This window comes from Scardinius erythrophthalmus (assembly GCF_964197995.2).
Source record: "Scardinius erythrophthalmus genome assembly, chromosome: 20".
Taxonomy (NCBI): Eukaryota; Metazoa; Chordata; class Actinopteri; order Cypriniformes; family Leuciscidae; genus Scardinius; species Scardinius erythrophthalmus.
The window spans coordinates 34,225,840-34,468,339 of NC_138240.1; the positions used below are offsets into that span (position 1 = coordinate 34,225,840).

Sequence of the window (242,500 nt, forward strand, 5' to 3'; positions counted from 1 at the left end):
CACACACACACACACACACACACACACATCCCTACTGAAAAAGAAGTGCTCTTAATTGTATTGAATGTGCACTTGCAGTGTACTTCAAATCTTAAACGTATATTTTCAGTAGCCTATTTCACGACTATGATTCTGAACACACTTAAGGAATTGTAATACTTACAAACTAAGTAATTGTACAAACTAAGTGTAACTGTAGCATATTATTCAATATTACATTTAAAGTACATTTTAAATTACAATTACAACTGAGTACACATTTGAATAGAAATGACATTAAAGTATATTTTAGTTTACCACAAATGATTGTCAGTATTTCAGCAGCACATATTTCAAATGCAATAGAAATAATTATAAAATACATACTTAAGTGGGTCAAAAGCACTTTTAAGTTGAACTAATTGCATTTAATATAAATTTATACTACAATACATTTTCAAATAATTGCAAAAAAAACCCATGCAATTAAGTGCCGAAAACACTGCATTCAGTTCGCACTTAAGTATACTCTTCTAAAGTATATTATTATTATTATTATTATTTTCCACAAGAGATGCCATATGTTTGTGTGCCAAAGCAATCATGTGTGAAGTTCTTGCTGTTAAAACATATTCTCATTTTCTGGCATACACACATTTGTGCTATCCAACATTTTCACGCCAGTCCGCTCTTGGCATTGTGCTGTTTCAGCATACTGTCCATATGGAAGATTTATTACAAAACAGGACAAATCTGTGACATTTTAGCTTACGTGAACATTTTACATGACTCATATCTGGACACTTAATAAGTATAAAAACTGAAACGTGAAAGGGCAAAATCAAAGGACAACTGATATGGGGAAAATATGAGGGTAGTGAAAGGAGAACGAGAGAGAGAGAGAGAGAGAGAGAGAGAGAGAGAGAGAGAGAGAGAGAGAGAGAGATAGGTGCATGTTAATCACTGCTCTCTCTCTCTCTCACTCTCTCACTCTCTCACACACACACACACACACACCCACACACAGAGTTATGGGCTCTTTCTCAGAGCACAAGGGCAGATAATAGATTCTGTGACTCGCATTAATCAAGGGTCACTGGTCGCAGGGACAGGAAATGACAGCTAATCAAACACCCAGCCTCATTCACTCCACTTCACACACACACATACACACACACTGGAGGCAGAGGGTTTGTTTATTATCCCTCCTCTGAGACGCTGGAGCTGCTTGCTCATTCTGTGAAAAGAGTGTTTCCCGCTATAATGTGTTTGTGTTAATAGACTGCATCGTGCCATCTCAGGCTAAATGAATATTTTGTAATATGTAAATTAGGGGTATAATTATGTCTTCAGAAACAGTAACAGGGTGGATGGCAACAGAGTTGAGTTCAATTGGAGATTTCAATGTTATACAAGTAAAAATTGCCTCTTAACCTTCTGGTGTTCCTCACAGTCAAAAGTGACCGGACACCTGAAGATGAAACTTTGTTTTCCTCCTGTAAAATCAATGTCACTTACTTTTGTTTCAATACTATTTTTTATTTTGTGTTTTGAGATAGCTGTATGGTACTTATTCATATTTATGCCATAATTATGGTCCATTTTGCCCCCCCCCCAAAAAAAATGCAGTATTTTAGATTAAACGGGTGGTATAATGCCTTTTCACAAGATGTAAAATAAGTCTCTGATGTCACCAGAGTGTGTATGTGAAGTTTTAGCTCAAAATACCCCACAGATATTTTTGTAGGCCTATAGCATGCTAAAGTCACTTTTTGAGGGTGAGCAAAAACGCACCGTTTTTGTGTCTGTCCCTTTAAATGCAAATGAGCTGCTGCTCCGAGGGCGGAGCTTCAAGAGCCCGCGCGTAATCAGCTCCTATTACCTCACACAGACACACACTGAAAATTTAGAAAACTTTTAGCCTTTTATGTTCAAACCGAAGTCAGAAAGATGGAGAGACTCAAGAAGAAGTGACAACATGTAGACAACATTTCTGAATGGTTAGTTGATGAATTTATGTAGCTTATGTGTCATTATCTTCTAGTCATTGATTAGCATATTCTGTCTTGATAATCTATAAATCGCGTTCCGGGGGCGGGGTTTATGTAAATTTTAGGGTTAGTGATGTCACTAACCCTTTGTAGTCCTTAAAATGCAATTTCTTTAAAAGAACATATCTCCATTTGCTTTGAACTTTGAGCGTTGTAACTTTGCTCTGTTTATGCATGTTTAAACAGCAACATTACACACTAACTAAAGTTAGAAAAGTCAAATCATAATCAAACACCAATATAGAGATCCCTCTGAAATCCAATTTTTGAAGGCAGATTAGCGCCATCTGGTGAGAGAAAAGACAGAAAATCATGTAATTTTACGGTGTTACCACTAGATGCCTGTATAGCTCTCTATAGAGAGGTTTGTGAATTCCCTAGTAGTTTTTTAGACAAAATTCCTTAATTACTACAAACTAATACTTAAAGTGACACTGAAGACTGGAGTAATGATGCTGAAAATTCAGCTTTGATCACAGGATTAAATGACATTTTACTATATATTCACATAGAAAACAGTTATTTTAAATTGGAATAATATTTCACAATATTACTGCCTTTACAGTATTTTTGATAAAATAATTTACATCCTAAAAAACAGATTTCAAACTAGCTTCAAAGGCTCCATAATGACATCTAAAGATATAAGAGCCTTACTGTTAAACAAGCACATATTTAAAGACTACAATGATTATTAAACATGGAAAACTATAGACTGAAGGCAGCATTTTGTGTAACGGGAGGGTTATCGGTGTCACAGGTTAATTAAAGGTCAGTAGATTGTTTTTTTACTATAGTAAAAAGTTTTTACTGTCATTTAGAAGTAGAAGTTTTTACTATAATTTCCCCCCTGTTTGACAGTTTTCATGTTGTTTTCCCGCAGGTGATGGCTGAGGCGGATCTCCTATCCACACCCCATAATATTCAGATCAGCGAGGTGAGCTGTGACTCATTCCGGATCACCTGGGAAACGGCCCCTGACGACACGTCACGACTGACGCATTACTTCATCGACCTGAGCCGTAAAGAAGGCAGCGAGCCCAACCGCTTCAAGCACAGAGTCAGTATTATACTCTTATTCGGCTGTTTAGATCTTACATTTAGATTTTCCTCACAGCCCTTATTTACTGTCACACAACCAGGCCCAGTGGAATTGGTCAACTTATTACGAATTGTCACAAGAACAATCCCCTCAGAACAATCTGGTGTTAAACAAGGACACAATAGTGAGGACTCGTGATTCACAACATTGGACCCTGTCGACATTCATTGAATGAAAAACACTGAGACTATATAGAAACTATTACTTTTAATAAACTATTTTAATTAGATTTTTTACCAAGCAATTGAACCCAGAATATTTAATTAACCCTTGTATTAGGTTCACATTCTAGGTGCAATTTCTATGAAGGGGGGCAAAATGACTCTAATTAGATTTAATACAATTCATTATGAAAAACAACATCCGTGTCTGGTTTAAGACATGCTTTTTAAATAATGGAGCAAATACCAGTAAATTGACGAGCGCAAACCTTAGTAAATCACCTTGCGTGCTTCATTTAAATACTTTAGTCCCATTAATTTTGCGTCTGAAAGGGAAACTCTCAAATGCATATGCAATTAGATCAAAAATAACCCTGTCCACTCCTTTTCAGCGCTAATTTATCTCTGCGTCTTTAGTAAATCCTGACAGTAGGTATTTAACGTCAAAAGAGGGTTTGCGCTGGAGCAAGCTGTAAATCTGGCCCTTTGAATAGGCCTATTATAAACAGTTTTGGTGTCACGTTTTGATGAAGATGATGATGAGGTGAGGCGAAGTGGATCTTTTAGCAGCTTAAACATTTATTCAATAACATGAAAAGTACGATATCCAATACAGAAGCAAACGAAACAGTGTGCGTAAAACAATGCATGGCGCTCGCAACATGATCATAAGTTCAGTTCTCAGTGAAATTAGCATGCATGATGAACTATTAAAAATGAATGCCTTGCACATTTTCTTTGGATAAAACATCTCCCAAATGTAAAAACGTAGCCGTGAATACCCTAATTTCGGGTATGTGCAGCTGCCATAAACCATGAAATATCCAGGTCAGATTGACCAGCAAACCTAGTTTTGTAATTTAATATGTACATTCTACAATAATTTGCAGGCATGTTCATAACCCTGAATGGGGAAAAAGGTTTTTTTAAAAATCAAGAAAAACATCATAGGTTAATCAGTAACTCAAACTGAACCACAACATAATAAAAGGGTTAGAAGACATATTTTGAATTTCCATGTTTATTTTGAAGTGCTTTCTGCCTGAGTAAGGTTAAATTAAGGACAAATGTAAAAAGCATGCACTGGAGAGGCAGATGGTGTGTGAAGGAGGGTGGCTGTAGGTGTGCTGGTAATGAGCACATCTGACAGGCCCTTCAGGGGTTACTGCGATGGTCACGCAGGAGAACGAGAAACCTGACCAGACTCTGCTGTGAGCGGATAATGACCAGGACATGTTTCCTCCCGATAAACACCTGAATCGCAGGCCAGACACCCTTTACCAAACAACAGGAAAAACACACACAATTAGGATATTGCTTTGCAAAGAAATCTAATTTAGTACACTAGTTCTTTTTGGGGAATTATGCACCTATATATTATTTGTGTGTATTTATAATTTTTATAAATACAATTGCATATAAAAATCTGCAACAGCGTTCTAAAGAAACACCTTTTGTAATCTAAAATAATTGTGTCCCTCAATCCCAGGCCAACCAGCCCTTTAAAACAATAAAACATAAATAAAATTACGATATTTCTTTGCAAAAAATCTAATTTAGCATCATACACCTATTCATAAATGTTATAAATGTTAAAAAAATGTTTTACATTTTTATTTATTTGTTTGTTTGTTTTTTGTTTGTTTGTTTATTGGTGAGTCCTCACCACTTGTACATGAAAATCTGCAATAGCGTTTTAAAAAACTATTAATATCTAAAATAGTCCAACCCGCCCTTAAAAAAAAAAAATTATATATATATATATATATATATATATATATATATATATATATATATATATATATATATGTGTGTATGTATGTAAATATATATAATTAGGATATTGCAATTTAGTACACTAGTAATCTGGGGCATCATGCTCTTGATTGATTGATTGATTGATTGATTGATTGATTGATTGATTGATTGATTGATTGATTGATTGATTGATTGATTGAAATCTGCACATAGATTTTATCTAAAATAATTGTGTAACACTTTTATCAAAAATTCAAATCATTTTCTTGAAAGCTGCATTCAAAGTCCACTTGACAAATTCAAAAAAGACCACACGTGTAAGACTCCCATTGTCAGTGTATTGTGCTGTTTTGCAGCTTTAGATGATTCTGAGCTGTCAGTCAGAACTGAACAGTGTTGGGCCAAGTTATTTCTAAAGTAATGTGATAGAATATTGTGTTCAAAAATAACTAATTGCATTACTTAGTTACTTTTTATAGAACGCAATATGTTACTTTTGCATTCCTTTTTCTTACGTCGGCTGGGCTTGCTGGTTTAAAATAAATAAATAAATAAATAAACACAAAAACAACAAAAGTTATATTTTTAGTACATGTAAACGCCCTTTCAAACCAAAGGTGACATGAATAAGCCTCAGGCTGAAGGAGATGCTAATGCGCTCAAACCTTTCAGCTGTGCTCCCATTCTGGATTGCAGAAGAAAGTTCAACACTCTTCAGCATTAAAACACAAATGTGATGTTTATCTAAAGTCATTTTTGCTTATTAGTGAGGTTGAATTGGATCATTGAAGGTGTGCAGCAAAGACACTGGTTAATAAAGTGAGATTAAATACATAAAGTATATTTGTGTAATTTAACATTGAATTATTGCAGGTTTGTGTAATATTCTCAGTTTGTAATGCATACAGTAAGCAGCTGTCTGTCAATAAATGGCAAAACAAAGTAACTTGCGCTACTTTTGTGAATTTAACTCTTTCCACGCCATTGATGGAATTTCCTATGTTGTCGCTGTTATACGGTAGGGGGCGCTATTACACATCTTCTGAAAGAGTACTGAATCTCCGGACCAAAAAACACAGGTGAAGAAGAAGCAGAAACCAGGATAACATATGTAATCATATGCATATGTAAAATAACGCGATCATCAACATTAAACAGCATATAAATCAAAACTGCCTAATGTTACAGAATGAAATGCCGACCCAGGACGAGCTTTAGGACTGTGAAGCTTCAGGGGTGTTGATGGACTCGATCTACTCCATCTGTGTTTTGATCATCTTTCTGAATCCGATCTGGATGTAATCTTTGACAAAAACGCGTTTTTCTCAACTTTTTGCTCAAAATGTAGCTTTTTTTGGGAAACTTACCCTCTTACCCATAGACTGTAAAAAAATATGGACGACGCCCCTTCGCTCTCTTACATTGGTGAGAAGTAAAGCCGCCAGTGTCCCGACATGGCGCTGACATCTTGGGGTCTGAGTCTGCGCAGTAGCGATCTCGGGACCAGACCTGCGCAGTCGTGAGCAGGAATTAAAGCCACGAAATCAACGCTCCGCCCTCACTCTCGATGTGAAATAATTAATTATAGAAATTTAGATATTAAATTTAAAGCTCCAATCTCCTCAGTCCTCCAAAGATCCCGAAAAAATGTCCGTTGGTGCTTCAGTGACTACTTCGCTCAGATAACCTGTCAATCACAGCTGTCAATCATGACGTCACACCACCGTTTTTATAGCATCACGTAACTAACTAAAAACAAACTTATTTTAAAAACAAACACTTGAATTTACATCAGCGTGATAAAACTACTACAGTAAATGACAAAAAACCACCTTCGGAAAAAAGATATTTGAAGTGTAATTAAATTGTTTAGTTGGTCTCAAGTCCCGTTGAATAACACGGGGAGGCGGGGCTTATGACCTATACTAGGACCAGCCACCAGGGGGCGATCGAGACGTTTTGGCTTGACTTTTCAGGGCTTGTGCGGCACGCTTGCTCTTACCCATTCAAGTGTCGATAAAAAAAGAATGCATGAAGCTAGAATAAAACAGAAAACTTTTAAAACTTTTTTTTGTTTAAAAGCAGAGGCTCTTTTCTTTCTTTTGATATATTGCATGTTCAGATATTCATACAGATAAAAGATAATATTCTTGAGGCCATGAAATTTTTGTGAAAATGATCATAAACGCTGACGTGGCAACTTAAAAATAAATAAAAAATGCTGGCAGGGGAAGAGTAAAAGTAATGCGTTACTTTACTAGTTACTCAAAAAAGTAATCTGATTACTTTACTCACATTACTTGTAATGTGTTAGCTCCAACACTGGAACTAAGTAAATGTATAACTTCATTGTGTTCAGTTTTTCAAATTCTTGCTGACAAATTAAAGCAATAATGTAGGAGTATTGCTATCTCTTGCACTCGATGGTCGCCAGAAATAAACTGCTGCTGAAATTACATCTGATTTTGCCAGGGCTCTAATATTTCCTGTGCGAGTGGCAGGAAAGGACTTTCATAAGGGGTTGCTATGGTTATTGGCCCTCTGAGCATTTCATAATTGGTTCTGCTTGTCAAAAACTCGAGCCTCCACAACAAGTGTAATTAGCTGTGATAGAGCTCTTAAATGTGAGAGGAAATACGTTACGCTTTAGTGAAGTTTGAAAATGTCTTTCACCTTTGACCGAGTCGTCAGAAAACACTGACAATGTTAAATCTGCAGATGTTATATTCTCATAGATTTTACTATTGTTTCACTGCTTAGACAATTAGTGTTTCCCATGATTCATTTTATAGGTAACCTGATAAAATGTTATAAGTGATGATTGTCTAAGCAGTGAAGCAATTGTAAAATTTGATGAGAAGATAACATCTGCAGATTTAACATCCAGTTTGTATCTTTATTACCAAACTTTGTTTTGTATCGACACTATAAATAAATTATTAGGCAATACTGTAGATTCAATTTTTTTTATTTTTTTTTATAAACAAATGACTCTTAAATATGTACACACACACACGGGCGAATGACATATATACGTGAAAACCATCCCAAAAGCTCTAAAATATGTACACACACACCATGGTGAATCAGAGTAAGACAAAAACACATTTAGAAAGAAGGATTAATGATGTAATGTCTCATTATTTATTTTTTTAATTTTGAACAAAAAGTGTACCTTAAATATTTCTATTTAGCTTTCAGTTATTTTTATTTCAGTTTTAGCAATTTTAGTACTTCAACTTACAGCTTTCGAGTTTTCTAATATTTATATTTACTTTTATTTCAGCTTTATTTCAATGAACAAAACATATTTTTTGGTTTTAGATAACAATAACAACACTGTAACTAGTTAATCAATAATAAGCTGACTTGCTAGTGACTGACCCCGTGTGTCCATTAATGATCCAGTCATAGTCCCATCACCAATTGTCCATAAAAATATTTCTTGAAGTATTTCTTGTCCAATATTGATGTTTCAGCTTGTGTTTCAGAGTCGTGTTTCAGTCTCTTGACACCCGCTCTGGGTAAGTTACAGTTCTGCTGGCTCAGGAGGCTTGAGGCTTCCTTCACAATTCACTCTTGACAAGCCGTTTTGCACCTTTTCTTTTCAACACGCTTTTTTTAACCCAGCTGACTGAGCAGATTTAAAACATCATCCCGAACACAACAATCTCACGCAGAAACATGCGCCTTGTTGCTATGAAACAAATGACAAGTGAAATAAATAGGTCCTATCTTGCACTCAGCGCAATTGACTTTGTACACAACGCATGTATCATTCCTATTTTGCACCCGACGCACAGCGGACTTTTCCCTCCACAGACGCCAACGGTAAATTAGGGAATGAACTTGCGCTCCCGGGGACGGTTCAGTGAAAAGAGGAGGCGTGTTCCAGCGCAAACGTTCCCTGGTGCTATTTTGCAGTTTCAGAAAACAATTCCGCCACTGACCAGGAAAAACCTAGTCTAAAGTCAGGGGCGCGTTGCGCATGTTATTTAAATGCTATTTTAAGGGCGCATGCTTGTCCATAATGTAGCGTGTGCACAACGCGCATACACTTTCCTTCTCTCATCTACACACAGACGCAGCAGTTTTCATTTTTAGAATATATACATACATTATTACAAGGAAAAATATTCCACACGAGGGAAATCATTGTTCTGTCTATGAAGATGTGAAAAAATAGGCATAAATCTAGCTTACACATTTACCCAAATTATTATACGCCTGTTTAACCGAAGCTAATTTGGGTGGGTTTCTCCATCCCCAGTGTCACTTCTCTGTGTTTTACGGCCCTGACGAGAACATCGGTCTCCTCGGCTGTGAACCGCTCCTGGCAAATCCGCCATTATAATAGCAATCCGCCATGGAACAAGCACGCCTGCTCTTAAAGGGAATGTGAGATGACGCTCTGATGGGTTTATTTCACGTTACGCCCAAACCACACCTATGAATAATGAAGCTACTTCAGACCAACCCATTTTAGGCCCCGTTTACACGAGAACGCTCGCGGATGAAAACGTAAAAATATTTTATCAGATGTGCCTTTCGTTTAGACGGCGACGACGTTTTGGGGGCTTAAAAACGCAAAAAAGTGAAACCACCCTCCAGAGTGGAAATCTTAAAAATGCTCCACCGTCGCGTTCCAGTCTAAATGGTAAAAACGCAAAAGTCTGCTAGACAGTGAAGGTTGTATGCAGGCGCGTGGACTTCGTGTTGTTGTGTGGCAGTGCTTCACATTGCCACCTAGCCGCCTGGAGTGCATACTACATCGAATTTCACACACTTTTGCGTCACCAGATGCATGCAGATCCCCCCCCCCCCCCATAACGCTCGTCTAAATGAAGTTTCATGTAACAAAGTTCGGGAGGAGCACGTTCAGGTAATCAACCAATCAGCACAAGAGGAAGCTGGTATAAATAAAGCCTTTCCTCACCTTCTGTCTCACGACAAGTTTCTCAGCATCCCTCCACCACCCCATCACCTCACACTCGGCTGGGTCTACCCCAGTATAAGGGGGGAGTACTCTGGGTTCGGGCCAAATTCCGAGCTCGGAGCCCTCCCCTGGACAGCAAGCCAAATACGCATAAATACTACATCAGATTCCATGTACGTGTGAACTCGTGAAATGCAGAATAAAAAGTGATAACGCAACGCCACTTTTGCGTTTTCTCTTCAGATCGTTTCCGTGTAAACATAGCCTTAGATTTGCGTCGGGCGCAAGAGTCATTTATCCCGCCGGTATAATAGCAACAGCGCCCGAGATCCGCCCACAAAGTTACTTGCGTTTCGCGCTTGATACTTGCGTTTCAGATCGTTAAAATAAGGCCCATATATGTTTTAAATATCCAACATGTTTGACCTTCTCTGGCTGGATTGAATCATAATCTGAAGATGAAAAAATTTGAGCTCTGTCAGCTCAAATCTGCACACTGGCTCTAGACTGTAAATTGTGGCTAAAAAAGTCTGAGCTAAAGTTGTGTAATGTAATTATTTACATCGATATGGTTTGGAATTGGAAAAATGCGCTTAAAATAATTATGTATACAGTCTACATGTTTATATAATGCCATAATGTTATAGTAATTTTGTGCTACACTGTAAAAAATTATATGTAAAACAAAGACTATTGGAGTATGTTTTACAAGAAAATACTATTTCAATCTTTCTATTATATTTCATGTTCAATTCAGTGTGTTACTTGCCATTTCTTTGTAACTATTTGTGAAATTTACTAGTAATTTCTTAGTGAAATATTTTTCACTGTAGTTTTCTGCATCTGGTATATCCGTAATATGTAATGTTAAATTCGACATGAAATGGAAGTTGCGATAGCCTTTTCTCCCTATCCGGCTTCTTAAACAAGAACAAATGTGGGCGGGGCGGAGGGGAAGATCTTCTGATTAAAATATTTATGAGGGCACATCAATTTATAAATAAAAATAAATAAATAAATCAGATTTTTAATTAATTATAATAATAAAAAAAAATTACTTAAAGCTGCAGTCTGTAACTTTTTTGGGTTAAAAATTATTCAAAATAATTTTTTTGAGCAAGTACATAACCAGCCGGTGTTCAAAACTCTCTGCTTGCCGTAGCTCGATTCAGAACGGTAAGCTTGTAATAATGTGGTACTGGTGGATTTCCGCGGGAAATTCGAGCATGTCTTTGCGTCATTACGTCACATCTGTCCACATAAAGAAGGAGTCTCGGCTAGTAGACTATGAGTGTGAGGATGGTGGAGGTGGAGATTTATAGCCTTTTCTCAAAGCACTTGATATAATTAAACTTATCAATTTGATGGCGGGTCCAGAAAGGTTCAAACGACAATCGCCAGTGACAACTGGAGATTCACACGTTGAAAGACTTCGGAGTGGCTACAGTAAAAAAGAGACCTCAACCGGCCCATGCGAAAACAAGGACAAATATTGGATGTTACTCACTTGTTCAGATGACATATTCCAGTGAAAATTCTTATGTTGGTCATACTTCAAAAAGTTGAATATGTGATTGCGAATGCCAGTATCCACACCGGCGCAGCGACTGACAGCCGCACATCCTCCTTAAAACATTGGTTTCGTCCGCGCTGTGCCGTGCCGAGGCACAACACACATAAAGTTGATAATTCCACGAATAACTGCAATTGCAGATTTCGAACAGAGATGGCGACAAAGAGGAAAAACTACGGACTGCAGCTTTAATTATTACTTTACTTAAAATTGTAACAAAATTATTACCCCCCCCCCCCAATTTTGATTTCATGGTGAATTTAAGGCTGCAGGGGTCGAACAAACAAAAACAGTCGACTCTTGAAAACCCATGGTTGGTTATTCTTCTCTTGAGAGCAGAACAAACAGCAGAACTCCGTAGGCTAAGAAATCTGACGGCGCCCTCTGGTGTTTGTCTTTTCAGGATGTTCCCACCAAGCTTGTGGCTAAAGCAGGACCTTTGCCGATGTCTGTGAGAGGCCACTGGTTCCTGAGCCCTCGGACGGAGTATTGTGTGGCAGTGCAGACCGCCATCAGACAGCCTGACGGAGACTATCAAGTGTCTGAGTGGAGCCAAGTGGTGGAGTTCTGCACCGGGGGTAAGCAGAGACGGGCTAACTGATGTTTAAAGGTGCTGTATGTAACTTTTTTACTCTACTAAAGCATAAAAATACCATAATATGTTCGCATATATTAAACATGCTAAGTTCATGTACTCGTTTCTCTGAAAACACTTCTACAGCCAGTTATTTTACTTATTATTTTACACATTCCGTGTTGTCAGTTGTTTTTTGTTTTTGTCTGTGTGACTCCGCCCACTGCCAGTTCAGCCAATAGTATTTTGACACCTCGGGATGCCAGTTGGCGGGAAACACAGTGTATCGCAGCCGTGGAAACAGGCAAACAAACTGGTCAGAGATGGCAGATTCTACACAACCTAAAAAGCCTCGATATCCATCTAAAAATCTCTATGAACGAGAGCATATTAAAATGTGGATAAATCAACTCATTAACCTACAGTGTGTAAGTCTCCTCAGCTTTCGTTGTCAATTGCGCTCGTTCCTGTTGCGTGTCCTCAAACTGGTAACCCGCGTCTTTTAGGAGGAGGGGGAAACAACGATCTCCAATATTTTGAATTCGGACTGCAGTACCTATTTCAGCCACTAGCTGTCATTCTTACATACAGCACCTTTAAATGTGTGTAATGTTTTCAGTGTTACAAGGCTTTCATCAGAGACAACTGTAAAGATACTAGGATCTTAAAGGGCACCTATTATGCAAAATTCACTTTTACATGGTGTTTGAACATAAATGTGTGTTGGCAGTGTGTGAGCAAAACCACCCTAGAATGATAAAAATCCAATAAATCATAAGCACTGTCTCAGAACACCCTGTTCTAGATTTCCCTCACTGTGACGTAGAAATGAGCTAAGCCGCACCGACGTGATTTGATTGACATCTGGTTTTGGCATAGACCCCGCCCTCGGTGATCTGTTCTGCACACCATCGCCATTATGTTTCGACGACAGCCGGTAATGAAGTGTAGGTGTTCTTCTGTGGGATGTAAGAATGGACATACTAGTCTTCACTGACATCAGAGCCACTGAAAACGCAGCGGATGGATTTTATTTATGAAGAAAAGGCACCACTTAAACTTCCTAAATACGAGATTCATTTTCTGACTGACTGTTTAGTGAACGAGGGTCAAAGTTAATCCTAGAGTGTGGATCGTTGCCTACAGTTCGCGATCCAACGTCACCTCCAGAAGAAGTAAGTGTATTTTAGGATTTTTGAGCAAATCGATGTCAGCAAGTTCAACAACAAATGCGTCTAAAGCTATTTATTGTCGTCGTCGTCAAAGGATGTCTCGACAAACAACGTCAGACAGTTTTATGTCACGTAGGCAATTTTTTGCAGCATTTACAAATGTAAATAAATTAAGGTCTGCTCTATCTCCATAGACAGTAGGCTATATAAACGTCTATCTCCCTCCACTTAAGAAAAAAATAAAAAAAAATCGTTTGTACTTAACAGTAGTGTGTGTGTGTGTGTGTGTGTGTGTGTAGTTTCAAAAAATTGCGCGAACGTTATCACAGTTCGTGTGTGTGTGTGTGTTGCACATCCATAATGGCAAAAGGGACGCGATTAAAACTTTGTAAGTACAGAAAGGTATCAAATAACCATTCCGAGACGTTTAGTCCAATCTCATTCGTGTTTACTCTGTGCCGGAGTCTCTTCATCATCTGGGTCCAGCAGCAGGGCGGGGATATGCAGCTCATTTACATTTAAAGTGGTACACACAAAACAGCTCTTTTTAAAACAGGCCCCAAAAATGACGTTTTCAAATGGTTAAAATAAAGTAACTGCGGCGTATTTTGTGCTGAAACTTCACAAATGCATTCTGGGGACACCCAAGACCAATATTACATCTTCTAAAAAGGGGCATAATAGGTGCCCTTTAAAAAGAGTAAACACTGTGACTCTGTGGTGCTTTCAAATCATTTGTCTGTTTGTTTCAAGTGGTACTCACTGCAGAGTCAAATGACGACCAGCTCCTCCTCTCTGGAGCTCTAGCGAGGAGGGGCTACACGTAAGCTCCGCCCATTTGCTCTGCAGTGAGCAGCTTCTGGTTGTTTGAGCAGCACAGCAACAGGCTCAACCAATAGCGTAAGTTTGGGGGAGGGGCTAAGTTTGTCCAAGCAATGGCTAACAGTTGGAGGCTTGGGAAATCTGTTCAGAAACAATTGTAATAGAGGGTATGCATTGACATCACTTTCCCGCTGGATCACACTCCCTCAGCCGGACTGAGTGGCAGAAGAGCTGCTGAGTGACTGGAGTTAATAGGGGAAACTGTGAAAACACGAGTAGAACAAACTATTATCAGTTTAAACTAAAGGTTGGACTCGATATAGTGTTCCTTACAACCTACCAAAGATCCAATGATCCACGGATATTGACATGCAGCCAGGAATTGTTTCCTGACATTGATATGAGCCTGATTTCAACACCGGGGTAATACATAAAGCAAATTTGCCTGTGAACGCTTTATATAAATACAATATAGGCAGATCTAAATCCAGGTGATCACTTATATCAGTGTTATATATTTCATCATATCGTCCAGCACTTAAACTTGTATAGTTTTTTTGTCAGTGTTTATTTAAAAACATCCAATTATGCAGAATATACGCTGGTAAATATTTAATTGATGAGTTGTCAATATAATAGGCTAGATAGGGTATGATATTACCCCAAATTCAGCATAATGAGACAAAATTATAACTGCAAATCCAGTTGTTTCTATGAATCGCAGCAATCCATTTGCTTCTCTGTTCTGTAGCTTTCGGCAGTCTGTAAAAATATACCTCAGATTTCTTGTCAAATCTATTTGATCAGTCAATCTCAAAGCTCTTTCCCGTTTTAGATGTTTTGTGTGTTTCACGCTGAAAACCAATGCTGCCACTCAGTCTTTTTGCCACTCAGTCAGTGTGTCCGCAGTCACTCCGGCCGGTGTGACGTCACACGCATATACCCTATATCTGCACCAGAGGCACAGAAATGACACACTGCAGCAGAAGCACTTATGTTATACTCATAAATCATGGTTGTTAATGTGTTTTGTGCAGATTATGCCATGGATCATCTCCAGCAGCTGTTAGATAAAGCTCAGGCCGCTGCTGGGCGGCCGCTCAGGTTCTCCGTGTTTTACCGCAATCAGAGTCCTGAATACTTCCAGTATGTGAGGTTAGTGTCATTGATACTGCTTTCTACATATATCTTTCCCTTGACAGCTCTGACTCCATTGATTTTTGATCTGCCGCTAGTCTTCGGGATTTGAGTCTTTGACAAAAACGTGATTTTCTCAGCTTTTTGTTCAAAATGTTGCTTTTTTTTTATTAATTTTGTTTGTTTGTTTTGTGAGGGTCTGAGGGTCTGTTCTTTCTTTTAACAAATTGCATGTTCAGATATTCGTACAACAAAATATTCTGGGGACCAAGAAAATTTTGACGGGGAAAGAGATAAAAAGTTGCTTAAAACTGACATTCACGTCTGGCTTCATTCTGGACTGCACTTAGGTCGTGTCTGAATCCACTTTTGCTAGTTTAATGACGGGAAAAATGGTTGGCGCATCCGACGCATGGACTAAAAGGGTTTTCTCTATTCTCTTAGGGCCTTTTCACACCTGCCTTGTTTGGTCCAGATTTTCGGACTTTTCATTTTGGTCCGAATCAAAATTACAGGTGTGAATCCTCCCCCGGACTACGGTCTGCACCAAACAGACCAAATTTGGTCCGACGAAAAGAGGTAGTCTCGGTCCGGATCAAACTGAACAAAGGTTTGTTTCTAGTGTGAACGCATTTTCTGTATGGTTTGGACTTTCAGACCGTTTACTGGAGGTTCCGGTGGTTCCTGCGTAGCCAAAACAACTGAAGAAGAATATCTATGTGCAGATCTGTCAGTACTGCCCACCCCGTTTCTTCCAGCTGCGCGCGTGTCACAAACACACACACACACACACACACACACACTTGTCCTGCGTCCTGCCGGCGACGATAAAATGTTTGCACAACGAGAATGTTCATTTGGCGAATGTGAACTAGCCTCGAGTATAGTCGATGCTGCAGGTCGTAGTGCTGTAATAATATCAGTGCAGCGGCAACGATATGCGTCTGTTCATTCATTCTTGTCAAAGTTACCCGCCGAACTGACAACACGCTGACTTCAGACGCACATCCGTTCACAAACCAATCAATGTCAAGATGCAGCCCACAGAGATGATGACGACAGGACGCAAGTGTGTCATGTAAAGTTCTTTAGTGCGCTCGCATAATTGCAATGTGAAACCAAACCAAAACTAACAGAATGTATAAAATGTATCAGAACATGACCTTTGGTTCGGACTTTCAGGTGTGAAAACGCCCTTAATGAGTAATGGGTGTGTTTTGGGCTTTATGTTGAATAAACCAATCAGAGTCTCTTCTCCCATTCCTTTTAAAAGCCAGTTGCGCTCGTGCCATGGCGGATTTGCTATTTATATGGTGGAATTTGATAGTGAAAAGACTGAACGCGTCTCCAGAGAGGAAACAGATCTGCTCGTGCGCGAGGATAAAGCTGTGTGTGTGTGTGTGAGGTTAAAGCTCAAGCAGACCATCTACAGGACAAGCCAGATTCCACCATATCTTTATGTAAACAATAATAATCTTTTACATTGTAATCATTTTATTTTTTATATTTGGCATGTCTGTGTGCTGCTGCGCGTCCCTGTGCGTGTAATAAGCAGAGTTTGTGTGTGTGTGTGTGTGTGTGTGTGTGTGTGTGATAAGCACGCGAGTGTACGCGTGTTGTGGACCCGCCTATAGGCTCACATTACTAATGCGCTCTTTAAATAACAAAGAAATACTGCTCCATTGACTTTAGAGCAGGTTTCAGTTGGTCAATGGCACAGTCTATTTCAGTTCCTCAAAACAGCAACGCCCCAACAATGCGCCAGAACACACACCTCGTTTTCAGACCAGCAGCACATGAGCGCACAGATGGGTGCAAATGCATTTTCTATTTAAACAATGTGGCGCAGGACGTGAAAATGAAAACTGCGTCGGGCTGAAACTAGCAAAACACACTTGCGCCGCGTCTGCCGCTACAGTGGACCGGGTGTATGATCGGGCCCATAAGGTCTAGCTAGTTAGCATGGCCCTGTTAGCACTTGCTGGTAGATGCTATATCTAGATTTTTAGATGTACAAAGTTTTATATTTGGTCCCTCCATTCTTGAAAGCTTTCATTAAAACTACAGACGACAAAACTTCAGCGAGTGCTTCTAATAAACAGAACATTATCGTCCATTGGTGTGAACGCTAATATAGTTATCATTATTATAATTTTTGGCCCTTATTTTTTTCACATTGAATATCCTGTTTTACTGAATACATCACATTTTGAGAGTAAAATGGGTTGCAAATGTGTGATGAAATTGAAGTAGCGGCAGATATTTTCTTCCATATTATGATGAACATCCGATTGAAAGGAATTATTAACAAAAAAAAGGCAGCGGGGAGTGTGTTCTGTGCAACGGTTGACTGAACGGAGGCAGATCTGAATGCAGTGGATTAGACAGTCACAGTTTAAGCAGACTAGATGATTGGAGTTCAGTATGGAAGCTTGTTTCTGCCACAGAATAAAACATTTTAAAAGATAATTGCAACTTTATATCACGCAATTCTGACTTTATTTTTCAGAATTGTGAGATAAAAAGTCGCAATTACCTTTTTTCTTTTTTATTCTGTGGCGGAGACAAGCTTCCATAGTTCAGCATACGTCACCTGAGAGAAGTCTGTCGTCTCACTGGAAGACTGAGTTATGACATTTTTACAAACTAGAACAAAAAATAAAACATATGCACTAGGGGTGTAACACTGCACAAACATGATGGTTCGGTAAGAACCTCGTTTTTTAAAATCATGGTTTTGTACAACAGGGGGTGGAAAACTAAACACAAAATTGCTTCTTTTTTCTTCTTTTTTATTAAACAGTGGTTTATTGAACAAATTGTGTCTCTTTAAATAAATTCAATTATAACTAACATTTTCTTAATGATAACAAGATATATCTCAGCTAATGCTGTAAACTATATATAGGGAGCCCTTTCTTTCACATTACTAATATTAAAGGTTACAATTAACGACAGAGCCCAAAATATTAAATTCAGTTGCTATGAATTGTTTAGATTGTATTTTTTTACAAAAAAAACATGTAAACTGCACATAAGGGAGGTTTTGCATTAACTTCTCCAATTCAATGTTTTGAAATATAATCATTTACACAGTTACTGTCATATCTTGTTTTCATGACAAATGTATTTAACATATATTAAAATAATGAAGACATTAACAGGTAAAGTAAGTGAATATAATAAGCTAATATAGTGCATGTATAAAGAAAAAATCATTTCTCTAGTGAACTAACATGCTGTGGACACTAAATGACTTGCCTGAGGTAAATGTTCTGTGAGATATTATTCTCAAGCTGTTTTATTGATGTGTTTCTGCATTTGAAACACCAGTCGAGAGATTGCAAAGCATATCTTTGCATAGTTGTGCTGCATCTCAATTCGCTCTCTTATACCACACCACCACACTCATACCGCATTTTCCTTGTGTTTGTAGTTCTGAACTGAATCTTCCTCCAAAGCGCAATGGGTTGTGGGCAATATTAGCTTTTATAGTGAGCACGGATCCACACTTTGGAAATAGTAGAACATCCGGGGACTTCTGGCATACTCTCTTCAACATACTATGCTTTGGGACACATTTTTTCTAATTTCACATACTCTTTAGGATGGACAGTATGGACATTGAGACGTCGGGATAGTCTCTTCTTCCTCTTCTGCACTTTTTCAACGCCCCCCACTTCTGGATTGTAGTGTGGATCGTCTGCGACTGATTGTATTCGTTGTCTGACTGTATGCACCAAACCATGACTTCCGTACCGTGACCCCTAATATGCACTGATAATAAGATCAATAAACATGCATTGTGTAAGAAAGGGTGAATTTTCATTTCATGCCGACTTTAGTGTTGGATTATTGATTATTCTCTCTCCATAGATCAGAGTGTGGAGGAGCAATGCTCCCATCTTTCAAAGACAACAGTGAATTTTTTTGTAAACAATTATTATACTTGGCCTATATAATTCCTAAAAAAGTGGGTTGATGACTTGATGACCATGGGGAAATGTGGGTCCCATGGCCAAATGAGTTGAGAACCACTGTTATAAAGCTATTCAAAACATCTTTCAATGTAAATTGCGATAATCGTAATAAATAATCCTAATTACAATTTCTAAGGAATAATCGACAATTATGATTTTGGTGATAATCGTGCAGCCCTTGCACCCCTAATACGCACAGATAAATTGTTCACAATATGCATTCTGTAAAAAAAGGGTGAATTTTCATTTCATGCCGACTTCAGTTTTGACATTTATGATTTAGTGTTGTATTATTGATTATTCTCTCTCCGTAGATCAGAGTGTGGAGGAGCAATGCTCCCGTCTTTCAAAGACAACAGTGGAAGTCACGGCTCGCCGATCAACGGAAAGCTACGCGGCGTCTTCCTCAGCTGCAACACCGAGTTCGACACCGGCCTCCCTCCGAAAGACTCCCCGTACGGGCCTTTACGCTTCCAGATCTCTGCCGAACGTCTCCTCAACCCGAGCACAAACCTCTACTTCGCTGACTTCTACTGCATGTACACAGCGTACCACTATGTGGTGCTGGTGCTGGCCCCTGCTGGATCGGAGGGGGACGACTTCTGCAAGACCCGGCTTCCACGACTGGACCTAACAGCCAATCCCTTCCTGACGTACACGGCCGGAGACGTTCCCGTGTTCTGTCACGCCAGCGATGTGATTCTGGAGGTGTTGTTCACAGAGCCTTTGCTCCTGGAGAACGGGATCCTGGCTCAGATCAGTGGCCGTCCGCAACTCATGAGCCTCTCCACTGCCAACGCCAAAAAAGACCCGAGCTGTAAGGTGTGCAATATCAGCGTGGGACGCTAAAAAAATATTGTTGGTTTAACTTAAAAAAGTAAGTTACCTGGTTGCCTTAAAATGTTGAGTTGATTGAAATTCAAAATTTTAGTTAATGCAATGAAGGGTTTATTTTAATCAATAGAAACGCAAAATATGATGTAATCTGAACCACATTCCTTATCTAAATTGATTTGACAAAAGATAAAAAGTTGTGATAACAAATAATGAAAGTATTTTTTACAGCGTGTGAATGCATGCTGTCATATAAAGTGCAACCGGAAAGAAATGGACCATCACTTGCTGTGATTTGGAAATGGACATTATCATCAGAAGCCGGACAAACATTCACACTGTGGGATTTGTTTTGGAACATGCCAAAGGTTTTCACAAAAACAGGAAAGAATAAATGAGAACTGAATGAGGTCTTGGTCTGATAGACTCGTCGCCACTCGTTATGAAACCGAGCCATAAGGCCTGTGAGTCAACGGCTCAGAGCTTAAAGGGACAGCTCACCCAAAAAGGGTTCATCTTTTACTCATCATGTCTTTTATTGAAAGTCTTTTGAGGCCATGTGATAACTTGTATGAGTCAGTCTCAGCTATAAATCCACTTCTTTAAAGTAATAGTTCACCCAAAAAATGAAAATTATCCCATGATTTACTCACCCTCAAGTCATCCTATGTGTATATGACTTTCTTCTTTCAGCCAAACACAATAAGAGTTATATTAATATCCTGACTCTTCCCAGCTTTAGTGAATAGAGTTTGACAGACATTAGCAGATTTATAATGGGAGTGAATGGTACCTGAGATTTTGAAGCCCAAAAAAGTGCATCCATCCATCATAAAAGTAATCCATACGACCCAAGGGGGTTATTAAAGGCCTTCTGAAGCCAAGCGTCGGGTCAGGGGTCACTCTTCGGCCAGATCTACGTACTGCCGTTACCTGAAGCCATTGATTATAGTTTATAAAGTTACAAATATGGATATTTTTCTTACAAAAACGCATGGCTTCTCTTCAGAAGGCCTTTATTAACCACCTAGAGTCGTATGGATTATTTTTATGATGGATGGATGCGTTTCTTTGGGCTTCAAAATCTCAGGCACCATTCACTCCCATTATAAATCTGGGAAGAGCCAGGATATTAATATAACTCTTATTGTGTTTGGCTGAAAGAAGAAAGTCATATACACATAGGATGGCTTGAGGGAGAGTAAATTATAAGATCATTTTCATTTTTGGGTGAGCTAACCCTTTAAGACTAATCGTGTAAATCATATCTAATGAATTATGTAAGTGATTCTCTTTATTTTTATATTAAGTTATTTGAGGTGTCAGAGTCTAATCCCTGGTTTTGAACCATCTGTAATCAATATGAATCTCATGAGTATTTGTGTCTGTTGAAATATATATAAATGTTAAATTAATTGTACAGAATGCTTTAACAAAATAAATAAATAAAACACTTCTGAAACTTTCTGCATGTTATTTTTGCAAGTTGTTTGTGTGAGAATGAATGTATTTCAGTTCAGCTCTCAACAAGGACAGTAGTCATTATGGAACAAAATATTGGAAAAAGCTTATTAAAATGTGGTACTCGTTAACTCGCTAAATTTTTTAGCAGTGATTTTGACAGATTACACAAATAGTGATGCATTGTAACTTTTTAACTGTAATTCTCACTCATGTCCACTTGGTGGCGAGTGCGCTCTTGTTGACTATCAAGGTCAATGAATCGTCGTTCTGTGGTTGAATCACTGATTAAGCGATTAATTGAGAGACGTGATGTGGATTTCGGTAAGTAGGACTGTATATTTCAACATATTTTTTTGTTCATTCATGTTTATTTCGTTCTGCAACGTAGTAAAGAGGACGAAATTAATCGCGTTTGCTCGCTTGAACTCAGGCGTTAGCCTAACGCGCCACATCAAAAAGCGCCAAAAACGGTATTTATTGTTTGAATTTTGTGATAAAATACACCGAATTTGAAAGTTGAGACTTTGTTTCATATCACAACTTGTGATATGACATATCACAAAGCTGCGATTTATTGGACAAACATTCATGATGAAACCTGAAAAGTGACGCACAGTCTCTGTTCAACTTTCTCTTCAATAAATAAATGCATAATAGCCTATTGTCCTGTAAGTTCGTGAATAAAAATGAAAATGTGTACAAAAACCGAGCCTATTAAAATGGCTTATTATCATTAAAATGTGAACATTAAAATGACCGGTAGGATAATTATAGATTATGACGGAATATTCATGACCCTGTCTGTCAAAATGGCGCGATCTTCACATTTCTTTGCTTCTGAGTCACGTGGCAAAGCAGTGGCGGAGAATAAATGGATAAAGCATATCAAATGCAGTAAAAAACAAGTGGAAAACAGCCTGAAATATATTTAAAGCTTTAGGCTATATATTAAATTAATGTCAGTTTATATTCCATAATGTGAGCCATCAAATCAATGATGTGGATTCCAAAACCTCTATGGTAATATTTGATAACTGAGAGCGTCTTCATGTAATCTGATCAGGACTGATTATGAACAGGCCATTTATAATCAGTCTGAACCATGGTCTGAACAAACACTAATCTCTCTGTCTGTCTGTCTGATAAGAGCAGGATTTATCAGCACCTTTAAAACTCTCACATGAAGGAAATCAATTTCCTTCTAACCCTAACCCTAACACCTCAGCAGGGATCGTTTCTTTACGCAAGGCATTTAACATGACAATCTCTCAACACAAGAAAACATCTTTTTCTGATCAAGGGTTCTCATACGTCAGTCCGAAGGCCAACGTCAGGGCACCAATCCTGATGATTAAAATGGATTATACTTAGTGACCAAGCCAAAAACATCCTGGGATTTGATTGCACCTCCTTGAGGAATACTAGGTCGTGTCCTACATTAAATAAACATAATGTAACTTAATTAGATACCTCAAACAGAATAAAAATAGATTATCTTGTCTGAGATAAATATAACAGTAAGGATAAACACATAAAATGATGACCATAGGAATCCAGGTGAATATTCCTTAAACACTCTTTATTTTATATACAATAAAATACGTACAATAAAAACTTTAAGTTATCCACAGTAGGAAAGGGCTTTAGAAACATGTTAGTGCTTAATCTTAAAAAATAAATGTATTTGATATAATTAAACATTTATCATATAAATACATTATCCACAGTGTGCAAAGTTTCAATAAACATTTCCGCAAGATATTTATAAACCTCTGTTAGATTTCTGAATATCACAAACATAATAATAATAATCTGGAAACACTGAAAACAGGGATCATGGCACAGCATTTCGGTCAGTTCTGCGCTAAACGGGTCAAAGATGTGCAAAGTCGTTCATTCTGTCAGTCTTTCTGCAGACGCAGTGGCGCTGTCGTTAGACAACAGCAGATTCAGCGCCACACACATTAATGCAATAGTTTTTGCCATTGTTATTGTCCCATTCAGTGGCTCCGAGCGCAGCCGGTAAGTAAGACACGCAGAACTCGATGCGTTCGCGCGGGTCGATCCGTTCAGGAACGCTGATGTTAAACGCAAACACGTCAGTTCCAGGTTCCCCGTAAAACTGATCCAGGTACACACACGGGACGTCCAGGTGACTGCGCCACGTATCGAAAGTAATCCGGATGTGTACGGCTTTCTCGAAGCAGACGTTCTTGACGCGCACGGTACCCATAATGCAGCGTTTGGTGACGTCACAGCTCTCCAACAGCACCATGTGATCCTGAAGCCTCGTTCTGAATGCCTGGAAATCTCTGCAGGGCGGATCGAACCCAAGACTCAACCCTGAGGTCCTACTAGCGGGCTCTGTGGAGCAGATCATCTTCTTGGGTCGTGGTATTTTCAGCGGTTGGTGTCTGGGTTTGTCCTCCTTCTCTGAGAACAAGCGCACTGTGATGAGCGAGAGCCCTTTGGCGTCCGCGAACGCGACGCGCTTCTCCCTGCGGCCGCTCTTGATCAGGCCCGTTGGAGGAGTGTGTGTGAACTCAAACACCGGCTGATGGGAGATGCAGGGTCGCAGGGGTTTGGGAGTCGACACCGAGAGAAGATGTTTGATGTGTGAAGAGCCTCTGCACCTGAAGCCCACGTCCACAGACCTCATGGAGACCGGCGGGCCGAACCGCGACATCACACTGGAGCAGGAAAAAATGGGATAGAATGATTAGGAAACACTTTATTTTACAGTTTCCTTGTTACATATGTTACAGGTACTTACCATAGTAATAACAGTACATGCAACTAACCCTCAACCAAATCCTACCCTAACCCTATATTAAGTACATGTAGTTGCTTAATATTACTTAATATTACTATTAATATTAATAGTACTTAAATACATAATTACACTGTAACAATGACACCTTAAAATAAAGGGTAACCAATGATTATTTGCAGGATTCGCTTTACTTTAGAATCAGGGCTTGACAAACTTTTTTGCACAGCATCCGCTGTGACTAGAGTGCTTTTCCAAAGTTACTCGCCACTCAGCATTTTCACTGGCCACAATTTTGACATCGACATCATGGGGGAAAACTGCCATTTAGATATTTTTTATATTATCACAATTTGTTAGCAGGTTTATTAGGCTACTGTCACTTTAAGACCTGACGCACGGATCCATTATACTGTTACACGTGCGTCTCTTCCTCAACTGTTTATGTTCACTTAAAACTGACTGTGTTTATGTAAATACTCGCCAAGACTGGCATTTTGACATTATTTTGTGTGTATTTGACTGTTTAAGTGTGATTAGCAGCAAAAAATAACTCAGTTTCGTTCTGAGAGGCGGCTTTATGTGTCGCACTTTAGGTGTTTGTGCACAAAATCTGCAGGAATGAGTAAAATTATGCTGAATACGCCCAATCCAACTCTGAAATTCAAGCCCTGTAACACTAACAATATTCATCCGGAGCAAATGAATCAAGTGAGTGAGGAGAGGCGGGTTTGTGTGTCACTCGCTGTCGGAGAGATGAGAGATGAGAGAGTAGCTGGTATTGTGTGTCTATTCTGCGGGAAATGGAAATGTTTCAGATATTTCAGTATCGATATGTATAAAAAAAATCTCTTTTTTTGATGTAAGGGCAGTATGAGTGACTGCGTTACACTCCACTGCTGAAATCTACCCGCATTTGGTGGGTTGGCGGGTGTTAATGTCAGACACTGTTTAGAAACTTTTTTTTTTATCAATACATTTTCATGAGAAGGGAGAAAACATGTCAAAAGCCTTATTTATGTTAAAATTTAAAACAACAAATTTTTTTATTTTAATAGAAAATGCATGTAATTTAAGCTGTCCTCAGCATGAGGTCACAATGTAAAACTGCCAACAAAGAATGCAACAAATTCAAAAATAGACATTTATCTGCAAGATATCAAACACTGCAAAAATGAAATCTTGGATTATATTTTTAGATAATTTATATAAAATAATCGATTATAACCCTTTCCTATTTCCTGCTCTTTGTGGATCTCACAGTTGGGACACAGTCCTGAAAGTTTTAAACACTGCCCAGCCAAAAATGTGTGCGCCTCCTGATGGAAATTAATGTTATTTATTGGTCAAGATCTTGTATTGATAAAGTAAGAGCCCAGCACTCTGTAAAGTCTCCTCCAGCACATCCCAAACACTCTCAATGAATTTAAGGCCAATTCATGTGTGAAAATTATTCTTCAAGCTCCTCACAGCCATTCTTTCACAATCTGAGCCGGATGAATCTTGACATTGTCATCCTGGAATATGGCCATGATGAGTCTTCATACATGGTTAAGAAATGAAAAGCTACACACTCCATCAATTAGCTGTTGCCACACATATAACATGCTAGAAACATAATAATCACTGCAATAATCCAATCCTTAAGAATTTGCCTATTGAAATCCAAAAAGCACCCTTTTTTTTGGCCGGGCAGTGTGTTTTAAACACACATTGTTGAAGTCTCTGCGGTCACAGTTTTAACATGTCAACTCCGACTTCCCAGTGTGATAGTTTCTGTTAATATTTGTTGAATAAATCTTGTTATTTTTGTTGTGTTTATTAAGGCAGCTACAACTGAGGAAAAAACAAAACTGCTCCACGGTGGTTAAGATACAAACAATATTCAGCTTTGTCAACTCTGTCAGGTTTTATGTCTGGCTGATATGTCTGAATTATTCTAAGGTTGTTTCATGTATTTATTTACATACTGTATAAATTTGGCCTGATTTACATGCCATGTATAGATAACATCTTTACATCTACTGAAGACACACACACACCCACACACTCTTAGATCTCTCTTAGATCGGCTACAAAACTATACCGGTGTTCTAGGACAAGCATTAAGCTGGTTCAGATCATACCTATCTGACCGCTACCATTTTGTCTATTTAAACGGAGAAAAATCTATCATAACTCCAGTAAACTATGGAGTGCCGCAAGGATCTGTGTTAGGCCCTCTATTATTCTCAATATATATGCTGCCACTTGGAAATATTATAAGGAAACATGGAATTAGTTTCCATTGTTATGCTGATGACACTCAACTATATATTTCATCACGGCCGGATGAAAACGCTAAATTATCCAAATTGACAGAGTGTGTTAAAGATATAAAAGATTGGATGACGCACAATTTTCTTTTATTAAATCCAGATAAGACAGAGGTAATACTTATCGGTTCAAAAAACCGCCCACAAAACCTCTTACAATACAACTTTAACATAGTAGGGTGTCCTGTTACTTTATCCTCTACAGTAAAAGACCTGGGTGTTATATTAGATTGTAACTTGTCTTTTGAAAATCATATTTCATATGTTACAAAAACAGCATTTTTTCACCTTAGAAATATTGCTAAATTACGTAACATGCTATCTGTTTCTGATGCAGAAAAGCTAGTTCATGCATTCATGACCTCAAGACTAGATTACTGTAATGCTTTATTAGCTGGTTGTCCTGCATCCTCAATAAACAAGCTACAGTTAGTCCAAAATGCCACCGCTAGAGTTCTTACTAGATCAAGAAAATATGATCATATAACACCAATTTTATCATCACTACATTGGTTACCTATAAAGTTCCGTATTAATTACAAGGTATTGCTACTGACTTATAAAGCCCTAAACGGCTTAGCTCCAGTTTATTTAACGGATCTTCTATCGCCCTATAATCCATCGCGCTCATTAAGATCACTAAATTCGAGGCTTCTGGTCATACCTAGGATATCCAGATCCACCAAAGGAGGGAGAGCATTTTCACATTTAGCACCAAAACTCTGGAATAGTCTTCCTGATACTGTTCGTTGCTCAGATTCGCTCTCCCAGTTTAAAACTAGATTAAAGACGCATCTCTTCAGCCAGGCATTCATATAATACTTTTAATATTACAGTTAAATCCGGTCTCTACTTCATAAACGCCAGAGGAGAACTGGCCCCCGACTGAGCCTGGGTTCTCCCAAGGTTTTTTTCTCCATTAGGTCACCTGATGGAGTTTTTCGGTTCCTTGCCACTGTTGCCTTTGGCTTGCTCAGTTGGGGATACTTAAATTGATTAATCGATTCACCAGTGCTATTGATCTGCATTACCAAACGTGGATGTTTTACACCAGAAACAAACACTGATGTACTATTTTATTTAATACTGTGAAGCTGCTTTGATACAATCTGTATTGTGAAAAGCGCTATATAAATAAAGTTGACTTGACAAGTTGACTTGACACACACACCACACACACCCACACACACACACACACACACACTGACTCACTCACTCACACCTGTTTGTAAGGACATTAACTGGAAGGATCGTTGAATTAAATTTAATATTAGTTAATCTAGTTGTCTTATCAATCAGTTGTTTGAAAAAACATTTGCTAATACTTAAATCTGTTGTAACCTCATTTGAACCTTTATCAACACGTCAGATGAAGGTTTCTGTTAACACTGAAAAAATATTTTATTATTTTTTCAATTTATTGTGTTAAAATATTAAAACATCAACTGAACTACATTATATTATGTGTTATTTACCTAAGATCATTGGTTATATGCTTAATATGAAAAAGGAGGGTAGAGAATTTAAGAATTTAGGAACTGGATTGTTCATAAAAGTGTCAAAACTAAATGTAGAGAATGTATTTTTATCACGGCTCCTGTACCGAACACCATATGAGACCCTGGACCACAAAACCAGTCACAAGGGTCAATTATTTGAAGAATTGAGATTTAAATTGAGATCTGAAAGCTGAAATAAATAAGCTTTCCATTGATGTATGGTTTGTTAGGATAGGACAATATTTGGCAGAGATACAACTATTTGAACATCTGGAATCTGAGGGAGCAAAAAAATCGAAACATTGAGAAAATCTCCTTTAAAGTTGTGCATTTATGTTGGCGATTGTGCTGCATTCACTCACAAAAATAAATGTTTTATATATTTACAGTTGGAAATTTACCATGGAACATGATCTTTACTTAATATCCTAATGATTTTTGGCATAAAAGAAAAATCAATAATTTTGACCCATAGAATGTATTGTTGGTCCAGGGTCACATATGACATACTTACAGACTTTACACTGTTGCTGTGTGGATCAAATTAAAATAGCATGCTTTTTAATGCGTCTGACGGAGTCGACAAATTAAGTTTATGAAGTAAATAAATGTAAATGTTCCCTTACATGGTTCATTAGCTGAGACCTTTGTATAGCTACAAATATCTCAAATTATAATAAATTAAAAAACTAACATCTTAAACATGTTTTGTCCCTCATCTCAAAATCAGTTGTTTTGCACTCACAAACAGTAATTTCAAGTTGAAGTTGAGTTTTACTACAAAAATATTGATTATGACTTTTGAGTGACCAATTTTAATTACTTTACATTACTTGTCTAGTCCTGGAACAATCAGATTTTTTTTTTTATTCCCCAATATTTCTTGGTTTTCAAGGACTGGGATCCCTGGGTTTACTATTTTGCCTTAATCAGACAATAAACTTACTTTGCACAAGTCATCTTCGTGAAAATCCTCCTTCAAAATTCCTCTTCCCCCAAAGTGTCCACACACTTTAAACTGAGCCGACGCTGTAGAAACATACACACAAGTGGTTTCAAAACAAGTTAGTAAAATAAAAATTGTCAAATGCATATTTTACCTAAGTTTCTAAAACATAGTAAAAAAATAATCTTACTCTGCTTTTATTTTGATTATTGCATTATCCGCTGAAATCCTTAAAAATATTATCTTTTGTATTGTTTATTTATTATATTCTTTGTAATAAAGGACACACGTTTGTGATGTCTCTGTCTGCTCGGTTGAGCTTCAGGAAGCGTTATGTGAGATCTTGCGTCACTTCATCTTTTATAGACGCTTGATCCCTCCTCCAAACTCGAGCCGATGAGCTTTACACAGGACAGGACTTAACCAGCTATTTATGACCTGATCTGTGGGCTAAAGAGTATAGGAGACTAAATCCTAGGGCAAACATGACAAGTATCAAGAGACATTAATTATATAAAGAAAAAATATGAATGCACTATATAAGGAAAATCACATATTATATCAACAATACAATTCATGCAATATACCAAAATATTTGTTGTATACAATAAAATAGTAGTTCAAATAAGCAAGAACAAATCAATGTGGAACATGGAGATGCCATTTTAAGAAATTATGGATTATTTTACTTTAAGTGGATGGATTACTAAATAATAAGTGCCATTTTTGTAAAGCACTTTGGGGTAACGTCTGTTGTTTGAAAATGTGCTATATAAATAAAGTTGCTTGCTTGCTTATTTATTTACAAAAAAGGGCTTTGTGCATAAGAAATGTATTAATATGCATGGCTCATTTACTTGACATAATGAGTGGCAGTTATGCCGTTCTCAATGCTTCCAACGAATCTGCAAAGACAGTGATGATATTTCTATTCAATGCCATTTATGTAAGAGTGAAATTAACATAATTATGCCTTTGGACAATGAGAAAAAGCATGAAAACTCCTCGGGGCCATTTACCCATGAAGCAAACCAGCGAGCATGATGTTTAACCTCATTAGGCTTTCATTCTTCATGCTTGAGCTTCCTTTACAAAGAGAGGCAGAGCAAGAAGAGAGAGACTCACCATCACCATATCAGACCTGTCGTTCTGCACGTATACAGGAATCAGTGTGGTTTGAGACTTTGCCAGTCAGTGCCTGGAACGCCAAACTGACTCATTACTGTTTGCTCGAGAAAAAATGACAAATTTGGTGATGATAAGCAGTACAAATGACAATTCTGTAAGGATAAACAAAATGAAAAACACACCCATATATGCTTGATTGACTTTAAATAAAATCCATGAGCATTTCCAGTCTGTTGCAAATTCCACTGCGGTGTGAGAGTATTTTCACACTTGGCTGGTTCAGTTGGATTAAAACGAACTCTAGTGCGATTGCTCTGTTCACACATTTAGTTCGGTTCACTTGGTTCATTTGCTCTGGACCAAAAAAAATAAAATAAATTTAGTCCTGGTCCGATTAGCACTCAGACTGGCATTTTAACACCGAACCTAAAGGCACAGGGATACGTTCACAACCTGATTGGTCGGCTTCTTGTGACATCACATCCTGTTTTTGGTTAGTTTACATGTCTTTGGTCCGTATTGCGTTCATATTTAACTCGAAGCGCACCAGAGTTGGTTTGGAAGTGGATCGAGGCTCATCCTTTCAGTGTCTCGGTCCGTTTGTTTTGGTTCGGATGGCAGCGTTCACACTTATTCAAATGAACCGCACTAACAGAGCAATCACATCGAGTTTTTTTTTTAATCCAACCAAACATGCCAAGTGTGAACACACCCTGAAATATGGACACAACACAGACCAAAGACATGTAAATGAACCAAAAACAGGACACAATGGCACAAGATGCGACCCAGAAAAGTCGCCCAAAAGTTTGGATGGTCGGAAAGTTCCGGTGCAAAATACTTTTAATTTATTTATTTTTGTCTTAAAAATGACAGTGAGAACACTAAGTGAACCAGGACGAAATTTATTATTTTCTGGTTTTGGTCCGAACCAAAAGAACCAAGAAAACCGAACTACAAGTGTGAACACAACCTTAGAGACTTTATTTTCTTTAGACTTAAAGTCAACAGGGCCAAAAGTATAGATAGAAAATATAGAAATATAGGAAAACCCAATTATACATTCATCAAATGCATAGAGGCATTTACCCTTGGAAAAATGGTAACCTAAAAATGGTAACATATTTTCCATATCCTGATAGCAATTAATAATAGACATGGTCTAAATATTAGAAAATGTACACATATTTTCTGTGGAAGTCTAAGGACCAAAAAATGTTCGTCAAATCATTGCATTAGGGAGAGTGTGTGAGAGTGTGTGCATGCAACAGGAACTGTGTGCGCAAGACTGTCACTGGTCTTAAAAACTGAGTGCCCTTAAAGCACACAAACCAACACTATTTCGAATACCACTTCGGAGCGATATTCGAGGCTTAGCATATCCCATAATGCATCATGTTCAGGAACTCACGTGCCCCGGAATCGAGGGAAACATTTCACTGTAAGTTAAATTAATTAGATATTAGCCTACATATAATTTGGTGGTAAAACATAAAGTGTTGCACATTTTATTGATACAAATTACAACATTTGCAACTGCTTTTTATTAGTAACACCACAATTATCCTACTAAATTGTGTCTGTTAGCTACTTAGGGACTACTGAACAGACATTTATAAGTTTGATTTAAAATGCAAAGTATTGAAAAGTGAAGCTCGGTAAACGCTGACATTTTTAATGCTTTACATTTTAATCGGTAAACACTATTAGTCTGTCCCATCGGGTAATCAAAAGTAATCAAACATGCAGACTTGTCTACTATATAGTAGGCGACAAACAGTATGTGACAAAAGAAGTATGTCTGAATTCACAGTTCTCATAAAAGAGTATAAATGTCCCCGGATGATCTAATACTTCTGGTGAGATTCTGAGGTGTGTATGATGGACACTTTACTATCCCATGAGGCCACAGGATTTATGAATGACAGTGAAGCGACGCTGGTAGGTCACGTGATAATGACAACATGGCGGATGTAGTACGCCCAGATTACATTCATACTACACACACTCATACTATATTGAACATACTTTCTGGTATTGAAGTAATTACTTATTCAAGATAAGTACCTACTGAAGAGAGAATGCGATTTCGGACGCAGCCGCGGTCGTCACGTCCACTTGCACGCTTGGATCAAATACAGGAAATACGTCATGGACAAGTGGTCAAGTGCAAAGACGGCAAGTGTGGTGATTTGGACAGGCCCACAGTCACCGAGAACCGCAAACAAACTGCAGCCGCCTTTACAGTTCCTCCTGAACCAAAACAACGAGCTTATCACGCCACGTCTTAATTACCGTAATTAAGAGATGGCAACCCGTGACGTTCTACCCGGAGCTGTTCACGTCCTCAGACTCGGATTTATGCGTTTCAATGGCAACACCATCAAAGCCGAAATAAATCTGCAGCAGTCAGGTGGTACAGGTCAGTGCTCTTTAAGATGTTTACGTTCTTTATTATTTGTAATGTCATGTGCTTTGAGACATGAGCCACCTCTCGTAATGCTTTGCAGACTCTGCTGTGTAAAACTATGCTTTCAAAACTAGCTTGCTAGTTTAACATCACTGAATTAATTAAAGCAACAACAGAGCACTTTTCCTCTTCAGTCCCCCTACAGGTTGGAAGCGGAATTGTCCATTACCGCTGTTGTAAATAATTTAGCCTACCGTCACACACACGCTATTAGTTTATCCAGCCTCGGCTTTGGAAATAACGATGTCCACAGACAAGGTAGAGTATGTTGCATGATTTTATGAAAGTATGATGTATTGCGACATCAGAAACAGCTATTTTTTATATAGGCTCCACCTATCGGCTATAGTAGCGCTTGCAGTAAAGCAAGTCAAATTTGTAGTTTCTTATGTCTCATTCGAACTACAGATCCGCTACCCGATCTGGGAAACTTGCATAGTGCGGTTATAGTCGATAGAGGGTCGCAAAGCGAATGCAGAAGTGCCGTTCACCCTGTTACGAGTTGATGAACCACTGAAACTGTCATGATTCCTGCTTGTGTTCTCCTTGTCTTGTGTGGACTTTTGTCATTTCCTGTTCTGTGCCATGTTTTGTAGTCCTTTGTAGTTTTTCTTGTTTATTAGTCTCTCTCGGGTGTTTCTAATTAGCCCCGCCCCCTTGTTATCTTGTTTAGCTTGTTTGCCTGTGTATTTAAACCTCTGTGCTTCAGTTGTTGTTGGTCGGTTGTTGTTCCGTGTTCGCCCTGGATTACCTGTTTGTTTTAGTAAAGTAGTGCTTGCATGTGGATTCTCTCTCCGCTTCATTCTTACCTCATTGTTACAGAAACGATTTTGGAAACCTTATTTTAAGGTACAAAAAAATCTTTGGTGTTGCTTTAAAAAGTCATAAAAAGCCATGTTGCTTGGTAAAATCACATCGACATTATCAAACTTGGGGGTATTTTGGGGGGGAAAGCATCAAACAGAGTTAAAATGAGATACGACTCTGGATGTGACATGTCTGAATTGTCTGTTTTAGGATGGAAAAGCATAATAATGACAGCTCTTGAAACTGGCAGAAACGCACCGCTGTGCAGATCTTTGAAACGACTTCAAGCGGATCCGTGGGTGTCTGTCAGAGAAAGACAAAACACCCAAGATCCGTGTTTCCAAACCTCTTTTGTTTCAAAACCGTCAGTGAGAATCAAGAAGCCCTTCATCAACACCAAACCGGAAATATGTTCATATAATCTCATACTGGATATCATTTAGCATCATCAACACTATCATAACAGACACTTTTGAAGTGAAACAGACCTCCTCTCAACCTGAGGCACAAAATCTCATTTTATAACTGTATTTAGTTTGATAGCAGTTTGATTGGCAAAATCCCAAACTTCCCGTGTACTGTACCCTCTGGATGGGAATCACTTTTCAAATCTGAAGCAATGTTTTTTAAATGCCCAAGGTTGCCTTATGACTTCAGGCAACTTTACAGATGTCTTGTTTGTTTCCTCACAATTGGTGGATGTGTGAACTTCCTGTGCCTCATAACATTAGACTTCACTACTCATTCCAGTATATTTGCACAATGCATTAGTCAATCGCTGGACTGTGACCTATAGTTTTGTAAAAACAGATGAACAGTTCTCTATGGTTTATGCCAGTAATGATGATGGACAATGTGACTTCCTTTCGCTTGAAGGAAGGCAGTGTGAAATCGGAAGCTGTGGCAGATGCTAATAAGTTAACGTTGACAGTTTTCAAAAATCCCCACTTTACCAAGAAAGCCATTTATTGACGTCAGTGAACACTGGGTGTGGTAAAGTAGTGAGAAAAGAACAACAGACATTTAAAAACATTTACATTTTGCACCTGACATTTACATGTCTTTTCAAACCTATATGTCTTTATTTCTTCTTCAGCACACAAAAGATATTTTGAGGTTTAAGTTTTAGTTTTTTTGTCTGTACAAGTCAATGTTGTTTTGGACCCCATTGGCTTTTATTGTATAGACAAAAACAGTTAAAATTGATTAGGTGTTCAAGCGCATACCGCTGAAACCCTATTGTAATTGTTAAAAAATGTCCAAATTTCTCCCCTAAAACATATCAGGCAGACCAAAGTCATAAAGACTTGAAACTTTGAGGGATGGTAGTACTCTCACCGTCTACAATGTCACCAAGGCCCAATCGACCTGACGGGGCAATACAGTGTTCAAAAGTACGTAATGGCTCATAACTCCTAAACCGTTCATCGCAGGCTCAAGTGTCTTAAATTGGATTCAATCGTCACCCTGACGAAATTTTCGGGTATTTTGGATTTTTTGAAAAAACTATTTTTGCAAACTAGTCCTAGGTTTTTCGCCCAATCAGAACCAAACCAAACCAGTGCAGAAAGATTCTTTGGAGTCTGATTGTCAATAATTATATTTTAAAAAGTCAAAATTTCGATTGACTAGACACTTGGTGGCGCTATAAAATAAAAAAAATTAAAAAAAACATGAAAACACCTATAGCTATGCAACAGTCAGTCCGATTGACTTGAAAACTGGCATGCGGTGTCTTTGTCCAAGGTGCCTCGATTTTCTACGAGGACATTCGCGTATCTTGAAAAACACGTCGGCCAATGAAGTTCAAGCAGCTGAGGTTAACGGAGGCCGGTCGGAACAAAACTCGCTGGGCCTGTTTAACTCACGGCCACCGGGGGCGCATTTGTGTTTTTCACGAGTGTAAAGGATTGTATTTCACGTGATTTTACGCACGTGCCCACGACATTCATACCGCATTGGTAGAACTCCTCATTTGGAGCAACTTTGCCTCTAGGACCACCGCTGTCAAGTGAACCATTCGTTAAATATTGGAGATTATTTATAAAAACTACTTTTGCGTACTAGTCCTACCTCGATAACTATTAAAAAACTATATTTCCTTAGTAAATTGCCTATATTGGCTGTAAATGGCCTTTTCCATCTATGATCTACATGCTTGCTAAATAAAACATAATACCTGTTTTCGCTGTGCTTTAAGGCCTTAAAGCACTTAAACCCCGATAATTGCTGCTCGCAGCTATATATTTTTTTTGGAATTCAAAATATCTTCATTATGTTCCACAGAATAAAGTCATACAGGTTTTGGACAACATACAGATAAACAAATGATGACAGAACTTTTTTTTGTGACAAAGTAACAACGCTATTAATTTCTTTCTTTCTGCACGATAAACTAATTCTGTCCACATTGTGACAAAGTCGGCATGAAACGGAAGGCTTGATTTTGTCTGTGGGGAATTGATTGAATGGTTGTGGTTTGCTATTGGCTGACCTCATGTGAGTGACAGGTTATTGCCCCGCCCTCGTCATCAGAGAAGAGATGCTGCAAGAGGAAGGGGAAGTTATTCTGAATTTAAAAAGATTGGCAAAGTATGTGCAGAGAGAAATAATTTATAATAAATACTGTAATTTTCCATAAAAAACAGGAATTGTCCATTTTGATTTCATGGTGACTTCAAGGTGCGATCACATTTAATGTTGATCGGTGAAATTTTGCGTGCGTTCAAATTAGTCACTTGAATTTGCTGCGCTGAGAGTTGTGTGACTTTTGAAAACTCTATATACCAGTATACTAACATACAGTAAACTACTCTATACCAGTAACAACCAGTTACACTGTATTACAATGGTTGACTGAGCTGTCAAGTTTACACCTGCTTTTGGAGATTCTTGGCCACATTTCCATGATGTGAATCATGGCACTAGATGAGACTCTTATCTGTGTACGAGGCTTCGGTTAATCACACATTTCATAATATTGGAACAATACAAATATTTTAAATATTTGTTCAGGCTTGTAGGTAGAGGTTTCAACATGTGGAGCCACTACACATAACCACAGGTGTATAACGGTGTATAACTCACACTCATCGAAACGATCACGTACACAACACGAGTCATGTTAAAGAGAGTCTGACGGGATATGGAGAAACTGGTGTGTTGCTCAAGGTGGAATAAGAGGGAGATTAGGCAATTATCTACCAGAGTCGCCACAAGGTGAACTCAGGGCATCATGGGTTTTATTTACTGCAATGTCTGGTTTCATCAGAACTCATCAACTCAACTTATGATATAGTGAGAGCAGGGATGTGCAGAGAGCTTCTCAGGGGCTCAAATATGATATTATGGCCAAAAAGAAAGATATAATTCTGAAGCTTGTAGTGTAAATCAATGAGATCTTTACAACAGACTATTGACATGAAACAAATCAGTCGTCACTCTTTATATTTCCCAATATCTTAGTAAGATGATATGTAAATGCTTAGTTTTATTCTTCTAGCAAAGATCAGTATAATCAGTAAAGATTTCACTGGAAAATACACGCGTACAATGACCTGAAGGTGGACATTTTTACAATTATACTAAATTAATTTTTACTTTCTAAAAAAGTCTAAACTATCAATCAGACGACAGAAGGCATGTAGTAGATTGTGTTTTTGGTTTTCAACAAAGTTTTGATCATGTTGATCATTTAGAGAACTCAGAAACTCATGTATTAAATATGATTTAGCAGGCTTTATAGGTTTAACAAGATAAAATATTAGAATTTTTGCAATTATTGCAATTCATGAAATTAAACTTTTAAAGTGCATGCATGTTAGTAAGGCACTTAGAATGGAAGAAGCCTACAAATGGTCAGAGAAATAAACATTACAATGCAGTATTCAAAGTTAAATACACTGGCCGGACAAAAAAAAAAAAGTCAGTTTGGATTTAAATAGGCTAATGCTCATTATTGCAGTGATTATTATGTTTCTAGCATGTTATATGAGTGGCAACAGCTAATCGACGGAGTTTGTAGCTTTTCATTTCTTAAACAAGCATGTATGGAGACTCATCATGGCCATTTTCCATGATGACAATGTCAAGATTCATCCGGCTCAGATTGAGAAAGTATGGTTGTGAGGAGCTTGAAGAATCATTTTCTCCTCTGAGTCCAGAGCTTAAACTCATTGAGAGCATTAATTGAAAGTTTTACTCAAAGTATGTCACTGTAAATGTGATTTTCCACAAACTGAGGACCGATAAAAAAATATTTCCATGGTAATTTACAATATAATATGCCATAAATTGTTAACAAACTTGAAGAGTTTAACAGATATGTCATAAGTCTCATCGCTCTAGCTGATACCAAAACAACATGCAGCAGACAACACACAAAAAAACAAAAACATAATCAATATAGAAACATAAATAATACAACTTTATTCTAGCACTCCAGCAAAACCCCAGTGACCATTTAAATGACCACATCCAAACCAAAAACTTCCCGTTTACAGAGAAACCCACAGTTTCCGGTTTCAAAAGAGTCAGGTTCACTAGTTTATAATCCGACGCTATTACTGAGCTGTCAATATGTGATGAAATATTGCAGATAGTTTGCAATAACCCAAGTTCATTCAGAGTGTCTTTGGCCAAGAGTATATATACAGTACTGTGTTTTGAACAAATGCATTTGTCAGAATACATTGAAGAATGTTTGTTTTTATAGATGCTAATAATCCATATTGCTTTTACATCCGTTTCATGATGTGAATTAGCCATTTGAAACTATAAATGCTTTTAGGTTCACCGATGATCTTCATTCTGTTCTTGAGGCTCTCCGGGTTTAAATAAGTTGCACTGCACCGCTGGCCACTAGAGGCGCTATAATACGGTAACGCATCAGGTGCTGCGAACCTTCATCCAAGTCCACAACGTACTCCCTGAAAGAGACAATAGCAAAGAAATACTGTTCACTTATATTGCTTTATGATCTCAACCAGCTCATTAAAACGAAAGAAATGCTGCCCCCTATAGGAGACTATGCAATGTTGATAAGAAAACATAATTTTTATCATGAACTAAAAGGATTTCAAAGCCATTTTATTCATTATCATTCAGTTCTGTGTTTGGTTACGAGACAATGGCTCTGTTCCAAAAACGTCATATCGTTGCACAAAATCCAGTCATTTTCAGTCGAAATCCATGCAACTGGGAGTTTCGCTTGAGAGAAAGTTTTGCAACGAGTTCAAGTTGGTCGTGCAAATAAAACTGCTGGTTTCTGTGTGATTTCTGTCAGAGCTGAGCTTCATACACTGCTACGCTATGACAATATTGACGATAGATAATAGACCTTTTTTGCCCACAAAATTTAATCAAAAGTTGAAATTTAACCAGGCTGTAACCACATTATTGGATTACAGGTCCGTAGCCAGACTATTGAAAGGGGGGGTTCTTTTTTTCAAAAAGTGGACCTTTTTGCAGTTGTTCTCGTACTTTTGTATTTTGTTTTTGTATTTAAATAGTGTCCAATTTCCTGTGCCCTGGGCATCAAGAGTCAAGGCCCCGGCGTAGTTAGGGGGGTTCGGGGGCATTGTCCCCCGAGAAAATTTGGATTTCTCTGATCTACATATGTGCAATTTAGGACTTTTGAAGGCCAAAAATTTATAAAAAAAAATAGGCTAGCTTTAAAACCTTATCATTAGATTATTTGTCAATACCTCTCCTCATCTTCATATTTCTTTTTCTCTCAGTCTTCTTATCCTGGCCTATTTCTTCCCCTCCTAAAGCTGAACTTAGTCTTTTCATTTTCGTCTGTGTCAGTGACGAAAGTAGGCTCAACTGATATTTATACGTTTTATGAATAATTTTCTTAGAAAAGTTAATTTACTCAAGGCTAAAGCTGTAGCCTAAGTCAGTATTGACATTAGGAACCTTCTGCAAGCTTTGGAATTTAAAAACGTCTGTTTTTAAATGTTAAAAGTAATTTTAAATAATGCACATTATAGGCATTATACTACGTGCATCGTGCGCTGTGGAAACGCGTCAAAGCATTTTCAGGTATAATTATGCAGCATTAATGCACGAATGATTTTGAATGAATATTTTCATCATTGTGATATACAATGGTCACATAATATTAAAACTAATCTTGCTATTGATATCTTTATTAGACTACCGACCCTATAGAAAATGTCCGGCTATCGAACCTAAAACGAATTTACCGCGCTCAACCAGGGAGTGCATTTCACGAATTAGTAATCGCTGGCGTTCAGCGGGGAGGGAGGAAAGTCTGCGTGAACCCGCGTAGGTGCACTTTATGCAGTGAAGACTGTAAAGTGTTTGATAACTTTATTAAATTTCTGTGTATTTCCTCCTACTTGTCAGTGCCCCTTAGATGTCATGTGCCCCTGAGCAAGTGACCAGTTGCCCTAATGGTTAATCCGGCCCTCACCTGCCATGTCGGCTCGCTTTCGGGTTATAGCCTATTATTATTTTTTACAGTCTATGGTTATAGCCTACTTTCCGCGACTGCGCAACTGAGTTAGGTTGCCAGGTTGAGGTGACAAATGGGTTGAAATTGTATATGGTGTGTGGATTGTGTGAATATAATGCATTTAATACAAGATCTGGCAACTGGTCAACATTAGACAAACATATTGGTCCGATTATACATTAAAGGTGTTTGGGCCATGCAAATTACGGGAGTTTCCCGGGAGAAATAACAAACCGGGAGGGGTCCGGGAGATAGGGCTAAAAACGGGAGAAACCCGGGAAAAACGGGAGTGTTGACAGGTATCCGCGGCACACACACACAAGTCCAGCTACAATAATCATATTAATCAACCCAGAATATTTGTCACTAAGCATTGATTAAAACAATGATGACAATAATCACATAAAAAAAAAAAAAAAACTTAAATTCTGGACCTTTGGCCGTGAGGGGGGGTTCGTTCGAACCACCCGAACCCCCCCTGCCTACGGGCTTGGATTATCAGATTAGTGATCAATGAATATGGGTTTTTCAAAGGATGGATTCCTAAAATTTTATCTTTGCCCCAATTTTACCTTTGTCATTTGGCCAAAATCTCAAGTTAAAAGGACGAAGTGCTTCACACAGGCTATTTAAGACAGTATTGGCTTTGACTCGAAGACAAATCAAGACTTGTCCACTCCTCAAATACATCAAACATTAGCCTTTATAGACATGTTGTGTCTTGAGTAGAGAAAACGCTGTACTTCTTCAAACAAACAGCTCTTTATTTACCCTTGCACTGCCAACAAGCAGAGATAGTCTTCAAAATATGTGCAGCACTTCATTCAGATAGAAGTGGGCGGAGTTATGAGGTTTGACTGACAGTTTGAGGAGCCAATGGAGATACGAGGTTTAGTCACAAGCTGTTTGTAATGTTTTATTGGTTAAATATTTGCAAAACCCACAGACAGACGTAAAGGTGGACCAATAGTAATGATTTATGAAAAAAAAAAAAAAAAAGTTTTCAGTCTGATGACATCTGGGTTACACCCTTGTTGCAAACGGAAATGAAACGTCATAGACTCATTTGGCAAGATCACGGTTAGCAACCACACAAAATATACCAAACTCATGCAAGACTTGCATAAATACAGAATGAGGATTTAATTTAAGTTCAAAGATTTTGATCTTTGAGGTTTGATCTGTAATCTTCCTACAAATATAAACAACTTACATTGCTGCAGAAGTCAGTATGTGCACTCCAGGAGCAATCACAGGATTTAAAGAGGACCTTTTATGCCCTTTACAAAGTCTTTGATTGTTTTTAGGCTCTACTAGAACAGGTTTTCATGCTTGAATATTTTCCTCATATTCTCCATTGTTGCAGCTGTGTTTGTTTAGTTCCTGTCTCTATGAAGCCCCTCCTTCTGAAAAGCACACTGTGCTCTGATTGGTCGGCTGGAGCAGTGTGTTGTGATTGGTCGAGCGCTTCGAGTGTGTTTGGGAAATGTCCCGCCCCTTACCATAACCGCCAGTTTAACACACTACTAACTCACTCAACCAGGCCCCGCCCCTTTATTCTGCGTATGAATTATTTAAATGAGGAATATTGTGACGTGTTCGTTCCCGGAAGAAACTCAAGACTACAATGGAGGCGTTTCAGGGAGTTCAGAAACACTGACACTGATATACTGCCATGCAAAGGCAAAAGACGGTAACTTAGTTTTTGGTCGAAAAGTTATTTATATTTTTGGCACATTCAAGACCTCCTTTATCAAGTGGATGAGTATCTTGAATCAATTTCGAGAAAATAATGAGTTGTCTTAACAGTAACTTCCAAAAGCCCTTGAGAAACCAAGGCAGAACACCGTAACACCAGTTACCGCTCTTCGGCTTTGTTTTGGAACGCTCAAATTGAGTTACGGTACTCTGCCTTTGTTCAGCCGCGCGTCAATATGAAGTTACTGTGCCGGTATTCTATCAAATAATGATTGTACGGTTATCTGCCTTTGTTTTACTGTCCATTAAAATTAAAATTACAGTGTAGCCTGTGTACTTTGTACAGTTGTCATCAGTCCCTCTAACTTCTGATGTCCTCAGAGCTTTGTCCTGCACAAACGCGGTCAGAACATTTAGTATGGTCTGAACCCGCTCCATCGACAAACGTGCGATATCGATCTCGAAGGATTATGCAGAGTTGACAGACAAATGTTACACATGCCGTAGCAGATGAACACAACAAAGAACTAAAGCCCCGCCTCACTCAGTTCGGGTACCGGACCTGGTTGAAACACTCATGCATCTAGCTGGCAGAGTGCCAAAACTTCCTAAACACGGTCGAGCCGACGCTGGACTAATATATCCATGGAGGTATTATGTCATGTCAAATGTATTAATAATGCCATCAGAATGCAACCAAAGCAAAGGATAGCAATAAGTAGATGGCTATAAATAATTGTAAATCATACAAAATAAATGCCATGATCACTAGATTTTATACAGGTGTTATTATAATGATTTTGTTAATGGTGATCAGCAACCAAATATTGATAATGTGGAAGTTACTGCCTTTTGCCTTGGCATGACTTCTCACTTTTCGCCGACAATACAAAGGCAGAGTACAGTAACTTAAAAATAGTGGTCAAAAGTCAAGTTTGAGCTCAAGATTGTTTTATGTATATAATTTTCATTGCTAAAACATCTATTTGCCAGATTTCCAGTGTCCTACCTATAATTAATTTGGCGGGACAACTAAAAATCTTTAAAGTCATTTTTCTCAGTTCCACACTCTAGCGAGTTAAAGGTCTTTTGCCTTTGTAGGGCAGTGTAGAGAATAACTCCTTTTTTCATGCTCAAACCGCAACATTACACACTAAAGAAAGATGAACATGGAAAAATAGCATAACAGGTCGTCTTTAATGCTTATTCACTGATCCTTATGAGAGAAACACTGAGGCTGCTTTTAAATTTGGCCAAAATGAAGCATCTTAAAAGCATAATTGTGTTGTTTTTTTCTGGAACAGCCTTTTGCAGTAAAAGAGTGTGTAATATAAATGATGGTGTTGATACCTCTGCTCGTCTGTCTCCGGCTCCACCAGGATATTCTCCTGCCTCTCTTTCACTCTCAGGAACACGAACGAGTCGAGACACGGCTCAGGAACTTCACACACAAACATACAGAAGCACCAATGAATCAATCACTGCCACTGACGCTATTACCCAACTCCAACAGTGGAGATTACAGCAATACATTTAGGTAAATTTACTCGCTTGAGTAATGTACACTGCTGTTTAAAGGTAAACGCAGACTTTAGCTTATTCACCGTATCCCCCAGAGTTAGATAAGTCCATACATACCCTCTTCATCTCCGTGCCTGCCGTAACTCTGTCTAACGCACCCACTGCTAGCCTAGCTTAGCACAAAGACTGGAGGTAAATGGCTCCAGCTAGCATACTGCTCCCAATAAGTGACAAAATAACGCCTATACAAATCACAACATGTAAATAGGAAACCGTTGGTGTTATTTTGTCACTTATTGGGAGCCGTATGCTAGCTGGAGCCATTTACCTCCAGTCTTTGTGCTAAGCTAGGCTAGCGGTGACAGAGTTACGGCACGCACTGAGATGAGAAGGGTATGTATGGACTTATCTAACTCTGGGGGATACAGGGAATAAGCTAGAGTCCCAAAAAGTCGCTGTGTTCCTTTAAAAGTTTGCGGTCGTTACATTTTCTATATATATCTTAAAAAGACGTCTTTTCTGCTCACCAAGGCTCCATTTATTTGATCAAAATACAGTAAAAACACTAATACTGTGAAATATTACGATTTAAAAATCACCTATATGCTGATTTGCTGCTCAAGAAATATTCCTCATTTTTATCAATGTTGAAAACAGTTGAGCTGCTTCATATTTTGTGATTTTTTTTCCAGGACTATTTGATGAATAGAAAGCTCAAAAGAACAGCATTTATTTGAAATGTAATTTTTTGGTAACAACTTAAAAGTATGCACTTTCACTTTTAATCAATTCAATTTGATCTGTTCTTGCTGAAGATAAATATTAATTACTTAAAAAAAATCTTACTGACCCCAAACTTCTGAACAGTATTGCTTATGCTTTTCTGATCAATTTTTTAATATACATTTTTTTTTTTTTTTTTTAAGTTTACTGCGTAAATATGTGCACACCTTCAACATACTCTGGGCTGTTAAATTGACTCAATTTAGATCATCATCATCATCCAGGAGTTATAAAATGTACATTTATACATAAAATGTATAAATTTTATATAACTGACTTGGTCGAGGAAACTTGATTTTTCACAGTAAAACATAATTGAAATAATTTAATCCAAATTAGGGCTGCTCGATTATGACAAAAATCATAATTGTCGATTATTCCCTTGAAATTGTAATTGCAATTATTAACTACGATTATCATAATTTACATTGAATGGTGTTTTGAATAGCTATATGCCATTGTTTGAAGCAACTGCATGCCATTTGTTATATCAAAATACAAGCTGAAAACACTCTTCCTTTTTTTTTCGCTTTTCTATCGCATTAAGCTTCAAATATCAAATATATTTATTTATTTAAAGAAACCAAAGTAAAAAAAACTTAAGATAAGCTGTAGAAAGAAAAAAAACACATCTTAAGCACACAGAATATTGTAAGTGTACTTGTTTTTTGTAATTGCGCCTTTAAACGATTACATAATTGTGGCATCCGTAATTGTAATCACGATTACAAATTCGATTAATTGTGCAGCCGTACTCCAAATCAATAGCAATTACAATATCAAGTGAAATTATTTTAAAAATGATGATTTCTACCATAATTGTACTGTATTTTCTGGCTAGTAAAACTCAAAATACAACTGCAAAATACAGTATTAAAATTACATTTTAAAAGATTAACTCTTTCCCCACCAGTATTTTTAAATAAAATTAAAAGTTTCCCAGAACACGCATGAAGTGTCCGGGTGTTAACGGCCCCTTGTGAGCGGGTTCTCACCGGCCTTCAGCATGTCAATGCTCTGCAGGTTTGGAGGCATGTGTTTCAGAGCCACGGCTTGCAGATAAACCTCGGTGTTGGCCAGATACCTAAACAAACAACACACAACTTCTGTGAATTATAGGACAAACAGACAGTGACCAAAATCACACACAACATGCTGGCCAAACCAGCCATTATAATCTGTCTTCAAGACCAGTTAAACTCCATCGACAGCTTCTGTTTGTGCTAAACCACAGGGTGATGTGGAAGATAGATTCAGGACGAACTCACTCTTTAGCGAAGGCAAACTCCTCAGGAGAGAGAAACGAAGGATCTCCATCCGCACGCGACTTTTCCTTCTCCAAAACATGAGGGAAAAACTTCTCTATCTGCAGACGAGACAACAATCCAGTCATAAAAACAATCCATTTACTGTATATTGTGTAATGTCACAGATTTTGGCAAATTTTGCATCAAGTTTGAGAGTTTCACCATTTCTTTGAGAAACACACTGGTCATATCATACACACACAGAAACTTTTACGAATGATTATAATTTTTCCATGTTTTAATTTTAATAGTAAAAATCTGTTGTGCAGCACTTTGTTTGACAAAACATAAAAGGGTTTTCATTTGATTACATTTTAAAAGATTAATTCAATTGTTAATGTTTTATGCCTTCATTTGATTAGCAATGTTTATGTCTAGGAAATTTTAAAACACAGAATTTCTGAAAAATAAAACATTTCAAAGTTCCCTGTTAGTTTTATTAATTTAATAGATTACAATTTTTTTTTTATCTTATGTAACCATTAAAATGGAGTGCTGAAAAAAAAACAGAACCCAGAAAAATTTAAATGGGAAAAAATCAAACAGAATATGGGGAAAAAAACATAAAACCGACTTAAAAAGGCCCTATAAACTGTGCAAATTCATGTCCACATGAAGCGGTTTGTTTAATGTACACAGATGCTAAAGATCATTCTGGAGTAGAAATACATCCATTGCAAAGTCCCTTCAAGGCAAGTCATTTCACTCGGCGGCCATCTTTGAAATGCCAATGCAAGTGCAGCTCTCATCTCTTTGAATGGGGAAACATCATTGAATTCTCCAAAGCTGTTCAGCAAGCTTACAATTAAATTTCATTCTTAAATTCACCAATGAAATTTGACAAGTCTCATCAATTTTGTTTCTTAACACTCATTCATAAGCGCACATCTCAACCATAGACTGTAGAAAAAGATGGACAGCGCGTCTAAGCTCCTGTAGACTCATTCGCATGCACAGCTGTCAATCATGACGTTACACACCGTTTTATAGCATCAAATAACTAACTTACCTAATGTAAATAAATATTATATATTTATTTATACATATTTATATATTATAAATATAATATATTATATAATACAAAACCAAACTTACAGGGGAAAACAAACACTTAAAGGTATTTTTCATACCTAAAATGCTTTGGAAAAAAAATATTTGAAGTGTAATTGAATTTTTTAGCGCAATTTTCCACCGGACAAAATTGCGATTGTTAACTCATGATTAACTCATGGATAACCCAACCAGACCACCTAGAGACTTCGGGTGTTCGGCATTATGTTAAGGAAGGTCTAATCTCGGGAACGCACAAAAAAAATCCATGAAAAGATTTACTATCTCTTAGTGTTGTGATCCCATGACGTGAGAAAATTGCGCTAAAACACTCACTGAGTTTTTATTACTTGTTTAGTTAGGCTCGCGCGTCCCATTCAAATACATGGAGGGGCGGGGTTTATGACCTATACGGCAACCATCCACCAGGGGGCGATCGAAATGCGATGACTTGCCATGTCCATTCTATCCAACCTAAATAGTATGTGAGATTAGAATAAGTGTGTCCCAAATAGGGTTGGGTATCGTTTGAATTTTAAATATTTTCCGATTCTGCTTATCGATTCCGATTCCAAATTTCGATTCCAATAACGTAAAAAACAAAAACAAAACAGATATCATTCACATTTAGTCTTATTGCAAAACATTTAACTGTAGCTGAATATCATGAACAAAAATCAACAGGCTAAAGAACACCATAAAAAATATGGTAAAAATACCACAGAAAAACAACTAGCCTAGCTAATATAAATTTCAAGCATTATTAAAGACAAGTAAGCACTCAGTAATTAAAAAAGAACAAATTAGAAAAAAAAATTAGAAAATCGCAACAAATAGATACAACTGAACAAAGATATGATTAAAATAAAGTGATTTCCAGGTATTCAGGTACAGAAGCTAATTAAATGTAAAATTACTGCACTTTATAAATAAAATATACATTACAAATATAGTTACAAAAGTTATTCAGTCAAGAAAGAGTGAATTTTCTCTTGGTCTTTTGTTGTTTGATTCGTGTTATTATAGAGTGTGGTAATAAAAACATAACTTTAAGAGTTGCCCAATATAGTTCCTCACGCCTGCAGCACATCTTGCGCTTGAATGTTTTAAAATCACGTTAAAATCACTGTTTCACGACTCGTGCGCAGTCGAGTCGTCTCGCGCTTGAACAGCTTAAAGTTATATTGAAATGCTCGGATAATAAGGAATCGATAAAAGGAATCGAAATTTTTATTTTATAACAAGTATCCGATTCCTGACCTGAAGTATTTTCATGTTATATTTCATCTGCAACAACAATGTGGGCTTTTATAAAGATCCATTTGGCCATTAACTTTTAAATGCATTATTATGCATGAATATGAGGAAAGTCTCCGCATGAAAGACCCGCGACTGCAGATTTCTCTCCGATACAGTAGGAAATTAAATTAAAAGTCTATCTAAAGTCTTTGTTTCTGGGCTGGTAACTGAAAGGTTCTAGGCTCAAACCCTTCAGCTCTTTAACTATCACTACTGTGTGCTTGAGCAAGACACGTGTTCTCAGGTTACTCCTGAGATATATGTATAATATGTTTGCTGTAAGTCATTTAGAATAATTGCAACAGCTAAACGACTGACTCTGAAGTCATTTCCATTACCTTCTGGAGCCTTGAGCGCAGAAAGCTGCTCAGAACGAAGCGGATGCGATCGATCTCCATGCGATGGACACTGGCTTTCACATCACCTTTCCTCACCCTCTGGAGATTTTCCTCCTGCATACACAAATATAAAGGCAACATTTCATGCTATACTTCATCTAAAACAATTTTTAAAGGTGCAGTAAGTGATTTCTGAGAAGCACTGTTGATATGTGAAATCAACTCAAACAAACACGCCCCTTTTTTCATTACTCCGCCCCCAAAATGCACAAACACACAATGCAAGAGTGAAAGAGCTTCGAGTGCAAGAGCTTCAGTCTCTCCAGCACTGAAAAGCTTTTCTAATATTAACACGGGTCCTAAAGCTCTTGCCTGATCATAACTCTTCTTTTTTCAGTGTTATTCCTCTGAACTTTTCTCTTTTGTAATGTCTCTCAGCCATCTCTCTTACTAGTCTTTCTTCAAATCTCTCTCTTGCTCACTCTCCTCCCCTATCATGAGTGAACACGCCCCCTACTGCTGATTGGCTCACTCTCCTCCCCTATCATGAGTGAACACGCCCCCTACTGCTGATTGGCTCACTCTCCTCCCCTATCATGAGTGAACACACCCCCTACTGCTGATTGGCTCACTCTCCTCCCCTATCATGAGTGAACACACCCCCTACTGCTGATTGGCTCACTCTACTCCCCCATCATGAGTGAACACGCCCCCTCCTGCTGATTGGCTCACTCTCCACCCCCATCATGAGTGAACAAGCCCCCTACTGCTGATTGGCTCACTCTCCTCCCCCATCATGAGTGAACACATCCCCTACTGCTGATTGGCTCACTCTCGTCCCCTATCATGAGTGAACACATCCCCTACTGCTGATTGGCTCACTCTCCTCCCCTGTCATGAGTGAACACACCCCCTACTGCTGATTGGCTCACTCTCCTCCCCCATCATGAGTGAACACGCCCCCTACTGCTGATTGGCTCACTCTCCTCCCCCATCATGAGTGAACACATCCCCTACTGCTGATTGGCTCACTCTCCTCCCCTATCATGAGTGAACACACCCCCTACTGCTGATTGGCTCACTCTCCTCCCCTGTCATGAGTGAACACACCCCCTACTGCTGATTGGCTCACTCTCCTCCCCCATCATGAGTGAACACGCCCCCTACTGCTGATTGGCTCACTCTCCTCCCCCATCATGAGTGAACACACCCCCTACTGCCGATTGGCTCACTCTCCTCCCCCATCATGAGTAAACACGCCCCCTACTGCTGATTGGCTCACTCTTCTCCCCCTCATGAGCGAACACACCCTCTACTGCTGATTGGCTCACTCTCCTACCCTATCATGAGTGAACACGCCCCCTACTGCTGATTGGCTCACTCTCCTCCCCTATCATGAGTGAACACACCCCCTACTGCTGATTGGCTCACTCTCCTCCCCTATCATGAGTGAACACGCCCCCTACTGCTGATTGGCTCACTCTTCTCCCTCATCATGAGTAAACACGCCCCCTACTGCTGATTGGCTCACTCTCCTCCCCTATCATGAGTGAACACACCCCCTTACTGCTGATTGGCTCACTCTCCTCTCCCATCATGAGTGAACACACCCCCTACTGCTGATTGGCTCACTCTCCTCCCCCATCATGAGTGAACACGCCCCCTACTGCTGATTGGCTCACTCTCCTCCCCCATCATGAGTGAACACACCCCCTACTGCTGATTGGCTCACTCTCCTCCCCTATCATGAGTGAACACACCCCCTACTGCTGATTGGCTCACTCTCCTCCCCTATCATGAGTGAACACACCCCTTACTGCTGATTGGCTCACTCTCCTCCCCTATCATGAGTGAACAAGCCCCTTACTGCTGATTGGCTCACTCTCCTCCCCTATCATGAGTGAACAAGCCCCTTACTGCTGATTGGCTCACTCTCCTCCCCTATCATGAGTGAACACACCCCCTACTGCTGATTGGCTCACTCTACTCCCCCATCATGAGTGAACACGCCCCCTCCTGCTGATTGGCTCACTCTCCACCCCCATCATGAGTGAACACACCCCCTACTGCTGATTGGCTCACTCTCCTCCCCTATCATGAGTGAACACACCCCCTACTGCTGATTGGCTCACTCTCCTCCCCCTCATGAGCGAACACACCCCCTACTGCTGATTGGCTCACTCTACTCCCCCATCATGAGTGAACACGCCCCCTACTGCTGATTGGCTCACTCTCCTCCCCCATCATGAGTGAACACATCCCCTACTGCTGATTGGCTCACTCTCCTCCCCTATCATGAGTGAACACATCCCCTACTGCTGATTGGCTCACTCTCCACCCCCATCATGAGTGAACACACCCCCTACTGCTGATTGGCTCACTCTCCACCCCCATCATGAGTGAACACATCCCCTACTGCTGATTGGCTCACTCTCGTCCCCCTCATGAGCGAACAAGCCCCTTACTGCTGATTGGCTCACTCTCCTCCCCCATCATGAGTGAACACGCCCCCTACTGCTGATTGGCTCACTCTCCTCCCCCATCATGAGTGAACACATCCCCTACTGCTGATTGGCTCACTCTCCTCCCCTATCATGAGTGAACACATCCCCTACTGCTGATTGGCTCACTCTACTCCCCCATCATGAGTGAACACGCCCCCTACTGCTGATTGGCTCACTCTCCTCCCCCATCATGAGTGAACACATCCCCTACTGCTGATTGGCTCACTCTCCTCCCCTATCATGAGTGAACACATCCCCTACTGCTGATTGGCTCACTCTCCACCCCCATCATGAGTGAACACACCCCCTACTGCTGATTGGCTCACTCTCCACCCCCATCATGAGTGAACACATCCCCTACTGCTGATTGGCTCACTCTCGTCCCCCTCATGAGCGAACACACCCCCTACTGCTGATTGGCTCACTCTACTCCCCCATCATGAGTGAACACGCCCCCTACTGCTGATTGGCTCACTCTCCTCCCCCATCATGAGTGAACACATCCCCTACTGCTGATTGGCTCACTCTCCTCCCCTATCATGAGTGAACACATCCCCTACTGCTGATTGGCTCACTCTACTCCCCCATCATGAGTGAACACGCCCCCTACTGCTGATTGGCTCACTCTACTCCCCCATCATGAGTGAACACGCCCCCTACTGCTGATTGGCTCACTCTACTCCCCCATCATGAGTGAACACACCCCCTACTGCTGATTGGCTCACTCTCCTCCCCTATCATGAGTGAACACATCCCCTACTGCTGATTGGCTCACTCTCCTCCCCCTCATGAGCGAACACACCCCCTACTGCTGATTGGCTCACTCTACTCCCCCATCATGAGTGAACACGCCCCCTACTGCTGATTGGCTCACTCTCCTCCCCCATCATGAGTGAACACATCCCCTACTGCTGATTGGCTCACTCTCCTCCCCCTCATGAGCGAACACACCCCCTATTGCTGATTGGCTCACTCTCCTCCCCCATCATGAGTGAACACATCCCCTACTGCTGATTGGCTCACTCTCCTCCCCCTCATGAGCGAACACACCCCCTACTGCTGATTGGCTCACTCTACTCCCCCATCATGAGTGAACACGCCCCCTACTGCTGATTGGCTCACTCTCCTCCCCCATCATGAGTGAACACGCCCCCTACTGCTGATTGGCTCACTCTCCTCCCCCATCATGAGTGAACACACCCCCTACTGCTGATTGGCTCACTCTACTCCCCCATCATGAGTGAACACGCCCCCTACTGCTGATTGGCTCACTCTCCTCCCCCATCATGAGTGAACACGCCCCCTACTGCTGATTGGCTCACTCTCCTCCCCTATCATGAGTGAACACACCCCCTTACTGCTGATTGGCTCACTCTCACACATATTCCTTCCCCTTTAATCTAAAAGCTTAATGTTAAAAATGTAATGTAAAAAAAAAAATCAAATAGAAGATAAGTCAATGTTGTTTGTCAGCTACCTAAATATAACATAGAATGTTTCACCAAACACTGATCAGTACCATGTGTGAGAGCTGCTCCATCACACACTCCACCAACTCGGACTTGTTTTCCAACAGTTCTGGAGAAAACTTCTCATTAAGCCAAGCCTGAAACACAGATGATGATTGACACACATTAGAAAACACTATTCCAGATCACATGCGTCTAATAAAGCTGCACGATTAATTGTTAAAAAATTGCGATCTCGATTCAAACATCTACGTGATCTCATTCCTAAATGATTCGGGTTGAAAACTTTTTGTTTTCACCCCCGACTCTTAATGCATCTTGTTTTCTTCTGGAGCATCAGTGAATGTTTGAACCTTTTTTAATAGTTGTGTTTTATTTATTTTTTTATAGTACTTTTTTAATAGTTTGTTTTATAAATTGTCATATTGTCTTGTGGACTATATGGAAACATCTTTTATGTAAAATATCTTATTCAGGACAGTATTAAATAAAAAAAATAACATGCATTTTGTATGATTTAGTTCAAATTATTCACATTTTCACAGATTCTGCAAGGGGTGTGTAAAATATTTAGCAGCACTGTATGAAACAGCTTCACAAAAAGCCTTTTCACCCACACAGTATCATTATTTCTGTTACAAATATTCATATTATCAGAGAAGAACTGGGATAATAGCTTAGCCTACAGTTCAGATATTAACACTGATGTCTACGGAAGCAAATCACCTTTTGAAAGTAACGTGACGGTTCAAATTAAAATTGTATTAATTACATTGTTACACCAGTAGATGGCGACATGTGACTGTTAAAAATGTATTTGTCATTGAATCATTCATTCAATCCATTTTTTTTTAGAAAAGTTAGTTTATCCAGAAATATACACTGCAATAATAAATTAAAATAGCCATCATTTATTTTTCAAATTTCTTATTGCCATAATGTGCAGCATTTTTTAAACAATATGTTTTATTTTTAGATTTAAGCACACCGAAATTAATCCATGTTTTTCGTGATATTAAAAAACTTCTGGTGGTTTTAATTCCTAAATGATTTAAAATAATTTTTGTAGACAAAAAAAATAACTTCTACTTATAAATTATTGTTTACACAAATATGTGTCAACATTAGAATTTCTTCAATTACATTGTACAAGTTTTTCCTCCACCAATTGGCCAGCATACGTGTCAATATTGTTCAAAATAATCCCAGGATGCACCTCATAGAATTATTGGTCACTAAATAGCCTAACTAATTTCCTTTTGTGTCATTTCATAAATGTGTTTGAAGTGTAGTAGACGTCTCGGTATTTTTTTTTTCTTCTTAATTTCCACTACAAGTATGTAAATATCTTTATATTTTTATATTTTTATTACTAACTTATATCAATATCTAAACATTCTTAAATCAAGACACATTTACTTATGCTTAAAGGTGCAATTTCTGAGAAACTGTTGAAAATCGAGCACCAAAACATACTTATAGCCAATCAGCAGGAAAGGGCGTGTCCACAATTAAGGGGGAGGTGCCTGTTCTGCATAGCATGTTCGTGAACTTGGGGGCGGAGCTATCAAGATAGGGGTGTGATCCTTTTGAGTAGGGGCGTGTTTGTTTTTGTGATTTCAAATATCAACAGCGTTTCCCAGAAATCGCTTACTGCACCTTTAAATATGAAAAAAAAAAAAAACTGCAATTGGGGTTATTTATCTTATTTTAACCATTAATTTTTCAGTGGTATACATGACTTAATTGAATCGTTCTGCTTCTGAAGTTAATGTATCTTGATTTAAGAAAGTTTAAATATTGATACTGGAAAACAAGACAAAAATACAGAGTAAGAACATCATTGTTTTGCAGTGTGAGCTTGACATTTCACGGTGTGTGTTATTGTTCGAGCAGGCTTAAAGCTGTCTGACCTCCTCCAGTTTGGCGATGAGCTCTGCTGGGGTCAACACGTCCTCCTGGCTCTCCTCTCCTCCACTGAGATCACTGACGTCTGACATGGTGACTGTAACACTGTAACAATCCAACAACACGCCTCAATCTAAAGTGCAGGACTTTCAGCCAGAGCACGTTTCAGAGAATCAGCTCGGCTACTAAACTCTCCGGAAAATCAAACTTCAGTGCAAAAAACATCGATATGAAAACCCAAACTTTCAACTGTTTACATCCTCACGCGCGATCACTCTCTGCGGTAACCTTCTGATAGGGAATTTCGCGCCAAAACCCGACAAAATGACGCGGCGATGATGTCACCGCGTCCTCAAGCTGGTTGAAGTGGCGCAAGTCTGCGCATTGCGCACCAAAAATAAATCTCAAGCAAAGAGTATAGAAGCATAGACATAATATACATAGACGCCCTATTGGCCGCTGGATCGTACGTCAACGGCGCCGCCATACTGCGGAGGGCAACTTCCCCATACCTCTCATAACGAGAATTGAGAAAAATGCCTATTTCGTGTGCTGCTTGGGGCTTTACAAATCGCCACACAATTGAAAACAGGTCTCAGGGAATTACCTTTCTCAAGCAAAACTGAAAATTTGTTTCTGGTTGCATTTCATTTACTATTTTTATTTTCAGAGGAGAAAGGCCACGAAATTTAAAAATACTACTGTTATTGTGTCACGAAATGTAGTTTTAAGAGTTTTTCAGTCGACAATGTAGTTGTTTAAAGCTCAAATTTGTGGTTTATTTATAAAGATAGCGCCTTTTTAAAAATGTTATCTGACGGTTTCGGAGTTGTGAGATCCAGCGATCCCCGCGGGCGCTCAGCGCTCATGTACCCCGCCGAGAACAGCCTTGCCTCGGCTATAGTGCCTGTCGTACACCGCTTCTGAGTTCTGACGTTCGTCGCTGTCAGTCTAGTGAGAATAATTCGTCTTGTGTTTATCTAACGGGCGATCTTTGGTTTCATTAATCTATAATTTGTTCCTTGGCAGATTGTTTTGGCTGAGGGCAAAGTGAAGTTTCATAACTTAATATATTTAGGCTATTATAACAGTGTAGCCTGCTGTATGTTTGACTGGATCGTTTACTTTATTTCTTGATTTGTATAGCTTCTTATACCTTTTAAAAACTGAAATTTAACAAAAAGAGACAGGGTTGCGTCATTTTATTTTATATAGCCTATGTAATAATATTTTAAAATGTATATATTTACATTATTTATTATTGTTATTATAATAATATACCACTTACAATTATCAATCTATTATAGTTATGCTGTCAAATTATTTTACTATTCATAGTAACTATTTAACCTATTATTTTTTATTGTCTATATTCTGTAATTGATATTTCATATTCTACTGCTATTATTATAGTATACATAAACTATATGCTATTATCAATATATTATTATTATTATTATATTAGTACTTATGATATTATATAATTATACTTTTCATTACTATTTTATTTACTGTATACTGTTTGTTTATTTTATTGACTAAACTATTTACTATTAGCCTACCTCTCACTTTATCTTATATTTACTATTTGCATTGCACTGTAGTTGTACCATATCATATTACCATAAATGATCCATCAGTTATCTTTGTTATTGCTAAAATCGGGTCAATGACAGAATATGCTTTTCCCACAATAAGAAACTTTATTTAATTTAATGTGAAAATTAAATTATATCTCAGTATGGGGGTGTTCACAATTCTTATCCAAGAATGAAAAGCTAAATACATGACAAGCCAGAGCTTTGGCCATTCCTTATTAAAAAAAATAAAATAAAATATAAGTCTATCTATCGAGAGTTTAACTAACTACAGATGGAACTTTTTTTGTACACCACATACAAACCACCGAAATCGGTTGATAAATGTAATTTTTTTTGGTTTTTATACAGAAAAACCGCAGCTCAGCAGTTTACTTGCATTTGATTACAGCGCAGTCTTGCCCTCCACAAAATGGCGGACGCGTTGACGTATCGCAGCAACGTTCCAAAGCGGCCAATAGGGCGTCTATGTATATTATGTCTATGTATAGAAGCCCAAGAGGCGAAACTCAATAGAACGCTCCATAGCAACAGTTGCGCGGCCGCCATTATGGACTGAAAACTGAAGGAAAACGCCGAAAAATAATGGGAGTCAATGGCACTGAAAAACTTAACATAACAAAAACTTAACATAACTTAATTTTTTCTGGCCGTCATATCTCAATATGAAAACAATTTAAAATACATTAATGAGGATGACCGACGTTAAATGACGTTAAATTACAGAAAATATACGTCTATGTGTTGGTTATGCATGGCCTAATTACCCTTAGGAAAATAGTATTTTGGGACAAAATATTACTATAGAAATACTATAGCGGCTCTAGGATATTATAGAGGTATTACAGAACATAACATACTTCTGTGATTTTCTGTAATACCTCTATAATATATTAAAGCTGCTACAGTATTTATATAGTAGTCTTATCGTACTTCTGTAGTATGTCCCAAATTACTATAGTATTCCTATAAGATTCCTATAATATTTTGTCCCAAAATACTATAAGATTCATATAGTACTTTTTAGTAAGGGTATGTCCCCACCGAATCGGCTTCATTAGCCTACCACTTACGGTTTGCAAAGATAAAATTATAAAATTACTGCAAAACTTTAATCTATCAATATTTATGTTCTATTATGCATTTTCCTAGTTATATGACTAACAGAAATTCATGAAATAATATAGGCTATAGGCAGACACACAGTAATAAGATATAAGTAATAAGATGTTTATTCAAATGTTGATTTTGAAATTAGTGAACATCACCATATATATGATTTGGAAAAATAAATAAATAAATAACATTATAAATGAACATTTCTAAAGACAGTTAATATTTTACATAGAATATCACAAAAATATTAACAACTTGTTTTTTCAACATCTTCAGTGAAAGTGCACACAGTGAACGTTTCAATGGGAAGAACAAAAACAATCTGTGAATGTCCTATTACAGGCGGAAAGGTACAAAAAATATGTGCAATCTAGCAAGTGCACACATGAACTATAAACACCTACTAAAATGGATTTTGCCATTGACTGGCGCTAACGATTTCAGCAGCTTTCAGTCCATAATGGCGGACGCGCCTCCGCAGCGCCATCTACAGACTGTTACCCATAACACAACAGAGTTTCGCCTCTTGGGCTTCTATACTCTTTGTCTCAAGTGCCTGTCGTTTTGTGTCAAATGTTTTCTTTCTAGCAATATATGTTTTATAGTTAACAATATATAATTATAGTTCTCAATCGAAGAGATTGAGAAAATTAAGATTTTGTGAAATCAGACTACTATAAGAGACTCTTTTTCATTTCTTTGTGACGGTATAGTGATGTTCGTATCCTGACATTTTTCTCCACTGCCACATGCTGTTATATTATAGGCTACTGGTATTTTATTAGGAAAATAATAATCAAATAATCAATAATCATATTCCACAATTCTGACACTTTATTTGAGTACACTGCGCATAATTTGATAACATAATGTGTATGATCACTGTGAATCAGGCCCCTATATTTATGTGTATTTTTTACATTTTATATATAGGGGCCTGATTCACATTTAGAAAATAATAACATAAGCAACCGACGAAAAGCACTCAAAACTGACTGAAAGGTACAGTCAGTTTTGAGTGCTTTTCGTCGGTTGCTTATGTTATTGTTTTCTAAATAATAATACAAATATATTTTTTAAATATGTTCTTTTTCTGAATTAATAAATTTCGAGCATTTCTGATCACATAAAATATGTTTTCCTTTTTCCCAGCACGCTAGTCGTCCAGAGCGCTAGATGTCAGCATTGCGCTTTGATTTGCGTGCCCTTTAAATCAAACGCGCAGCAGCTGTGGCGCATGCGCAGTGTTTCAGTCTGTGAGCGCGCGGCAGTCACAGGTCAATGCCACAGTGTGAAGACAACTCTAACAGTTAAAGCTAAAGACCAAAAACGTCATAATTAATCTCAACTAATCCAATGCAAACACTAGGAATGTCAGGCTTTACATAAGCATTTCCTGATCTCATCAGCTTCTCGAGATAAAAGCACTTTTCAGAAGCATACTGTGTACTGTAACTGTGATCATGTCAACACAGCACAATGAAACTGTAGTCTGATCTAGGATCAGTCTTAGACTGAACTCTATTGTGAAAACTATGATAATGCAACTTTTGTTTACTAATAACTTTAAAGTGTCAGTTAAAGGGCCTTTATAGACAGTTCTTTTTTTTATTTTTTTTTAATCTAGCCTATAAACGTTTTTTTATGGTCTATTGTGCTTTACATAATGTACATACTTATCATGATTAAAGTTATTATTAATTAAGTTATTAATTAATTAGTGTAATTAGCAAATGTAGCTGTTAATGCTGATGAAAATTGGGTCTAAGGCAATTCTCAATGGTAAAAATAAAAATACACTTTTAGAAACTTGAAAAGACTGTCAGCGGCAGGATATCTAATAAAGTTTGGGGCTTTAAATAAATATGTATAAAAAAAGCTGTGACGCATGCGCAGTGTTTCAGTCAGTGAGCGCACATAAGCAGCAGCGGCGCATGCGCATTGCTTCTATGAGAAATGGCGGCTAGACTCCTCTTGAGATCAGCGACCCGTGCTGCTGTTTACAGCCGTCGGCCTGTCCCACCTCAAGCTGTCATCAGGGGACTGGCTTCTGGAGGTACTGGTCCATCACTAGCTTTGTTTTGTGTGCGTGTTTGGACGGTTTGCGCTGGAAAATAGAGCTTAGATCGACAGTAAATCGGCCTCTTTGAGTAGTAGCGCGTCACTGTCCCTCAAATAAACATTCATTTTCTTTACACACACACACGAGCTACAACGTTTTTGGTTTCAAATGGTCGCAACAACTTCCTCGTTATTTCGTTATTTCCGATACAGAGTTGTCAGTGAATTCCTATTAACGTCTAATCCTGTTTATCGCTGTCATCCTGTGTAGTCTCAGTCGCCTTTGCAGGAAATAATAGATTAAGTTAAGTTAGTTTGTTGCTTAATAACAATAATGGCAGGGGAAAAATATATGTTTATGTATGTATGTGTGTGTGTATTTATTTAGTCTTTATGTGGCTGAAATGGGCTTCTAATAGTACCTTAAGTAGCCAAATGAATTGCAGAAAAATAAATAAATAACTGTATGTGGAGCATCGATACACCTTGCTGTCGCTGTCTGTAATATTAATAGTATGTGATCTTGTGTTGTTCAGGCATTCCCACAGATGATGAGCAGGCCACCGGTCTGGAGAAGATCGTGTTGAAAGCTTCCAAGGAAGGAATGGCAAGTATCTTGTATTGTGTTTAATGTGTTTAAATAAAGAGCCCTGTATGAGTTCAGAAGAGTCTGAGTCTGCTCTTCTCCACCAGGATCCATATAACATTTTGAAACCGAAGGAGTACGCAGGCTCCAAACAAGACCCTCATATCGTCCCCTCCATAACCAACAAGAGGATTGTCGGCTGTGTTTGTAAGTGATTATAATATTGATTTCATTTTTCTAGTCAAGTTCATGTCTCACTAATCCGTATTGAAACGTTTAGGATGCTTGCTTAAAACAGTCAAGTATCATTAATGGACAATGCCAGTGCTGACTTTAAGACTCCTCCAAATAAAGATCATTGCTAGAAAGTCTCGTCATTCATTATGTTTCCATCCAAAGTTGCGAATTTAACTTTTGCGCAAAATTGGAATATTGCATAAAACATTTGTGAATTAAAGGGATTTTCTGTCCCATGTGTACAAGAGAACAAATATCATCACTTCCTGGAAAATTGGCACAAAATATCAGTAATAAAAATGGAAGTTGCTGCAATGCTTCTGGAGGGAATTAAACCAAATCATTCTGATGACAGACTTTGACTCCGGCGTTTCAGATCCACCAAACCAACATTTGAGATGCTGTGATGCCATTGGTCCGCTGGTTATCCAGTTATCCAATAGGCAAAGTTCTTTGATGCGCATTGAGGGCTTTAGTCAGTAAATGTGTTTCCATCGTAGTTTATGCACCTCGTCTTATCGAATAAAAAACATATCCGCCTTAATTGAGTGCATAGAGTTTTTTTAATGCACTCTTTTTTTTTTTTACTTCAATGCATTTTTAATTTTATTTATGTGCATCTTGGTGTTTTTATCCAGTTTTCTTTTTTTACACAATGCAATATCCCAAAATGTGCATAAAAATAGGTGGATGGAAAGTGTATAGCTATTGTCAATTATGTGTATATTATTAGCATGAGCCATCGTGATGATCTTCGGATCTGATTTGTTTATTTTTTCCTTTGCATTTGAAGGTGAGGAAGACAACACTGCAGTGGTTTGGTTTTGGTTGCATGAGGGTGAAGCCCAGCGCTGCCCCTCCTGTGGCGCTCACTACAAACTCGTCCCACACGAGCTACCCCACTGAAACATGCACTGCACACTCCCATACTTAAACACTCTATATGTGTGACTTACGCACAATCTCCTTCGCTCTTCTGAAGAATAGAATTGCACTTTTTATAGGGATCTAGTTCTTTTTCATTGTGCTTAACATGAACAGATTTAACATCAAGAAAACTGGCTTTGTGCAAATCTGAAACGTACAATTCTGCATTGTTTTCCTATATGTGAATGTATGTTTCATTGTATTATGAGAATGTTTACGTACCCTATTGTTCGCTGTGGCTTAGTTACTTCCAAATTTTCCTCAGAAACACAATGCATTCCCTGTTCTGTTACATGAATGAGCTGTTACTTAAAATCGGCGACTAAAACGCAAGTTTGCACATTTCTGCAAGGGTGATAATGTCTACAGATGTCTTTGCTTTTCAATGTGTAGACAAAGAAATTACATTCCCTACTGTGTGGGACTCAAACTACATTCCAAGTACTTTTAAAGTCTTAAAAATGAATTTTCTCCGTGTTTATATATCTAAAATAAAATAAATGTGGTGTTTCAACATGTGTAATGTGTCTTCTCTTTCTCATTGACATCACAGGAAAGACCTGACATGATCATGACAAATTTATTTTATACAAAAATATTTTTTACATTCAGTATACAATTGTACATTGCAGACATTGTTCACATTATTGGTGCATTTTTCAAACACATGGATCTTGTGCTTAAGTACCTTGAGACTGTGATATAAAGATAAAACAAAAGGACGGATTTTCCCTTGTATGAAAATTCTAATTTGAGACAGAGTAGCCTTGGTAATGATTGGTAAAAATATACAAATATTGATTATTTACTCTGGACCCTGAATCTTACACAAGTAATTTGTATTCATTAGATGAATGGCTTGAAAGATTGTGTACACTTATTCCACTTCAGCTAAGAAGCTATTCTCTTTAGCAGATATAGCTATGTGGATAAACTTTTCAACATAGGTAACATTTACATTTTAACAGCATTTGGTCATCCAAAGCGATTTACAGTGCATTCACTGATAGATTTGATCAGTATTGTGTGTGCATTGGGAATCGACTCCATGAATACGGTTCTGCAAGTGACGCTCCTCATATCTTTCATTTTCATCTCTTTCTTTTCAGTCTTTCAGTTGGCATTAGTCTTTAAAATCAACATGAAACAATTCACAACCCATTTTACTTCTTGTAAAATGATCCTGAAACTTGATTATGAAAATGGACTTGAACGTTCCACATCAGAGTTTGTAGTTATTTGTGAAGGAAATGAAACAGCCAGCTCACGTTGGTTTAATTTAAAGTCCCCCTGTAGTCAATCATTTATCCCTTAAAACTCGTCTTTGATCACCAAAATGACATATTTGAACAATTTTTCTTTGAAAAAAAATCATGCCTTAAAATATCTTGAATGTAACTCGACACCCTTGCCTCATTTAGTATTCGTGGTTCTATGAATATGCAAATGAGCCCCGCCTCCACTCACTCACTCAGCTCAGAGATCCACTGGTTGACGATCACACGTTGATCTGATTGGTTACAAGGTAGTTTGTGACGTCAGAAACACCAGCGATTTCAAACCGCGTTTTTCAGAGTCTTTGGTTCACTGCAGTTTTAAAGAGAAAACACTCAGCAATGGTGTCGACTTATGAATTTACACATGGTTTGTCTTAAAGCATATTAAAAACACCACATACACATATAAACAACAATTAAAAACTTGATTTTCACCACAGGGGGACTTTCTCTGAGTATGTTATTACATTTTTAAGACATTGTTTTCTTTGAATCATATGGCTAAAATATGTATTAAGAAAAAAAAACAGGTTCAGTTTTGATTTCATGTTGACTCACAATAGAAGTCTAGAGCATAAGGATCAGTAGTTTCAGAACAGTTCAGTATGGCTGCAGGCCAGTCATGTTGTACCCAGCCGGTGAATGCCAGATTGGAAACGGGTAAGGATAGGAGGACAAAGAAGCCTCATAAGACCCAGGGAAGGGGGTGCCCACTGGTGGACAATGCATAGAGTGGGTCTGAGCATTAGGTATTGTTAGATGTGTTGGAAGAAGTACAGGTTGAATAGATGGAAGAGCCTTGAACTGTTCGGATAATTCTCCCCGGGATCTCTCATGCATGTAGGGCATTGATAAACTGGCATGGGGGTGGAAGAGGTACTGCTGGGTAGGAAGAGGCTTCGGCAACATAGTTTTTCCTTTCTCTTTTCTGTCTGTCGTCATGCGATGCTGAGAGGGCACTTGGATCTTCTTCAAATAGGCTTCATCGGTGCTAGGCCTCTTTAGGAGGTGCTGGGGATAGGACATGTGTGGCTTAAAAGTGGGTTGAAGCCTACAGGGATCACGTGGTAAGACTTTCGAGAAGCTTGAGGTGTGAGGAACCCAACAGGCTTTGGTGTAGACAGGCGAGGGAAGCCTTTGGGATGCAAGTCTGGTGGCGGATTTAACATCCGAGGTCCATAAAAGACTCCTTTGAGTCTTTTCCGGATGGGTTTGGCCAGCTTGCAGGTATTCCCGGTAATGGTAGTGGTTATAGTTGGCGAGTTCTTTGCTGTTGGGGTAACAACCGAGAGGCTTGCAAACTCCGGCGCTAATGGCCTTGGATGTGGGAAGAGTTGGCAAACGGGAAGGTGTTTTACTTTCGGTCTCTTTGATGGGAGACTTTTGGGTCGTCACTGCTATACAGTCCTCGGATGAGACCGAGTAAGGAGATGGGCTTCGGGACAAGGAGCCGGACGGAGAGGAGACGGGAAGCGGCGAGCCTTCGGAAGAGTGTCGGGTGCGTGTAGAGGAAGGGTTAGCGGGAGACTGGGAAGAGTGGGATAGCTGGATAACGGAGGGTCTCTCCAGTTCGGTACCATCTTCCACGGAGCCAGAAGCAGAGATAATGAGGCTAGCCTGAGCCATTCGCTTCTTCTTCTCCAAGGGAGACATTACCCCAGCCGGGATGGGAGTCTGAAGGAGTGGGATCTCTCTGGGACCGTGGACGGGAACCGTGGCCGGCTGATCAGAGTCGGAGGATGGCATCCATGAACTGGGATGGGAACACATGCCTCTCTCCTGAGAACGAAAGTGAGATGCGTCAGGACAAGGAGCAGATTGATACATCGTCACACAGGACGTTTGGAGATGCACTAAAAGTCGCTTTTTTGGGTTTAAATAGGCAAATGCTTAAGAGTTTATGATTGGATCATTTTTATTTGGATGATTGGATCATGACTATTTCTATCTATCTATCTATCTATCTATCTATCTATCTATCTATCTATCTATCTATCTATCTATCTATCTATCTATCTATCTGTCTATCTATCTATCTATCTATCTATCTATCTATCTATCTATCTATCTGACTATTTATATCTCTCTCTCTATCTATCTATCTATCTATCTATCTGTCTATCTATCTGTCTGTCTATCTATCTATCTATCTATCTATCTATCTATCTATCTATCTATCTATCATCTGACTATTTCTATCTATCTATCTATCTATCTATCTATCTATCTATCTATCTATCTATCTATCTATCTATCTATCTATCTATCTATCTATCTATCTATCTATCTATCTATCTATCTATCTATCTATCTATCTATCTATCTATCTATCTATCTATCTATCTATCTATCTATCTTTAAACTACTTTAAACTTCAAACTCTCTGGTCCGGCTTTCTCAGGTCAACTTAAAGTTAGTCTTGACAAACTTTTTTTATCTAAGTTTCCTTAAGACTTGATTTGTGATCCCTCCTTGTCTCAAGACTAGTAAAGTAGCACGAACATCCTTAGATTAATTTCCATTAACTGCTTCAGACAGTCCACCTCAATGAACCAATTCAACAATCTGTTTGAGTCATCACATTGTTCTCACTAGTTCTCATTTGACAAAGAGTTTCTTTGATCGAAGTGCATTTCTTGCCGCTCACCTCGCACTCTTCTCTCTCCATCTTCCTCTTCTTCTTGCTCTCTGGCTTACTTCCCCTGTTCTCAGGGCTCCTCTTGTACTGTTTGCGAGGTTTGGAGGGTGGCAGTGGTTTGTCCTCCTCCCCTTTCAGTTGCCTCTCAAAGGGCAACACCAATCTGCACAAAGAAAGAGATGTACTGTTGGAGTAATGGCCTAGCGGTCAACGCACGTGCTCTGAATCTTATGAGTTAGAGTCTTTCTTGTAAGAGTTTTCATTGCAACTTCTCATTCTGCACTGTAGCCAAGTCAAGTCACCTTCATTTGCATAGCGCTTTTAACAATATAGATTGTTTAAAGCAGCTTTACAGTGATAATAGGAAAGAGCAGCTCTAGAAGTCCAGCTAAAGTTAGTTTTGATTGATTCACTTCCGTTGCAAAGATCATTAGTTATGTCCTACACACCTCAAATGATTATATGTGTTTGCGATTGCGAGTGTGTTTACCTTTCGTAGTGTCTGCGTGTGCATGTGGCGGCACTAGTGCTGCCCGGACTCCCACCCAGCTCGTCGTACACATTCTTCCACAGCCTCCGCTGTGTTACCTGTGAGCAAACACAACGTTATCATACACCCTCAGCAGAAAACAGACCTGAATTAACAGCCTAATCTTCAGTGATACTTCTTTCACATTGATTCAACTACAAGACAGATGCTAACGACAAGGCCACAACACACATCACATAATAAAAGTGATTTCTACGTTCTTTCTAGGGACGCACAATATATCGAACACCATACCGGCCGATATATGTTAATTTTTAATGATATCGTTGTATGCCCAATAAGAATATATCTTAATATATTATTTCCTTCAGCTGAGACACTTCAGATGTGCACTGTTCAACATGATGGTTTTGAATTGCTTGATTTATGATTGAAATCACTTAAATAAAGGAAAATACAGTTCAGTGCGACATGAGTAGCTTAACTCTGTCATATATGCTACATAAAATTATAATGAGAACATCATAATTGTGTGTTTGGGACATGGCTTTTAACGGTGAACTTTTGTTTTTTGTTTTTTTGTCAAAATTTGGATTTAGATTTATCAGCCAGTATATATCGGCTATCGGCTTTCAAATATGAAGAATTATCGGTATCGGCAAAAACTTTCATATCGGTGCATCCCTCGTTCTTTCTACTGGTGCGTTCACATTTTTTTTGTACAAATTACAAACGTACAAATGTCAGTAACATCTGACATTAAGACCAAACAACACCCAAATTATATCTACTACATCAGGTAGACAAATAATTATTTTCTCATGTGACACAAGCAATCAAACCAACAACATAAAGCTTGATGCATTTCAGAAAAATAGACACGCAGCCCAACAATGTAATAATTAACAGAAAAAAAGGATGAGAATGTGCATCCGTCATGTAAACAATACAAAGCATTCGCCTGCATCGTGTGAACAATCTGCCCATACAGGCTACTTTCAACATAATTACTGTTCAAATCACACCATACAGACGCTGTATGGTGTGTAATATGAGCCTTTACGCCTTTAATTTCAGGGAAATTTCGTTTTATATTTCTTGCATTTTGTTTCACAGTTTGTGTACTGCATGCATTGCATTATCAGCCCGATCAGCTCTTGTCATAGTGGAACTTCATGATTACTCACTGCTTAGTTTCAGAGGTTGCCTCATATGTGTCTAAGTACATACCCCAAATTTATTTTCACAGGCTGATAAAGGTTTCAGCTTTACACTGCGAATACCACTCTTACTGCCTGACACATTGCTAAATCAGTTAATGACCAAGGTACTTTTTATAGGCAGGTGTCAGTCCTCTGAAGTGTCTGTTTAGAGGCAGCAAACACATTCATTTTAGATGTGTTACTGGAATAAAGTTTGTCTGATGCAATAATGGCATTTTTTTCTTTTCTTTTTCTTTGCATGACTCTTTTTTAGAGTGCAAGGTCAAACTTTCCACTCCCAGACCCCATTCACACAAAGAAAACAAGACCCTCTTTGACCAAGGCTAAAATTATACACAAACAGACATCGGTTTTACTGACCACACGCACACTTATTAAACTACAAACACTTTAGCACCCTTAGAGTGAGTGGAAACTTGAGGGTGAGAACAAAGCTTTGTAGAAGCAGGTTTGGACATAAAGAGCAAAGTGGCGGATGGACCCCTATTCTCATTGTGGTCATAACGGTCACTTGCTGTATGTATGGTGTGACCTAAAGCCATCATAGTTTCCACTCTGCAAGAGCAAGAGGCGAATGCATGACCTGCTTCTCAACTTCCTCGTTTGGTGCGGATACCAGTTGGCATACTTGCACAATATATCGACGAGATAGTGCTATCAGTGGCATGAATGAGAGATGGGGGAGATAGACCAGCAGCAACGGGCTGTGAAAGGTTTGCTTGCTCGAGGACACCTACCGCATCATATCCTCCAAGAGTCTCCACAGCTTTGTAGATTTTCCACAGGTTGACTGGAAAAAAGAAACAATCTTAAAAATCAAAGGTGATATGTAGATGCACTTCCCACAAAGAGGAAAAATGCAAAAATGCACACGTCATTTTAGTGTTTCGACAAAAGTTCAGTAAAAGGAGGCGCTTTTTATTATCTATTCATTTTATATTAGGTATGGAGCCCTGAAACACTGCTAAATACAGTTTGAAAATAATATAATATATGTTATATACATAATATAATATATACATAATATATGTAGTATATTTCATATATAGAAATAAAAACAACGCTAGAAGGACTGCAAATTTAGCCTAAATGCAGTTTCACTCAGTTCTGGCTTGTTATTATGGAACCAAATTAATAAACAAATATTTTTACACTAAAATTGTTAACAGAGTTGCATGTTTGAGCTTGACAAATGCAGTCAACAGAACCATGTTTGTAAAAATTCAGAGGTTACATTTTATTTTAAGGTGACGTCGTTACTCAGTAATATTACTGTGTAATATTAATTAAATACATGTACTTACTATAGAGTTGTGGTTAGGGTTTGGTTAAGGAATAGTTGCTTGTAATTATGCATACTTTACTGTTATTACATTAGTAAGAGATTTGAGAGAGACTTGAGATTTCATGCAAGATGTGGGACTGAGTTAAGACTAATGATTTCAATGGCTGGATACAGTTGAGAAGATCAAGACTAATTTAAGATGTTTAATATTTAAGAATTTTCACAACAAAAGTCATGTAGTTTGTGTCTCTAATGCTTAAAAATGTCCTGGCACGCCGTATTTGTGGAAAGTGACCGTTTTTTATATCAGTGGTTCTCAACTGGTGCTAAATGTTAATAATAAAATGCAATTAGTTATATAGTATTAAACATGGTTTATGATGACAACAAATGTGTTTTGTGAGGTGAATTTGTGAGTTAAGAAATTAAATTCTCAGCAATTTTGAATATCATTGGGCTAAAGCAGCTCTTTGTAATATATATATATATAGAGAAAGAGAGAGAGAGAGAGAAATACATTTACATTTATTCAATACATTTGCATGATTTTGAGAGTCGAAAGTTGAGGTTTTGGTGTAGGGTTACCACATGATGTTCAATGCCAAAAGCAAAAGCAGCTGAAAAGCACTGATTTAAATAATATTATATGAGATGCAACAGTTTTCAGACTCACTTTGTTTAAAGCCAAGGTGGGGAATTCTCTCTATCGGCGTGCCTCTTTCCTTCATAAAACAGTACAGATTGGTCACAAATGTCCTCTCTTCACTCTCCGATTGGTCGGTTCTGGAAGCCTCGTCACTGCTATTGGTGGATGCCAAATTCTCCGTCTCCATGCTGGTCTAGTGGGAAAACGGTGTATGGTTAAAAGACACAAAATCACGAAAATTGTCCAAAGAAATACAACAAATATCTGGGTGCTTTTGCTTGAAGAATATTTTAGGAATACAAGGCCTATTCTAGAACATTAGCTATGTTTTCATCCAGAGAACTCACGAACAAAATTGGAATATCGCATAAAACATTTGCGAATAAAGCACCGTTTCCATCAAGCGAGTGGAAAAGTACAAAATCGGCACTTCCTGATAAACTGGCGCCAAATATCACTAAGAAAAATGTAAGTTTCCGATGTGGTTTTTTTTTCGTATATTTTTCGTATTTCGCCGGTTTAACTCCAGTTAAAGTCACATTTAATTTATTATTCACACATAATTTGTTCAGTAAATGTGAGTTTATGCGCATGTTTTGTCATCAGATCAAAAATGTATCCGCCTCAATTGAGCGAATTTATGCGCATCTTGGCGTTTCCATTCAGCGTTTTTAATGCGATATCCCAAAATGCGCATAAAAATAGGTGGAAGAAAACATAGCTACTATGACAATTACTATACATTATTATATACTCTGTATTTTACTGTATTTTTATTTATTTATGCATTTTATTTATAACATATATTCAAATGGTAAATGATGGCAGTATTGCTTGTTTACTGATTTAAAACTATTAGTTTTCAAGTAATAAGAATTTAATAAGAATCACCATTAATAATAATAAAAAATAAATCAATTAAAAAAAATAAACTTCCAGACACATCAGGGTAAGTGAAAGATTAAGAGAAAATGAAATGGTCAACAATGTAAAAAAAGAGGCGAAATGGACGCGACATAGACGTGTTTTTGTGAGATTCACTGGCATTGGGAATTTTTCTATTTCACATAATTGTCAATTTCTGTCAATAAATATACAGTATGCATGTGCACTGTACACGATATACAGCAGGCAATATATGAATATATGTGGGAGAGTTTATGTCATTTACAGGAAGCGGCGTAATTGTGCTTCGAACAACCTTCAAATTTCACTTTCACACAAATAGCCTGATAAACCTACTGACTGATTCATTTTCTCAAAGCCTCATGCAAAATTGCAGGTGATATAGGTGTTCATGCAACTCCAGTCATATTCAGAGTGCGAGACTGAAAACACAACAGCTTTGGCTTTCACCACCACTTTCAATAAGTAACCAGACATCCTGTTTGAAGGGAAACCGAACCACTGGTGGGGTTTTCACAAATGAGAGATGCACTAGTGCTGTTCTCCACGCTATGATCGAGACTCGTGTGCTGCAAACATGAGAAACTGTGCAATTACTGCAAGAGAGAGAGAGGGCGGGAGTTAGAGATTCTGCTGGAAATCACAAGTATGAATGTACATACAGTCAAAACTAAATGTATTCAGACACCTTCAACATTTCTCACATTATCACAGTTTATTCGCTGTAGTTTAGAAAATGGTAATAAATTATGAGAAGAACTCCCAGTTGATATTTCACTGGTTTTGACTGTCTCACAGATGAATCATGTTGAATATCTGTCAGCTGTTAATTTTAACTACACAATTAGATAATACCAATTTAGGTCAACCCATAACCAAGCAATGCTTCATTTTGTTCTGTCTGTGTGTAAAAAGGTCACATTAGCAATTAAAGAAAAAACACTTCAGCAAAACATGCTCAGGTCAAAGAGTCAATAATTTTTGGTCCCAAATTTTTACTGGTAGTCACTGTATGAAGAATTATTGGGTATAATATGTCTCAGTTTACTTTATTTTGATATCCTCACTAACCAAAATGAACTATAGTGTCCTGCAACCACTAGTAAAAAAAATATATATAAAAAATTATATCTGGTGTCTGAATATTTTTTTATTTGACTGTATATTATACTAAAAAAGTGAAGTGTTCCTCAGTTCGCTCTTGTCTATACAATTTGATCAAAAGACATTGTGCAATAAACTGTGCGTAATAGTATTCAATGAACACTTGTACTGTACTTCCAATCTTAAAAATATATTTAAAAGAAACTGTACATGCAGATAATATAATATTGCTGAAATAAGCCCACTTGAGTGCTTTAACTAAAACTTTTTAACTAAAAGCTTTACTTTCAAGTACATTTTAAATAACTATGTTTAATAAACTTTTGTCATGCTAAACAACTATTTTGATGTGTTGACTAACATACTAAGGCACTTTTGATTTGTTATAAATCTGATATTTAATTTAAAGTTAATATATGTACTAAATTGAAAAGTCATCATTACAAGTGTGTAATTACCAACATAATTAAAAACATGACACAAGTTTCAATAGAAATGACATTAAAGTGTATTTTAGTTCAGCTTACACATGAGCATACTGATTTAAAATGATTTTATTTCCATATTAAAACTCTTTGTATAAGTATGTAAAAAAGCGTACTTCTTTTTTCAATTTTTTTTTGCCTAAATCAAGGCCAATATAGACCAAAACACAAGTTTTCAGGAAATGTTTATGGTTTCAGACACCACTACAAACAGCTGTCGCCTCAAAAAATGCTCTATTTAAGAGGATAAGGGGTGAAAATTGGGACACAGCCCTTGAAACACAGCACGATATAGGGCAACATCCATGTCTGTAATATAAGGTGACCAGATTTCTGAAATTGAAACCTAACTTATTGTCTATGAACTAACAAACGGATGCAAAATATTTCTGTATATTTGTTTTTTAATTACTTTTTGTTTAACTTATCAAATCTATGAGTGTGCTCTTGCTTTACTCTCCCTAATTCATAGTTTTCAAATTATGTCATATCCAGTAATTTTTACCAGGTTTGTACTAAGTACTCGTTTAGAAAGACAGTGATATCAAAAGACCAAATTCAAAATAGACCTTATTGATGATGTGTGCCATGCACAGGTGAGCAGATGAACCCATAAATGCAAGAAAACAGTTATAAATAAAGGAAAACGCCGAACCATTTAGCATGTTGCATTCATATTCTGGGCTCATCTGATCGCCTGTATATAGTGTGCATCATTAATAAGCTGTTTACCAAATTTGATCATTTAATATCTGTTTTAAAGCAGTTTAAGTGTTTTTCACGTTAAGCGTTTTATAACGCCAGTCACATGACATGACTGAAAACTATGTGAGTTTAAATATCATTTTGTGTCTTTTATAGCCGTACTGAAAGCGACAATGGAAAATTCACCTCAGATCTTCAAAATAAATAAAAGTAAACAAGAACGTTAACTGCATTCTATGACAAAGATTGTTTCACTCACTCATTTTGATAATGTTAAAATGGTGTAATATTCACGAATTTGATTAAGTACTTATCTATTTTTTGGCGAGTGCCGAGAGACTCCGCCCACACTCTCTTCTGATTGGCTGTGATTTTTGATTGACTTTATCGCGTCTCATAGTCGTGTCACATCTGGTGTGGACAGACAAATGATTTGTCGCTGGAATCTTATCGCATCGCGTCTGGTTAGGACCAAGCGGCAACCTTCCCGTCTCTCTCTTGAATCCAACAGAGAAGCGAGTTAAACTGCAGTTCATCGACTGGCCACTAGAGACCGGCTGCAGAAGAGAGTCAATCCCATAGACCTCCATGTAAAAATGCCCAACTTTACAGCAGAAAAAAATGTGTTTACAGCCTGGTACAAAAAGTGGTTTTGGTCTATATCGCTAATTTTGCCCTTCATCACGACTGTGAGGGGGGTTGAATATTTATATAACTCATCCGTTTAAATTATATCAAGCCTTAAAGTTCTGCATAATTAAGGGCGTGGCCATTTGAGTGACAGGTGGATTGCCGCTGATGTCACCACTAACATTTGTCTGCTGTCTGTTAGCGTCACGTCACCTCAGCTAATCCGCCTCGCTGCACATTTTCGTTTATCTGGGAGTGACGTGCGGCCAAGATGTCGACGGCCGGCTCCGCCCACTTTGTGGTAAAAAATGCTCTTCAGAAACACTACAGGTGACGTCACGGACACTACGTCCATATTTTTTTACAGTCTATGGTTAGGACACAATGTAAGAGCTGTGCGTGTAAACCTGAAAAATTGATGCTAGCTAGCGGCTGCGGTCTTTAACGTCCGTGTTAGCGTCGGTTCGAATCATAGACATAGAGGTTCGAATCCCGCTCAGAGCGGGTCAAGTAGGAGCGATTACACATACAAACAGTATTACTTCAACATGAATAGCTAGTATAAATGCTCTGCTCTTGTGCTGGTAAAGTTCTTCATAATTAATAAAGCGGCGCAAAGTAATCAGTATTCCTCGCAGTGCCCTCTGTTGGTGAAAATAATCACTACATCATTGCACTGGTAATGTTGCTTGGGCTTTTTCGCAGTGTATTTGTGGCACCTCAACACCTTATAGATGTTCTTGCATAACCAGAAAGGAACAAGCCCTGATGAAACAGGGAAGTAAGTGAATGTTATCTACAGAAAAACAGCACATTCACCCTGAGTGGCAAAGTGCTATAAGCTGATCAGGCCAAAGTGGAAGTGCTAAAGCTAACCCGCAGAAATACAAGACAATGACCCACAGTGAGGGCAGGCCGCAAGTGAGAAACGAAAGAGTGAAGGAATGCAGAAATGAACGTGACTTAAAGCTCCCTGGTAAACTCCAGAAAATCAGTTCACGCAAGCTAATTGTTTCAGAAGTTGCATAGCTGGCACATACATTGTGGCTAACTGGCTGTTAAAGGGGCAGGTTAGGATTTTACTGAATTTCATCTTTTGTAAACTGGCCAATTATTAAAGAGTCCATTTACATGGAGAAGTCTTAAAGATGGAGTAGTAACAGGGTGGAAAATGGTCATTATATTGAACTTTGATCCTTGAATAATCTTATAAATTGACATTTTGGTTGCACTTTATTAAAGGTGTCATTGTTACAGTGTAAATATATATTTAAGTACTGACATGTTACAACAACATGTACTTACTATAGGGTTAGGGTAGGATTAGGATTTGGTTGAGGGTTATAGTTGCATGTAATTATGAATAATTTACTGCATAATTATTACTATGGTGCGTACATGTAACGATATTTAACAAGGACACTGTCAAATAAAGTATTACCTAACTTTGCAACTAAATGTCAATTAGTAGTTATTAAGAGTATTAGTGGACTGTTAGGTGGAATAAGTTGACATGTATTTGCAAAGTTACTTTCTAGAATATCTAAAGTAAATCATAAATAATAAATAATTTATAATAAATAATAAGTTTTGTAAATAATATGAGCCCTTTCTCATTCCTAAGCTGGTTTGCCGGTCTTAGTTTCGGGCACAGCTCATCTTAAACCAGCTCAAACTTTTGTTTTTGCGGAAACAATTTTTGGAAACAGCATTTGTTCACAATCACAATCACTCACCAAAAACCATTCATAACAGCTTGAGAAGAGAAATTCCCCAGTGCATTGCGCACAGAAAGCTTTGGATTTCCACTTGATGACTTTGGTGGTTGAACTGTGTTCGTTTGCTGCCAAAGTAATGTTCAGTCAGTAAGTTTCACACTGAATAGAGTTCCTCAGAGAGGGTAACTTCTTCCCAGAACAAGGCCTCTACAATGACTAATATTGAGCATATAGGGCTTTATTCTAACCTCTGACTAATATAGAAGACAAGAAGGCCCCTTTTCAGTGTACCGAAATGAGTAGACATAGGCCTAAGTGTAAATCTCTCTCCCGTAAAGGGAATAATATCATACATGTATGTAGGCCCAAAAGCTGGGGCAATCTAAAAAGAGTCTGATTCATTCTTTCCCTCGCTTCAGCCATGAATACGACAGAGCAAACACACTGACACATGCTTTTTGCTACGGGTACAACCGAGCTCCAGTCTGTCCTGAATTGAGTCATCTTTACTGAAATTTCATGTAGAGATTTATCTGATTGCCATCTACCCAAACACTTCCTGTTATATTGACAACACTGATAATAACCAGCTTCGAGGAATAACGTTGAGAGACGTTCTTGGAATAAATGTTTAAATATCTTTTAATCAAGAGAAATATGTTAATGAGTTTGACCCACATTCTGCTCTACACTCTTGAAAATAGCAATACAAGTATTTTCTTTTGGTGAATAGTCATTCAAGTTATTATTTTAGTATTAAGTTAAGTTATAATTAGTGTAGTATATTATACAACATATTCAGTGTATTTGATTGTATTTATAAATGGATGATGTTTCCTACTTGTCCCTACATCCCTTAAGCCCCTCCTTTAATTACCTAATAAACCTAATAAAATACACCTAACCCTAACCCGATAAACACTTCATTCCCACTATTAAATCACCTTTAGGTCCTTTATTGTCACCTTTTGCATATTTTCTTAATTTTGATTTATAATAAAGGCCTCTCCGAGCTGATATGCGGAGAAGAATAAGTTCAGAAAAAGGCGGGTTCGAACTCCGCCTTACTGATCCTGTTCTATTTCAAGTGTTCTTTAAAAACTTATTAACTTGTTCAATTATTAACATGTTATTCACACTAAGGAAGAAAATGGTTCTTTCAAAAGGAATCACTGGATAGTTCTTAAGGGGGCCGTTCACACCAAAGACGGTAACTATAATGATGAAGATATAGTTCTAAAACTCGTTCTGAATGTAAAAGAATGGGCGGTATATCGAGTTTGTACGATATATCGATATATTTTTTAGAAACGATATGGAATGAGACAATACTGTTTATATATATTGCTAAAATATTGGTTGTTGAACAATAAATGTGCCATATCATACAATTTATAAACCCACAAGTAAGTGTATTTTTATGATAGCAGTAACTGTAAAGTGACTGTTGTAATGGGGAAATCAAATGAAGAGTTCAGATGCAAAAGCCTCTAAGCGCCATCTGAAATTTTCTTCTAGAATGATCATTTTTATCAAGCTCGTATATTTACGTATATGCACTTAGAGGCTTTTGCATCTGAACTCTTCAAATGTAGGTTAATGTATTTTTTGTTTTTATTTATTTTCATTTTTTTAGTTTAGTGAATTTAAAAATAAAATAATTGTAAATGTTGTAATGATGTGAAAATGTAATGTGATTTTAACCCTGTTTTGCATGTAATAGTCTATATAAAATAGCCTGCATGGTTACATTCACACTATTTTTAGTTTTCATAGCCTTCAATATGAACATTGTTTGTATGACAACATTGGGCTGGATGTGAAATGATCATTTTTTGCAAAATAAAAACAGAATTTTTCATCCAAATAGAAAAACAGAGAAAATATCAAGATAAATACAGTATATCCCCATTCAACCAAAAAATACAGAGATATTAATTTTTTGGCCTTACGATACCAACCGCAGGACAGTTATCGTTATAGTTATCGTTCTTGGTGTGAACCAGAAATGTTTCTTCAGTGGCATCGCAGAGAAAATCCCCTTTTGGAATCTTTATTTGTAAGAGTCATTGTATATATCATGTGTATTAAGTGCATTTTTTCTCCTTTGTATGTTACAAAGTCATTTTTAACCACAAATTTAACAAAAGGTAATGCTTGAATGCACATCAACATGTTTGAAACGTGCTCTCATCAAACTATTGAGGGCACTTGATATGCAACAAAAACATGAGATCACTCGCTCAATTTAATACAGTCATATCAAGACCGCAACAGGGAAGAGCTTAGCTCTTAGACGCTACCTTAACTTTCAAACAGGAAGGTTTTTTTTTTTTTCGCGTGAGCCCCCGTCCCTCTCGAACTGTGGCTAAAAGTAGCACAGCCCCTGCTGTGAGAGACGCGCAGATCTTACATTTCCACCATTCAAATTTCGGAAAAGTGCGTGGGTAAAGTCTGCAGCGGACGTGTCAATAACACTCTCAAAATGAGAGTTTCTACATGCTGAAGGAGAAGAAGACGCAGTGGCATGGCCAGCGCTCGCCACCAAAACCACACGGCTTTCAACTTCTGACGCCACCCTGGAAATATGATGCATCTTTGCACTAGCATACAAACGCTGTTTTCAATTACCAGAAGTGTGTGAGAGAGAGAAAAAAAACATCTGCCATTGTTTATATGCCTGTCTGTGTGTGTGTAGCATAAAAGAAATGACTAAACACAAGCCACATTTTACTCAAAACTCTCTTATTCACTTGATGTACTGGAGAAATGAAGAACTGAAAACTGTTAAAGGGGAGCAAAGACTTGTTGAGTAAATGCATGTCAACACACTGGGACACTGATTTTTCCAGTGCACGACGCAAAAAATAAGAAGTATTTTCTTGCAAAATGAAAGTCGAATGGACAATCTGTCAGATGCCATGTGACTAACTACTGTTCCTGACATCAGCATTCTCAGTAACCGAAATATTGCAACAATACCAGAAATCAATTTGGCAACAGTCATTAGATCGAAAGGGGAAGTGAGATGTTATTTTTACAAGCAAATTTGCACTTCAGCAACATCAGAAGGATCAGTTACGTGACATTTACATAAACTACCATGCAAATTCCAATTCATGTTTACAGTTATACGGTTTGGGAGATAATGATTTCTCACGCCTTAAAGGGACAGTAATCGTCATTTACTCGCCAAAACCATATGCTTTTAGTCGTTCAGTGGAACAAAAGCGGAAATTTTGAGAACTGTTACGCAGCCTTTGCCACAGAACCACAATAAAAATAGTGCATTGGACTGAAGTCATATGATAGTCTCTGCTAAACCAGCAAATGTTCTCAGAAATGTGTCTAAAGGCTTGGAGTGACAGGAGGATGAGTGAATCATGGGAGGTTGCTGGTCTTACCTGGTTTGGTGAATTGAGCTCCTTCTGTGTGTTTTCACAGTCTTCAAGCTCTGCTTCTCCAGATTCGACCTCTCCTCGAGGGTCCAGCACTGAAACACAGCCCACAAGACTGGTTACACACACGCCAACGATCTAAAGAATCCACAACTTTCAGTGTTGATATCGAGAAAGCAAGCCAACTGATCACCTTTATAAAGGTGATATATATATATACATAGCCATTTTTTATGAATATGATTGACTTTAAAACCTAGTATAGAGTCCTTTTTCTCAGAAAAACCACATCAAAGCAAAGGTGAATTTATAACATGCTTGGGGTAACTTTATGATTACTCAAAAATGGATAGTTTCAACTCAAAATGATCATCGTTAACCGAAACCTGAGTGGCTTTCTTTCTTCTGTGGGACAGAAAAGAAAAAAAATGCCCATACAATGAAAGTACATGTTGACTTTCAGTGAATAAGCAGAAACTGCTGAAACGTTCTTCTAACAGTGTTATTTATTGTTTATATGCTTTCATAGCGTTCATGTTTTGAATTATTATTTTTATATTTTCAGTTTTCACTGTAGTTTGAGTTTTTAGTAATTTTGTTATGTCTTTTGTCACTTTTACAAACAAGTTTTAATTTTATTTTATTTTTTATATAGCTTTAATTTTTTTTATTTCACTTTTAGTTTTAGTAATTTTAGTCAACTTATTTATTTCAGTTTGCTGTCAATGTAACATTTCTAATTTTCTAGTAATTTTTTTTTAAATAAATAAAAAAAAAATTCTATTTGTAGCATTTTTATATATTTATAGCTTCAAATAATTTTTATTTCAGTTTTAATTTGAGTAATAACTCATTTATTTCAGGCAGCTGCCAAGACAACATTTAGAATTTTATAGTATTCTAGTTTTTTTGTTCATAATTTTCTGTGACATTTTTTATATATATATTTATAGCTTAATTTTTTTTTTTTTGTGTGTAATTTTAGTGTATTTTTGTACTTCAACTTCAACTTACATATTTCAGTTAGTTGCCAATGTAACATTTATAATTTTCTAGTTTTAAGGTTATGTTATATTTATATTTTGTCACATTTTTATATTTCTATATAGCTAGGGTTAGGGTTAGGTTACATTTTTATTTCACTTTTAGTTTAAGTAATTTTAGTACTTCAACTGAATTATTTCAGTTACTTGCCCATTTAAATTTTTTCCATCTAATGTTTATATTTCTAGTTTTAGATTTGTATATATATATATATATATATATATATATAGCTTTAATTAATCTTTATTTCAGTTTTAGTAATTAAACTTATTTAATTCAATTAGCTGCCAAGGCAACATTTCTAATTTTCTTTTAAGTTTTTTCATCCGATATTTATATTTTATTTCAGCTTTATTTCAATTTTAGAAATAGACAATTATTTAACAACAACAACAACAACAACAACAACAACAACAACAACAACAACAACACTATCTTCAAAATGCCTTCTTTTGCACACAGAAGAAAGAAAGTCCTACAGGCTCGAAATGACATGATTGAGAGTAAATGATGCCAGGCTTGAACTAACACTTTAACAACACCTTAATCACATCAATCCCGGGAATCCCAATGACCTCAAATATCAAAACAAGCGGCTAATTTACCACACACTGAGCACCCCTCGCTCTGTGTACAGCACGTCTGCTCTATAAAATGAAAGTTTTGAATTAGAAGCGTTGAATTAAATAGACGTGTGAGAGGGAAAGAGAGAGAACATTCTAATATGAAACCACATGATTACAACATGACTTCCTGTCTGTATGCATAAACCACAGCTGTGATACTTGCTCGAATATAAAAAAAAAAACTTTGTGCGCTGTCTAACAAAACTGACACGGATCCTCAAGATTATAATAAAGTCAATATCTCGCATGCATTCACCAAGTCAATCATGTGTGTGTGTGTGTGTGTGTTTTAACATACGGCCTTTTTTTAAATGCTTATATGCATTTTTTTATACGGTGCAGAAACACAAAATATTATCAAATTTCACGAGCGAGCATATCAAGCCATCGCTGCTCAAGCATCGCTTCAGCTCACCTGACAACATCTTATTTACAAAACCACTGAATTATATGTTCGCTCTGGGCAGCTTCTACCTCAAAGTCTCCACTTCCCTTTCTCAGAGCCTCCTCGCCACTCTACACACTCGTATCTGTGTGTCTGAAACATCCAGAGAGGCTTCAGACGCTTCCGGTGCCAGGGCACTGAACAACCTTCTGTTATTCCACTTCCCCTTCTGAGCCACAGTGCAGAAACATTGTGACAAGTTCGACTGATATTATCACTGGTGCGATAGCAACTTCTGCATTGTTTTCTGGAAGGATGATGCTGATAGGACCTCGATTTCATCATTCAACTACAGGGCGATATTACACGGAGTCTTTAAGATTAACCTGCGGCTTTTCTTCTGATCGTGAATCTGTCACATCCCGGAATCTGTCCCGTCTCAAAAACAAAGCCATTGCAACATCATAATGTAACTCAACAAAGGAGTTATGACGACGTCAGACGCTGAATAGTTATCATCAATGTGTGTGATGTTTGATAAAGCGTGTATGTTGTGCCATTAGGCTTATCAGGCTCACTTTCATCAGTTTGCTGTCAGTATATCGGATCAGGGGTTTTACGCTTCAACAGCAATGTGTTGCTATTTCTCTAAACCACTTCCTCAAAGAGCAAAACTTGTTATGGTTACTCATATATAGGCCTTATTACTGTCACTCAAATTACTAAAATGACAGAAATAGCGATGGCAAGCCACTTACCAGTCTTTAAAAAAAACCAGTGACTAATTTACTAGGAGTTTATTTCTAAATAATTCAGTAGTATCTTTTTCACTTTCACTAGTAGCCATTCATTAGGCTAATATTCATTATATTACTCGCTGTTGTTTGCGAACTTTCCTACACTGTAAAAAATGATATGATCAATAAGTTATGACAATGTATGGTTTTACATTGCTTTAACTCATCAGAACAAGTTAAGCCATTTTCAACTTGTTTTTATAAATTATACAAGATTCGACTCATTTTTAAAGTCAGTGTAATGAAATTTAAGTTGAAACGACTTAAACTGTAAAATCAAATAAGATAATTAATTTTGGTTCAGATAACATAATATTGTTTAGTTTCTGTTGATTAAACCAATCTCCTTTGTATTAACTCAATTTTTTAATTTCAGTGAACTCAAAATTTTAAGGCAACCATGTTGCTTACTTGCGATTTCTGGGTGAAAATTCTTTATACACTAAATTATTTTCCATTTTTTTTACCATTCAGACTAGTCAAAACAAAACAAAACAAAAAACAATTATAACAAATTATAACAATTATTAAAAACTAACTAGAGTACCAGTGCCTCAGAAATGGTTACTTTTGAAACTGAAACATATTAGTCACACATTAGATTACTTAAGTGCAATGTAAAAACGTGCTAGTAACAATATGGTATATAGTATATAATGGTAATGGTATAGTTAGTTTTAAGCCATGTCAATAGACGTATCGTTATTTCAATTCCCAAATCATTTCAAATGTTAAAATGTATTGCCATGTATTAATAAGCACACGATCACTTCTGCACAGTGAAGATAATATCTTAAATCTATGAATTAGGCATTAAATCTAAAACCTGATTTGGTTTTAGATCTGATTTGTTTTAAGGAAAACTGTCAAGGTCTAGAAAACAAGTTCACAGACATCCTCATTCTTGTTAAAAACTCATTTAAAAGCATTAAAATGTACCGTAATCGTGTTAATAATACACATTAAGAAGTTATCGTGCATTGATAGCAACATTTAATAGTAATATAATTGCTTACCCATTTTCGAAAAGTGCGTCGTCCACAGACTGTAATTTCAGGAGCGTGTGTTGACGTCTATCTGTCCTTGTTTAACAGTAATTGACAGCTCAGTGTTCAGCACGCGCTTCCACATCAGTGTCACTCTCGAGCTCGCCTCTCATTGGTCACACAGTCACTTCCTCACTCGAGCATCTGGAACTCTGGGACTCTGAGTTTTGTTGCACGAGTTTTTATTTAAATGCCACTTCGCGTGAATATTGCACTATATAGGCTATTTCACTCTCTTAGTATATATTACCTTTGGGGTTTGTATTGAATCTCTACTCTTTACCCCAATCTCCAAAGTGAAAAATATTAATGATCACATTTTCAAAACTTTGATTATGGAAGCAAAGAGCAAAATAAACAATTTTAGTAGCTAATGTGTGGCAATAATTGTGTAACAATTTTGCACCTAAATAAAAGATCTATAAAAATGTGGCTTTTAAGGTGTCCGTGAAGATCAAATCAGATGGAATATGATATGTGAAACATATGACAAATAAAAGAAAATCAAAATTACTTATTAGGCCTACTTATAATTTTCCACAGCTTATGTTGTCTAGAGGTTTTTTTTTTTTTTTTTTTTTTTCCAAACTGAAACTTCTTGGAAAGATATTTTTCCAGTGTTTCATCAGCAGAACAATCCAAGAAAACACATAAAATAACAGCACAACCCACTGAAGAGATTTATAGACCTTATGTAGCCCTCCCCCTTTTCAGCGCTGCGCTTGTTGTCTTTTGACTTCCGGTCTGTATTTTCACAGCGATTCTGCGTGTTTATTAATGAACGGCTCGTTTTAAAATATCCCCGGTCGACTGACATTTGTTTAGTCATCTGCTTTAAACATTACAGTCCTCATGATAACTTTCGTTAACTTTACATTAAGTAAATTCACTTCAAAAGCTAATTACTCCTGTACAGCAATGCCATAGAAATACAGATCGACCGCAAAAACGGAAGTTCAAAGACAATATTCTAAAGATGGCGGCGCCCTCGTTTCTCTGGCGCATAAGGTCTTATAGACTGTAAAATAACCTGGGCGACGCACCTTCACTCTCTTCCATTGTAGAAAAGTGATGCTGCCAATGTCCTCAGAATCTGCCAAATATATGTATTTTATATTTTTAATTTGATTTAGTTCATTAGGCTACAGGCAAGTACAATGCAAAAAGTACACAACAAATAGGCTACAAGGCATTCTGGTACAGTTTGTATGTAAAACAAAGAATTACTGGCGCTAGCAGTGTTGCCAGACGTACGATAATTATCGTATGATAATTTTGACCTCTGTACGATCAATAATGGGAAAAAATACCATAATGTAGGCTACGATAATTTCAAAATTTTGTGATACTTTAAATGATGGTTGTTGTATTTGGGCTTCTGTACTCATTGATCTGTGGATCCTACCTCTACCGTCATGATTGTGAGGAGAACGTACATATGTTTTCCATCTCATCTCACGTTACGTTTTCTCGGCCAATCATCGTGGAGAATGACTCTCTCACGCGCACAAGTTAACGTTCCTGCCGCTGCGCTTAGGTCAGTTGTTTCCAAGCTGAGGTTGATAGCAATAAAGTAATTTGCAGGTTGTGTCAAAACGTTGTTGGTCTAGATAAATAGTTGTATTCTGTACGTTTGACTCGTGTACGATAATTTTCTTCCAAATACGATAATAAGCTTCTGATACGATACTTGGACATTTCCAATGTGGCAACACTATCAAGGCCCCGCCCACACTTCTGCCGAACCGGTTATTACAGTTTACTGAAGAACAACTCATGTCGATGTGAAATAAAGTTATGGAAATGTAGAAATCACCTCCTGAAAAAAACGTTAGTTGGTGGCGCCTCAGTGACTACTTCGCTCAGAGAAGCTGTCAATCATGACGTCACATTCCCGTTTTTATAGCATCACATAGCTAATGCCGAGTTCACACTGCACGACTAACTGGGGTATCTATTCAGTCACCGCACGATGGATCGGCGACAGGGTGTTTCATATCGCATGACTTTACAATAGGAAGAATCGCCGACAACTTCTGTCTGGTCCACAAACTACGTTTCACAACCAAACACGTGTGAGAAGTGATAAGGAAATAACACAAGATCAAGTTCTCCACGAGACTGGTATTGTTATTAAAAATAATAGCCCGCAAGAAGCTTGCGATCCAAGTTGTCTGTGCGCTCAAAAGGAGATTATACAGATTATGCAGGAGGGAATGGTTGGGGAGACGCGGGGAGCAAGGACTGTGTGTTCTGCAAAGAAAGTTGGAGGTAAATAAATAAATAATTTTTTCTTCGAACTTCCCGTTGTCCTGTATCCTGCTCTCTCATTGGCTGTAGGTCATCGCCGATGTCATTATCAGTCAGAACACTTTCACACAGCAGGATTGTGAATCACAGACAGGTCCAGATATTTAGCATGTCAAATATCTCACGGGCGTCGGCGACTTGTCGACGATTCTCTCAGATCGCGTCTTTGATAATTCACACTGTGTGATTGTCACTCGCGTGAACGAGCTAAATCTGTCGGTGAGTGAAAATCGGCCCTAAAATCGTGCAGTGTGAATACGACATAACTAAAAACCAAACTTTTTTTTTTTTTTTTTTAAGAACACAAATTTACATCAGCGTGATAAAAAATACCTAAAATGATAGAAACCATTTTTTGAAAATAAATTATTTGAAGTGTAATTTAATTGTTTGTCTCATGTCCCATTAGACTACATTGAGGTGTATGACTTATACTGGGACCAGCCACCTGGGGCCGATCAAAACCAGGGGGCCAATGTTTTGGAAAACATTGAAGCTTCCCTGGGCGCCGCCATTGATTAGCAGACCATCATCTGCTGTTAGCATCCCATTGACTCCCATTCATTTTGGCGTCACTTTGACAGCGAATAACTTTACATCTGAGGCGTTTAAAGACTCCATTTGTCCATTATTTATTTCTAAAGAAACACAAAAATTTATAAAAGACTCCATTACCTTGTATCTTACGTCATGGCCCTGTAGAAGCAGTTTTTGTAAAAATAGGCTAACTATTACGTCATAACCACGTGACTCTCTGTCGCACAGTAGAGAGATTACCGTACGGACAGGAGGAGAAGCTCGCGGGCAATCGGGGGGACGTGGAGGCAAAATGACAAAATAATTAATCAGAATACTTAGCATAAGTTGCTCCTGCTGCTAGCTCATGGACAGCTCCTACTCACACTCTCCGTCTCTGCAAGTTTCGGAAGGGAATGATTCAGATTTCTCTCGGCACATCTACTAGAAGACAGACGGGTTGCTCACGTCACATCTACGTCGTCAAGCTCAGTTTGAGTCTGCGCAGTCGCTCAGCCATCAGGAAGTGAGTGCTTCTAATTGACATCACTTTTCTCCGTTGAATCCAATGGGGTCGCTGTGTCCATTTCTTTTACTGTCTATGATCAAAACGCTTTGGCTTCACTTTTCAGGACGTGTGCTATTCCCTTTTGCTACCTACTGTATATTAGTCCACTAATACAGTTCACTTGAAGGAGTGAATGAAAACGAGTGAGCGTAATTATTACCACTCGTAATTATTGCGGTGCAGTGTGGGATAGAATGAGTGCACTCAATTACACCACGTTTTGTACACCACTACAAATGGACGTCCCCTCGAGTAATGCCCTATATTTGAAGTTATAGGGGGCGATTTCGGATTCGGTCACAGCATCAACTCGCTTTCATTGATTCCCTTTAAAAATCAAAGACGGCGCTCCTGTGAGGTCTAGCTTATACAGTTTTGCAAATAAATTATATTCAACACGAAAGTAAATATACATATAAGTATTTCAATATTTTTAAATACATTTTAGAAATGGTTATTTTGTAAATAAATTAATAAATTCAATCAAATTTCCTAAAGTCTCCGCCGATCTAATTTGCATAATACGTCGTCACGTGATGAATTTGCATTTTGGCGCTGCTGATAAACAGACCAAGAGATGTTTTAACGCAGAGGGTGAGTAATTTTCCATAATTTGCTTAAGAAAAGCCTACTTTAAAATATCATGTGTATGATGCATTTTCAATGTGTTCAGTGCTAAATTTAGCACGGCAAAACAGACAGTCCTCACACGTGTCATGTGACACGAAGTGTGAATATGTAGGTTTACTATAATAGGAAAGCTAAAATATGATTAAAATGGTGACTAACCAAAAGGACAGTTTCGACCCCTCCCCCCTCCTCTAATTTCAGTTGGCTTGGTTCGTTATTTCAGTTGAGCCATGATTATTATTATTTTTTTGTCAAAATATTATTAAATAAACATAAATACCTGATGCATTTATATACACTGTTGAACATTGTTAGAGAAATCTGAAAAAGCTTGTTTTCTAAATGTCCGTACAGGGCCAAAAGAGCTTTAAAAACCTGACACATACTGGAAACACAAGTTGAGAAAGGGGTTTTCACCCTGGCACTGGTGAAAGTACTGATCTCAGTTTTTCCCCTTTGTATTTATTATGAAAATGATAATCAGGACAGTATTGTGCTACCGAAACCTCAGAAACTGTTAAAGGGGACTATACTGAATTTTAGCATAACAAGAATCCTGCAAAATGACATTACCTTTAGTTCACGATGGAGATAAACTTCATCTATAAATGACTGTTGTAACAATTACTAAAATAATTAGACAATTCTGCAAAATAGCGCTTTTTTATGGGAAATTTGTTTTCAGCATCAAGCACTCAATTTTTATCAGTATATTGTTAATCCCATTTTTTGTGAGAACTATTATTACTAGATACCTGAACTACTAGTTAAAGTACTAGCTATATATAATATTATATAATTATAATATATATAATATTAAAAAATTCTAATTTTAATGTAACATTAAATTATTTTAAACACATAAGATCGGATGTCTGCCCTATTACCCAAGTTATTGTAGTAAAAGAATGATCTAAATCTATGATCAGTTAATTGGAAATATACACTGCCGTTCAAATGTTTGAGGTCTACTGTATAAGATTTTTCTCCTTTTTTTGTGTAAAAGAAATTCATATTTTTATTCAGCAAAGACGCAGTAAATTGATCTAAAGTGACAGTAAAGACATTTATAATTCCACAAAATGTTTCTATTTGAAATAAATGCTGTTCTTTTGAACTTTCTATTCCTCAAAGAATTCTGAAAAAGAAATCTGTCATGGTTTCCACAAAAATATGAAGCAGCACAACTGGTTTCAACATTGATAATAATGTGACACTGAAGACTGGAGTAATGATGCTGAAAATTCAGCTTTGATCACAGGAATAAATTACATTTGACAATATATCCACATAGAAAACAGTTCTTTTAAATTGTAATAATATTATTTCACAATATTACCGTTTCTACTGTATTTCTGATCAAATACATGCAGCCTTTGTTGAGCATTAAAGGCTTATTTCAAAAACATTAACAAATCTTACCAACCACAAACTTTTGAACAGTGGTGTAAGTTTTTCGTTATCTGCAAACTAACATTTAGTCTCACACTAACTGGTCCATATTGAGTGATATCTTGATTATACATTCAAACCTGTTACCCAGTGCCATAGTGGTTTTTCATTTTATTGATTAATTTAATTTAATTTTGTTTAATGTTAATACAAAACAAGCTTTTAAACGGTTACCAAATACAAAATACAATTTATATAACTTAAATTATATTTGATAATCAACTTTTTTTTTAACATTTCATCTTTATGAGGAACAGACATGTTTTGCAAGACTTTCTGAATTGCAGATTTTCTGCACTCATAGTGACTGGAATTAGTCCTATTTAATATGAAATTAAATATGCTTCATGGACATGTGACCATTGTCAAAATAATAATGAAAGATTCAGGAGGGTCATGTTTTAAGGATGACGATATATACAGAGAATGTGGGGAAATGCCCCGCTAAATGCAAAACATCACCATTACAGCCATCATTCTGTCATAACTTGACCATGATTATGTAGTGCATACGTTTTTTTATTTATATTAAGCGTGAACTATAAAAAAGCACACCGGAAAGCCCCATCGTGATTTTAGAGAGAAAAAAGATGTCTTTGTTTTGAAGCTGCCAGATGTCATGTACCGGCATGATGTCTTCGTGCGCTGATGAACTCGTCTTGCTGTCGAAGTTTCGGATGTCTCGTTTATGGATGGGGCCTCTCTCACCTGCCCGCATAGTTCCTGACATTTAACCATATTTAACCTTTAAATGTCACAATAACAGTTTTCAGCCCAGAGCCAATCGCTCTGAGGGAGTTTCTCAGGTGAAATATTAGACAAAACATCCGTCCTCCCTGTTACTGGGAGTGAAGGCGTCCGCCTCCGTCCTGAGCGCCATGAACCAGTGTGTGTATCACGACTTATTGGGGAGTATGAAATTTCTTATGTTGATATCGGGTGGAATGGAAATTAGGGAGTTTATGACTTGTGTTTTCATATTCGATTTGAGAGGTTCTGGTTTTACTCAGTCTGAGATCACACCAGAGTTTCACAATAGCTCACAAAAGCTGCTGTTCTGGATCAGGTGGACATAGACGTTTGACTAACTCGCCATCAAATGAACTGATAAAGGATGCAATTATTTCAGTGTGTGCTGTTGATGATATTCTTATGGTATCCAGATGTTGGTTAGAGAAGAGCATCACTACTATTGTTGCTTTTACTCAGGGCTTGACATTGCTCAGCATCCGCTGTGACTAGTGCTTTTCCAAAGTTACTCGCCACTCAGCATTTTCACTGGCCACAATTTTGACATCGACACCATGGGGAAAAACTGCCATTTAGATATTTTTAATATTATGTCATAATTTGGCAGCCGGAATATTAGGCTCCTGTCACTTTAAGAGCGGACGCACGGGTCCATTATACTGTTACACACTCTTCCTCAACTGTTTACGTTCACTTAAAACTGACTGTGTTTATGTGAATACTCGCCAAGACCTGCATTTTGACATTATTTTGTGTGTGTTTGACCGTTTAAGTGCAATTAGCAGCAAAAAATAACTCAGTTTAGTTCTGAGAGGCAGCTTTATGTGCCGTACTTTGGGTGTTTGAGCATAAAATCTGAGTAAAATTATGCACAATACTCGCAATCCCACGGCGAATTAAAGCTCTGTAACACCAGCAATATTCATCCGGAGCAAATGAAAGGAGTGAGTGAGGAGAGGCGGGTTTGTGTCATTTGCTGAGAGAGAGACGCTGGTATCGTGTGTCTATTCTGCGGAAAATGAGTATTGGAAGAGTTTCAGATATTTCAGTATATATATGTATTGAAAAATCAATATTTTTGACAGTGCACTTAGTTTATTATTTCAGAAGCCTTTTTAAAAGACTACAGTTGAAAAATGTATATATTAAATATGAAATTGAACCCGACTTAAGTGTCTAGTAGGAGTGACTGCATGCGTTACACTGCTGAAATACACACGCATTTGGCGGGTGTTAATGTCAAGCTCTGCTTTTACCTGAAAAAAAAAAAATCCCTAACTTCTGTCTCATGTTCCTTATTTAGGAAAATAACCAAACTTATGATTTCCATCTGGTGGGCGATCAACCAGGTGAAAAAGGAAGGATCCAAAGGCCAGTAAACAAGCGCTCTGAGCACCCTAGCAACTGCATAGCAACCACATAAATCACAAGCATTGTGGCGGCGAATGCTGCGTTGGGGAAGCACCATTCACGTTTTCATTCACCATTCACGTCAGAAAATGGAAAAATCGAGTTTGGAAATATTTCTCATTCAGCAACCCAGTTTTACAGTAGTCCATTGGATTGACTAATACATTTCCTCACGGCGGAGCTCAGCTTTGTCAGCAAATGAACAGACATTATCACACGCTGACCAGTCTGGGTGCGGAGGGTCACTGAGCGTAATACGATTGCTGACTCGAATCTGAAGCTGGAGGCTAAACCTGGAGTGGGCAGATGACAGAAGAACGTTTACATCGAACGTTTGCGTCAGTGAGTCACTGAAGAAATACTGAAGTCAGAGCTTTGAAGGAGAGTGGAAGAACAGAGATTCAGAGACTGCAGAAATTCCCCGTTTATTCATGTCAGAGAGACAAATAGTGAGAGATACAGAGTCAAAAAGAGGGGTAACAACAAAGAACAAGATGTGGAGGGGTACTGGAGCAGAAAACAGACGTTAAGAGTTAACAAGAAGTGTGACGGGCTGGTAGTTTTGCACTGAAGCTGCAAAGTCTGATTTGACTCATTCGCCAGCCGACGCTGATATGATTTCATCATTTTACAGCATAATAAAGTTTAGTGCACCCATAGACAAATGAGAAAAACGATCAAACATATTAAATAAAAGTATGTCTTTTATATAAGATCTCAAGAAATTATACTTTGATTTTGATAAGTAATAAATCTGAATGAAAATCTATGAAACCCTAAACCAAATGTACGTGGGTGTTGATCATCATTGAAGGCAATGTTATCATCTGTTAGTTTTGATTGTTAATTTAAATCTAAATCTGAGCGATTTCCAACTTCCAGGTTTAAATGCGTCTGTCAACGTCTCGTACTAGTACATTGATGACTCATTGGTGTCTCATAATAATTCATGCAATGTAAGCGTTAAAAGTTATTAACCCTTTCATGTATTGAGGCCACCACAATGGAAACATATTAAAATGCCTTTTTCTTGCATATGCGTGGGTTTTGATGGCACAGTTGCACATTGACCCCTACAGTGAACCCTAGTGCTTCATCCTATACACTGCCACCAAGTGGCAAAGCCTTTGTATGTGGACTTTTTTTTCTCCAAACCAAGACAGCAAACAGCCAGTCAAAAAGGCCAAGTTGATCGGGAATATCCATCCATTCCTTTTATCCTAAGAAACTCTTGCTGGTAAAAAAAATTAGTAACATCTAAGGAGTCTTATCATTGTTAAATCTTCCAAGTATTGATTTTAGATTTGGAGGAAATTCTGATTGATCATCTCTCCACTAAACTGGACATCATGCGTACACTTGCTATATTTCAGCTGCAATTCATACCATCACTGTGACTGTTGTTCTTGAAAATACTTCATATGTAGTAACGTTTTTGGCTGTAAATAAATGTATTTGTGTTATTATAGTATGTAACATTACTCATTACATCAAACAAATTAATCTAAACATGTAATGCACATTACTTGTAATGTTATTTCCTCGTTACATTAAAAAGTATTCTGATTATGCAATGCACATTACTTGTAATGTTACTTTACTCGTTACATTAAAAAGTATTCTGATTATGTAATGCACATTACTTGTAATGTTATTTACTCGTTATATTAAAAAGTATTCTGATTATGTAATGCACATTACTTGTAATGTTATTTACTCGTTACATTAAAAAGTATTCTGATTATGTAATGCACATTACTTGTAATGTTATTTACTCATTACATTAAAAAGTATTCTGATTATGTAATGCACATTACTTGTAATGTTACTTTACTCGTTACATTAAAAAGTATTCTGATTATGTAATGCACATTACTTGTAATGTTATTTACTCGTTACATTAAAAAGTATTCTGATTATGTAATGCACATTACTTGTAATGTTACTTTACTCGTTACATTAAAAAGTATTCTGATTATGTAATGCACATTACTTGTAATGTTATTTACTCGTTATATTAAAAAGTATTCTGATTATGTAATGCACATTACTTGTAATGTTATTTACTCGTTACATTAAAAAGTATTCTGATTATGTAATGCACATTACTTGTAATGTTATTTACTCATTACATTAAAAAGTATTCTGATTATGTAATGCACATTACTTGTAATGTTACTTTACTCGTTACATTAAAAAGTATTCTGATTATGTAATGCACATTACTTGTAATGTTATTTACTCGTTACATTAAAAAGTATTCTGATTATGTAATGCACATTACTTGTAATGTTATTTACTCGTTATATTAAAAAGTATTCTGATTATGTAATGCACATTACTTGTAATGTTATTTACTCGTTACATTAAAAAGTATTCTGATTATGTAATGCACATTATTTGTAATGTTATTTACTCATTACATTAAAAAGTATTCTGATTATGTAATGCACATTACTTGTAATGTTACTTTACTCGTTACATTAAAAAGTATTCTGATTATGTAATGCACATTACTTGTAATGTTATTTACTCGTTATATTAAAAAGTATTCTGATTATGTAATGCACATTACTTGTAATGTTACTTTACTCGTTACATTAAAAAGTATTCTGATTATGTAATGCACATTACTTGTAATGTTATTTACTCGTTATATTAAAAAGTATTCTGATTATGTAATGCACATTACTTGTAATGTTACTTTACTCATTACATTAAAAAGTATTCTGATTATGTAATGCACATTACTTGTAATGTTATTTACTCGTTATATTAAAAAGTATTCTGATTATGTAATGCACATTACTTGTAATGTTATTTACTCGTTACATCAAAAAGTATTCTGATTATGTAATGCACATTACTTGTAATGTTACTTTACTCATTACATTAAAACGTATTCTGATTATGTAATGCACATTACTTGTAATGCGTTACTTTACTCGTTACATTAAAAAGTATTCTGATTATGTAATGCACATTACTTGTAATGTTACTTTACTCGTTACATCAAAAAGTATTCTGATTATGTAATGCACATTACTTGTAATGTTACTTTACTCATTACATTAAAACGTATTCTGATTATGTAATGCACATTACTTGTAATGCGTTACTTTACTCGTTACATTAAAAAGTATTCTGATTATGTAATGCACATTACTTGTAATGTTACTTTACTCATTACATTAAAACGTATTCTGATTATGTAATGCACATTACTTGTAATGCGTTACTTTACTCGTTACATCAAAAAGTATTCTGATTATGTAATGCACATTACTTGTAATGTTACTTTACTCATTACATTAAAAAGTATTCTGATTATGTAATGCACATTACTTGTAATGTTATTTACTCATTACATTAAAAAGTATTCTGATTATGTAATGCACATTACTTGTAATGTTATTTACTCATTACATTAAAAAGTATTCTGATTATGTAATGCACATTACTTGTAATGTTACTTTACTCGTTACATTAAAAAGTATTCTGATTATGTAATGCACATTACTTGTAATGTTACTTTACTCATTACATTAAAAAGTATTCTGATTATGTAATGCACATTACTTGTAATGCGTTACTTTACTCGTTACATTAAAAAGTATTCTGATTATGTAATGCACATTACTTGTAATGTTACTTTACTCATTACATTAAAAAGTATTCTGATTATGTAATGCACATTACTTGTAATGCGTTACTTTACTCGTTACATTAAAAAGTATTCTGATTATGTAATGCACATTACTTGTAATGTTATTTACTCATTACATTAAAAAGTATTCTGATTATGTAATGCACATTACTTGTAATGTTATTTACTCGTTATATTAAAACGTATTCTGATTATGTAATGCACATTACTTGTAATGCGTTACTTTACTCGTTACATTAAAAAGTATTCTGATTATGTAATGCACATTACTTGTAATGTTATTTACTCATTACATTAAAAAGTATTCTGATTATGTAATGCACATTACTTGTAATGTTACTTTACTCGTTACATTAAAAAGTATTCTGATTATGTAATGCACATTACTTGTAATGTTATTTACTCATTACATTAAAAAGTATTCTGATTATGTAATGCACATTACTTGTAATGTTATTTACTCGTTATATTAAAACGTATTCTGATTATGTAATGCACATTACTTGTAATGCGTTACTTTACTCGTTACATTAAAAAGTATTCTGATTATGTAATGCACATTACTTGTAATGTTATTTACTCATTACATTAAAAAGTATTCTGATTATGTAATGCACATTACTTGTAATGTTACTTTACTCGTTACATTAAAAAGTATTCTGATTATGTAATGCACATTACTTGTAATGTTATTTACTCATTACATTAAAAAGTATTCTGATTATGTAATGCACATTACTTGTAATGCGCTACTTTACTCGTTACATTAAAAAAGTAATCTGAAATGCACATTACTTGTAATGCGTTAGATTAACATCAAACCTTGCAACATCAAAAAAGTAATTATTTCAGATGAGATTTGAAAACACCTGATAGCTAGTTTTTTCACAGTCTGAAAACATCAGTAGATCAGTTGATTACAGTCTGAGGTTCTCTCGCATCTTAACCACGCCCACTATTGTAGCATTTTTCAAAACTTTGTTGAGAACTGACTGGTGCTGAAACAGGGGGTTTCATGACCCTTTAAGTGTCATAAAGATTTTTCCATTGTAAAATACACATTTTTGTAGTGCCAAAAAGTTGCATCCTCATAAATGCAACATGAAAATGCTTTATAAATTGAAAAAGTATTTATATATCATGATAGCACTGATGTCTTTATTTTTTGCCAATTTAAAATATAAAATATATATATATATGTATACTGAGAATCACCATTGAAAAAATGTAAATAAAAAAAGCCAAAAGTTAAATGCTCAGATGCATTACAGTAATTAGAATTTGTGTTTAATTGTTTAATTTGAGAGAAAATGTGTTTAATTATGATTAAATAATGTCAAAAGTCTTTATTGTCCTAAAATTTGTTTTGCTGAAAACAAAACAAAACTTCTTTTCATGTTTTAAGCAAAATGTGACCAGTTTTGCCAGATTTACATTCATTTTCGAATGATCTGGCTATATAAGCAGCAAATAAGTAATGGACTTTTCTATCACAGTTCAGACAAAAACTATAAATATTCAAATATGCTGATAGTCTACATTAGTACACATAAATATTTATATTTATCATAATTGTCTGCACTGTGGTTTAAAATTCATTACACAGAAAGTTAACTTTTGGTAATGCCTTTTATATTTACTATGAAGTATTCCCTTATATAGACACACTTCACCTGTGAGAACATTGGATATTACACTCATGTATGGTTATGGTATGAAACGACTAGGCTTTGATTCTGATATTGGTCTAAGATCATAACGCTTATGTTAGGAATTAAATGAGTAACGCATGAACGCACTCATGCTGTGTGTGGTTTTGTGTGACTCGATTCAGAAGTTACATTACTGCAGTGAACAGTTTTACATTGAGTAGGTATTCCAGTTCAGAGAACAAATTTGCTTGTAGTCTCATGAGACATACACAAACGTCAAAATTCTCAGAAATCAGAAATTTCCCAAATTCCTAAAACATGATCAATACAAAACATAAAAGGAACCAATACGTTCCACATCGATTGGCCTATAAATGTTTTTTTTGTGTTTTTTTTTTTTTTCAAAAATATGTGGGGGGAAATCAGTTTCAAAAACCTATTAGGCTATATATTTTAAAAACTATATTTCCTCAAGAAAATGAGTTTGGAATATGTGACCCTGGATCACAAAACCAGTCACATGTTATACAGGTATATCTGTGGCAATAGCCAACAATACATTGTATGGGTCAAATTATTGATTTTTCTTTTATGCTAAAAATCATTAGGATATTAAGTAAAGATCATGTTCCATGAAGATATTTAGTAAATTTCCTACCGTAAATATATAAAACATCTATTTTTGTGAGTGAATGCAGCACAATCGCCAACATAAATGCACAACTTTAAAGGAGATTTTCTCAATGTTTCGATTTTTTTGCACCCTCAGATTCCAGATTTTCAATAATTGCATCTCGACCAAATATTGTCCTATCCTAACAAATATGATACACTGGTGTTTTGCATTTTATAACTGTATCATATTAGTGACCCTGGACCACAAAACCACTCACATGGGTTAATGTTTGGAAATTGAGATTTATACATCATCTGAAAGCATCATCAGAGAAAAGCTTATTTATTCAGCTTTCAGAGATGATGCATAAATCTCAATTTAAAAAATTTTACCCACGTGACTGGTTTTGTAGTCCAGGGTCACATATGAAAAAAAAATAAATCTAGTCTAATTTTATTTAAAGAAAAGGCTTTGCTCAGATGGAAATATAGCTGATGATGATCTTCCAGTACTGACATTATCTCTGGGTCAGCAAGGACTTCCGCTGCCCTTTTTGCAGAAGTGAGTCGATATTTTCCATCAAGACATTTCTTACTTCCCTTTTCAAAATAAAGTTAATATTATGCTCAACTGCATCATAACTCCATGTCCCACAGTTACCTCTCTCAGCATCTATAAATACCACATCTCAAAGCACTAACAGACTGGATATGGGATCGAAGGTAGGCTAATATGGATGGAAAAAGTGAATAACATCAGTTAAACTTTCAGTTAAAAAACAAGACGATTGTGATCTCTAAAGAAGGGGGAAAAGTACAGTCTCTTTTCTTCTGAAAATGAAACTGGGGGTTATAGAGCAAAAGAGAAAAAAAATCCCCAAACGGCCATGTTGATTTCGCTTATTCCAGGAAACCCGTTGAGTGTGTGACACACACAGGTCGTAGATCTCTACAACTGTGGCTGTGGTCATGTATGACAGGCAATTTGCGTGAGAAAAATACTCCCTGGTAACGAAGTGTGTTTGTTTACATCGGAGATCAGCTGTCGCCTTCAGAGAAAAAGTGAACCGAAGTTGCATTTTCAGTATTGAGACGCACTAAATCGCTTCGTTTCCATTCATGAGGATTGTCGATTGTTGAACATAATGAGCTGAAACTGTTAATCTGTTCATCTTTTCTACACGGAAAGGGACACTGAATGTGTAATGACCTTCAGAGATGACTTTCAACAGCTAGATGTATATTTGAGATAGTAAAATGAATTAATTGAGTTTCTGTAACATCTTATGATCATTTACATCCCTTTGAAAGCCTCGCTCCCCATTCACTGAAACTGCATGGAAAAACAACAATCATAATAACTAGTGCATTAATCAGAATTACTCCTTTTGTGTTCCACAGAACAGAGAGAGTCGTGGGATTGGAACAACTTGAGGGTAAAAAATTATGTTTGGGTCAAATTTTCCTTTAAAAATTAACAATTGTTGATTAGGCTTTTTCTTTCTTATGCAAAATAAGGTTTTATAGCATATTATCCCCTTTCCAATGCAAAATGGGTTATGAAAGTAGGCAGAATTGTAATGTTATGATACAAAGCCCCGCTCATGAAAAAATATGTATATTAACAATTCGTTCCCGTGACTTAGGCTACTAAATTGTTTTACTAAATCCTGGCCATGCTGTAATAATCCGTTCCCCTTGTTTTAGTTAAATAAAAATGAGGAAACTAATTCTTTCAGCATGGCCGCATGCTTTATTAAAACGAGAATGAATTGTTAATTCATGGCCACAATATTTATGGCAAGTGTTGTCAACTTCAAATACATATTTCAAGCTCCAAAAATGACAAAAAACATTTTTTTCCCTTCTCATTATTCACAATTGATCTTCAGGTCTGAAATTTGTGCATATTCAACAGGCAAATGACTTTGTTCCTCACACAAAATGTTTGGGTCGGTAAGATTTTTCTTCGCTGCATTTATTTGATTAAAAATACAATAATATTGTGAAATATCATTAGAATTAAAAACAGCTGTTTTCTATGTGAATATACAGTAAAGTGTAATTTATTCCTGTGATCAAAGCTGAATTTTCAGCATCATTACTCCAGTCTTCAGTGTCACATGATCCTTCAGAAATCATTCAAATATGATGAAAACATTTATGATAATTATCAATGTTCAAAACTTTTTTTTTTCTCAGTATTTTTTAAAAAGAAATTCAAAAGAGCAGGTGCTTTTTTAACATTATAAAGGCATTTACGGTCAACTGTCTTTGTTCAATTTAGTGCGTATTTTAATAAAGCTTTACAAAGGAAGAATCTCAAACACCACCAAGCAGCAACTTTCCTTCAGCCTTAAAACTCTTTATTTATTTCTTTTAATTGAAGTTACAATGTTGTCCAGACAATGAGCTCTCGAGAGGAACTACACCGGCGTTGAATGACTTTGAGATGACACAGTTATTTTTTGTTAAAAATGAAACCTCACATTTCCTCAAAAATACTTCTCACACTCTCGTATTGGCACAGCACTGACAGTAAAGTGTGTGAGTGAACTTTCTCTGAGCCTTGGCAAAAACTAAACACCAACCGGGACCCAAAGGCAAAGATGATGAAAGAACGATGGTTCCCTGAAACCTAAAAATCACAGTATTAATATTCTCCACATTTCTGAGCAGACGGGAAAGCTGAGGTCACATTAAATCACTCACTGCACGTCTAAAATGATATCAACAACCGTAATATTCAAGCCGCATCCATGATTTTAAACATGTGCCGTATAGAACACAGCAAATAAACTCATTTCATTACAGATTTCAACACCTGTGCTGTGATCCCTCAAGAAAGCAAGGCAGTCGCGCTCGGGCTTGTGGAGAAAAGAAGGCAGAAACCAAGGCAAAAACAGGACCGATGTGTTCGGACTACCACAAACATCTCTGGAACGATACACTGACTAGCACTGAAACGTTCAGAAGGAATGTCTTCAAAAACACTGAGAAAAGGTTCAATCTAAAAGGATATTCGCAAGTCACAGGAATGTCACCACAAGCACTGATTTGATTCGCAGGAATCCGGCATGTCGCTTTTGCCAGCACACGTGAACTCAGAGTATTGGTTTTATAAAATTAGAACGGCTTGAGTTGAAATAAAATGAACAAGACACTACCAATACAGTATGAAATATCAACCTCAGTTTAAATACCCCCCTCCCTGGTCACGTGATCGTCACCCTTTTGGTCCATGATTTTAGCTTTAGTCTTTCAAATCAAATATAGCGGACCCGTTTGGCTCGTCGAGATCTGCAGATCGATGCGGTGCGACTCCGACGAGGGGGATACATTGAGCGGCGCTAGATAACTTCGACGTAATTTGCTGGGAACATCCCGAAATGTCCATCCGGACTGTATCCTCGCCACCAGCCTTCATCGATCATCTCGATGCCTGTGATGATGTCATCCGGGTCAAACGAGATCTCGGTGTCATCAGCTGAGAACACACACACACACACACACACACACACACACACACACACACACACACACACACATTAAGATCAGATTACAGATAAGATTTCATTTTAGTCATTTAAGGCACTTCAGTTATGACGCTGATGCCCCGTGTGAGCGCACAGTCAAACGCACAGCCTTCCAAAGTATACTTTATTTGACAGATTTACATACGCAAATATAGTCGCTCGACATCTTTGTACTCGTTTAAACGACGGTAGCGAGTATCTCTAACCAAGCGCTCGTCAATAAAGACGTCTGGTGTCGTTGCGTTGGTGTCCACCTCATCCGATTATTATTTGACTGACTGCAAATTAACACTCGCCAAGCGCCACATGCGACACACAAGTCCCCCTGTGGTGAAAGTCAAGTTTTTAATGTTGTTTATGTGTCTATGTGGTGTTTTTAATCTGCTTTAAGACAAACCATGTGTAAATTCATAAGTCGACACCATTGCTGAGTATTTCCTCCTTAAAACGGCAGTGAACCAAAGACAGTCTCAAAAACACGCTTTGAAATCGCTGGTGTTTCTGACGTCACAAACTACCTTGTAACCAATCAGATCGACGTGTGATCGTCAACGAGTGGATCTCTGAGCTGAGTGAGAGAGTGGAGGCGGGGCTCATTTGCATATTCACAGAACCGAGGCAAGAGGGTCGATTTACATTCAAGCTATTTTAAGGCATGACGAAAAAAATAATTTAAATACGTCATTTTGATGATCAAAGACGAGTTTTAAGGGATACAATTATTTATACAGGGTGACTTTAATATTGATCTATTTCGGGTCCTGATTTAGGGAACAACAAGCACATGAACCGTTGTGTTGTGCTGCTTATAATTATCAAGCATTAAAACGCCCCTTCCTGCCCAAACCAAGGCGTCTGTGGATGAGGGTCTGAAACGAGGACTGAAAACGTTGTCCCGCTCCTCTTCCCAGACGAGAGAGAGGAGGATTTTAGGAGGATTTATGACACTTCATTCAACAAAAGCAGCTCGTTCTGTGCATCACACGTCATGTGCAGAACTTTACAGTTCTCTTGATCGGGTTAGAGAAGGATTAAACCACCCCTTATAATCCGAATGAAATTTTAATATGATTTGGCCAATTCCGTGGTTACATGTGACACTTTATTCCGACTGTGATTACAATCTGGTAATTAGGGTCCATGTAAATGCAGCTGGTGTTTATCATGTAAAAGCAACACTCACCGGCTTGGTAGTCGTACAGAGCCCGGGCGCAGACCCCGCGATCTACCGCTGTCTCGTACGTTGTGTTCGGCTCCTCCACCTGTGAAAGATTCACAAATAACACACAAGAACACACACATTCAAAATAGAAGTGATAGTTCACCCAAAAATGTAAATTATGTCATTAATTACTCAGCCTCATCACGTGCCAAACCCAGAAGACTATGGCCCTACGAAATCAGTTTTATATTTTTCCCAAATTCCGTATAATTTTTCCCCAAATTCTGTTTTTTCCATTTAAATTTTTTAAAATTTAAGACAAAATTTTAATGGTTAAATAATTTAGTAATCAAAAAGCATGTCTAATTAATTAAAATAATGAAATATACAATTAAACATCAATTTATAAAAACTTGAACAAAAATGACATGTTTAAGGTCCTAATAATGTGTTTTTTTGGGTCAAATTCCATTTTATTTTTACCAAATTCTGCGTTTTGTGTTTTAGGTTTTCTGGATTCCATTTTAATGGTTTAATAAAAGCATGTCTTATTAACTGAATTCATATAATATAGAGGTAAATTATGTTTATCTTTTTTTTGCGCAAACATAGCACTTGCGTTGCTTAATAAAATTGAGGTTCAACCACGAGAGTCACATGGATTACCTTAACGAGGTCTTCCCTATTGTTCATCATCAAATTATATTCATTGAACATGGATTGGCAGATTGGTGCATAAACTGAATCAGGTAATCAAATGTAAGATAACACTGCTTTATAAATTAAATATATCAATCCTTATTAAAGTTACAAAAGTTATTTAATCAAGAGCAGTGAGAGATTTTAGTTGATTAACATTAAAACGCAGACAGCAGGATTATTAGGCTGCTGTCACTTTAAGAGCTGCACGGATCCAATATACTGTTACATAAGCGTTTCTTTAGACGTGTGCGCACAAAAACCTTCTCAGTGAGTAGAATCGAGTTCTTTCACGTCTTCTTGCGCTTGAATATTTAAATTCACAAGGCTTAAAAACACATGCACAGGATGAGCTTTCGTGCAGCACTGGCCTGATCAGATCAATCGTTCAAGCTGATGAAGTCCTTATTATCAAGCCCTGCTGTATTCTGTACAGATTTAAAACATTTTTTGCAAGTTTTTAATTGTCTTACCCAGAGAAAAATGCTGAAATACAGAAATAAATACTGTTAAATAATCAAAACCATTGGTTTATATCAGCCTTTTTCATGCTATAACCGATTCTGATGGTTGTAAATTGATCAAAAATCGGCCAATAAATATCAGTGGCTCATACATCGGTGCACCTCAAATTAAATTCAATTAAGTTTAAAAAATAAAACATAAATAAATGCAAACATGCATGCCTACACATACACACACACACACACACACACACACACACACACACAAATAGATAAATATTTCATATGTCCTGCTGATATGCTCTATTGAAACATCCCGTTTCAGTAACAACACTTCAACAAAGGACAGAAAACTTCAAGTGATTTCATGGGTTCTTCAATGCATTTTTCTCATCTCAATTCACAATAATAATAATAATAATAGTGTAAAATAACACTAAACACGCATATAATAGCTTAACATTCACATGTAAGGCTTTTTATTTTCTAGGTTTTACTTTTTGTTGTTGATCTAATTCAGAAGTGGTTAGTTCTGGTACCTGTGGTGGTTCCTCATAGATGGCATCTGGTTCCACTACTGCTTCATATTGTGGCTGCTTTTGTTCTACAGGCAGGTCATAATTATCACTGACCGCTTGTACATCTGAGATATAAAAGACAAGAGAGTGATTATTTGCTGTCTCCTGTAACAGCACACCTTCCCCACAAGGTGGTGCTGACATTCATCTGAGTGAGTGACAAAGACAAGGGCTGATGATGACAGAATGACAAGGAAATGAGACAGCGTATCAGCCAAACAACTGATGTGAGCTGATAATGTGTGTGTGTGTGTGTGTGTGTGTGTGTGTGTGTGTATGAATCCCACCTTCATACTCTGGCTCAGGATCTGCCTCTGGCTCCACATACTGAGATCTGGGTTGTTCCTCAAAACTGGCCTCTACTCAAAACACACACGCATGGAAACACCCAGAATCACACACATGCATGGTAACAAGCACACACTGGGAGCGCAGGATCTGTATTCTGACACACAGATGAGTTTGAGGGCGGTATGACCAAAATATGTCACTGTACGAATGTCGTTTTTTATATCACAGTAACCACATAGATCACAATACAGTTATTTTACAAGAGATCTTCGTCTCATTTTAGTGTTTTACTTTTTTATTTGGAGCTTGACAGATGCAAAGTAAAAGATCAGATTATTTTTATTATTATCACACTTGTGACTAAAAGAAAAGAAAATAGGGTTTAATCACAATAATTCTGATTTGACAAGCCATATTCAAACCCAAGTGGACTATAATTTTCTGGAACTGCAGAATAAAGATCTAGAATTTCTACATGTTGCACAGATTATAAATTACTGTTCAAAAGCTTGGGGTCAAAACATTTTTTCAGAAAGAAATCAATACTTTTATTCAGCAGGGATGTATTCAATCGATTGAAAGTGACAGTAAAGACATTCATAATAATTTTTTTTTTTTACATTAATCAAAGAATCCTGGATTTTTTTAATACAGTTTCCATAAAACTATGAAGCAGCACAACTGTTTTCAACAGTGATAATAATCATAAATGTTTCTTGCGCAGCAAATCATCGTATTAGAGTGATTTCTGAAGGATCATGTGACACTGAAGACTGGAGTAATGATGCTGAAAATACAGCTTTGATCACAGAAATAAATTACATTTGAAAACATATTAAAGTAGAAAACAGTTGTTTGAGATGGTAATAATATTTCACGATATCACTGTGCCCTGTTGAGCTAAAGGACTCCTGCTGGCCCCAAACTTTAACAGTAGTGTACCATCATAACAGCCAGCCCTAGTTTGAGTCGATTAATCAGTTTAAAGGGACAGTTCACAGAGAAATGAAAATTGTGTCATTATTTACTCACCTTCATGTAATTTCAAAACTGTATCCATTTCTTCCATGCAACACAAAAGGAGAATTTCTGAAGAATATTCTGGCCAGTGAAAGAGGACTGAGGCTTCAAGCTCCAAAATAACACACAAAAAAGGAGCATGCACCATAAAGCATCATAACTAGGGCTGGGAATACACATAAATTTCACAATTCGATTCGATTTCGATTCACAAGCTTGCAATTCGATTCGATTTCGATACGATTCGATTCAATATGGATTATTTTGGATATCAGGATATTATTTGGATAAACAAATCTCTTCACTAATGCTGTAAACTATGGGAGTCAGTTGTAGCCTATTATAGGCTTCATTAGCCTAGTATAATATTGAAGGTAAAAATGATTTGTATACAAACACTTAAATTACACTTTTATTTTTTTTTTTTTATAATAATAAAGTCATATGAAATATAAACATTTAAATGGTGTCTGTCATAAAAACTTGCCAGATTTATTCAAACATGCATTAAATACTGAAGAACATTAAAGATTATAATGAATATGTAATATGGTGCATATATTCAAAATGCTCCTCTCTAGAGTTCATTTTTCCAGCTGAATAACGAGTTTATGGTCACTGGATATGGTTTTTCTGAGGTAAATGTGACGTCACATGACATTGTTTACAAGCTGTTTTACTGACGTCTTTCCACGGTTGAAACACTGATTGATTCCATGTCATTTCAATAAGTTGTCCTCTATCTTTTAACACACTTTCAGATGCTCATTCATGTTTATTTGGCGCTGTAACTGGTGTTATTAAGGCGGAAGAGAAGATCATGTGCTTCTCTTGAGCTGAGCCAGAGCGATCTCACGCCACAGCGACAAAACGCTATTTATGCTTTTGAATTTCTTAAGAAAATGGACGTAATTTGAAATCTGAGACTTTGTTTCATATCAATAGTAACAAAGCACAAAGATTACTGCGATTTATTGGATGGGATGCGCGCTGAGAACAGGATGACTAGCCTAATCAATTCTCGGGATTTAAGAATCGATATCGGATCGTAAAAATGAGAATCGATTAAAATCGTAATTTTTTACCCAGCCCTAATCATGACAATGGTCCATATGACTCGTGCACTATATTCCAAGTCCTTCTTGGCACGCTTGTGGAAAAGTAGCGATGTCTAATTCATGAATCATGACCTAACCATTCCTTTGAGTATGATCTTTCCAATTAATCGTTTGATCCCATTCACAAAAGCAGCCAAATTATTCATTTGGTTCTTTAGTTCAACTCACTCAGTCACAGCAATTAACAGCTCTCTAAGGGGAAGAAAGTAGACTTAGGGTACGTTTACATGACAACGATAGCCTGGGTTTCCCCATACTGCCTTGAGCAGCGCGATTTTATTCACGCTGCAAGGTAGTCTGGCTACCATGGGCTAATTTTTCCCCTGAAATAGGGAACCAATCACAGAACGGGGAGGGAGCAGCAAGACGATGACGAAGTACATGCGACACACCGAAGCAGTTTGTTTATCTATGGATCCAACATGACAGACGTAAAAATATATGCATATTTAGTTTAGCAAGCAAACACATCTACAAAAATCTGCCTGTATTTCAAGTTGATAAAATAATTTAAAATCCACATCAGTTTATTTGTGCCGACGCGCCACGCCCTCCCAGGATCTATAACGTTACCTAGGCTACTTCCACTTTTAAAAATTCATCATAACCGCGCGCGCGATCTGCTTGCAGTCGTCGAGATGGATGCTGAGGAGTTGAAGAAAAGAATAGCTAGTGGAGATTGTAAAGTTGTCGACAATACGTCATCAAAAATCAAGTCCAGTGTGTGGGAGAAATTTGGAGTTATCTGAAGAAAATATTGTAAAAAGCTTTGCTGCAAACATTTTCGTGTTGGATAGCCGCAAATGTGGAACTTCATCCCTGAGGAAGCACGCAGATAACTGGTAAAGCAGTTCTATCGAACGGTATTTTTCATATTTAACACTGTTAGTATGTGTGGTGTGCAGGGCGTGTTTGAACCCAAAATTGTCAAATGTAGGCTAGACGAAATTGCGTGGCATAGTGGTGTAGCCGCGTCTGTTCGATTTGTGTGGTAACGTTAGCCATGTTCTTCATGTATCGGCCTTTTGACAGCTTCGGCTGAAGTTGTCCTTGTGTTAATTGTCGTGTAATAACTTCTGTATGACCTGGCAATAAACATTTTTGTAAGTGTGTCTATAATGTGATAGTCTAAACTGATTTTATTTCGGGTGCGGGTCGGGTGTCGGTTCTATTTTAAGCGGGTCGGTGCAGATTTTTATTAGTGCTGCTGTTGGAAAACGGGTCGGTGCGGATTTACAAAATCGGACCCGTGCAGGACTCTCTGGTGTACACATAAATCTCTGACCCATCGTCGTCTTCTTCGTTGAATATCTGTCGCTCTACATACGTCATCTGGTATAATTTGAAACGATTGGCTATGAGCTACGTACAGGCGCATTTGATAGACATTTGTAGCGCCCAATAAACGGCTCTGGGCATTTGTAAACCACGCCTCAAATACGAGAAAATGAACATGTAGTATCCAGACCACGTCTCAAAGAGAAAGTGGTCTGACATTAGCCAGGCTATGACAACGATGTAGTAAAAACGGAAACCTTTTTCCTTTCCGTTATCACGTACAAACAACATTTTTGTCGAATTGCTCCCCGTTCACAAGGATCCGTGAAAACGTCTAAATCGCTGTATGTCACTTTATAAAGAAACACTACACGCATACTGAACATGTAATATGCATGACGTCACAAATTCATGTTTTTTACATGTAGTTTACATGGAGAGGATAACGGTATTGTTTTCAAAATCCTGCACTATGAAACCTGATTTCAAAAGCTTGTGTTTTCAGGCTCCCAAAACGCCTTTACTGTGTAAATGAACAGCCAAAATGCATAAAAAGTTCAAGTTTTTTTTTGCTGAAACCAATGAGGTGTAAACAACCCCTCAGGGCCAAATAAGCATGAGACCAACATCCCATAACAGCCCCGATGGGAGTGGAAACATCTGCGAGCGAATCACTGATGATGCACAAATTAAAGTACACAGACGCAGCAGTTCATTTCAGGAACGACCCAGGCTAATTTGCATTGGGCCACAAACAAGCAGAGCCGATGATAATCAGGAGCGGGTGATCTAACAACACAGATACGCAGAGGATATAAAAGAAGCAAAAATAACATGGCTTGGCAAATAAACCTTCCTCTGAACACGAGTGGAGAATGTCCTCTCTCTCTATCACAATCCTTCCACTATCGCTGCACGTCAAGCGCAAAATGGGTTCAGACATGCTTTTTAAAAACATGCATTGCATAATGGTGCAAATACCATTAGACTGACTACTGCAAACCTTATTAAATCACAAAGCATGACGCATGAATTCTCTCCTCACATACATTTTGCATCTGAAAGGAAAACTCCTACAATTGCATATGCAATAAACTCAGCAACAAAAATAACCCCGTTCATGACCTTTCATCGCTAATATTTCACTGCGTGTCTTTAGTAAATCCTGACAGTAGTTTTTAACGTCAAAAGAGTTAGTAAATCTAGCCCTTTTTCTTCTTGATCTCAATACATCTTACATTTAAATCTGTTGCTTGCACAAAACCATCAGAAAGACTCCAGGAGACCCGAAATGAAACGCATGAGGATCGACTACTGTGATCCTTTGAAGCTTGAACGTGCCTGTCCTTCATTCACTTGCATTGTAATGAAAAGAGATACTCTTCAAATATTCACATTTTGTGTGAGGTGAACTGTTCCTTTAAGTGCACAAGGCAAACACACAGCAAGCTGTTCAGACACGCTCACACACTGAAAATCAAATCCAAAGCCCTTTATATTGAGGTGTAAGGTAGAATGATACAGCAAGCATGAGGAAAGTGAATAGATGTTAGTTGAGAGCATGAAAGCACCACACAAAGAGGCAGAGAGTGAATGTGAGTGTGTGTGTGAGAGAGAGCATGGAGATAGATAACACACCAAACCTTTCCCAGTGTGAGATAAGTGTGTTTATGTACCTCTGGCTTTTAAAGGCGAGGCCTGACGCACAGGAGAGCGAAATGGCTCTGGGTCACATGACTGCTTGGACAGAAAAGGGCTGTTCAACCGCCCTGAGACACACAGAACAGAGAACGACAAAGAGAGAAACCCAAGCTGACAGATGGCTGACGGTGTTAGAGACCACAAACATTGTTTTAGACAGAAGATCTGCAGGGTGTTTAATGACAGTGTCGAGTTTCAGACAGACGAACATGGTTGAAATGGCCGGAGAACAACGGGAGAATGGGAAATACCACAGAACATCCAACATTCAGGAGTTAGCGGTTGCATGCGCTGGAAAATACCTCCTATCTGACAGACGAGGGCATTCCTTAAACGTGTTTGAAAGCTACTTGAAACATGACCCACGTAGCAATAGGGGAAGCTAAATTTAACATGCAAATACTGTGGCATTTAAATAAAACACTTCCTTTAGAGTAAATTGTGCTTGTAGAGATCTTATCAGGACGGCTAATGTGCACATTTCAAATCAGACTCTATTTATTTATTATCCGGATGACATATAAAGCTTAATTATAACCACTAATCATCTCAGTTTGTATATTCTATAGTTTTATTCTATATATTTATACAGATTCATTACTATACATATTCCTATTTATTAAATATACTGTTATTATATAATAATAATAATAATAATAATATACTATATATATATTCAGATCTTATATATAATATATATATATAATATAAATAATCCAAATATAAATACATAATGTCATATAATTTAGTTATATATTTACAGTTACATTTGCACAGATGTACAACTATATATATTGATACTTTGCAGTCACGTGATATCTGGCAGGCAACAAACGCGGTTAGTGCATCCAATCGCACAACAACTATCTGATATGTCGTGTACACCTCAAAACACCAACTTTTGTATATTAAAACTGGCAACGTCCTGGCAAGATCCTTGATTAGTTTATTGCTTTTCGTTGCTAGAGAATGACGTTCTTGCCCGACAGCCAGTACAACTGACGTCACGTGCAAAGTATCAATATTTTAAAAATATATAACAATACATTTTTTAATATATTCAAGCCTAAATTGATATATACAATAGTAGTTTTTAATGACCCTACAAGTTTGATTAAACCATCAAAATATGTGGAAAATATTATATATTTTTTTTATATTTTAAATATGAGGGAAGGTCAAAACACTAAACTTGGTTAAGGTGTTTATCCAACAAAATTATTTTGTAAAAAAGGCACACTACAGCTACAGGTTTTATTTTACTATGCTAAAAATAAGTTATTTCATTGGTTCTCTCGGTTTTGATCAGATAAATCATATTTATACAAGCAGATAAATAATATATTTATAGTTAGATATTTATAGTTATTTATACAAATGTAATACTATACTTTTAGATGTTACATTTCTTTATTCTCTTTTTATTCTATTTATTTATTAGTATATATGTTTAAAGTAGCAAAAATAGCATGTCAAAAGTACTTAGGTATGCGTGAACCCAATATATATAAATGTATAGAATAATCAACAAAATAATTTTTTTTTTACTCATATAGTGCATGTATGTGTGTGTGTGTGTGTGTGTTGGCTTAAGCATGTGAACAGATAAATGGTACCTGGTTTTGGACTGAGTTGAGAGTTGTCTTTGTTAGAAGTGTTGATTCCCATTTCTCTCTGTTTGAACATTTCTCTGGGATTAACGGAGCGCTGGGAAACGAGAGACGCAGCTTCCTGTTACAAATACACACACACAAACATTAAAAGTAGCCAGGAGTATCACGACTGATAACACTGATGACAGTACATGGAGAAGATAAGAGCCAGGGAACCAAAGTGGTTATATACTGAAAGAGGAAAACAGGAGAACAGCGAGAGAACTAGGCTAAATCCCAATCTACAAACCACTCATCTGAGTTTAAGTATGCGTGACTGGCATTATTGCATCCGAATCTACATAATGTCAAAAAACAGCATGTCAAAAGAATATATAGTAGATGTTTACATTGCATCATGCATGCTTTTGTGCTTATGTTGCCAAAACAAGCACACTGGTTTTCTGATACGCGTTATCAAGATGTAATTTCATTACATTTTAATATGTTCCAATGCTTCATACTTATAAGTGTGTATTTTACCAGTGGAGAGCAAATTACAAACACTGCACTGACAAATTAGCATTCATGACCGGAACCAACAGGTTTATAAACTGGGATTAAGCCAGAAAAGCTATAAGTCAGACTCAGCAGCAACGGACACTACCACACTGTATAAAGAAAGAGTTAGAAAGTTAGAAGTCCTTCAGTCCAGGGCCAGAAGAGATGTTTGATGCTTCCTCACACTCACGTTGGCTTTTTCCACCGACTCTCCACGCTTAAAGGGTTTCTGCGCCGCCTGCTTCTCCTCCTCCTCCTGATGGACAGCAGCACACTTTAACTCTTACATCATTCCGTTACAAAACCTAGTTTTGAGGTTTCATATTAGATGCTTTCTTCCAAATTCTAGAGCAGAATTGCATGTTTTTTTCACAGAGCTCAGTTAAAAATCCACCCAAGAAGGTGGACAAGAGAAAAGTTGAATATATAAATATACTTAAAGGGATAGTTCACCCCTTTTTCAAAAAAGAAAATTAAAATCATAATTTACTCACCCTGGTGTTGTTCTAATTCCATATGCCCTTTTTTCTTTTATGGACCACAAAAGGAGAAATAAAACATCCCGCTCGCGCTTGTCCATATAATGGCAGTGAATAGCGACCAGCATTAAGATTTAAAAACTGTTCTCAGAATGATCCCATGCGACATGTGACGTATATTCCAAGTGCTCTGGGGGTTTACGATAGGATTTAGTGAAAAACAAACCAAAATTTAAAGTATTATTTAAGGAAAATCCTGAGCTTGGCCGTTGATCTTCTGTGCCCGACTGCACGTTCGTGAAACTCTATCAGCGCCACAGTTCACTCCGACTCACACAAGTTCAAGATGAATAAAAATGCAACATTAAAAACAATCAATGTACTTTCTTCTCTGAGGTGGATATATCTGTTGTGTTCGTCGTAACGAAGTTATTGCTTTCACATCTCAACTGTCATTGTGACTGTCATCAGACAAACAGAGATCCGGTCCGGAGATATTCAACTCAGTGAAGAAACTACATGGATACATGAACACAATTTCTCGGCATTGTATTTCTTGTTAAGTATTTATTAATCTTGATATCTCATAACTTGTGTGCTTTTCCTGGGCGAGTTGGAGCGACTGCGGTGCTAATAGAGTCTTATTAACGCACAGAGGATTTTCGTTTATTAATACATTAAATTATTATTTTTTTTTTTTTTTACCAAATCATATTGTATACCCCCAGAACACTTGGAATATATATACATGTCATGTCGCATGGGATCATTCTGAGAAACTTTTACATCTTTTTAAAAAAATTGATGCTATTCACTGCCATAACATGGACGAGCGCGAGCGGGACACTTAAAAAAAAAATCTCCTTTTGTGGTCCGAAAAAGAAAGGCGAAAGGCATACTGCCTTAGAACAACACCAGGGTGAGTGAATGATGACTTAATTTCCATTTTAGCGTGAGCTATCCCTTAAATACATTCAATTCAAAAAGGTACAGATGGTATTCTTTAACTATTTTAAATTGAACTATTTGACCACCCATTTGACAGCGGTGAGAAAACAGGAGTGTAGAAAGCATCTGATGGATGTGTTGTGGATGTGTTTGCACAAGCTCTGCAATTCAGCAGTCCAGTCACGTCACGTCACGTTTATTTATATAGCACTTTCCACAGTAGATTGCTTTAAAGCAGCAGCTTTACAGTATTGAACATGAAAAACAGTTAGAATTACAACTTCAGTTTCTTTTATAAAGCGGCTCTTCAGTGTTTTATTCGCATCGGACCTCGACGAACCGAACAAAAGAAATGAACCGGAGAGGTTTCCATGTCAAAGAAGGCGGAGCCTCAGAGACACACCTACCCATTACATCATCACCACAGACCAATGGCAGTTCGAAGGAGTTTAAACTTAAACTTACTTTTTCCTAAAAGTTTGCTTTGGCAAACCGCTTCAAACCCCAAACGTACTTAATTTTAGCCTGATTTTGTTCGAAATGACGCCACATTCTTCGATTTCGCTTAAAGTATGTAGTAATTAGTGTATTTTACTGTTAGCTTAGCAACATGCTAACACCCAACTATACTAAAATCAATTGTAAGTCGATTCTCCTGAGTGCCTCTCGCTTAGTAGTGTTATTTGTACGACGCACAGAGTTGCGACCCATGTCGACCATTCGAAATTGATCACAAATTTCCATTACAATTAAAATGGTAAGCATAGCGATCAGTGATGTACGAAGCACAGCTCACACAGAAGTCACTTTCAAACCAAGCAGCTTTCTGCTGGCCAGAGCAGCGAGTTCAAACTGCGTGGGGAAATCTCTCGCTCTCACAGGAAATCACTGGTCATGCTGATTCCTGTTGAAATGACTGGATTTCACCCGCAAAAACTTGCCAATATATATAATTGTGACCATGCCTTTTAAATGCAGCTGCGTACGTATACAGCAAGGCAACTCACAAGGCTTATTTACCTCATAAATGAGGGCTCTGCATCAAAACCTGCTCAAAGCTAAACCAGAGAGTATGCTATCGAGGTAGGTAGGTAATATCAGTGGTGATTTCTGATGTAATCAGCTGCGGCCCTTGCAGATCGGGCGCTCAGACCTGTGTGAACTGTGCATGTGAGTCAGTGTCCTGTGCAGATGGCCTGAACACAAAACCACAGATGCTGCAGGTCACATATTTCTGTCTCGGCTAAGAGTATATTTTGGAAATGTGGTTTGAAGATTATGAATGTGGACATAGAAGTGTTAAGATGATAACTGAAGAACAGTGGGTTCAGACAACCACACTATGCTGAAAAAAGAGAAGTTGTTGCTGTTGTGGTCATTGAATTATAGACATTAGGCAGGATGACATGCACTGGTAGAATTGTGACTATGATAATGATTAGCTATAGTGTTTATAACATGGTTGATATATTTACGTGGCTATTAGTGGGACGGACTGCTTTACGTTCTCTACATGTGAGATTGACAAATAAACACTTTTGGGTAAGTTGCTCTAAAAAGGTTATTATTGCTAGCTACTAATTATTACATCTTGGTTAGATCACTGTACTAATTACTCTCTCTGAAAAGTATTGCATTACTAATTACTTTCTAAATCCCTTATCAACCTCGACCAGCTGAACAACACAAGGATAGACATGAAACTGCTCTTTTAATTCTTTCAAATGAATATAAAAAAAATAGCATAAGAAATTATTCTTGATCTGGCCAAAGTATTTAAAGGGAGGTTACATTTTAACACGTTAGATGTTAAATTTTGATGTTAAATCCACTCCTGTTTTATATTAAATGTCAAAATCCAGCTTTTAATGTTGTTTATATGTCTATGTGGTGTTTTTAATATGCTTTAAGACAAACCATGTGTAAATTCATAAGTCGACAGCATTGCTGAGTATTTCCTCCAAAGACAGTCTCAAAAACACGCTTTGAAATCGCTGGTGTTTCTGACGTCACAAACTACCTTGTAACCAATCAGATCAACGTGTGATCGTCAACCAGTGGATCTCTGAGCTGAGTGAGTGAGTGGAGGCGGGGCTCATTTGCATATTTATAGAACCGTGTATATTAAATGAGGCAAGGGTGTCAAGTTACAGTCAAGCTATTTTAAGGCATGAAGAAATTTAAATATGTAATTTTGGTGATCAAAGATGATTTTAAGGGAAAAAATACTTTAAATACTTAGTAATGCATTACACCCAACACTGTAAATAAACATGGAGTAATGCGAAAATATAAAGCGTGACATGTTCCAAATAAGTCGAGGTGAGAAAGAAACCTGTACATTTTGCATTGTTCTCAGAATTATGATTTCAGATCGATCTGCTCATGAACATCTAGAGAAACTTCCTGCTTTACGACTGATCAAACAATCTCTTCTTGTCTAAGTGGGTGGACTGTAGCCAGAATAAATTGCTAATCAGATTTGAATGCCTAAAAGTGTTTTCAGAAACAAGAGATTAGAAAATTCACTAAACTTCCAACTCTTTCTATTTTTATCTAAAAACATTTACCCGGAACATTTGAGTTAGAATAGTTTATAAGAGCAACCGCCTTTTTCAAGACACGTAACAGCTTAAAAAAATCATGAGTGGGGGAATATTGATGTATTTTATGTTGTGTAATCAAACATGAAAGTGTCTTGAGCTTGTGTTCACCACAGACCTTATTTCAGCCATTTAACCCATTCAAAAAACCCATTGACTTCGGGACATTGCTAAAATGCTAACTAAAATACTGCGTTTTGGCCTACAAAGTGATGTCATACCTGCACCACTCTATATTAGTTTGATTTGAAAGTTAAATCACCTTTCAACAGTCTCCTGATATTGAGATATCCAAAGAGTGACAAAAGTAGTCCAGTGTGTTTGTGTGCTAGCATGAAGGCTTCACACATATTGCAGCTTCTCCACAGGAACCGTGTCAGAACATGTTCAGAGTGGCGATATGTGGATTTAAATAACCCAACAGGTGTGTGTGTGTGTGTGTGTGTGTGTGTGTGCCGCTTACCCACTGCTGTTTCTGCTGGCCTTGACTATCCACGTCCTGCTTCTGTTGGTACTTTCTATTACACAAACACATTTACACTTAGCAGGTGTTATTCAGTCGGCTCGTAACTTTATATCAAAGTGCAACATGGTTTGTAAAATTGTAAGATTTTGTAAAAATGAATGGTAAAAATGAGCCTTGCTGATCTCATTGATAGTCCACCAAAAAATGAAAAGTCTCACTCAACTAAACCTGTGTTGTTCTAAACCTGTATGACTGTCTTTCTTCTGTGTAACACAAAAGAATATGTTTTGAAGAATGTTGGCACCCAAACGGTTTCGGGTCCCATTGACTTCCATTGTATTTTTTGTACATATAGTGGAAGTAAAAGGGAACTGAAAATGCTTGGTTACCAACAGTTCCACTGAACAAAGAGAGTCATACAGGTTTGGAACGAGTGAGTAAATGATTTTTGGGTGAACCATCCCTTTAAAGACACTGAAACACACGAGACGTTTATCTGCGCACACTGACCTCTGTTCATCGATCTCTGACGCTCTCTCTTTGGCTTTCTTGTCCCGTAACTCGGCCTCCTTCACCTCTCGGTCCTTCCTTTCTCTTTCCAGCCGCTGCCTCTCCTCCGATGCCCTTCTCCTTTCCTCCTGGAGACGCTTCTCCTCGTCTTTCTGAGAAAGAGACAAAAGCTTTGAGCTAAACAGAAATAGTTCAAATATAAAAGGCAGAATGACAATATGGCTGTATGATCTTGAAAATCTGTAAACTACTCTTGATTCTCTTAGCAAAATCACACAAGTGCTGTTTTTGTCCCAAATAGCATGAGTGCAAATGTGATATTGATTTTATACAACAGTTCAATAAATAAGAAGATAATATTTGTTATATTTTAGACACAATTTTGTCTGTTTTGTTATGGTCTCAGTTTTGCCAATGAAAATATTACTTATAAAGCCAGAGCAGAACTGTTGTTACACACAACAGTGTTTCGTTTCTGAATGAACCCACGTTTGAGCGAATCAATCGTGTGAACTAATGATTCAATGACTCAATCCTAAAGAGAGCCATTTACTTCACTCCTGAATGAATCAGCCGTTTGAACGAATCAAATGAATCACTTACTCATTTTAGTATCTTATTTAGAGAATAACTTCATAAAAAAATAATAACCATATTTTGGGGACAGTTTGCCCAAAAAGTATTTATTTAATTACATTTAGTCTCCTTCATGTCGTTTCAAACCTGTATGGCTTTCTTTCTGTTGTGGAACATAAAAGATCTTTTGAAGAATATTGGTAACTGTTTTGGTCTGTAAATATATTTAAATACAAATTCAGATGCAGCTTCTGAAAAAACAAATGTATGGCCATTGTAGCCCAAACATTTATGTGTAATAAATCAATTAAATATTTCTTCCTAAAGCTACTTTTTGTAATGTCTATTTGATGCTTTTCTCATTTCAAACAATGACTTTAAATCATCTTTTAGGGGTAATTTATCAGCCAAGTTTGATGTGCGATTAATTTGCGATTAATTAATCGGCACATGACGAAAATTAATTAGATTTAAAAAAACTTTAAACGCTTGACAGCCCTACATGAAATAATATAAAAGAAGACAGATTCACACCATCAACAACATCTTTAAAGAAGCAGGATTCCCACAGACTATAAAAAAACTGGATAAATGAGGTAGGCTAATTATAGAAATGTGATTTCTAGACTTGGAAAAGTCATGTAAATTAATAAAAAATCTACACAGGGATTTATATATATATTCTAAAGAATATAAATTTTTCTATTAATGACAAACTCAAAAATATGGGTATGAGTAAAAATTGTGAGTAACAAATATTTTTCAAAGATTATATCCTTATCCAGTAAATCATAAACTGGAAAAGTCATGGAGCCTTCAAATATTGGAGTCAAACAGCTTGAGAATTGCATTAAATGCTTATTTTGTCAGAGGCAACTGCACAACATACTTTACGCAGAAACTCTGAACCATGTGAGCATTACCTCTGCTTGGGCCCAGAAAGTGTCTTTGTTGGTTCTCTTGATTTCAGACATGGCGTTAGTCTTCTGGTAAACCGATCCCTGTATGGAAAAAACAATGACTGGTTAATTATAACTTAAGTCCAGATGGAATTTTTAGACTTTGCATTTTCCGTGCTGATTTCAGTGGAAAGGTTCTGTGGAATGAAACTGAACATATTAAAATACAAATCAGAGCTGAGAGTGACACTCTTATAGCTATAAGCATTAGCCAAAATATTTAATAAGCATGCATATGGTGGTATTAATAAGCTCTCACAGCTTCTGCAGGGGTTAAAACAAAAGCAAGACTATACATCAAATACATCAAAAAGATGTTTACGCATTCCCAGTGTCCTGTAGATAAATGACTCGGCTCATTTAATTGCAGTTTGTTGGGTCATTTGGAGCTCACCAGAGAAAAATTACTCCAAACCACCATAACAGTTTTCACATTCCCAGCATTCTGGCTCCCTCCCTGTGAATCTCCTGACACAGCACTGTGAAAGAGCGCTTGAGATAAAAATGCAGCAGGCTGGCACTGACCCGGACACCACTGTGCCATCACAAGACCTGTCTGATGCCTTCTGCTTACGGACGCACGATATAACCGCCAGCATATCGGTATCGGCCGATATCTTAAAGCCGATAACTAATGGATTATCTCCTTCAAGCTGAGACACTTCAGATGCGCACTGTTCAACACGATGGTTTTGAGTTGCTTGAAATATGATTGAAATCACTTCAATAAAGGCAAATAAAGTTCAGCGCAACATGTGCACCAATCTGTCATATTCTGTAGGCTACAGAACATTATAATTGTGCGTTTGGGACATGGATTTAATGTTTTTTGTTTGTTTTTGTAATCAGGCTCTCTGGAAATTTGGATTTAGATTTATCGGCCAATATATCGGTTATCGGTAGGGCTGCACGATTATGACAAAAATCATAATTGCCGATTATTCCCTTGAAATTGTAATTGCGATTATTAATTACGATTATCACAATTTACATAAAAAAAAAAAAAATTATATATATATATATATGCATATTATTATACATGTTTACTTAAAAATTGTGGACACACACAGTGTCCCCCTCTACTTACCATACACATAAATTGTAAGAATATGACTAATAGTAAAGACTACTAAGAAATAAACACAAGGCCTATGCTAAAGCTATTAAATAGCAGTCCCAAACTAGCTTTTGTTAATACAATGTTGGTATGAGCCACTAGCCTGGTTCTACCAGACTCTCGTACATTTCATTTGTACAGAGAGTCTGGAATCTCTCCATTGAGAAACGTTTACTTCCTTGTAGGCGGGTTCTCTGTTAAAGTTCAAAACTATTGGATCTGCCCAGAGTCACTCAGGATCTGCCATAGCCAATCGCTAACGTGTGGTCGTGACGTATGTCATGCGCCGAAACCGGCCGGAAACATTTACAAATTCAAAATGTATAAGGACAGTGATGTATTCAGTCAACTGTCGAAGCTGGGTCTAATCATTAACAATACGCCGCTGCGGTCGTTTCGGATCTGCCGCAAATGCTGTACAGTGATCACCGGCTACTGCGCGATACGGAAACAACTTTTCTGCCTCCTTCACTTGGTCCTCCATTAGTGCAACAAGAGGGGAGACGACAACAACTATCGGCTTTGCATCCCTATCGTTCGCCTTAGCTAACACATTCACCACTAGAACTGCCAGTCATTTTTACCGTTTTGAATTTTATATCTGCAATAACTTTGTTGAAAAAATAAATACAATCCTGCTGGTACCTGACTTTTCCTAAAAGTGTCTGTATTTTCATTTAAAATGTTTTTCATATAAATTACCTATGTAAATTACACATAAAGCAAAAAACAAAAAAAACAAATGAACATATTTACCTATTTCGGCCATAAACGGTCATATTGACCGCACTGAATTTCGCGGTATTATTATACCAATATACGCAACAATAAAATGTGGTAAAAAATACACTAACATATTCAACAACAAATCATTTAAATGTAATGATATTCAGAACAGAACAAGAATGAAAAAATAACTAAAGCCAAAATGAAATGCTTTATACGCGAAAGTGAAAGTAAGCGGCGTTGGGCTCACGTAACTCTCTAATTAGAATCAAAATGTTTCAACATTTGCGATGTATTTGGATGCTAAACTATTCTTTATCATATAGGCTTTGAACTTCACTCACGTTCCAATATCGACGGAAAAAATCATCCTCTTCACACGCATAAAATGGTACGAATTGTAGCCTACCAGTACTGAGAAACAGAGCAGTGGAATTTTTATATGTTAGGTTGACTATTTTATTATTATATTTTATTATGGCTATAATGAACAGGCTGCAATGCTGGAATATGGTGTGTGTGTCGGCGGGCGCGATCGAACAGTGGAAACATGAAAACATCTCCGTCATTTTGTTCAGGGCATCTACGAATATTATTTATTTATAAATTATAATTAAACTTGTTTAAATGTACTGTTTGGTGTTGTTTTGTTTTTAAAAGACATCCTAATACAATAAATGCATTAATCTCTCAATTGGGGATTTATCATTAAAGATACAGAGTTTTGAATAGCGATCAAAATGACCGCTTGTGGCAGTTCTAGTAGTTATGGAATTCTGGCACTTCTAGTGCTGAGTGAGCTGGAAAATCAAACTTTTCCCGAACCCCGTGGGGAGGAGGACCACAACATCATGGCCACCAACAAAACTTAGCAAACATTGTTCTTGCTCCGGCTTTAACTTCTGTATATTCGGCAGTTTTGCAACAACGGACCGAATAGCTTTTCTCACATCTTTCTCCGCTGCCATTACTCCAACTCAAACTGACGCACTACATCAACGTCATCGTTCTCAGCCACTCCCTCTGTTCGCTGATTGGTCCTACAAAAAATTGATTTCTGGAAACCTAAGAATATACAGCAGTCCCAGACGTAGTACTGAAGGAAAATGAAATTGAGCGGAAGTACGTAGGAGGGCGGAGCCAGGCTAATGAGCCACCACAGTCATTTAAAAATATAAAAAATAACACAAAGTGAAAATAAAATGAAAATGAAAAGTGAATAGAATGAAAATCATCCCTGCATGCAAATCCTTCTCAGCTAACACACGTACCAATAACGTGATTTATTGGTATTTTACTTTTATTCCGTGACTTACTAATTTACAACGTAACAACGTTGCATGCTCGTAGTTTCCTTTGCACTTTATACACAGCGTGCGTTGTCGCATTTGCGCGTGCAATTGAAGAGTGGGGTACGAGCACAGTATAACGGCTGACATGACAGGAACGTCCGTTTTTGACGGACGTGAAAGACTTTTTATTTCAGCGTACACATACGTCACTGCCTGGTAGTTCCTATTGTGCTGGGTTTTCTGAAGTAGTTGTGATTCGCCTCTCATAACATGCTCTAAATGCACGCAAAGTAGAATTTTTTTTTTTTTTTTTTTGCAATCGTGGCTTTGAACGATTACGTAATCGTGGCATCCATAATCGTAATCGCGATTAGAAATTCGATTAATTGTGCAGCCCTAGTTATCGGCTTTCAAATATAAAGAATTATCGGTATCAGACAAAATGCCAAACTTCAGCTGACAACTACACTTACTTACCAAAGATGAAAAAACAGAAAATCTCTTTCAGAAGCAGAGTAAAAATCCAACTAGATGATTACACGCACTCATGACTACAATGATGGGTCAATGTTAGTAATGCTACTCTTAACTATTTTGCACCAAAAACTGCTTTACTAAATGGCCATTTCCTCTCTGACCGCTGGTATTAACAGGCTGTTTGCTACCGTACCTTTAAGACTTCTGTATTTAAATGACCTCTGTTATGATTAGCCTCTTCAAAGAGCAATGAAAATCCTGTTTTTCAAGATGAACGTACACTAAGATTCAAATAGGTTTTTAAAAATGTTTTTAAAAGACGTCTCTTCTGCTCAACAAGGGAGCATTTAATTGATACAGTAATATTGTGGATATCATTACCATTTAAAATGAGTGCTGTCACGACACTGGAATTTCAAACTTCGATACAATACCTTGAAAAATATTGATATTTGATATTATTTTCGATACCACGGGGAAAACTGCCATTTAAACAGCCTGTATGGCTATGATAATTTGTTATTATCTCATAATTTTTTGATAATTTGGGTAATTTTGTTGCAATAGCTTACACACGACACAGGGAGGCTTTATTTGAAACTAAACTAAATTTACAACAAAAAAAGACAAGTAAACTGTGTAAAATAAGAACAAATAAACAAATGATAACACAAATAAATAGATTTAACAGACAAATTAAACATGGCTTTAGGTTTTTCAGATTGGTCTAACAGTATTCAGATAAGAAATTAAAGTAATTAGATGTAAAATAACACTGGATATTCTTTTGTTCTTTGATTAACATGACAGACGGCAGCAGGTTTATTAGGCTGCTGTCACTTTAAGAGCTAACGCACGGATCAAATATACTGTTACACAACATGTGTTTTCTTAACTATTTATGTTCCAAAACTGACTGTATTTACCTGAATACTTGCCAAGACAGACATTTGACATATTTTTGTGTGTATTTGCCTGTTTAGGTGCAATAAACGACAATAATAACTCAGTTTGGTTCTCGCAAACTGTTGGAGAGGCGGCTTTATGACAGCACCACATATATCAGTGTGTGGCTTTTGGTGTGAGCACGAAACCTGCAGGAATGAGTAAGATTTTGCACAATACAGCACCATTAAACCGGAGCAAATGAGACAACTGAGTGAGAGGAGGCGGGTGTGTGTCAACACGCAGCTGGTATTCCTGATACTAGCGATACCGATACTGCAGAAAAGGAGTATTGGAACCATTTCAGATATTTCAGTATCGAAACATATCGAAATATCAATATTTTGACAACACTACTTAAAAGAACTGTTTTCTATGTGAATATATTGTAAAATGTAATTTATTCCTGTTATCTAAGCTGAATTTTCAGCATCATTACTCTTCAGAGTCACATGATCCTTCAGAAATCATTCTAATCATTATCATCAATGTTGAAAATAGTTGTTGAAGTTGTGCTGCTTAACTTAATGAAATAGAAATGTAACATTATAAATGTCTGTACTGTCACCTTTGATTAATTTAATGTGTCCTTTCTGAATAAAAGTATTACTTTCTTTAAAAAAGAAAATTTGTGCTGAGCCCAAACTTTTGACCAGTAGTATATGCATGTTGTAGGACTGGAAATAAAAGCTGCACTGGACAGTGCTCTGGTGCATGATGTGCGTGACACTGACCACAGGCCCCTGCGGCCCGGCGTCTCTGAAGCGATTGGTCTCTTTGTGAAAGCTGTAGTTGGCTCCTGAGGCTTTAGCCACTTTCTGCATGATGGTGTCAGGCTCCGCGTCCTCCTCCGCCCGTGCGTTTATCGTCACGTGAGCTCCCTGCAGACACGGAGCCATCAGTTTAGTCCCACACACAAAACATGTTTTCAATACTTTATTAAAACATGCGTATGAAACCATCAAATGCAAGCGTCAAAATTCACAGTCTGGTTTCAATCGAAACATGCCCATGCACACGTCCTCGACAGCTTATTTATTAGCACCCTTTGGCTGTGTGTTAGTTCTTACTGAAAATAAACAGCTAGCTTAGATAGACTACATTTTCTATGTTCTAAATGCATCTTAAATGCCTCTTATGTCACCTCTTATGTAGCATCTTATGCCACCTCTTATGTCGCCTCTTATGCCACCTCTTATGTCGCCTCTTAAATGCCTCATGTCACCTCTTATGTCGCCTCTTAAATGCCTCTTAAATGCCTCATGTCACCTCTTATGTCGCATCTTAAATGCCTCATGTCACCTCTTATGTCGCCTCTTAAATGCCTCTTATGTCACATCTTATGTCGCATCTTAAAGTCCGCGTGAACCGGAAGTTGCAAACGACTTTTCTCCAGTGCTGTGACGTATTTCCCAGTGAAACGGAATATTGAACAGAGGGCAGGGTTTTACTCTAGCGCTCCTCCTCTGCATCTCTCGCTCATTACAGACTAACGATTTGAGGGGAGTGGTTAAGCGTTTCCCAACCCAAGTCCTCAAACCTACGTCATCAGAGAAGGGACGCCATTCCAGACCGGAAGTAACTTTTCAGACTTTGATTAAAGATTACGACGGCAAACAATTTTTTTCTGTGTTTTAACTTGCACGGATTAATAGTTCACCACAAGACTAGTAATATGCGCTAACAAAGTAAATAGGGTCAATTTTGATTTCAGTTGGACTTTAAATGCCTCTTATGTCGCATCTTAAATGCATCTCATGTCGCCTCTAATGTCGCATCTTATGTTGCATCTTAAATGCATTTTATGTCGCCTCTTAAATGCCTCTTATGTTACATCTTATGTCGCCTCTTAAATGCCTCTTATGTCGCATCTTATATTTAATTTAAAATTTATTTTTTGACTTCATAATTTTTTCATTAAAATGTCATAGCTGGATATTCCAGTCAAACCAACACTGGAATATACGACAATACTCTCTGTTGACGTATGTCGGACTTCAATTATTTGACCCGCTTAAAAGCATATACCATCAATTAACAACCTCAGAGCTCACAGTAGGTCTGTCTTTACAGGTTCACAGTCCACCTCTGAAAGTTATCATTAAAAATCAGTTCCCCTGTGGAGAAAATAAATGGAGTTTTACTTCCACAATGTGACTATTGCACTCTACTGACTGCAAGCTTTCGTTTAGATCTCCCTCCATCCAATCAACAGCTGATGGATAGAACCATGCCACTAAAACTGATACAAATGCCCTCAAAAGTCAAGATATGGAAAATGCCTGTTCTTGTTACGGTTTTATATTTATAACATGATATAATTAAGCAATATCACACAAGCAAGACTGACATTTTTCACAGATATCAGCAAGATTGCAACTGTGATGTTGCTTTCCTACAACAGTTCAGTAAAAAAAAAAGTTAACATTAAGTGACTTACATTTTAGACAAAATATTGTCCGTATTTTGCCAATGAAAATAGATCAAAACAAATCACATTAGAACCGTTGCGCGTCTCTTAGAAGCAGACAGTGGTGTTTCATTACTGAGTTAATCCATGGTTGAGTGAATTATTCAACGACACACTGGTAATACATTGACAATTCAAATAATATGGGTGACCAAACAGTAGATGGACCCCATTGACTTCCATAATATGGAAAAAAACAATACTATGGAAGTCAATGGTGCCCATTTACTGACATTCTTCAAAATATCTTCTTTTGTGTTCAATAGAAGAAATTCATTCAGGTTTGGCACAACTTGAGGGTGAGTTAAAGGTGCCATATGTCATGTCTGGCAAAAAAAAATCAAGTCATACTCCACATTCCATACCAGATGGGGGCAGTATACCTCCAGAAAGTGAATTGGTCTATGCTCCGCCCCTACCTTCTTAGCTGCACATATACAAGTTAAAATAGGGACAACATCTATTTAGAGTGTTACGCTGCCCGCCTGAAGCTAATTTAGCAGCATATATCAAGTTTGATTTTCATTAGCAATACCACTTCTAGCTAAGTTATCATTAGTCACCAAAAAACATTCGGTCTCATTACACCTTGCAATGTTTTCCGTTACGTTTCGTGCGTCCAGGGTGTGTAAAGCAGAAGCAGCCTGGCCAGCGGCGGAGTATGCGCGATCCGTGAGTGCTGAAGACGTTCTGCACGGCTTTGATGGGTGCGCAGGAGGACACAAATGGGCGGCGACAGCTTCTTCCAGTGGCGGGAGCTTTTTCCTCAGCGCCATCAACAGATAGAGCGTTACTAAAACTGTATACACCGCCGCCGACTTGAGCTGCAAAGAAGCTCTGGCCGCCCTGTCAAGGACGCTTGTCAAAAAGTACGGGGAAACTTGACCGCTCTGAATATAGTGAGTGAGTGCGCGCGCGCGGCCGGGGCTCGCTCTCTCTCTCTCTGCTAGTTCTTAGAGGCAGAAGAGCGCGTGCGCGCTTAAAATGTCATATTTTGGTATGATCGTTCACCCGCCAGTGTGGCGGATAGCTTTTTGAGATTTTATTTGTGCTTCAGAGCGCGGTTTTTTCCCTGCAGCGGGTGGTGGTAGGGGTCTCTTGCCAAGGGCTTCAGCCATCCTTCCGCTCTCTTCCCTGAACTGAAATGTAGTAGTGGGCTGTACTTTCCACATCAGGTTCAAGTACGCCCACAAGCCGTGCGAGTTATTCGTGTATTGCATGTTTGGCTGGTGGTTATGTTGCCCGTATACCGCCTCCCATGGCCGAAACTGGTATTACGACACCTGTCGGGCCGTGGCTAGTAATGCTAATGCTAATTAAGGTTGATATCTCTGCAGCACTATAACTTGACATTTTTTTAATGACATCATCGCCCTTATTTCTTCTCATTCTTTTGATGTGTGTAGCTCATTTTTGGGATATTTTTACCTCAATTGTTACATATGGCACCTTTAAATGACAGAATTTAAATTTTTGGGTGAACAATCCCTTTAAGACCTACTGGCACTTTTAGTTTTACATTTCAAAAATAGAATTAAATGTAATTTTTCTGTATTAAAAAATTAACAAAAAATAAGCAAATGTAATCACAGTGTAATGCCTCTGAACTGTAAAATAAAACTTGAAATAAGTGTGTAAATCCAATGTCACTTTAGATGTAGCTTCTGAACCACCTTTTGTTGATACTAATTTCATTTGGTAACAGCCCTATAGTGTATTATTACTCTAATTGAAATGATTAAATTTTAGAATATGACATAAAAGATGATACATATATTTAATAACGTAACCCCCCCCCCCATGATGGTAAAAATGACCCTAGAAATAAATAAAAAAACACCCCTTAGAGTTAATTTCTGCAGTAAATTTTGAACCAGCCATGAGATTTTTAGATAGTGAGAGCTTGTGGTCGGATGCTCTGAATAACTACTACCAGCAAAGACAAATCAAATGTGTCGCTCTAGATATAGCCCATGATGTCATATCCTCTTGTGAGCCTCATCGCTGAAGTTCACGGGTCATTAACTCAATAGCACTATTGACTAGGGGTGTAACGGTTCAGTTTGTATCACGGTTTTAGGATCACAGTTTCAGTGCGTTTCGGTGTGTGTTATGGGTTCAGGACTACTGTCAAATAAAAATAAAGCACAAAGATACACATGAAATAAGTTTTTGATGTAGGTCTAACAGTAGCTTTCAGTGTAACAGAGTAATCAAATGTAAAATAACACAGCATAGTCTGTTTAAATAACATGTATATTATTCCTTATTAAAGGGTTAGCCTAGTTCACCCAAAAATAGCCTAACCCTAAATTCTGTGATTAATTACTCACCCTTGTGTCGTTCCAAACCTGTAAGACTTTAATTCATCTTCAGAACACAAATGAAGATCTTTTTGATGAAATCTGAGAGATTTCTGTCCCTATATTGACAGCTACACAACTAGAACTTTGACGCTTAAAAATAAGTTCATAAAGAGATTGTAAAACTAATCCATATGAGTTTTCACAGTTTCAACAAAACTATTCACAATACCCACACAACTGAAAAGAATATCAAAATAGCCAAGTTACCTTAAGAAAGTTAGCCATGGAGCTCACATGGTTCGCACACTGGCCTTTTCTGGCGTCTTTAACGCCCTCACCGGTCTGGGAATGCACAAAAAGAAATGTCAAAAACATGGTTATGGCATACATCCCAATTTAATTTATTCTTTTTTGCAGGAAACTCACCAATGAAAAACAGTTTATATATCAAATAACCAAGTGGCAATGTCTATTTTTAAGATAATTCAGTGGATCGATGAAATATGCCATCAAACTGTCTAATCCTGATGAATTTTTGTATTGGACTTGGTGAATAGGAGATAAACTGATTCATAAATACATTTGACAGAGGTGCTTTACTGCAGCAACTGGGTCAGATAATCCCAAGGGCATCTATGCGGTTATACAGTCCAGAAACCATGTGAAGAGTTAGAGAAGGAAGGAAACTCACCCAGTTGATGAGGACGTATTTGGGAAGGCCAGAGTTGGGGTCTTGAACTCGGCAAAAAGCATACATCACCTTCCCACTGTTCAGCTCCTCGAACAACTCCTCCAGACCACCATCTGGAAATCACAAACTTCTGCTGTCAAAACGTTTAAATAATTCAATATAAAATGATAAAGATGAATCTGACTGGATGAGCCAGTTCCACCACCATTTGCATTCATACAATACAATACACATGATGTTATGCAGACTTTAGTAAAATAAACCAAGCCTATTTTCCACATCTCACACAAACTTTTGGGAAAGAATTTTGTTGAATACCATGAATATGCACGCCTATTGATGAACCATTGCAGCATGAAAAAATTATCTTTAATCTTTATGTTAAGTTTATGCAAGTAAAAGGATTATATTTAGTTTGAAAAAATTCCAGATTAATATTAATGTTGTTTTCAAGTTGACTTGTTTTTAGACATTTCGTAAATTTGGACTGTTTTTGAGCTGCCACAAGCTGAAATAAAAGTGTTCTTATAAATTTCATATAATGACATTTAAATAAAATTTCTCATGAATATTGAAAAAAATATATATTTTTCTTGCATCACAGTGTTTATGTTATTCATGAAAAATATCTCAATTCTTTTTAATAAAAAGAGATGAACATGGTAATAACACTAACATTCAAACCTTTTACATTTTCAATACTGATACGCTGCAATATGGTTTCGTTTAAAAATATTATATATATACATACATACACATATTTTTACACATATGCATATTTTGCATTCATTATAAGAGTAAAAAAAATAAAAAAAATAAATAAAAGTGGGGTTTGAGACACTGCAGGGTTTTTTTTTTTAGTTGAAAACTTAAAATTACATGTAAAATTAAAATAAATAATTTTACACAAAATAGATACAAAATAAAGCACTTTCGAAAAATGCACGTTATATGTTCATCTGCATGTCCAATAACTGACATTAGAGAGCCATGAACATGCAAATGTGTTGATAAATGATTAAAATATTAACTGAAAATTCTCAGTGGCTACTTCAAATAAATGTCATATCAAAGGACTTATAATATTATATTAGTAGACAAGAAGTGCATTACCTTGAAAGGAATATTTGTTCTCTTTTTATTGATTATTGGAGCCTTTTATCACATTACGGTTTCAGTTGTTTTATAAACACAGTAAAAAGATATTACCACATAACACCCTTTTACCAAAGTTAAAATCAATGTTTATTCACAGCGGACCTTCTCCGTTTCCTTCACACACACATACAGATCTTCTCGCAGGAAGACAGATCCTCAGATGAATCTTGGCCTGTCCTTGACAGTCTGTCAGTTCACTGCACCGTTAATGTGATTCATTCACAGAACACACAGTACAGTGCAAAACAAGTCTGCAAGCCAGAGCTGATACTGTGTGCTTGAAACACTGTTTTATATCCTACACACCACTTGATTATATATAGTGTGAATAACACACTATAACGGCGGAGGAAAACCCACCTCCTTTCTCTGCCAGCCGGATGTCATTTGTGTTTCCCTCATAGGTGAAGAGAGCCCTGCAGACACACAAGTGTACAGGCAATGCATTACATAAAGACAGATATATTTCAAGCGAATTCGAACAAAATAGACCAAAATGCCGTCCGAAACAGCTTGCCTTTCTGGAAGAGTTCACTCTGGCTGATAAACATCTAATCGAAAGCAACACACGTCACTGTTCTTAATACTGTAACCTAGTGTATAGTGCTATAAATAAACGTTATGTGGCTTAAAGGTGCTCTAAGCCAGGGGCTTTCAAACTTTTTGTGTGTGTGGATCACTATTTGTAATCAAGAATTTTCACGGACCACCGCATAATACACATAATAAAATATGTCTACACGCAGTCCAACCTGAATTAATCCGCACCTCTAAATAGGCTTACTAGCACTAAAACTATAACTGGTCATCACATCAGTACAACAGGCTTGTTAAAAGAAAGTTTACTGCACACAACAGCTGCCACATATTTAATTTATTTATTTACTCAAGCGCCCGAGGGCATAATCAGATTCATTTGAACAACAGGCTCATTTCCATAGCAATGGCGTATGAAATCTATACAGTAATAACAACACTTGGATGTAGTCAACATTTTAAAACCTTTGGCAATTTTAGGGGATTATTAATCTTCAGAGTTTTACAAGTCGGCTTGAGTAGGCTTGAGTTTGTCCACTTATCAGCACATCCCCAAAACATTTCAGAAACGCGAGATCAAGAAACTAACTAGAAATTAAGATAATAACAGGCCTTATTCATTCCATTTATGAACATTTCGTTTCATATAAACTGCCTATAAAGGCTATGCGTGTGATGTGATAATGAGAACATATTTGCCTCTGACATATACACATTTAATGGGCATTTAAACGCAATTTAAACGCAAACGGGCAATGGCTCGTCTTCGGGGCCGGTGTAGCTGAAACCTAATGCTAAGTAGCTTTCGTAGTATTTTCCTCTTCACCCTCCTTTTCTTTGTTTTTTTATGAGGAATCTGGCTCGTAGATGCCACCGACTCACTGTCAATCTCCTCATTATTGGTAACCTCTGCCTCTTTTCTCTTCAGAAAACCTGTTGCTATCCACCGATCCATGTTGTGGTTAGCCTAGAAATCTAGACGCACCCTAGCGGCAGCAAAATTTATTTTGCAGCCAGGGTAGTCTAGCAACTCTCCATTGACTTTCGTGCTGGAAAAACCTAAATTGGGTCAGGCCAATCACGTCGTGTATAGAGTAGGCGGGGCGGACTTAACATATGACGACAGAGTTGCGACGGTTACCTGGCTGCTACTTGAAAACAAAGAATGGCGGCTGCTGCTGGAGAACAGTCTTTCGAATCGGCTTTGGCCGCGACTCTGGAGGACTTGGAGTTAAGTTTTTCTTAGAGAAAAGAGCAAAGAACGGCACTTAAGTCATTCTTAAAAAAGGAAGATGTGTTCGTAGTTTTGCCGGCCAGATTCAAAAGTTGAATCTATCATCTAACGTTAGCTCAGCTGTTGGGAAAACGCTCTGGTTGGTTGAAGCGCTGTCCTATTGCGTGCAGAGTGAATTTGAAAGACAGCCGTTTATCCCGCCCCTCGGATTTAGCCGTGTCTATGGTGAGTTGCCAGACCCAACATCTTGATGTGGGTCTGGCTTGCCAGGCTATGTTGTGGTTCTAACGGCACTGAACTTGAACGTCACGGCCGAGCGCCACTAGCCTATTTTAGTAATCACACAATAACTTGACAATTTAAAATAAATTTTATATCAATATAGGCCTACATATTCTTTTTACTTTTTATTTTTTAATGGGAATTTCCTGGTAAAATGAAGGTAAAAAAAGAGATTATTTTACATTTTATTTTGCCTTTCCACGGACCACCTGCAGTACCCTCACAGACCACTAGTTCTAGGCCGCTCTAAGCGATGTTGGGTGACGTCACTTCTTGTTGACGTTTGAAGTATTGTAGGCTAGCTCGACCCTCCCTCCTCCTCATCCCGTCCCCTCCCCCGATGTAAATTCGGGACTTTGCGCGTTCCTTCTCCTTTTTCCTCTTCTTTGTTATTTGTTGATCAGAACGTCGTCTCTTTGGTTGTGTGTCGGCTTTATCAAAATTCTCAAGAATATAACATTTTAACGTTAGTCGTTGTCATTGTCTAGGACATCTCTCCTCTAGCTAACTTCACTCTTCATGCATCGCCGCCGCCGCCTTCACTCTTGTCGGTTATTGGCTGGAACACTGTTTGTTATGTTTCGTGGTCCAGGCTGGGCCAGTTTGTTTTTGTTGCTGTTTGTGGAGCCTGGGCTGTCTACAGAGACCGCGTTTTTAGCGCAATTTTCCACCGGACAAAATTGCGATTGTTAACTCATGATTTCTGTTCTGTCTGTGCGCACCAATCTTGCACTTCTATCTACTCGTCAACCAGACCACCTAGAGACTTCGGGTTTTCGGCATTATGTTAAGGAAGGTCTAATCTCGGGAACGCACAAAAAAAATCCAGGAAAAGATTTACTATCTCTTAGTGTTGTGATCCCATGACGTCAGAAAATTGCGCTAAAACACTCACTGAGTTTTTATTACTTGTTTAACAGTGTGTTCAGGGGACAGGAGCCAGCGGATAGTGAGGAGATGTTTGCTGGATGTGACAAACAATGTTTCAGCCTAAAAAACATGTGACATCGCTTAGAGCACCTCTAAATAACAAAATAAATAAATTAAAACTGAAATCAAAATAGTTAAAAACTAAATAAAACAAAAATGACAAAACCACAATAAAATTACTTAAACTTTAAAATACAAAAATATAAACGAATTCAAAATATCTCAATGATAATAAATTTAGGGATGCACGATTTATCGGCCACCATATCGGCATCGGCCGATATATGTTCATTTTTAATGTTATCGTTATCGGCCTGATAAGAAACTTTGTCTGATATATTAAAATGGATAAATAATGGATTATTTTCTTCAGCTGAGACACTTCGGATGGTTTTGAATTGCTTGAAATATGATTGAAATCACTTCAAAACAGGAAAATACAGTTCAGTGCGACATGTGCAGCGCAAGTCTGTCATATCGGCTACATAAAATTATAATGAGAACATTAGAATTGTGTTTTTTGGACATGGCTTTTAATGGTGAGGCTTTTGTTTTTGTAATCAGGCTCTCAAAAAAAAATTACATAAAAATTTGGATTTAGATTTATCGGCCAATATGTCGGTTATCGGCTTTCAAATATAAAGATTTATCGGTATCAGCCAAAATGTTCATAACTAAAATAAATAACATTTTGTTGACTGCAGTTCAATGAATGCAAAAGAAACTCCTCTCTGAAGTGTTTGTAATATGAGGAAGGCTTTGAGGCGGCACTTTGGGTGTGTGTGTGTGGGTGTGTGTGTGGGTAATCACTTTTGATTCTCTTTCTAAACAAAGACACTTGTATAGCAAGGAAGCCGTGTCAACTTCCTCTCTGAAACACAGAGCCAAGCCAACTCAACTCTCTCAACTGTCAGAAACAAGAAGTGGAGTAATGAGGAATAAGAAGTGCAGTAGTCTTATTTCTAGAAGGGCCCACAGTTCAGATCGTCCTGTGACATTCACGCTCTGTTGTGGTTTGATATGGAAACGAAAGTGGCAATTGTTACGACGCAGCTGCTTCTTTATTAGGCGATGTTGAGTTGCTGACTCAGGAAAACCGCTGATTTTGTGACAATGACTATCAGAAACACACTGACACCTTAAACAGCAAACACTGCAGCCCATTATAAACTTCTCCATGATCTGTGTGTATAAACTACTTACTTGTATTACCCAGCATGATTTGAGAAACAAAAGATTGCGCATAACTTTTCTTTATTTATGGGATTACATAGGATTTTTTAAAGTCTACATTTTGGACCCAACTGTATAGATGAATACAATTTAGTGACAGAAAAAACTGATTAAAAATAGATAACATTTCTGTTTACTGGTCACGCACAAACAACATGATGTAAATAATCTCAAAATTGCCAAATATCAACCATTTATTTGCCGTTTTATGTTTAACAGGGCACAAAAGTACAAAACACCATAAATCTGAAGTACTACAATCATAACTTCCATTCAGAATTTGGGGTTCGTAAGATTTTTTATTTTATGTTTTTGAAAGAAGTCTCTTCTGCTCACCAAGGCTGCATTTATTTGATCAAAAATACAGTAAAATCAGTAATATTGTGAAATATTATTACAATGTTGAATATATAGTAAAATGTAATTTATTCCTGTGATCAACGCTGAATTTTCAGCATCATTACTCCAGTCTCCAATGTCACATGATCCTTCAGAAATCACTATAATATGATGATTTGATGATCAATAAACATTTCTGATTATTATCAATGTTGTGTGGAAACAGTGTAACATTCTTTTTAGGTTTCTTATTTATTTGAAATAGAATATTGTAACAATGTCTTTTACTGTCACTTTTGATCAATTTTTTTGACGCCAAACTTTTGAATGGTATGGGATGTTTTTGTGAAACTCAAGTGTCTGTATTACATTAGTGTAATTTTTCCCAAATGATGTCAGATCTCTGGGTAGGATGATGTGTAATTAATGTAGGTCATTTATAATCACTCTTAATTCCTAAAGCGTTTTTGATTCAACTCAAGAAGCGAACTGATCTTGTCCTGATTCTCACTTCTGTAAAATAAATGAAACTCAAATCCTTGAAGGCACAAAGCTAGAGGACTTTGATCTGGCATAAACCTGTCAAACATTAATATTGTTTCCGTATGACGAGAAGATCCGCTCAGCAACTGTAGAAGGAAGTACATATATAGTTTGGCCTTGACACTTTTTGCATTGACATTCAACTTCTTTTTGATGTGAATCTTGCATGTAAACCCGGGTCACAAATAGTGGGCAGGGATTTGCCAACCCAGCATCCATATATGGACAAAGATTACAGGAAAATAAGGAGGTAGGAGTGTCTCAAGATAAGTGCACTTCTTCTCCAAGCCCATGTTATCCAAAAAGTTGGGATGCTCCTGAACTGATCAGATCAGCTGATCTCATGTGTGCAAAGCAGGTCAAAGCACATGCATAATTTAATTAACATGAACTTTCCTTCATGTTGTTTTGGCCTAAAAGCAACAGTGAGAGGAAATCATTTCTGGAAGATTCAGTGTGTGAATGCTTGATGGGCACAGGAAGAAAGTGCAGTGATCTCGCGAACATCATGTTATTGATCCAAATGAGCAGTAATGATGATTTGTGGTGGTGATAAACACAAAAAGGGCGTTTAAGAAGCCAAAGCAGACGCTAACAAGCTAAACATGAGGATGTCAGTGAGTGTAACGGAGACTCGACCGTTGAGTCGCTACTCACCAGTTAGTCTGAGACTTCTCATCCACAACCTCGTTATATGCCGCGGTAAGAACCGGGCCGTTTTTGCTGAGGTTCACCGCCATTATGGGTCGATCTGTGGGGGTTTAACCGTCCGACTCCGGGGACAGGAGACTCAGTGAACTCCAGTAACGGTAGATGGGGATCTTTCTCTCGGTTCTCCGTAGACAGGAAGCTCGCTGAGCCACATCACGTAGCAATAGCTCACTCCTCCCTGGAGAGACGTTACGAACCCTACTATGGGCAAGGCGGAGCTCATGAATATTCATGACGCAAAGTGAGGTTCGCCCAATAAGCGTTGCTGATTTGCTGCACAGCTGACGCTGGAATGTGGGCGAACGTCTTCACTTTTGATCAATAAAGATCAAAATCTTACTGATCCCAAACTTTTGAACGCTAGTGCACGTTGATTTTTCCCATTTGCGAAACTCAAGTGTCTGTATTACATTAGTGTAATTTTTCCCAAATGATGACAGATCTCTGGGTATGTGTAATTAAGTGTAATTAATGTAGGTAATTTATAATCACTGTTAATTTCTAAAGCGTTCATGGTCCAACTCAAGCAGCGAACTGATCTTGTACTCTCACATCTGTAAAATTAATAATACGAACCCTTTCTATGGTCATTGGTCAAGGCGGAGTTCATGAATATTCATGAGGCAAAGTGAGGTTCGCCCAATAAGCGTTGCTGATTTGCTGCAGAGCTGACGCTGGAATGTGGGCGAACGTCTGCTGGCGAATGATGACTCGCCTTATAATGAATATTAATTAGGTTATGCGACTTCTGAATGTTACCAGGCAACGTTAAAATTACACATTTACAAAGCCTTTGTCATAGTAGAAGTTTTAAATGAAGAGACATGCGGCAACGACATCTGTTGGCCAGACATGAAAGTCGCACGTGGACACCTTTCAAAATTATTTAAAGTCCTACGGTGAAAATCAAGGTTTTAATGTTGTTTATATGTCCATGTGGTGTTTTTAATATGCTTTAAGACAAACCATGTGTAGATTCATAAGTCGACACCATTGCTGAGTATTTCCTCCTTAAAACTGCAGTGAACCAAAGACAGTCTCAAAAACACGGTTTGAAATCGCTGGTGTTTCTGACGTCACAAACTACCTTGTAACCAATCAGATCAACGAGTGATCGTCAACCAGTGGATCTCTGAGCTGAGTGAGTGGAGGCGGGGCTCATTTGCATATTGAATTTAACGTTTAAATGTGGTTTTGGTGATCAAAGATGAGTTTTAAGGGATAAAATTTTCGACTACGGGTGACTTTAAAGGAATAGTTGACTAAAAAAAAAAAAAAAAAAAAATAGATCCCATAATTTACTCACCCTCAAGCCATCCTAGGTGTTATTAAATCCTAATTATTTAAAAAAATCCTCTCGCTTCCATGCTTTATAATAGGAGTGAATAGCAACTGAGATTTTAAAGCCCAAAACAGCGCATCCATCCATCATAACAGTAATCCATACGACTTCAGGTTAATAAAGGCCTTCTGAAGTGAGGCAATGATTTTTTTCTAAGACAAATATCCATATTTATAACTTTGAGAGTAAATTATGGGATTTTGGGTGAACTATTCCTATAAGGTAATTTTTTAGGGGAAATTATCATGACAAAAATATCACATTGATACAAAACTTACACGTCTTAGAACAAGCTTCATTTTCTTTTGTGCAAAATAATATTATTTATTAATAGCAGTAAAAAAAAATGTATATATATTTTTTATTTTGATCTTAGGGTGAAATATATGACCTGGACATGTTTTTGTGAGATTCACCCTCCTATACATTCAGTCAATGAACAGTGCAGTAGATAAAGTATGGAAATATCATACAATAAATCCAAGAGAATGCATTAAACAAAAGGAGCTTTATTCACTAAAGTTGACACCTTGGAGGTTAGTCTCAGCTGTACCGAGTCTGATTTCACGAGGAGAGAGCTGGTTAGATGACAGGGTTAAACAGTTAGCAAGGAGAGGTCATTATGGCTCTGTGTACCGTGTGTGTATGTGATACACAAAGTAGTACAGTACCAATCCACAGTTAAAACACAAAAGTAAACAGTACAGTACAGTTGCTTATACATTGATGGTTAAGGCTAAGGTTTTATTGAGGGTCTTGGGGAAGGTGCGAGAATGGAAAAAGATCCCTGATATCTTGCAAAATAGCTGCGGAAAAAGGTTGAAGCCTATCAGAGTGCAAAAGCATGCTATACTGCCTTACTGTAGCACAATCTCGAAACCTCAGATGAAGCACTCGCAATTCCAGGACGACTGCGTTGGAGCTGATGACTGGAAGACGACAAATAAATAGCAAATAAATAAATAAACGTAACATTCTACAAGCGGACGCACGACCAGTGAGCCACGTTTAGTAGTGAAAAGTCAGGAAAAGTTGGCATACAATTTTACATTCCATTCAATTTAAGAGAAAAGAAAAGGAAAACTCCGTCAAATTACGCACCATCATGTTTCGTGTTTCACAAAAGGAGACGTCAAGCAGAATGTCCAAGCTGCTCATTTCCATACAATGACGGTAAATGGTGACCACAGCTGTCAGGACACGATTTTCAATACATATCGACTTAAATATTAGTTTGGAATTACATAATTTATGGCACTTTTTGAAAAACAAGATTTCTCCTTTTGTGTTTTACAGAAGAAAGGGTTTGGAAAAACATGAGGGCGAGTAAATGATCGCAGAATTCACATTTTATCCCTTTAAAAGCACATCCACAAGACACAAGTATCATTTCCCTTGGTGATAGTATACACATATGGTGCTAAATATAATCATGGCAATATTTAGCCCTTTTCAGGGAGTCTTGAGCCATGGGCTTGTGAAGAGCAGCACCAGAAAGTGATGGTGAGGAGATGTTGAGTTCACACTTTCTTTCCCAACGAGACGAGACGAGACGAGACTTCACAATCCCGACACACTCCGGGGCTTTTCTTCCGAGCTCCAGTGCAGTATCTTTCATTCTGCTCCGTGTAAACATCTTGATCATCCACCTCGAAATAGGCAGCCATGAGTTGATGAGCGTGTTTGTAGAAAACAAAATTAATTTACAATAAAGTACTTCAGTCCAGCACCTGTGCTGGCCGTACATCAAACGTACCATCTACTCTGTCAAAAGTTAGTAATATTAGTGAGTACATGAACAAGAGCATCTAAAGATTGTTAAGGATTACACTCTTGTAGACAGATAAATGCTAAAATGCCGGAAAATATTGCATTCATACGCTATGACGTGCCCTTTGCCTGCAAATTTGAAAGGGGCGTAATTACATTTGGCAAAAATGGTGGTGGCATTTCTTTTTTCTTTTCTTTTTTTTCTTCACACACAGTCAATTTCAGCATTTTTGCTCCCTCTCTTTTTTTCTGCAAGCAAATCGGGTGAAGTATAAAAATCTGCCTTGATTCCTAAAGCAACTTTACAATACTTATCAAAACAAATACTTACACATCTGTCATATCATGCACATGCGGCTGAGGTGAATTAAAGTCAGCGGCCGTTCGCACGGGACAGTAAAAACAAGAGGACGGAGCTTTCTGCTTATTTAGGGAATATGCTCGTCCGTAAACACACACATGATCAGAACAACACACTGCATCTGTCCGGCGCGTGTACACACAGAGCATCAATAACACATGTCCTGTGTGAACGGCCACATTAATTCTGTAAAACGTCATTCTAGATTAAATTAAGAATATGTCAAAAGGAGATATGGTTATAACCAAATAATACATAAAAAAACATTTCATGTCGAATAAATAATAACAGTGTGTCCTAATGAGACGTGACGCTTTCCATCCTAAAAGCCGTGACGGCGATACTCAACCTCAATGTATTTTTATTTTATTTTTTACAATATGGTTTATATTTCTGCGACGTTGCGTTTGACGACTCCGGTGCTTCCCAAGTTACAGAAAAAATTCATGAATTTCACATGCGGAATATGTGTTTTGTACAATATTAAAATGTTTAATTTGTGATTGAATATCATGTTTCGTTTGACTATCCCAAAATCTATTTTAAATACATTTATTTCATACTGAGTATACTTCAAATCATTAACATATTTATTGACTTTTAACTTACTGATATAAATATTATAATTAACCTTTATTTGGAGTACTTCTTTATTGCACAATGCATATTTCTTATTATTATGCTTAAAATGTGTTATAATATCATTATTGGTAAGGATAGTATGATCACTTTATAATATCAGTCTTTAAATGCAAGATATTTAAAGTGTAATTATAGTATACTTGCAATAGTTCCACTTTAGCACAATCAAATATACTTCAGCATATCTTTAGTTGAACTATTTCTGGATAACTAAACAAAATTAGTTTTTCCAATTTAGCAGACTTTAAGTATATCATTTTAGTATCCCAAAAGTACAATTGCAGGTTATTAAGTACATAAATATGTAAATGTATTTGTAGTATACTATGCATTAAAAAAAATGCATTTTAGTATATTTATTTTTCACACGGACTTCTCTCTGTCTCGTCACTCGGATGTACGTCATTGCTTGTGTTGCACAAGCGCCCACTACTGGCGGATCCCTATAAAAGTAACGCACTGTTGTGACGTCACAATCATGCTGCATTGTGGTCTACAGAGGGTAAAGGGTTAGGAGTATCACATCATGTCTGCTTAGGACACCATGTTATGTTTCATTCTTTTTTTTCTTTTTTTTGAGAAGTAGACTCACTTGACTATTTTTATGACCTCCATTTAAAAAAAAAAAAAAAAAAAAAAAAAAAAAAATCAAATCACATTTGCTCATTAGGGACACCATCTTTTCCTAATCACATTCATAGTGTTTTATGGAGTAACCGAAATGGCAGGAAGTTGGAAGGCAGAGACACTACACTACGGTTTTCTGACACCCGAAAAATGTCTTTTTTTTTTTACATTCTATCGGAAACTGTTTGAAAATGGAAAAGTGTGTTGAGTTCGCGTACACTCGCAACAATGGTTTTCATAAGGATTGTGAAACGGCTCAGACATGATCTAGCGTGTGTCACCAGCCTTCCAACTTCATCCCAATGTTTCCTCGTTCGGCAAAACATCACAATGACAAACAATGATGACGAGTAACACTGAGAAAATCACAATGACAGTAATAATAGAACTAACAGTAGTACAAGTCTAACTTCCTGGGTTGTGGTACCCCGAGGTTTGTCCGGTTTTACAGTTTTCCTGGAGTTTTCCAGGCTAATCCGTTCAGACGGCGGGTTTAGGAGAACGGCACATGACAGCGGATTCAGCTCATAGTGGCTCTCACCTCCGCTTTCTGATTCCCTTCCAAGGGTCTGTTGTTTAGTTGTCCCCTCCCCTCAACATCCACTTATTTTTACTCCTCTTGTTACAAGTAAAAACGTGTTTCTCTGTCCGTTTGATTCTGTAGTTTGTTTTAGTTGCAGGCACTCTCACATGGCGTACTTTTGCGTCCATTCTCTCGCTAGTCTGTTGTACCTGCGAGAAAAGAAAGGACACACTCTTATGACAGTTCTGGACTGCTTTACGTTAAGAGAAAACACAACAAGGGTGAAGTTCATCGGGTTAATCGCAAAGGTGAACGTTCACTGACTTTTTGAAATCCAGCGTTCAGTTTATTTGCTTGTTTTTGTCTTTATTGTCCCCATGGGAAAATTTTGTTTAAGTTTGTTTTAATACACATAAACTAGCCAGGAAATCCAGACCCAAATCTGAATGATTAAGGGTCTGGCATTGAGTAATGAAAATCGGCCAACTCGAGGAGCGGCACCAAGCATGCATTTGAAAATCTCACTGCATGTAATTGGATAACACTACGACCAATTACGGTCGTGATTGCACTGTCACTAGCGCTGTCGTCATCTGTTTATATCAGATACACCAATCATCATCACTGAGACACACTCATTTTTACTCTGTAAAACAAAAATGGAGCCTATCTTTCATTAAAAAACTTAAAATCGCCTGCGGCAAGAAGGATTGTTCTCCCCTATTTTTAGATAATACTGGCATCCTAAACCTTTGACCTGAAGGTTATAGCTCAAACCCTTAGGACAATGGGGGCCTGTGATATGATTTGTGGCTTTACTAAGAGATTTAGTTTGCCAGACTTTTTTCTAAATCTGTCAAGGAACTACCAAGCAACTTCCTCGTAAAGCTGGATAAATTGAGAATCACAATTTTTTTGTTTTAAATAGACATCACGATTCTGAACAGAGAACTTGAATGAAATTTCTGTCATCATTTACTCTCCCTGAAGTCGTTTCAAACCAGCAAGACTTTCGTTCATCTTCGCAACACAAATGAAGATCTTTTTGATGGAATCTAAGAGATTTATATTTGTGTTCTGAAGAAAGTCTAACAGGTTTAAAACGACTTGGGAGAGAGTAAATGATGACAGAATTTTCATTTTTGGGTGAACTATCCCTTTAATTTACTAGAGGATCTGGCAAATTGTTAATTGCTGCAATCCATTTAAAAATGTTTAATTAATATGAATTAATTCTTTTTTTTTATTGGTTTGAATAAATTATTCAATGACTCTAATAAATACTTAACTTGCTTCATGACTGGATAAATCAGCGAATCTCTTGAATTAATAATTCAATGACAAATAAATTAGTTTGTCCCTTGTCGCCACCTACTGGTGTAACGATGTAATCGATACAATCATTATCAAGTTACCTCCTATCGCTACCATAGATGTCAGTGTATATATAATAACTATAAACTTTCATTCCAGTACTTCTGTGATAATTTGAATGCGCCACTGAAATAATGATACTGTGTGGTTGAAAAGACTGTTTATGAAGATGTTTCATATCTCTACATGACAACTCTCTGGATCAGTCGCAGTGCCGACGCAGGTCTGAACGTTCCAGTGTGATTTTGTCAAAGGCTTAATCGACACAGGCTAATCGTTGTGATTTAGGACTAAGACTGCGGTGGTGTTTGAATTGAGATTGTGATCTAAAGCCCTATTCGGATGGGATTAGCTTTACAAGGGTAGATGGAGTAATGTAATTTTACCACAGGACGTCTGTAATATTAATGGCCAATTCGCACGGGATTAGATATCTCAGTAAAACTAACAGAAGTGGGAGAGTAACTCGATTTACACACCACCATCACTCCGGTCGTCATGTGTGTATTACGCTGCTTCCTGATATCACGTGAGCAAACACATATAACCTAAATTTATATATATAAAACAGTTATGTCCGGTCGAACGATGTATTAATTAACTTCAGATTGGATTATGCTGGTAAAAGGCACTTACCTAACGCTAAAAGACGTTTCGTGCCTCTAACAAGTGCTGTCGATCTTCTTTCTGATCTGAATGGTGTGTGGGAAACACTTGAGTTTTGCCACAGACTCGTCCCAGCGTCTAGAACGCAACTGAATGCATTTTCAAGCATCTCCATACTTGAAAAAACGCTGAAAACTACTTTTAAACAGGAAATGATGAAATATTTACGTACATATTTACAGCGGGTCTATTCGCACGGGATTAGTGTTACCTGAGGTCATTTTTCCGGACCTTTTTACTGAAGCTAAAAGTCGCCGTAATCTTTACTGACATTGTCCATAATGATTACTGAGATGCACATTCGGACGGGACTAAAATCACAGAGAAGCTCTGGTAATTATTACTTTACACCACCTCTCCATGTTAAACTAGTCCTGTCCGAATAGGGCTTAACAATGCTTTTGGGAAACGCACCCCTGGTCTGGTCTGTGACATTTACTCGGCCCTAGACATAATGTCGAAGCAAACAAACTGTTTTTGGTCGCTTTACATGTCAGTCGGTTCTACCTAAGTGGTCCTTGGCCAATCGAAGCGGCTACAGAGCCATCAGTCAAAGGTCTGATCATGTGACTAACATCTCTCAATCACGCCAAGATGAGGAAGAGCTTATTATTATTGTAACATGGACAGTTTTTAGAGTTTAGGTGTTTACTATTCACAATCAATGTCACAACTAAAGGGCAGATTCATATAGAATTTAACTGTGCAAGTATTGGCTATTTTACAACAGCGCTGAATGCGGCTCATCCAATTGGATTTTAAAGACTTGAATGCTGAATCGGATTTGTTTTACTGTTCTGAGTCTTTTGCTCTTAACACACTTATCACATAATGCCATTTTTCTACCGATGCCAGACTTATCTTATGTTAAAATCTTGACATCCATTGTAAAAAAAAAAAAAAGTACTATACATTATACATCCAATTAATTCTATACATTCATATAAAATTAATTGGATTTTCCAATAAACACAAACTATTTGAATGTATTTTTGGGTCACTCACTTTTCTCTGTCTGCTTTATATGTATGTGCGATCTCAGGTACCAGCGGGTCATCTGGGTTCGGGTCACATAACAGGGAGCAGATGGACAACAAGACTAAAAAAAGAAAGGGAACACGTTAAAAACACGATATAAAGCCAAACATCCGGCTCATCTCTACTGTTGGAAAGCCTTGTGTTCATAGCAAGAAGAGCTTCTCCGGTGTTTGTTTGTCATATAACACAGTTTCCCGTGGAGTGATCCAAACTAGGTCACTTCTTAGAACAAAGATTAATCACTGTAGTCTGGCAGAGTAACCCACACGGGGCTCTATTAGGCTTTCCAGTACACAAAACAAACAGTCAATCAGGCCCTGTTTACACCTGTATTAAGATGTGTTTTGGTCGATCGGATCACGAGTGGACGACTCTAAATACAGGAGTAAACGGGTCTAAAACACTTTGAGCTCGTCCAGTTTCTCCACTTCCAGAGTTAGTAGAAAACACATTCGACCGGATTGCTTTCGTAGTGTAAACGCTCATGTGACCGAATGTGTTCAAACAGCCACTAAAGACCGTCTTCTCTCCGTCCACTGGTCTAATGCGGGAACATTATGGAAAGAGCGATAGAGCGGGATTTAAACTGTCGTCTGAAGACTCAGGTTTAGTTTGATGATGAAAAATGTACCAAACACAATGTTCTCTCTCCATTCCTGATTTCTAACACACACTCACAGCGTTCGGCTGATCTCGCGTCTGTCAGAGCAGAAACTGAAGCTGATGCTCTCCATGTGTTTCTCCGTCGTCTCCAATCGCGTTCATATGTTAATAGCGTGAGCTTATTTCATCCATTAGATCGTAAGATCTGGAAAACCCAAACATTTACTCACCCATAGACCCTGCCCTCAAAGAAATCAGGACAGAAGTGTTTGAAAGTGGACAGAAGAGACGGATTAAAACACCAGGTGTAAACGGGAATGTGTTTCCCTCGTCTACTTGTGATCTGATCGACCAAAATACATGAGAATTGTATAATTCCTAAATTATAATGATCATCTGTTAGTTTTCCTGAACAGGAGAGCATGTATGCCCTGTTGACCAACACAATGGTGAGTTATAACCTGTACACAAATGGTATGTTAAAACTTGGTAATATAATTAAATAATGTTTAAAGATTTTTTTACATTATTATCACTAATACATCTTGTCATAGTAATATGTTCATACAGCAAAAAGGGAATTGCAGATGAAGTCCTAAAGAATATGCATTCTACCATTCAATACATAATAATACATAATTTATACCATGCAATTTTAGAGTGCTTTTGTTCCCAATGGCAGCACAGCTGATATTCAGACCAACATCATCCTTATGTGAAATTGCTTGATCATGTCACAATTTATTATATATAGTTATTATATGAGGTTCCAAAAAGTAGCATGGTATTAACATTGAATTTATTTTGAATTTATTTATTTGACACTAATTGTAAATCTAATGCCAAGTGATTAAAACTTACCTTTGGACACAGTAAGTGCAGGAGACCACTGAGATCGCAGGATGTCCAGACAAATACTGCCATTACTGTTAATATTGGGGTGGTAGATTTTTGTTGTGAATGCGACCTGTCAATCAACGCAGAGAGTATTGATCACAGCATTGCAAACCACTACATGCATTTGCATTAGTGCTGAAACGGATCACAAAATTCACGGTTCGGATCATTTACGTTTTTTGAGCCACGGATCGGATCTTTTTTCGGATCAGCAAAAAAATTAAAATAATAATAATAATAATAATAATAATAATAAATATAAATATATATACACACATGAAGTTCTTCGATACTACATCAAAAACTACTAGCCTAATTGATAAAGTTCAGACATTATTAAAAACAACTGAACAGTCAGTAATAATATAAGAACAAATACACAAATTACAAGCAGAGATGAATACTAAATCACAAAGTTACAAAGTCTAACAGTAGTAGCCTTTTCAGGTACAGAAATTAATAATTAAGCCTAAATGTAAAATAACACTATTTGTTCACTATAGAAATTAAATATAGTTTAATCTTTGTTAAAGCTGTATTTTGTTGTTTTATTAACATTAATGACACTGAATATTAGATTACATATTAGATACAAATTATAAACTTTCACTCTATGATGGTTAAACTTAATCACACGCGTGCCGAACCGTGTGGCCTGGTCCGTACGGATCACGGATCAACTGCGATCCGTTCCACCCCTAATTTGCATACGACTAATGGTCTCCAAACTCAATGAATCGCACAAAGACACTGACCTTGGGTGGTTTAAACGGGTAGTCTGTTGGGAAGTGAATCGTGAGGAAGAAAACCCCTCCTTGATATGGACTGTCATTCTGAAAAACAAGGACACAGTTTACTAATGTATGTTTCATAGCCAGCATTTTAATATTTTGTTCATATACAAATCAATTCAAACACTTTGTAACATTCTGTTATAAGGAGACACGTCACAACTGGACAGAGTTTATTTACATACAGAAGTGTTAAAGGAGTTTAATTCACTAAATTATAACCATTTATGGTGCAAGCGACTTTTCATTTACATTTCAAAGTGGAAATAAAATGCTACAAAAGTGTTGAATATGTCCCTTAAAAAAAATCATTATTTAGGGTTCCAACACATTTGACCAATGAATTTCCAATGACATTTTACAGACATTTTACACTGCAGCAACATTTTTTAAGACCCGCACAAATAAAATGAATGCAGAATGTCCGAACAGAACATACAATCTCAAAATAAATCGTGCATCTCTGATTATTTAACTTAATTAATTAAACAGGCTGAGGCACACATTCAACTGGAAAGCTGGGTATCAGTCCCACCAGGATGACTGATTTTGTTGTTTATTTTCAGAAATTTGCACAATTTATTTATTTTTTTTTAATAATAATTAGGATACCACATTTACCATATTATGTATTATGTTAGATGCCCAATAGTCAAACATGACACAAAGGAAAAACAAAATGCATAACTCTTGTTTATTTTTGGTCTCTCACCGATTTCTGGAGATGGTCCTCAATGCAGAGCATAAAATCCAGGGGGAGGAGTTGGATAAAATCCAACTCCTCCCACCTTACATATACCTAAACCTACCCGTCTCCACCCCCTGATCCCTAAACCCACCCCTAAACCTACCCATCTCCACCCCTAAACCTACCAATCTCCACCCCTTATATAAGATCCGACTCCTCCCCTCGGATCTTGTGTACTGCATTGAGGTGCTACTGGATTTCTGTGCCTGAATGTTGTTAGACTTAAAGGAACACTCCACCGTTTTTTGAAATAGGGCTTATTCATCTTTTTTCCTACATTTAGATAGGTGGGCAAATGCATTTTTGTCTCAGTGCATGCATTGTTTTAGTTTGACAGGGTCGGCGCTAGCTTAGCTTAGCATAATGAATGGAATCCTTTGTTGCCAGCTAGCATGTCCTGAGTAAAAGTAATATATAAAAAAAAAAAAAGAAACACACCTAATTACTTCTTGTGGCCTGCGTATTCACAATGAGTACAAATAGCGATGCAGATTAACACTAGGCGATTTCCTATGCAGATATTGACTTGGGACTATATTGGGGGAAGCACAGGCGAAGCACTGCTACTTGGGCACAGAGATAACACGCCCAAGTAGCAGTGCTTCGCCTGTGCTTCCCCCTAATATAGTCATTAATATACTGTATAAGCAGGGCCGGAGTGGGGCCACTTTTCAGCCCTGGAGTTCATGCCCAAGACCGGCCCACTTTTTCCACGGTGGAATTACAAATTAGCACTTTTTCCAATTTGGATAAATGAAGCAACAGTTCAGTTGTTACTATTGTGTAGTTGGTATTAATACCATAGTTCAACGAATAATGTAAAGGTTAAATAATAATTCACTTAGACTTTATAAGAAGCAATTGCGATTTTATATCACACAATTCAGACTATATCTCGCAATTCTGTATTTCTGACTTTAAAAAGAAGCAATTGCAACTTTATTTCACGCAGTTCTGACTTTATATCTTGCAATTTCTGACTATAAGAAGCAATCGACTTTAATTCACACAATGCTGACTTTATAACACGCAATTGCGACTTTATATCTCATTTTGACCATCTCGCAATGCTGACTTTATAACACGCAAAATTGCAACTTTATTTCAGGCAATTCTGACAGTTATATCTCGCAATTATGACTTTATAAAACGCAATTGAGACTTAATATCACGCAATTCTGACCATCTCGCAATGCTGACTTTATAACACGCAATTGCAACTTTATTTCAGGCAATTCTGACTTTATAACACGCAATTGCAACTTTATTTCAGGCAATTCTGACTTTATAACACGCAATTGAGACTTTATTTCACGCAATTCTGATGTATTCCGAAATGTAAACTCGCAAGTGTGAGATAAAAAGTCGCAATTATCTTTTAAAACGTTTTATTCTGTGACGCAAACAAGCTTCCATACCTCCTAGCCTCTTCCTCCCAGCCATCCTCCCTGACGCGTACCGTTACGGTAGGGCCGGCCAGGCGCGGTAGGCGCCGGCAATGCCGCGGGCCCGCGGCCGCAGTAGCCTACCTAAACGTTTTGGAAAAGACTGGCTGTGGACCCAACCAACTCTATAGTAGGGGAGGGGAGAACTCCCTCACATGGTACAACCCATGCAGAGGCTGCGCGCTGCAGTGTCAGAAGGCGGAACGTGTAATGTTACTAACGTGACATTGAAATGTGAAAAAAAAAAAAAAAAAAAAAAAATCCCCGACCGGCCCAAAAGTGAAGCGGCCCACCGGGAATTCTCCCGATTCTCCCGATTACCCAATCCGGGCCTGTGTATAAGTCAATATCTGCCTAGGAAATCGCCTAGTGTTAATCTGCATCGCTATTTGTACTCATTGTGAATACGCAGGCCACAAGAAGTAATTAGGTGTTTTTTTGTTTTGTTTTTTTATATTACTTTTACTCAGGACATGCTAGCTGGCAACAAAGGATTCCATTCATTATGCTAAGCTAAGCTAGCGCCGACCCTGTCAAACTAAAACAATGCATGCACTGAGACAAAAATGCATTTGCCCACCTATCTAAATGTAGGAAAGAAGATGAATAAGCCCTATTTCAAAAAACGGTGGAGTGTTCCTTTAACTTAAAAACAAAGCATTTAATTTGTATCTTTGTTCTATTGTATTCATCTATACTTGTAATTTGTTTATTATTTCGTACGCAGATTCACTCTCCTACAAAATCACACCAATCATTCTGGAATGATTAATTCTTTCCAAATAGAGCTATTCAAGTCATCTGGTGAAATTATATTAATATCGCAATATACTGTATGTATAGCTGGAAAGAAAAAAATATTGCAATGTCAATTTTTTCTAATATTTCTAATATTCTAACACCGAACTGAGTACTCTTTCGCAGTATACAGTGCTTTTATTAACTCTTTTAAGAACTTTAAAGCATTTCATGCTTTTTATTTGGCCATTCATCCATGTTTGTAAATCACTCCGCCCAGTCCTAGGAACTTATGTGAGACGGCAGGTGGGAAATGTTTCGCTTTCATCTCTAACCATTAAATCATACTTCACCAGTTGATTGGTTACATTAATAATTGTAAACATTTTTTGTATTATAAGTTTTCTGAAATTGTATGTTTAAATATGCAAATGAGGTGCTATCTAATTAAATATGCACTAATTTGCATAAATGTAAAAAAATATCTGAACATTAGATGAAGTCGGGTTAAAAATTCTTGTTTTATTTTTTTTCTTATATTAGAGTCAATGGTTTTCACAGGGGGGATTTTGGATACCTCTATTTATCAATCATTTATCATTTATCACATTTATCACTATGAAAATCCTAGCCAAAAAATCTATACATTTTCGGCATTGTTTTAGGAATAAAATGTTGTATAAAATCAGGAAAATTATATATGAACAAACCCTTCTGTAAAAACCTTCAGAATATAGATAAGAATAAAACTGTAAAGTTTGGTGAATGTAAATTTCACTGAAGTGGAGATTTCTGGCTCAATGTAGGAGGAAAAACTAATACTAACGGAGGAAAAACTAAAAACTAATAAAACGGCCTTTAAAGATATAGACTGTAATTGAAATCTACAGACACAAATAGATAAAGTGCTCTAAAATATACAGTTAAAAGTGTATTTTGGATGTTTTCTGTCCACTAGTCTGAAAAAACACTTTATGAAAAGCCAAAAAGCCCAAAATGTCAAAAAACACTGTTTTTGCCTGTAGTGCCTGGCCTTAATATGTAATAGACTGATAACCACACACATATATTATATAAACACAAACTTTTATGTTAGATGTGATTAATCGCAATTAATCGATTTGACAGCACTAATAACCAACATACCAATAATTATTACCATCCAAAAATGATGCAGGACTTAATTACAAGCAAGGCCGAAATACACTGGGACTCTTGTCTTGAAACATCTACGCTTTACTACTACAGCTGCTCATTATGCACTCTTACAATCATCTACAATATAAAAGCCATGAAGTAACATTGTCATAACTCAATCAACAGAATCATACGCAATCGTTTGACATGGCAAATGTGCGGAATTCATTGATTGCGAACGTCTCTGAATCTGAAACCAACAACAGGGCCGCGTTTTGACGTTGAATATTTATTTAATTAAATCATCACCTTTTGAAGTTTAACAATCACACTAGGCTGTCTATAAATGTAAGACCTCTGTTACACATTTTGAGATATTTAGGACTTTTTATGGCCTTAAATTTGATCAAACTGAACTTTTTAAGGACCCTGTATTTAAAGTTTTTACAAATGTTTTAAGTCTACTGATTTTTCCAGGTCTAGAAATCACATTTCACGACTGTGGGAACCCTGTAATTGGAAAAGAAGAAGACATAAAAAACAGCTACTCACCGGCCCCATTATTGTTGCCTGCCAGTGAAACACTGGAAAACATGAATCATGACATAAAATCAATTGAAGCAGAGCAAAAACTGATCCAAACATTTATGCTGAGAATGCCAGTTAGTGTTACACAATAACACATGTGAATATCTTGGTATTTAAACTGTAATCTGATAGTAGGGATGCATGATATATCGGCCACCATTTCAGTATCCGTTGATAAGTGTTCATTTTTCTTCATGTTATTGTTAACGACCGATATATTAAAGCTGATAAATGATGGATTATTTCCTTCAGCTGAGATGCTTCAGATGTGCACTGTTCACCATGATGGATTTAAATTGCTTGAAATATGATTGAAATCACTTCAAATAAGGAAAATACAGTTCAGTGCAACTTTTGCAGTCTGTCATATCGGTTACATAAAATTATCATGAGAGCATTAGAATTGTGTGTTTCGGATATGGCTTTTAATGACTTTTGTTTTTGTAATCAGGTTCTCAAAAATTATATAAAACTTTGAATTTAGATTTATCGGCCAATATATCGGTTATTTGCTCACAAATATAAAGAATTATCGTTATCGGCCAATATATCGGTTACCTGCTCACAAATATAAAGGATTACCGGTATCGGCCAATATATCGGTTACCTGCTCACAAATATAAAGAATTACCGGTATCGGCCAATATATCGGTTATCTGCTTACAAATATAAAGAATTATCGCATCAGCCAATATATCAGTTATCTGCTTACAAATATAAAGAATTATTGTATTGGCCAATATATTGGTTATCTGCTTACAAATATAAAGAATTATCGCATCAGCCAATATATCGGTTACCTGCTCAGAAATATAAAGAATTATCGTATTGGCCAATATATCGGTTATCTGCTCACAAATATAAAGAATTACCGTATTGGCCAATATATCGGTTATCTGTTCATAAATATAAAGAATTATCGCATCAGCCAATATATCGGTTACCTGCTCAGAAATATAAAGAATTATCGTATCGGCCAATATATCGGTTACCTGCTCACAAATATAAAGAATTATCGTATCGGGCAATGTATCGGTTATCTGCTCACAAATATAAAGAATTATTGTATCGAGCAATATATCGGTTACCTGCTTACAAATATAAAGAATTATCGCATCAGCCAATATATCGGTTATCTGCTCACAAATATAAAGAATTATCGCATCAGCCAATATATCGGTTATCTGCTCACAAATATAAAGAATTATCGTATTGGCCAATATATCGGTTATCTGCTCATAAATATAAAGAATTATCGCATCAGCCAATATATCGGTTACCTGCTCAGAAATATAAAGAATTATCGTATTGGCCAATATATCGGTTATCTGCTCATAAATATAAAGAATTATCGCATCAGCCAATATATCGGTTACCTGCTCAGAAATATAAAGAATTATCGTATCGGCCAATATATCGGTTACCTGCTCACAAATATAAAGAATTATCGTATCGGGCAATATATCAGTTATCTGCTCACAAATATAAAGAATTATTGTATCGGGCAATATATCGGTTACCTGCTTACAAATATAAAGAATTATTGTATCGGGCAATATATCGGTTACCTGCTTACAAATATAAAGAATTATCGTATTGGCCAATATATCGGTTACCTGCTTACAAATATAAAGAATTATCGTATTGGCCAATATATCGGTTATCTGCTCACAAATATAAAGAATTACCGTATTGGCCAATATATCGGTTATCTGCTCATAAATATAAAGAATTATCGTATTGGCCAATATATCGGTTATCTGCTCACAAATATAAAGAATTATCGTATTGGCCAATATATCGGTTATCTGCTCACAAATATAAAGAATTACCGTATTGGCCAATATATCGGTTATCTGCTTACAAATATAAAGAATTATCGTATTGGCCAATATATCGGTTATCTGCTTACAAATATAAAGAATTATCGCATCAGCCAATATATCGGTTATCTGCTCACAAATATAAAGAATTATCGCATCAGCCAATATATCGGTTATCTGCTCACAAATATAAAGAATTATCGTATTGGCCAATATATCGGTTATCTGCTCATAAATATAAAGAATTATCGCATCAGCCAATATATCGGTTACCTGCTCAGAAATATAAAGAATTATCATATCGGCCAATATATCGGTTACCTGCTCACAAATATAAAGAATTATCGTATCGGGCAATATATCAGTTATCTGCTCACAAATATAAAGAATTATTGTATCGGGCAATATATCGGTTACCTGCTTACAAATATAAAGAATTATTGTATCGGGCAATATATCGGTTACCTGCTTAAAAATATAAAGAATTATCGTATCGGGCAATATATCGGTTACCTGCTTACAAATATAAAGAATTATCGTATCGGGCAATATATCGGTTACCTGCTTACAAATATAAAGAATTATCGTATTGGCCAATATATCGGTTATCTGCTCACAAATATAAAGAATTACCGTATTGGCCAATATATCGGTTATCTGCTCATAAATATAAAGAATTATCGTATTGGCCAATATATCGGTTATCTGCTCACAAATATAAAGAATTATCGTATTGGCCAATATATCGGTTATCTGCTCACAAATATAAAGAATTACCGTATTGGCCAATATATCGGTTATCTGCTCATAAATATAAAGAATTATCGTATTGGCCAATATATCGGTTATCTGCTCATAAATATAAAGAATTATCGTATTGGCCAATATATCGGTTATCTGCTCACAAATATAAAGAATTACCGTATTGGCCAATATATCGGTTATCTGCTCACAAATATAAAGAATTATCGTATTGGCCAATATATCGGTTATCTGCTCATAAATATAAAGAATTATCGTATTGGCCAATATATCGGTTATCTGCTCACAAATATAAAGAATTATCGTATTGGCCAATATATCGGTTATCTGCTCATAAATATAAAGAATTATCGTATCGGGCAATATATCGGTTACCTGCTTACAAATATAAATAATTATCGTATCGGGCAATATATCGGTTACCTGCTTACAAATATAAAGAATTATCGTATTGGCCAATATATCGGTTATCTGCTCACAAATATAAAGAATTACCGTATCGGCCAATATATCGTTATCTGCTCACAAATATAAATAATTATCGGTATCAGCCAAAATGTTCATATCAGTGCATCCCTATCCAGTAGTAAGAATTATTATTCACTCGTTCCTGATATACTCACAGTCCTCTCCGACCGGACCTGCTGAACACTGGGCTGGTGGATCTCTCTGCAGGTCCGTCAGTTCCTGAGGGGAAAAAAATCTGAATTCAAGTGGCCATTTCATGTTAAACAACATTTTTGGAGGAGGAAACTTTGTATTTGTAAGTGTACTTGAGGGAAAATTAGTAAGAGTGACATTTAAAAAAACAAAGGATTCCTGTCCTGATCAAAACTTCATCAGCACTAGGATACTTAATTTATTCAAAATGCTTTCTAAAAACAGAATTTGGCTCATGTTAGTGTAATGTGGTTGCCAACACATATTCCTGATACTTTGGCTCTGAGGTTTGTTTCTATATTGAGATGTAGATCATTTCAGCGCAACCAACACTATGACAATCATCTCACTCTAGCAACTTGGTCTAAGAATGAAATATGGATGTATAAACAATCGGTATAACTGAAAATATCAGGTTGTTACAGAAATATCAGTTGTGGAAAACACAGGCTCCTTGTGTGTCCTTCTATGAAAATATTTTTCAAAGTCAAAATGTGATAGAGGTAAAAGTGTATAATTTTTTAGAGGTTTTAGAGGTAAAAGTGTATGTTTTTATTGTTTTGAAAATCTTACCAAGGCTGCATTTAATTGATAAAGATATTTTAAATAACTGTTTTCTATGTGAATATATTGTAAAATGTCATTTATTTCTGTGATCAAAACTGAATTTTCAGAATCATTACTCCAGTCTTCAGTGTCACATGATCCTTCAGAAATCATTCTAATATGATGATTTGATGATCAAGAAACATTTATGATTATTATCAATGTTGAAAACGGTTGTGCTGCTTCATATCTTTGTGGAAACTGTGATACATTTTTTGCAGGATTCTTTGATCAACAGAAAGTTCAAAAGAACAGTATTTATTTGAAATGGAAATCTTGTGTAACATTTTAAACGTATTTACCGTCACTTTTGATCAATTTAATGCGCCTTTGCTGAATAAAAGTACTAATTAAAACTAAAGCGCAAACGGCGCAATCTCAGTGGATGGCACTCATCCCTGTTTTAATTTCAGGAAATCAGTTCGAGATCAACGTGCTTTGGTCCGGACCAAATACAGTATTGCTTTTTTTTTTTTTTTTTGGTACGGTTCGCTTTTACACTGCTCTTTTTGCAAGTGAACCAAAATTTGTAAACAAAACCACACGTGTGCTAAGGTCGTCCATTCATTGGACAGGGATTCTTAAGCAGGGAAAAGCAGGAAGTGCCAAAACAGGCTCAGCAAGGATATATTTCGTAATGCAATATTTGTTATTTTACTGATTTGGTGTTATTCTCTACAAACGCAATATGAAGAAACTAATGAGCATCATATGATACAATGTCATCTGTACGATGTTGTAATCAGGATTTTGAGAAGACGACGATGTGCTGCAAGACGGTTCTGGCGGAGAGAACATGCTTTTAAACCATTTTCAGCGCGATTAAAGAGTAAAGACTAAAGAGATTATCATAATATAATGCTTGATTGACTGATTTTAAGAGTGTACATTTAGATATTTAAAAAGCTTTGACATTTTACAAAGACAAGCTGATTTGGTGGAATATAAAATATTAAATAATACAATAAAATATATAGCCTAAATAAATAAATAAACTAATAAACAAATATATACATATACATATATATATATATATATATATATATATATATATATATATATATATATATATATATATATATATATATATAAATTGTATTTAATTATATAATAGTATATCAGTCTGGCGAGTAACCAAAACAGTTTACTAGCCATTGGCGATTCTATTGCCAAGATGTGCAGAGGGTTGGCCTCTAATTCTCCTCTTGTATTGCTAGCAGTTGCTGTGTGACTCAGTGCCTGAAAAGGCCTGTCTAAAGATAGACTAGAGCTGTCAGCTGCTTGCCACCAACACTTTCAATAACTATAACCATCAGCACACTTAAAGAAACGCATAAGTGCCTCTGATGGCTCAGTCCATATCTAACCTTGTACACAACAACAGAAGAACAATAAATGGCTTTAAATGACATTACTGCAAGAATAAAAGAACTGCTGCTCAAACTATCCGACTTTTCATTTAGTTTAGGTCTATGAGAACCGTGAACAATAACTTTATTAAAGGGGTCATTCACAGCCTTTTTTTTTATAATGTTCTCTGAGGTCCACTTATAATGTTATCCATCCTAATTTAGAATCAGTGAGATCTTTTCTCTCCTGTTTTTGACCCTTTCTATCAAACACTTGATGGGCGTGTCTCATTCAACACTTGGAAGTAAACGCCCACTGCGGTGATTGGGTGACAGGTTTGCATATTCAAATAATTTTCAACATCCCAGATGTTACACGCGTGGAATTGTTTTGGAAAACTTCTGATGTTGACAAATGTCTTGTTTTAAACATTTGCCAACGAAAGGTAAACAAATTATTACATAATATACTTTATAAGTCTTGGTTTTGAGAAATAAAGTTTAAAGGGATAGTTCACCAAAAAAAAAAAAATAATTTGGTCATCATTTACTCTCCCTTAAGTTGGTCCAACCCTGAATGAGTTTCTTTCTTCTGCTGAACAAAAAAAGAAAATATTTTGAAGAATGTCGGTAACAAAACAGTCGTTGGACCCCATTGACTTCCATATTATTATTATTCCATACTATGGAAGTCAATGGGGTCCAACAACTGTTTGCTTACCCATCTTTTTTTGTGTTCAGCAGAAGAAAGAAACTCATTCAGATTTGGAACAACTTGCGGGAGAGTAAATGATGACAGAATATTTATTTTTTGGGTGAACAATCCCTTTAAGTACTGAGTTACCACAGTTGTGGGATGTACGTATCTTCCAATGTACGTACCATGGTTTGTCGCACTGTCGTTCTCATAGGCTATTCATTGTTCATCCTTTTCGATAAATTGAAAAACATATATATTGTCATTTGCAGTGTCGTGACTCGTGTTGATAAAATTAACCATGTTGTAATGTCTTACTGATGCCAAAACAGATGTTGCTCACTGAAGCTTTTATTCAGTATTTCAGCCAATTGCTTCAATCAAAACAATAACAAAAGCAGTGTTTTTTAAAGGGGTGGTATAATGCCCTTTTCACAAGGTGTAAAATAAGTCTCTGATGTCTCCAGAGTGTGTATGTGAAGTTTTAGCTCAAAATACCCCACAGATATTTTTATATAGCATGTTAAAATTGTCACTTTTTGAGAGTGAGCAAAAACGCACAGTTTTTGTGTCTGTCCCTTTAAATGCAAATGAGCTGCTGCTCCCGGCACAGGGGGCGGAGCTTCAACATATTGTGTCCTTTTACCTCACACAGACATGCACTGAATATGTCAATGTTTACGTTCAAACCGGAGTCAGACAATAATGGAAAGAATTAAGAAGAAGTGACAACATGTAGAAGCAACAGGACATTTCTGAATGATTAGTTGGTGAATTTATGTAACTTATGTGTAGTTATCTTCTAGTCATTGATTAGCATATTAATAGTCTTGATAATCTATAGACCTTATGCACCAGAGAAACAAGGGCGCCGCCATCTTTAGAATATTGTCTTTGAACTTCCGTTTTTGCAGTCGCTCTGTACAGTATATTCCTATGGCATTGCTGTCCAGGAGTAATTAGCTTTTGAAGTGGATTTACTTAATATAAAGTTAACAAAAGTTAACAAAAGTTATCATGAGGATTGTAATGTTTAAAGCAGATGTCTTAACAAATGTCAGTAGACCGGGAAGATTTTAAAACGAGCCGTTCATTCATAAATACGCAAGATTGCTGTGAAAATAAAACAGAAGTCAACAGACAACGAGCGCAGCGCTGAAAAGGGGCGGGGCTACATAAGGTCTATAAATCACATTCCTGGGGGCGGGGTTTATGTAAATTTTAGGGTTAGTGATGTCACTAAACCGGGAGGGACGTCGTGTAGTCCCTATCAGCCGTTTGTTGTAGTCCTTAAAAAGCAATTTCTTTTAAAGCAAATATCTCCCTTTGCTTTGAACTTTGAGCATTGTAACTTTGCAGATGCTGTTTATGCTCGAACAGCAACATTACACACTAACTAAAGTTTGAAAAGTGAAATCATAATCAACCACTCCTTTAAGTAGCCGATATTCCAACGCATTAACCCCATAAATGCCGAAAGAACAGCAAATCACAACTATTCAGTCTGCAGATCTGATTTGTTTGCGTGTCTCTGTCTCGTATTTACTACTACATGACATGCACGAATCTGTGGCTAAAGAGGAAATTATGTAAAAGTAGGCGTTTCTGAGCTTGGTTTCAATAAAAGCTGTTTTTGGACTAACTAGGACGTTTTGAGTTCTGAAACTTACAAAATATTTTTATAGTTCAATTACCTTGCATGTCTAAAGATCAAGGAAAATTTGATTTCTCAATTCCTGACCTTTTTAATACATTAAACGGACCACAGCTTTGACAAATAAATGTTTTTATCAGAAATAAGACTATTCTCAATTTAAGAAAATTATGAAAGATTATATAGTAATTCTATAAACCTGCAATACAGCATATTGGTATACCGTTACTTATCATCACTTACAGTAAGCAAAAGCAAATAAATACAGTCTCAATTTTCTTCAACGTTAGAGTCCATAGTATCAATCAACATAATACCTGTATTAATATAATTAGATTATTTTGCTTACATGATTAAATGCACGTTAAAAGGTTGTTTGTTTCTGATAGCCTGGACATGATCATTGCACAAGTAGAACATACTTTGTTACATATGTGCTGCTTTTAAAGGGAGCGGAGCTTCTGCTGTCTATTTTTGATCTGTTGTTGTCACTCTCTCTTCACCCCTGGTTGATGTAACATGACATTTGAAAAAGTTAAATGTCTGAAATTTATCATTAGTCTGTGCACGTTTAATAAAGTATCTAAAAATGTGCATTCAAAATTTTTATGAATGGATCATTTTGCAGGGCTTCTCAGACCTTAAAGTCCCCCGTAGTCAATAATTGTATCCCTTAAAACTCATCTTTGATCACCAAAATTACATATTTGAAACGTTTTTTTTCCTTAAAAGAAATTCCTTAATGCCTTAAAATATCTTGAATGTAACTCGACACCCTTGCCTCATTTAGTATGCACGTTCTATGAATATGCAAATGAGTCCCGCCTCCACTCACTCACTCACTCACTCAGCTCAGAGATCCACTGGTTGATCTGATTGGTTACAAGGTAGTTTGTGACGTCAGAAACACCAGCGATTTCAAAGCGTGTTTTTGGTTCACTGCAGTTTTTTTAAGGAGAAAATACTCAGCAATGGTGTCGACTTATGAATTTACACATGGTTTGTCTTTAAGCATATAAAAAACACCACATAGACATATAAACAACATTAAAAGTTGGATTTTCACCACAGGGGGACTTTAAGATCCTTTCTGGTAACTAAAAATGTCAGAGCTGAAATTAATCAAGCATTTGAGTTCATAATAACAACATTTTTTCTTATAATTAGTGATTATGGAATGACTGAAATCAAAACACAGTGATTTTTTTTTTCTGTGATTAAAGTAGTTATGCGAACAGGGTGGCGAATCTGTTAAAAATACCCTCCGCTGTCCTAGTGCCCTATTTGCAGAGCCATATATGGACACACTGACATTGGGGTTCAGCATTTGGCAACTTGAAAGCGGTGTCGCCCATCACGCATGCGCACCAGTGTCGTTTCTCTCATTCATGATGACCGACAACAGAAAAGATACATTTTAACGATGTAAAGATCTCCACCGAACTTACAAGCCACAAATCATTCATAACAACATCTGAAAAAAAACATAAACATGTGTTTCATGCGCACAGTTCCTTGTGCCACAACATCGCACGACGACAATAGATGTTGTCGATCACATATTGCGCAAAACAAACACTCGTTATCAGCAGTATCGAAGTATCAGTGACTGTTTATAACATGATGCCCGTGAATCTGTAACGATCAGAACGAGAACAAGCGTCTGTCGACTGCATGCATCCACCATTGGCCATCCGTCTTTGTCTTGACCAGATGGGGATAAAATGAGGAAAGTGCGAGTGCTTTACATTCACAACAGCGTTAGAAGATGACGATGAGGACATTGACAGAGGCTGTGAGGTTATGCGATCCACACAATGAACACAAACTCACCTTTTGGATTCTTTTCAACGCCATTTGCTCGCTGTATTACAGCACAGTGTCTGTTTGATCTAGTTCAGATACTGTTGGCCTGTACAGTTTGGATGAGAACGCGGTTGTTGTTGTTGTTTTTTCCTCTCAGTGTCACACGTTAGGTACGTAATAACACAAAAGCACAGATTTGGACATTCACACTGCTGTTTACACGGCAGTCGCCGATTTGAGGAATTCTTACCCCCTCTAACCTCACTGACAGTTTTTAGTGCTGTACTAGACAGCAGGACTGTAATCTCGCGAGACAAAGCAACGTATTTTAGATATTATCGCGATACTAGAGCAGAGAGGGGATCTTGGGAAATGTAGTTCTGTCGGCGTTACGTGCTAATTTTGCGTAACAAAAAATTATGATCGAAGCTGAAAACAAATCTACACCTTAATCATTCTACTTGATTTCTATCTCGTTTAGCTACACTAGTATAAAGTTTTCGTTTTATTTACTTACACTAACATACCTTTTATGACTTAGGTTCTAAATTATATTTTTAATACACGCGAATCTATTCTTACTTTTTATTTTCTCTAATACGAAAATTAAATGTATAGTAAGTTTTGAAAGTCCATCGAATGTATTGCTGTGCTGTCTCTATCCACAAGATAGCGCTGTTTGACTATTTTAAATGCTGGATAATCCAAAATATTTGTTTTCTTTAGCACAAGCAAAAAGCGTGGGACAACATTACCATCATGTGAAACAAAGAACAATTTAACAAAGCCTCAGGATGTTGGGGTGTTGGTGTGTGTGTGTGTGTGTGTGTGTGGGTTATGTCTGACCCCAAAGTAGCCTACATAAAAACAAGATGTTAGGGGGTACCAAGAAAGTAGTCTACCCTTAATGTTAAGCCACGTGTAAATATAAAGATACGCTCTGACTGATTTTAAACATTAATTTTGGTCATACCCATAGACTGTAAAAAAATATCATACAATTAACATGCGGATTCAGGGACATGCGTTTATTACATGGACCACCATACACTTAAAAAAAAGATGAAGAACATACTCTGTTTAAACTGCATACACAGTTCAGTTAAATGCTAACATTTGCCCTATTTAATGCTGTTAAACAGAACGTACAAAGCAAACTGGTATATATTTGATGGCCATAGCAATTGTAACAATGGAAATGTTTTGTTTCATTATTGTGTAACTGTTTAAATTTCACTTAGTAAAGCCTATCATTTAAAATACTTATTATATGCTTTTAAATAGCCAATAATAGCTTGTGACAACCTTGTGTTTAATGAACAGTAGGCTATCTTGTTTCCTGGGCAATAACAGTGGAAATGTTCAATAGCTGTTTTGTAGCCAGGACTTTGAGAGTGTCTAAACAGAGAAAAACCTACTCTGAGAAATATTTACTGGAGTAAAAAAGTCTGGTTTCCCCCATTCATTTATTTAGAAAGTAATTCATTCCAGAAACTAGAACCAGGTTTTCTCCGTTTTTGACGGAGCAATAACAACTTTGTTGTTTTCTGCAACATATTTTGGTGAATTAATGGTAAATTTACAGTGGGTTATATTAACATTTCGTACGGGTCAATAAATGATCAGTTTCTTTATGTCTGCCATGTGCATGAGTACAGGGGAAAATCGAAAAATTTGAATATCGTGCAAAAGTTATAATTTTGATGATTGATTTTTACAACTTATGAAAACCCCAAATTCAAAATCTCAGAAAATTTTAATATTAGCCTACATGGAATCAATAAAAAAAGGATTTTAAATACAGAAATGCCGGCCCTCTGAAAAGTATAATCATACATATTCATATGTATATACTAAATATATTAGTTTCACCTTTTAATTTGAATTACTGAAATACACAAACTTTTGCACAATGTTAGAATTTTTCGAGTTTCGCCTGTATCAGAGGCCTTGATGAATCTAGTGTAAAATATTGTATTGTGTTGTGTTTCGTCTCAGGTTTATCCAATATAACTGTGACACTAATGGCTTCTCTGTCAGCCTGAGGCAAGTCATGATCTCTCTGAGTGAATTTTATTCCAGCTGCTTAACATTGACAGCTCCTCTCTTGTAAAGCTGCCCCTATTGTGTGCTTAAAGTGAGCCATGCAAGGTTTATGCATGCTTTAACAATGAGAAACTCTCCTATAAAATCAAACAATGTGAATAAACGGCCTCACAAACATTATTAAGTGTTATGTTTATAATATATATGGTATGAGCAAAAATAGTTGTTGTTTTTTAGTCACTCATAAAACATATTTATTTGATCTCGAATGCTGATTGGTCAATGTGCCAAATACAGTTGCTTAAAATAATATTTCGGATTCGGTACAGTCTAAATAAGATGTAATAATAGTTATATTTATGATCATGTCGTCCTGAATAACCGTTTAATGCTAAAATGGTTCTTTGGAGTTTGGGTTCTTTATTCCCGCCCTTTTGTATTTTAAATCTCTAACTGTCAAAATTGACCTTTTTCACAGACTGTGTGATGTCGCGTTTTAACAGTCTTCAGCGTCATAAATCTAATCCTGCAAGGTTTTTTATATCTTAATTTTTTAAAAATGTATGTACATTTATAACAATATACTAGTTTGTGTTATATTGTTATATAATATCAAATGATAAAAAAACTAGTTAACGCTGCTGTGAGGGTTTCTAAAACAGCGGCTGTGGGAGTGACGGTAAAGTTGACATCTTTCTCTCTTAGGCTACGTTATCAACCTTTCAAAAAGATATTAAGATTTATATAAAACCTTTATCCACCTCCTGTAAATTCTGAATATATGCTCATACCTTGGTGTTTTTGAGTAGCCTAATGTTTTATTTTTATTTAATTAATATTTTTGAGGAGAATTGTTCTATGTAGGCCTAACGTTAAGTGTTCTGTATATTCTTTATTACCTCTTTTATATTTATTCCTTTCTGGATTCAAATGTTATGTAATGTTTGGCCATCCCTGAACCCCTGGCTTTTTCTCTTGGCTTATGTTTTACTCACTTTTGAGCTTTGTAAGCAATTGATTAATCTTCTTTTTTGTTTGTTTGTTTGTTTGTTTAAGACTGCTTTTATCAATTTCTCTATTTTTTTCCTCTTTTTAAAGTTGTGAAAACTATATTGTGGAGTTTACCTTTTGTTATATGAGCAAACGGGAAATATATTTAATGTAGTTTCTCATTCACCATAGAAGTTTACCCATCTATGACGACTTCTGAGAAACCCGGAAATGTGAAAGCCGCCAAATTACAGATTTTCTGGAGCTACACATACTGTCAACACACTCTCAAAAGGTAGGCTACTTAATATCCTTCTTAAAATGTCTGTAATTTTTAACTTTTAAATTGTATCTGGTTTCCTATACCATACATAGGCCTATCTTTTTTCTCAGAACGAGCAGCTCTGTTGAGATGAGGATAATTCTTTCTTCTTCTCCACGAAGCAAGAAAGTAAGTAACAGATATTGAATTTGCGATCCCTAATTCTTACTCAGGTTAATGCATAAACATGCCCAGTCACAAAAACATTAAAGCTATCACGTGACTCTCAAAAAAATGCTGGGTTGTTTCTGTAAACAAATTGTTGGGTTGATTGTGCTGGGTCAAAAAGTTGGGCTGTTTGGGGTACTGTAAACACATAATTGGGTTGATCATGCTGGGTCAAATGAGTTGTAAGGGGGTCATTCACAAATAAACCGCTGGTTGGGTTATTTTGACCCAGCAACTGGTTACTTTTTTCATTCTTTGCGGAACTTTCTGGATTCTTCACTTCTGACTCGAGGAGCACGCCACTCGGAGCAGGCAGCTGTTTTATGGTAAGTTAAAATGAATGTTTACCTATATTTTTAATAAGTTGTGGTGGTAGCAGCAAGCTAATTTCACTGTTCAACATACAGTCTTTGATATGGAAGTGTGAGGGGTAACTATTTATTTCTGTGAAACATTAAATAGCCACAGCTAGCCGGTTAGAATTTTTTTGACAAAATGCCATGTTAAATCCTTAGTTGAAATTAAACCAGCTATATCAGCAGCCTTTTTGAAATATGCAGTTTAAATTCTAAATTCATCATGTAATTATCGTAGGCCTATTCATTGTGGACGTTGCGTATTTAAAAGTGAGATAAGCTTTTGTATGAAATCCATACGCGCACTTTCCTCACAGGGCTCGCCCGTAAAATCAGCGGGAAATGAGTCTCTAATGTAGGCTAGCTAGTGTGAGTGAAAAATCTGCTGGCGTAGTTTTAGAAATACTCGTCAGATGAAGTGACTGAGGTAAGTTCCAGCACAGTCTACATGTGTCTTCTGTAATGTCTCGAACCATCGTTTCTGCCAAAAAAAAGGCTTTCAATAGCTTGATATAGCTAGTTTTTATTATGTAGGATATGACTTGCAATCATATACAGCGACTGAGGAAAGGAGAAATAAACGGACAGGCGTCAGTTTTGAGAAGAAAAGTATACCCGTTTAGTTGAACGAATGATCGTCAATATTTAAAACTTAAAAAATGCAAACTTACTTGATAGCCTACCCGAAGTATTTTATTGTGTGTAACATCTAAACGAGGCGATCATCAGCGCCAGTTAGGAGATTAACGAGCAGCTTTGTGGGTTTGTGAGTTTTAATGTTAAAGACACTATCAACATTACAGTAATATTTTACTTTTAATAAAGTAGGCTAATGTTTTATTTGAATGCCTATGTTGATAATATTTGTCCAAATTACTCTTTTATTACTATTACTATAATTCAGTTTGCAAATACTGAATACACATTTTGTTTGTTTTTCACATTTGGTCATTTAATGTTTGCAATATTTTAATTGCATATTCAATAATAAATTGATACTTCCACAAAAAAAACTTAACTTGCATGTCAGTTTTATTGCAACACTCTAAGTGATTGTCTGGGAAGCAGACTCACTCTGTCAGTTTAAAACGCATCTCATTTACCTGGCATTCATATAGAACATTATACATTTCTATTATTCAAATCAGTTAAATGATTATTAGGCTGCATAGGTCAGCCGGAACCGGGGACACTTTCCTATAACACTTGATGTACTCATTATTTAATAAGAAGAATGGCATCTATGCTAATTTTTGTCTTTCTGTTCATTCTAAAGTTTACTGAAGTCAGCCGGATCCAGGCCATATCCAGATCAGAAGTTGGACCTGCGCCTGGACCCATCCATGACGCATCCCTGAAGGGCCAGCCTCATCAGCCCTGTGAAGGCCTCATCGACACGACTGATCCTCAACAAACTCGTCTCCATACCGGTGTGATGACTCCAACTTCCAACCAGATGGAACTGGATAAATATTCTGAATTTTCTTATTCAATCTGACCTCTGACCTGTAATGCTGCCTGAATCATAATCATACACTGTTCGCTCGATGGCCAGAGGAGAACTGAACGACTGAGCCTGGTTTATCCCAAGGTTTTTTTCTCCATTCTGTCTCCTGATGGAGTTTTGGTTCTTTGCCACTGTTGCCTTGCTTAGTTGGGGACATTTAATATTCAACAATATTATTGATTTGCCTTAAGGTGGACAATGACGCAATTTTTCATCTAGAAACAAACTTTGTTGTATTATTTTCATGTTACAGTATTACTGTGAAGCTGCTTTGATACAATCTGTATAGTAAAAAGTGCTATATAATTAAAGATGACTCTACTTGACTTGTGAGGACCAACATGGTTGAATATTTACAAAATGAGATGACTGGTGAATTGCTGCACATTCTGTGCCTCAAGGATGAAATGAGGGGGACATGTCAGACCTTTGACATTGATTAACATTTGTATTCAATAACGAAAAGTATTAAAGAAATGTATAAAATTTAAAAAAAATTAAATGAGATTGAAATCACATATACTGTGGCCTCTCTGGTTTATTGTATTACAGAGATAATAATTATTTTACATTCGTAATATAACAAATATTTGTTACTAATTTTATTAAGGCAATGAGACAAGAAATAACCCAGCACATGAGTAAGACTTAACCCAGCAAGAGGGTTAATTTCACCCACTGGTTGAGTCAAATGAATGACCCAGAAATATGGGTTAAATGGTAAAACCCAGCACTTGGGTCAAACCAACCCAGCGCGTGTTCTGTCCAATAGTGACCCAGCGGTGTGGTTAAGGTTGGGTTATTTTTTAACCCAGCAGTTTTTAGAGTGCACTTTAACATCGTAAACACATACTGTCCGTCCATAATGGATTTTCTGAAAAGAAATGGAGCCAATTTTTGGATGATTTAAAAGCAGAAATGCAAAGCTTATATTTTTATAAAATCACTTGCATTAATTTTTCTGCTAAAACCTGTGTATTATTTAAGCTGTAAAGATGTTCTTGACATTCTAATGGAGCACTTTAGGGTTTCAGGGCACTATGTTTATTTTTTTTACACTAAAATTATGTAAACATATTGTTTATGTCTTGTAGTTTATGTATTGAAACATATTTACAGATTTACCCATTCAAGGGGAAATTATTATTATTATTATATTTTATCAGCATCATGCCACAAGTGCTGTCGATTAAGCTTAACTTGTACTGGACCTGGCATGTTCCTTTAATGAAATAAAGTTTTTTAGTTTTTTTTGTCAACTATTCTAAAATCAATAAGACACTGCTATATTGTTAAAATAATGTTAAAAAAATAAATCTCAACTTCATTCCTTTTTATTCACAATACAGCACAATAATTTATATATTATAGCTTAAATAAGTGAGTACAGATGAGTACGAGACCAATGTGCTTGTGCATGTGTCTTATCTCTAAAGTTCAGCCAAACATGAAAAGTCAGTCCAAACATGTATGACTTTCTTGCTTCTGTGAAACACAAAAAGAGATATTCAGAAATTTAATTGATTGTTTCTGTCTCAGAGGGGATCTAATATTTTGTTTTAGGGGACAACTTTTTATTTTTTGCCCTTCAACAAAACATATGTTATCTGTGAATATGGACCTCATTTATGAGATATTCCATATATTGCCACATGAATTGTGTTAGCTGAAATTCCTACCACCACTTATTTAATGTTAGACATCCAGCTTTTAACCAATGAGATGCGGCTTAAAATTTCATAACTCCCCTTCTTAAGATTCCCCAGACAATTCAATTTGATCTGAACATTTTTCAAATTACATAATCTGAATGATCAAGTGTTGCCGATCAACAGCGCACAGATGTGTGTGTCATCTCTCAGCCCGTCTTCCATTAGTTAGTGAGGCCAATGATACTTCATTTCATTATCTGTTTAGGCTAGCGGAGGAGCGCGCTGATAAACCGGCGGATTGTGAGGGTGATTACTTTATCATTGTGCTGCCTCTATTCATGTGCGAGTCAGCTGGCTGCTCGAATTTCTGCGCTGCCTTGTCTCTCGGACCCTCATGAGTTTCCTTCTCTGTGTTTTAAACAAGGCGAGGACAGAAGAGCGGCCATTCTCTTCACAGGCCCGCATGAATAGCTGGCACTGTTCAGTGCTCTTAAATGGCTCTCCTCAGTGTCAGGTTTAGCGATCTCTCTTCAGTGTGACACTGAGAAGGAGTATTTTCCTTTTGCAGACCTAGAGATTCCAGCTGATAATATGGCATTGTCAAAGCTCATCCCTGCTCTTTGAATAAGTCCAGTGTCCTGAAGGAGTCCGATGCAGAAGAGACAAGAGAAGAGACGAGGAGTAGAGTAGATTAGAGGCGAAAGAAGAGACAAGACAAGAGACGAGCAGAGAAGAGATGAGTAGAGATGAGGAGAGTAGTGTAGAGTAGAGAAGAGTAGTGTAGAGTAGAGACGAGGAGAGATGAGTAGAGTAGAGATGAGGAGAATAGTGTAGAGTAGAGTAGAGACGAGGTGAGGAAAGTAGAGTAGAGTAGTGTAGAGTGGAGTCGAGGAGAAAAGAGTAGAGTAGAGTAGAGATGAGGAGAGAAGAGTAGAGTAGAGTAGAGATGAGGAGAGAAGAGTAGAGTAGAGTAGAGATGAGGAGATTAGTGTAGAGTAGAGATGAGGAGAATAGTGTAGAGTAGAGACGAGGAGAGTAGTGTAGAGTAGAGTAGAGACAAGATGAGGAGAGATGAGGAAAGTAGAGTAGAGTAGTGTAGAGTAGAGACGAGGAGAATAGTGTAGAGTAGAGACGAGGAGAGTAGAGTAGAGATGATGAGAGTAGTGTAGAGTAGAGAAGAGTAGTGTAGAGTAGAGTAGAGATGAGGAGAGAAGAGTAGAGTAGAGTAGAGATGAGGAGAGAAGAGTAGAGTAGAGTAGAGATGAGGAGATTAGTGTAGAGTAGAGATGAGGAGAATAGTGTAGAGTAGAGACGAGGAGAGTAGTGTAGAGTAGAGTAGAGACAAGATGAGGAGAGATGAGGAAAGTAGAGTAGAGTAGTGTAGAGTAGAGACGAGGAGAGTAGTGTAGAGTAGAGACGAGGAGAGTAGAGTAGAGATGATGAGAGTAGTGTAGAGTAGAGAAGAGTAGTGTAGAGTAGAGACGAGGAGAGTAGAGTAGAGATGATGAGAGTAGTGTAGAGTAGAGACGAGGAGAGATGAGTAGAGTGACGAGGAGAGATGAGTAGAGTAGAGATGAGGAGAATAGTGTAGAGTAGAGTAGAGACGAGATGAGGAAAGTAGAGTAGTGTAGAGTGGAGTCGAGGAGAGAAGAGTGGAGTAGAGTAGAGATGAGGAGAGAAGAGTAGAGTAGAGTAGAGATGAGGAGAGAAGAGTAGAGTAGAGTAGAGATGAGGAGATTAGTGTAGAGTAGAGATGAGGAGAATAGTGTAGAGTAGAGACGAGGAGAGTAGTGTAGAGTAGAGTAGAGACAAGATGAGGAGAGATGAGGAAAGTAGAGTAGAGTAGAGTAGTGTAGAGTAGAGACGAGGAGAGTAGTGTAGAGTAGAGTCGAGGAGAGAAGAGTAGAGTAGAGATGAGGAGATTAGTGTAGAGTAGAGATGAGGAGATTAGTGTAGAGTAGAGTAGAGAAGAGTAGAGTAGAGTAGAGATGAGGAGATTAGTGTAGAGTAGAGAAGAGTAGTGTAGAGTAGAGAAGAGTAGTGTAGAGTAGAGACGAGGAGAGATGAGTAGAGTAGAGATGAGGAGAATAGGGTAGAGTAGAGATGCGGAGAATAGTGTAGAGTTGAGTTGAGACGAGATGAGGAGAGATGAGGAAAGTAGAGTAGAGTAGTGTAGAGTAGAGACGAGCGGAGTAGTGTAGAGTAGAGACAAGGAGAGAAGAGTAGAGTAGAGTAGAGTAGAGATGAGGACATTAGTGTAGAGTAGAGATGAGGAGAGTAGTGTAGAGTAGAGAAGAGTAGTGTAGAGTAGAAGCGAGGAGAGATGAGTAGAGTAGAGATGAGGAGAATAGTGTAGAGTAGAGTAGAGACGAGATGAGGAGAGATGAGGAAAGTAGAGTAGAGTAGTGTAGAGTAGAGATGAGTAGAGTAGTGTAGAGTAGAGTCGAGGAGAGAAGAGTAGAGTAGAGATGAGGAGATTAGTGTAGAGTAGAGATGAGTAGAGTAGTGTAGAGTAGAGTCGAGGAGAGAAGAGTAGAGTAGAGATGAGGAGATTAGTGTAGAGTAGAGATGAGGAGATTAGTGTAGAGTAGAGTAGAGAAGAGTAGAGTAGAGTAGAGTAGAGATGAGGAGATTAGTGTAGAGTAGAGATGAGTAGAGTAGTGTAGAGTAGAGATGAGGAGAATAGTGTAGAGTAGAGACGAGGAGAGTAGTGTAGAGTAGAGAAGAGACAAGATGAGGAGAGATGAGGAAAGTAGAGTAGAGTAGTGTAGAGTAGAGACGAGGAGAGTAGTGTAGAGTAGAATTGAGGAGAGTAGTGTAGAGTAGAGAAGAGTAGTGTATAGTAGAGACGAGGAGAGATGAGTAGAGTAGAGATGAGGAGAATAGTGTAGAGTAGAGACGAGGAGAGATGAGTAGAGTAGAGATGAGGAGAATAGTGTAGAGTAGAGACGAGGAGAGTAGTGTAGAGTAGAGACAAGATGAGGAGAGATGAGGAAAGTAGAGTAGTGTAGAGTAGAGACGAGGAGAGTAGTGTAGAGTAGAGACGAGGAGAGTAGAGTAGAGATGAGGAGATTAGTGTAGAGTAGAGATGAGGAGAGTAGTGTAGAGTAGAGAAGAGTAGTGTAGAGTAGAGACGAGGAGAGATGAGTAGAGTAGAGATGAGGAGAATAGTGTAGAGTAGAGATGAGGAGAGTAGTGTAGAGTAGAGATGAGGAGAGTAGTGTAGAGTAGAGATGAGGAGAGTAGTGTAGAGTAGAGACGAGGAGAGATGAGTAGAGTAGAGATGAGGAGAATAGTGTAGAGTAGAGATGAAGAGAGTAGAGTAGAGTAGAGATGAGGAGATTAGTGTAGAGTAGAGATGAGTAGAGTAGAGATGAGGAGATTAGTGTAGAGTAGAGACGAGTAGAGTAGTGTAGAGTAGAGATGAGGAGAGTAGTGTAGAGTAGAGACGAGGAGAGATGAGTAGAGTAGAGATGAGGAGAATAGTGTAGAGTAGAGATGAGGAGAGTAGAGTAGAGTAGAGATGAGGAGATTAGTGTAGAGTAGAGATGAGTAGAGTAGTGTAGAGTAGAGATGAGGAGAATAGTGTAGAGTAGAGACGAGGAGAGTAGTGTAGAGTAGAGATGAGGAGATTAGTGTAGAGTAGAGATGAGGAGAGTAGTGTAGAGTAGAGAAGAGTAGTGTAGAGTAGAGAAGAGATGAGCAGATTAGTGTAGCGTAGAGACGAGGAGAGTAGTGTAGAATAGAGTAGAGATGAGGAGAGTATAGTGTAGAGTAGAGATGAGGAGAATAGTGTAGAGTAGAGATGAGGAGAGTATAGTGTAGACTAGTGTAACTACTACACTATTATAATAATAATGTGCCTCTTGTACAGACGGTCAAATGTTCTTGTTTCCATTAAAGCACAAGATGCTCTTTGGATCATTCTCAGATCATGCAGCGCTACTGTCATTAAAGAAAAATCATCTTTACCAATTATCTTTTCTTTTTACCAATTATAATGTTGATAATATAATTTGCAATTTAAAGAAATTATGTTAATGTAGGAAAAAAAACATCAAAATAGAGGCATTTACATCTGTGAAACGTGTCAAAGTTTTAAGTTGATTCGATTTTTCGTCCCCTTAGTATTATCTACAATCTTAGAGCGCCGTCCTCTTTTTGCTGGACATAATATAGATGACAAAAAACATTGTTGATAAGGTTATGTAATCAATCCGGGGCAGGCTGAAGCTCTTGCCAAGCTTGTGTTTATCAGGAATTCTTTGCGCTCATGGCAGATTTCAGTTGCGCTTCAGGCATGGGACGGGGGCAAGAGAAGTGTGTGAGTGTTTGCGTGTGAGCGCTCATAAAATTAGAGAGTCTCACACTCTCTCTCTGCCAGTGTTGGGTTACCGTAGACCAAACACGTTGCAGTATTTTAGAGTGTCTATTTTCACCACCCTAGTAATGATGGATGCCCCCAGGTCCTGGGGTGCTGCATGAGTGTGTGTGTGTGTGTGTGTGTGTGTGTGTGTGTGTGTGTGTGTGTGTGTGTGTGTGTGTGTGTTATAGGAGAGGCCTGACCTCTCTCACACTGAACACAATTGAAAGTGGCACTGTAATGTGAGCAGAAGGGCCTGTGGGTGATCTTGGCCCACTGGCCATATCTGAGTGAGAAATCCCCTTTATATCTTTTAGAGACCTTAAAGTTCAACACTTAAATGCTGGTTTGTACATGTTCGTTGTGTAGCATCTATCGCTTGAAGATTTATCAAAGGCCTGTTCTGAGACCAGCTAAGAGTTTCACCCAACTAAATCAAACAAAAAGACGCAAATCACACAATTTTAGTGTTTTACATCAAATGCATGTAGTGAAAAGGTTAAAGAAAGCCCCAAAAGTCCTTATAGGAACAGTCCTTTTAATGGTGAAAAGCAAAAAAATCTACAAAATATCCCTTTTTGTGTTTTTTCTACAAAATAAAGTCAAGGGTCAATGATATGTCATGTGGTGCAACTCGCCTCCAAAAATGAAATGGTATGTATGAAAGAATTATTTATTATATTTAAATGATACTTTTTACACCGGAAAATATATTTGAAAACCTTTTTAAAAAATATTTATACATTCAAGGTGTAAGTAAAATATGCTACTATGGTCACACTTAAGATTAGGGTTTAATTCTCACTATTAACTACGACTTTTGCCTCAATAAATTCCTGATTACTGCTTATTAATAGTTATTAAGTAGTTGTTAAGTTTAGGTTTAAAGGATGTAGAATATGGTCATGCAGAATAAGACATTAATATGTGCTTTATAAACTACTTAAGTAATAATAAACAGCCAATATCCAATATAATATGCATGCTAATAAGCAAGTACATCTTTATGTAATTTCATATAGTAATAAAGGTAACACTTTACAATATGGTTTATTAGTAAACTACCTTAGTGAACTAAGTAGGAACAATACTTCTTCAGCATTTATTAATCTTAGTTAATATTAATTTCAACATTTACTAATACGTTATTAAAAGGTTGTATTTGTTAACATTAGTTAATGCACTGTGTACTAACATGAACAAACATTGAACAGCTGTATTTTTATTAACTAACATTAACAAAGATTAATAAATACTTTAACAAATATATTGATCATTGTTAGTTCATGTTAGTTAATACATTATCTAATGTTAACTGATGAACCTTATTGTAAAGTGTTATCGTAATAAATATAGTTATTGCTGAAGCATAAAAAATATGATGATCTTGAATTTAGTACATTTAAAATATTGTAACTTTAAATGCAATGTTAAACAACATGCTACAGTTAAAATTAAAATCAAGTGCTTTACATGAGCTTTAGTATGTTAGTCAACACATATAACAACACAATAAGTGTGCTTCTTTAAAGCATGACAAAAGATGATTATATGTACTTTAAACCTTTTATATTACATTACAACGTGCTCTTTTTTAAAGTCCACATAAGTGTGTTAAGAAACAAACATGAAAGTTCATAAAAAAGGGTTTTTATTTCAGCAATATTCAGTTAAAAAAAATACTTTTAAGATTTTGAGAACGCTACAAGTGACATTCAATACATTTAAGCACACTTCTTTTTCACAAGTAAAACTAATATGTTTGTCCTTCTTTTTCTTTATCATGGACACTCTTATACATCATTAACACTCATAGATTTGACGGTGAATAAATGTTAAAAGAATACGTTGCTTTCGGTTTTCACATCACTTTAATCAGAGCACACAAGTTCCCAATCATCGATATATGCATGAATTGCGCCTGAATGATCTATAAAGCGCTCTGTGCACGGTGACAAACGTTTCTTTAATATAAATCTCTGCCCGTCAGCAATCTCCAAACTCTTTGGCCACTTTATAACAGCACATCATTAAATTAAATTAAGTTAATATATATGAAGCATCACGTATGCAAGAAACCTGTGGGAAAATCATATTTCGCTTGGCATGTAGTGCATTGGTTTTAATGGCAGTTTGATTAAATTGGGCCCATTGTCATGCCAGCGGAGAAGAGCAGCTACAGCCCCTTTGTTCTGCGTCCACACTGAGAGGTTTGTCCACGGCTCTTATCAATGAGACTGATTTGATTATGAGCTCATAAGAGCGAGAGCAGTTCTCATGTTTATGGTGTGCTCAGCAACCCACAGCACAATGTCAGCCTGTCTGCGGGTCAATTCATGAAGAGGCTTCATTCTCTGAACTGCAGTCATGCCTGCACAACCTATTTCCTTTATCTGGCATTTAATTGTGTTTGCTGGGGCTCGTGTGTGTATGTCTAGACCTTTGTGCTGTCTACGACGGATCTGAGCCGTAGGAAACACACGGTTAATCGTTAAACGATCGCAATCTCGATTTAAACATCCTTATTCCTAAATGATAACGATTTGGTTTTGTCTATTTGACAAGTATGATCAGAGTGATTCAGATCTGCGTTGGCCAGAGAGAGAGCAGTTGTCATGTATAGGTATGAAACAGCTTTACAAACAGTCTTTTCAACCACACAGTATCATTACTTCTGTGTGGGATGAAGGTTTAGAGTTCGGATATAAACACTGACATCTATGGTAGTGATAAATCACCTTTTGAAAGTAATTTGAAGTTATTTCAATTATAATTTCAATTAAGTAATTTAAGTAATTTCAATTACATCATTACACCAGTAGGTGGCGACAAGTGACTGTTAAAATTGTATTTGTCATTTAATCATTCAAGAGATTCACTCAAAAACATTGCTTCATCCAGTAATGAGTTAAAGTCCCACTGAAGTGCCTTGAAACGTGCAGCATTATTCAGTGTGTTGACGTAATTTCCACTGAAACAGGAAGACAGGGCGGGGCATATCGAACAGCTCCTCCCCTTTTTAAAAATAGCCATTAGCGTTTAGTTTATATCACAGCTCGACCAGAGCCGTTGAGCTCGATAAAGCCGCAGTTTCCCCCTAATCTCTAACCATTTCTCCTCATAACCTCCTCCATATCAATTTAAAATACAGCATTCTGTGCAAAATTCTATTGGGTCTGATATGTTTTCTGGTCTGAGCGACTCGATCATATGATCCGCTCTGTGTATCGTGTCTCAAGACCGAAGCTGCGGCAGTTCGAGTGACACAAACGTGAAACAAGACTTACTCCGCCCCAATGGAAGGCATATTTACATTCCCTATCCCCTATATAGTGCACTATGTGTCATTCACCATGTAGAAAATAGTAAATAGTAACAAGAGACCGATTTCAACCGCAGCTTCAGCGTCTGTTTATAACGTAGGGGGCGGAGCTTCAGATTCTAGAGAGCATTTGATTGGACAGAAGATCTGATGAGAAACTGATGTGCAGAGTGATGTCATCAAAATCATTGATCCTTATTGGTGGAAGTGAGAGACTGTAATTTTTGAATGCTTATATCTTCTAAATGTGAATTTTGTCATTGTTTCGGAACACACTAGCTTAAAGATAACCTTAATGCTAACATATTCATACAAGCAAAAAACTTCCATTTTGATTTCATGGGGACTTTAAGTCTTTGAGTGAATCATTCATTAAATCTGTTTCACTGCAGCAATTAACGTTAATGGTACAGTAATTTGTTTAGTTGTCTAAATCGTGATCTCAATAAAAAAAATAAAAAAATCATTATTCTCAATTTATCCTCAAAAATGTCCATGCTGTACTTTTTCAGGTGTTGTCAAAATCATAAAGGCAAGCATATGTTGTTAAATTGTGTTGTATTGGAAAGAGCAGTGTGGACGTTTTTCAATATAACCTATTGTGTTCTATTGGGGGGAAAAAAGTATAGTTTAGAACCATGTTCTCGTTAAGTTTTCCGTCAAAACTGTATCTGATGAATACAAGCAGCAGGGGAGAGTTTGATACATCTGTAACCCCTACCACCCGGGTCCTACTTATCCCGCTCTGTGCGGGCCTCGGGCGTGAGAGTCAGGCGCTCTAACAAGGAAACTATGCCACCTCATATGATGCCTGTTGAGCTTTAGCAGGGATTGTTGTTTGTTTAGTTAGATCTTACTTTTGGCCCTGCAACTCTCGCTCCTTTCGTCGGAAATAATCTACTGGTTTAGCAGTAAGAGACGGTTGCTTGGTTTTCAAGTGTCGTAGCATTTTTACAGGCTTTAGGCTTTCATGTGCAAGCACCTCAGTGCACACTACACATTGGGGATGTTGTACTCGTGTGTTCGTTGACGATGATGCATGTGAATCCATGCTGGATAAATTTGTCTCGATTCTTTCGACACTGATGGATGTCCTCTTTATGCACACGCTGGTCTCTTTCCGTACCTGAGGTCCAGTGGCGGGCTGTGCATTTCACACCTAGGCCTTCAGTGGTGTCCTACCTGAATTAATAACTTTTAATAGTGTAGCAGCGCACAGACTCCCTATAATTGTTGTAAAATTGCTGTTTTTATTTTGCACCGGCAGTTATTGGGTTAATGCGGTGAGTTCGGAAAAGGCCGGTAGAGAGAAACGAGTGAGTGCGTTCGGCTTGTGTTGTGCGTTAGTGTTCAGTTGTTCTTGCGTTCCGATTATAAACTCAGAATCGGAGCCTCCCTGGTCTTGTCCTTCAAGGGTTACAATAGTCCCTTGTCAGACGTTACAATAGTATGAATGTTTGAAAAAACATTCGATCATAAATTTACAAGAAAACTTAAGAAGAAAATCATATTCACCACGGAAAAAGGGGGGCAAAAAAGCATTATACTCACCAAAACTACTGATTATTTTTTACACAAAATCCATCCTAATTTCTTTCCTCAAAAATACTTCGATTTCTCTGTTGTACAGATTATCTGTGCGTTTCAGTTCCAACAATAAGTATTTTCTATCGAGGCTAATGCTGAAAGTTGAGCCTGTCCCGTCGTATTTCTGGCATAAGTTTTAATTCGCTTTAGGGCTGAGAATGTCCTCTCGCCAGAAGCCGTGGACACCGGGACAGTCACCGCAACACATGACGAGCTGACCTTTACTGAGCTCTCACACAGATTTTTGAACGAAATCAATGAGATCAGCGGGACTTTTGCCTTCAAAATCAGACGTGGCATACATTACAGTCAGTTCTGTTTTTACCCGGACAGATCGAATAGAGTTTCGTGACTCTGCGTTAAGCTGGATGGGTGAATAAGGGATTTTCTCCGGTAGGTTTGAACCTGCTGGGGGTCGAGGAGGGAAAGACACATTAATTTGTGGGTTGAAAAACTATGAAATATATATTTTAGTTAATGCAGTTCGCTACAGATGCGGTTAGCTAGCTCTGACTACCAGTAATAGTATGCGCTCTGACCATCCAATCAAAGGAAGTGAAAATGCAGACGTTATTTTACGCCTGCTAGATGGCCCTGGTCTAGTCAAATCGAAATCTGATTGGCTGATTTAATCTGATTGATTATCTGATTGGATAAAGCGCACCGTTACATTGCCATTCATCAGCTACAGGCGCCTGCACTATTGATTCTGAAGGCCTCAAGGCAGATTTATTTGGCCATGGCAACACGCGATGGCTGAAATATGATTGGATAAAAGCTCTAACATAAACATACACTACTGGACGCAGCACAACCTAGAGAAAAGCTATGAAATTAAGAGATTGGGAATAATTTAATACTCATTCATGGAAATAATATATTAAAGTGCAAGTCAGTGATTCTGATAGTGTTTACTAGGCCAGCAGAGAAGGCCTTGCTGGCCCTGACGGCCAACCACTGCTGAGGTCGATGGTGGTGCTTCTCCACCGCTGGCCTTCCTTCGTTGTCTTTGGTCGATATTAACCAACGTTTCATTTCGACAAAAATATTATCCTAAGCTAGCCTGGGTGCCAGCCCGAACCTCGTCCACAACATTTTTTGGTAGGTCTGTTCGGTCTGGACTCAATCCGTTGAGGAGTAATTATGCTCGGCTCCCAGAATGCCGAGCCAATCAAATTGCCAGGACGGGCTTTAATCGATGATGGACAAATGATCTGCGGTTACGTAATCACCCACGCCATCAAAGAGCGCTTGGGTTGAATTGGTTTTCAACAAAGACGACTGCAGCTGGAGAATTGAGATGTTTAGATTCCGCTGTTATAAAAGAAATCGACAGCGCATTAATCAAGTCGCGTTGCAACCGTGTTATAAAGTTGAGACAGGGCCGACAAATGCGAGAAGATTTATTTGCTTTATTGTCGAGATCTAATCCTAAACGGAGAACTTGTTCGTATATACATACACCTTTTGTATTTCTCTCAAAAATGCTATTCGTGCTTGTAAGTACTCCGCGAATTCTTAAATTATTTTTACAACAACGGCAAAGATCGTTTACACTCATTACTTTTCTACTTCTTCCAGCATGCGTGCAGTTGAGCTCTGTTGACAACTATGCGTCGCTCAACATACGTCACTTACTGCGTTGCTCTGATTGGTTGTGGGTCTATCCAATTGAGTGCAGAGTTGTTGTTTTTTCCTGGTTCGGTTAAGAGACGCCTCATTATCAAAGCCCTATGGAGCAGTATCAGACTCACACTCTGCCTAGAATATGAGTATGACGAAGTCATTAGGTCTTTTTTTATTTGCATGGTTTTTATTTTTAATTTAACAACTATTTTTTGTATTTTATAACAATAATGAATTTATAGATACAAAAAATGTACACAAACCTGTGTTTTACCGAAGACGCAACAATTTGACGGAGCTGCACTGCTCTCTCCTGAAGAGGTTGCAAAAAGCCTGTGCTAAATAACTGTTACGTCTAACCCAGGATCTGGGTTACACAAAAACTACCCAAACATTGGGTTCTTACGTCTGACCCAGGAGTTGGGTAACACAAAAACCACCCAAACACTGAAAAAATAATCCAAGATTTTTTAGAGTCTTGCAGAGTAGATTAAATGTTCTGCTCCACTGAGAGCGGTGCTGCCCTGAGGCATGCTGGGAACTGTAGTCCTGAAGTGCATTGGCTCCCTCACAGCATGCAAATGAATCAAGCCAATTAAACACACGCAGCCCGAGGCAACCTGCCCACTTACAGAACAACGCTCAGCTTTAACAACCAGCAGAACCAATTCCACCCTGTACTTAATTGTCTTAAGTGGTTCATCGCTGAGAGACGGAGCTGATTTACCGGCGGGGGGTCGTTGCTTAATAACTCCTCATTTCCTTCCATTTTACACAATTAGCATGAGTTATGTGCTCTAAAAGAGGCGACGTAGATGGCCGGACTTTCATGAATGTCAGCACTATGCCGGAGAGCCTCGGCCAAGAATTTGACCCTTGTGTTTAATATATGACTTAGTAACTGCTAATGATAATTGCGAACTACTTGATTATGCGTCAGAGTTTCCGAGGTGCATGTGATTTAACGTACAGTAAAGCAACTTCTTTGTGCTTAATAAAGGATGCAATGTCACAGATGACTAGCCATCAGTAACCCTCATTAAAGATAGTTTGAGAGCGATTGTTATTGTGTTCTGATGGGAAAAAATTTGCAACAGCTGGAATTTCTGAATCACAGTGCAGACAAAATAAACAGGGAATAAGTGAGCATGGCTTTAACATGCGCCGCTGTTGATGTGAGTAAGCCGTGTAAACCTTTGAATTCAATGTTGTGCAGCGATCTACCCAAAACAGTTGTTTTAAGCTGGTGACTCGCAGTTGTACTAGAGTTGCGGATTGCACAGAAAAACAAATGCTAAATGCATAATGAAAAAGAAGTGCACTTAATCGTGTTGAGTGTACACTTGTAGTGTACTCCAAATCTCTTAAGTATGCTTTTTTGAAAACTGTAATTGCAGATAATATAAAATAAAAAATTTAATAAAAGCCACTTAAAGGGTGATTTCACTTTTCAAACTTTAGTTAGTGTGTAATGTTGCTGTTTGAGCATAAACAGCATCTGCAAAGTTACGACGCTCAAAGTTCAAAGCAAAGGGAGATATTTGCTTTTAAAGAAATTGCTTTTTAAGGACTACAACAAACGGCTGGTAGGGAATACACCACATTCCTCCCGGGTTAGTGACATCACTAACCCTAAAATTTACATAAACCCCGTCCCCGAACGCGATTTATAGATTATCAAGACAGAATATGCTAATCAATGACTAGAAGATAACTGCACATAAGCTACATAAATTCACCAACTAATCATTCAGAAATGTCCTGTTGCTTGTTGTCACTTCTTCTTGAGTCTCTCCAACTTTCTGACTCCCGTTTGAACATAAAAGGTTAAAAGTTTTTGTAATTTTCAGTGCATGTCTGTGTGAGGTAATCGAAGCTGCTAGGGACAAGAGCTCTTGTAGCTCCGCCCCCTGTGCCGGGAGCAGCAGCTCATTTGCATTTAAAGGGACAGACACAAAATGAGGCATTTTTGCTCACCCTCAAAAAGTGACAATTTTAACATGCTGTATAAAAATATCTGTGGGGTATTTTGAGCTAAAACTTCACATACACACTCTATGGACATCAGAGACTTATTTTACATCTTGTGAAAAGGGCATTATACCACCCCTTTAACTTTAGTGTAAAGAGACTATGACTAAGTTTTTTAAAGGAGAACTCCGGTCAATTTTAACATTGAGCTAATTTTTTGTACATTTGGAGTGCTGTCAATACAGAGAACAACGACAAAAATCGGTGTTGCCTACACCGAATTATTCTATTTTTAAAATTTGCACCCTGTTGACTTCAATGGGGCAAGTACTAAACCTGCTTTTAGCCCTTTTAAAGGAGAACTCCGGTCAATTTTAACATTGAGCTCATTTTTTTGTACATTTGGAGTGCTGTCAATACAGAGAACAACGACAAAAATCGGTGTTGCCTACACCGAGTTATTCTATTTTTAAAATTTGCACCCTGTTGACTTCAATAGGGCAAGTACTAAACCTGCTTTTAGCCTCTTAACATCCTTGATGTGTCATTACAAGTGCACAGAAAATGTGAGTGATTCCTTCTGAGTGAACACGAGTGGATCTGACTGCAGTAGATGTGAAAGATATGTATAAAAATGATGTTATTTAAGCCAGCGCAAATACCTGTGTTTACATCCTGTTTTCGGGTGAAGTCCAAAGTAGTCGATTGCTGAGTTCACGCGCATAGGTTTAGTACCTATGATCACGCGCGTGAACTCGGCAATCGACTACTTTGGACTTCAACCGAAAACAGGATGTAAACAAAGGTATTTGCGCTGGCTTAAATAACATCATTTTTATACATTTCTTTCACATCTACTGCAGTCAGATCCACTCGTGTTCACTCAGAAGGAATCACTCACATTTTCTGTGCACTTGTAATGACACATCAAGGATGTTAAGAGGCTAAAAGCAGGTTTAGTACTTGCCCTATTGAAGTCAACAGGGTGCAAATTTTAAAAATAGAATAACTCGGTGTAGGCAACACCGATTTTTGTCGTTGTTCTCTGTATTGACAGCACTCCAAATGTACAAAAAAATTAGCTCAATGTTAAAATTGACTGGAGTTCTCCTTTAAGTATAGGTACACTTTAAGAAAATGCGTTTCACTTTCAAACATGACATTAAATTTACACTTAAATTATTCTTTATTTCCGTGATATTCTCTTTTTAAAAGTATGCTTGTGTGTGTGTGTGTGTGTGTGTGTGTGTGTGTGTGTGTGTGTGTGTGTGTGTGTGTGTGTGTGTGTGTGTGTGTTTTAACAAGGAAGGAAATGCTTCCGATATGCTTTGTTTTTAGCATTACAGGCCTCTCAACTCGGCAGTATTTGGGTGAAAATTCATCTGTCCCTTTACCAGAAGCTAGTTAGATAGCTTAGATATGCTTGAAAAAACCCTCATCCTTAAAAAACTAAATAAATGTATGACCCAAATTATATTGAATAAGATTAAAACACCTTTATAAAAAGGTGCAACTGCAAAATAAATAGTTTGTGGCCAACAAAATTTGTGGTAGTAATACTAATAACTGTGTGTGTGTGTGTGTGTGTGTGTGTGTGTGTGTGTGTGTGTGTGTGTGTGTGTGTGTGTGTGTGTGTGTGTGTGTGTGTGTGTGTGTGTGTGTGTGTGTAAGATTGTATTTTTAAGATTGGTATTTTAAGTATTTTTTATTGTATTTTAAGATTGGAAATACATTTTCAAATATGTATTGATATTTGAAGGTTTAAACTAAATATATTTTTAAATATATACTTTTACTTCAAACATATATTTAGCATAGGTTTAAAAAATATTTAAGCCAGAAGAAAAATATAGATTTCTTTGCCATTTATTTTCACAGTTTTACCTTAAAGACTTTTTTTTTTGGCCACAGTAAAAAATAAGGTAACTGTGAGGTAATTTTTTTTAAAGATATATAGATGCAGTTGTGCAATATAAAGTCACATTGTGAGTTATGAATTCACTTACAATTTAGGGTACGTTTACATGACAACAATGTACGAAAAAAAATGGACAAGTTTTTTATTTGCGTTTTTCAAGTATAGACGGCAACGTTGTCAAAAAGATTTCCGTTCACACAGATCTGCAAAAACCAGGGCCGTATTAAGACAGTGTGGTGCCCCTGGGCACTATACCTCATGATAGGCAATGCTCATGATAACTTTCGTTAACTCTACAATAAGTAAATCCACTTTACCAGCTAAATATTCTTTGACAGCGATGCCATAGAAATATATAGAGCGACCGCAAAAACTGAAGTTCAAACACAAAATCCTGCGCGTTTGTTTCTCTGCCGCATGTTTGATAAGAATTTTTTTCAGATACAGTTTAGCATTTTGGACTGAATAAACGTGTGTTTAAGTGTTCAGGCGCCAGAGGCAACTGTAAAACCTTAAAAAGATGGAAGTTTATTGTGAATGCCAGCCCAAACAGCGCTATAGGGAAAACTTTTAACACCTTACCGACTCATACAGGGCCCTATTGTCTTGCTCTCGGTTACATAATCATTGACATCATCAAGAAGAGACTATAATAGCAGTTTAAGCCTATTCTTGCACATGTTCTCACTCATCCATTCACTTAATTTGTTCACTCCCTCGTTTACTCAGCGACATATGAACCATGTGACTCACTCTTTCTCAAAGAAGAGATTATTGCGACTGTGGAAGAGCAGGTATGAACATGTGAAAATAGGAAATGCAACACCCTCTAACATAAGCTTTATTACGGCTCCTCTCCAAATCCATAATGACATGTGTGGTAAACGCTGCAAACCAGAGCCAATTATCATAGCAGAGATAATTATAGAGGGTGTGATTGTTTTTTTTTTTTTAGCTATTAGTTTGTTTGATTATGTGACAAATAGTTTGAGCTCGCTCCTGTACACTCCTGTTCAAACTGATCAGTAGTCAGAACACCTATAGTTATTGTTACTGTAAATCATAATAAGTTAATACTGTACCCTTTAATCTGTGTAAAAAGCTTTCAGAATCTATTATTTGTTTCTTTGAGGACACCAAAGAAAGTTTCTACAGTTATACTAGTGGAAACTATGGCAAAAACTACTGAATTTTCAGCATCATTACTAAAGTCATCAGTGTCACATGATCCTTCAGAAATAATTCTAATAGGTTGATTTACTGCTCAACGTTTGTAATGAAGCTGCAATTTAGTACATGTAAAATATATTAACTTTAAATGTAATATTGAATAACATACAGTTAATATAATCAATTATACCATGGTCTGTCTGAATACTCAATTCTGATTGCTGGAAGGTGTGCAAAAAAAACAAAAAAAACATTTAATGCACAAAGCTCCAAGTCAGTTTAATCACGTTCTATATTAATGCACTGCTCTTATTAAAGCGCACACACATACGTCACTCGCACACAGTGGAGATCGAGCTGCGCACACACTGCCTCGCAACTTTTATTAATAAATTAACTTCGCTGCTTCTGAATCACTAAATTATATTACTCAGCGAGAAGGCTGTTGTCACGTACTGCTCTGAGACAAGAAGCGTCGAGTCTGAGGAGGAGGGGGAAACAACGGTCTCTGATATATTTTGAATTTGGACTGCAGTACCTATTTTGACCACTAGGTCATTCTTACATACAGCACCTTTAAGGGCTGAGGCAAAGAGAGAAATCTGAGGGAAGAGGCAGAGAATCAAGAAAACCATGAACACAGGAGTAACAGACAAAACGCTCAGATTTGCAGTACAGACACTAAACAAGACTTCGCAAGGAATGAATGTGGAAACCAGGCTATTATAGGGTGAGTTAAACAAGGTAATGAGACACAGGTGAATGTGATAATGGATGATAGTCTGAACTAAGGATTATGGGGAATGGAGTCTGTGGATGTGTGGTATTGTCCGTGGTGGCGTGTCCTCTGATGTTGTAACATTCCTGTTTTTGATGTAATTAAACTCACAACTTCATAGTAGTGAGTCGGGGATAATTCGCGTACACATCGCTTAATCTCTTAATCTCTCCCTCTAAGTCTGTCTGACTTTTAAATGAGCATTTTTATGTTTTAAATTTGATTCTTATCAGTGACATTTCTGAAAATATGACATTTCAATAACTGACTACAGGGCTCGCAAAATTTCAAAATCGCTGGTAGCCCTTCGGGCAGGCACTCTTCAGATTCTGGTAGCCCCGAAATGAATTTTACTAGCCCAGATAAAAAGACAATTTTTAATGTAGAAATTGGTTAGGAGTCAAAACAATGAATCAAAAACTTTTTCAAAACACAAAATAGCAGCAAATATGCATCTGGTTCTAACTCAACTGAAATGTGTGTGACCAGTATGGAACATGAATCAGTCTGTGTGTGTGGCTCAGCCGCCAATGAGGGTATGATGAAAAAAAAAGAAAAAAAAAGAGTAACACTTTAGTTTAGGGTCTAATAAGTTTCATTAACATGCAGATGGCAGGGTTTTATCATCACGGAGGTCCCGAATGTGAGGTAGGCTAGTCAGGGGGGTTCAGGGGCACCCCCGAGAAAATTTTGATTTCTCTGATCTACATATGTGCATTTTAAGATGTTTTTAAGGCCAAAAAATTTGGATAACAATAGCTTTAAAACCATGTAAGTGGGCAGCTGATTATTTTTCTCTCCTCATCTCCATCACACTCTTTTTCTCTTTGTTTTTCTCTTGCTCTGTCTCTTCCCCTCCTAAAGCTGAGCTTTGACTGATACAGGCTTTTCATTTTTGTCGGTCAGTGAAGTAGGGTGAACTGATAGATTGATTTATGAATCATTTTCTCAGACGCGTTCATTTACTGAAAGCTACTAAGAAAGCTAGGTAGCCTAACTAAGTTTATTAAATTCATTCACAGTATGTACACATTCATTATTGATCTTATTCCTAATACAGAGCCGTAGACAGGGCTTTATAATCAAAGAGGTCCTACATTTAAGGTTATTAGGGGGTTCAAATTTTTTATTTCTCTGATATGTCCATTTCAAGACGTTTGAAGGCCAAAAAAGGATAAGAAATAGCTTTAAAACCATGTTAGCAGGCAGTAGATGATACCTGCTCTCACGTCTTATCCATCACTCTCTCTTTTTCTCTCAGTCTCCTCATCTTGCCCTGTCTCTTCCCCTCCTAAAGCTGAACTTTTTTAATTTACTGAACACTGTAAAAAAAAATTTGTTCACTCAACTTACATTTTTTAGTTATTTTTTTGCTTTGACTCAGTTAAGTTTTATTGACTTAATCTACTAAGTATGTTCAACTTAAAAAGTTTAGTTGACATAGTTAAAATAGTTGAGCCAACAACTTATTTCAAGTTACCTGGACTTGTAAAGATTAGTTGAAATACGATAACTTACATTTTCAAGTTACCTGGATTTGTAAAGATTAGTTGAAATACGATAACTTACATGTTCAAGTTACCTGGACTTGTAAAGATTAGTTGAAATACGATAACTTACATGTTCAAGTTACCTGGACTTGTAAAGATTAGTTGAAATACGATAACTTACATGTTCAAGTTACCTGGACTTGTAAAGATTAGTTGAAATACAATAACTTACATTTTCAAGTTACCTGGACTTGTAAAGATTAGTTGAAATACGATAACTTACATGTTCAAGTTACCTGGACTTGTAAAGATTAGTTGAAATACGATAACTTACATGTTCAAGTTACCTGGACTTGTAAAGATTAGTTGAAATACGATAACTTACATGTTCAAGTTACCTGGACTTCTAAATATTAGTTGAAATACGATAACTTACATTTTCAAGTTATCTGTACTAAATTGTTTGTTAATTGAACTTAATTTAGCATATTTTCTCAACTTGCAATATAGCACACTCAACTAAATAAATAACAGATTTTTCCATACAAATGGTTTTATTGTTCCTTACAAATCAATAAATGTTAAGAACAAACTGTTAACATATTCAAAGGAATACAATTATATCAAAATTGCATGAAGTTTAAAGATAAAAATGTATTTGAAAAATGCATTGAAAGTGTATTCATGTGGGATTTTTTTCATGTTTGTACAAGTTTTCAGCATTGATGGCCTGACATGCATTCTCATTGCTTAATTTTTTAAAATTTTACTTAGCTAAAACATATATTAAGATTTCATGTGTTTTAAAGTTATTTCACAAGGGGGTATATTTATGTGAAAAATCTTAAAGTCTCAGTTCACACAAAAAAAGTTGCTCACCTGTTAATACCTGTTAATACTTTCCATTGTTGGTAGACAAATGAAGATCTTTTTAATAAAATCGGTGAGCTTTCTGTCCCTCCTTTGACAGCCTAAGCAACTAGCACTTTCAAGGTCCAGAAAAGACATCCTTAAAGTAATCCAAGTGACTCCAGTGGTTTAACCTAAGTTTTATGAAGCATTGTAAGTGTTTCATTCCATTTTATTTATTAAATAGTTTTCTCCATCAAATGTTTACAAGAACATAGCAGCACATGATTCTTGTGTCGACGCGAAAGCTGCATGTAAACAAATATATAAACCACTGACGTCACTTGGATTACTTTAAGGATGTCTTTTCTGGACCTTGAAAGTGCTAGTTGAATAGGATGTCAAAGGAGGGACAGAAAGATCAAAGATTTCATTTAAAAAAATATCTTAATTTATGTTTCAAAGATAAACAAAGGTCTTTTAGATTTGGAGCAACATGAGATCTAACATCTAACAAAATAATTTTAATTTAGGTTAAACTAACACTTTAAGATTTTTCACATTAATAATACCTCTTTAAAGGAGAACTTGGTAACTTTTTTAACTTAATAAAACTGTCTAGAAATCATTTGGATGGTTAAACAACCTGTTCTGGTGATATTGGTGACTTTCCCCGCTCCCCCCAGCGTTCCCAGGCGGAAAACCAACCTTGCAACTTGGGGACTACCGTCCCGGCAAAATAGAAATTGGAAGTCTCGTGAGAAGCGGGAACGAGAACGAGCGTGAAACACGAATCGCTTTACGGCAATTCAACATAAACACACACGCATGTATGATGTATTACCAGATTACCCACCTCGGTAGACATAGCTCCACACGATACAGTTGGCTTGCTCCGATCAAAACAAACGCACATGAGCAGCGGTAGAGAGGGGGAGGAGGCCGCCGCAAGTGAGTTTTTTACGACCGTGTTGTGAAATATACGCCCCCCCACAGCTGTAGGGGGAGCTGGTGGGGAAAACATGCGACAACAAAAGGGAAAATCAGCAAAGAAGTGACTAGAGTTCGCTAGAGTTGCCGAGTTCTCCTTTAACTGTGAAATAACTTTAAACCACATGAAATCTTAATATATGTTTTAGCCAAGTAAAATTAAACAAAGTTAAACAATGAAAATGATGTCAGGCCCTTGATGCAGAGAACTTGTAAAAACATGGGTAAACAAAAAAATTCAGATGAAAACACAGGCTCTTTGTAGAAATACATACCTTACCTCAACAACATCTTTAATTCAACAATGTATTTTTAAGAGAGTGCACTCTTGCACTGCAGGTATCAGCTCCAATGTTCATGAATCACCTCGAAAGTGTATCTGAGGTGTTTTCTGGGGTAGTTTATGTTGAGAGCATAAAGCAATGTCATTTGTATGTCACCAAATCCTCGCAGAACAACTGCTTCCTCGATTACAAGGGCCACATCACTAGAGTTGCATGGAATTGGGTCTATCACATCTTCCACCACTGCGATGATTCCTAGAGTCATGCCCCGATCATATCTTCTTCGGAATCTGTGTGCTGTATTAAAAAATGACAAACTTCAAAATGTGCTTTCACACATACAACACTGAAGCTCAACCACTTAAAGGAGAACTCCGGTCAATTTTAACATTGAGCTCATTTTATTGTAGAGTTTAGAGTGCTGTCAATACAGAGAACAACTACAAAAATCGGTGTTGCCTACACCGAGTTATTCTATTTTTAAAATTTGCACCCTGTTGACTTCAATAGGGCAAGTACTAAACCTGCTTTTAGGCTCTTAACATCCTTGATGTGTCATTACAAGTGCACAGAAAATGTGAGTGATTCCTTCAGAGTGAACACGAGTGAATCTGACTGCAGTAGATGTGAAAGATATGTATAAAAATGATGTTATTTAAGCAAGCGCAAATACCTGTTTACATCCTGTTTTCGGTTGAAGTCCAAAGTAGTCGATTGTCGAGTTCACGCGCGTGATAGGTAACTAAACCTATGCGCGTGAACTCGGCAATCGATTACTTTGGACTTCAACCGAAAAACAGGATGTAAACACAGGTATTTGCGCTGGCTTAAATAACATCATTTTTATACATATCTTTCACATCTACTGCAGTCAGATCCACTCGTGTTCACTCTGAAGGAATCACTCACATTTTCTGTGCACTTGTAATGACACATCAAGGATGTTAAGAGCCTAAAAGCAGGTTTAGTACTTGCCCTATTGAAGTCAACAGGGTGCAAATTTTAAAAATAGAATAACTCGGTGTAGGCAACACCGATTTTTGTAGTTGTTCTCTGTATTGACAGCACTCTAAATGTACAATAAAATGAGCTCAATGTTAAAATTGACCGGAGTTCTCCTTTAAACACAACATGAGTACACCAAGTCTTATTTAGTGTTCCGAAGAAGATTAAAGGTCTTACAGGCTTGGAACAATATGAGGGCGAGTAATTGATGAGAGAACTTTCATTTTTGAATGAACTATCCTGTAAAAAACCTTTAAACTGAGAGACTTAGGTCAAATACTATACACTGTGAATAAACGGAGGCATTTTGCATCTGTACACTAAATGAAGCATTATAAAATGTTACAATCAAGCTACAATATTTTAAGGCCTAAAGAAATTGATTTCACAGGGGACTTTTTTCTTCCAAAATGTAATTTTGATTATCAAAGATAAAACTTAATATGTCATTATAAAATGATTGACTAGAAGGTGACTAATTTTAATTTATTTTAAATACGCATAAACAAATGACATATTACTTTTTTCTTCAATATTTTGCAGCACTAATAAAAAATATGCACAACAACAGAAATGGCAAGAAAGGAAGTGCCCATAATGTTTAGGAAAAAAGTACAGTAGGAAATATATGTACTTACATTTTTATCTGTCCATTATGGTCCTCATTTCAGCAATGTCAGCAAAGCGCTTGAACGGTAGACACAACAGTTTTGGTAGATGCCAGTCAAGACCCTCATAAAAGGACTTGCTCAGGTCCAGTGAAATTAGCATGTTGAATTCTGCACTGATCTAAACTAATATCAAATGACATATAACAGCAGCATGTTAAACAACACTGCAAAATAAAATATCTACATATTCATCTAAACACCATTTTCAGCAGTGTAGGACTTTACCTGTCTCTCACAAAAAAAGAACCGGCCACCTCTTTTTCCATATCAGATACTGGAGGATCCTTTTTTAACTCTCCTGTCTGTCTGTAATGCCACAGGTCTCTGAGAAAGCATAAAGATCACAGTTCAACGTAAAAGCTGCAGCACAGAGCCGGAGAGATTGTGTATGGTCCCTGGACAAATGGTTTTTTTTTTTTAGAGCAAACTCAGTTCTAAATGAACACACACAGTCTTTATAGATGCAGGGAAGCAGACAGTTACTTACATGATGGCAGTGCTTCAGCTTGTAGTGTCTTCTGACAATGCGTTCATTGGTTGTCTTGAAAAAACAGAACTTGCTGCTCCACTTTATTGGTCAAGGGCAAAAGAAAAGAACAATTAAGTCAACTAACATTTAATAAACCGAGTACACAATCAAGATCAAGACTAGAACAATAATAGTTTATCACCAAATTTGTGGACATATATTTATTGACATTACTATGAAGACCTTATTAGGACAGTATTAGCTGCTGAGCATTTCACTAGTTCTTCACTAGGGAAAACACTGCGACGGTTAAGCGGTTGCTATAGTTACATAATCTCCCACAATAAACTAAACATAACTGACCACAGTCTTTTAAGTTCGACATTTAATAAGTAAAACTAGACAGCTGTACAACAACTTTTCAGTTATGGAGCGTCCATCTCGAACACCGGAGGATTCTGATAATCCTGCCGCATCACTCACAGTTTTACATTAAATTAACGTTACATTATTTGTCAGCTCGTTGTTGTCGTAACTTACTCACGCGTCGACGCTGCTTTGCCTGAATGGTGATTAGACTTGCTGATTTTGGCGCAAATAACTTGAACATGAGAGTGAACAAACATGGTAGAAATGCGTTATTTTTCACGACATGCATTTCCCGCTCTCTGGGCTATTTTAGCATTCATCCATATATCAGTCTCTCTCACATAATATATATATATATATATATATATATATATATATATATATATATATATATATATATATATATATATATATTAGCCTACGTATCGTATTGAACAATACATGGATGATTACTTCATATGTCATTTTACAAGTTATTACATCATATTAACGAATATTTACTTACCATATTTGATGATAGTGGAAGAATTAAATCATCTGCCGATAAACTCTCCAGCAATGGCCGATGAAGGAGTCAAGGCGAGAGACCTGTTTGTTTCGCGCTTCACGTGATCTCATCTCGCGATAAAAAATGAGAACTAACCTTACTGGTTCAGCATATGTTTTTAAGTTGAGGCGGCAAATACTCTAGTTATGTCAACTTGCAGACTAGTTGAGACAGTGAAAACTTAACATGTTAAGTTGAATTAACAAATTCAGAAACCACAAGTTGTATCAACTTACAAAATTACATTGAAACAACTAAAATGCGGAATCATTTTTTACAGTGAAGGCTACAAATTGTATATTAATTCTCAACATGTACACATTCATTATTAATCTTGTGCCTAACATGAAAACGGCTTTGTTAATGCTCTGTTAATGTCCCGTCACAATGACAGTAAACTAACTATTAGTCAGGTTACATAGGCCTATTTTCAGTTCAAAATGGCGAAATTCGACAAAAGTATATTCGTTTGTCTGATTATTTTTGTCATTCGTTTCACATTTATGACCTAAAAAAGCTGTCAAATATGAAATGTTTAGTTTAGCTACTTACATCTTATCTCGCACTTGACCGTAAACTGAAGCGAGTTGCTCTGCTCAAATTCGCGCTCAGCAGCTTCTGTGAATATAAAGCCCGCCTACTTTGATTTGATTGGCCATCTAAAATATTCTGACATTGACAGACCAATGAGACGCAGGTGAACACACACACACACACACACACCCTGTCCTCTGTTTCTGACGTGCGTGCTGCCCGGCGCTGCGGATTGAAGATGAAGAATGCGCTGAATCTGATTATAACAAGACTGAAGTGAACACTATTTTTATTCACATATAAACATTCATCAACGTACACATCAGTTGTGGTAAACAGAATCTGAAGTATGTCCGCTTGATGTGCAAGAACCAATGAGGTTTGTTCTCGTGTTACGCAGCACGTTTGAGCTTCTGCAAGAACCAATGAGGTTCGTTATCACATCAAGCAGGTTCGGTTGAGCTTCTGTTTATGTTCGCTGATCATTGTTTATATGTGAAAAAATGCCTAAATTAAATCTTTTCCTCATTTAAAGCGATCGTGTTTCGTCAGAAAATTTGGACGAAACCACTCAACCACTCAAACCTCTCAGATTTCAGCAAAAAGACTTTCATTTGTGTTCCAAAGATGAACGAAAGTCTTACGGGGTTGGAACGACATGAGGGTGAGTAAATGATGATAGAATTTAAATTTTTGGGTGAACTAATCCATTAACTTGTCAGTGCTGGGAAATACAGGATAATCCATGTTAGTCAACACATCAAAATAAGTACTTCTTAAAAGCATGGTAAAAAATTATTAAAACAATGATTTAAAATTGTAATGCAGCTCGTTGTTATGGGAAGGAAGCGGGAACCGGCGAACATTTAAAGACTTTAATAATAAAATAAACAAAAACAAAACGAAAGTAAAGCCCCTCACGGACGACTGCTGTCACATATAACAAAACATAAATCACACAACCACATAAATCCAGGCCTGGCCTCTCTCGCTCTTCACTGTCGTCGCTCCTCTTTATGTTTCCGCTTCTCCGTGAGAAACACGAGACCGGTGCGTCGCGCAGGTGTCGCTCATCATTCATCACGCCACCGGCCTCGCGCCGTGTTCTCACGGCCCTCGGCCTCGTCCTGCTCGCCACAGAAATGTAGCAGGAAAACCTTTAATTTGACATTATTACAGTGTGTTTTTAGAAGAAACATAGTCATGATAGTGGAATCTTATTAAGTAAGTGGCCTTTTATTTCATTCATATTATATTATCTGCAAGAACCGTTTAAAAAAAAACGCTTATAAGATTTGAAGTGCACTACAAGTGCACACTCAATACAATTAAGCACATTTATTTTTCACAAGGGTTCTTAATGCTGTTACTTATTTCCAACTGAACACTAGCATTAGCATTTCTGCCGCTCAGCTCTTTGAGTGACAGGTCATCCAGTAAGCTTGTACAGTCCGTGAGCTTCCTTAAGAAACAAAAGCGGGAAATCCTCCTCCGCACACACACACACACACACACACACACACACACACACACTTGTTTCACTAGATTAGTGAGTGAATGATATTTACTATGGCCAAACCCAACCTGTACCCCTAAACCTACCCATCACAGAAACGTGCAAAACACTAAATAACCAGTAAAATGTCCTCACTAGTCGTTTGTCACAACATTTCACTATGTAAGTGAGGACATTTGGCCCTAACAAGTTTACACACACACACACACACACATACACACACGTTTACTTAGCTATCTAAATGTGGACATTCCATAGACATAATGGTTTTTATACTGTGCAAACTGTATATTCTGTCCCTTAAACTAACCTGACCCCTAAACCTGCCCATCACACAATCAACTTTCTGTATTTTTACATTTTTAAAAAAACCTTTAATTATTTAATTTTTATTTACAAATGAGGACGTCCCTAAAGGGAGGTTTTTGGAGATTTTGTCAGGTTTTGGTCACTTCTGGGTACAAATTTGTCCCCAAAGTATAGTTGAGTAGACACACACACACACACACACACACACACACACACACACACAGAAGCCAAAGCATAAAACAAAACATCACTCATTACAGTAACACCTTTACACATGATCAAACAGTTGCAGTCCACAATGTGTGGTGGTCATGTTGCTTGTAAAATCTGGGGAAGAAGAGCGTGACAGATTATATGTGTGACGTTGAATGAGCTGAACCTCTTTAATGTAATGAACTCAACCGGCCCAGCGCTCTGAACGAGCCCTGAAACTGTACTTCAGTGAAAGCCAGCGTTTATGTGGCACTCTGTATTCTGAAAGGGTTCTGCACTGTTCCTTTCATCAGAGGACTCTGTACAAAAACAAGCTTTATGTGTGGATAAAAGACACGACTGCCCTTTTGACTGTGCCCTTGAAACCCAGAACGGATGGAGAGAGACTTTTTGTGCTTTATTAGATATAGTCAACAAAAGAGAAAGAAAGATAGGAAGAGAGAAAGTCATTAAATCGACCACCAACAAAAGAGCAGAATTATAAGGCAACAAGAAAGCCAAATTCCTTTCCCTAAGTCACAATGCATTATTGTTATAAATACATTGGGTGAATTCAGGTTGACTGGCACGGTTTGCCATTCAGATGACTGGGGAAAAGTGTCCCATTCAACCTGAATTCACACGCGTCAAACGCAAAAGTGTTTGAATGGCCCATTAATATTGTTTATACAGTATGTATGTGGTGTTTTTAATCTGCTTTAAGACAAACCATGTGTAAATTCATAAGTCGACACCATTGCTGAGTATTTTCTCCTTAAAACTGCAGTGAACCAAAGACAGTCTCAAAAACACGCTTTGAAATCGCTGGTGTTTCTGACGTCACAAACTACCTTGTAACCAATCAGATCAACATGTGTTCGTCAACCAGTGGATTACGTGGAAAATACGTAATTTTGGTGATCAAAGATGAGTTTTAAGGGATAAAATGATTGACTACAGGGGGACTTTAAAGGTGCAGTTGAAAAGTGGATCAGATCGAGCACCAAAACACACTTGTAGTCAATCAGCAGTAAGAGCGTATACATTCATGATGGGGAGGAGAGAGAGCTCAGTGCACGAGACAGACATTAGCAGTTTTATAATGGGAGTGTATGGTGCCTTAGATTTTGAAGCCCAAAAAAGTGCATCCATCCATCATAAAAGTAATCCATACGACTCCAGGGGGTTAATAAAGGCCTTCTGAAGCGAAGCCATGCGTTTGTGTATGAAAAAAAAATCCATATTTATAACTTTATAAACTAAATTAACTAGCTTCCGGTAGCGTCCATGTGCCTAGTGTCTAGTGTCGGTAGAACTCTTTTTTTGGGCTTCAAAATCTCAGGTACCGTTCACTCCCATTATAAAGCTGGAAGAGTCAGGATATTTTTAATATAACTTCGATTTAATATAACTTCGATAATTGAAAGAAGAAAGTCAAATACACCTAGGATGGCTTGAGGGTGAGTAAATTATGGGATAACTTTCATTTTTGGGTGAACTAACCCTTTAAGGAGCGGGAATGCCTGAAAACAGACACAGGGGTTGTTTTATTTCCTCTCGATGCGCGAGTAACCTTGATTTTGCATGTGTTTCACAGATACATAAGCTATGCTGTCTTTTACTTGTATATACTCGTGTGTCACCTTCTCTTGTTTGTTCATTTGCATTATTATTATTATTATAAGCCTTGAACGTCTAAACCTCCTCCACCGCCCGTTTCAAGCATCGCCTCCCAAAAGTGTGTCCGAAAAGTGAGATAACATTCTCCTAATATGTGGTTTTTCTTTTGGTTCCCCTTTTAGTAATTGCTAATCTTGTCACATTTAAAATATATTAGTGACATGTTATGTAGGGAGCTGTTCATGAAGGGATGACTTTACCAAGGATCAGAAGAGCTAAATAACAATTAAACATTTGGCCTGAATTATCATAGTAACACAAATTGCTGTAACTTACTGCACCTTTAAGGCCTGATCACACCATGAACGTTCACTATAACGCTAACTATATTAGTGTGACGTGTCCACGCCAATGCATGGTATTGTTTTGTTTATTAAGTGCGCGCTGCAGTTTTGTCATCAGCCGCTTTAAATCCTCAAGCTCAGGATGGATTCTGAATGGTTGTCAATGTTTTTATTATTCATCAGCTGGAAATAAATAATTGTGATAAAGTTTCAAGCGGTATCATTCCTCTGTGCCGTTATAGTTGTGATTTGGACTCTGCTATTCTTTTAAATTCAGAATGATTTTTAAAACCAAATCTTTATCGTTATTATCATTAGTCCTTCTTGGTTATACTTTCACATGTCTGTGTCCTTAAACCAGATGTGTTATTATTCAGGCTACCTATAATAAACGTGTTGATGCTTGCGCTTTTTCTTATTTTTTGTCTTCTCGTTTGTATTAGCGGTTTAGTCTTGTTGTGTTGTATTTTGCTGTTTGTATTAGCCATTATATATAATATTTTACATTAGCCGTATTGTTTTTGCCATTATATATTATCTGTTTTGTATTAGCTGTTCTGTAGCTGTTAAATAGCCTTTATATATTAGTCACTATAACTATATATATATTTCTGTGTGTGTCTATATGTCTATATATATATATATATATACACACACACACATATATATATATAAATATATATACATTTGTGTGTGTCTATATATATGTGTATGTGTGTGTGTGTCTATATGTGTATATATATATATATATATATATATATATATATATATATATATAGTATTAGCCATTATATATTAGCTGCTTTGTATTAGCTGTTCCGTAACTGGTTTTTAGCCATTGTGTATTAGCTGCTATATATATTAGCCGTTTTGTGGCTGTTTTGTTTGAGAAAGTCTTATTTTGATGTGTGTGTGTAAAAGAGAGGTCTTCTCATCCTGTCTCACAGTAAACAGTTGCTTTCCCATGAGCACCCTCGTGTTCCTGTTGTTGGCCAGGTTTGCGCACACTGGGAAACATCCCGGTCCCTATTGTCCTAAAGGCCAAAGGTCAGAGAGTTTTTCTAAAGCGTTCAGTGAGTGAGGTGAGAGGTGGATGCAAGTCATGATAAAGAGGCCTGTCCATGGAAAAAACCCACATTAAATGTATTCTTTTTCCTGTCTCACTCTCGTCTTTCCCCCTTTTCTTTCTCCTTCATTGATTATCAGATTCTGCTCTTTCAAGAGGATGTTCTGGAGGAGGACAAAAAGAGCCGGTCTTCTGACACAATAGCACAACTCACCAATTCACCGTAAACTTCCTGACTGCCCACAGTCAATCCTGAGTTTGTATTGAACATTTTCCCTCTCCTTGCATTCCGGTTGGATGTCTTTATTATAAAACATAGGCTGGACATCAGCTTTCCCACTGAGGAACACGAAGAGTAGTTTGACCTGTATTTTATGAATGAATGAGAGCATCAGAAATTCAACTAAAACATCTCCACCCCTCACTGATGTTCAGTAAGGCCGTGTGTCCACCAAAGCGTTTTTTCCAATTGTTTTCAATGGGAGAGCCGCTTTTTTTAAACGCCATGAGCGTAACCAGGCACTGAGTGTTTTTCTTCACGCTGAAGCACTGAGCACCCCGTGTTTTTTACAGGTCGCCGAGAGATGAAGAATGTTCAACTTTGGGTAAAACGCAGCGCTCATCACTGTCACTTTTCACCCAACCGTCCAATCACAGTGGAGGAGGGGCGGGACTAAAACCACACTGACCAACCGCCACATTCTGCTTGTACAATGTCAACAGATGACGACAACTAGCATAATAATGTAACAAAATAATTTAAAACAAGAGCCAGAGAAAATACGTTACATTGTATCGACATTTTAATATAGAATCAACACAGAAACAGAATATGTGTGAAATGAGACACTAGTAACACTTTCGCGGATATTCCGTATCATAACAAGCAAAAGCGCTTTAGTGGACGCACGGCCTAAGAGAACACCACCAACAATTAATCAGTTTATCTGCAAATGAATTCGTAAATGAATCCTATCTCTTTGGTGTAAATTCGTTTTTGTCATGAGAAGCAATAAGTGATGGCACATTTTGTTGGTTGATTGCATTTTTATCAACACACTCTCGTGGCAATTCAAAACTATTTTACATTTTGGCAAATTCGTTCAATCTCATTAATTATGTTTCTGTACGTTCTGCTTACGTCCAACTGAGTTGATGATCGCATTATTGTACATATGCATGTGCTTACATATGCTATCGCTTGTTACTGCTTCTTCTTGACCTGTGTTTTGATCAGGAGATTCAGTAGTCTTTCAGAAGATGTGCAATAGCGCCCCCTACTGTATAACAGCGAAAACATGGGAAGACGGACAAGTTTGTCAATGGTGGGGAAAGAGTTCAAATTAAATGTTTTCCACTACCAATTCACCAACAGTGAAATCTGATGGTCCCACTCGATTTTCTGTGAAATCTGTCAACTTAAAATCTGCAGACTTTCGGCAACTATTGTCGACTCGCAAAACATTAACGTTGGGTTTTTTGGCAAGATTGTTCTGAATGCGAGCTTGCCGTTTTAAATGGACTGAGTGATTGGAGAAATGTTTGAATAGTTGGTTTACCCGCTAGAAAAATTATAGAAACTAATATAGAAAGTTAGAAACTAATATAGACTAAAGAAAAACAACAGATGTTTGAATATTAGGTTTCACTTTCTTATTAAATAAATTGTCATTTTTGTCAATGGAAGTATAGATGTGATTTTCATTTCATAAATGTTCAACAACAGTTCAATGACTACCAAGAAACTAATATAGACTGACCTAAAACAAAGAAAAACAACAAATGTGCCAAACTAGCAGATATATGAATGAGACATAAGGGCTGAGATTCTTCTGTCCTGAAGGCAAGCCCGGGTCATGTGCTTTCTATATTGGCCTTTCAAAGCGTCTTCCATCACAGTCGTGAAAAGACCAGATCATCATTTATTATCCTTGCCATGAATGTTGTCAGTGTTGAAATTTACTGCTGGAGTGTGTTCATCAATCTGTCTTAAGCTTAAACACACACACGCGCGCACACACACACACACACAGACAAACACACACACACACGCACACACACACACACACACACACACGCACACACACACACACACAGCTGGTTATGGTAAAACACACATCAGAACAAATACTATGAAGATGATATGACTAATTGGTCTATGTGAACTTTACTCATGTTAAGTAAATAAAACGAGTGTGAGTGTGTGTGTGTGTGTGTGAGAGAGAGAGAGAGAGAGAGAGAGAGAGAGAGAGAGAGAGAGAGAGAGAGAGAGAGAGAGAAAGAGAGAAAGAGAGAGAGTGTGTGTGTGTGTGTGTGTGTGTGTGTGTGTGTGTGTGTGTGTGTGTGTGTGTGTGTGTGTGTGTGTGTGTGTGTGTGTGTAGGGGGCCTCTCTGCTACCGTAGAGAGTAGATGCCTGTGGCGTTTCACAGAGCTGCACAATACAGTGCCACATTTACTACAGAGAGAGAGAGAGAGAGAGAGAGAGAGAGAGAGAGAGAGAGAGAGAGACAACCGCCACTCACTAACTCTCAGCACTAGGAACATTTTAACAGCTGTGTATATTCCCTTTTTTTGTAAAACGCTTTTTCTTGCAGTTTGTGCCTGTTTTCGTTCATTCTGTTGCTCGTTCATGGCTCAGGAGACTTTCAGCACAGGGTTATTATAGTTCAGTTCAATTCAAGTCAAGTCAAGTCAACTTTATTTATATAGCGCTTTTCACAATACAGATTGTATCAAAGCAGCTTCACAGTATTAAATAAAATAGTACATCAGTGTATGTTTCTGGTGTAAAACATCCACGTTTGGTAATGCAGATCAATAGCACTGTTGAATCGATTAATCAAATTAAGTATCCCCAACTGAGCAAGCCAAAGGCAACAGTGGCAAGGAACCGAAAAACTCCATTAGGTGACCTAATGGAGAAAAAAAAACCTTGGGAGAACCCAGGCTCAGTCGGGGGCCAGTTCTCCTCTGGCGTTTATGAAGTAGAGACCGGATTTAACTGTAAGATTAAAATATTATATGAATGCCTGGCTGAAGAGATGCGTCTTTAATCTAGTTTTAAACTGGGAGAGCGAATCTGAGCAACGAACAGTATCAGGAAGGCTATTCCAGAGTTTTGGTGCTAAATGTGAAAATGCTCTCCCTCCTTTGGTGGATCTGGATATCCTAGGTATGACCAGAAGCCTCGAATTTAGTGATCTTAAAGAGCGCGATGGATTATAGGGCGATAGAAGATCCGTTAAATAAACTGGAGCTAAGCCGTTTAGGGCTTTATAAGTCAGTAGCAATACCTTGTAATTAATACGGAACTTTATAGGTAACCAATGTAGTGATGATAAAATTGGTGTTATATGGTCAAACTTTCTTGATCTAGTAAGAACTCTAGCGGCGGCATTTTGGACTAACTGTAGCTTGTTTATTGAGGATGCAGGACAACCAGCTAATAAAGCATTACAGTAATCTAGTCTCGAGGTCATGAATGCATGAACTAGCTTTTCTGCATCAGAAACAGATAGCATGTTACGTAATTTAGCAATATTTCTAAGGTGAAAAAAGGCTGTTTTTGTAACATATGAAATATGATTTTCAAAAGACAAGTTACAATCTAATATAACACCCAGGTCTTTTACTGTAGAGGATAAAGTAACAGGACACCCTACTATGTTAAAGTTGTATTGAAGGAGGTTTTGTGGGCGGTTTTTTGAACCGATAAGTATTACCTCTGTCTTATCTGGATTTAATAAAAGAAAATTGTGCGTCATCCAATCTTTTATATCTTTAACACACTCTGTCAATTTGGATAATTTAGCGTTTTCATCCGGCCGTGATGAAATATATAGTTGAGTGTCATCAGCATAACAATGGAAACTAATTCCATGTTTCCTTATAATATTTCCAAGTGGCAGCATATATATTGAGAATAATAGAGGGCCTAACACAGATCCTTGCGGCACTCCATAGTTTACTGGAGTTATGATCGATTTTTCTCCGTTTAAATAGACAAAATGGTAGCGGTCAGATAGGTATGATCTGAACCAGCTTAATGCTTGTCCTTGAACACCGGTATAGTTTTGTAGCCGATCTAAGAGTATTGTGTGATCTATAGTATCGAACGCAGCACTAAGATCAAGTAAAACTAGTATTGAGATACAGCCTTGGTCAGAAGCTAAGAGTAAATCATTTGTGATTTTAACGAGCGCAGTTTCAGTGCTATGATGCGGCCTGAACCCAGACTGAAACTTTTCATAGGTGTCATTTTCTTGCAAGAAAGAGCCCAGTTGGGCAGACACAACTTTTTCTAATATTTTGGACATAAAAGGAAGATTTGAAATGGGTCTATAATTTGCTAGGTTATTTGGGTCTAATTGTGGTTTCTTAATTAGTGGTTTTATAACTGCCAATTTAAATGTTCTTGGAACATGACCTAAAGATAAAGACGAGTTAATAATATTGAGGAGAGGCTCTTCCACTATAGGTAACACTTCTTTCAATAGTTTAGTTGGTATGGGATCTAATAAACATGTTGTTGTTTTAGAGGAAATGATAAATTTATTTAACTCTTTTTGTTCTATAGTTGTAAAGCACTGTAATTGTTCTTGCGGGGTGATAATCGAGGCTGAATTATAAGGCGCGATTGAAGATTGAACGTTTACAATTGTGGATCTGATGTTTTCTATTTTCTCAGTGAAAAAATTCATGAAATCATTACTACTAAACTGTAACGGAATATTTTGTTCAGGTGACGCTTGTTTATTTGTTAGTCTAGCCACGGTGTTAAATAAGAACCTAGGATTGTTTTGGTTATTTTCTATTAGTTTGCGGAGATGCTCAGCCCTGGCCGCTTTTAGGGCCTTTTTATAGCGTGACGTACTGTCTTTCCAAGCGATTCTAAAAACCTCTAAATTAGTTTGTTTCCATTTACGCTCTAAATTACGGGTTTCTCTCTTTAGAACACGAGTAGTATTGTTGTACCATGGTGCTTTAATTTTCTCTCTGACCTTTTTTAGTCTCATAGGTGCAACAATATCCCATTTTCCAGAGAGAATGGTGCTCATAGTGCTGGTTAGTTCGTCTAGTTCATCTGTTTGTTTAGGTTCAGGCAGCAGCTGAGACAGATCCGATAAGCAATTTGAAAAATTATCTATGGTGGATGGAAGGATTGTTCTGCCTAATCGATAACGCGGCGCAGCATGATATATTACCGGGGTACGTAATATGCAAGTTACCATGTAATGGTCAGTTACATCATCACTTTGCGGAATGATATCTATATCGGTTGGATCGGTTCCATGTGATATAATTAAATCGAGTGTATGATTAAAACGATGAGTCGGTCCGGTAACGTTTTGCTTAACCCCAAAGGAGTTTAATAAGTCTATAAACGCAGCCCCTAACGTATCATTTTGATTATCTACGTGTATGTTAAAATCTCCAACAATTAATATTTTATCGACATTGACCAATAGATCTGAGAGAAAATTTGCAAATTCTTTTAGGAAATCAGCGTAAGGCCCAGGCGGTCTATATACGGTAGCCAAGGCTAAAGATAATAGGGATGTTTTTCTATCATCTAAGAGCGTAACATTTAGTACAAGTACTTCAAATGAAATAAACTTATAACCCGTTTTCTGAGTAACATTGAGAATATCTCTATAGATAGTTGCAATACCGCCGCCACGACCAATCAGACGGGGCTCGTGCTTATAGGAGTATCCTGCTGGAGTAGACTCATTTAGACCGAAATAATCATTTGGTTTAAGCCAGGTTTCAGTAAGGCAAAGTACATCTATGCTATTATCTGTGACTATTTCATTTACAATAACTGCCTTAGGTGTGAGTGATCTAATGTTTAAAAGACCTAGCTTTAGAAATTGTTTTTGTTTACTAATAGCAACATTTTCTGTTTTAATAACAATTAGATTTTTCCTAGATCCTGCAGTAGATTTATTATTTGATCGCACTAAACGAGGAATAGACACAGTTTCTATGCAATGTTCTACACTAGTATTTATATCAGTTAATTTGGTGCAGCAGAGACTATGATTTGGACTTTTGGTTACTAGTCAAAAGGTATTTAACATTTTGGAGATGTTATCTGACAGAAGATCCGATCCGAATCTGTTTGGGTGTAAGCCATCAGCACGGTATAGCCTAGGACGCTCCCAAAACAGATTCCAATTATTTACAAAGAGCAGTTTCTGCTCATTGCACCATGACGTTAACCATTCATTTAGCGCGAATAATCTACTAAACTTGTCATGTCCTAGACGGTACGTGGGAAGCGGTCCTGACACAATGATCGTTATATCAGGCGATGTGCTGCGTACCGTATCGATCAGATTCCTGAAGTCTTTCTTCAGAACTTCCGTCTGGCGCAGCCTGATGTCGTTCACTCCCGCGTGCAATACCAAAGTTCCGACGCGCTCGTTATCGTTCAGAATCTCGGGAACGCGAGCAGCGATTTCAGAAACACGAGCACCAGGAAAGCAGTGACTGTGCACCTTATTTTTACCTGATGTAGCATGGACGTGCCGAACAATGGAATCACCGATGATCACAGCATCGCGTTCTGTTTCGCGAAGAGGGGAGAAGCGGTTTTGTGTGGATAACTCGAAAACCGGGAGGGTCGGAGAGGGTCTTGGTCTAGACCTGACTCGCGTCTTCCGCTGCGGAAATATCCAGGCTTCGTGGTGGCGTGTTGGAGCCGGAGTGAACGAGACCATGGCTGATCGCGACCTTGGCGCTCGGGACCGATGCCGAGTAACGCACGGAGTAGACGAGGTCGGAGTCAGCGGGTTAGTAACATTAATCTCTGATTTGTGAGCATCAGCGCGTGATGTTTCAAGAGCCAAACGCCGGTCTCTCAGCTCGGCCTGTCTCACTAAAAGGTCGTGGATCTGTTTCTCAACAGCTTCCAGCTCAGACTGTACCGCGTGCAGCTCAAATGTGTCCTCACCTGCACCAAAAGGTAGACTACTTGCATCTGATATATTCGCCATTTTAACAGATGGACAGTAAGTTAGCAACGACACTACCAGTGATGCTATCAATTAATACTAATTTCTGACAAGCGTCTTAGATATAATCCGTCTTTTAAGTGGTACGGGTGTAGAGTAGACGCACGATAGGTGAAAAATGTTTGTAAGTGAGTGTTGAGAAGACGCGTTCAGCCGTGATCCCCGGGAGTAACCTATAAGAGTATCCAGCGTAGAATCACTAACAGGCTTGAGACACGTCTGCTCAACAGTCCGCGTTGTAACTATGAGGTTTGAGCAGTAGTGCTTCTCAGTGAGGAAAAGTAGAAAATGTTTGTTGTAAGTAAGTTTAAAGAGTAAAATCAAGAATTATAAATCAAATCGATAGAGCTCCAAAGACAACAACGCGTTCAGACGCGACGCATGCCAATTCACATTTATTGTATAGCACTTTTCACAAGGCATATCGTTTCATAGCAGTTTTACTTTATTTTTACGTTACAATGTAGAGTGATCTGTTATCGGACTGTGTAATCTATTTCATAAATGTACATACACTGTAAAAAATTATATGATCAATAAATTATGACAACACGTGTTTTTACATCATCAAAATAAGGATTTTTTAAAAACTTTTTTATAATTGAAAGTTTTCTTCAAAAGAAATCTTTTTTTTTAGGTCAGTTTATGGTTTTTTTTTTTTTTTTTTTGTCTATTGTTTTTTTTGGTGATTTTTGACTTTATATTGTGACAGGACAGTATAGAGTGGACAGGAAGCGAGGTGGGAGAGAGACGGGGGATAGGATCGGGAAAGGTCCACGAGCGGGGACTCGAACTCGGACCGCCTGAGCGCAACGGCGCTACAAGTTCATTGCACTTAAAAATTAAAGGGGTGGTATAATGCCCTTTTCACAAGATGTAAAATAAATGTCTGATGTCCCCAGAGTGTGAAGTTCTAGCTCAAAATACCCCAGAGATATTTTTATATAGCATGTTAAAGTTGTCACTTTTTGAGGGTGAGCAAAAATGCCTTGTTTTGTGTCTGTCCCTTTAAATGCAAATGAGCTGCTGCTCCCGGCGCAGAGGGCGGAGCTACAACAGCTCTTGTCCTTAGCAGCTTCGTTTACCTCACACACACATGCACTGAAAATTACAAAAACTTTTAACCTTTATGTTCAAACTGGAGTCAGAAAGATGGAGAGACTCAAGAAGTGACAACATGTAGAAGCAACAGGACATTTCTGAATGGTTAGTTGGTGAATTTATGTAGCTTATGTGTAGTTATCTTCTAGTCATTGATTAGCATATTCTGTCTTGATAATCTATAAATCGTGTTCAGGGGGCGGGGTTTATGTAAATTTTAGGGTTAGTGATGTCACTAACCCGGGAGGAATGTGGTGTAGTCTCTGCCAGCCGTTTGTTGTAGTCCTTAAAAAGCAATTTCTTTAAAAGAAAATATCTCCCTTTGCTTTGAACTTTGAGCGTTGTAACTTTGCAGATGTTTATGCTTACACAGCAACATTACACACTAACTAAACAGAGTGACCCAATTCCTTCCATAAGCTTTTCAACTGTGTGTGTGTGTGTGTGTGTGTGTGTGTGTGTGTGTGTGTGTGTGTGTGTGTGTGTGTGTGTGTGTGTGTGTGTGTGTGTGTGTGTGTGTGTGTGTGTGTGTGTGTGTGTGTGTACTGTGTACGCCCGCAAGTAGCAGTGGCCACCCCCTGGTCACCCCATGTATAAAACTCTAGTTCCGCCACTGACACTAACTAAAGTTAGAAAAGTGAAATCATAATCAACCACCCCTTTAGGCAGCAACTTTTTTTATTCTGCGTATAGAAATCATGTAGTTAGCTAACAATGCATTAATTTAAGACTATGATTATTACAAGTTGTGAACATGATTACAATATATAGAAAATTTTGCATTGGTGCATGTTGATTTTAAATAAACTTAAACATGTTTTATTAGTTGCCAAGGCAACATTTCTCATTTATAACTTGATGTACTAAAATAACTAAAACTGAAATAAAAATGGGTAAAAACTAAATAGACTTGACAAAAATGACACACAAAACACACACCAAAATGACTAAAACTTGAACTAAAATTAAAAAGAAAACAAAAAAGATACAAACGAATTCAAAATATTAATAAAACAATAATAGTATCTAAATTATACTAAAATAACACTGATTTAAGCTAAACTATCAACTTTGACTCATGGCATTAATAATAATAATAATAATAATATATTAATTTGAATTATATTAATAATAGAAATAACTCTAACGTATAGTTTGGTCAGCTCAGCTCTGCGGAGATCAGATAATTTGGTCTTTGAAAGAATTTGATGAGAAATGTCATATTTAGCATACTGGGATGTTTAAGGAAAAGTAAACCCAAAAAAATAATATGTCCAAGTGCATGAATGACATCATCAAATGCTTTACGCTAAGTTTGAACACCACTGCTGTCATATGGAAATCTCCAAAATATATTTTTTTCAAGAGCATTTTTCCACATAAACAATATTACAAAATGAATCAAAAATACTATAATTAGATGCCTTTAGCACCATAAATAATCATTTCACATCTGTATGATAGACTGTTCAATATTTAAATTGGACTTTATTTTTGTTCGTGACCGTAAACAGACATACATAGTTTACTTATAATGGAGCATATACACTTGACTTGAACTGTTTGTGTTCCCAAGTTCACTGAAAAAAATATTCGTTGAAATTAATAAAAAAAAATTATCGTGAGTGGTTGCATTCAACTGATTTTATCTACATTTAAACAAATGCATTAAGTTGAACTAAAATTGATTAAATTCAACTTAATGCATTTGTTTAAATGTAGATAAAATCAATTTAATGCAACCACTTACGATAATTTTTTTTATTAATTTCAACGAATATTTTTTTTCAGTGTTGATGTAGGCAAATTATCAATTGCTAGAGAAGTTATTTTGGGGAATAATCTGAGATTTTACTCACTATTTTAGTCCATTTGTTTGAGTGAACAGGTCAAGTTTGGCAATACATTTTGCGTAAATTGCGAGAATTAGCTTTCACTCGTGATTATTTCACGAAGAGTTAAGAGTTGGAGATCAGGGTTTTGACACTTCTCAAGGCTAGTGGAGATACTCTAAAGAGATAAGCATCTTTACACACTTTAAAGAGTAGGAAGAGGTCATTCGCACATTCAAAGGTCCAAATTGCCAAATTGCTGAACCTTCAGAATCAGAAAGCACTAAACCTGCGATAGACATGTTGGAGTTTTATGATCGCTCAGTCTCGCTCTGTCTGATCGCTTCAATATGGACATCCTCAAAGCCTCGTTCATCTTTTTTATGGCAGAGGGAAGTTTGATTTCCAGATGGGCTGTTTTTAAGCGGCGCGATTGAGGGATTCCTGTAAGACTGGATGTCCGACGGCTGCACTTATTCGTTACGTTGTATTTCAGTTTTCATTTTCGTTACTTGAAGTAAAATAAAATATTAAAAACAGTTGCTATTGCCTTATTGTCTCTCTATAACTCGACCAGTGGTGTTCTGAAATGAGGAGGTATGCTTTATATATACATATATATATATATATATATATATATTAGGGCTGGGTAAAAAATATTGATTTCTCAATTTGAATTGATTCTCATTTTTACGATCCGATATCGATTCTTAAATCCCAAGAATCGATTAGTCATCCTGTTCTCAGTTGATGAATGAATGTAACATTGTAGCGCGCATCCCATCCAATAAATCGCAGTAATCTTTGTGCTTTGTTATTATTGATATGAAACAAAGTCTCAGATTTCAAATTACGTCCATTTTCTTATGAAATTCCAAAACATAAATACCATTTTGGCGCTGTGGCGTGAAATCGCTCTGGCTCAGCTTAATATTAAAAAAATTAACTCTGGAGCATTTTGCTAAATATATGCACCATATTACATATTCATGATAATTTGTAATGTTCTTCAATATTTAATGCATGTTTGAAAAAATCTAGCAAGTTTTTATGACAGCCACCATTTAAATGTTTACATTTCATATAACTATATTATTATAAAAATAAATAAAAGTGTAATTTAAGTTTTATACAAATCAGTTCATTTTTACCTTCAATATTAAAGTAGGCTACAACTGACTCCCATAGTTTACAGCATTAGTTAAGACATTTGAAATTTGCCATGTATTGTACCTGATATCCAAAAATAATCAATATTGAATCGAATCGGAATCGAAATCGAATCGAATTGCAAGCTTGTGAATCAAAATCGAATCGAATTGTGAAATTTGTGTCAATACCCAGATATATTTATAAATCAAATGTAAATTACTGTAACTTAATGTTGTCACATTTTCCTGTAAATAAACTACATTACATCAAAAAAATATACTGTATATATTTTGTATATTTACATTAACAGTGTAATTAAAGTTCTGCTAAGTATCAGTCTCATCAAGTTAGTGTTTTTACGCATTTTTACATTTAATCCAGGCTGTAATAATTAAAACAATATATTTTATGTGTGAACTAATGTTCAGCTGTTCTTAACTTATTTTCGGATCATCAAGCTCGATAAACACCGTCTGTCAGACATGAAGATGTGCCTTTAACTTCCCCAAGCTGACCGCTCACTAAACCCCCACAGTCATCATGTTTTCAGGCCATTTCAAGTGTGATTTTGACTTGACATAAAGCTGTGATACGTTGTTTACTTACTTTTTAATTAATCTTCCCATTAACGCCATCATTTTGTTCATTCAGAATGATTTGCAAACGCACACAAAAACAAGAGGCGGGATTTATCGCACGAACCAATCATATCCAATCATAGTGTGATGGAGGCATTGTCTCCTTTCACGTGACGTTTTTATGATGACACATAGACTGCGCTCCAAAGCTTAAAAACGCTGCCTTCGGAGTACGCACTACACTCCTGAGACTCCTTCATCTGACCGATCGTTGAAGGAAGCATAGATGCATCCTTCACTGCCTTTGATTTCCCACAATCCTGTGCGTTCCATTCAGTGACAGTTGAGCTAGAAAAATATAGATGGCATCTGAAAGTTGCGGTTGGTGGTCAGTTTGTGTGTAAATGTAAGTTTTTGACCAACGTTTTCCACTTTTGATGTCATTTCTAGCGAGAAATTACTATTGTAGAAATGAAATATTTGCTTTTTTCCCAAAAGCTTGCTGTATTTTGCTGTTACACTGAAGTCTGTCTGAAATCAGTTTGACTTGACTTTTTGACTTGAAGTGGCGTTGCGCAGACCGATCGGTGTATGACATCATCAAAGTACCACGAGAAAGATTTGAGATGTCAAACACAGATTGGTCTGTGTAGCGCCGCTTCAAGTCAAACACACCTTTTGTTTATTAGCAAGCTAGAATCTGGCTTAAATTACAGCCAGTGATCTAATTATTATCATAACTATTTGTTTACACACACACACACACACACACACACACACACACACACACACACACACACACACACACACACACACACAAAATGCATTTATGCATGATAAACAAACAGAATATTTATTACACCTCATCACATCACTTCCCGCTATTGATCTGCTGTGTCATGTGACTTATGCATGTGTGTTCAGCCCCAACAAAAAGTTGCAAAACGTTTTTTTAGAAAACTGAATTTTGTCAATCAAAAGTAGTCGATCTCCGAATGCAACGTAACGTGAGGAGAGTAAAGATGGAAAGCTCCTTAATCTTGTTTCCATATAAATTCACAGAAAACTTTTTATCTAAGTTATCATGCTTTTCATTGAAATTACAAGTTCATGACATTTCCTCACATGGAGTCAGTTCATTACGTTGCATTCGGATATCGACTACTTTTGACTGACAGAATTCCAGCCACCGCAAACACTAACTGATAAAGTGAGTCGTACAAAACCTTTTTTTTTAGTAAACTCTGTGTACACAAACAATGTTGTCAATGCTGGAGTTCATGTGTAGAGCCTCTGGTGATACTTAAAGCAAAGTTTCATGTTGTGTCGAGCCGCATTAGTGTTTTAAAAATAGTGATTTTGATGCTATCATAGTCGTGCCCCATGCACTCCCATTCAAAGGGCATTTTGACCTAAAATGAAAATACGGTCAATCTTAAAACTGGCGTTTCCATTCTAATTATGCTTTTACACGAAAATTTGACTCAGGTAGATTAACAAAAAGAGCCTTGGTTCAATTTTGGCGAGAGTTACCCTTTAATACTGCAAAATACGCTCGATGTGTCAGTCACTGCCCTTGCCGTCCAGAATACAAGAGAACATCCCAATCGAGTGAAGGCATTTGTGGAAACTGTGGCTCCTAATTATTGTGATCCAGCATTTGCCTCTCATTTCAGGATGTCTTCTAGGGCTATAGTACTCGAGTCCGGTCTTGGACTTGTGTCCGGACTCGAGACCGTTTTTCTATGGTCTCGGACTCGCTGGCATTCGGACTCGGGCTTGTCTCGGTCTCGGCCGCTGATCTTGCCAAATATGGCTTTTGGTCTCGACCGAGTCCAGGTGTCTTTATTATGTTCCCAGTAAGCACACATACGTCGCCGCGATATTAAAACAAAATATTATTGGAGAGAAAGTGAAATACTGGCCACCTTATAACTAGCGATGGGCATTTCGGCTCTTTTTCGTGAGCCGGCTCGTTTGACTCCGCTCACTGAAAGGAGCTGGCTCTTTTGACACACAAGCGGCTCTTTAAAAAATAAATGTTTAAATAAACTCGCTGAAAGTCCACCGCTAGTGCAACGTGTATATTCACATTTTTAATTGTCCATAACAACCTTGCCTGCTTGCCTTGCACATCTAATTAATTGGCAAAGTTTTCCGATGTGGATGTTATTGAGCTTGTAGAAGTTTAGCTCTTGCGTTCTTCTGAACATCTCGCTGAATGACATCTGAACATTGCCCGATGTAATTTCTGAGTCATATCACTCCATAATCTGCCTCTCTTTTAAATGCCTATTCCACGAGTGGTAGGCTCCAATGACTGGCTGTTTTAAAATATAGCTAATATCGAAACAAAATAACCAGGCAGTCTCATCTACGAGACGTTTAGGCCTCCTCCAATAGTACTGAGAGCTGGGCTCATAGCTTGCGGGTTTGCTTAGTAGCAAACTTTTTTCATTTGATTGGTTCAACCGCCACCCGCCCGAATTTACAGTTTTTCTCGATTGTTTACACAAATTTTCTGAAAGCATGCCTCAAATTCTCAGAACTCTACACACAAATCAAAAAAACACACACACAATGGGCAAAACCCCTCAATTCTCCTGCAAAATGAAACTTTACATTCAAAACAATGTTATTTCTTCTCAAAATGGTATTTTGTTTCCAAATGACACACACAAACCATCACATGAATAGACATTTATAAGAGCCAGTTGAACACTGATGTGCTCAATGTAAAACACTATGATGAATGCAAAACACTTCTTCTCCATTCCTCATAATGACTTAGGCCTTTTTTTTGTTCAGTGTTACACTTACTACAGACAGTACATACATAAGTGTGTTGTAAAATATTTGAGAATATTGTTTTTATACTCAGAACACACAAATACATGGTAACAAATATATTTTATTTTTTCCACAAAAACAATATACACAGTGTACATCCCAACCAACACAAAGTTGTATACAGTGGTCTACATACAAAACAACAGAATAATTGACTGTATACAGTAAAAAAAAAAAAATCCAATGTTGGCATCCATTGAAGAGCTCACCTTTTGCCCTTTTATGCTAAAGCTAGTGTTTTGAAAAAAGTGTGTTTTAGAACTGCAATCTGAGTGTAAAGCAGGAATTGTGCTTGTAGTTTAGCAGAACTGGTTCAGGGGGTTGGTGAATGAGTTACATGTTGTGGTCATTGTGTCTCAAGTACCAGTATTTGTGTGTAAACAATTGAGAAAAACTGTAATTAAAATATTATTTTTCGTCACGTCATCCGCCCGATCCGCATCTCTAGTGTGTGTGTGTGAGTGTGTGTGAGTTGGCTCAGCCCTCCCTCATGCAGTTTAATTGGTTGACATTGCGTGTATGATTGACAGGAACAGAATGTGAGGCTGATCAGACAGTGGAAAAAATGTGTGTGCGCCTTTAGGCCTATATCATTATTTTTTTGTTGTTCTTTGAATTAGTCAATTATTTTAAAATCATTCATTATTTCATTATTACATAATGATTTCATTTCTATAGGCTATATTTTTTAGCAGACTTTTTTTTCCTGTCCTGGACTCGGCCTTGACTCGGACTCGAACCTCTTTGGACTCGGTCTTGACTTGGACTCGACTAGTCCTGGTCTTGGACTTGTCTTGGACTCGACAAAGGTGGTCTTGACTACAGCCCTTTATCTTAAATTGCTGCGTATAGCCTACCGTCGGTAAAAAAAATATGTTGCATTATAATTATATTAAACTAAACTGTAAAATGTGGCAATTTGCAGTTGTTACTTTAAAGAGATATTTTTTTATGGAAGCTTGTATCCGCCACAGAATAAAACATAAAAAAGGTAATTGCGACTTTTTATCTCACATTTGCATGTTTATATCTCACAATTCTGACTTTATAACATGCAATTCTGACTTTATATGACTTTATAACATGCAATTGTGAGATAAAAAGTCAATAAAACCCAATTATCTTTTAAAATAGTTTATTCTGTGGCGGAAACAAGCTTCCATAATTTTTCCTTATTTATCGCATAAAAATTAGTTTTGTTGGTTTCAAGTGGATTCAGTTATGTTTAAATAATATTTTTGTCTTGAATAGAAACAGATAATTTAGATGTTAGCATTTTTTTGTGTACATTATAATACTTTTAACATTGTTGTTTCATTCTTTTTTTGTTTTTCTCAATAAAAATATTTGTAGTTTTTCAGTGCCGGGCTCATTCAACATCATGGAAATGCCAACAAATGCAGAATAAAGCCAGTAAGTCGCCTTCATCATCAGACCATCACGAATGCCGGCCTCAGAGCTCACAGGAGACGCACGCGTGCATGAGGTGATGTGTATTGTGAGGCCTGTGAGATATGAAATGTGATGTGTTTTTGAGTGTGTGTGCTGGTTTCATATGCCTGAATGCGACACAATGAAAGCCACTAAAGTTTCGTCTCCATAATCACGCCGGAGGCTAAACTTATCACCTAATCTCGCACCGCTGGCATCAGATGTAATTGCACTGCGTGTTTGTGTGTGTTCGAGGACAGCTGGAAGTGGTTTGGTGTGCGGCACAGGGAAAAAGATCTAGCTGTTATGCAAGTATTGGTTTTACTCGTTTCTGACAGTGATGGATATCTCGTAAGTCACCAAGACAGAACGTGTCTGTTTGTGCGAGTCTTTAGCTCAGCTTACACTCAATTATCACTCCATTAAGTCGACTCCGAAATCACGCCGTCTTCAGACTCGACTCACGGGTTTATTGGAGGCACGTGTGTTTTAAAAAACCTTCCTTCCACGTCTGTTGTGCTCCTCTAAGAAATACAAATTGTGGTGAGGGGTCAAATCCTCCATCACCCCCGTCTCGTTCGCTGAGGATGGAGTGGGTGATTTTTCTCCTGGTTTTATGAGCACATAAATCTGACTGGTGCCAAAGAACAGAAAAACAGTGGATTAAAATTCCCCTTTCGCCATGTTCAGGCGTCCAGCTGCACGAGGCTGTTTGTTTAACGCAGCTGCACGGAGAGACAGACAGAACGAGAGATAAAGACAGACACGTTTGCCAACCAAAATGCCTTGTTTTCATTGGCAGGTACTCCGGTTTTCTCCGAATTATGATTGCGCTGCAGTGCACCACAATGCAGACTGACTAAACCTCCCAAATAAAGAAGAAGCGCTGATGGACAAATCCTTCCAAAGGCACCTGATGGGACATCATTAGTGATGCGGTGTGAAATAATCAAGAACACTCTCATTAGAATCAAAATTTGGGAATGTTTTTTTCTGTTAAAGGGACTGTGTAAGAATTTTCGGTAACACTTTACAATAAGGTTCATTGGTTAATATTAGTTAACTACCTTAGTAAACATGCACTAAGAATGAACAATACTTCTTCAGCATTTATTAATCTTTTTAGTTCATATTAATTTAAACATTTTTACATTATTAATACATTAATAAAATCAAAGGTTGCAGTTGTTAACATTAATGCATAACATGAACAAACAATGAACAGCTCTATTTTTATGAACTAACATTAACAAAGATTAAGAAATACTGTAACAAATGTATTGCTCGTTGTTAGTTCATGTTAGTTAATACATTAACTAATGTTAACTAATGAACCTTATTGTAAAGTTTTACTGAATTGTCATGAAATGCCAATGTATGAACAGCTTTTATCGAAATGTAAAAAATGAGACCTTCCCCGAATTCCTAGGTTGTCTATGAAAGCCTGTAGTCTGATTTTTTTGTCAAGGACTCGAGACATTTTTGACAATCAAAAGGATGTTTAGGGCCCTGTGATTAACGGAAACATGGACGGAGTTGCGGAATCCAAGCATAAAAACGTAATTTACTCTATTATAACGTGGAATTTCATGGAATTTGTCATATCTTGGATGAATAAATCAAAAGTAAGTCAGTAAACTTAATAAAATCGTGACATAAACTAGTTTCTGTGAATATTAAACTGCAAAAAGACTATTTAAATATGAATCCTGCATGTTCTCTGTGAATAAATGGCGACATGAACACATGAACTTCACCTCTAGAGCCGCTCTGAGAGTCACTTCATCCGCTTCATTTGAGAAAAACTGTCATCATATGTATCATAAACATATTTGGGCCCTATTTTAACGATCTGAAACGCAAGTATCAAACGCAAAACGCAAGTAACTTTGTGGGTGGGTATCGGGCGCTGTTGCTATTATACCGGAGGGATAAATGACTCTTGCGCCCGACGCAAATCTAAAATGGGTTGGTCTGAAGTCGCTTCATTACTCATGCGTCTGAACGCGTTGTTGTCTTTGGAGCTCTATCGATTTGATTTATAATTCTTGATTTTACTCTTTAAACTTACTTACAACAAACATTTTCTACTTTTCCTCACTGAGAAGCACTACTGCTCAAACCTCATAGTTACAACTAGGGATGTTAACCGATGACCGTTTGACCGATGGTTGACCGTATCAACGTTAACCGGTCAAAATTGTCGTTAGTCGGTTAAAAAAAAAAAGTCATCTCTAAATTAGGCTATTATAGACAGTGGACTAAACGCTACTACAGTTAGCCATCTCATTCCAATATCTTTTTGTGTGAAGTGAACAAATCCCTCACACTCAATTTTTCAACTCGCCTGTTTAATAAACCAATAAAAACATTTGGCGCGAGGTCACAGCGTTTGGGTTCGCGCCCTCACAAGGTTTGCGAAAAGTAAAGGCAACAGGCTAAAACACTCGAGGTTAGAGCCAGGGCAGACGACAGGATGAAGCGTGCAAAGAAGTGTGTGAGACCATTTCACCAAAAAAGAATGACACAGATGTAAGTTGCAACTTGTGTGATACAGACAGTGCTTAAATACAGTAGTAACACATCATATGATGTATCACCTGAAAACGCGAAATTGCAATCACGATATTGCACAATATTAGGAAAATATTACGATATTGGGGAGAAATTACATTGCGATAGGCTATTTTTTTCCCAACGATATGTATTGCGAGCCATGATCAATATACTAAAGTCAATAATTACCATTCCATATTAATAATTTCACTAATAAGCAAGCTTCATTACAAGTGACAAAAAGGTCACTTAATATTTTATTCCAAAATTAGAACATATTTCTGTCAGAATTCGGTGAACGTTCTACGCAATCCAACTTGGCGGCGCTCTTAACAGATGTTTGTTTGTTCATTATTTCCTCAAAATAAGTAAAAAAAATCTCTCTCTCTCTCTCTGTTTTCGGTGCTGATGCAGTGACGCGTTCATGTAAACGGCACCTAAAAGCTGTCACAAAGAACCAGCAAAAGTAATGATGAATGAATGAATATGTAAAATATTGCGATGAGACATTTTAATTGTCTATTAATAAACAAGTGTTTTCTGTGTCGGCTGCAAAGGTGAAGTCTGACTCGCGATCTTCGCAGTAATGAACGCGCCGGAGAGAAATGCACATTTACGGATTAAATCGTTTTATTTTGTTTTGAATGGTTCTGTTTAAAAGTAGAGATTTCTGTAGATAATAGATCTATTTATATTTTTTTAGGTGTGTGAGGCGAGTATAGGCTACCTTATACGTTGAGTTTCGGTTCATGGATAATGGCTTAACGTTAGCTCCAGTTCAGGCGCTGGCGCCTCCGTGTGTTGTGCATAGCTATCTGCTATTTACTTTTTATTTTAGAAAATTGGATAATGAAACACTGATTAAAATTAAGATACAATTAATACAAAACGAAATTCGTTTTAAAGAAAGGCTTTGTGCTTTCTGTTTGAGGTCTCTGTGAAAGTTTTAAAGCAGTCTTTTAGTGCCGCTTTGATCGGTCGCGTCCGTAATGGAGAACTGTCACGTAAAATAGTTTTTTTCCTCATAAATGCGAACACGAAAAATAAAAGACAAAAGACTTTTTTTTAAAAGACAACCATCCACAACTTTATAACACTCCAGTCAAAGTACCTCTTTTTGGTCAACATCCTCCTTTTTGTAGACGAAATAGTCCCAAATAGCTGATTTTGACTTTCTTTTTTTGTACGAAATCATCATTCTCTTAATACACCATGGGTGCTACTACCCTTCACATCGCATGTTCCGGCGATGTGACTATTGCTCATGCGCACAGCCCTACTAGCATATTTTAAACTAATCGGTTAACCGGTTTCAACCGGCTAATGAGGCTCGGTGGTCGGTCAAGAAAATTTTTTGTTTTCGCCATCCCTAGTTACAACGCGGACTGTTGAGCAGACGTGTCTCAAGCCTGTTAGTGATTCAACGCTGGATACTCTTATAGGTTACTCCCGGGGATCACGGCTGAACGCGTCTTCTCAACACTCACTTACAAACATTTTTCACCTATCGTGCGTCTACTCTACACCCGTACCACTTAAAAGACGGATTATATCTAAGACGCTTGTCAGAAATTAGTATTAATTGATAGCATCACTGGTAGTGTCGTTGCTAACTTACTGTCCATCTGTTAAAATGGCGAATATATCAGATGCAAGTAGTCTACCTTTTGGTGCAGGTGAGGACACATTTGAGCTGCACGCGGTGCAGTCTGAGCTGGAAGCTGTTGAGAAACAGATCCACGACCTTTTAGTGAGACAGGCCGAGCTGAGAGACCGGCGTTTGGCTCTTGAAACATCACGCGCTGATGCTCACAAATCAGAGATTAATGTTACTAACCCGATGACTCCGACCTCGTCTACTCCGTGCGTTACTCGGCATCGGTCCCGAGCGCCAAGGTCGCGATCAGCCATGGTCTCGTTCACCCCGGCTCCAACATGCCATCACGAAGCCTGGATATTTCCGCAGCGGAAGACGCGAGTCAGGTCTAGACCAAGACCCTCTCCGACCCTCCCGGTTTTCGAGTTATCCACACAAAACCGCTTCTCCCCTCTTCGCGAAACAGAACGCGATGCTGTGATCATCGGTGATTCCATTGTTCGGCACGTCCATGCTACATCAGGTAAAAATAAGGTGCACAGTCACTGCTTTCCTGGTGCTCGTGTTTCTGAAATCGCTGCTCGCGTTCCCGAGATTCTGAACGATAACGAGCGCGTCGGAACTTTGGTATTGCACGCGGGAGTGAACGACATCAGGCTGCGCCAGACGGAAGTTCTGAAGAAAGACTTTAGGAATCTGATCGATACGGTACGCAGCACATCGCCTGATATAACGATCATTGTGTCAGGACCGCTTCCCACGTACCGTCTAGGACATGACAAGTTTAGTAGATTATTCGCGCTAAATGAATGGTTAACGTCATGGTGCAATGAGCAGAAACTGCTCTTTGTAAATAATTGGAATCTGTTTTGGGAGCGTCCTAGGCTATACCGTGCTGATGGCTTACACCCAAACAGATTCGGATCGGATCTTCTGTCAGATAACATCTCCAAAATGTTAAATACCTTTTGACTAGTAACCAAAAGTCCAAATCATAGTCTCTGCTGCACCAAATTAACTGATATAAATACTAGTGTAGAACATTGCATAGAAACTGTGTCTATTCCTCGTTTAGTGCGATCAAATAATAAATCTACTGCAGGATCTAGGAAAAATCGAATTGTTATTAAAACAGAAAATGTTGCTATTAGTAAACAAAAACAATTTCTAAAGCTAGGTCTTCTAAACATTAGATCACTCACACCTAAGGCAGTTATTGTAAATGAAATAGTCACAGATAATAGCATAGATGTACTTTGCCTTACTGAAACCTGGCTTAAACCAAATGATTATTTCGGTCTAAATGAGTCTACTCCATCAGGATACTCCTATAAGCACGAGCCCCGTCTGAATGGTCGTGGCGGCGGTATTGCAACTATCTATAGAGATATTCTCAATGTTACTCAGAAAACGGGTTATAAGTTTATTTCATTTGAAGTACTTGTACTAAATGTTACGCTCTTAGATGATAGAAAAACATCCCTATTATCTTTAGCCTTGGCTACCGTATATAGACCACCAGGGCCTTACGCTGATTTCCTAAAAGAATTTGCAAATTTTCTCTCAGATCTATTGGTCAATGTCGATAAAATATTAATTGTTGGAGATTTTAACATACACGTAGATAATCAAAATGATACGTTAGGGGCTGCGTTTATAGACTTATTAAACTCCTTTGGGGTTAAGCAAAACGTTACCGGACCGACTCATCGTTTTAATCATACACTCGATTTAATTATATCACATGGAACCGATCCAACCGATTTAGATATCATTCCGCAAAGTGATGATGTAACTGACCATTACATGGTAACTTGCATATTACGTACCCCGGTAATATATCATGCTGCGCCGCGTTATCGATTAGGCAGAACAATCCTTCCATCCACCATAGATAATTTTTCAAATTGCTTATCGGATCTGTCTCAGCTGCTGCCTGAACCTAAACAAACAGATGAACTAGACGAACTAACCAGCACTATGAGCACCATTCTCTCTGGAAAATGGGATATTGTTGCACCTATGAGACTAAAAAAGGTCAGAGAGAAAATTAAAGCACCATGGTACAACAATACTACTCGTGTTCTAAAGAGAGAAACCCGTAATTTAGAGCGTAAATGGAAACAAACTAATTTAGAGGTTTTTAGAATCGCTTGGAAAGACAGTACGTCACGCTATAAAAAGGCCCTAAAAGCGGCCAGGGCTGAGCATCTCCGCAAACTAATAGAAAATAACCAAAACAATCCTAGGTTCTTATTTAACACCGTGGCTAGACTAACAAATAAACAAGCGTCACCTGAACAAAATATTCCGTTACAGTTTAGTAGTAATGATTTCATGAATTTTTTCACTGAGAAAATAGAAAACATCAGATCCACAATTGTAAACGTTCAATCTTCAATCGCGCCTTATAATTCAGCCTCGATTATCACCCGGCAAGAACAATTACAGTGCTTTACAACTATAGAACAAAAAGAGTTAAATAAATTTATCATTTCCTCTAAAACAACAACATGTTTATTAGATCCCATACCAACTAAACTATTGAAAGAAGTGTTACCTATAGTGGAAGAGCCTCTCCTCAATATTATTAACTCGTCTTTATCTTTAGGTCATGTTCCAAGAACATTTAAATTGGCAGTTATAAAACCTCTCATTAAGAAACCACAATTAGACCCAAATAACCTAGCAAATTATAGACCCATTTCAAATCTTCCTTTTATGTCCAAAATATTAGAAAAAGTTGTGTCTGCCCAACTGGGCTCTTTCTTGCAAGAAAATGACACCTATGAAAAGTTTCAGTCTGGGTTCAGGCCGCATCATAGCACTGAAACTGCGCTCGTTAAAATCACAAATGATTTACTCTTAGCTTCTGACCAAGGCTGTATCTCAATACTAGTTTTACTTGATCTTAGTGCTGCGTTCGATACTATAGATCACACAATACTCTTAGATCGGCTACAAAACTATACCGGTGTTCAAGGACAAGCATTAAGCTGGTTCAGATCATACCTATCTGACCGCTACCATTTTGTCTATTTAAACGGAGAAAAATCGATCATAACTCCAGTAAACTATGGAGTGCCGCAAGGATCTGTGTTAGGCCCTCTATTATTCTCAATATATATGCTGCCACTTGGAAATATTATAAGGAAACATGGAATTAGTTTCCATTGTTATGCTGATGACACTCAACTATATATTTCATCACGGCCGGATGAAAACGCTAAATTATCCAAATTGACAGAGTGTGTTAAAGATATAAAAGATTGGATGACGCACAATTTTCTTTTATTAAATCCAGATAAGACAGAGGTAATACTTATCGGTTCAAAAAACCGCCCACAAAACCTCTTACAATACAACTTTAACATAGTAGGGTGTCCTGTTACTTCATCCTCTACAGTAAAAGACCTGGGTGTTATATTAGATTGTAACTTGTCTTTTGAAAATCATATTTCATATGTTACAAAAACAGCATTTTTTCACCTTAGAAATATTGCTAAATTACGTAACATGCTATCTGTTTCTGATGCAGAAAAGCTAGTTCATGCATTCATGACCTCGAGACTAGATTACTGTAATGCTTTATTAGCTGGTTGTCCTGCATCCTCAATAAACAAGCTACAGTTAGTCCAAAATGCCGCCGCTAGAGTTCTTACTAGATCAAGAAAATATGATCATATAACACCAATTTTATCATCACTACATTGGTTACCTATAAAGTTCCGTATTAATTACAAGGTATTGCTACTGACTTATAAAGCCCTAAACGGCTTAGCTCCAGTTTATTTAACGGATCTTCTATCGCCCTATAATCCATCGCGCTCTTTAAGATCACTAAATTCGAGGCTTCTGGTCATACCTAGGATATCCAGATCCACCAAAGGAGGGAGAGCATTTTCACATTTAGCACCAAAACTCTGGAATAGCCTTCCTGATACTGTTCGTTGCTCAGATTCGCTCTCCCAGTTTAAAACTAGATTAAAGACGCATCTCTTCAGCCAGGCATTCATATAATATTTTAATCTTACAGTTAAATCCGGTCTCTACTTCATAAACGCCAGAGGAGAACTGGCCCCCGACTGAGCCTGGGTTCTCCCAAGGTTTTTTTTTTCTCCATTAGGTCACCTAATGGAGTTTTTCGGTTCCTTGCCACTGTTGCCTTTGGCTTGCTCAGTTGGGGATGCTTAAATTGATTAATCGATTCACCAGTGCTATTGATCTGCATTACCAAACGTGGATGTTTTACACCAGAAACAAACACTGATGTACTATTTTATTTAATACTGTGAAGCTGCTTTGATACAATCTGTATTGTGAAAAGCGCTATATAAATAAAGTTGACTTGACTTGACTTGACTCATAGGTGTGGTTTGGGCATAACGTGAAATAAACCAATCAGAGCTTCATCTCACATTCCCTTTAAGAGCAGGCGCGCTTGTTCCATGGCGGATTGCTATTATAACGGCGGATTTGCCAGGAGCGGTTCACAGCCGAGGAGACCGACGTTCTCGTCAGGGCCGTAAAACACAGAGAAGTGACACTGGGGATGGAGAAACCCACCCAAATTAGCTTCGGTTAAACAGGTGTATAATAATTTGGGTAAATGTGTAAGCTAGATTATGCCTATTTTTTCACATCTTCATGGACACCACAATGATTTCCCTCATGTGGTAATATTTTTCCGTGTAATAATGTATTTGCAAAAATGAAAACTGCTGCTTCTGTGTGTAGATGAGAGAATCTAAGTGTATGCGCATTGTGCACACGCTACATTATGGCCAAGCATGCGCCCTTAAAATAGCATCTGAATAACGCGCCACTGACTTTAGACGAGGTTTCTCCTGGTCAGTGGGGAATTGTTTTCTGAAACTGCAAAATAGCACCAGTTAACGTTTGCGCCGGATCACGCCTCCTCTTTTCGCTGAACCGCCCCCGGGAGCGCAAGTTCATTCCCTAATTTAACGACGTGCGTCTGTGGAGGGAAAAGTCCGCTGTGCGTCAGGTGCAAAATAGGAATGATACATGCGTCGTGTACAAAGTCAATTGCGCTGAGTGCAAGATAGGGCCCAGAGACTCAAAGCTCTTCACGGCAACCCGTCAAAATAAAAGTTCAGTTTAACTTGAAGAAATTACGACAGAATTATATTACTGTTGTACAGTAGAGTTTATCTACATCTCAATGCTATAATAATAACACTAATAATAATAATAATTAAAACTTCTTAAAAAATTAGAAATTAAAAAATGTCTTCCATGTTTTAATTTTAACAGTAAAGCTCTGTTGTGCAGCACTTTGCTTGACAAAAAAAAAGTTTGTTTAATTTCCTATGATTAAAAGATAAATTAAATTAATGTTTTATGCCTTAATTTGATTGCCAGAAAAGTTTAAATACACAACACATAATTTCTGAAAGATAAAAAACTTTTCATAGAAATGATTCTTAAATCATTGATTATTTAAAATGTAATTAAACCATTAAAATGGAATCCAGAAAGCTTAAAACAGAAAACACAGAATTTGTTTAAAATAAAAAAGTTGACAGATGCAATTTATGATGCTACACAAAAAAAAATAAAAAAAAACTGTTTTCTTAATTTGTATTTTTGGCTTGTTTTGTATTAACAAAAAGACTTTAAATCTTAAAATTACAAGTATATTTTATATTATAAATCTTATAATTATATTTCATTTACTTAAATTTTTTGATGTTTTTTTCAGATGAAATATGATATGTCTCTTCTTCCACTTGCAGTTATTCTCTCACTTCAGTTATTTCTGTCAGCTCTTGCAGCGTAATGTTTGGTGAAACCTTTGTTAACTTGGCAGTAGGGGTGTCGCAATATACCGGTATTGACGATAATCGTGATATTCAAAGCATGAAATATCGACATCGTGTTAATTTAGAGCAATACAATATACCGGTATTGGCGATATTGGCGTTTTCTAGACGCAGCGCTCATCCGCGCCCGCGCAGCTAGAGTGAAACACTCTGTCCACACCCGAAAAAAGAAAGCTCGCCAGTAGAACAGAGTTCTTCGGCTTCAAAGAAAACAGCACCTTAAAGGTGGTCGCACACCGGATGAGAAGCGCAGCGCCACGTCTTTTTAAAATACGAACACATTCTGTATGAGTGTACACACACCGGACGAGAAGCAAAGCGCGGTTCTATTCGGCGTCTGTCCGCGGCGCCCAGCAACGGCTCAGGACCTTGTTCAAAATCCTGCCGCGACACAGAGCGCAGAAAAAAAGTGTTGAGATGACAGACTCAGCAACTATTGTATTTAATTGTACAGTATAATCGTAACATAGTACAGACATTCTCTCAATTCCATAATGTCCTTAAACATAATGATATTGCTGGCCATAAACTGAGAAAGTGCGTGTCCGGTGTGCGAACCTCGAGTTGTCATAGACGCGACGCGGCTATTATTTTACTAGTCATCATGGAATGGGAAACGTGACATTAACTGTTAACAGGGGGTTTCTGTGTTCATATATTTAATAAGGGGTGATTATTAAAATTAAGAACCCCGTTTTCTTTACTCATATTATTTTTGTAGCCTATTTGTATTTGCACTTGATTTTTTTATTCAAAACTGCTATCTGCATGACTTTACTGGTGCCAGTGCAACAACAGGTTTAAGAGCTTTTCAGTTCTTCAGGAAACCTTCAGACAGTGTTTGGCTTCAGTTTGAAACTAGATAAACTTCACATGCTTGTCTTCCTTCACAAAAATTTGCCATAGATTGAGAACGCAAGAAGTAAAAATGCATGTGCCTTGTGTTTATCAGTATCCTGATGTTTGTTGGGTAAAAAAGAAAAACTATATAAACAAAGTAAAAATTAATTTGACTGATAACTACCCATCCCCCCTCCCCCTCCTATAGATTCTATAGATATCGCGATATATCGATATCGTGAATTCTTTTGGCCACAATAACCGTGGTGTGAAAAATCTAACATCGTGACAGCCCTACTTGGCAGTTGAGTGTAATTCACACCCATGTCTACCACTCCTACTTCACCTTTACTATCCACACACACACACACACACACACACACACACACACACACACACACACGCCGCCCTCATGAACACTAACTGACCGATGGCGCTGTGATAGACGAGCATGTTGGGCCTGTTCATCTGCATTCCTCCGGGCCAGAATCTGCTCTTATAGGACCGGCTCAGGGACTCACACAGAGCGGCTTGTCTTCAGTGCCTGATTTTGTGTTGATTTCGTCTCACTTTCATTTATCGTTGAGTGTTGAGTTTCACGTAGATAAAGCAATAACAACCAGTCGTGCAAGATTGAAAAAGACTTACTTACACTAGGACAGCATTCCGGTTTGATTGCTAAAACTATGCAAGTTAAGATAATAAAAGTTAATAAAAGTACTTGCACCGCAAAAAATAATTCTAAATATTTAAATGTCAGTGTTTATTATTTAGAGATTTTTAAATAATAATAATAATAATGACAGTGAATTATTATTTATTATCATTTGTTATATTATTATTATTATTTAAAAATCTCAAATATCCTTTAAACAAGATGAAATATAGATATTTGATTTTTTTTCCAAATCTCAGAATTTTATTTATATATTCTAATTATAATAGAAATATAATATTTGTAATAAATTACATATTTAGTAATTGTGTTATAATAAATGTATTATATTATAATAATAATATTTATTAGCCTATATTATAATCAATATTTTTCATTTATCTAAACATTCCTTAAACAACAAACATTTACTTGCATCTTTTCCCCCCTAAATCTCAGAATGCATTACTAAATTTATTATAATTAATTGTAATAAATATAAGGTTTATTATGTTATATCATGATAGTGCATGTATAATTATTAAATGTGTTATATAAACAATATTATGAATCTAAACATCTTTACAAGAAAAAATTTACCTTTGAATATTATAAATTATGTTGAGAGGCAGAACTGAATAGATATTGCAAATATCTTTAAGTCTTATAAAACACCACATGCTACCAAATGTACTATAATTAAAATTACATATAGCACTTTCATTGTCCAAAAATAGATGTCCTTTTCTTTAAACTAGACTTATTTGTTTGTTGAGATTATTTTAAGAGGCGAAATATGACCCGGACATGTTCTCGAGAGGTTTTGTAAGATTCACCCACAAGGAAAACAAATTAGCGAGATGTTTCTTGCACAAAGCATTTTATTCTGCCATGTCGAAAATAGCCCTACTGATATAATCAGTGCCGACTGCGAGTGTTTGTTTCCTGTTCTGTCCCCATTAGTGTTTCCAGAACGATGACTCTGAGAACAGAGAAACGCGGGAGAGCAACAGGTTAGTGCTATTTCTCTTTCCTCAGCTCTAAACAGAACGTGCTCTCAGAAACAGGCCTATATAGGCCTCGATGCCTGAAAATGGTTGTGTTGTAATCGTGTAATTTTATGGTCTTGACTTTTAACACTGCAACACATAAAAATGATGGTTTCCAGACACGCTGCTTTATAGGGCAGATCTGCGTGTGTGTTGGGAATGAAATGCTGCGAAACAGAGCTAGAGAGAGAGAGAGAGGAGAGAGAGAGAGAGAGAGAGACTGTGACCAGGGAGAAGTGGAGACAGGGCAACTACGAGGACATTAGCAAACAAAATTTGAAATATGTTGCCCTAACTTCATAAAATGAAACCGTAAAACACAACTTCAACATTTATTAGGTGAAGACAGAGATTTTATCCTACTAGCAGCAATATATACTGATGCCTGTCACAAAAAGAGGGAGGAGTCAGCTAATCAGTGATGCGCTCACACGTGCGCTGTTGATTAATTGTTCTACTTACCTTTTTTTGTTTGTTTTTTTATGTATGTTTATGATTGGAAATGCTTTTGCAATACATTGAAACAATTGTCATGCCAATAAAGCACATTTGATTTGATTTGAATTGAGAGAGAGAGAGAGAGAGAGAGATACATTCTTATCTTGTCTGAATGTTGGTACAAATGTACAAAGGTGTTTTATATATATATATATAAATGTATTCATGCATTTGTTTACTGATTGATTTATTGACTTTATTGATTATTTGTTCATCGCTTATGTAATGGCCAATGCTTTGGCAATACTGTACAAGTCATGCCAATAAAGCTCATTTTGAATTTGAATTTGAGAGACAGAGAGCGAGAGAGAGAGAGAGAGAGAGAGAGAGAGAGAGAGAGAGAGAGAGAGAGAGAGAGAGAGAGAGAGAGCATGGGAACAGGCATCAGGATTGTGGTTGTGGCTCAGCGTTTCCCAAGGCCAGCGGTAGGAAACAGAATAACTGGATCTCCCTGACCTCCTCAACTGCCCCCCGGGGGGTTCCTGTCTCAATGTTTAAAACAGACCGTCCAAACGCATCCTGGAGAGGCTGAGCCCAGTGTCGGAGCGAGCAGAAGAATAGGGCGCTGAGGGAAGCTAAGCCGGGTCTAAGACAGCTAATCTGAGGACCACACAGACGAGCAGCAGGTCATTGTGTGTGAAGAGGCCAGCTGGGAGGTGGACGGTCCTCGGGCCCGGGGTCGACCTAAAGGGCAGGTGCGAGACCCTGATATACCTTCATTCACCCCTCACACAAACTATTTTGCAAGAGCCATTCACAAAAGGTACAATGGCCCTTTCCAGGAATGAGGATGCATGGGGTTTTAGGAGTCTGATGGAAATCCACATCATTTAAACTCACAGCTCTGCAATTCACTCCCGTGCAATAGCACTTCATACAATCAGTCCTTAGAGGATTTCATAATTTAATGTAAAATCAAGCAAACTCCGCATTATTGTCTTATTTCTGCACATTTTTCTGCAAAAAAAGTTATAACCTGAGAGGGGTAAAGCAATGAAAATCCACAATCCGAACAAATTAATCGTATTGCAGCTGTATTGCAGTGAAGTGTTTTAAAATGTACGAATCGAGGCCCATTTGAGGGAATTTCATTGCATAAAAATGTACAGGTAATTATACTCTTACTGTCACTCTAACATTAAAAGGATAGTTTACCCTAAAATTAACATTAAGTCATAGTTTACTCACCCTGGTGTTGTTCTAATGCCACATGCCTTTTTTTCTTTTATGGACCACAAAAGGAGACTAAAAAAAAATAAAAAATTGTCCCGCTCGTCCAGATAATGGCAGTGAATAGCGACCAGCATCAAGCTTTTTAAAGAAAGAGACAGAAGTATCACAGAATGATCCCATATTTTAAGTGTTCTGGGGGGTTACGATATTAATTTTTATGTATTATTTAACGAAAATCCTTGGCCGTTGATCTTCTGTGCGCGTTAATGAGACTCTATCAGCGCCACAGTCACTCCGACTCGCCCAGAAAAACACACACGTTAACAAAAACATATCATTAAATACAATCAATGTACTTTCTTGAATATGTGAATATATTCGTTGTGTTCGTCGTAACAAGACGTTATCACGTTCACATCAGTTAAACAGAGATCCAGTCAGGAGATATTCAACTCGGTGAAGAAAGTGCACAGATACTTTCTTGGGATTTTAAGGCGTTGTATTTTATGTCGTGTTTTTGTACTGTGCTGATAGAGGCTCATGAATGTGCAGTCGTGCACAGAAGATCAATAGCCAAGCTCAGGATTTTCCTTAAATAATACATCAAATTTCATAAATATCATATCAATAAATATCATAAACCCCAGAACACTTGGAATATGGGATCATTCTGTGATACTTCTGTCTCTTTCTTTAAAAAGCTTGATGCTGGCCACTATTCACTGCAATTATCTGGACGAGTGCGAGCATTACAACAACACCAGGGTGAGTAAATGATGATTTTCTTTAGTGTGTTCATGTTTTTTCTCTCGCTTGACCTCGACGGAAATTAAGATTTCCACGTCAAAGAAGGCGGAGCCTCAAAGCCACACCCACCTATTACATCAAGTCAAGTCACCTTTATTTATATAGTGCTTCTTACAATACAGATTGTTTCAAAGCAGCTTTACAGTGATAGCAGGAAAATAATGCATCAAAAATAGCGTCATAGTCCAGCTTAAGTAAGTTCAGTGATAGTTCATTTTTGTTGTAAAAAAAAGTTATTAATTTAGTCCATTTATATATATAGCCGCTCAGCTCAGTTCAGTTCTCATATAATGCTGTCAATGCAGGCAGATCAATAATATTGTTGAATATTAAACATCATCGCCACAAACAAGGGTGAACACCTGTGACTGCTCTGTTGCAGGACGTACATGTGATTTTGTGGCACTATGCGGGACACGTGTGAGAGAGATAAATGTACTTCTATTATACTATGTAAATGTTGACTTACATTAGTCGGAAAGCCTGTTTGCCTTCACGTTGGATGATAACATGTTTTACATCGCCAATAAGCTTTGTTAATTGTGACCGGTTCTGTGACTGGCACTCAATTTGCCAGGTTTGATTTTACTCTACAGGACCAATTCAGTCTGCTAAATATAATGAGCTAAGAAACAGTCTAGTAGGTAAAAATCACATTTAAAATAAATGTATTTAAAGTTGCAGTATGTGAGATAGACAGCTAGTGGTTGAAATAGGTACTGCAGTCCAAATTCAAAATACTGGAGAGAGTTGGTTCCCACGCGGGTTTGCTACGGGAACGAGCGCAATTGACAATGGAATGCGAGGAGACTTGTAGACTGTAAGTTGATTTATTGATTTATGATGAGTTGATATTGCGTTTTAATATGCTTCCATTCATAGAGATTTGTAGATGGATGTCGAGGCTTTTTAGGTTGTGTGGAATCTGCCATCTTTGCCCCATTTGTTTGCTCGTTTCCATGGCTGCGATACGCTGTAGCTGTGTCTGAAACCGCTCACTCGTTCACTCAATCACTAATCCCTACATAGTGAATGGCAGTTGAGTGCATTACATCAGCAAGGAGTGAACGAAAATGAGTGAGCGAATTCGGACGCTGACATAATTATCACGCGCCAGAGAGCTCGGACAATTTCGTCATAAACATTACCAACCCATCTTTAATATTTCCTTTTTTGGCTGTAACAATACGTGTCTAGATGAAGTCCCGGCTTCTCCTCAGGAAACATCCCTCTCTAAAATTGCGCTGGCTGGTTCCCTGCTCTAGCTAGAACATTTACATGCATTTTACAAAATAAACAGGGTAAATTTTCATTTCAAATGTGAATGTGCTCATTTTTGCTTTGACATTGATGAAAGAATATGTTACAAGTCAACTAACAAACATCTTGTTACCATTCCAGGGTTATCAGCTTATCTCACCGTGAGGAAGATCAGATGATCCAATCGCCCATATTCTGGATCTGCATAGCCATTAAAGTCTGAGACAAAGAGTGAATTCATAAGAGCGGCAGTGGGAAAGAAGAGAGAGTGGCCGAGCAGAGGAATGAGAGATAGAGAGAGAAGTATAATGTTACTTCCAGCTGTCCTCCGTCATCCATACTTTCGCTGGGACGTATGGCCACGAGTTAATGCCAAACATCCGGTGTATGTCAGACCCGTGAGCTTCTGCACAGGACTCAAATAAGGTCGACGACCTCTTGCACAAGGGGCCGGTCCATCATCCTATGGCAACTTTCAGGATTTGCTCAGCTGAGAAAACACAGATGTAGCCGATGCTGTAATAGACAAGAATATGTACATCAATACTGTCTGTGGTGACAGGAACTATGTGGCAACTCAAGACATAAGACATATTAAAAGTCTCTCCTGCAAATTAAAAATTTAGTTAAATTAAATGAAATTTTGCATGGAACACAGAAAGACATTTTGAAGAATGGTCACGTTGCTCTTTTCCACTTTGAAATACAATGAAAGGATAATGGTCAAGAGCTGTGAATAAAGCACCATGACATTCAGTCTTGGTGTGTTAAAACATATGTACCAGGTTTGACGTCAGTGCTATGTTTCCATCCACCTGTTTTTATGCGCATTTTGGGATAGGCTATCACTTTTTTTTTTAATGCAAAATGGAAACATCAAGATACACATAAATGATAAAAATACGCTTAAAAAACATGCATGTGCACAAACTACGATGGAAACACATTTACTGAATAAATACCTTGATGCGCGACAATATCCTCATGTGATTTTCCCTCAGCAGAGGCTGTGATTGGATAACTGCACTTACCAGCGGACCAATCACATCGCAGCATCTCAAATGTTGGTTTAGTGGATCTGAAACGCCGGAGTCAAAGTCTGTGATCAGAATGATTGGGTTTAAAGGAGAACTCCGGTCAATTTTAACATTAGCGCAGTGGTTCTTAATTCTAGTCCTCGTGACCCACTGCTCTGCACATTTTGTATGTCTCTCTTATCTGACACACTCAGTTCAGTTCATGGAGTCTCTCCTAATGAGCTGATGATCTGGTTCAGGTATGTTAAATAAGGGAGACATGTGCAGAGCAGTGGGTCACGAGGACTGGAATTGAGAACCACTGCATTAGCCGCTTTCCGACCAAGTAGTTCTAGGAACTGTCCACTTCTAAACAGTTCTATGAACTACTCTCCCCCAAACTCGGTTTTGCTGTTTGCGTTCGCACTGGCCAAGTGGCCATAGGAACTGGTAGGAGGGGTAAGGGAGTGACGCAAGCACGGTGACTTTTATTTTGACGGCGCGACGGACCTTTATTTTGGAGGCGCTGAGAACACCAGAGCAAACAATGCTCGCATTCTCTGTGTTTATTAGTTAGCGATCTGTCTAACAGTACTGTTTAATATGTTATTAGATAGAACTGTTATAGAAAGTAGACAGTATATGAAAAAAGGTTATTAGCCTACATAATCATGTTTGGCTTGGTCCCCTCAAAATTGCGTTGGATTTTCTCTTCAGCATTTAAGGTTTAGAGACCCACCTATCACTGTTTTCCATGTTTGTATAGTTAGTTTATGGAGTAAATATATAGGCTATAATCAGTGTGTTTACATTCTAGCTGTTTTAAAAATGGCGGATGCTGGTGTTCCGCGTGCGTTCGGTCATCAGCGTACACTAAACGTCACGGATAGTTCCTATAGTGCTGGTTTAGACCCTACTCTGAAGTAGGACCCAAATTAGCTCCTACAAATGGAGTTCCTAGAACTAAAATCGTTCCTAGTTCCTGCGGTGCGAACACGCCGACATCCGGGTACTATAGCCAATAGTTCTAGGAACTGTGAAAAGGTTCCTCCGGTCAGAAAGCGGCTATAGAGCTCATTTTTTTGTAAATTTGGAGTGCTGTTAGTGCAGTTCACGAGTTCACGCAGTTATTTAGTTACCTATGATCACGTGCATGAACTCGACAATCGACTACTGTGGACTTCGACCGAAAACAGAGAACATGACAGCGTTTGTTGTGTTTCGTCTGACGCTCTGAGACTCATTTATGATGGAGGGAAAAAGAGCCACAGTTTCTTGGAAACAACTTCCAGTTTTATTACAGATATTTTATGCCAGTTTCCCAGGAAGTGATGATTTTGTTCTCTTGAACACATGGGATGGAAACACACAAATATTTTATGCGATATTCCAATTTTGTGCATAAGTTAAATTCATAACTTTGAATTTATGAATATAAATATACATAGTTCTCCCATGTGTCTTAGAATGCACCAAATTTTATTATGAAACTTTTTTTTTTTTTTTTTTTAAACAAGCAGTGCAAAATTTCCATCTAACAATGCAAAGCCATCGTATGGCTTCAGAATGACTTCGACAAAAGTCATATGGAAAACCTTTTTGTCCTTTTTGGAGCTTTACAGCCTCTAGTCACCATCCATTTTCTTTGTTGTAGCAAAATAACTCCTTTCCACAGAAAGGATTTGTAATGGCATGACTTTGAGTAAATAATGACAGAATTTTCATTTCCTGGTGAACTTTATGGTTCTTCATTTTGTTTTCAAGGAATCTAAAGCGAGTTCTATTTATTTAACATGTATTTATGTTATATTTATTAGTATTTCAATGAGCATAACCCACTCTGCATTACTAGGAAGAAGATATAAATAGATGAACATGGCAAAAGAACGCCAGGCAAGGTGCGAGTCCACAATGTTATGAGGGAAAACAAGCTGCGGGAGCGCATTAGCAAAATGCAGGTATGGCAGCCGAACCTCTTTGAGTCCATTTGGAAAACACAAGAATGTTTTCAAGTGTCCTTGCATTCGCACACAGGCTGCATTTGGCAAGCTTTGAAGCCCCAGAATATAATGCATCTTAAAAGCAGCCCATGGCCTTTGAGGAGCACAGAGACCCTGAAAGACTGCTGACAAACATGCATTACTTCATTTTCAATTCTTTCTTTCAACTTTCTGTGCATGGCTTCAGTACATTTGGTTGTTCTTCTTTTCTTTTGTGGTTGTAGGTTGTTGTTTTTCAGTCAAATGAAAAGCTTCAAGATAACCACAGAAACATCTCTTTTCACCATCAAACTGCTCCAAAGTTAAAACATTTCAATACTCTGTTTTTAGCTAAAGCATCTCTAACTAAAGCATTGGACTAAAGCATCTCGCTCAGCCACTAACAGAACACGGCTTCTCATACCTCAAAACACTGAACACAAGAAGAAAACTAGTCAAACCTGAGGATAAAACTTGTCTTTTTATCTTCTTTAATCAGTTTTCTCTTATACCCTTTAGAGTGTGAGAGCTGTCATCTTATATGACACTCGTAACGTTAAAAAGCCCACAGGTCTGGCTTGCTGAGAGTGAAACGGATGTGAGATGTTTAATAAAACACATGATTGCAGTACGGTTTGCCTCTCAGGATGGCTGTCAGCCTGTGGAAGAGACAGGAAGGAAAAGCCTTCATAAACTCAGATGAAAGAGATACTGATGTACAGGTGCACAGCGAGGACATGTTTTATTGGCTGATTTGGGTTTTGGGCTTTATTTAATGTTTAAACAAAGCATGATGGTGTTGACACTGAATCAGCTACCAAAAACTAAACTGACTAACATAAATATTTATTCTATGTTATATAACTTGCCATATACAGTAAAAAAAATGAATGGTATAACATCACTTTGGACCTACTGTAAAATAATGTCAAATGCATGACATACATGATCTTTTTTATATATATAAATTGTTTGTTATCAATAATGTTCATTAAGGTGTTTTATGTTACATTTTATGTTATTTAGTTCATGTTTATTGTATTATTTTAATGCTACGTGTGTTATCCTGATGGTGTTTTGACTTTGTTACTGTACACAAGAATTGGCCCTGTTTATGGATAGGCCACTTACAATGAACTCTGGGGCTTTCTTGTACCACCTGCATTATCATGTTGGAAGGTTCAAAGCATAGCTTGGTATATATAACATTATATCACATGATGAAATAGGCAGTTATAAGTTGTAAAATATACAGTACATATGTCATCCAGTAAATGCCTAAAATATTGCCTCCATGTTTTATGTAATTTCTCTGCTGTTTATTTTTATGCAATTTATGCACATATTTTATGCAATTTTAAAGACACTATTCTCTTGGTAAAAATTAAATACACTATCACTTCTAATCAGGGGTAAAAGAGGCTGGTTAGATAGAGCTGTCCCGGTAAACCTCACCCCGTTGGCCTCAAGAGGTGCACTAACGTTCTTGTTAGCGAAGCCTAACTCCCATGCAGGTTGCCAATGGTTTTAACCCCATTTGGAGCGGTGCAAGTAGAACTACTTGCATTGGTGCCGTGACCCGGATGAGAGTGAAGTTTAGGGGGGTGAGTGTAATGGAGACCAGCTAGCATCTAATGTTAGGGGCTACAGTCTTTAGTGTCCTTGTTAGGATGCTTGCCTCCCGTGACAGTTGATGCTGGTTCGAATCCCGTTCAGAGAGATGTAAGTAGGACCAGTTACATTGGTGCCGTGACCCGGATATGAGTGAGGTTTAGGGGGTTCAGTGTAATGGAAGTCAGCTAGAGGCTGTGGTCTTTAACGTCCTTATTAGCGCACCCACCTTCCATGGTAGCTGATGCTGGTTCGAATTCCATTTGGAGCGTTGCAAGTAAGATGAGTTGCATTGGTGCCGTGACCCGGATGGGAGTGAGGTTTAAGGTGGTGAGTGTACCAGAGTTTTTAACGTCCTTGTTAGGATGCTTGCCTCCCATGTCGGTTGATGTTGGTTCGAATCCCGCTCAGAGCAGTGCAAGTAGGACCAGTTACATTGGTGCCATGACCCGGATGAGAGTAAGGCCTAGCGGGTGAGTGTAACGGAGGCCAGTTATCATCTAATGTTAGGGGCTAAAAACTTTAAAGTCCTTGTTAGGGTGCTTGCCTCCCACTTCGGTTGATGCTGGTTCGAATACCTCTCAGAGCGATGTAAGTAGGACTAGTTACATTGGTGCCGTGACCCGAATGGAAGTGAGGTTTAACAGGGTGAGTGTAAATGAGGCCAGCTAGAAACTAAAGTTAGGGGCTATAGTCTTTTGTGTCCTTCTTAGGATGCTTGTCTCCCATGTTGGTTGACACAGGTTCAAATCCCACTCAGAGCGGTGCAAGTAGGACCAGTTACAATGGTGCTGTGACCCGGTTGAGAGTGAGGTTTGGGGGGAGGAATGTAACGGAGACCAGTTAGCATCTAACGTTTGAGGCTAGAGTCTTTAAAGTCCTTCTTAGGGTGCTTGCCTCCCGTGTCGATTGACGCTGGTTTGAATCCCATTTCGAGCGGTGAGAGTAGGATGAATTACATTGGTGCCATGACCCGGATGAGTGTGAGGTTTAGGGGATAAATGTAATGGAGGTCTGTTGGAGGCTTTAATGTCCTTATTAGTGCGCCCACCTCTCCTGCTGGTGGATGTTGATTCAAATACTAAGTGGTGCAAGTAGGACCAGTTACACAGGCACTAAATACAGTACCCATAAAATGGCTTAAGGGTCCAAAGAGGGATATGACTTTGCAGGGCCATCCTTACATCCGCTACCTCTCACGATCTTGAGCGTTCAGCAATGTAAGTTTAAATTTAGCTTGCAACATCTTGTCATCTCTTCACTAAGCTTATTGGTCTAAAAAAGGTCTAAAACAAACATGGAAAAAACAGTGTCCAGTAAGATGCAGCTTTGGCTCTTGTTCTGTATTGATGTGCGCATATACACACACATCAGCATGAGTTAACAGAGCAGAGCTGTGGAGGTTGCTGACGGGGCCGGGACAGGAACCCCTCATTAGCACTGAATTAAACACAACCTACATCAGTTCAGTCTGGCAACACATGAAAGAGCACCCGTGAGAGACAGGGATCTGCACTCGTTGTCACACTTCATCCCTGACTAACACACACACATGCGCTGAAAACCACATCACTACCACATACAAACAAAAACTGTATTTCGTTATATGCAAATGTCCTGTATGCAGAGAATCCCCAGATGACCAAATACATTTCAGTGCAGAATTACCACACAATTCACTCACACAATCTTTATTTAACCCAGTTTTTTTTTTTTTACTTTTTATTGAGATTAAAATCTCTTTTACAAGAGTGACCTGGCCAAGAAAGCAGCTGCAATAACATAGACATACAAATACACATCAAAACAGAAAAATACAATCAAGAAGATCGAAGATCGTAGCGAACATTTGTATTAGAAATGCAGAGAGACAAATAAGACAGAATTAGACCACAAATAGACTTATAAACAACACAATACCAATTAAAACTTCTCCGAGTATACAAAGAGGGCAACTCAGCTTTATCATATAAAGTGCAATGATGTGCTTGATAACTATAACAAGTAATTAAATGTAAAGCGCTATAATAAACAGTATAAAAAAAATGTACTGGCGCATTGCATTCATACAAATTCAACGCATCAATTCAATGCATGCTATTTAACCTTCCATTTCCAGTGTAACGGAAGAACAGAAAGTCTTAATGGTCATGATTAATATTTCCTACTTGACTTTGAATTCAATCTGACCAATCAAGGGAAGACATTTTTGCACAGAAGATACAAAATCACTATTTCCAAAAAGAAAAATGGACGCTACTTGCTTAGGTCATGTGACAAACGTAGTGAAGTCCACCATTAACTCAACCCCTAAATGAAACCTTCACTGAGGGGAGGGAAGATTGTAAGAAAATTATATCATACAATTTCATAAATTTCACCAGAAATTCGCCAATGAGAGTATGTTGTACGTAGTATAAACGCACTGTGTGCTATTCTGTAAATGGGAATATGTAGTATTTCTGAGCATAACCCCAGTCTGCAACACCAGGAGGATGAGAGTCATGTACCTGATTTGCACAAAGAACTTCAAAGCAAAATAAATCAATTTTGTGTCAGGCTTCGGCGTCTCCTCTGGTCTCTTGCACCTACAACCACACAACAACAGAGAACAAGGAAATAAATATGCAAGCATGAACACAAATGCACTGTCCCATTGTACATACTTTGCACGCAGCTCCAACATCTAATTCGAAACAAATTATTATTATTATGGGAGTTAACTATAAACATATTCATGCATTTAGTCACTTGATGAGTCGGCCAAAAGCACTTGGCTTGTTACAGCCATAAAACATGATTTGATAGATGGCTGAAGGTGACATTAGGAGGCGGGATATTTTAATTTTACAAAGCATTTAATTGGAGAAACATCCATGTAGTGCCAGATGAGTCATCATCAATATTTTAGTTTTTGAGGAAGAAAGAACTGACTATGTCATTGTTGTCATTTAGGAGTACCAAGTGGCATGTGACCAGCGTCGGCCAATAGTGAGCCTAACACAGACGCGCTGCGCAAAAACACTATGTGAACTCACTCGAGGCCCAGAGAGAAGGAAATGAATAGTGGAATAAAGTCGTTATTTTTGTTTACTTTTTACTTTTTTTCTCGTCGCTTGATAAACTTAAGATTGAGCCACTGATGTCACATGGACTACTTTGATGATGTCTGTACTGCCTTTCTGGACGTGAACAGTATGCCGTCCATTGACTTTCAATGGAGGAACAGAAAGCTCTCGGACTAAATCTAAAATTTCTTAAACTGTGTTCCGAAGATGAACAGAGGTCTTACGGGCTTGGAACGACATGAGGGTGAGTCATTAATGACACAATTTTCATTTTTGGGTGAACTAACCCTTTAAAATGCCCAACTTTACAGCAGCAAAAAACATGTTTACAGCCTGGTGCAAAAAGTGGTTTTGGTCTATATTGCTAATGTTGCCCTTCATGACGACTGTGAGGGGGGTGAATATTTATATAACTCATCCGTTTAAATTATATTAAGCCTTAAAGTTCTGCATAATTAAGGGTGTGGTCACTTGAGTGACAGGTGGATTGCTGCTGATGTCACTACTAGCATTTGTCTGCTGTATGTTAGCATCACGTCACTTCAGCTAATCCTCCTCGCTGCCCATTTTCGTTTATCCGCGAGTGATGTGCGGCCAAGATGGCAACGGCCGGCTCCGCCCACTTTTCAGAAACCTACGAATGCCGTCACAAACACTACGTCCATATTTTTTAGTCTATGAGTACACTACTTGTTATAATTTTTTATATAATTATTTTATTTTATTTTATTTCACACTTTGATTTCAAACACACGTTCGCACTGCAAGACCAATTCGATTTTTTTGTAAATACTATCTTTTTTTAAACCGACTGTTAAAAATGTGGCCATATTACATTTTTCTGTTCAGATCCAGTTGCACACTTGCATAGGTTTCACTTTTATGTTTTTCATTAAGGCAGAATCCAAATCTGAGCACATTTGTCATAGAAAGCGAAAAAGAGCAGCGTCTGGTGAAAATGTGAGCAAAAAATAATAATAATTATATTATATAATTTTTTTTCTTTTTTCTTTTTTTTAAGCAGATTTTTAAATCATGTTTAGATTTCATGTGTTTGCTTTTAGGACAAACCACACACACAACACACAAAAACTGCAACAGATTTGAGTTGGACAGGCTAGAAAACAAATCATACAGTATTTCTGCAGCCTCTCTGAGCAAGGCTGTATATTGACATTAATGCCATGTTTGAATATATCCTAGTATATTCTTGTTAGGGGTGAAACCCAGTGGTTCACACAGCAGTGGATACGTGGGATCCACTTTAACACACTACTGCCACTTCACACCATCGCATTATTTATTCTCTATGAGCACGTCTCTGGAAATGACGCATGTGTGTATTCTTGCCAGTGTGTGTGTAAAAGAGACAAACCAGACATTCATAATTTAAGAGCAATGTCTGTTGAGTGAGTGACTACCTGAGGGGAAATGAAACATTGGATTTGTTGAATAAAATATAAGTTGCAGGAACCCTCGTGTGGGTTGTGTGTGTGTGTGTGTGTGTGTGTGTGTGTGCAGGTAATGATGTCAGTAGGGACCGAATATGTAACGATCATGCAAATGCACGTTATTTAAAACATACACACATAAAGTACAAGCCCAAATACTTGTAGCAACATTTCCACATGCAGACGATTAGATTTCAACTCTACATTAAAAGATGGTTTTGCTGAGTGTAGTTTAATGTAAATGATATTAGTTGGAGGGAGTGCCGAAGACGCAAGGATGATCGATTACGCGTGCAGAATACGAGAGCGTGCTGGTTTGACGTTTTGAATACAATAAAAGGTATTATATTTTGGGCAGTAAATGTAGCAGTGTGTGAGATATTGGAAACTGTCCCTACAGGCTAGTTTCCACATGCCTGCAACTAAAGCTGGAGCTGACTTGTATTGTTCAGGCAAACGATCCACCTTGGGCAGAGAGGTGTGTGTGTGTACCTGCCAGACTGTATCAAGACACACACACACATGCACAAATACATGTATACACATAATAAGAAAGCCACTCACACACACACTAATGAGGCCCTGCGAGGCCCTGCCGTTCTGTCTGTCAGTCTGACACACGCCTGACAACAACATTGAGCTTCTTCTGTCTCTTCCACTCGCTTTAATTCAGCAAAACTACTGACAGGATTATAGAGACTCTCAAATTAATTCAATTAATAATGTGCTCTGTCACTCTCTCCCTCCCTGGGAGGACAATAATAAACTCTGATTTGTGAAGGAAGAATGTATGAGAGATGTGGAAACGTGCTTGAGAGAAACAAACACTGAGGCTGTTGCTTTACAGAAGCGGTGGTTTTCATACGGTCCAAAACAAAGATAAATGCTAATATGATAATGTACGGGAGAGCGGGGCACAACCTAACGCTTCTTGACTTTCTCAGTTTGTGTAAATCTACTTAGGGTTCAGAGTATTTATTTTTACCCACATTCATTTCACACATGTCTAGTACAATTATGTGGTTTTGTTTTATTAATACAGTGTATACTTTTTTCTTGATATACCCCGAAAGAATGGAAGTGAAATGTGACAACATGCCCCATAGGTGCGGTACATTAAAACAAGACCATATGACAGATTAAATATAAGTTACTGATCATATAATTTTACAATGTGTACACAAATATTTTCAAAGTGTAAAGAAAATATGAAATCTTTAGACTCATTAACTTGAAATGGTATATAAATTCATCAAAACCAACAAAGTATTCTTTCAAGTCCCTGCATGTAGTCAATCATTTTATCCCTTAAAACACATCTTTGATCACGAAAATGGAAAATTTTTTCCTTGAAAAAGGAAAGGACATTTTTCCTCATTTAGTATGGTGCTATGAATATGCAAATGAGCCCCGCCTCCACTCACTCACTCAGCTCAGAGATCCACTGGTTGACGATCACTCGTTGATCTGATTGGTTACAAGGTAGTTTGTGACGTCAGAAACACCAGCGATTTCAAAGCGTGTTTTTGAGACTGTCTTTGGTTCACTGCAGTTTTAAGGAGGAAATACTCAGCAATGGTGTCGACTTATGAATTTACACATGGTTTGTCTTAAAGCATATTAAAAACACCACATAGACATATAAACAACATTAAGGGCCCTATTTTGCGCGGTGCAAGTGCACTTAGGTCGTGTCTGAATCCACTTTTGCTAATTTAACAACAGGACAAATGGTCGGTTCTCCCGGCGCATGGTCTAAAAGGGTCGTCCCTTTTCTCTTAATGAGTAATGGGTGTGTTTTGTCTCTATTCTCTTAATGAGTAATGGGTGTGTTTTGTCTCTATTCTCTTAATGAGTAATGGGTGTGTTTTGTCTCTATTCTCTTAATGAGTAATGGGTGTGTTTTGTCTCTATTCTCTTAATGAGTAAGGGGTGTGTTTTGGGCGTAACGTGCAATAAACCAATCAGAGTCTCTTCTCCCATTCCCTTTAAAAGCCAGTTGCGCTCACGTGGCATTTTTAATATTTGGCATGTTTTTGTGCTGCTGCGCGTCCCTGTGTGTCTAATAAGCAGAGTGTACATGCGTTATAGGCTCACATTACTAATGCGCTCTTTAAATAACAAAAAAAAAAATACTGCTCCATTGACTTTAGACCCGTTTCAGTTCCTCAAAATAGCAATGCGCCATATATGCGCAATAACCATAGCAAAAGTAAATTTCTTGTATTCATTTTTCATCTGTATTTTTGGTGTTTATTTTAAATTAGACAAATCTGATATTATTTTAATCTCCAATATGTTATTTAACAGTTGATATGGTTCTTTAATGCTTCGCTAACAAGCAGAAGACACTCGCGGGGTTTAACCCCCAGTTGTGCAGGCGGGGCATGTTGTCACACTGCGTTACAATGAGTCCCTCTTAGGACTATGCTATTCTATTCTATACTTTTATGAATTCTATTTAGAAAACATGAGAAAAAGGTGAATAAAGACAGAGTCAATGTTCAGAAATTATTAATTATTATTATGTTTTGAACTATGTTGTATTGCTGTGTTTTCTGGTGTGTTTGTTGTCAAACGCAAAAATAATTTTATTTACACTACATCCTTATACATCACTCTCTGTCATCCCTAATCACTGAAGTGACCTCGACGTCCGGGTTAGCGGTAGCATGAGCCGTCAGGCAAGTGTTATACTCCGGGTACGCCTACGGTCCCTTGTACCGCTTCTACGGCCTCTGCAAGCCTGGTTAGCGCTCTCCAGTCTGTCTCGCTGGCTCAGTCGGACCGTCAGGCTCGGCTATTCGATTCAGTTCGTCGGGCGTCCACCCAAGTTTCAGGCCATCCACTCCACTACAGTGAGAGCAGCCGATGCCCATGTCTTGCGCGCGGAGATCACAGTCCTACTGGCGAAGGACGCGATAGAGTCGGTCCCTCCAGCCGACATGAGGTCAGGGCATTACAGTCTCTACTTCATTGTACCCAAGAAAGGTGGTGGGTTACGACCGATCTTGGACCTGCGAGTCTTGAATCGGAGCCTCCACAAGCTACCGTTCAAAATGCTCACGCAGAAACACATTTTCAAATGCATCCATTCCCAAGATTGGTTTGCAGCGATCGACCTGAAGGACGCGTACTTTCATGTCTCGATTCTTCCTCGACACAGGCCGTTTCTGCGCTTTGCATTTGAGGGTCGATCATATCAGTACGAGGTCCTGCCCTTCGGGCTGGCCCTGTCTCCCCGTGTCTTCACGAAAGTCACGGAGGGGGCCCTTGTTCCCATGAGAGAACAGGGCGTTCGCATTCTCAACTATCTCGACGACTGGCTCATACTAGCACACTCTCGAGATCAGTTATGCGAACACAGGGACCTCGTGCTCAGGCACCTCAGCCAGCTGGGCCTTCAGGTCAACTGGGAGAAGAGCAAACTCGCCCCCGTGCAGAGGATCTCTTATCTCGGTATGGAGTTGGATTCGGTCGCACAGACAGCGCACCTCACAGAGCAACGCGCTCAGTCGGTGCTGAACTGCTTGAACACGTTCAAGGGCAGGACGGCGGTCCCACTGAAATTCTTTCAGAGGCTCCTGGGGCATATGGCAGCGGCTGCGGCGGTAACTCCGCTCGGCCTGCTCCATATGAGACCGCTTCAGCACTGGCTTCACGGCCGAGTCCCGAGATGGGCGTGGCATCACGGCACTCACCGGGTGACGTCACATCGGCGTACCGCCAGACCTTCAGCCCGTGGTCAGACCCCCCGTTCCTCCGGGCAGGAGTCCCCTTGGAACAGTCCAGGCATGCTGTGGTGTTCACCGGCTGGGGTGCCACGTACAACGGGCATGCAGTGTCAGGGGTGTGGACGGGCCCTCAGTTGCTTTGGCACATCAACTGCCTTGAGCTAGCAGTACGTCTCGCTCTGAGACGCTTAAAGAGGCCGCTACAAGGCAGAGACGTGCTGGTCCGTACGGACAACACTGCGACTGTTGCATACATCAACCGTCAAGGTGGTCTACGCTCCCGTCGCATGTCGCAACTCGCCCGCCCGCCATCTCCTCCTCTGGAGTCAGTAGCATCTGAGGTCGCTTCGAGCCATGTATGTCCCCGGTGTGCTCAACCGTGTGGCCGACGAGCTGTCACGAGCTGTGCTCCTGGGAAAGTAGAAAACCCCCCAGGCGGTTCAGCTGATCTGGAGAGAGTTCGGGGAGGCTCAGGCAGACCTGTTTGCCTCCTCAGAGACCGTATAAATGTATATATACCCGGCTGAACAGCTGGGTGCAAATGATTGCATGCCAATGTGTATTGGCTCATTTTAGTTTCACTTGAAGTAGATTGGTAGATTAGCGAGATTCTTATCAGTCGGTCACGAAGTACGTCTCTGTTCCCTCCCTCAGGGAACGAGGGTTACCAAATGAAACTGAGTTTGAAATAGGTGAAATTATTATTATTATTATTATTATTCAAAAGTTTGGGGTCAGTAAGACTTTTTTAATGTTTTTGAAAGAAATCTCTTCTGCTCACCAAGGCTGCATTTATTTGATTCAAAAATTCAGTAAAACGGTGACATATTATTACAATAAGTGTTTTCTATTGTAATATATTTAAAAATACTTTATTCCAGTAATGGGATATTATTTTTTATCAATGTGGAATACAGTTGTTCTCAATTATATATTTGTTGAAACTATGATACATTTTTTTAAGGATTCTTTGATCAACAGAAAATTCCAAAAGAACAGCATTTATTTGAAATATAATCTTTTGTAACATGTAACATATTTACTGTTAATTTTAAACAATTTAATGCGTTTTTGTTGAATAAAAGTATTAATTTCTTTTAAAAGAGAAAATCTTTCTGACCCCAAACTTTTGAACAGTTGCGTTTTTGATTTTGCAAATAGGTCTGGAATAAAAATAAAAAGCATCATGACATTGATCTGGGCACTTGAAAAGACTTATTTTGCTTTGTTAAATCCACTAGGAGAAGAGCAAAACCACCGAATCGTGGAATCAAACATGAATCATTCAGAGGCTTCACTCTTTTATTCTCTCAGTGTAATCAGGAAAGCTGAGGGTCAAAGCTGTTCTTCCAAATTTTATGGCATTACCAATTTCAGAAAAATTAAATCATATTTTGGGAGAAAACTCTAGCTCGATCACAACAGCAGCAAAATATGTAACAGCCACAAACTACTACGAGAGTCAGCCAGTGGACAAAACTAAAGTCAGAAATATTCTTATCTTGTCTGAATGTTGGTACAAATATACAGGTGTTTTTTTTTGTCTTAATTAATTTTCTTGTTATTTTTTGTTTATATAAATTTATTCATGTATTTGTTTACATGATTGATTTATTGATTGATTATTTGTTCATTGCTTATGTAATGGCCAATGCTTTGGCAATACTTTACAAGTCATGCAAATAAAGTTTATTTGAATTGAATTGAGAGAGAGAGAAAGAGAGAGAGAGAGAGAAGAGAGAGAGAGAGAGAGAGAGAGAGAGAGAGAGAGAGAGAGAGAGAGAGAGAGAGAGAGAGAGAGAGACATAAACCTGAAGCACAGATTTGCACAGTAAAGTGACATAAACACTGGAAGGTGCAAATACAACAACAACACAATGAAACACACAACCACTAGCACATGTTTGTGTGTGTGTGTGTATGCGCTCGCCCTCAGACGCTCATCTACAGCAGTGAGTCGTTGCATTCCTCGAGAAGGCGTATTCTTATGCCAGCTTATTCTCCATTTCTAGCTTGATAAACAAACTCGAGAGTTTCTCCCATCATCAAGCAGATTTACTCCATAAAGAGCCGCTCAATGAGTAACTGAGACTGAGCTTCACTCGGGACATATCATCTGTGTTTCTGTATCGTGGATCTGTGCAATGAGTCACAGGTGTGCTTGCGTAACAGAGTAACTTATTTATTTAATTAACTAGAATTAACTTTATTATCGCCTCTCTCTATGTTCTTGTGTGTTCGATATGCTTATGACCAGCAGATCACAATGAGTGATTCCACAAAATGTGTTCTTCAAATGTGTAAAAAAAAAGAAAGAAAAAAAGAGATCACATCATATTAACAAATATGTACATTTTAATGAAATATACAAAATATATATATGAAAAAATAAGCTGACTAATTTGTCTTTATGTATATATATATATGTACTATGCTATAAAGAGTCTCTGTTTGAGCTCTTTATCTTATTTTTGTTACATTTGTAATATCTTAATGAATGATCTTAAAATTTCCACCGTTACAATGATTTTATATAGTAAAACTGATAATTGAAACTTTGATATTTGTAGAATATACCAGCATTAAATGATCTTTCTAAGAGGCGTGTTGTATTTTCATGGCCTTTAACACGAGACTTTCAACTGTCAACCCTGTTGCCATAATATACAGCAAACAACTAATTATCAACGTTTCATTCTCTTTCTTATTACTTTGTAATGTTGAATTACACTTTCAACCATGTTGCCCTTATGAGTTATATCCTAACATATAACGTACACTGTAAAAATTAAAGGTGCCTGGAGGAACCTTTTGGGGTTCTTCACTTTGCCACACCGGCGGAACCGTCTGTAGATCCTCTAGGCACCCTTTAAAAAGGGGTGGTTCTCTGAGGAACCACACAGGTTTCCTGAGGAACTCTTATATGAAGCACTGTGTGGAACCACTGTGGGTGCCTCCAGGAACCAAATTAAATTTTTTTTTTTTGTATTAAATTAATTTCATGGTGTTACTACGGTTACCATAAACTTCTATTATAATAAACAAACTGAACCAAATACAAAATAAGAATTGTTTATTACATATTTTAGATCCATTTTAATACATACACTTCAATGCACTTGAGGAAAAAAGCTAGTAATAGATTAATATCAATGAATACACAAAAAAAATTGTATAATACATAAGTAACATGAATAATCAACCATGTGTATACAATAGGCTACACAAGAAAAGACATCTCAACAAAATGCATAGAAAACAGATGTTCCATGTAATAAATCAATGTAAAAAATTAAAATTGACTAATTAAAAATGTCCATCTTCACTTAATTTTAAAACGTGTTTCAGTTCGCTTAAGTCTGACGCAACTGTTTCCAAGTCCAAAAGCTCTCTCAGATGCCAAAAACAAACAACAAACAGTGCTAATATGCACTCACTGTGCTGTAATATTCCTGAAAATTATGATCCTAACCTTTATCTCTATTCCGAAATCTCAGATGGTTAGTTATTCAGCTATTTTGAATCATAAAATGTTGAAGTCTGGGATGCCGTGAGACTGGAGACTGTAATGTACACTATGGCTTTTGAAAAGCTTAAATGTGACTTGAATCAACAGTTCCCATAAATGGTTGAGTATTCTCAATATCTCAATATTCTCAATATCTAGAAACAAGATAAAGCAAGTAGAAGTAGAGGCTTCGACCCGGAAACAGTATTCCTTATGTCACAACAAGCAGAAAACATTTTCCATTTGAACAGAGTTAAGGTGCAGTAAAATTAGCTTTTGTTCTGTGAATGTTCACTGGTGAATTCAGTCATTTCAATAAGAATCCACACGATCAGCAATTTTGTTTGGTGCTTCATACATAACATCGCTACACTGCTGACAATGGTCAATGGACCTTTTTGCCTGTGTAATTTCACGAAATTCACAAATGTGACCGCACCTTTACTCACTGCAACATAAAATGCAATCAATTATAAAATCTTCACAAGGGACATGTGAGGTACTTAACGAGTTAGAAAAGTGAAAAGGTGCATCAGCTTCATTTTCCGTGTGTTTTTCCTCTTCTCTGGAGGATGGTCCAGGCACTTCAGTGATTTTCAGGTCTACAGGAGGATTTTTATTCTTCTTCAAACTTGTATTTCAGCTTGCCGAGATCCCTGCAAAATACAAAATTTACTGTTAGTAATGTTATTAAAGTGATTGTTGTGAAATTTAAATAATTTCCTCAGCCTTGTGACGTTCCAGACCTGTTTGACTCTCTGTCTGTGGAACCCAAAAGCAGATCTCAGGCATAATGCAACCCCAGTCACCATTCACTTTCACTGCATGAAACACAAGCAGAAAAAAATTGTGTAAATCATTCATGAAACCATTCTTATGTACACTTGTCTAGTTCAATTCAATGCAACAATTTATATAAAAATGGTTAAGCTCCAAAAATGTCCCAGAAAAGATCCTAAAAATAATCAATGAATTCACAACTCATGTGTTATGGGTTGTGTTGTAAGTCTTATGAAGCCATTTAATAGCTTTTTCCTTTTTTTGTCGAAAAAGACCAAAGTTATAATTCAGGGTTCAAATGTCTTATATTCAAATGCATATGATTAAGGTATAGCCTATAAAAAATGCATAGCATTATTGGCTCCAAACCAGTGATATTACATGAATGTAACATGAATGAGATTTGAGAGCATGAGGGAAGAAGATTTTCAGAGAATAACTGATTAAAAAACACAAGTACACAGTCAAACAATACAATTGCACACAGAGAAAGTTCATAGTAATAAAGTACTTGCATGTGGTGCAGGTAACTTACTGTAATTCAATGTTGCCACTGAAACATTGT

The 242,500-nt window shown here is 37.4% G+C and overlaps 7 protein-coding genes across 14 annotated transcripts in view; 2 read left to right on the plus strand and 5 right to left on the minus strand.

Moving 5' to 3' along the window:
• Nucleotides 1-20,764, plus strand: part of phyhip (phytanoyl-CoA 2-hydroxylase interacting protein) — a 22,571-nt gene extending 1,807 nt beyond the window's left edge. The window contains exons 2-6 of the mRNA XM_081349972.1: nt 2,914-3,090; nt 11,964-12,138; nt 15,166-15,283; nt 19,560-20,122; nt 20,311-20,764. Of these exons, the coding sequence (XP_081206098.1) occupies nt 2,917-3,090; nt 11,964-12,138; nt 15,166-15,283; nt 19,560-20,094 (1,002 nt within the window). The 5' untranslated portion in view covers nt 2,914-2,916 and the 3' untranslated portion in view covers nt 20,095-20,122; nt 20,311-20,764. The remainder of the gene's footprint in view (nt 1-2,913; nt 3,091-11,963; nt 12,139-15,165; nt 15,284-19,559; nt 20,123-20,310) is intronic.
• A 2,338-nt stretch (nt 20,765-23,102) lies between these two features.
• On the minus strand, nt 23,103-29,406 carry ppp1r3c2b (protein phosphatase 1 regulatory subunit 3C2, duplicate b). Its single transcript, XM_081349339.1, has 3 exons — nt 29,264-29,406; nt 29,074-29,156; nt 23,103-24,233 (listed from the first exon to the last, which is right to left on the minus strand). The coding sequence occupies exons 2-3, from the start codon at nt 29,085-29,087 to the stop codon at nt 23,477-23,479; spliced, it is 771 nt and encodes a 256-aa protein (XP_081205465.1). The 5' UTR covers nt 29,088-29,156; nt 29,264-29,406; the 3' UTR covers nt 23,103-23,476.
• Nucleotides 29,407-37,881: 8,475 nt separating this feature from the next.
• gins4 (GINS complex subunit 4 (Sld5 homolog)) lies at nt 37,882-54,219 on the minus strand. The gene is made up of 7 exons (XM_081349340.1): nt 53,842-54,219; nt 51,979-52,065; nt 47,956-48,069; nt 45,230-45,327; nt 44,957-45,045; nt 43,008-43,098; nt 37,882-38,406 (listed from the first exon to the last, which is right to left on the minus strand). The coding sequence occupies exons 1-7, from the start codon at nt 53,926-53,928 to the stop codon at nt 38,310-38,312; spliced, it is 663 nt and encodes a 220-aa protein (XP_081205466.1). The 5' UTR covers nt 53,929-54,219; the 3' UTR covers nt 37,882-38,309.
• A 4,110-nt stretch (nt 54,220-58,329) lies between these two features.
• Nucleotides 58,330-60,888, plus strand: cox5bb (cytochrome c oxidase subunit 5Bb). Its single transcript, XM_081349341.1, has 4 exons — nt 58,330-58,606; nt 59,148-59,218; nt 59,305-59,404; nt 60,228-60,888. Exons 1-4 carry the CDS (start codon nt 58,507-58,509, stop codon nt 60,338-60,340), a joined length of 384 nt encoding a protein of 127 aa, XP_081205467.1. The 5' UTR covers nt 58,330-58,506; the 3' UTR covers nt 60,341-60,888.
• Nucleotides 60,889-60,925: 37 nt separating this feature from the next.
• On the minus strand, nt 60,926-80,825 carry arid5a (AT-rich interactive domain 5A). Its single transcript, XM_081350057.1, has 8 exons — nt 80,735-80,825; nt 76,873-76,961; nt 67,948-68,113; nt 66,727-66,779; nt 64,767-64,864; nt 64,286-64,439; nt 62,197-63,417; nt 60,926-61,948 (listed from the first exon to the last, which is right to left on the minus strand). The coding sequence occupies exons 1-7, from the start codon at nt 80,736-80,738 to the stop codon at nt 62,239-62,241; spliced, it is 1,743 nt and encodes a 580-aa protein (XP_081206183.1). The 5' UTR covers nt 80,739-80,825; the 3' UTR covers nt 60,926-61,948; nt 62,197-62,238.
• A 15,459-nt stretch (nt 80,826-96,284) lies between these two features.
• On the minus strand, nt 96,285-132,066 carry dbnlb (drebrin-like b). Of its 8 annotated transcripts, XM_081350058.1 has the most exons (15): nt 131,813-132,066; nt 126,418-126,473; nt 124,900-125,012; nt 124,476-124,550; nt 120,167-120,313; nt 114,840-114,917; nt 113,341-113,492; nt 112,828-112,882; nt 108,525-108,590; nt 107,798-107,912; nt 106,157-106,249; nt 101,061-101,132; nt 100,735-100,838; nt 99,054-99,132; nt 96,285-97,821 (listed from the first exon to the last, which is right to left on the minus strand). In XM_081350058.1, exons 1-15 carry the CDS (start codon nt 131,893-131,895, stop codon nt 97,685-97,687), a joined length of 1,425 nt encoding a protein of 474 aa, XP_081206184.1. In that variant the 5' UTR covers nt 131,896-132,066; the 3' UTR covers nt 96,285-97,684. The 8 variants fall into 8 exon arrangements, with proteins under 8 accessions (XP_081206184.1, XP_081206185.1, XP_081206187.1 ...); XM_081350059.1 differs by lacking the exon at nt 108,525-108,590; XM_081350061.1 differs by lacking the exon at nt 106,157-106,249.
• A 3,118-nt stretch (nt 132,067-135,184) lies between these two features.
• ube2d4 (ubiquitin conjugating enzyme E2 D4) lies at nt 135,185-156,815 on the minus strand. Its single transcript, XM_081349616.1, has 7 exons — nt 156,541-156,815; nt 150,365-150,428; nt 147,121-147,152; nt 142,465-142,542; nt 141,674-141,779; nt 140,177-140,270; nt 135,185-137,340 (listed from the first exon to the last, which is right to left on the minus strand). Exons 1-7 carry the CDS (start codon nt 156,562-156,564, stop codon nt 137,295-137,297), a joined length of 444 nt encoding a protein of 147 aa, XP_081205742.1. The 5' UTR covers nt 156,565-156,815; the 3' UTR covers nt 135,185-137,294.
• Between the last annotated feature and the right edge of the window lie 85,685 nt (nt 156,816-242,500).

Bases quoted from the DNA above. Each gene is read 5' to 3' on its own strand.
- gins4 (XM_081349340.1), bottom strand. From the start codon at position 53,928: ATGTCAGACGTCAGTGATCTCAGTGGAGGAGAGGAGAGCCAGGAGGAC. The intron at 52,066-53,841 runs GTCAGACAGCTT...TCTGTGTTTCAG, and splicing joins TCATCGCCAAACTGGAGGAG to GCTTGGCTTAATGAGAAGTT. The intron at 43,099-44,956 runs GTGAGAACCCGC...TTGTGTGTGAAG, and splicing joins CATTGACATGCTGAAGGCCG to TTCCTGAGCCGTGTCTCGAC.
- cox5bb (XM_081349341.1), top strand. From the start codon at position 58,507: ATGGCGGCTAGACTCCTCTTGAGATCAGCGACCCGTGCTGCTGTTTAC. The intron at 58,607-59,147 runs GTACTGGTCCAT...TGTGTTGTTCAG, and splicing joins CAGGGGACTGGCTTCTGGAG to GCATTCCCACAGATGATGAG. The intron at 59,219-59,304 runs GCAAGTATCTTG...CTTCTCCACCAG, and splicing joins AAGCTTCCAAGGAAGGAATG to GATCCATATAACATTTTGAA.
- arid5a (XM_081350057.1), bottom strand. The intron at 64,865-66,726 runs GTAGGTGTCCTC...GTTTGCTCACAG, and splicing joins CTCTTGGAGGATATGATGCG to GTAACACAGCGGAGGCTGTG. The intron at 63,418-64,285 runs GTGAGCGGCAAG...TTTCGTTCTCAG, and splicing joins TGGAGAGAGAAGAGTGCGAG to GAGAGAGGCATGTGTTCCCA.
- dbnlb (XM_081350058.1), bottom strand. From the start codon at position 131,895: ATGGCGGTGAACCTCAGCAAAAACGGCCCGGTTCTTACCGCGGCATAT. The intron at 113,493-114,839 runs GTAATGCTCACA...TCTCTTTCTCAG, and splicing joins CTTTCTGGGCCCAAGCAGAG to AAAGACGAGGAGAAGCGTCT. The intron at 101,133-106,156 runs GTACATAAACAC...TGTTTTGAGTAG, and splicing joins CTCGCCTTTAAAAGCCAGAG to AGGCCAGTTTTGAGGAACAA.
- ube2d4 (XM_081349616.1), bottom strand. From the start codon at position 156,564: ATGGCGTTGAAAAGAATCCAAAAG. The intron at 147,153-150,364 runs GTGAGTATATCA...CATGTTTTCCAG, and splicing joins AGGTCCGGTCGGAGAGGACT to TGTTTCACTGGCAGGCAACA. The intron at 137,341-140,176 runs GTGAGTGACCCA...CTTTTCTCGCAG, and splicing joins TATAAAGCAGACAGAGAAAA to GTACAACAGACTAGCGAGAG.